The sequence below is a fragment of the Dreissena polymorpha genome, chromosome 4 (genome assembly GCF_020536995.1).
Source record: "Dreissena polymorpha isolate Duluth1 chromosome 4, UMN_Dpol_1.0, whole genome shotgun sequence".
Lineage (NCBI taxonomy): Eukaryota > Metazoa > Mollusca > Bivalvia > Myida > Dreissenidae > Dreissena > Dreissena polymorpha.
Genome location: NC_068358.1, coordinates 55,251,851 through 55,540,208, shown reverse-complemented (window position 1 = coordinate 55,540,208; position 288,358 = coordinate 55,251,851). Strand labels below are relative to the sequence as shown.

Below are 288,358 nucleotides of genomic sequence, written 5' to 3'. Positions count from 1 at the left end.
ATTAAACAGCAAAGTCTTAATTTGAAAGCTTTAATCAGCATTATATTGAGTCATGTGTAACAACTTTCACTGCCTCTGATTACCCGTCCCACAATTATCCTCATCCAGTTCTTTTTAGATGCACACAATTGTTTTAAAGACATGTGGAACTAAAGTGTCAGATGGCTGTTTCATGTTTTGATGAGATAAAAGTAAATATATTGATTGGGTTCTATATCCTTTTGTTATACGTTTGATTCACAACAATGTTGTTGTTTCCACAGTACCCCAGGATATGGTTGCTGCAGAGAAGTTGACACAGAAGGCAGCTTCCCTGGGCTGTATAGAGGCTAGAAATGCCCTTGTATCCTCTCGCAGAACACAAGAACATCAACAGAAAATAGCTCATATAAAAATAGGTAATGTCCTGGGTAATTGCATTCAAGTAATTAGTATACACATTATTATTTTACTTGCACAATTACTTTTAGTACTTACCTGGTACATGTGGTCTTGTCCATTTTAAATGCTGCTTATTGTGGTCTTATCTAAAATAAATACTTAAGATTGTGGTCATACCTGTAAAAAAAATGATTAAGATTCACACAAAATGTCTTACCAACACTAAATGCTATTTGTTAGCATTTGATTTAAGTTCATACCCATTAAAGAAGTTAGTTTTAATCAATTTTGCATTAAGCATTTTGGACTTATTTCATTTATTTTGTTATTTATGTGTGTGTTTGATTGTATATTTTTTAAAGGGCAAACGGAGAAAGGCAATGTTCCAAAGGAGGAGAAATCTCACAAAACTCTGGGGTCCTGTATGTCTTCACCGAGTTTAACAGACTTGCCAAATGAACATGTCCCGCAAAACAGTGCTAAAGGAAGCGCAGATAACACTGGCAAACATATCTTGAAAAATGGCTTTCATCAGTCAATATCTGAATGGTTATCTGTGCTTCCACTAGGGTTCTCATTATCATATGAGAGATTTAACTCTACTAAGCAGGGGGCTGAAAATGGTCAAACTGGTTCTCTCAGAAATATATATGATGATGGTGTTGAGGCTGAGAGCAATCATGCAAAAGAAAACCAGGACTTAAACTGTTCTCTTCTTCACAGAAGAACAAATACAATGCCTAATCTGAGCATTGTGCAATGTCCCTGAATCAATTATAGTAAGGTCATCTATCATCCAATCATTGATTGTTATTTGTGTGTGCCATGAAATGTTTCCACAGAAACAAACAAGATATAATGTATATACTTTGCAGTTTTTTTTAAATAAAATTTGTGGAAACAATACTTGTCTTTGTTCTAATTTATGTGTACATGTACATTGTGTAATTATACCATGTCCGAAATCTAGATCAGGTTTGTTCAAATCTCAGAGGAGCCAAAAATGGATCAGAAAACAGTACACACAAATTTGTTTGTCAGGGAAAATACCAAACAATATTCAGGATAGAAACCTGATTTATCATCCGATGTCAACCAATCTAGCCAACTTTACAAGTGCTCAAAGATTTGTTAAGTTTTAACCTATTTATTTAAGCTTCCCAGTAATTGCATTCACCGTTGAAAGCCTTAGGCTTATTGAGACACTTGAGTCAGGTTCCTTGGAATGACACACTCTTCCAGTATTTGGTATCTATTTGAGATAATTAACAAACGCTCTGCCATTGGGGATCAAATGTGGGATCTCCAGGTCGCTAGGTGCATACCGCATCAACTTTGCCACTGCAATCTTAAAATAATTAGGTCAATTTTTGTACGCAAAACTCTTTCGATGTAAAAAAAAATACAAAACAGAGCTTTCTTTTATCTTTTTGTGCAAGGCATATCTTAAAGGGATCTTTTCACGTTTTGGTAAATTGACAAAATTGAAAAAAGTTGTTTCAGTTTCACAAATTTTCTTTGTAGTTATATTTGTGAGGAAACAGTAATGCTGAACATTTACCATTCTCTAATATAGCCATTATATGCATCTTTTGACGATTTAAAAACCTGAAAATTAAAAAGCGTTGCAACGCGAAACAAATTAATAATTTGGAGAGTTCTGTTGTTGCCGTTATATTATGTGAAACTAAGAGGATTGCTTATATCGAGTAATAAATACAGCTGAAGTATCCGGAAGGATGGCTGAGTGGTCTAAGTGGTAGGCTTTTTACTCCAGGACTTCAGGGGTCAGTGGTTTGAGCCCTGCTGAGGATCACCTTTTTTTTTTCTTTTTTTAATTTTATTCTTGATTTTTTAATGAATCTTTTTATATCCAATGTTAACATTTATAAATATAAAGCATTTATTGATAAACTTCAAAACATGCCAAAATCTGTGAAAAGGCCCCTTTAATTGGGAATTATTGAAATAACACATATGAAACTTCAAATAAAAATAGAGGGCATGCCAGAGTACAAGAACAATAACTGAAGTCAGGCTTTACTGAGTTGCGCTTTGGTAAATTTGCTTGTGCGCAGCATAACTCCTTTGGTACTGATGGTATTTAGAAAAAAAACACCTTTGTACATGATATAGGACAATGAGATGAAGTGCATATTACAAGGAACATTACACTTTTATAAGTATTGTTTGAGTATTAAAACTGTGCTTTGCTTAATTTTCATGTAGTCTGTTTCTTGTGTGGAGCATAAATTTGTAGGTATTGCATGTTACTTCAAATGAACCTTATTACAAAGATAAGTGGATTTAAATAGAAATCCTCATCTGTAAGGACTCTATAAACATCATCAGGAGATAGTTCTTCTTGAATGCTCTGAGATTGAGTACATACGCACTCATACACAGGTGATTAGTGTGTGGCTATGATATTAATTAGTGAAAACATCATTTTGAATGCTAAATAATCATATTATAAGGAAAAATGAACTTTTCTGAAAAAAATATTTTCACTATTATATATTATTGATAGTGAATTTTTTTTTTCAGACAAGTTGATAATTTAGCATTCAAAATGATGTTTTCACTAATTAATATCATAGCCACACGCTTAAATCACCTGTGCTCTCATATACATATTGACCCCCAGAGGGTAAATAGCTGGGAGTTGTATTATTGCAACTATATCAGGCGAGGTATTCCTGTAAACCTACCATAGTCTGTTATGACATCACCAACATCACAAGATTAGACATTATTGAAGTCTTTGGAAGTGTGTAAATAAGTCACTTTTAAGTGAATGTTTGGCATAAGCAAGTGTAATTTTTAATACCTAACAATTGTGTTTTCTTCTTACACTTACACAGTATGTTTTGTAACAAGTATATTCGGTAAGAGTATCCGCTACTTAACAAATGTCTATATAGAGTGTCAGAGGCGTAGATGAGTGTTTTCAATTTGGTACATGCTCAGAAAATAGCCTATCCGAAATTGTGCATCCGGAAATATGTTAATAACGGGACAATAACAACAACAAGCAACTGAATAAATGGCCATTTAAACATCCACGGCTCGTCATTTACGTTGACATTTCATGAGTTCTTGCTAGTATTAAAAAAACATATTTCATTATAAAATTCATGAAACGCAAATAGCAATTCGTTTTCTAAGAATTTGCTTTCATTTAAACATACAGGGATATGTTTCGGACTATGAAAAATTCGGATATGCAGAGTAATATGGTGTTAATATTTTTATTTCTCCAATATTGTAAATGCTGCTATGGAATAAATGACCAGATTATCAAATATTTTCAAACACTTATGCGTGTTTTTGTTTTCATTGAAATTGCTAATGGTTACTGTTCACAGACTAGTACAAGTATATATTAATACTGTTTTAATGACCAGCATATTTAAAAGTGGGAATGGCCAAGTATTTCATACATAAGCATATGAATGTTCATAAATAAGCTAATGGCAACCATTAACAAATTAGAAAAAGTGTAAAGTTATCATAAGTTCTAATCTAATAACTATAAATAGAAGTCGGTATGGTCATTTTGTTAAGACATAAGCATTTTAAGGCGGAGATGCGTTGTTCTCATGCACAGTGATTTTTTTTTTCTTTTATTTGTTACAGCCTGTGCCATTTGAATTGGGAAAATTAGCGCGATGAACCATGAAATTGGGAAAAATAGTGTGATAAACCATGAAATTGGGAAAAATGAAGCATTATAAATATGATTATAAGTAACAAAATTAAAATCGTTTGCAAGTGCATGTTCATGTTTTTTTCTAGTCTGGTCAAATGGGATTGTTTTGATTGATTAAAGTGGCAAATTTGGGAATTATTTATTGACAAAAAGGACTAAATTCAAGTTATATATTTTGTAGGATGTTTAAATAAAAAGTTGAGATCCAGAGTTAAGAGACTTTTTGGGAAAAAACGTTGATTTTTGCGATTGGGAAGCAGCCGAAAATCAGCGATAAATTTTAGCAAAAAAAATCACTGATGCATTAATATACAACTAAAACCATTGAATGGAACTCTCCAAAATTAAATGTGTGCAGATGTTCCTTTTATATATGACACAATGTTGTTTTTTCCATATTTAACATAATTGTAGATTTCTTATTGCAGAGTTAGAACCAGCATTTGTTCAATGATTGGTTACCGGTAAATGACATAATTAGTATTTATACTGCTGTTATCAATGTATGACCATGCTGATTTCTTGTTTGAAGGCTTATAAGTAAGTTTGGTATGCAAAAACTACAATGGCCAGCATAAGCTGCCTTCCTGAAGAAATTCAAGCATATATTTTGAGCAAACTAAATGGACATGCTGCAGCCATGTGCAAAAAGGTGTGCCGACTGTGGAAGGAACTGATTGAAGGTGGGGAAAATATATGTGTTCAAATGAGTTTTTTACAACTTTGAGTATAAACAATATTGATTTAACGTGACATTGTGATATGTTTACGAACTAATGTTATTTGCATAATTTTAATGATAGTTTTCTGACTACCATCCATATTCAAGAAAATGATTACATATCTGTCCTGATTGTATAATTGATATAATTAATTAATAAACATAATACATATCTATGTTTCTATAAATGTGAAACTAATCACAATAAATTATTTCAGTATAACATTAAAATCTAAAAAAATAAATGTCTTTTTCAGGACTTGAGACATGCATGCATTTCTGGTTACGTTGTTGCCTGAAAGAGATTCCTCTTTCCTCGCTCGCACAGTTTGCTCGGCTGACAGATGTTGATGAAGAGTTTGTTAAGATCTTTAGAAGCCTGGCCAGGGACTACCAGTTTCATTACACTAGCCAGATACCCTGGCAGTTCTGGAGAGAGGTGTATGCTGAACACTATAGGTGGTGTTAACTTTGTGGGATTATTGATGGCCCTGCATTATGTTAATTTCTTGAATTTTGAGACAATATTTTATGCATGTATGATTTCTATAGTTATACTGATAGTTAAAGTTAATCTTATTGCTAACTGGATTGTGTTGAATTTAAAAGTTTACCATTTAAATAGTTAAAATATGTTCAATTAATTGAGCATTTTTTTAAGTTTCATGTCTGTAAAGGTGATAGCTGGCGGGGTTACTTTTAATATATACCAGTAATGATGGTGATTTTAATTTTTGGTACCTGTGCTTCATATCTTATAGAAACAGTTTTCTCTTACCATCATATGACCTGCTTAATAGTTCAATGATGTTATGTATTATGCTGCTAGTATTTAATGTTGGATTCATTTTAATAATTTTATCATCAGATGTAGTTATGTTGTGACTGGTAAAGCAAAGATCAGTGAGTTCCCTTGCTACCAATCGCCTGGTGAAGTTTCCTGTGTCTGCGTGCAGGGTATGTATCCTTGAAGTTATTAACGATTATATGGGCTGGACAAGAGATGTTTGTAAAAATTCCCCCACTGCCAAAACACACACAGCATGCATGACTTTAATGACCATAAAGCTTTGATCTACAACCAAACAAGTGTGTATGATGGTTGCTTAGGAGGAATTAAAAATGCCTATTGATTTTTAGGCAAACAGTTGTATAGGCCATTTTATTTCAATGTGTGATTTAGCAAGATCAAAGGGGCGTTTAACAAGATAAACGTTGCCACTCAATACTAAGAGAACTCTGAGGATTATATTACTTATTATGCTGCTTAGTCATAAAGGAAGAAAGGCCCCTATCAATTTGGTGATCAACAGGTCAACGTTCAATGGAGTTGAAGTATCAAAATATTTTTTAACAATTACACTCTTGGATGCATATAGGGTGGGCATCCATTTGTTATAAACATTCCCTGTTATTTTGTTTGTATTACAGATAATGTAGTGTACACGGGGCATGACAGTGGTGCAGTAATGAGCCTGTGCAGTACTGATAGTGGACTCAAGGTGGACATGCTGTATCGACATCACAAGAGGGTCACTGACATCTGCTTCCTTAACTCAGGTAACATTGTCACTATATATACCGGGTAGCTGAATCGAGTACGATGAACATTGCTCCATTAAATGTCTGGACATTCTGTCAATTGGTTGTCAACATCCGTGTGACAATTGTTGCCATGTGACATTTTATAATGTCATTACTATGAGACTTATTAGCGAATAACATTCGTAAGAGACCTGCTGTGAATGGTGTCTACTCTGAATGACTAATGATGGTAATTCCTGGTTAATATGTCCCTGGTATCTTGATTCAAAAGACATCATTATTGTGATTGTGTCTCTCCATCCTTCTGACCTTCCATCTTTCTGTCTGTGAGGGATTTAGTAGATTTTACAATTGAGTTGTGTTCTGAGAAAACTGGGCATAAGGCATGTGCGTAAAGTGTCATCCCAGATTAGCCTGTGCAGTCCACACAGGCTAATAAGGGATCACGCTTTCCGCATAGACTTAATTTTCGGTTAGGAGGGACTTCCTTGAAACTAAAAAACCATAAAAGCGGAAAGTGTCGTCCCTGATTAGCCAGTGCGGACTGCACAGGCTAATCTGGGACGACACTTTACGCACATGCATTTAGCCCAGTTTTCGCAGAATGCGACTCAATTTTTCCTAGAACGAATGTCCTTTGCTTTGGCTCGTTCCTTACTTTGTTGTTGTCTATGACTATTCTTTTTCTACGAGGTATCACCCAGCCATTATTTTGAAGTTCACCTTGTCTTTGAAAAGGGCTATCCAGCATCAACTGTGTGCATGTGTTTGTTTCTCAAACTAACACTCCTGTTTTAGAATACTGTGTGTATACTTGAGCAGGACAGGAAGCATTAGGCAGTTCCACCTTTGTGTTTTAAAGAAATTAAATAAACTATTGCGAAATGACTTCTCTTTTGTGAAGATATATATGTATGAATTCTTGCAATAGAAGCATGGTTGCTCATCATAGCATTGGAAAAGAATAGAATGACATTTATTTCCAATTAGGGTCCATGAAATGACTTACAAATTACAGCAAAAATGAGATCACAGATCTAACAAGCAAAAATATAAAAACACAAACAAAGCTTAATTGGTATTTGTCAAACATGACTAAGTACAGGATAACAAACGAAGCTAATTGTTACACTACTCAGAAATTTAGTCAATATAAAAATACATATAATTATGTCTGTCAAGACAGAATTACTGGAATGGACGCTACAGACTCCACACCATTATAACAAAGTAGCATTATCTGCTAGCAATGAACTTAACTAAACCCCACAAGTTTTTATGCCCCCGGATCAAATGATCGGGGGTATATTGTTTTTGGCCTGTCTGTCTGCCTGTCTGTCATTGTATGTGTGTGTCCCAAAACTTTAACCTTGGTCATAACTTTTGCAATATTGAAGATAGCAACTTGATATTTGGCATGCATGTGTACCTCATGGAGCTGCACATTTTGAGTGGTGAAAGGTCAAGGTCATCCTTCAAGGTCAAAGGTCAAATATATGGCTTCAAAGCGCAGTAGGGGGCATTGTGTTTCACAAACACAGCTCTTGTTTAATTAATGAATAATTCTTTTTGCCTGGACCAAAAAAAATGCTTCAAATCAACGATTATTTGAATTGCATTTCTAGGTAATCCCTGTAAGAATAGAAGTTTTAAAGATCACAATGTATGAATTTATTAGTGGTCTTACTACACAATGCTATCTGTCTTTGTCAATGTACACAAATACAAAGTGTTTGATTTAAAACTATTTTTATTTCACTATAATTTAATCTACAAAATGTTATTTGAAGATGAGAAAGTTCATAATGTTTCCATAGACCTAAAAAGAATAAACATAAACATAAGAATTTTGAGATTGATTTGAATTTTTATTTTGAAATGGCAATAATTTTATATATATTGAAGTTTGAATCAAATTTTTTGTTAAATGAATAAGAAAAAATGTGAGCCGTAGTATAAACTTAGATATTAACCCTTTCAGTGCGGGAACCGAATTTTAAAGGCCTTTGCAAACAGTTTGGAAAATGCTTATTTTACAAATTCAGCAGACGACATTTTAGCAGACGACAAATTTCCCAGCATGCAAAGGGTTAAAAGGAATTTAGAATAACAGTGTAAAACAGACTCTGATGGCAAGTGTGTGTCTGTTGTAATTGTATGTTCCACACAGTGTATATATACCCATTCAGTGAGTATAAGGCAGTTACTGTCAGGAGACACCCTGAATGTTGTGGTCACATGCTCCAAGGACGGATGTGTGATCCTCTACAATCCGGACACTGAAAGATCCACCACTGTACAGCACTATAGCAAGCAGGTGAACCAAATAAGGTAACTACAGTAGCCAGCCAGGTAAATATAACAAGTAAGGTAGCTACAGTAAAAAGTAAGATAATTAAAGCAAGTAAAGTAGCTACAGTAAAAAATAGGTAACTTAAAGCAAGTAAGGTAGCAATAGTAACAAGTAAGGTAACTACAATGTATATTAAGTAAGGTAGCTTTAGTAATCAATGCGCTGAAGGCACTGAAGTTGTTCGCTATTGCATAATCTTAGACCCAACTCATTTTTCACATTTCACATCTTATAGCTTTTAGCTTTTTTTAATCGCAAGTTTTAAAAGAACACAATCCATTCATATTTATAAAGAGTGTGTCTTAACAATTAGGATGAGTTGCATGTGCATTGTTTATTATCATATTTATGTTATAGAGATAACTAAAACAAAATAACAACAACATGTCTCTTTTTTAGATGTTCTGAAAGCATTTAAAATATGATAAAAATGGTATAATGATAACCAGTTAATATAAAATAAAATTTGCAATCACCATCATATTAAATGAATATTGTGGGAATATCGAATACCTATCACACTAAGAATATAATTTCATTATGGAAATTCCCTTTTAAAATCTTTGTTTGACACTATGTACAATTCAAAATAAACAATAAAATAATTTATGGAAAAAAAAATAAAATCTGAGAGCAGTACTTTATGCTCACGAATTTGGTAGTCATAAAGCAGCGCTTTTGACCCGTACTTTGTTGTTTATGTATTATTTAATATCCTAGTAGTTCACAAGGTGTCAACCTGTCTCTGACCTTAACATCAGTATAGAACACTCATGCTCTTTTTCGGCGTAGCTGTTTTACACAGCTTTTCACCTTAAATGACCTCTACATAACGCCAGCAGGCACAAATTAATACATTTGAATATTTTATAGACTGATTCGAAAGAAATCACCTGAATTTGGCTGCATCACTGTGTCTGTGCTTACCGTAAATGATGTAACACTGTTCAATCTATGGAATTCCGGACTTCTCTCTGCATGTTCAAACGACACAGACACAAATTGTGGCCCAGTTACATTTACGCTTTATAATCCATGTTGCAGACTTTCAGGGTCTGTACTCAGTCACTAAATCGTCAGGGGAAGACATAATTGACTATCGATAAACACAGTTTTGCTTTCAAGATGAGAAAAAAAACTACCAAAATAGTATAGTGTCACATTGAGAGATTGTTTAATTATCTAACCACAAATGTTTGCTCTACTCGGTCAGCACGTCTGGAAATCGTTCCTGAATGCCTGAATAGGCTACGTTTTTTTACCAGTTTGTTGTATTTGCTTTTTTTAATTCAATTTTATATCGAAATGCATTGTGCTAAAATATTTTTAACTCGCAATGAGATTTAAAAAGACCCGCGTCATGTGGAAATGGGTCTTATGCCATATGCGCCCATCATAGCTACAGTCCACTCAGCGTGGGCATGTCTCAGTCTGGTCAGGAGATATATAATTGGACCATAAAACATTGAGTGATTTTATTGAGGACAACATCACCTCTGACCAGACTACGTAAATGCACAGTCTGGACTTGAGCTACGCTGGTTGAAATGCCATTACACCCACTTTCGCATTACGCAGTTATGAAAGTGTAATTTGAATGTTTCGAAAGAAAACTGCGTGTTACATATTAACACACAATATATATCGATGGTGGAGAAATTATACTCATAATAAGCCATGTGAGGACATATATGATGTGAACTCCCGTAGTATAATTTGTATCTGCTAACACTAATGTGTGGTTTGACTATAATAAAACACATTTCATGTGGTGAATATGCCACTAACAAGTGAAAAAACACACAATTTGTTAACTTTTGCTTTTCAATTTAATTATTTAAAAACATAAATTTCAAACTTTATTTCAAAGTCAGCATTTTTGCCAAATATCTTTTTTAAAGATATTTCTTATTATATTTAGTTCTTTTTTATATTCGGTTTTAGCGATTATAAAGCATTTTTGTCTTTGTCTATATTATACCTTAGTTATTGGCGAACTCATGATCAACGATTTATACATTGGGAACTGCGAATATAAACAAACTTAAACTTATACTAATGTGTTGTGAACACAAGAGATCGCCGCTATCTGTTGAGAACAAAAGAACGTTTCCCAGATATAAATATAAAATTTTACCCCGCTGTAGTAGCAAGCACTATCAACAAGGTTACGCAACAGACGTGTGATAGTGTATTGGAATCTCCATATCTTGTTGATGAGCAGTACTTTTATTTTCCCGCATCTATTAATAGTCTCAGATTATGAAATGAACGACCTGTGCTGAAACGTATAATATATTCATTGTTTATTGATTCTTTTCTATGTATACGCTCCGTCAAAAATATTCCATTTAACGAGATATTCACATTATGTTTCCATTTGTTAATGAATCTAGTTGAAGAACTCAACCCTTTTGCATAAATTATACAACTCTTTCTTGGCACAGATTCGGCAGATGCGGCAGTTATCAGGTTTATCGTAGTTAGAAAAACTGGATTGAAACTGGTGGTATTGACCTTAGTTAGAACAACTAAAAATTAAGGTAAGTATAGCAAGTAAGTTATAATAAAAAGTAAAGTAACTATAGCAAGTAGGATAGCTACAGTAAAAAATAAAGCAACTATAGCAAGTAAGGTAGCTGCAGTAAAAAGTAAGATAATAGTAGTAAGTAAGGTAGCTAAAGAAAATGTCCAAGGCCCATAATTTTGCAAAAAATCAATGGTCCAGAATGAATTTCACACTTCAACTGGTAAAAAATCAGCTCAATTTCTGAAAGCGGTGCATAAGAAACATCCGGAAAACGTCAATTGTAGAGAAAATTTCTTTATTCATTTTTGTCTTAAATCGCCATGCCTTTTACTTTCTATTAATATAAGCTCCTACTGTGGATTATATCCCTTTAAAAAAATATTACTACCTTTGTTAAAATGACCTTGTACCTGCCAGATGATAAATAAAAATCCCTTTAAAGCTTATGACTTCCCTTTGCAAAAATTTAGATCAGTCAAAGGCCCGTATCTTTGTCAAAAATCAAGGACCATAGCGAATTTTACATGGCATCTGTAGGTCATATAGGTAGACTCATATACCAAAAACAAGCTCAATATCTTAAAGTGTTGCGTAAAAAACCTCCGGAAATCAGAAGGACAAATCGACAGACGGACAGACAGTGCTACTGCTATATGCCATCCTACCGGGGACATACAAAATAAATGAGGAACAAAAGAAATCTGAATGCCTGACTGGTTATGGTGTAAGCCTTTGATAATGATCCTACCTTGTTGAGAGCAGCAATGTTTTTGCTAATCTTTTCTTTATTATTGTCCTCAGGTCTTGGGGTCAGCATTTAGTGGCTGCAGCTAACCGCAGTCTGCTGCAGGGCCAACCTGTCTGGAAATTTAACCAGTCAGATCACTCCATTGATATCACATGCACGCTGTACAGCCAATCACCAGCAAATATCACAGCAGTAGCTTTGTGGGGGAATATGGTAAGATGTTTATAAGTGAAACTTAGCATTTTCTGGATATTTTGAAAATAACTTTGCCCAAAATATGTAGCTTTACACAAATAAAATATACATTTACATTATAAAATGAAAATTTGCAGAAGCCAATCGATTTTCATGTGATAATTGATGTTTCTGTGTTGAAAGATAAAATGCAATGAAATGAGTTGGTCAATTGGCTAGCTCCCCTTACTAAGGGTTATAGGTCTTTCTAAAACATTTACAACACATGTTAAGATATGAGCAGTGTCAAGCGAAAATGTGTCTTAAGCCATATGCAGTCAGCGTGGCCACAGACAAGTGTGGTCAGGAGCAACCCTGTCTATTAATGAGCCAACAATACCTTGCATGACTTTATAGCAGACAAGTTTGTCCCTGACTAGCAGGCTGGTCTCAGGATACGCTGGAATCATATGGCATACTGTAAGACCCATTTTGCATGACCCTGCTCATACATGCATTCATAATTGCCCCAACATCAGCTATGATTTCTTCTGGTCAGTAATGGTATTTATGTTTGTAGCATATTTTATGTTTCTTTCATTTAGGAACATATTGATCATATACATGTATTTTACAGCCAAAAAAATAAGTCATGGCTCAAGTTTAAGTTAAACTTTTTGTTCTTAAATAAATAATAATACAATGTCCAGGACTGTCCATCCATGATTCATGAGTTCACTCACAGGTCTGGCAACATAATATGTAAAGGGATTTGCCATGAAATAATTTCTGCAGCCATCCCCTACCGGAACATCCTATTGAAGTCGGGCAATTGTTATACATGTATACTGGTATAAGTATGTTACCTTAGAAATGGTTAACTTCTTTGATTAAGATTGTCAAGAGAAAGTAAGTGTAAGAAGGTTTACTTACTGCCATTTATTTGTGACTGAAATACTGTTAAATAATGCGCACAATGAAAAAAACACTTAAGTTATGAGTAGCGCTCTAAAACAAAAGGGGCTTAAGAACAAGCTTATCAGGGGCAACATTTTCCACTAATGTCTTTAAAGGAAGTGTTCCCTTAAAGTAAGTCTCTTCTAAACGGAAATCCAGCCTAGGCAGAAACTGTCGTTCCTGATTAGCCTGTGCGGACTGCACAAGCTAATCAGGGACAACACTTTACATACATGCATTAAGCTCTATCTTCGCAGAGCAAGGTTGTACTGTATATGAAGCCCCTGGAGTACACGTGCAGGTAGTGTCTGTATATGACTGTATATGAAGCCCCTGGAGTACACGTGCAGGTAGTGTCTGTATATGACTGTATATGAAGCCCCTGGAGTACACGTGCAGGTAGTGTCTGTATATGACTGTATATGAAGCCCCTGGAGTACACGTGCAGGTAGTGTCTGTATATGACTGTATATGAAGCCCCTGGAGTGCACGTGCAGGTAGTGTCTGTATATGACTGTATATGAAGCCCCTGGAGTACACGTGCAGGTAGTGTCTGTATATGACTGTATATTAAGCCCCTGGAGTACACGTGCAGGTAGTGTCTGGTGATGCATGTGGCCGTGTGTTTGTGCGAGACTGGTTGGGCTGCAGTGGTGACCAGGTGATGACCCAGGTGACCTGCCTGGGTAGCAGAGTGAGGAGCATCTTTGTGGTGGGCAAGAGGATTATCTGCTACACTGGTGAGAACACCTGCACCTAATGTTACACACAGAAAATTAAGAATTTAGCCACGTCATGAGAAAATTGGCCTGATGCGGATGATCAGGAGCTACCCTATCTGCCATTGAGGCCATCAAAACCTTTCGTGACTTTATAGCAGACAGGGTAGCTCCTTCCAAGACTGTGCTTATGCTTGGCTGGCCACATCTGGCATAAGATGCATTTTTTAATGTTGTTGCTCCATTGCTTGATCCTCCTAGTTTTCATCCAAATATCCGTTAGACTGCTCGTCTCTTATTTCTTGATGGATATAACTCTAACTTGCATAACTGGTGAACCATGTAAGATAAAAATAGAATGTTGGCGGCAGTTCAGTCTTTTAGCAGTACCGCCTGTCAAAAAGCCTTTGTTAACTCTTACCTTGTGAATACTGAATACTTTAGATACCACATCTATTTGCCTCATCTTCATTGAACTTGTTCAGAACGTTTGTCCAAATGATGTCTAGTTGGAGTTTAATCAGGTCACTTGGGGTAAAAAAATAGGTCATGACAACAAGGCCAAGTTTGAAACTGATCATGTAAGGTCAAGAACTAGATCAATAGGGAAAATGAAATTTGGTTATAACATTTTTCACTCAGCTGAGCACAAAGTGCTCATGTAAAGCTATTGTGATCAACCTGTGTCCATTATTGTACATAGTGTGGCATCAACTCTGAGCACTTGATTGCACTTGAGGCCATATTGTTCATACAATCTCTATGAAACTTGCTCAGAAGGTTTATATTGGTAAAATCTAAGTGGCATTTGAATCTGGGGCATGTGCCTCACAAGACTAGGTAACCAGGTGTAATCCTAGAGAAACCGTGTTATCACTCTAGAAGCCACATTTATAACTCGTCTTTATGGAACTTGGTCAGAATTATTATCTTGATAATATCTAGGCCAATTTTGAATGCTGGATACGTGCATCTTGATCACCTGGTCAAATGAGAAAACCTCATTCTAATTGTAGAGGTCACTATGACTCAATCTTGAAGAAACTTTGTCAGAATGGTTATCTTGTATCTAATGTCTCAGACAAGTTCATAAATGGTTTTGAGTAAAAGGATGGTCAGAAGCCACATTTTTTACACAAACAGTTCAAAAAGTACTCAGAAGTACTCAGAACAGTTCAGATCCTAGTCTAAGGTGAGCAATCTAGGGCTTTCGGCCCTCTTGTTTTATGTTAGACAGGCATGTGGTTCATGTAAAATGGCAATATGTATTTGAATGGTGCAGGCCAGTGGACATGTTTACCTGTACTATTCTCTATACCGTCGTTAACAGACGACATGTTGCACATCAGTCAGAACCTGGGTGCCACCAGCCCTGGCAACATGAAGTTTGAAGCCATTGACATCTACCATCCGTTACATAAGGTCTCTGAGTGTGTGGCAATACGGGGACCAGTGCTTGCAATAGGCTTTCGCTCAGGCAAGACAATTGTCTATTATTTTCCTTTGAAAGTATTGGATTGATGAGGCATTTTTACTAAACGATAACATAAATACAAGAACAGATGAAAATCTACTTCATTTAATTCGCTGATGAATACTAGACAGTCTGTTACTAAGATAATGATCTGCACTGGTTGTGTTGTTTTCATGTACTATTAGTTTTTAAATGAACAAGAAAGCTCCATTTAGCTCTTAATCCATTTTGAAAGTTTGTATTCAAAATTGAATGTTAAACTATAAAAAATAGTTCTACATACATTTATGATCATGAAATGCATGCATACATTTTCTTTTGAAAAGTCATAACTGTTCATTACTGAAACATACCCATAACTGAAAACAGTATTTTTCATAACGACTAAGGGTTCCAGTATTAACACAACGCCTCTTTCTGGGATAACTGCACATGCGTAAATTGTCATTCCACATTAGCTGTACAGTCTTCACAGGCTCATCAGTAACGATACTTTCCGCCCATTCTGAATTTTCCTTTTGAAGGGGCTTTCTATTAAAGAAAAATTCCATAAAAGCCAAGAGTGTCGTCCCTGATAAGCCTGTGCAAATCTGGGATGACATTTTACCCACAGGCATAAAGCTCAGGTTTCCCCAGAACGAGGCTCATTTCATTTTCAGATAGGAGCTAGACAAACTACATGTGCATATAATTGTCATGTACACTCCAGGGTTTGTGCATGTGTACCACATGCCTGATGACTCCAGTTGGGACTCCCTCCAACTGGAGAGCCCCGCCCAGGTGATACGTCTGGCGAGAGATCATGTGCATGCCTTGGATATCGCTGACAATGGCACTGGACCTGTCATAGCTGCGGCAACTGAGGACCGCTGTGTGTACCTTATTACTATGGAGAGAAGTGGAACGATAACTACGTCTGTGTGATATACTGGACAGAAGTAGATAGATAACTACTACCGTGTGATATCCTGGGTAGAAATGGACAGATTAATATTGTATGGCACTTATATAAGGTAGCAGTGTACAGATTAATACTGTGTGATAGGTATGCCGGGTAGGAATGGAATGATCAATTGTGTGTTACACTTATACTATGGAGGAGTGGACTGATTAATACTGGAAGACACAAACCTTGGATAGTTTGATGGATGAATAATGGGTTACTTTTTCCTTGAATAGGAGTTCAGATACAATATGTGTGACAAATTTGTGAATAACTCTCCAAAAAAACATTAAGTACATATTGATCAGCTGTAGCTCTGTAGGGCTACCTGTAGCAACAAGAAATGTCAAAATATATGCATTTATTTGATCTAACACTATAGCCTATACTAATATATCACAGCTGAAAGCATAAGTGAACAGATAACTACAGTGCTCCACATCATGTATGCCTCATTAGTTGTACAAGATATACAGAAAGCAAAGTTTAGAACTATTTCAGGGAATAAAAGGAACAAACCATTTAAAAATATGTACACAATATATAAATAGTTGAAGAATTTTGTTTAAAAATAACACCTGGTCCACCTGTAACTACAATATTGCTACAATATATATCTATGGTGTTTTAATGGTATTTAAAAAATGTACAGTGTATCCTTTACTTATTTTAGTGTCTTGAGACATAAAATGTCCACTTGAACCATTGCCACTTAACCAAGGTCCACTTTAACCATTGTCCACTTAAATCATTCCAGACCGTTTTGAATATTGCATTACCTATATGTCTTGTATTTAATACAGTATTGACTGCCTAAAGCTTACGTGTTTGCTGTATCATGAAAATGTGTAAACATGTGTGGATTGTTTTATTACCAGCTGTGTTCAGTATATTAGTATTCACATACATTTTATATATCAGTTAAAGTATTTATTAAATGTTAAAGCCAATTGTTACGTTTTTGTTGTGGTTTGTATACTCATGTACAAGTATCTGGGCCAGGGTCTGGGAAAACCAGGCTTAATGCATGTGTGTAAACCGTTGTCTCAGATTAGCCTGTGCAGATCGCACAGGTTAATCAGGGACCACACTGCCCGTTTTGAAGTCATTTTTCTTTTAATAAAAGTCTCATCTAAACAAAAATCTAGTCAAGATGGAAAGTGTCGTCCCTGTTTTGCAAGCTTATTGTCCCCTACCGGTTTCACCGGAGGGGACTTCTGGTTTGCGCTCTGTGTGTCTGTCTGTCAGTCCGTCAGTCTGTCACACTTTTCTGGATCCTGCGATAACTTTAAAAGATCTTCATATTTTTTCATGAAACTTGAAAAATGGATAGATGGCAATATGGACATTATGCACATCATTTCATCTTGTTCTTACGTCAAAAATTCTGGTTGCAATGGCAACAAATATATATAAAAAAATATACAAAAATTCTGACAATGGTGGAGCCGGTAGGGGATATATATTGCTTGGCAATAGTCTTGTTTTGAATGATACTGTATGCACATACATTAAGCCAAGTTTTTTTTAGATTGCCGCTAATTTAGATTGATAAGTAATCTTAAAGTATTTATATTTAGATTGTTTTTATAAAACAAACATGTTTTCATAACAGATCATGTAAACAAGATAAAGATCTAAATTTAGATAAAAGTGCACTGGAATTGTGAATAGAGTTTTGTTATATTGTTTGCTTGTTTTAACTACCTTCAATACATTTATGAAAATACACATGTCATTTTTTTTAACAATAATGAAAAAAATAGTGATACTGAATCAAAGTATAAAATTATCTCAAAATACTTTCACCCTGTATATTGTCTAATGGAGATTATACTAATCTGCAGTTGTGAACAGCCAATCTGTACGGTATCCGGACAATCGCTCCTACGGACAATCGCTCCTATGCTAAATTTGACAGGGAGGACAGTCGCTCCAACGATGTCTTGACAGTGCGGACAGTCGCTCCTATGATGTTTTGGGAGGGCAGACAGTCGCTCCTACATTCTTTTGTCAACCCGGACAATCGCTCCTACATTCTTTTGTCAAACCGGACAGCCGCTACTACATTATTTTGACTCCACGGCAAAATGTAGTACACGCCGATCAAAGGCTAACACCTATAATTAACCTACAATTAAATTTGCCAACTTGTTAACAGTAAGACGATTCGACATGGGACATTCGTTCCTACATTACATTAATTGGAATAAGTGCCTTTTTGAGATTGGGATAAACATAAAAACTGCATAGATGAAATGTTATTCTTTATTTCATTTGTATTTATCATATGGCATTTATATGACATTTATAAACATATATACACACAAAATACGCAAATGAAAGTGCAAACAAATGAAAGGAAACACACATGTACATTTATAACCACAGCTCGATTTATATCACATATTTACATTTATAAACATATATACACACAAAATACGCAAACGAAAGCACATACAAGCGAAAAGAAACACCTATGTACATTTATACACACACTCGATTTTTACGAGTCAGTTATCTTTATTCGTAACACATCCTAGTGGCCAATACGAATTCGGTGCCCAAAACTCTGCAGGAACTCAACCATCAACATGGTTCCAGCCATATACTGTCCGCTCAAGGTCTTCGGTGTCTGTAGTGAAGTAGTACAGTCCCTCTTTCATTATGTGTCTGTAGTGAAGTAGTACAGTCCCTCTTTCATTATGTGTCTGTAGTGAAGTAGTACAGTCCCTCTTTCATTATGTGTCTGTAGTGAAGAAGTGTAGTCCCTCTTTCATTATGTGTCTGTAGTGAAGTAGTACAGTCCTTTCATTATGTGTCTGTAGTAAAGTAGTGCAGTCCCTCTTTCATTATGTGTCTGTAGTGAACTAGTAGTCCTTCTTTCATTATGTGTCTGTAGTGAAGTAGTACAAGCCCTCTTTCTTTGTAGGTCTGTAGTGAAGTAGTACAGTCCTTCTTTCTTTATGTGTCTGTAGTGATGTAGTACAAGCCCTCTTTCTTTGTATGTCTGTAGTGAAGTAGTACAGTAACTCTTCTTTTATGTGTCTGTAGTGAAGCAGTACAGTCTCTCTTTCTGTATGTGTCTGTAGTGAAAGTTGTTATGTGTCTGTAGTGAAAGTTGTACAGGCCCTCTTTCTGTATGTGTCTGTAGTGAAGTAGTACAGGCCCTCTTTCTGTATGTGTCTGTAGTGAAGTAGTACAGGCCCTCTTTCTGTATGTGTCTGTAGTGAAGTAGTACAGGCTCTCTTTCTGTATGTGTCTGTAGTGAAGTAGTTAAAGCCCTCTTTCTGTATGTGAATGTAGTGAAGTAGTACATGCCCTCTTTCTGTATGTTTTTGTAGTGAAGTAGTTAAAGCCCTCTTTCTTTACGTGTCTGTAGTGATGTAGTACAGGCCCTCTTTCTGTACGTGTCTGTTGTGAAGTAGTACATACCCTCTTTCTGTATGTGTCTGTAGTGAGGTAGTTAAAGCCCTCTTTCTTTATGTGTCTGTAGTAAAGAAGTACGTGCCCTCTTTTATTATATGTCTGTAGTAAAGTAGTACAGTCCCTCTTTCTTTATGTGTTTGTAGTGAAGCAGTACGGTCCCTCTTTCTTTATGTGTTCGTAGTGGAGCAGTACAGTCCCTCTTTATGTAGGTGTCTGTAGTGAAGCAGTACAGTCCCTCTTTTTATGTATCGGTAGTGAAGCAGTGCATGCCCTCTTTCTTTATGTGTCTGTAGTGAAGTAGTACAGTCCCTCTTCTTTTATGTGTCTGTAGTGAAGTAGTGCAGGCCCTCTTTCTTGATCTGTCCTTAGTGAAGTAGTACATGACCTCTTTCTTTATTTGTCTGTAGTGAAGTAGAACAGTCACTCTTCTTTTATGTGTCTGTAGTGAAGCAGTACAGTCACTCTTTCTGAATGTGTCTGTAGTGAAGTATTACAGGCCCTCTTTCTGTATGTGTCTGTAGTGAAGTAGTACAGGCCATCTTTCTGTATGTGTCTGTAGTGAAGTAATACAGGCCCTCTTTCTTAATGTGTCTGTAGTGAAGTAGTACATGCCCTCTTTCTGTATATGTCTGTAGTGAAGTAGTACATGTCCTTTTTCTATGTGTCCATAGTGAAGTAGTACAGGCCCTCTTTCTTTATGTGTCTGTAGTGAAGTAGTACATGCCCCTTTTCTGTATATGTCTGTAGTGAAGTAGTACATGCCCTCTTTCTTTATGTGTCCGTAGTGAAGTAGTGCAGGCCCTCTTTCTTTGTGTCTGTAGTGAAGAAGTACAGGCCCTCTTTCTTTATGTGTCTGTATTGAAGTAGTACAGGCTCTGTAAGTTTCTGTAGTGAAGTAGGACAGTCCCCCTTTTTATGTGTCTGTAGTGAAGTAGTACAAGCCCTCTTTCTTAATGTGTCTGTAGGGAAGTAGTAAAGGTCCTATTTCTGTAGTGAAGTAGTATAGTCCCTCTTTTATTATGTGTCTGTAGTGAAGCAGTTAAGTCCCTCTTTCTGTATGTTTGTAGTGAAGTAATACAGGCCCTCTTTCTTTATGTGTCTGTAGTGAAGTAGTACAGGCCCTCTTTCAGTATGTATCTGTAGTGAAGTAGTACAGGCCCTCTTTCTTTATGTGTCTGTAGTGAAGTAATACATGTCCTCTTTCTGTATGTGTCTGTAGTGAAGTAGTACATTCCCTCTTTCTTTATGTGTCTGTAGTGAAGTAGTACAGGTCCTCTTATCTGTATGTTTGTAGTGAAGTAGTACAGTCCCTCTTTCTTTGTGTCTGTAGTGAAGTAATACATGCACGCTTTCTTTATGTGTCTGTAGTGAAGTAGTACAGGCCCTCTTTTCTGTACTCATCCCAGGGCACTGAGGTAGGCTGCGGAGAGGGAGGTGGCGGGACTGGCCTGCGTCTCGCAGGGGACTCCGTGGTTTTAAAGTTGTGGAACTTGGCTGAACCCTGCAGTAGATACCCAACGCTGCCCTCCTGACTCCTGACAACCGGCCACACAACATAGTCCAGGTCCCCTGTATAGGTCTGCTCCATGTAGGTAGCGTAGTGTTCGGGCTTACTTCCGGTGAAGTCAAGCATGATTGGCGGCTCATGCGTTTGTAGGAACCAGCAGATCTTAGTGCAGCGTTGCAGGTAGGAAACCAGCGGCTCCTGTAGGCCTCCGCACGCCCTTTGCAGAAGGGGGATATCGGCGCTGGACCGCACGTGTTGCAGCATCATCTGCACATAACTACGTAATTACAGTATCTGTTGTTTTCTACGTTTTTATGCGTTCAAAGCATTTGTCTTGGGTTTCTGTCAATTCTTAAAAACATATTGACCAACATAAGTGTTTTGGTTATCAACAGCGCGACTGGAGCATAAATATATGTTATCTAAACTTTTTCTCAAATAGTACTGAAGTTTTCTTCGTCTAATGTTTTTATACATTCTATCGTTCATGTATTGTAAGATGCTGAGGTAAACAAAACACCTGCATTCAAAGCCAGTACGTTTAAAACTTGTAATGATAGTGGCTATTTTCAGTACTCTCGCTTCTTTATGTTGTTCAATGTCAGCACCATCTACGCTATTTTATCTCGAACACCTACCTGATACACCACAGGTAAAGTGACGGGCGCGGAGACCACCTGTAGCTCCTTGCTAGCCAGTAAGACGCCCTTGGGTGTGACCGCCTTGGAGTCAGGCGCCAGGAGGAGCTGTCGATGTAGCTTGGCGCGTTGTTGACTCGACAACTGAATGCACATTTCGTAACACACCTGAAAAGCAGTGATAAAGTACCGTATTTGTACAAAACAATATACATGTATAAAGTTTTGTCGTCTATGACTGGTCTTCATAATGTTAGAAGGCTAATTTACATGTTATCTACCATTTCATTGATAAAAACGTTGAGTAATTTAAATACATGTAATGGCTTTTAATACATTTATACACTATTTGTGTCACTTTCTCCTTGCTATGCATGTGCTTAGGCCACTCCAAATTGATGTGTTGGTCGTCGGATTTGCCGCACGTATTTTACAAAATGGAAATAAAAAAAGAAATTTACCGCTCGCACTCATTTGTGTGTCCTTCTGTAACCATAGAGCATGTGGGTTTTTTAATTTGTCAAAAAAGAAAAAAAGCAATCTCGCAGAAACGATTTTGACGCTGAATATGAATGCTAAATATAGTGTTTCGTAACCTTTTTAATCGAAAACTGTAGTCGCTCGAAAATTCGATCGATATGTAGGCACATTTTACATATAACACAATTTTAGGTGAAGAACAAATAAACATAAAATCATTAAAGGCTGGCTCTACAAGAGTCACAGGGCCAATGTTTTAGAAGTATTAAAATACATGGTTGACGGAACATGTTTTACAGCTAGGTCCGTGTATGTTAGAAACATCAAAACATTTCTTTGTAATGTATACATATATTTCAGAAAAATTCAATACCGTACTAGCCATCGATACGCCCCTTTTAAAATAAGGTATTGACAATGGATTAAATGCATGGCCTTTGTTTGACTGTCTGCCATTATCATTTTGATGATTTTCCCTCTTCAAGTGCTATTTGCAACATGGTATACCTTTTCACAGCTTTCACTTTTGAAAACTTCAAACAAATATAAGCAGCAGTAGGTAGACATGTGTTCCTCACTTCAATGATATGTTATATTTCGTGGTCAAAGGTCATTTGCAACTTACTCCTATTAATATGAGGTCAATATACATCGAACTCATATGGTTTAACGTCAATTTGCTTACATAGCATCGTTCCGACATGACGGCTACAAATTCATATAACAGCGCAGAATCTTCATGGAAGAGTTATTCAATATAAAAATATAAACGTTATTTTACTAATTGCATTAGAAGATGTTTAATTAAAACTTACATGTAATGCTATTCCTGATAGGAAAACACTAGCGTTAGACTTGTGTTCTACACTTTAAAGTTTAAGTGCTGAAAACCTAATTTTAGTGCATTTTTATTTGAAAAGTATGTAACTCAAAGATATAGTATTGCTTGTCTGTACATAAATTATTTTCTTTGTATAAGAATTGATTTAAATGTAAACTATAGCTGTTTAAAACTGTATCTCTTGTTACTGCACTATTTTTCTATCGAAATGTGATTATTTTATATTCTTCGCTCGCTCGAAAATGTTTCTGTTTTCAAAAAAATATTTTTTTTTCGCTCGCCTCTTCAACTTTTTTTCAAAAAAATCCGTAGACCAACAAATCAATTTGGAGTGGCCTCATTACTTATATATTGTCAGTTTTGTATTTATAACGATCTACTAGACTTGTTCAAGTTATATGAATTGATAAACTTTCTGTTCTGTTCTGATAAAAAGGTTCGGAAGTCTTTTGACTTCAATCCTTGATCTTATTATTATTATAGGACATTACATGCAACAACCCTTCCAAAAAACAACAACACTTTTTCATTACGTAACATAAACATAACAACATTACTAAAAACCTAAAAATGATACTTTGTAACGTTTCCTCTAAAATGCATTAACAAACTAGTATGGCAAAACATACACATCCAGTCCTGAACACGTGATAAGCATGATATTACAGATGGGCGAAGCGATCTCCATCCACATCTTTATACCTTCAGTGCTTCCCTAAGCTCGATGATGACGTTTTTGTTGGGCACATCCGGCAACTGGGTGCGTGTGTGAAGGAACGTCTGCTGCCACTCATTCTCTAAGACGTCTGCTAACAGTTCGGCCAGCTGCAGAGCGCGCTTCTCCTTCGTGATGGAGGAGAAGTGAGCGTCCGTTAGCGTCCGCCGCTCCGCCAGCACTTCCCCCTCTCTTTGGATGAACCGCAACAGTAGAGGCGGTGAATTGGTTACATATAAACATGTGTTTACTTAAAGCGTATAACATTCGCGAAACTACGACTCATCAAATGGTAACTGCTGTATAATTACTGTTTTACGTTAATTTATTACGCACCAATGGGTATCCTTTTTTTCTTTATTTCTGCGAATTTTACTCTCAAATGTCTGCTATGGTCTAGAGTTATAAGAGAATAAGGTCGAATTTCTACTATGTCCACGACTCAGCCTAATTAACACTTTTACCGCAATATAACTGATTACAGTTTATCTGATAACACATAAATAGTGGTGCTAAAACTAGTAATGTTGAAGCCTATAAGACTTTGTGCAAATCTAACAATTTGTGTTTTTGTTTTCAACAGTTTTTGTTATCACATTAAGATACAAGATAAGTATTGATGCAAAGCATCTAAGGGCTTCGGGAATTTCAGTGTAAAAGGCACTCAATGAAGTTACATGGAACGATTTTTTTTTCTACTGTAAATAATAATATATTGGCCGATTATTTTAATCAAAATACAAAAAGATACTGGTATAACCATTATCTATGATTTTGTGTTATAACCCAAAAATAACCATTGTCTATGATGTTGTGTTATAACCCCCAAGTAACCATTATCTATGATTTGGTGTTGTAACCCCCAAATATTCCATAGTTCATTTTATTAAGATTGGTTTCCTTTTTTACTGGCATCCGTGTGCAATTTTCATAAATGGAACAGAACTGTGTAGGTTTTAAAAAATCTGCTTCATCTCACAAAATGCGCATTGATAGTGTCACCTAAAAAAGCCCATACCAAAGGGTCCATACCACCTGGATAGTAATACGTGTTGCGCTTCGCGCTCTATATGTGGTTCTTAAAAAAGAACTCCGAGGAGTGCTTGACTCTAGGGAAACGGGTTGCTGGGACACAGCTCCTCCTTGATAAGCGGCATCTTCCTTTATCACAACTCATTGTTACAATCAATAATACGTGTCGCGCTTCGCGCTCTATATATGGTAGGGATAGTTCTTAGGGCCTATTATAGACAACCATAAACAACAACAAAAATACATGCAAAATAGATGTGTTGTTTTCATTTATTTGTTAATATAAAAACACGTGTAATTTTTATAAGATATTTAAGAGATGTAAGAAATTTTAATCAACGTTGTCACCACGCGGCATCCATTAATTTTAATAAAAATGTGCAACGTCGTATTTAGGTCGCATTAAAACGCAGTATTTTTAAATTCTATTTAAAATAAAATAATATATCATATATATAAATAAAATAAACAATATGTAAAAAAAATACGCCCCGTCTGGGAATCGAACCCACCAACTCACGATCGCTAGGCGGAAACCTCATTCACTACACCACGGCGACTGTTAAAGTTTCAGTCAAAAATGTTGACTATTTATTTAAAGTTTCACCGGTTCGCGTATTTACCCAGTCCCTGTGATCTTTTATAAGTGTCCAGTCCCTGTGTTTAGCTATTAATTAAAAGAAATAACTTTGCATTATTGGCAATAAATGTTGTAATAAATATAATAGGCACAAATGCAGTACTTATTTACACTAATTTACACAAAAAATCACCACTATGCAAGATATTCTTAAAACAAAAATATATACATTGATCCGTACAATAACTGCTCCTCCCATAAGCGAAAAAAGCATTACATACTAGTCGCCGCACTCCAGAGCGACGCCAATCAGACACAAACCGCTTTGCAATCGTATCGAATATAAAAAAAATGTATCGAACTTGAACAAAATATTCGGCATATTTCGGTAATTGCTAATAAACGCTCCTGTGTTTTCCAAGTGTGTGACTTCTTCCGTTCCTGAGCGAGCTGTACGTTTGTACACGGATTGTTTCCCAGCACCCTTACCTAATAAACTTTCTAATCTAACGAATACTTTTATTATTTTTGCTGTAAAGGTACCTATTTAGTTTTACAAAATATATTCAAGATGTACAATACATCGTATGGCTTGCTGTGTGCGGAAACCCCACCTATCCGGTAAACTCACAACAAGAAATATCTTTAAAAAAAAAGATATACGGCGTTGATTGTGGTAGGAGTTGGTGAAAGGTAGAGTTCAATGAATGAGATCAAAGATAGCGAATGTCTTTTTCTGTGCAGTTCTTAGCTGCATCACACGCAGTACGGGATGTTACGCGGAGTTTTCGCGGCTTATTTTACATTATTACATATTGCTGGTCATAAACCTATAGTTACAAAACAGAAAACCAAAAGATGAATGGAAGTGAAATTAAAACATGAGTCAACCGGCCACACGCGAAGTATCCGTACATATTTTAAATATTTATGCGCGCGTTCCTCGAACAAACCTGTTTTAGTGGTTTGTCGGGCATTGCTTTTTGATTCGATTATTAACAGTATCGAGAATCATCGCGCTCATGCTTAATACATTAGTCAATATGGTGGAATAATTCTTGTTAAATTAATCAAAAATAATATTTATCATGGTATTGTTGAAAACACATTAAGAATCTATTATTGACAAAGATCTACCATAATTATATCGCTGAATATCTTCATTTAACATATTTCTGGTCTAAAGAAAATTCCAGTTCACATAGTTCACGAGATAGCGTCTATATTATATAACGATTATTGTACTGGCCGCGAACTGACCCTGATACCTTGCGGGTTGGAATGTAATGCATTAAAGGAAGGCCACGCTTCCACTGCTGGAATGACGGCTTGTTTAAACTTTTATACTTTTACATGTTAAATGTTCAATTTCGAAAACAATTTAAAATGGTTTGGCCAAAACGAATATCAGGATAGGGAAAAACGATACTTTTATGAACTTAAATATACTAGTACACAGACAGGAATATAGAAGTAATTACTAAATATGAGAACATAGCCTTTAAGTAAGTAAACGCTCTGGCGCTGGCAATCCTCTGAAAATTAAAAGGTGCACGCACAAACTGTATTGATGTCGAGAGTTGAGTGTAAAACTGTTCTATCTATCAAGCCTTTTCATTAGAGATAAAATTGTTTCATGCTGAACACGCAGTAAAACCGTGTTGCAAAGACGCGTTCATGTTTCCAATGTTCTGGTGGTATGTTCAAATCAGCCAATTGAATAATGAAGTGTATTCATTCATATCTTGCCGCGGGAAACTTTATTTGAATTTTATTGGACACTTACAAAGGTCAGGTAAGGTGAAAAGCTGGCTTATACAGCTACGCCGAAAAAAGCCTCGGGATTGGGAATTAAGCATGGGCCCTTTGGAAAGTGTGCAATAAGCGTGTGATTATGCGCGGATTACTTGTACATGTATTTTAAATGTTAACAGGTGCTGTGAAATACCCACTTAAGATGCTGTTCTTGCAACGCGGCCTTCGTCTTCTGAATTTTTGCCAGCAATTCATCTTCCCTCGTATGTAACGTCCACATCTAAGATGAGAAAACAACCAACTTGAAGTTTGCAACAGAATATGAGACGATTTACGAATCATTGTACAGGTACACGCACGGGGTAATATTGCATATATTTCTTATGCGATATAAACTGTACTAAAGACTTTTCGTATACCTATTGTGTTGCTACTATACTAGTTTGTGTGTGTGTGTGTGTGTGTGGGGGGGGGGGGGGGGGGTCAATGGCATACCCGTCCACACCGTAATTGTTTTTGTTGCAAAAGTGTATGTATGCACCATGATACTTAGATAAAACGTGCAAGGGAACATGGCGTTAAATTCTTTACATTCGATCATGATTTTATCCATGTTTATCATTATGAATGTATTTTGTATTTTTGCAAAAGCAGAGGGCGTAATAACGGTGCGGTCAATAAAACGACACCCGCCTTAATATGGCCGAGGGGTCTTACGACCAGATGATTATCAGTCCTATCACTGAAACTGTAGAACACTAGTTTTGAACTACTGTACATTATTAGACAAATAGATTGCCATATACACGTATTAACATCCATGTACAGATAAGCTACTCTTAACAATGTTAATTCTTCGCTTATCTGTTTACTTACATAATATCCAATTTTCTTTTCGACATCTGATATCCGCTCGATGCCTTTTCTGATCGTGTCGAACGACAGTTCTAGACCAGCGTATCGCTGCTTGAAATTCTCAGATACGATCGCAACGTTTTTGAGCACCTTTAAGTTTCCGATCTTGTCTCGGAAATTATCCGCTTTCCTCGCATTCGCCGGATCCCGACGACGACCACCGACGTCTATTTTTTTCACTCCATTAACCAGCGTAAGAAAATAGTCCGTTTCCCTCTCCTGGATATCGTCCTCGGCACTGAAGTCCGGAAGAGATTCTGACCGGAAAGTTTCCGTTTCGAATGTGTCGTCTGCGAATGCCATATGTGCGCCTTACCGCTGTTGATTAGTATTTTAACAAGTCCTCTATTGTAAACGAGTTATATTACACAGACGTTGAAGCAGTGAGTGTGTTAGAACAATGCCGACATTGTTTGTATACAATATCGTTTATTTTGCGTATCGCGTTTCAGTTTGGTCACATAAAGCTTGTTTGAAAATGTTTTGCGTGGCCCATAGTTCATAGGTTTCGTGACGATATCACTGTTCTGTGAATATGTATTCCGTATTTCTGCGTAACCATTAATGTTTCTTGTTCGAATATACATTTTATATTTCCAAAATCAATTGTGTTCACATATTTTTTAAGATTTTTAAATATTTCACTAAGTGTATTAACTCATTAAACTTTATTACCTGTATTTTGAATAATATAAAACTATTATAACAAGAGCAGTCAGAGGACAGCGCGCTCGACTCTTCGAGTGCTTGACAGTATAACGTAAGCCATCATAGGGAAATTGTTCAAATTATTCAATAAGGTCCAGGTAATAGTTCAGGTATATTTTCCACAATCTATTGAACATTTGTAAAGACATAAAACAAACTAATAAGTTTTTATTTCAAGTTTGAAAGCAATAGCTTGGGTGGGAAGTTTGGACGGTCCTTCAAAAATAAAGTAAATAAATATTTGATTGTTTTTAACCATGTTTGAAAGAAAACAAGATGTGTTTGTCGGAAACAATATGTCACCTTCTGCGCCGCTTTGAAGCTATATATTTGACCTTTGACCTTGGAGGATGACCTTGACCTATCACCACTCAAAATGTGCAGCTCCATGAGATACACATGAAAGCCAAATATGAAGTCGATATCTTCAATATTGCCAAAGTTATAGCAAAATGTTAAAGTTGGGGCAAACAAACACACCAACAGACATGGCAAAAACAATATGTCCCCCACTATAGTGGGTGGGGGACATAATAATATTTTATTTTTTTTATTTTTTTTTTTTTTGGGGGGGGGGGGGGGGCAGGGATTCTGGGTTTGGGCGTGGGGTGTTGTTTGGGTGGAATCCATTGTGGTATTCAGGTAAGTGTTGTTTTGTCAAAGTATTAATAAAATCTGATCATAAATAAAGAAGTTATGGCAATTTAACTAAAATTTATTCTTTTGACCTGGAGAGTCAAGGTCATTCAAAGGTCAAGGTCAAATTGAACTTGCCAGGTACAGTACCATCATGATAGTAAGAAAATATTTGAAGTTTGAAAGCAATAGCTTTGATACTTTAGAAGTCAACTGGATCTAACACAAAATTTAACAAAATATGTTACTAAGACAAAAAGGGCCATAATTCTTACAAAATGATTGATACAGTTGTCTGCTCTTGTTTATAGATTGGGGTTATTTTGGTTTAGAAGTTTGCAAAATATGAAAGCAATACGTCAAGGGACATTGAAAATATTTGAAGTGGTACGCAAACTTTAACATAGATTTATCAATAATATGCATATTCTAAATGGAAAAAGGGCCATAAGTCTTACAAAATGCTTGATACAGTTGTCTGCTCTTGTTTATAGATTGGGGTAATGTTGGTAAAGAAGTTTGCAAAATATGAAAGCAATATGTCAAGGGACATTGAAAATATTTGAGGTGGTACGCAAACTTTAACATAGACTTATCAATAATATGCATATTCTAAGTTAAAAAAGGGCCATGATTCTTACAAAATGCTTGATACAGTTGTCTGCTTTTGTTTATAGGTTGGGGTCATGTTGGTAAAGAAGTATGCAAAATATTTAAGCAATATGTCAAGGGACATTGAAAATATTTGAGGTGGTACGCAAACTTAAACATAGATTTATCAATAATATGCATATTCTAAGTGAAAAAGGGCCATAATTCTTACAAATGCTTGATACAGTTGTCTGCTCTTGTTTATAGGTTGGGGTCATGTTGGTAAAGAAGTTTGCAAAATATGAAAGCATTATGTCAAGGGACATTGAAAATATTTGAGGTGATACGCAAACTTTAACATAGATTTATCAATAATATGCATATTCTAAGTGAAAAAGGGCCATAATTCTTACAAAATGCTTGATACAGTTGTCTGCTCTTGTTTATAGGTTGGGGTCATGTTGGTAAAGAAGTTTGCAAAATATGAAAGCAATATGTCAAGGGACGCAAACTTAAACATTTGTACGCCGACGCTCACGCCGGGGTGAGTCGGATAGCTCCACTATGTATATTTCATATATAATAGTCGAACTAAAAAATAAGAATAAACAAGGGCTGTTTGTAAAACATGCATGCCCCCCTATATGGGCTATAAGTTGTAGTAGCAGCCATTGTGTGAATACGTTTTTTGTCACTGTGAACGGCGGTGGTGGTGGTGGTGTAGTAGTAGTAGTAGAAGTAGTAGTAGTAGTAGTAGTACATGGTGTAGTAGTAGAAGAAGAAGAAGTAGCAGTAGTAGCAGCATTACAATACCAATACTTAAGAATGATCAAATGGGAAAAGGTAACCTAGCACTGGCAGTAAATATGGGGCTCATTTACAGGTCAGATTTGGAATCTCTGCTGTAAAATGAGATTTTAAATGAATTAAAGGGAGGCAAATGCTGTAATAAAAAGGACATGCATAAACGGTAGTTGTTTCCCTTGTTTGAACCATGCTAAATCCTTAAAATGCCTATTTCCAGTAACTGTGACCTTCACCTGTGACCTTTGACCTAGTGACCTCAAAATCAATAGGGGTCATCTGAGAGTCATGATCAATGTACCTATGAAGTTTCATGATCCTAGCCCCAAGCGTTTTTGAGTTATCATCCGGAAACCACCTGGTGGACGGACCGACCGACCGACATGAGCAAAGCAATATACCCCCTCTTCTTCGAAGGGGGCATAAATATATAACAAACGTTGCCTTTACCTAGTATCTAAACTTTACCTTTGAACCGAGTATCGAACTGGAGACATTTGGGATCTAAATCTTGACGCCTTACAAACTTTTAATTTTGTGATCGTTATTGCATCACGATATCACACGACTACTCTTTACACATGGTTACGGGTTTCATAAACAAAACAAAAGAAAGTTAACATCAAGTATTTTTTATTATTAATGTTTAACAATTAAATACGTTAACAATAATCACAATAAACATTTAATATGTTTACGCAAGTCAGCGCCCATTTTAGATAGAGCAGTCTTCTACATATTATGCTACAGGTACAAGTATCATATACTGCGTAGCTTGGCAGCTTGTCGTGTAAAATATGATCAATGCTCAAATGCTAAATGGTTCGTACAAAATGGAACCTACAGTAAATACTGAAAAAGCTAATTAGAACAACAATACCTTTGCTCACTGAAGTTAAATAAATCAATGAATAGCACTGTCCAAGAACAAACACACTTTCATGTTAACAGAAACAAAAAGCACAGTATTTATGTGTCAAACACATTGTCAACTAAGCTTTGTCACAGACGTGACGTATACCCCCACTTGCCGCATTGACACAGACTATTTTGCATGCTGTCTTCACAAAACAAGAGAATCTTAATAGCGATTTTTAAAAATTATTATGCCATTATTATTTATGGCCATTTTGATCTATGAACTCTTGAATTCTTTTGCATGACACACCGTCCAATGACTGTGAACAAAATTAATGTACTGAGTCATTCTAAAATCTCACAATTAAAGACATAGTAATGGCCTGGACAAGCTCATTTATGGTCATTTTTCACTTTTGAACTCCAGGTGTGACCTTGACCTTGAAGATATCGACATAATTCTTTTGCATGACACATTGTCCAACGATTGTGAACAAATGTATCACGTAATTTTAAAATCTCACAATTAATGACACAGGGGTTAAAGTAAGAAATTGACACTCACTTTCCCGGGGGTAAATTACTTTGAACATCTACTTGCCCTCATTAAAAACTGGTTGCCCTATTTTGAAATCAATTTGTTATTGTCATTTGATCTTTAAAGCATTGATTCACATGCATTATTATGCTAGATTTAATTTCAGCTATATTCAATGTATCAAAAATAAAATAATAATCGTTTTTATAACATAAAGTTGTCAACATAACAAAATCTGGACAGTTTAATTTCATTGAATAGTCAATATTGAATACAAAACATTTGAAGAGTTTATTACTATAAAAATTTTAAAACGGTATACTTGTCACTATATCTATACAAGTTATGGCATAGATTAAAACGGGGGAGGGCTTAAAAAAGTACTGTGAAAATGATTGTTCAGAGTTTGAAAATACTTTTATTAAAAATAGAAAAGATCAGCTGGACGCTACCGTCCGTCATGTTGAAACGTCTGCCGAGTAGAACTTGTTTTGAGCTTTTAGATTGGCTTATACAATGCAAGCGACCAATCAAATCTCGTTTTACTTGTACTTGATAAAAAAATATATTGACCCAAAGAAAATAAATAGATACAAGGGGAAAAGTCGAAAAAATACCGCAATGATGATTATACGAAACTGACTTGCCAGGCGGACTATCTACTTTGGAAAATCACTTGCCCACGACGATTTTAACCTGTCACGGGCAAGCGGGTGCCCGCTTAAAAAAAGCCCTGAATGACATAGTTATGGCCTGGACAAGATCATTTACGGCCATTTTAACCTTTGAACTCAAAGTGTGACCTTGACCTTGGAGATATCGACGTAATCTTTCGCGAGACACACCGTCCAATGATGGTGAACAAATGTGCAAAATTATTTTAAAATCTTACAATGAATGACATAATTATGGCCCGGACAAGCTCATTCATGGCAATTTTTTACCTTTGAACTCAAAGTGTGACCATGACCTTGGAGATATCGACGTAATTCTTTTGCGCAACACACCGGCCAATGATGGTGAACAAATGTGCCAAATGATTGTAAAATCTCACTATGAACAACATAGTTATGGACCTGACAAGCTCATTTATGGCCATTTTTGACCTTTGAACTTAAAGTGTGACCTTGACCTTCAATATATCAACGTAATTCTTTCGTGCGACACACCGTCCAATGATGGTGAACAAATATGCCAAATGATTTTAATATCTCACATTGAATGCCATAGTTATTGCCCGGACAAGCTCATTTATGGCCATTTATTATCTTTGAACTCAAAGTGTGACCTTGACCTGGGAGATATCCACATTATTGTTTCGCGCGACACACCGTCCCATGATGGTGAACACATGTACCAAGTTATTTTAAAATCTAATCTTAAATGACATAGTTATGGTCCTGACAAACTTTGGGTTTAAAACACACCAAGTGACCCAGTGACCTAGTTTTTGACCCGGCATGACCCATATTCAAACTTGACCTATACATCACCTGGATACAACTTGTGACCAAGTTTGGTGAAGATCAGATGAAATTTTGGGACGGACAGACAGACAGACAGACCGACCGACAAAGTGACTCCTATATAGCCCCCATTACCAATGGTAATGGGGGTATAAATATTTAGACAGATATGTAGAGACGACTTAAACAAAGAGTGCCAACTTGTCCAAAAAAATACAAGTCTTAAAAGGTCTGGTTTGAGGATTTTAATTAAGCAAATTTTAGATTATTAAAGGGCCATAATTCAGAAAAGCTTTAGACGATCTGGTTTTTCTCTCCATAATTGACAAATATTTTAGGCCCACATACATTGTGACCAAGTTGGATGACAATAGATCAAAACCAGTGCAGTTAAAGGACAGACAAGTTTATTTGGTCATTTTTTTAACAATTTAATGGCCACAATTCAGAAGTACTTAAAACTATCTAGCTGTTTATCACACTTGGCAGAGATATTATGCCGCAAAACATCATCACCAAATTTCATGACAATAAGATTTAACTATTCGAGTTTGGGATCAAACAATCATATTTTGACTAGTATCTTAATATTTTAAGGGCGAAAATTGAAAAGTTCTTCAGGCAATCTGGCTGGTGAGAGAACTCGGCCAGGATATTATAACCACAAACATTATCACCAAGTTTCATGACCATTTCATTTAAACTGTATGATTAACAAGCAAATTCGTTGAATTGATATCTCACGCCAATATGCTTCTGGACACAAAAGTGTTATATTTGACACTCGGCTAAAAAGGCCTTTTGTTAAGAGACAAAGGGCCATAACTCTGTTTTTAACAGATGGTGTACAATGCCATTAGGTGTGCATCATACTCTTATCCATATATATACTCATACCAAGTTTCAATGAAATCTTCCAAAGCACTTCCAAGATATGGCTCCGGACACAAAAGTGCCGGACGGACGGAAAGACTATGGCGGGGGATAATAAAGCAGACATGGTTCCCTAAGACAACTCCCGCCCGCAGCCTGCTAGGGGGGGTTCCCATAATAGGCCCAATAATTCATCAAACGGGTGTATAAAAAGCTTGTTTCATTTTTGTAAAACTATTACTATGAACACTTCCAAGTGATAAAATAAGTACAACACAAACGTATTCCTTACAGTTACAATTAGCAAATTAAAAATACCTATATATCCTTGAATATTCTATCAAATAAAAGCTTAAAATAACAATTTAATGGAACACTGATCATGTGAAGATATAAAATAAAGATACTTAAACTAGATTATACAACTTTGTTAGGTGCATCACTGGACTGGTGTATGACTGTTCATCGTGCAGAGGTTTTACTTTAAACAAGTATGTGTTAAACTAATATTCAAATTGGGCATTAACAATAAGTGTCAAAGATTGGCAATCTGCAAAAGGCAGGCATTCAACAATTTAAAATCATCAACAGTCAGTATGCGCAGTTGTTGGATAAGGTACACTGGAGTTGATGGGTGATCAGTAACAAACTTAAGACCACCTTGTATACTGATCGGATAGGCTGAAGATGAAATCCTTACGCAGTTTACTAATCTGGCATAGTAAGATTATAATTACGTTAACTGGACATGCATGCAAGAGCTTATATCATAGTCGTGTGGACCAATCAAAATTGTGGGTACCGGTTGAGGTAATGCTTGAAGTGCTGTTGACTGATCAAAAGTAAAGGATTTAAGGTTAGGCTCACAAAAGAGTTGACAGATCAAAAGTGCTGGATTAAAGGTTATGTTCACAGCATTGTGTACTAGTAATAGAAGTGCTGGTGTTTATAGCCATGCTATGCTGACTGATCAGGCGTGCCCATTTAAGATCACTGTGCTGTTGACTAAACATGAATGCAGGAGTTGAAATCACAGTCACATTGGCTGATCCAGACAGTCTGAGTTATATAATTGCGCTGTTGATTACAGTTAACTGTTAAGGCACAGTGTAGATTTTTGCCATGTTTAATCAAAAGGCACTCTGAAGGTCTGACTGATCTGCTATGCAGTAAAATCCTTGTGCTGACTAATCAGGTGTGTTAAGATCACCATGTGCCATTGACTGATCAAGCTTGCTGATGTTAAGATCCATGTGCCATTGACTGATCAAGCTTGCTGATGTTAAGATCCATGTGCCATTGACTGATCAAGCTTGCTGATGTTAAGATCACCATGTGCCATTGACTGATCAAGCTTGTTGGTGTTGAGATCTTTGCAATATTGCCTGATCAAGCTTGCTGATATTAAGATCCTTGTGCCGTTGACTGATAAAGCTTGCTGGTATTAAGATCCATGCGTCGTTGACTGATCAAGCTTGAAGGGGTTAAATCTTTGTGCCATTAACTTATCAAGTTTACTGGTTACAATATCTATGCGCCGTTGATTGATCAAGCTTGATGGTGTTAAGATCCATTCGCCCTTGATTGATTAAGCTTGCTGGTGTTAAGATCCACGCACCGTTGACTGAACAAGCATTGCTGGTATTAAGATCCATGCACTGTTGACTGATCAAGCTTGCAGGTATTAAGATCCATGCGCTGTTGACTGATGAAGCTTTCTGGTGTTAAGATCCATGTGCTGTTGACTGATCAAGCTTGCAATGATTAAGATCCATGCGCTGTTGACTGATCAAGCTTGATGGTGTTAAGATCCATATGCTGTTGACTGATCAAGCTTGCAAGTATTAAGATCCATGCGCTGTTGACTGATCAAGCTTGATGGTATTAAGATCCATGCACTGTTGACTGATCAAGCTTGATGGCATTAAGATCCACGCCCTGTTGACTGATCAAGCATTGCTGGTGTAAAGATCCATGCGCCGTTGACTGATCAAGCATTGCTGGTGTTAAGATCCACACACCGTTGACTGATCAAACTTGATGGTATTAAGATCCATGCGCTGTTGACTGATCCTGTGTGCTGGAGAGATCTCCCCTTGTGATCTGCTCGGCCAGGTCTTGAAACTTTCTCACATAGTCAATACTGCTCTCCTGCATCATGCTTTGTAACGTGGCATCAACCTGTAAAATGGAGGAAAAGTGTTCACATACATCAGCGTTGTAAACAAATATATGTACAAGAAAAAAATGAAAAGAACAGACATATAGGGTAGGAAACAAGAATATGATTGACTAATAGGTAAGTTTCTGAAATCTCTAATGCTTGGAATGGATTGAACATTTAATCCATGGAAATAAATATTTATCTGTAACTGACAAAACATTACGTGTATGAACTATGATAGTTAACCACATGCCAAAATAAGACTTGACCACCAAGTTTTTTTTAATACTGGTAACATATCTTTAAATATTTGAAAACACAGCATATATGTATTTGCACACTTTCAGCTTCATTCATTCCTAAATTAAAAGTTTCTTTGCAAAATAAAAATGTTAATCAAAGACCACGTTATTTGAATATCTTAATGGAAACCTAGTATGTATGAATATGCATTTTATCATACCGATTTGAGTCATAATGATTTTTCCCAAACACAGTATTTTAGAAGTACTGACTGACCTCGTGCCTGTGAGCATGGAAGTCCCGTGAGTTCTCATTGAACAGAGCAAGAGGTGTGCTGTTGGCTGGCTTGCAGGGGGACTCGAGCAGACTTGATAGGGACAGGTCCTGAATCTGTGAACAAATACGGCACATAATTATGTATAACACAAGGCAAAGTGGATCTGTGAACATAGACAGCACATATGTATGACACAAGGCTATTTGGATCTGTAAACATAGGCACCACATATGTATAACACAAGGCTAAGTGGATCTGTGAACATAGGCGGCACATATGTATAACACAAGGCTAAGTGGATCTGCAAACATAGGTAACAGATATGTATAACACAAGGCAAAGTGGATCTGCAAACATAGGCAACACATATGTATAACACAAGGCTAAGTGGATCTGTAAACATAGGCACCAATTATGTATAACACAAGGCTAAGTAGATCTGTAAACATAGGCAACACATATATATAACACAAGGCTAAGTGGATCTGTGAACATAGGCAGCACAAATGTATAACACAAGGCTAAGTGGATCTGCAAACATAGGTAACACATATGTATAACACAAGGCTAATTGGATCTGTAAACATAGGCACAACATATGTATAACACAAGGCTAAGTGGATCTGTAAACATAGGCACCAATTATGTATAACACAAGGCTAAGTAGATCTGTAAACATAGGCAACACATATATATAACAAAAGGCTAAATAGATTTGTAAACAAAGGCGGCACACATGTATAACACAAGACAAATTGGATTTGCAAACAAAGGCAACACATATGTATAACGCAAGGCTAAGTGGATCTGTAAACACAGGCAGGACATATGTATAACACAAGGCAAAGCAACACATATGTATAACAAAAGGCAAAGTAACACATATGTATAACATAATGCAAAGTGGATCTGTAAACATAGGAAACACAAATGTATAACACAAGACAAAGTGGATCTGCAAACATAGGCAACACATATGTATAACACAAGGCTAAGTGGATCTGTAAACATAGGCAGCACATATGAATAACACAAGGCAAAGTGGATCTGTAAACAAAGGCGGCACATATGTATAACACAAGACCAATTGGATCTGCAAACATAGGCAACACACATGTATAACACAAGGCAAAGTGGATCTGTAAACATAGGCAACACATATGTATAACACAAGGTAACGTGGATCTGCAAACAAAGGCAATACATATGTATAACACAAGACAAAGTGGATCTGTAAACATAGGCATCTCATATGTATAACACAAGGCAAAGTGGATCTGTAAACAAAGGCAACACATATGTATAACACAAGGCAAAGTGGATCTGTAAACAAAGGCAACACATATGTATAACACAAGACAAAGTGGATCTGTAAACAAAGGCAACACATAATTTATAAAACAAGGAAAAGTGGATCTGTAAACAAAGGCGGCACATATGTATAACAAAAGGCAAACAGGATCTGTAAACAAAGGCAACACATATGTATAACACAAGGCAAAGTGGATCTGTAAACAAAGGCAACATATATGTATAACACAAGACAAAGTGGATCTGCAAATATAGGCACCACATATGTATAACACAAGGAAAAGTAGATTTGTAAACAAAGGAAACACATATGTAAAAAACAAGACAAAGTGGATTTGTAAACATAGGCAACACATATGTATAACACAAGGCAAAGTGGATCTGCAAACAAAGGCAAAACATATGTATAACACAAGGCAAAGAAGATCTGTAAACATAGGCATCTCATATGTATAACACAAGGCAAAGTGGATCTGTAAACAAAGACAACACATATGTATAACACAAGACAAAGTGGATTTGTAAACATAGGCAACACATATGTATAACACAAGACAAAGTGGATCTGTAAATATAGGCACCACATAATTTATAAAACAAGGAAACGTGGATCTGTAAACAAAGGCGGCACATATATATAACAAAAGGCAAAGGGGATCTGTAAAAATAGGTGGCACATATGTATAACATAAGGCAAAGTGGATCTGCAAACAAAGGTGGCACATATGTATAACACAAGGCAAAGTGGATCTTCAAACAAAGGTGTCACATATGTATAACACAAGGCAAAGTGGATCTGCAAGCAAAGGCATCACATATGTATAACACAAAGCAAAGTGGATTTGCAAATATAGGCAACACATATGTATAACACAAGGCAAAGTGGATCTGTAAACAAAGGCGGCATATATGTAAAACACAACGAAAAGTGGATCTGTAAACAAAGGCGGCACATATGCATAACACAAGGCTAAGTGGATCTGTAAACAAAGGCGGCACATATGTATAACACAAGGAAAAGTGGATCTGCAAACATAGGCTCACATATGTATAACACAAGGCTAATTGGATCTGCAAACATAGGCAACACATATGTATAACACAAGGCAAAATGGATCTGTAAACAAAGGTGGCATATATGTATAACACAAGGCAAAGTAAATTTGAAAATATAGGCAACACACATGTATTACACAAGGCAAAGTGGATCTGTAAACAAAGGTGGCACATATGTATAACACAAGGCAAAGTGGATCTGCAAACATAGGCTCACATATGTATAACACAAGGCTAATTCGATCTGCAAACATAGGCACCAATTATGTATAACACAAGGCTAAGTAGATCTGCAAACATAGGCAACACATATATATAACAAAAGGCAAAGTGGAAGACAGAGGACTATAACAAGGTATGTAGAAAGAGGATGCTGCATTCAATAAACACTTATGCCCCCAAAAAGTTTTTTAAGAATATATTTATGGGCCCATTTTTATATTTTTGAAAAATGAATTTGCTTTCAGAAATGTAATATTCAAAATAGTTTAAAATGATGATAATAAGAAGGAACAATATTTAAAATTGTAACTGTCCTAGGGTTTTAACCAGGGGCATCCATGATTGTTTTAACAATTTTGATTAATGATTATAAATAAACTAGCATATATTTCAAACACATTTTACTTAGTCAGGAGTGTTATTTTCTTGTTTGAATATAATGCACACAACATTTTATCATTCTATGAAAATTGCGCAAAACTGATCAAGTTCCATTTACGTTTGATGGATTGATAGACGGATGGCCAAACAAACAAGAGGGCCTGAAAGGCCCAAAGTTGCTCACCTGAGATAACAAGATATTATTGGGACAAATCTTCTGACCAAGTTTCATGAAGATCGGAAAATAAATGTGGCCTCTAGAGTGTTAACAAGGTTTTACTATAGCCATATAAGGAAAAATGCCCTGCCCCCTGGCAGCCATGTTTTTCAACCAACTGGCATCACAGGGTTCGACACTAAGGCACGTCCGACAGACATTGGCTAGTAAGATTGGTGGTCGGGTTAGTAAAACTGTGGGCTAGCTTGTCCGACTGGTCGAACATAAAAAATCTATACTGATTCATATAACTATAACTAACCGAAAATCTTTTTCTCTTAATGTGTAAAATAACTCTCGTATCCGTTATTTACGTCAGAACAAAACTAGCAAATATAAATAAACGAGGAGCATGCGCATGATTCATCGCTATTTTTAGACGTGGAGGAGAGCTTCCCGCAGAAATTGCTTGTTTCCATTGGTCAAGTTGTCATGAATATTAATGATTTTCTGCAGTGTCTTAGAACTTTACATCATGTTTTAACGACTTCTATCGAAAATTGGTATCATCAATGTAAACATTTTGGCGTAGCAGACGAGAGAATGTAATTTAAAGAATGGCTTTGTTCAAGATTCGATTTAAACAAGGGCTGTTTGTAAAACATGCATGCCCCCCATATGGGCTCTAAGTTGTAGTGACAGCCATTTTGTAAATATGTTTTTTGTCACTGTGACCTTGACCTTTGACCTAGTGACCTGAAAATCAATAGGGGTCATCTGCGAGTCATGATCAATGTACCTATGAAGTTTCATGATCCTAGCCATAAGCTTTCCTGAGTTATCATCAGGAAACCATTTTACTATTTCGGGTCACTGTGACCTTGACCTTTGACCTAGAGACCTGAAAATCAATAGGGGTCATCTGCCAGTCATGATCAATGTACCTATCAAGTTTCATGATCCTAGGCATAAGCGTTCTTGAGTTATCATCCGGAAACCATTTTACTATTTCGGGTCACCGTGACCTTGACCTTTGACCTAGTGACCTGAAAATCAATAGGGGTCATCTGCTAGTCATGATCAATCTACCTATCAAGTTTCATGATCCTAGGCATAAGGGTTCTTGAATTATCATTCGGAAACCATTTTAATATTTCGGGTCACCGTGACCTTGACCTTTGACCTAGTGACCTGAAAATCAATAGGGGTCATCTGCTAGTCATGATCAATCTACCTATGAAGTTTCATGATCCTAGGCATAAGCGTTCTTGAATTATCATCCGGAAACCATTTTACTATTTCGGGTCACAGTGACCTTGACCTTTAACCTAGTGACCTCAAAATCAATAGGGGTCATCTGTGAGTCATGATCAATGTACCTATGAAGTTTCATGATCCTAGGCCTAAGCGTTCTTGAGTTATCGTCTGACAACCACCTGGTGGACGGACAGACCGACCGACAGACCGACCGACATGAGCAAAGCAATATACCCCCTCTTCTTCGAAGGGGGGCATAATAAGTTAATAAAGAAGAATCCGACGGTAAAACTGACACAGATTATGATGGAAAAATGGCCTTGGAGCTGTGGTTGCATGGAGCACAGCGGTCAAGGAGGCCAGAATTTGATGACGTTGAATAAATGCCACCTGCTGTACAGACATCATTTGTTTAAATGGTGATAAACAGTGAAACTATAACAAACAATTTATGTTGTTAAATAGTTTTATTTTATTTTTTACTCTGTGCATCAAATTAACTTTCTTGTGTTCACAAATTATTTACTGATAAAACCTGATTAAACAGTAACACGACACAATTGTGTTTATTTGCTATGTCATTTATGGTAGTAGACATCAGATTCGAGCTAGTACATTTTAAGAGAAGCTGGTCCGATGGTCTGGTTGTAAAAAAAGTTAATGTCGAACCCTGCATCATTTTTGAACTCGTCCAAGATATTATCAGGATGAATCTTCTGACAAAGTTTCATGAAGATAGGACAGTAAATGTGGCCTCTAGAGTGTTAACACGATTTTACTATAGCCATATAAGAAAAAATGCCTCACCCCTTGGAAGCCATGTTTTTCAAGCAAACATAATTATTTTTAAATTCATCCAAGATATCATTAAGACCAATCTTCTGACAAAATTTCATGAAGATTGGACAATAAATGTGGCCTCTAGAGTGTTAACAAGGTTTTACTATAGCTATATATAGCCCTATAAAGAAAAATGACCTGCCCCTGGTGGCCATGTTTTTAAAGCAACCAAAACCATTTTCAAACTCATCCAAGATATCATTGGAACAAATCTTCTGACCAAGTTTCATGAGGATCGGAAAATAAATGTGACCTCTAGAGTGTTAACAAGGTTTTACTACAGCCATATAAGGAAAAATGCCCCGCCCCTGTAATGGCCATGTTTTTCAACCAACTGGCATCATTTTTGAACTCTTCCAAGATATTATTGGGATGAATTTTCTGACCGAGTTTCATGAAGATCGGACTATAAATGTGGCTTCTAGAGTTTTAACAAGATTTTACTATAGACATATATAGCCATATAATAAAAAATGCCCCGCCCTCTGGCAGCCATGTTTTTCAAGCAAACGCTGCCATTTTCTATTTCATCCAAGATATCATTGGGACAAATCTTCTGACCAAGTTTCATGAAGATTTGAAAATAAATGTGGCCTCTAGAGTGTTAACAAGGTTTTACTATAGCCAAAAAAGGAAAAATGCCCCGCCCTTTGGCGGCCATGTTTTTTCAACAAACCGGCATCATTTTCGAACTTGTCCAAGATATTATTGGGATGAATCTTCTGACCAAGTTTCATGAAGATAGGACAATAAATGTGGCCTCTAGAGTGTTAACAAGATTTTACTATAGCCATATAAGGAAAAATGCCCCGCCCCTTGGCAGCCATGTTTTTCAAGCAAAGGTTACCATTTTAGAACTCATCCAAGATATCATTGGGACAAATCTTCTGAGCAAGTTTCATGAAGATCTGAAAATAAATGTGGCCTCTAGAGTGTTAACAAGGTTTTACTATAGCCATATAAAGAAAAATGCCCCGCCCCCTGGCGGCCATGTTTTTTAACCCACGGGAATCATTTTCGAACTCGTCTAAGATATTATTGGGATGAATCTTCTGACCAAGTTTCATGAAGATCAGACAATAAATGTGGTCTCTAGAGTGTTAACAAGATTTTACAATAGCCATATATAGCCATATATGGAAAAATACCCAGTCCCTTGGCAGCAATGTTTTTTAAGCAAACGTTACCATTTTCAAACTCATCCAAGATATCATTGAGACCAATCTTCTGACCTAATTTTATGAAGATTGGACAATAAATGTGGCCTCTAGAGAGTTAACAAGGCAAATGTTGACGCCGCACAACGCACAATGAACGACGCACGACGGTCAAAAGGCAATCACAAAAGCTCACCATGAGCACGTTGTGCTCAGGTGAGCTAACAAGAGCTGTCAGAGGACAGCGCGCTCGACTATTCCAGTGCTTGACAGTATAACGCAAGGAAAACAAAAATTGGGGAGGGGGGGGGGGGGGGGGTGAGAGGGGGGTATAATAATGTGGGGTGTGGTAATTTATTAGATGATGTTTAAAAAAAAAAAAATTGGGGGGGGGGGGTAGGGGGGGGGTGAGAGGGGGGGTATAATGTGGGGTGTGGAAAGGGGCAATAATTCTGTCAAAATGCCTGATACAGTTGTCTGCTCTTGTTTATAGGTTGGGGTCATGATGGTTAACAAGTATGCAAAATATGAAAAAAATATGTAAAGGGACAAAAATAGTTGGGGTAGTACGCAAACTTTAACATTTGCTGCATATTGTAAGTGGAAAAGGGGCCATAATTATGACAAAATGCTTGATAGAGTTGTCTGCTCTTGTTTATAGGTTGGGGTCATGTTGGTAAACAAGTATGCAAAATATGAAAGCAATATGTCAAGGGACAAAGAAAATATTTGGGGTAGTATGAAAACTTTAACATTTGCACGCTAACGCAGACGCTAACGCCGACGCCGGGGTGAGTAGGATAGCTCCACTATATATATTTTATATATAATAGTCGAGCCAAAAATGAAACTGTTGGCATAAAAATACTTTATTTAACAATAATGTATTACTCAAAATGCAAAACAAACAGAAAATTATGTTTTAATCCATTTAAATATTGCTCATTTCAAATTTTCATGCATGCAAGTACTAAATTCAACATAAGAAAGAGGATAAATATGACATTATATGAAACATACCACATAATAAAATTGTAATCTAAAATGGCACAGAGAATGCCACAAGATTTAGAATATTATTATTTTTATGTTAATATATCCAAACGGTTATAACTTACGTCTCCATTGAGGCTCCAGGAGTGCTCTGGGGTGGATGCCCTAAATAATGACCTCACAGGAGGACTGTGACTGGGTCGGCCTGACCTCTGGTCTGGCTCAGACCGGATGGGCGGGGTGACCAGTCCTCGGTCCAGGGTCAAGGACTTGCTGTTGTCGTCAAGCAAGCTGGAGAATGTGGTGTCTGCTTCAAGGTCACCTGAGGATCAAAAAACATTAACAAATACTGTAAACGTATAGAAATTCGTCTGTTGAAATTTGGTGGTTTAATAAAAAACAACTAATTCATTGACACGTAATTTCGTGGATTGCAAATTAAAACAAGGGCTGTTTGTAAAACATGCATGCCCCCCATACGGGCTGTCCGTTGTAGTGGCAGCCATTGTGTGAATACGATTTTTGTCACTGTGACCTTGACCTTTGACCTAGTGACCTGAAAATCAATAGGGGTCATCTGCGAGTCATGATCAATGTACCTATGAAGTGTCATGATCCTAGGCAAAAGCATTCTTGAGTTATCATCCGAAAATCATTTTACTATTTCGGGTCACCGTGACCTTTGACATTGTGACCTCAAAATCAATAGGGGTCATCTGCAAGTCATGATCAATCTACCTATCAAGTTTTATGATCCTAGGCGTACGCGTTCTCGAGTAATCATCCGAAAACCATTTTACTATTTTGGGTCACCGTGACCTTGACCTTTGACCTAGTGACCTCAAAATCAATAGGGGTCATCTGCAAGTCATGATCAATCTACCCATGAAGTTTCATGATCCTAGGCTTATGCGTTCTTGAGTTATCATTCAAAAACCATTTTACTATTTCGGGTCACCGTGACCTTGACCTTTGATCTAGTGACCTCAAAATCAATAGGGGTCATCTGGGAGTCATGATCAATGTACCTATGAAGTTTCATGATCCTAGGCCCAAGCGTTTTTGAGTTATCGTCTGACAACCACCTGGTGGACGGACCGACAGACCGACCGACAGACAGACCGACATGAGCAAAGCAATATACCCCCTCTTCTTCGAAGGGGGCATAAAAATAAACTTATCGTTGAAACGTAATTTCGTGGATTTCAAATTTTCGGGGAAGACTTATCGTCATAATAATTAATCTGTTATTAAAACAACCAGAGTTATAACGAGGCATAATCTGCTAATCTGTGTTGTCAGCAAGACTTGAGGTTAATGTGCACTGAAGCATTAAAGTGTTGCTGATAATTGTCGATAAGAGCGAATAAGCGGCGATCTTGAGGGGCCCTGCTCGCTAATTGCCTATCAATGTTGTTTTGACAATATTTGCAATTCTCTGCTCAATCGGTCCCCAAGTAGTAACAATTGAGTAATAAGGTCCCCAAAATACGCGTGTGAAAACCGTTATGCCTCTTTTAACTTAAATCGGCACTAATTGACATATATGTGAGAAATCTGCAAACTGTTAACGATGATGAATAAAAAAGATAAACTCATAGATATAGTGTAATGTGACCTACTGAAGTGAAGAAAATATTACAAAAACAAATATCTCCGATAACCGACAACAAAAGAAAATGTCAGAAATGGCATTAGGAATGTAAATAATCGTTGGTACTTGAATTCGTTGTTCAGCGAACCAACGAAATCCACAAAAATTTGTACCACACAAAATTTAATGGTTTTACAGTATCAAACATGACTGAATTTATTGCCACCTCTACCTACACCAAATGTTTAAAGTACACTTCAGGATTCTTGTGTAGCATGTAAAACATGAAACAAGAGGGTCGCTCACCTGAGATAACAAGAAACCGTCGGAGACGGGTAATGCTCCCCAAAGTTTTTTTTGTCACAATTTTGCACTATATATTCAGATAAAAGGAAACGTCTTGAGGGGCATAACTTTGGACAAAATAATACGATGGATGGTTTAGCAACTTAAAAATTTTAAAGGGCCATAACTCTCTTAATAAATCATCTTACCAGAACCCACAAATAACATGCACATCTCCTCAAGGTAGTAAAGCTTCCCATAAAGCTTCATTGAATTCCAGTCAGTAGTTGGGGAGAAATAGCCCGGACAAGAATTGCACTATATGTACAGTTAATAGAAAATTTCAAAGGGCTATAACTCTGTGAAAATTCATCCGACCATAACCGGCTGATAATATGCACATCTCCTGTTGGTAGTGAAGCTTTCCATAAAGTTTCATTGAATTCCCGTAATAAGTTGCTGAGAAATAGCTCGGACAAGAATTGCACTGTATGTACAATGGAAAATTTCAAAGGGCAATAACTCTGTGAAAAATCATCCGACGAGAACCGGCTGATAATATGCACATCTCCTCTTGGTAGTGAAGCTTCCCATAAAGTTTCATTGAATTCCGGTCATTAATTGCTGAGAAATAGCTCGGACAAGAATTGCATTATATGTACAGTTAATGGAAAATTTCAAAGGGCCATAACTCTGTGAAAAATCATTCGACCAGAACCCGCTGATAATATGCACATCTCCTCTTGGTAGTGAAGCTTCTCATAAAGTTTCATTGAATTACGGTCATTAGTTGCTGAGAAATAGCCCGGACAAAATAGTGCACGGACGGATAAACACACGGAAACACGGACAGACGAAGCGGCGACTATATGCTCCCCCCCCCACATTTTTTAGGGGGAGCATAAAAAGGAACTTACCCGTTCTGTGCTGCCCAAGATATCATTAGAACAAACGTTCAGACCAAGTTTCATGAAAAGTGAACTATAAATGTAACTTTTAGAGTGCTAACAAGGTTTTACTAGAGCCATATAAGGATAGATTCCCAGCACCCTAGTACCTTTTCAACAGGCTGGAACAATTTTCGAATTCGTCCAAGATATCATTAAAACAAATATTCTGCCAAAGTTTTATGAAGATTGGACAATAAATGTGACATTTAGATTGTTAACAAGCTTTAACTATAGCCATAAAAGGTTAAAAAAAATGCCCCCCTGGCAGCCATGGTTTTCAGTTGGAACCATTTTTAAACTTGCCAAGATAATATTGGGAAAAATCTTCTAAGCAAATTTCATGAAAATCGGACAATAAATGTGGCCTCTAGAGTGTTAACTAAGCAAATCTTGAAGCAGCACAACTCACAATAAACAAAAGGCAATCACAAAAGCTCACACCTTGAGCAAATTGTGTTCAGGTGAGCTAAAAAGGCAAACAAATTTTTCATGGTACCCTATGTCTTCACAAATGAGACATTTTTGTTAAATGTTAAAAATCAAAATGCTTTGGATTGTTAGTCATTTTATTTATCTGGATTGTTCTTTATGACCTGAAGAATTTAGATTTATAAGGAGACAAAGTTTATTGAAGGTGATTAAAGAGGTTTGTGTAATTGATTACTTTCATGATTGAGCAACAGTCAAATTAAACTTACAACCCCCCCCCCACCCCACTATTTCATATTAAGTATACTTGATTATTAACAATATCCTAAAGTGGTGCAAGTTCAACATAAACATTCATAACTATGTTTTCAGCAACTAGATGCTATGAAAATAAACAAACCTGATATAGATATTAAAGATATTAAGCTGTGAATAAATAACAAGAGGGCCATGATGGCCCTGAATCGCTCATCTGACTAACCAAATACAATCCCAACCCAGATTTCATCAAGATAAACATTCTGACCAAATTTCATAAAGATTGGATGAAAACTGTGACCTCTATTGTCTACACAAGGTTTTTCTAATATTTGACCTATTGACCTAGTTTTGACCCCAGGTGACCCAAATACAATCCCAACCCAGATTTCACCAAGATAAACATTCTGATCAAATTTTATAAAGATTGGATGAAAACTGTGACCTCTATTGCCTTCATAAGGTTTTTCTATTATTTGACCTATTGACCTAGTTTTTGACCAAAGATGACCCAAATACAATCCCAACCCAGATTTCATCAAGATAAACATTCTGACCAAATTTCATAAAGATTGGATGAAAACTGCGACCTCTATTGTCTATACAAGGTTACTCTAATATTTGACCTAGTGACCAAGTTTTGGACCTAGCAACCTAGTTTTTGACCCCAGATGACCCAAATACATTCCCAACCCAGTTTTTATCAAGATCAACATTCTGACTAAATTTCATTAAGATTGGATGAAAACTGTGACCTCTACTGTCTACACAAAGAAATTGTTGACAGTTTTTCTATTATTTGACCTAGTGACCTAGTTTTTGACCTCAGATGACCCAAATACAATCCCAACCCAGATTTCATCAAGATAAACAATCTGACCACATTTCATAAAGATTGGATGAAAACTGCGACATCTATTGTCTATACAAGGTTTTTCTATTATTTGACCTAGTTTTTGACCTAGTGACCTAGTTTTTGACCCCAGATGACCCAAATACCATCCCAATCCAGATTCCATCAAGATAAACATTCTGACCAAATTTCATAAAGATTGGATGAAAACTGCGACCCTCTATTGTCTACACAAAGTTTTTCTATTATTTGACCTAGTGACCTAGTTTTTGACCTCAGATGACCCAAATACAATCCAAACCCAGATTTCATCAAGATAAACATTCTGACCCAAATTTGATAAAGATTGGATGAAAACTGTGACCTCTATAGTCTACACAAGGTTTTTTAGTTATTTGACCTAGTTTGTGACCTAGTTTTTGACCCCAGATGACCCAAATACAATCTCAACCCAGATTTCATCAAGATAAACATTCTGACCAAATTTCATAAAGATTGGATGAAAACTGTGACCTCTACTGTCTACACAAATGGTTGACGGACGCACACACACACGCACACACATATGGACGCCGGACATCACATGGTAACATAAGCTCACCATGTCGCTCCGTGACAGGTGAGCTAATAATAAAACAAGAGATGTGTTTGTCAGAAACAAAATGCCCTCTACAGAGCCGCTTTGAAGCCATATATTTGACCTTAAAGGATGACCTTGACCTTTCACCACTGAAAATGTGCAGCTCCATGAGATACACATGCATGCCAAATATCATGTGCTATCTTCAATATTGAAAAAGTTATGGCCAATGTTAAAGTTTTCGGACTGACGGACAGTTCAACTGCTATATGCCACACTACTTGGGGCATAAAAATATCAGCTATACACTATGTATCTTTAATCAACAAGGCTACCTGTAGACAGTGATATGTCCAGTAGTGCTGAGAGATTGGGTGGAGAGACTGGCCCACAGTAGCTGGTTGTGGTGGCGTGGTAGCTGCTGGAGTGAGTGGCCATATGACCTGTGTCCCGCACTGCTGACATGCCTGCTGCCTTTAGGGACTGGGGAGACATCGAACCCAGCTGAAAACACAACAAAAGCTAACATCACTTAAAGTGTCAGAGTGCATGCAACGAACTGTCATCAAGTGTAGAAAATGTGCACACAAATATATTTAAGGAATAATCGAGAAGTAACATTGCAGAATTTATCAAAAGTTTTGATTTGCCATGTATAGCACTTTAATAATCATTCTTTTAAATAGAAGGATACAGGTAAGGTCGATTATATCCAATGTGCGGGATCCATGGATCACGATCATGATACATCCATATTGCAATATAACTGGTCATGTCATTCATGAATATGTATGCATTATTATCATAACAATAGTTTGGTGATTTAAAAACAGCATATCTACCTACCTTTTTGTTGATGAATCAAGTGTTGTATGCATATGTTAAGATTGAGTTTATCCAAAAGAAAGTACAGTACTGAGTATTTCATGTTATTCAAAGAGTTTTCATTGCATATAATACATTTGAAGACGAATTGCCATAATGATATTATTATTGATCTAAATAAATAAATTCATTTTAAAAATGTAGCTACAAAAAATAGTGTTCATGTATTTCATGTTAATTCTTTGTCCTAATTAAAAGGGTGCAAAAAAAAAGTGTGCACAATTTGCATCATCATTGCATCTACATTATAGCAAATAAAATGCCAGGATCTTTATTTTGGTTCAATATAAATGGTGCATTTTTACAAAATATGGCAAACATTTCTTCAAAATTAAAGATGAACATATGCAACAGCGCTGAGGTCATTGGAATAGTTCAATATTTATCTGTGTTATGTATACACAGATGTATACACTTATTGTATACACCTCCACATGCATAGCATGCATTCAGCTGCCTGAGAAATTATTTCCTTATATGATAATGGGGACAAGATATTCAAAAGAAGGCATAGTATTTGCGCAATCACATAAGCCTGGTAAGCTTTTATGTTGGGCATGTCAGGTTATTGTTTGTTGCACTCCACAAGCATGAATTTTACCTACTACATGAATGAGGTTACGAAAATCTGGACCACACTAAACTTAGTAATGTAAGTCTCGTGCTAGGGTAAAAACTAAAGTTGGTGAAAAAATGTGATCCACAGCTTATGTATGAAATATGGGACATTGCAAACAAACATATTGCGCTATAGTTGCTTTTTAAGTGTCAAAACTTTTCAATTGAACACATTCAGATTCTGTGTGAAACTTGTCATGTAAACACTGCAGAGAATCTTTCGTTTTCTGAAACTTACATGAGATTCTGGGATATGCAGAAGTGTTTCATCTCCATTAGGAGATAGGTTCATGCTTCCATATTCTGACGTGGACTGGGGTGTGTGACAGCTGCCAATATCTGTAGATGCTGAAATTTATAAGAGAATAACAGTGTTCGGAATGCATTTGTCTGAACAGCTTTTTCACAGCTTTACATAAATAACTGGTAGTGTAAATTTTTTGGAACACATGCAAAAAATAAGTGCTCACTGCTGGTATGTCATATTTTTGGTACTTATTTTATGAATTTTCACAAATAACAATATATACAATCTGTGTTAGTGATATGACTACTGAACAAAAATTACTTTTTTTTCTTGACCCATGTTTATATTATTTTGGAATGTCAACAGAAACCATAATTAGTACTTAAAAAGCTATCCCAATCAACATATACTATAGATAGGCAATATTGATTGAAATGTGAAGTCATTTTGTGTTTTCTTACACCAAAGGTCATTAACAAATAATATATTATTATAAAAGATTATGCAATAAAATAATTATAATGAATACTTAATGATTGAAATACTAAAATCCACAAGAATATGAAGGCAGTAATAGAGCTTTGCTAAAATAACAACAAACAAAAAACACAATGTTTATTGCAATAATAATTGGTGCATATATGACACCAGACAATATTCAATTTGCATCTTAAAAGCTTAAACTTAACAAGGGCTGTTTGCAAAACATGCATGCCCCCCATATGGGCTGTCAGTTGTAGTGGCAGCCATTGTGTGAATACGTTTTTTGTCACTGTGACCTTGACCTTTGATCTAGTGACCTGAAAATCAATAGGGGTCATCTGCCGGTCATTATCAATGTACCTATGAAGTTTCATGATCCTAGGTGTAAGCATTCATGAGTTATCATCCGGAAACCATTTAACTATTTCGAGTCACTGTGACCTTGACCTTTGACCTAGTGACCTGAAAATCAATAGGGGTCATCTGCCAGTCATTATCAATGTACCTATGAAGTTTCATGATCCTAGGCATAAGCATTCTTGAGTTATCATCCGGAAACCGTTTTACTGTTTCCAGTCACTGTGATCTTGACCTTTGACCTAATGACATGAAAATCAATAGGGGTCATCTGCCAGTAATGATCAATGTTCCTATGAAGTTCATGATCCTTGACGTAAGCATTCTTGAGTTATCATCCGGAAACCATTTTACTATTTCGAGTCACTGTGACCTTGACCTTTGACCTAGTGACCTGAAAATCAATAGGGGTCATCTGCCAGTCATGATCAATGTACCTATGAAGTTTCATGATCCTAGGCGTAAGCATTATTGAGTTATCATCCTGAAACCATTTTACTGTTTCGAGTCACTGTGACCTTGACCTTTGATCTAGTGACCTGAAAATCAATAGGGGTCATGTGCCAGTCATGATGAATGTACCTATGAAGTTTCATGATCCTAAGCTTAAGCGTTCTTGAGTTATCATCCGTTAACCATCTGGTGGACGGACCGACGGACATGTGCAAAACAATATACCCCCTCTTCTTCGAAGGGGGGCATAAAAACTACACTTTTAACAGCCATTTATATGTCTGTTTCAAATGTTTATTATGATTTTGACAATATTCACCTGTATTTGGACTTTCAGAAAGATAATCTTGCCCACAAACTTGTTCGAAAATCTGTTTTGTTACTATTTGGCATAATAGATTGTGACATATTGTTTGTTTTACAGATCTGTCAATGTAACTGGGGTGTGAAAGCATCAACGGTTATATATCTGTTAATCGCATATTAATTGGGCATGATCATGACACGTCTAGGTCCAAGTGAATAAAAGGGAATTCACCCACCCAATAAATAAGAGTAACTAGGTTGATTACATATTGTATACCGATATTTGAATAATTATTAAGAAACAAAATACTAAATGATTTTCTGAATATTCTGATGCATTGTCATCCCTCATAATATCCCTATGAGGAACTGTCTGCGAACATGAAATCATTTACCAACCTGCTATTTTTGGACTGAAAGATGTGGCTGCCATTGTGGTGACTGTCGGTGGATTCGTGATGAACGTGAGAGGCTGAGTGGGAATGCCAGACACAGGGTGACCTATAATGGTCTCGTTGACCTGCCCTGTCACCGTGGAGACCGAAGTGAGGAGGGTGGAGGGTGGTGGGTTGGGGATCTGGGTGCCAGGCACCATGGGTATGATGGCAATGTACTCGGAATTCTTGGGCAGGATGGTGCGCTGGATGAGTGACGTCTGCGTAGAACCAGACCGGCCTCGCAATGGCTTCAGCTTTCTGCGCATGAAAGGTTTCTGAACCTGCAAGGCAGAGTTGGATTATCACTCTTATTTACTGTCAAAGCATCAAAACATTGAAGATCTGTTCAACTGAAAGCACCCAAACTATTGCCTGGTACAATACCGCATACAATCATGATGACACATTGTTAAATTTTTTTTTAACTTAAAAAAATGTTCTTAAACTGGATACCTTTAGTAAACAAGCAAATTCATTTAATTGATATCCCAGCCAAATAAATGGATGTTGTTTATGGATTGGTGCAAATACCTCGAAATATGGTATAATCACAAGAAATAATTTTTTTGGCATTGCAATTCTCCTCATTGATATCTACTGTATACACCCATGAAGTTCCATGTTGAAATCTTGTAGTGTATCTGAGATATAGCCTTGAAAAGTTAGATCATATAAAAACAACACAGTGCAATAACTCTTAGTTAAGAAAGTGTAGGGTTATGGTTCTTGTGCATGACACTTCTTCCCATTGATTTCTAAACACCCACGAAGTTTGACTGTTTCATGTAGAAATGTTGTATCGTGTCTAAAATACAGCCCTGAAAGGTTCCATCATACAAAAACAGCAAATAGCAATAACTCTTATTTAAGTGGAGGGTTATGGTTTTTAAGCATGGCGATTCTCCTCATTAATGTCAATACACTCATGATTTTCATGGTGGAGTCTTGCGTGGTATCTGAGACATACCTCTGGAAAGTTACATCTTTAATTTGTAAACAAATCTAAACTGGACTTTATAAGCACAAATTGGGTCATAATACTGCTAAAGAGCTGGTCCCATTTATAGGTATTATCCAGTGAATGTTCATCAAGACAGTGAACACACATGTAACGTTATATTTCAATATCTTTGAAAATCTCTAGCAGATAAAGAGATTTGGATTAGTTGTAACCAAAAAATAACCAAACTTTTCTTAGAATTAATCTGCAACATTGTAGACCAAAGTCATGGAACTGGGTCATTGACCTCACACAATGTTTAGTTTCAAGTGAATACCAGTAGATGAAAAAGTAATATGGATATTACCAAAATAAATTGTCTTAGTACAAAAGGGGCATAATTCTACTAAATAGCAGTTCAGAGTTATAGAACTTGATCAGTGAACTTACACAATGACCCCATACACACATGTGAAGTTTCAAGTGACAACATGTACATGAAACTGTAATATGGAGATGTTGCTTGTCAAATAAGATTGTTCTGACACCAACCTTTTGGTGATTAGTATAGTTTGGATCATTTGGTAAAGTCCAGCTAAAAACGGGTTATGCAGATGTCTTTTATTATGTATACCAGAGCCCTCTCTTGCCCCAAGGGGAAGCCACCCACATCCATCATGAGGGGGAATTTTCGTGCCGATTACCTTTTATGGGGGATTATTTTTTACTTAGTCTCTCATTACTTCATTTTGTGTACATGTTTGCACTATACTCATTGCGTTTTTTAGTATATTTGACACTCATATTAAGACTATACTGTAATGATGTATTATAAAGTGAATGTCAATATAATAAAGATGTGAAACTTCTGTTGTTCCAGCAGTATTTCTCTCCTATTTTACACACATACATGGTCATTTATTTATTGCAAGTTACCATTATATGTGCTCAAATAATTATTGAAAAGACACATTTTCTTCTCTCATCTCTTAAACGGTCCTTTCACGTTTGGGTAAATTGACAAAATTGAAAAAAGTTTTTTCAGATTCGCAAATTTTCATCTAAGTAATGATATTTGTGTGGAAACAGCATTACTGAACATTTACCATGCTCTAAAATAGCCATAATATGCATCTTTTGACGATAAAAAAACCCAAAAATTATAAAGCGCTGCAATCCGAAACGAATTAATAATTTGGAGAGTTCTGTTGTCGTCGTTATATTTTGTAAAACTACGAGGATTAGTTATATGAAGTATAAACAAGAGGGCCATGGTGGCCCTGTATCGCTCCACTGTTTTTTTATGCGAAAAAAGCGTGCAATGCGCATGGGTTGAAATGTACTCAAACATGTGACTTTCTCTTTCTATCCCTCGTCCCACTGGGCGCTTAAAGTTGGAAGGGTGAGCATTTTTTATATATGGAAAACGTTACTACGGTGTTAACTAAACAGACTAAAAAGTCCGGGAATTGTCGCACAGGTCCTTTGCTTATAACATAGGTACATTTATCTCTCCAAAAGATATTGTCGTTCTTTCTATTTCACATATTTTTAGATGCTGAAGATCAAATCTATGCATGTTCTACAAGATTAATGAATAGTTCCTTCATTCAATCATGAATCTTTTTCCAAAATTCCAAAAAGTGTTTGTAGGTTTCAAAGTTTCTGTTACTTATATAGTTCATGACATATGCAAAATACCTAATGACGTAGATCACCTGAACTTTACTTCATTCTTGAAGCATTAGTGAGTGTAGCAGGATTTTTAACGTGGTGAAGAAATTGTTTATTGTACAAAGAAGATATTTGCCTGAGGAAACATAAAGTTACGAGTTTTTCAGGTTCATGAGGTGCCGAAAAGCAGTAGGAATGATAACTTTGTAGAGGTTGTTTGTTAAACAAAGTAAATGTTTATGAGACAAAAAATTGAATTATAATTCATCAAGATGTTGCGATCATGGCAACACTACTTGCATATGGCGTGAGGTTTGAAGAGATATCATGACAAACAATTAGCTTGACCTAACTTTCCTTTACTTTTTTCACCTGACATTGGTTACCTGTCATGTTTGTTTTTGAAAAATTCTAGGATTGCCATATATTGAAATAATGTATCTGACCAATTCTCTGATAGGTTGCTAGTAACAGACTTAGCGGCAGTCATGTTATAAACAAGGGGATTGTTCACGGCATTGGTAGAATATACTTTTAATAGATACATCTTTTTTAAGTTGGATTCTCCTTACTTTTTTGCTACTGAATATTAAAATCACTTAATTTCAATGTAACAATTTGTTGTTAAGTTTATCTTGAACAAATATTTTTGGCAATCTGTTTATAAATCATAAAATGATGTCATTCAATTTTTTTTTTTATAAATAGGGCCTATAATAAAACAAGAATTTTGAGAATATTAACATAAAAGAATAATACTAACCATTTGGTGAAAACAAACAAATCAATACAATTTTTTTTATAAAATGTTATATACAAACAAGGTTAATGGACTAAATATAAACACTAATGATGTATTAAACTGAGTTAAATTAATATATATAATTTGTTTACCTTTCAATATCTTGCATTTGACATCTTTAGTTCAATGCTATTTCAATTAACTGAACAGCGTGACAAACATAATAAAGCAGAATATGCATATGAATCTGATTATATACATATCCACTATCATATAAATCAATGTTTGTCTATTTCCATGTTCGAAAGATCCTCTTCTAAATTGTTTTACTTCGTGAGTGGACTGAACTCCAAATTTGCAAACAGAAACACTGGTTTCCGTGACACAAATTCACTGTGCACATTTCTAAACAAAATATGTGTTTCTTGTATCTTAAATGTAGTCTTTTTCATTGACAAACACATTTCATTATTCCTATCAAACTATATGATGTCAGTCGTTAATTCGATTGATATTTGTCATTTCAATAATCTTAATTTTCGCTTCACAACAGCGCTATTTGCATACGAAATACCAAACACATTTTATGAAACCGATTTTAATTGGAAGATTGGGAAAGGACAGCCAATTATATCGCTCGTTTTAAAAATGCTTAGGCAGAATCTACCAGTGTAAAATGTGGAGGGATTTCGCGGGCCGCGGATATATTAAGCACATGTTCATTTTTGTGACCCCCGGGGCAGGGTCAAATTTGACCCCAGGGGCATAATTTGAATAAATTTGGTAGAGGACTATTAGATGTCTCTACATAACAAATTTGATAGACCTAGGCCCAATGGTTATAGACAAGAAGATTTTTAAAGTTTGCACAAAATAGGCTTTATATAAGCATTTGTTCAATTTTGTGACCCCTGGGGCAGGGTCAAATTTGACCCCAGGGGCATAACTTGAAGAAATTTGGTAGCTCTATGCCATACAGTTATGGACAGGAATATTTTAAAAGTTTTCACAAAATAGGCCTTATAAAAGCATATGTTCAATTTTGTGACCCTCGGGGCAGGATCAAACTTGACCCCAGGGGCATAATTTGAAAAAACATGGTAGAGGACTATAAGATGTCACTACATACCAAATTTGCTAGCCCTAGGCCCAATGGTTATGGACGAGTAGATTTTGAAAGTTTTCACAAAATAGGCCTTATATAAGCATATGTTCAATTTTGTGACCCCCGGGGAAGGGTCAAATTTGACCCCAGGTGCATAATTTGAAGAAATTTGGTAGAGGACTATTAGATGTCTCTACATACCAAATTTGATAGCCCTAGGCCCAATGGTTATGGAAGAGAAGATTTTTAAAGTTTTCACAAAATAGGCCTTTTATAAGCATATGTTCAATTTTGTGACCCCTGGGGCAGGGTCAAATTTGACCCCAGGGGCATAATTTGAATAAATTTGGTAGAGGACTATTAGATGTCTCTACATAACAAATTTGAAAGACCTAGGCCCAATGGTTATGGACAAGAAGATTTTGAAAGTTTTCACAAAATAGGCCTTATATTAGCATATGTTCAATTTTGTGACCCCAGGGGCAGGGTCAAATTTGACCCCAGGCACATAATTTGAAGAAATTTGATAGAGGACTATTAGATGTCTCTACATACCAAATTTGCTAGCCCTAGGCCCAATGGTTATGGACGAGAAGATTTTGAAAGTTTTCACAAAATAGACCTTATATAAGCATATGTTCAATTTTGTGACCCCCGGGCAGGGTCAAATTTGACCCCAGGGGCATAATTTGAAGAAATTTGGTAGAGGACTATTAGATGTCTCTACATACCAAATTTGAAAGACCTAAGCCCAATGGTTAGGGACGAGAGTTTGAAAGTTTTCACAAAAAAAGGCCTTATATAAGCATATGTTCAATTTTGTAACCCCCGGGGCAGGGTCAAATTTGACCCCGGGAGCATAATTTGAAGAAATTTGGTAGAGGACTATTAGATGTCTCTACATACAAAATTTGATAGCCCTAGGCCCAATGGTTACGGACGAGAAGATTTTGAAAGTTTTCACAAAATAGGCCTTATATAAGCATATGTTCAATTCTGTGACCCCCGGGGCAGGGTTAAATTTGACCCCAGGGGCATTATTTGAAGAAATTTGGTAGAGGACTATAAGATGTCTCTACATACCAAATTTAATAGCCCTAGGCCCAATGATTATGGACGAGAAGATTTTGAAAGTTTTCACAAAATAGGCCTTATATAAGCAAATTTTCATTTTTGTGACCCCCGGGGCAGAGTCAAATTTGACCCCAGGGGCATAATTTGAACAAATGTGAAAGATGTTCACCCCAGGAACATTCCTGTGAAATTTCATCAGAATTGGACCAGTAGTTTAGGAGAAGATGTTTTAAGGAAAAGTTAACGCACGCACGCACGACGGACACAGGACCATGACATAAGCCCTGCAGGCCTCTGGCCAGTGGAGCTAAAAAAGTTAACGCACACACGGACGGATGCACGCCCGCACAATGAACACAGGACCATGACATAAGCCCCGCTGGCCTCTGGCCAGTGGAGCTAAATACACCTGTCATTGTTTCCGGAAGGATGGCCGAGTAGTCTAAGTAGGAGACTTTTTACTCCAGGACTCCAGGGATCAGTGGTTCGAGCCCAGCTGAGGGTTACCTTTTTTTTTTCTGTTTGAAATTTTATTCTTGATTTTTAACTGGAGATTTTTATATCCAATGTTAATAAATTTTATCAATATAAAGCATTTAATGACAAACTTCAAAACATGCCAAAATCTGTGAAAAGGCCCCTTTAACTAGTCGGTGAATATGTTGTTTTTTTAAATATTAACTGTTTAATAAGAACATGACTGTATCGAGTAGTGTGAATAAAATAAGTCTGTTTCATGATTTTGCACAGACTCTTGTTCATCTTCAATTTCCATCGACTTGTCATTTCATGACGCGGCCATAGTTGCAATAATCCAACTCACAGCTAGGTCGTACGTATGTACTGTCGCTGATGCCTGTGTGCGACTGTCTGTTTGTGTTTTATTAATACTATCATATGCAGTTTGTTTAAAAAGAAAATATATTATTTGCAGGAAGAAATAGTTTTTTTTCCAAAAGCTTGTTTTATATGACTTAGCATTGTGTTACATTGTGTTATCCGGAAACTGTGTAGATGTATAAATCATGCAGGTGCGCGAAACGTAATATTTCCCGTCTACAGCCATATCGATTAGGCTAGAAAACACTAACAATATCTGTTCAGTGTTACAGGTTTTGCGTTGTTTTTTCATTGCTTTTTCTAGGGGAAATTTTTTCCACAAAATAGGGGAAAAAAGTAAACTTTTTTCTAAGGGGAAGCCGCCGATATTCGGCAGTAAAAAGTAAAAATCGAGGGCCCTGTATACAAACATTATGCATATTTTACTTGACCAACTGGTGTTACTTGCAGACTAGGACCAGAATATCCCACCACAACTTACATTCAGGTTAGCTGGGTTATATCGCTGGATCATCTCTCTGGCTGACAGCGCACTACTCGTGGTGACCATAGTTTTACACGCTGTAGGCATCACCGGTATGCGGAAGAAACCATTCTCGCTAGTCACTGGTATACTGCTCATGGGTAGCGTGCTCACCGCCAGGGAGACCTGTGAATGGGGACCCAGGAGAGGTTAACATTGGTAGACAAAACATCTTATGTTGATCTTGTTAATGTAGATAGCATATGAACATCACGCTGATGAAATATCACAGTATGAAATACACTCATTCTTTAATTGAGATAAATTTTCCTATTAGCCAAATAATATGAATATTAAGATATGAATTGATGTTGTGGTATACTCTCAACCATTGTGAACAATTCTCAGGATCAGTAATCACTTGGTAAAACCCATAAAAAAAATAAATGAAAGCGATTTTAACTCAATTATCAACATGAAATAACTCTGCGGATTAGAGAAGATTTTTAATTTAATTTTTCTCTGTAAGTCAAAACCTTGGAATCTTATGCCAGAAAGGAAGTGCATTCTTAGAACCTTCTTTTTGTAGAATGGGCACTGACTCTTACTCAGGAAAGAAACTCTTTAACTAAAAGAATCCACATACAACGATACTCTGAATGCTCTCCCTTGAAAGGTCCACATTTCTGCTAACATAAACTGGGTTTCATTGTTTAATACAATAAACCACATTAATGAAAACACAGGCTAATCACAATATTGTTTTACTTGACCCAAACCCCATGGCTTGTAAATGAAAGTGTGCAAGAGTGCCAAAATCATTTGATGTTTTTCAATCTGATGTCCTATAATAATGAAATGTTATAAGTAGCATAAATGTTAAAGCCTCTATAACGCTCAAAATTAACCAAAATTTCGATAAGCATTTCGTAAAATAAAGTTTACACCTAAACAATCAGTGTTCCTTATAGCTATAGCCACAATTTCAACGCTAGATATCATATGATTTAAGATTACATAGATTTTTGTAGATACAAAATGCTCGTTCTTATTTATTTGCTACACAATTAATTCCATTTTAATTTCCCGCAAATACATGTATATCTATTCATATGACACAAGAACACTTAACTGTTACCATGTGTCATATAAATAGATATCGTTGCGGGATATTAAAATGGAATTAAATATGCAAAACAATAATTAAAACGAGCATTTTGTATCTACAAACATCTATTTTACCAGACCACATCTGGCGTTAAAAATTTCGGCAATTGTCATAAGGAACACTGATTTTTAATTGTTTAACTTTATTTTATGAAATATTATACGACATTTTCGTTGATTTTGAGCGTTATAGAGGCTTTAAGAATAATGCTAAATCATATTTGTTATATGACATTGTACAAAAGGCCAGTTTCCACAAAAATGTTTTGGAAGCATTTTCCCATTTAAGTACAGGCTTTAAAATGTAAACTTGCCCAAATCCACCATGAAGGAAGAGTTCAAATGATATTGTTGTAATTGTGCCCTTTCCAAAATGATTTTTTATTTTCCCTGGGCTACTCGCAAGTTGGTAATTTTGAAAACTACTTGAGTCTCCCCATGATCACGTACACTGGTATTCTGTACAGGAAGGGTCTGTGTGGAGATGTCCCTCCGCGACCTCTTAGCACTCGCAGGCTTGCTGGCCTTGACACTGCTACTGGGGGTGTGACCACACAGCTGGCATGTCATGTTCACACCCGTTGTCTGAAATTGAGAAGAGAATCAGAACAGTGGTCCAACAAGGCTTCTGGCAAATTGTGGTGCTTTGTTTTGGTTGTCAACATAATAAAGCAGAAGAGAGTTGTAAATGACCATATAGGTAAACATGTCAATGATGTCATTGGTAGGCAAGGGCTGTTTGTAAAACACGCATGGCCCCCAAATGGGCTGTCATTTGTAGTGGCAGCCATTGTGTGAATATGTTAAGAGTATGACTGGCAATTTAAAGAAGAATTGCTTGCGTGACTCATGAAGTTTCTAATGTCCCCATGAACTTTCCTGATCCTAACCCTAAGCTTTCTTGAGTCCGGAAACCATTTTACTGTTTCGAGTCACTGTGACCTTAACCTTTGACCTAGTGACCTGAAAATCAATTGGGGTCATCTGCCAGTCATGATAAATGTTCCTATGACGTTTCATGATCCCAGGCCTAAGCGTTATTGAGTTATTATCCGGAAACCATTTGGTGGACTGACCGACAGACGGACAGAGTGACAGACGGACCGACCGACATGTGCAAAACAATATGCCCCCTCTTCTTCGAAGGGGGGCATAAAAATGAATGACTGCATTATATTGAATACAATGCCAGGATTGCAATTAGTGCAAGATTGCAAGTGCAAGCTCTGCACAAGTGAATTTCGAACATGCTTGCTCAGTTCCATGAAGCAGGGATTGTAACATTTTGTTTATTCAGTTACCATGCAAGAATTGGAGCTTCTTAGGCACTAAAACTAATTACCTTGACTGCTTTGCTTGCATGGAATACCTGTATACAGATGCAAATGAGACACACAGAAAACAATCCTTTCCTGTATGATTATGGTAATGATATAGGACACCATTAAAGATATCAGAAGATTCTGTAGTTGATCGTATATTGATACATTTCATTGAACATAATTCAATTGTAACTCATATTATTTCTATAAATAATACCCTACTTCCTCACTTAGTTCTTGATTAAGTGTTAAATATCACCATGTTGCATGCACAACTATATAATAAAGTATTGAATGATCACTTTCTCTCAATTCATATCTTTTATAAGCATACCTTGGAGAAGTCTGTTATCTCCATGGTAGCAAGGTGTGAGAGACGGCGCAGCATGTTGTTGAGGGTGATGAGCAGCTCCTCCTGTATTAGGTGTGCAGGCTGCTCGCCCCGCACCCAGTCATACTCACACTTCACCTCCCCCTCACCCCCAAACATCAGGTACAGCTCAGCCACAGTCACGCTAGAACTGCCTCCCAACCCCCACCCAGTCTCCAGCATCTGGGAGAAAATGTTCTTTGCATTGGTTTGACTAGAAGCCATCTGCTCACTCAGAGATCGTGCACATTCGGGCTCTATTTCATTGTCCAGGTCTTCGAAGGACGCGTTTGCGGAGGTTTCAGAGTTTGGACTGTTGAACTCTGCGTTAAAGTGCTCGGTATCAACGGTGTCTGGAAACATGGCGTCCTCTCCGTCTGCCATGACACTGACCTCTGTGGAGAATCTCTTGGCCTCCACACACTGGCTGGACTGAATTGTTCGCTCACTAGGGTAGTCTGTGATCTCACTGGGGCCTTCCGGTCTATAATCACACTCACTTCCTTCAGATCCGGCTCCAGCAGACACATTCGTATTCCGCTCTTGCCAATCATCGGGATCTGCGCTCCTTCGGCCATGGGTTTCACTCTTATTGCACATACAGGGACACAAATTTGACTGTTTTGGTAATGACCTGACACTGTCAATTAAGGACCTAGGTTCCATCAGTTCCTGACATTCACAGGTAGCACAACCATCGGGACATTGACATAGATTTTCTGATATCACAGACTTAGTCACATCGTCATACACTTCAGAAACTACTGCCAATGACTGCTGAACAGACAAACCATCTCGGTCTTTCCTCTTTTTGCTTGCATGAGGACCTGAAATAAAAAGACAACTGAGAAGCCCTTTGGCTTTTACATCTGTTTACGATTGAGCTCTTAATAAGGCCAGATGAAGGCAAAATAATCAGGGATGTGCTTTAAGAATCACATCAAGGGAGGAAAATGCCCTACCCTCCTTGTAGGGCTCAATTAAACTCTTCATATTGAAGTATTTGTAAAATTAGTTTAACATTAAAAAGAGGAAATCCGTTGAAAGGAGGAGATATCACACCAATTATAATTTGGATGACCCTAATATAAACTTTTTTTAATTTGAGAAAATATTCCTTTTTCAATATTTCCCTAATCTTCTTATCATGATTATCTTTATAAAAAATAACTTACTGCTCAAGAATTCTTTGCAATGTTTATCAAGGGAGAACTGTAACACTGGTTCATCCACTGGTTCCAGGCTCAGCGAACGCAGCGTAGCCTGTTTCCATGGGAACACTCGGAACTCTTCACAGCTGACTTCTGTGGCACCCAGTCGCTCCTTCTGGTGCACAGTTAAGGATCATCAACTCAGAAATAAGTCAACAAAAATTGAAAACATAAAACCCAGCTCAAAATGAAGTGAATTGGTTCTCATGCACAATGGCTACAGTAGAATGTAAGCAATTAAAACTATTTAGGTAGCTTCATTAGAACAGAAACCCAAGTTTTGAAATACCTTCCAAGTATGCCAGTCCCACTCATTTAAACTAATTAATATTTCCTAACTTCCACTGGTAAAAAACAAATTGCAACCAGCACAAAGTAGTGTTTTATTCTGGGCTTATCAGTCAGGCCCATTTTTTGTTCATGCCCTTTTCAAAGCCAATTTTTCAAAATCAGCGAAATTACATGTTGATAAAGTATTCATTTTTTTAAGAACTTAGAAATTTGATGATGACAAAAATAAATGGTTTTATATTAATAAGTATGAACCATAATGGGAAATAGTTTAAGACTTGTCTTTTCTTGCATTACTTCAAAAATGTACTTAATGTTTTAACAACTTTAATATACTAGGGTAGTTTCTATTAAATAGCAAGATTTTGACTCCTAAATTAACATTAATTTGACAGTTACTATTAATTACGTCTCAAGTGTGTATGATTGTCCACTCAACAGATCACATAATTCATTCTCCATCAAAGAACACGTGTCTCATCTTCATAATATTGAACATAATAAAGATTCAAATAAATCAGCTAGAATATCAAATGACATGAAATTAGATTTTTTAGTCAAGCACAACGACCCTCTGACCATCTAGATACAACAATAACTAAGTCTTGTAGCCTAAAGTATTGTTAACTAAATTGCAATACTTTTTAAATGTGTAATTTAAAGCAATGCTAAGGATACATGTTTGAGTCGCTGTGAAGTCCATTTCTGGTCCAGGTACTTAATGATGGAGACAAGGTGCCTGTCTGGGTTCACTGTGACCCGTACCCGCGGGTTGTGTGCCAGGTCTTGAACACGGTGCCAGGCATAGTTGGTCCTGGGTCGAAACTCCACAGTGATCTTGTCTGGCAGCTTTGGTCCTGGTTCTCTTTTAGGTTCTAAAACCACAGATGAAGATTTTCTAAAAATCCCATACTTGAGACAAAATCACAGCAGCAAAAAGCATAACTGTTTTTATGCCAACCAGCTGATATAAAGTTTTGAACAGTTCCAGTCTCTAGTTGATGAGAAATTGTATTGACAAGCAAGTCAAGAAATGTGAACTTTATTTAAAAATCTTCCTCAACCTTAAGGTGAAGCATAAAAGCCAACAATTTTGAAAGTATGTTTTATGATGTTTTCCCATAGTTATGCCTGTAGCTCCTCCGAAATGGCCATAAAAAGAACATGTGATGGAAAAACAGATGGACGAAGCATAACAAACAATTGGACCATGACAAAATAAAGTTAATAATTACCTTCAAAAAGGTTCAATTTTTTCAATGCATTGCACACTGGGGTTTTCAACCTGAAATAAACATGAAAACCATGTTTTACTAATTCAAAAAAATGTTCAAGCTATCTCATAACAGTTAAACAGTTAAAGGCATCGATAAACATTATGCATAAAAGAATTATTAGCCAATATCTAAATTATCAGTAAAATGATAAAAAAATATTTATAAAATAAACAGAAATATGAAAACTCGTATTCTAATTACCTTATTCTTTTCCCTTTTAACTTAATTGTGGCAGCTCTGAAAGCATATATTAATAAGTTGTATTTAAGATAAACCATTATTATTTTAAGTAAAAATATGCCAACTCTTCATACTTAAGTTCATGTAATAATTATATCTTACATTAAAGCAGAACATAAGAAGACCCATTCAATGTTTCAACCAGATTTCTGTTCACTTTTGCAAATGTGTTGTACAGAAATATGTTACATCTTCAAAGACAAATACCAGTAACACAAACTTAAAATGGTGTTGTCATTTTTAAACTATACTTGAATTGGGTACCATATAAGGTTGTTCTTTTTTTAACCAAAAAAGCTGAATTTTTGAAAAATTGACACAAGTTATCACCACACTTTGATCAAACAGATATTTTCTTTATAAGCACTAGCGAATTAATCTTCCACATACCCATGGTGTACCAAGTCATTCAACTTCTGCCAGTTCTTATCATTGAGGTTAAGTCCTGAAAACAAATGTAACTTTTTAAATGTATGATAGGCATTGAGATAAAATTTAAAGACAAAAATATAAATAAAACTGATGGAAGATACTTGACAATCTGTTTTGTAATCGTTTGTTGTATGTAAACAAAATATTATTTAAGGAACAACAAATCAAGTTCATTACTCTGCAAAGAACATTTCAACCTACACAATCATAATGTTGTGCTCTACTACATGAAATAAACAACATTTCTAAAAAAGTTCATGTTAAACTCAAAACAAGAGCTGTCACCATAGGATGACTTATGCCACCTATAATCGCTTGATAGAAGTTATGAGCTTTTTTCGAAACCTAAATGCAGATTTCGACACCTAAACGCGGACCCTAAGTTCAAGGTTACAGGGGACAAAATTTGTGTGCGTATGGAAAGGCCATGTCCATATACACATGCATGCTAAATATGAAATTGCTATCTGAAGTGACATAGAAGTTATGAGCATTTTTCGAAACCTAAATGCAAAGTGTGACGGACAGACGGACGGACAGTCTGATCACTTTATGCCCTCCTTCTAGTTCACAACACAAGTTTTACATGAACAATTATGTAAATATTCCAAATTTGCTTAAGTTCAAATGGCACACAACTCAAAGGAGACAGCAACATACCTGAGATCTAGAGCTTTGTCACAGACTTGACGAATACATGCCGCATTGACACAGAATATTTTGCATGTTGTCTTCACAAAAACCAGGGGACACCATGATCAATGTTTTAAAACGCACTAAGTGACCTGTGACCTGGTTTTTGACCCTGCATGGCCCATGTTCGAACTTGACCTACACATCATCTAGATACAACTTCTGACCAAGTGTGGTGAAGATCGGATGAAAACTACTTGAATTAGAGAGCAGACACCATGCTGAATGTGTAAAACATACTAAGTGACCCAGTGACCTAGTTTTTGACCTGGCATGACGAACTTGACCTAGACATCACCTAGATACAACTTTTGACCAAGTTTGGTAAAGGTCGGATGAAAACTACTTGAATTAGAGAGCGGACAACATGCTGAATGTTTAAAAGGCACAAAGTGACCCTGTGACCCAGTTTTTGACCCGGCAAGGCCCACGTTCGAACTTGGCCTAGACATCATCTAGATATAACTTCTGACCACGTTTGGTGAAGATCGGATGAAAACTACTTGAATTAGAGAGCGGACACGGACCGACCGACCGACAAGCTCACTCCTATATACCCCCTAAACTTCGTTAAGTGGGGGTATAATTACGTCTTGCACTTCTTAATAATATAAACAAAAGATCTAGAGTATAGTTCCATGATGATTACAGAAAACTTACAGACTTATTCACAACACAAAGCACATGTGCAGCAAACGGAATAACAGGATGATTCAAGTATACCTCAAAAAACTTTGTTAGCAGAGGTAAAATAATTAAAACAATACGATTTAAATTTAATTCTACTGAGTGAATGCCAATGTCAGCTTCATAAAACGTCACTTTTTTCAACTGATTAAATAACAACTAGATGTGCTGCATGCTAAGTTACCACAGCGCAGTCTCTTTCGAAAGACGCTATAACTTATGAGTCCATACAGCTCCTGCACATCTTTCTTCAGATCTGCAACAGAACAGGGCTATTCAGCAATCCAGTAATCACTAGCAAGAGGGCTAATATATGTGAATATATCATATAAATATCATGTGGTAGAAGGATGAATGTAAATCCTATTTAAATATACAGTTAAGCATTGAACTTGAAATTTAACACACTGGTTTTTGTTTGGGTCAGCTCATGGAAAAAAAAGACCACTTCAACCTTAAAAAATATTGATTTTCAAATATTTCCTTAAGATGTAGGCAAAGTTCTCTCAAAGCTTTCTTCATTCATTTTCTAAATGAATAAACACCCAATAATGACGCTGCTGAACAGCAATTTTCACTGTTTACCTTGCACTGGCTTAATAAGCTTGGATATCTTGTGCCACGTGCGGTAGTAAAAGTGCCTCACTTGTTCCTTGTTTTTCACTGTCAGACCCACAGACGAGCTCTTCTTTTTACTCTTGGCAACTATAAAGTTGTGGATGCTCTCAAAGTCTTTTCCATACTACAATATTCACAAAGTAAAACATTTATTTCTTTATGTCTAACGATACGAAAATCTGAAAATTCTGATAAGCATTGAACTGTATATAATTTAATGTTTGAAATCCTGATATATTGTGTATATATATATATATATATATATATATATATATATATATATATATATATATATATACAGTGGAAACCCTCTAAACCGGATCCTCTTTATACCGGAATCCTCTCTAAACCGGACAAATTGTCCGGTCCCATTTTTCCCCTATAATACCATGCGTAAAATATCTCCTCAAGACCGGAATCCCCTCAATTCCGAATACCGGTCATTCTTTGGATCAAAATTGGGTCATTCCATAAGTAATTGTACCCCTCTAAACCGCTCAGTGCCGGTTTATCGCACCTCAGACCTAGTGTCGAAAAGTTGTGAATAGCTGATTAAAGACGCGTGAAATTAATAAAGATGGTCGAAAATTTGTAAACTGTAAAAATCGCAAACCAATTTTAAGATACTTGTCCTGTATTGTATATATCGATCAATAGAGGTGATAATACTGATTATAATTACTGATAACAAACAGATTTCTTAAGTGTGTTTTGTAGTTGATGTAGGAAGCCGTGTACAATTTTAATAATATTAATGCTATTATATTTTGTGTAGTTTATTACAAATTCTAATTTAGTGTCATATCAAATGGTGATTTGCAGAGTTCTTGAAGCAGTTGCAATTAGATATTCATTTAGATTTTCAAATTGGTAATTAAGATAACTAAGACTAAAAATGTCCGAACCTCCTTTTAGCGAAAGCGCGTGGAATTGTCTCCAGAAGACAAAATCAAATTGATAAAAGAATCAGAGATGTTCCCTAAACCTACACTCAAGACTCTTGTCAGAGAAATATAGGGTAGGTAAGTCGACGATCGGGGATATTGTGCGAAAAAAGTCTACGTACATATCTTATTGGGAAAACAACTCTTCACCAAACAAAAGTCGGGTTAACAATGAAATGAAATTTAGAAACGTCAACGAACTTGTATGGGACTGGTTCAGTATTGTAAGGACTAAGTCATTTCCGATCTCTGGTCCGATCATACAGGAAAAGGCACGGAGCTTTGCTAAGGAACTAGGAATTGGTGACTTTAAAGCGTCTAATGGGTGGCTGTGTGGTTGGAAGATTTTTTTTAGTGTAAAAAGGAACTAAATTCACCTCTATAATGCATACATGTGTAAAATTGTTTGTTTTTCAGGTTGCACTGTTTGTTTTATGTTGTGAATGATATTGCTTTCGAATCAATAGATTAAGTGACATGTGTTGTTCTTATGTGATGCAGTATCAATAAATGTTATATGTAAATAAACTATTGAATTTTGCTGAAAGTGTTTTTTCCACATCAGCTATGTAATTGAGCTTCTGAAAGTAAAATAGACAATGTCCCCTCTAAACCGGAATCCTCTCTAAACCGGAATTTCCTATTGGTCCCGGAGATGTCCGGTTAAGAGGGGTTCCACTGTATATATAAAAGATTCATCACTTAAATGATTTCAGAAGAAACATGCGAGAATACCACTTAGATATCAAATGATAATTATTCCTGATTTTCGCAAATTTATTCCTAATAAGAAAGCTCAAGACTCAAGTTCAAATTTAGTCTGACAATCAACAATACACAATATACAGCTGTGCACCTGTCTAACAATAACAACAAAAAGAGGCATGTAAAACCACCCCCAGTTTTTAAGTCACATTTCATTTGAAGATTGGATATGGGACTAAAGAACCTCTTTTCTTACAAAAGTATGCACAATTTTGCTAGAACTATGAGTTTTGATTGAGTTATTGTAAGTATCTGAGTTATCAGTGTTCAAGTTAAAAATGGTATCCCTAGACATACGACATTGTGAAATAATGGATTGCAATAAAGCGATCTTATAAGAACTGTTTATGTGGGTGTTACCCTGTTCAGTTATTGTTTATAATCCTTGCTCTGGGAAAACAGAGTTTAATGCATGGGCAAAAAGTGTCTCCCAGATTAGCCCATGCATTCTGCACAGGCTTATAAGGGACAACATTTTCCGCCTGGACTGGACTTTTGCTCAGATGAGACTTCTTTTAACTAAAAACAAGCAAATTCATTGAATTAATATCCCCCGCCAATATGCTTCTGGACATAAAAGTGTTATATTTGACACTCAAAAAAGCATTTTTTCAAGATACAAAGGGCCATAACTCCCTCATTATCTGATGGCGTACAATGCCATTTGGCGTGCATCATCCTCTTATCCATACATATACTCATACCAACTTTCAATGAAATCCACCAAAGCACTTCCAAGATATGGCTCCGGACACAAAAAAAGCATTTTTTCAAGATACAAAGGGCCATAACTCCGTTATTAACAGATGGTTTACAATGCCATTTGGCATGCATCATCCTCTTATCCATATATATACTCATACCAAGTTTCAATGAAATCCGCCAAAGCACTTTTAAGATATGGCTCTGGACACAAAAGTGCCGGACGGACAGAAAGACGGACGGACAACGCCAAAACAATATCCCTCCGCCTCTGGCGGGGGATAACAACATTGAATCGGAAATTGTCGTCTTTAATAAGCTTGTACGGACAGCATTAAACGACGTTTTCCCAGACACATCAGTGTGTGTTGTTACCTCACAAAGGCCCTCAAAAAAGCTGTCCTTGTCCTCCTGACTCCAGAGCTCCCACTGGCGCTTGCCCTTCGTCTCTGGGGTCCCTGAGTGACTCACACAGTCCCCGGATGTGGCAGCCTTCTTACCTGATACAACCATATGAAGCAAAACTGGAATACCTCAACTATGTTTTAAGAAACAATTTTTTAAGCAGAAAATGTATAATTTGAAAATTAAGATAAATAAATTACTGATAAAAACTTGTATTTTCAAAAATTTAGAGTCACAAACATTATTTGGCCATAAATTATATAAGCAATTTGTCCCAGAAAACTAAAAATCCCAGCAAGCCTTCCCTGTGCTTGGATTGTGAGCTTGGGATTTTGGAGAGCATCGGAATTAGAATAGCTTGCATGTATTTCACATTAAAATTGATTCAAATTTTATTATCAAACATATTGTTAGTTAGTCTATATTTCTTAAACACAAGGAACCTAAATTACATTCTTTCATATGAGTGCTTTTTTAAAGTTTTAAAATATGTTATAAACTAGAAAAAACGTGTGAAATCAAAAGGCAACCTTTCTTAACAGGAGATTCCGGAGGGCTAAGATCACGTCGTGGTCGCTTTACTATCCGTGTACTGAATCTTGTTGGCTGTTTCCCACATGATTCTGAAGTCGCTGCAGAAAAGGACTTGATCTGTCCACTCTCTGTTTCTAAATTTCCTATTTGATTAAATTCAGCTTCAAGAGTCAAGTGAGCGGTCGGGATTTTCTTCTCTGCTGTACTATCGACACCTTTCAGAATGTCACTGGGATTCTTCACTTTTTCCACTGAGCTTGGGATACCATCTCTAGCAAAGAAAGGAACAATTTAAGACCATTTCGTTACATCATTGAATTAAGACAATAAAGGACTGCTTTGCAACAGTCATGGCAGCCATGCTTTTAACAAAGTTTAAGAGCACATACCAGAAGAATAACACAATCACTGCACTTAAAATTATTTATTGCGCATCTAAGCATTCTACTTATGACACATTTGATGTTTCAATTCTATTTGTTGAGAAAAGTAGAAGAAGTTTTATCCACTAACTAATATATGCAATGCCAATTGTTAAGTTCAAGGGCAAATAACTCATGAACTCGTGGATTAATATGCAAGACATTTCGGTCTTGCACTTCTACACTTCAAGATGAGGACATATTTCTAGTTTCTATTACATCAATTCAATGTGGAAGTAGTTGCTCCAAAAACGTTTTAAATTGTATGTAGACACACCACTGCACATGGCTATTTATGCTCAAAAGCAAATAACTAAGGAATTCTTTGATCATTGGGAATAAAGTATCTTATGTCTCTACACTTCATATTGACAAAATAATTTGTTTGACGCCTGCAACTTTGCAAGACGCGTTATCATTGTCGGTTGTTATGATTTATCAGTTGAACCATGTGTCCTTGTCCATAAAAACGTACTCCCTGAGCCTTTGATAATTTTTGCTATGGCAGCTCTCCCACAGCAAAAGTGATCAAAGGCTCTGGAAGTACGTCTTGCAGGCGTTAAACAAACTATTTTGACAACAAAAGAGGAATTTTAGAAATCACTCTACCAAAACATGACATTCAGCTGTAGTCAAGTCAATTATGTTATATAAAATATCAGATTTGTCAAATATATTTTAGGATCAGTGTATTGTACAATATAATAATCATTGTTACATGGAAAAAAGTTAAGACGACAAAAACAACAAAACAAGACGATAAAAGAATAAATCTGATTTAGTGATAAGTCTTAACAAAACAAAAATCAGATTTAAAAAACAACATCCAACCAATGGACTAAACAATGGATCTTATTCATGGATCTTATTCAGGTCTTTGCAGGCATGCAATCAAAAGAAATCACCATTAATTTTTACTGTTATACACTTTGTTGAATCAGAGACATGTTGATGGACCACTTTAAAACGATTGTATCGATATATTAATTTCAGTGTTCAACAATAAAACTAAGAAATAGATTCACGAATAAACCAAAATGGCGGTTAATGATTTATTCAAGATAAAACTTATTACCCTTCTCCGATATCCCGTCCGTTATCATCACAGTGGGTACTTTGTCTTCTCTTTCTAGGCGGCATTTAGTAGGCATCCGATATATTATTTGCAGGTATTAAACCACAGCCCATGACTTGCAGATTGAAAATATTAAACATGCTGAAAAAAATTCACAAACACAATTCAGTATCGCCATGATCGTCGTAATTCAATATTATGTTTGTTTTAAACAATAACCAGATATACTAATCGGACATTTTAACGGTAGAATCATGTACTTATACATTAGTTTTATCTACAATTATTGAACTAACTTACCCAAACAGCTGGAATCGAACGCCTAACAAGCTACAGACGCACTCATAGTTGGTACGATTTGTCTATTCAGCAAGTGAAAAGTAGGTCATGTGATCAAAACTGTCCAGTAACGTTGCACAATTAATAAATAAATTTATTGATAAATACATCACATTTTCTGGTTCTTATATGGTATAAAAATGCATATTTGTTAAATTTATTTGTTATGTATTGAAAACTGTTACTGTTTTACAGTAAATAATCGCGACATTCTAGTTCTTACAATATCAATTATTGATGGGTCTCTACAGCAGACTCAACGTTATATAGTGTGAATATCGATATAACTATTGTAATTTGTTATCTATACTGTATATGTTGTAATTGAATTATATTATTTCACACACGTCTATGGGCCGATAGTATATTCTCATTTAAACCATGACATCCTTTGCATTAAGTTATGTTTACAGAAGTCATCACAGATGCACTTTTGTGCACTTTCGTGTCCAGGTTTTAAGACTACCGGCAAGTTTTGTTGCAGATACATTAAAGAATAGATGAATGACCAAGTCTTGCTTCATTACAAGACTATACGTATGTTTATTATTGTGGTTTAACCGAATGTCTTTTAATATGGCAATCTTAATTTGCGTTTGTAGCAAACCGACACTATGGAGATCGACTGAACTGACAGAGCTGTCACATCGCTTTGTGTACATGTATGTTATGAATGGCTGGCGGGAACCAAATACGGAATTTCGGTGTTTTGCATTGGTCGCGAGTGTGCATGTGATTGGGGATCTCCTTGAGTGTCTAATTATAGTCACCAACCAGAAAGCAAATACACGATAGGAAAATATTTGAGTGTTGAAAATATTGAAATACAAATTTAAATTATCTGCATATGTTTTAGTTTAATTATCATTGCATGTATAAATATGAAATAAAAAACAAATATACAAAATATTATTCCATATTTCTTTCCACGGGAATCCAGAGGGTTCAAAAGGGGTATTGCAGATTTAATGATTGTCAGAATATATAAAAGTATATATTTTTCTTCATGCAACAATATATTACACAATTTTAAAATTTAATACAACAGTTATACCAAATTATTTATATATAAATATTTACAGAAATACCATTTCCTCCAGACGCCCCATAACGACTAGTTCGTGACGTCATCAGGTGGGCACGCAACTATTCGAAGCACATTACAAAAAGACCGGTTGAGTCAGGACGTAGAACTTGTAGCTTACTGTTCAGTTTCAAAAAATGTCAACCACAGAGTTATATTCGGGTTATACTGCTGATGGAAAACCATCATCAAGGTATGTAGAAATATTTCAATTGTTTATTGAAATGTTATTTGTTTTCATACTAAAGTTGTTTAATGAAGCAGAAAGGAATTTGGACCATGCATTCATCACGTCGGGATAGTACAATGGTCAATATAATTATAAAGACAATAATGACAGGACACAAACGCGAGAAGAGCTAGTAGTTTTACCTTTATGTCATGTTCTTTCGTGAAATCCTTACATAATATAAATGACAAAGAATGATTTGCAGACAGTCATGCTAATTTTTCTGATTCTGAATCAATTTAAGTTGCAGACCAGACATTTTCATGAAAGTACAGTCCATTGGTGTATAACGGATAGCTAAGGCTTGATTGGTTATTTTCGGCTCTGGTACTACTTACATGTACCCCGGGAACTCTTTAAGTATATTTTCATGTACCCCGGGTAAATATACTTAATCGTACCCGGGAAATTTGACGCTAAATCGGTCGTTGTCGGCTATTTTTTTCAAATTTTAATTATTTTGACATTTATATCAATTTTATGTAAAATGGCCTCTATATTATCGAAACTCATACTCAAAAAGCATGTTGATGCAGTTTTTTTAAAGAGAAGTTTGTTTAAGTTAATCGAAGGCGCGTTTTACAACATCGGATTTGGGGAGGAAATACTACTCTGGTACAGTCTAATATCGACCGGGTACGATTAAGTATATTTACCATACCCGGGGTACATGTAAGTATACTAAAGAGTACCGGGGGTACATGTAAGTAGTACCCTAGCCGACAATGACCAATCGAGCATAGCTAAGGACTTCGAGTCTCATTTCAACGTAAACAACATGCATTCACAGGGGTTTTTTTTACTAAGAAAGTGACGCCGATATTCGGCGTCTTCCTCTACCAGAATTTTTCCCCTCAAAATACAATTTCCCCACCAAAAATATCATTTTTCACCAAAATATAATATTTTCTTTCAAAGAAATGTTTATTTTTCCTTGGGGCATTCGACAATTATCCAATTTGCACAACGAACAATGAACAACGATCTAGCTCTCTCTCTCTCCAGACGAACACACAAAATCGGGGAATCTCAGTTATTCTAAATATAGCTCTTAAATTACGTCATGTAAACTGGGCAACTTATCGTAATAATCATGTGACTATTTTACTGGATACCGGTCTTGCGCGAGAAGAATGTTTCGTCAATTATTTACCGGAAACCAGTCGAATTTTCATCCGGGCTATGTGCAAGCCAAGATATAAACGTGAAAACAGAAAAAAATGTCTCACAATTGGCGTTCTTACACAAACAAAATAAAACATTCAGACTCGGAAGATACTGAAAGCATCGAGGCATTTTTTTAGAAAGAATCATCGAACACCGTTATTACCCAGCAGGATTCTGAGGTAATCAACATCGAACATTCTAAAAGTGAAAGTAGACAATCGGCAGCTGCCGCTCCTTTCCCTTCCAATACTGTAGCAGATCAAGATCGTCAACCCATTCATCATGAAATTGAAATCACAAAATTGACATCGTCCCCTGGCCCCAGTACAGAAATATAGTTGAAAAATTTACCCATTATAAGATCTACACCTGCAACTTTATTAAGGACTTTGACTTACGTGTTAAATGTGTTTAAGAACAAAAAGGACAGAGACAAGCCTCTTTTGATGAGTTATAGACATTGAAATGAACAGTTATTATTTTTTCCCCTAATATGTCTCTTTCGCACTCTTTTTTCCCCTTTCACCCAGCGTCCAGCGTCTTCCCCTTTCTCTAAAAAAAACCCCCTGATTCAGTAATTAAACCATTAAACCTAGATAGACACAGGTCTTTCCTATTAAAAAATGCCAGCGGTTTTAAATTTCCGAAAAATATTTTTTGTTTACAGTGCGAATTTCATGGTACACTGATTCAGCCATTACCGGATCGCTTAGGTCTTTTTCGGATTACATGTGTATCGTGTTATTTCTTGAAATTTGACACAGCATTTGTAAAAAATAATTGCAATATATGTACATTTCCTGAAAGGAAATTCATTTCTGCGTTTAATAAGACCAGTTTCATGGAAATCGCTGCACAATTGATGAAGTAATTGCTGTTCAAAGCGATGCACCCTATATTCGGGTCATTTTGAGTTGAATATATATATATATTTGATTGCGAAAAATATGTTTTCAGAGAAATCGATTTTTCATTATAATTTGATTATTTTTCATTAAAAATGATGTTTTTACTTATTAATATCATAGCCTCACGCTTACCACATGTGTACAGGGCTCGACATTAAAGGTAGTCCGACTGTCCGGGACAACCAAAGTGTTAGTCAGGACAAGTTAATAAAGAATTTCAGTGATTTTTTTTGCTATAATTTGTTACAGCCTGTGCCTTTTGAATTGGGAAAATTAGCGCGATAAACCGTGAAATTGGGAAAAATAGCGCGATAAACCATGAAATTGGGAAAAATTAAGCATTTTAAATAGGATTATAAGTAACAGAAGGGATATTGTTTTTAAGTGCATGTTCAGGGTGTTTTCTAGAAAAGGAGTCTGGTCAAATTGTTTTTTTTTAATCAATAAAAGTGGCAAGTTTGGGAATGATTTATGGACAAAAATGACTTAATTCAAATTATATATTTTGTAAGATGTTTAAAAAATAAAGTTGAGACCTAGATTTAAGAAATCATAATTAAGTTATATGAGACTTCTTTCTAAAAAAAAAAAAAAAAAAAAAATTTTTTTTTTTTTTTTTTTTGGAAGTTGGGCTTTTTTTGGGAAATTTTGGTCAGAATTTTGGGAAAAAACGTGTAATTTTGCGATTGGGAAGCAGCCGAAATTCGGCTGTAAATTTGAGCAAAAAAAATCACTGAATTTGCTTGTCCGACGGGACAAGTGGTCGTTTTAATTTAATAACTTAGAACAAATACCTTTAAAACCGTTATTTCTCTGGAGTAACCACCCTTTATTTTTATGCCTCCCTTCGAAGAAGAGGGGGTATATTGCTTTGCTGATGTCGGTCGGTCTGTCGGTCCGTCCACCAGGTAGTTGTCAGACGATAACTTAAGAACGCTTGGGCCTAGGATCATGAAACTTCATAGGTACATTGATCATGACTCGCAGATGACCCCAGGGGTTTTTTTACTAAGAAAGTGACGCCGATATTCGGCGTCTTCCCCTACCAGAATTTTTCCCCTCAAAATACAGTTTCCCCACCAAAAATATCATTTTTCACCAAAATATAATATTTTCTCTCAAAGAAATGTTTATTTTTCCTTTGTGCATTCGACAATTATCCAATTTTCACCATGTACAACAATCTTTCTCTCTCTCTCCAGACGAACACAAAAAAATCTGGGAATCCCAGTTATTCTAAATATAGCTCTTAACTTACGTCATGTAAACTGGGCAACTAATCGTATTAATCATGTGACCATTTTACTGGATACCGGTCTTGCGCGAGAAGGGTGTTTCATCAATAAATTACCGGAAACCAGTCGAATTTTCATCCGGGCTATGTGCAAGCCAAGATATAAACGTGAAAACAGAAAACAATGTCTCTCAATTGGCGTTCTTACACAAACAAAATAAAACATTCGGACTCGGAACATACTGAACGCATTGAGGCATTTTTTAAGAAAGAATCATCAAAAACCTTCATAACCCAGCAGGATTCTGAGGTAATCAACATCGAACATTGTGAAAGTGAAAGCAGACAATTGGCAGCTGCCGCTCCTTTCCCTTCCAATACGGTAGCAGATCAAGATCGTCAACCCATTCATCATGAAATTGAAATCACAAAATTGACATCGTTCCCCGGCTCCAGTACAGAAATATAGTTGAAAACATTTCCCATAATTAGATCTACACCTGCAACTTAATTAAGGACTTTTACTTTAATACGTGTTAAATGTGTTTAAGAACAAAAAGGACAGAGACAAGCCTCTTTTGATGAGTTATAGACATTGAAATGAACAGTTTCTATTTTTTCCCCTAATATGTCTCTTTCGCACTCTTTTTTCCCCTTTCACCCAGCGTCCAGCGTCTTCCCCTTTCTCTAAAAAAAACCCCTGGACCCCTATTGATTTTGAGGTCACTAGGTCAAAGGTCAAGGTCACGGTGACCAGAAATAGTAAAATGGTTTTTGAATGATAACTCAAGAACGCATACGCCTAGGATCACGAAACTTCATGGGTAGATTGATCATGACTTGCAGATGACCCCTTTTGATTTTGAGGTCACTAGGTCAAAGGTCAAGGTCACGGTGACCCGAAATAGTAAAATGGTTTCCGGATGATAACTCAAGAACGCATACGCCTAGGATCATGAAACTTCATGGGTAGATTAATCATGACTTGCAGATGACCCCTATTGATTTTGAGGTCACTAGGTCAAGGTCACGGTGACCCGAAATAATAAAATGGTTTTCGGATGATAACTCAAGAACGCATACGCCTAGGATCATGAAACTTCATAGGTAGATTGATCATGACGGTCACAAGGTCAAAGGTCAAGGTCACTGTGACCCGAAACAGTAAAATGATTTTCGGATGATAAATCAAGAATGCTTTTGCCTAGGATCATGACACGTCATAGGTACATTGATCGCGACTCGCAGATGACCCCTATTGATTTTCAGGTCACTAGGTCAAAGGTCAAGGTCACAGTGACAAAAAAGTATTCACACAATGGCTGCCACTACAACGGACAGCCCATATGGGGGGCATGCATGTTTTACAAACAGCCCTTGTTAAATATATATTTTGTTTACGTTTAAACGACAAAGCACGAGATATTCCGATAGTTCCATGGGATACTACGCTGCACTGTTTACAAGGGAAGCAACCCTTTACATTTTTCTTGGCCAAGATAACAAGATTATTCTCCCTTATAATGATTATGCATTTTACGACACCGGTACACATTGATCTTTAAGACAATTAAAGTAGTATGGTGGCAAAACACAAGTTTTTGTCAGTTATTTTGGCTTTGTATAATGTTTAAGAAATCAATAATATCCAGTTTTCATGTTACCTAGTCAGTTCTTTTTGTATTGAAATTGCCTAAAATTATGTTATCATTTATTTTGAATGATTTAAGTCTTTATGATTTGAGCTTTTTGTATTATTTAATTACATTGCAAAGAACTGAGCAAAATAAGATATAATGGTCAGGACAAGCTGCTTTCCGGTCAGGACAAGTGAAGTTTTGGTCTACTTGTCCGACTGGACAAGTGGCTCCAAAAGTAAATGTCAAGCCCTGTGTGTATTGGACAACTTCAATTGGGTTTATATTTATTTTGAGACATCCCCACATTCCTGAATATGGGTCACCACATGTCCGTTATTCACTAAATCCCGAGTTGCAGCTTTCATGCTTATTTTATATGGTACCCATCAATTTGGTTTCTGAGCATTATTACTTTTGTAATGGACACATAATACTAAAATATTACATCAATGAACATTATGTTTACCAAACTAAATCTGCAAAATTCAAGAAACCATTCGTCTGCACTTTTCCTGTCGTCACAAAAACGGGGTGCGTACATAACGTGACCTTGTTTTGCTTTCGAAAAAAGAAACAGTTGTAAACATTGGCACACATCAATAAAAACATGAATCGACTTAACAATGATAGGCTATTTGTATTCAATTAATAGAAAACTATAAATCTTAACATAAATAAAAGTATTTTGCAAAAAAGGTTTAAGCTATCTGTTACTCACTTAAATCCGCTATACACCAATCGACTGTAAACTTCAATAATTTGTTTAATGAACGTCTTGACATATGAAACTATTCAAGTACATGCAATTTTATAACGATTTGGTACCTGACATATTTGTGTACACCAGAGATCATCAATGGTACTTTATATTAGTCCCATTCCCCACCCACTGGTACAGTAATGCCCAGTAATCCTGAATGTTCAGTAATCTTGTGCTCTTTGCTGTGTGGCAGATTTTGAAAACCATCTGCTTTATTTAATAATATAAATGGATGTTTTTAATTTGCCAAAACAATTTGATATGCATATGCATTTCCTTTCCATATTGTTTTTATTAATAAAAACAGTATGGATGCCAAATTACTCATTTGCTTAAGATTTGCAAATTTCATCGATTTGTTATTCATACATGCTTTTATATTACCAGAATAATATGACAGGTACAATATCACCCTTATAGGGTTTTTATACTGTAAAGATATACAACTGTCAAAGTTCCTATGCAGCACCTTGGTCTGAACTAAAGCAGCAATTTGGCTTTAAATGCCATAAATATACCAACATAATTGTGAAACAACAGCCAAGATATGTATCTTTCAGAAAAACATGCACTTGGAAATAAATAACTTACTTTTACATTAAACAAAGACAAGGAGTTTCATTAAAATGCTCAGGCACAGTGTTCTCCATAAAAAAAGAGTAGCCAGCTTTATTAATCAAGTAGCCAGTGATTTAGCGCGCAGCTTGTAGGGTGGGATTCAGAGGGGTATCACCTCCCGTCAGAGAGGTTTTGGTGACCTCCTCTTAGAAAATTTTCAAGTTGAATGAGTGAAATGATGCAATCTGGCGCATTCTAGGGACCTTGTTAGATTGAAGTAATAAAGCATACAGAGTCTAGCTCTAGCTCAAGGGCTTGGAGGGCAAGCTGATATTTGGCCTCCAGATTGCAGGGCTGGTTGCACTTGCACATTGCTGTTGAGGTCATTCTGCAGCAGTTGCAGGTCCTCCTCTACCAGGGATTTTCCCAGTGGTGGCATCTGATTGAACATAAGGAACACATTGTTGACTTTTGAACAAAGACCTGTTAAATTGTCCTTGGCTAATGCAGGGTACATTGTATTAAACAAACCATGTGATATATCAAACAATTACATGTCAAACATACGTCTCTCATCCAACTGTTAAAATCAACACAATTCCACAGAGCATCGTTTACACAATCTCCCGGTAATATGCAAGGCGCTGAGATATATTTTGATAACACAATCAATTGCATTTAAAATGTGTAAATAAAAGGTAAATCATGTGTAATTGGATAAAATATAAATGACCTTAATCCCTATTTAGAGCAACAAAACTTCAACAGACAAATTAGACTTATAGAGGTGTCAAAATAGGGCACTCTAGGAAAAATGATGTCGTACATGCAGGGTTTTTTTTTACTAAGAAAGTGACGCCGATATTCGGCGTCTTCCCCTACCAGAATTTTTCCCCTAAAAATACCATTTCCCCTCCAAGAATATAATTCTTCACCAAAATATAATATTACCCTCAAAGAAATGTTATTTTTCTTTTGGGAAAGTCGACACTTATCCGATTTGTACCATGTACAACGATCTCGCTCTCTCTCTCTCTCCCAACGAACACTCAAATCTGGGAATCCCAGTGATTCTATATATAGCTCTTAAATTATGTCATGGAAACCGGGAAACTAATCGTATTAATCATGTGACTATTTTACTGGATTCCAGTCTTGCACGAGAATGGTGTTTGTCAATTAATTACCGGAAACCAGTCGAATTTTCATCCGGGTTATGTGAAAGCCAAGATAAAAAGGTTAAAACTGAAAAAAAGTCTCTCAATTGGCATTCATACGCGAACAAAATAAAACGTTCGGACTCGGAAAATATTAATTGCGTTGACGCATTTTTTAAGAATGAATCATCAAAAACCGTTGAAACCCAGCAGGATTCGGAGGTACATGTAATCAACATCGATTAATACTGTCGGATTATTGTGAAAGTGAAAGTAGACAATCAGCAGCTGCCGCACCTTTCCCTTCCAATACTGAAGCAGATCTAGATCGTCAACCCATTCATCATGAAATTGAAATCATAATATTGACATCGTTCCCCGGCCCCAGTTGAAAACATTTCCCATTATTAGATCTACACCTGCAACTTTATTTAGGACTTTGACTTTAATATCATACTTGTTCATGTGTTTAAGAACAAAAAGGTCAGAGACATGCCTCTTTTTCTAAAAAAAACCTGAAGTCTGTAGGTGAGTTATAGACATTGAAATGAACAGTTTTTATTTTTTCCCCAAATATGTCTCTTTCGCACTCGATTTTCCCCTTTTACCCAGCGTCTTCCCCTTTTTCTAAAAAAAAACCCTGACATGAAATTAAAAGAATGAAGTTTCAATGTTACAATTGGGTCTATTAACGGATGGTTAGTTCTACTTGAATTGGCTTAAAGAAATTGACTCCGGTTCGTTGACTGGAGTCTACTGGGCACTGTTTCAGTCTCTTTTTTTTTGTGGAGGCATCTAGTTATACTAGACTAGTAAGCTAAAAATATCCATGTGTTCCGCAATCTTCGTTATAAACGAGCGTTTTAAAAGCGGGTGAAAAACTGTTACGTAAAGATACGAAATATAAATTGTGTGTATATCCGTGATTGTCTCTGCGCGAAAATAATGCGCATTAGAATAATATCATCTAGCTAGTTTGTTGAAACACAAAAGCGAGAGTATCTCGTCAAAATTGGTATTAACACTGACACGGGCATTTTTGTGCAGTTTCGAAATGATATTTTTTTGGAAAATAAGCTGGCGCCTAGATTGTTAGTAACCGGCAAAATGGCCTTACTTTACAATGAACATGTTTTCCTTTCGTTTTGGATAATTTACTAAACATACCGGGTACATGACCTACAGATGAAGTGCGAGTTTCATACCTGTCCATGGATATTTTACAAAGTTATGGGCCTTTGAATTTTCTTTATTATAACCTGTTTCTGGAGGTTTTTTTATGAAACACTTTCAGATACTTAGCTGATTTTTGGTATTTTTATCTACCTAAATGTCAGAAGTGTGAGTTTCGTTTCAGTCCATTGATTTTTTACTAGGCTATGGGCCTTGGACTTAACAATTTAGCTGCTTTGCGGCTGCAAAATGCAGTTGGCGGCTTTATGTTTTACAAATACAGTTCTTGTTTTCTGTTTTATTATATAGCTTTTGTAAGATTCTTTTGTTATTTGACAGTTGCATCCCTTGATTGTATATATATGGGATCATATTTTCATCAATCGGTCCGGATTTAAATGGGGAAACGTGTCCGAAAATTTATATCCGAAATCATGACAAATTACGTCAAAATATATGCCATTGATTTTGCTATTAATGAAGATGGTGTAATAAATGTACAAGTTAAATTCCCTTAGGCATTATCTTTAAACGGAACATACTAGTTTTCTCATTTTGTTTTATCATTTGCTATTTCATTGACATTGGTTGTTTCGTGTGCTGTTTTATCTGACTGTTGTCAATATTATTAGTCTGCGCTAATCTACCGATGTTTTAAATCGTTGTCAACTTGATAATAGCTTACAAACATGCATTGAACCCAACAAATGTCTGTGCGAAGGTTTGTTACTGACAATAACAAAACCAAATATTTAAGAAATAATTCATGTTCGTTATAGTTTGTAGTCGAATAACCCACGGCCGATAGTAATGATGCGTAGGGATTATATGATTTGAAACCACGCATCTAAACTTTCGGTCGTGGGTTATTCAACAACAAACAATAAATAACACGAATTATTTCAATTCTAACACGATTTTTACTGAAGATTTATACAATGTTAATTATTTATCTTGTGTACTATTTTATGTGAAGTTGCGCCCATAAAAATAACTTTCGGCTGTTCTGTCGATCAGATCCGCGACTTTTATTTATTTATTGCCGAATTATTACGCTGGTGGAAAATGTATCGGCATATTTTGTTTAATTACAGCGCGTGCTTTCAGTGTATAAGGTCCGCCCACAATTATTGCAGAATATCCGATTTTCTTTTTTGTTTATATGACAGTTTACTGTATCATGCATGAAATGCACAATTTCCACGAGGATAACATCGAGGTTTGTATCTCCTAAGTAACTGTCAACGATTTTATGCTGGACACGGACTCTAGTATACACTCTGTGTTCTGGACGAGTACACCTTACGGACTGATTGTGCTATGTATAAGCCAGTGAAATTATGGATTGATATTGACACGGGGTTATTCACGCGTGACTAATACACAGCCGCGCGAATCTTCGCTGCTTGGGGCCATACTCTGATACTAGTCGGTTGACGTGCAAAAATCTGGTCCTGACCGGTTTAGAAACTGCAGCGAATGGTTTATCACACATAATCGAGATAAGAATGTAATTAGGGTGTGCACTATGTAATCGATTTCATGAGCAAACAGAATCAGACCGACTGTTTGGGATTTTCAATCGGTCTTTCATGACCTCAATCGGTCTAGAACCGACAAAACCGACAAAAATATGATCCCTGATATATATATATAAATATATCTCCACTTTAAATTTGCAGAGTTCTGCGACCCCCTGGTGGTGGATCCAGCAACATCTTTGGTACCGAGCCAACACCCCAGCAGCAACCCAGACAGGAAGGGAGAAGGGAACAACAGCAGCAGCCCCCCTCAAACCCCACACAGGATGCACAACAGGAATACCAGAAAAACAAACCAAAGGGCAGAGGTAATATAGTTGTTTAATATTTGAAGCTCAGGGTGTTAGTCTAAGAGTTCAGACATTGATAGTTTTTTAGAAATTCATTCATAATGAATAGAAACATATCGGATATCCAGCATTTAATTAAGCTTATTTTGATTGTCTTTGATTACCATTTACAAATTATTAATAAAATTGGTTAGGGCATTGGTAAACATTACTCATTCTATTGTTATACCTATGTTATGGAAAAGTGGCCCTACTATGACAACACCCAAGGGGTCGACGGATGGGCAATATAATATGTATCTGGAGCATGACTTTGTCCACCATAGATAGGTTTTTGTATTAATTGTAATAAGTGATCAATATGATGAAACTGAGTGTTGCCAGCAAGTTAAGGTCAGAAGTTTAATCGATGAAATTGTTATTTTACTTTATTTGTTGTCTTGAGCATAAATTTGTCGATTATGTTTGGATTTTGAAAAAATTGAAAGAATGATCATTGTGATGAGACTTGAGTGTAGCGCAGAACATCTTGGTCCAGGGTAACCAGTCTATGTCTAAGGCCAGATTAAGGTATTCTGAAAAGCTTGGACTGATTTTCCTGTAACTTATCGTAGGTTATAATCACAATAATATGATAAGACAGTGTCATACCCAATAAGCAGGTTTATAGGTCCAAGGTCAACAGTCACAATTCAAGGTGAACAGTCAAATGTAAGAAATTTGTACTTAGGGTTTTGATGGAGCATAACTGTCCACATGGAAGTATTTTCATAAAACATGGCAAAAGTGATCAGTATGATGAGACCAAGTGTCACGCCTGAGAATATGGTCTATGGTCAGTGTCACAAGTCAAGGTCAAACTTCAAGCCATTGTCTCAAACAAATTAATTAGTAAGAAAAAAACCTTTTGCAGAAGTAACTAGCATAATGAGTGGACTGGCCTACACTAACCAAGCATCTAGGTCGAGATCAAGGTGGAGTGAGACAATCAATTTAGACTTTGTCTGATCTTGACCATATTTTTTTTACTGATGGACTTTGTGACTATGGCACTCTTGTTGCATTATAGATTTAGCTTGCTTTGTTAAACGTGCCTGGGTTAGATTATGTATGATAAACTATAGTAGATTCTGGTGCAATTTCTGTATATTGAAAAGCAGTGCATGCTTATAGCATTTTGATATCATTATGGTTGACACCTTTTATGCTTACATTTATGCCTTATTAGTCAAGTTGAGTAAACAAACTTTCAAAGCATTTTTTTTTTGGTAAACATAGGATGGTTGTCAATAAAAACACTGGTTTTTTTTATCTTCATTTTTGGTAAATGCCACTTTCGACCTTTTTAAATTTTGCATTGTGATATTATCCAACTACAACCACTTTACTTTTATAAATAAAACGACTAAATTTAAATAAAAGCCTGCATTTATTTTCATGAACAAAAACAAATAATAAACCTTTGCATTTGTTTTGTAATAGAGGTACAATTTACATTTAAATAAATTTAGTTATTTTTTCCACATAATTATTTCAGCAGAAAAATAAGGGACAAAATTATTCACCTTATAAATTTTTTATACATGTGTGAGCGTTTCTTTATGACTCAAAGATCAAGTTTGAGGTTTGTTCCGGTCTATAGATTTTTGGCAAAGTTACTGGCCACGGACTTGAATAATACTTTTAATGCTCCCCCAAAATTTATTTTGGGGGGAGCATATAGTCCGTCCATCCACAATTTTGTCCGGGCTATTTCTCAGCAACTAATGACCGGAATTCAATGAAACTTTATGGGAAGCTTCACTACCAAGAGGAGATGTGCATATTATCAGCGGGTTCTGGTCGGATGATTTTTCACAGAGTTATGGTCTTTTGAAATTTTCTATAAAAAAAAATTTGTCCCCCCAACTACTGTGCCCTCAAGACGTTTCCTTTTATCTGACTATATAGTGCAATATTGTGACAAAAAAAACTTTGGGGAGCATCACCCCTCTCCAACGGTTTCTTGTCTGGAATTGTTTTTCAAATGGCTTATAGTTTTGGTACGGTCTATTGATTTGTGTTAATTGCCTTGGACATTTCTCTACAATATCAGCTTTCCAGACTTTTTTGCTTAACACTTGCAGATATTTACTTTATTTTGTTATGTGAGTCTATCCACATTACTTTCAGATCAAGTCTGAGTTTCCTCCTGCTCCAGTGATTTTTATGTAGTTTGGGCCTTGGAAAATTGCCTCTTAAATAACACTTGTCTGGATTAATTTGCAAAACACTTTTAGATATTACCTGAATATTGCATGAAACAAGAAAAAACCCTGATACACGTTTGTTTTTGTTTCCAAATCGATGAGAACTTTCCCTGTCAGATATGAATATGATGCAGCACCGATTAAAATTGATATTTTATTAAGATATACAAACACCTTAAGTTGGTTGTTAAATTATTTATGCAAGTTATTTAGTCTGTATAAATAGCTTGTTGTTTGCTTCTATATTGTTGTCTTGGTGTTTTCTTACAATGGATGCTGTAATAACGAGCAGTACAATGTATAGCATTACATCATAGTGACAATGTTTGACATAATTTCAGTGTTTCTCACAATATCTTGAAATACCATACTGTTGTTGGTGACGCATACTTGGTTTCATGCTGTATTTCGTAAGTGTAATGTTTGTTGCAGGATTCACGGTCATCAGAATAGAGTAACATCCTTAAAACTAAATAGTTTATTTCTCATTTTATTTCAGATTGGCTGCCACATAAACAAAATATGCATGACTTCAATAAACTTTCCAAGGGTGTGAATTGTAAATTATGAGCGGTTTCTATATATTTGTCATACTGTTTTGATAAAAATGTAAGTTTTGCTTTTGCACCTTGTGTAATCTGAATATTGTTTTTTCCTTACATTCTAATTACATATGTCAGTCTTTTCATAGCTTTCTCAGTCTGTTGACAAATGTTATCAAGAAAAAAAGTGGTCTGTTGGCATGGGTGTGATATGGACACTTAAATGAACATATTTATGGCATGCACTGTACATTTCTTTCATTAGGAAATGGCGCTGTAAAGGAACACTTGTTCATGAATTGCAAAACAAGGAACTTATTAAGACTAGTGTTAAATATCTGTAAAGTAATGAGATCACTTGAGTTTGTGGTAAAGATATTGTATTTATAACAAGTCTAACAAGTTTATTAAACAATACATCCAGAAGGCCAAAAGCCCAAGTGGACATAGTTACAGCATTCAGTGTTAACAAAGTAAATTGTTTATGATTACACAAAGTAATTATACATTTATATTCATCTATTTGCTGGGTTCATATGTGTTGTTTGTAATTATGCACATTGAAGCAAGTATCTTGCTCTGTGGTGTTAAAGCTTTTCAAAAGTTTACTTGAAATGTTCACAAGGATTTGACATTTTCACATTTATTCACATTGGATAAACAACGTTTTAATAGTCAAACATTCTTTTTCACTTGTAGCAGAGGCTCCTTTTGCAAGTTTCGCTGAAAGTGGAAGTTAGTAAATATAAATATATTTTTAAACATGTTATTTTTTCTACTTCAAGATATAATTTTATCTTTTGAAACAACAAATTAAGACCTAAAAATATGTTTACATTTTTTTAATGGATAAAATATCTCAAAACTTCTTTATAACTTAGATACACCAGTTACACTTGCATAGCTCCAATAAATCAATTCAACTTGCTGTTAATGATCAATACATGGGTCCATCTTCTAGCATGTGATTCATAGCTCATTAATGTTTTACAGAGACATCTCAACCAACTCAGTTTAACAAGTGCGATGAAGAATCTCAAAGTAAACCTTTAATTTACTTTTTATTGTGTTGTGTAAAATATGTACAGAAAGTTTTTGTGTCAAATTCAGATTAAGACAAATATTTCTTTCAAGAGGCACACCAATATTTTTGTTCTTATTATTACTTTATTAAAATGAGGATACAAAATACATCAATTTAAGCCTTTAGAAAAATTCTGTTTTGATAAATAAGAAAACAATGCGTTGCAGATTGTTACCTGGACAATGTGTCAGTTAAATACATAATACTGTTGGAGATTCTGTATTCTATTCCTTAAATACCACACTGTGTGCATCATAATACCCATTTTAGATGAGGCTGATTTTCGCAGTTACTCAGTAACGGCTTACCGTGAGGCAATTGTTCAGAATGAGGCTATCAGACAAAGAGCTCGTGGTCAAGGTATACAGTGTTGCTAGTTTGTAAACAAACCGCCTTGTGTTAGTTCCTCTGTATTCTCTATGAAATGGGATAGGCAGGAGTATACCATTTCGGTCTCCTTTTCTAACAATGCAGAGTTGTTGGCTTTGTTTTGAGCTTATGAAAGACCAACTTTGTTTCACATATTTTGCATGACTCGATCAAGTTTACTTTCACTTTATTCATATTCCCTGCCTATGTCAAACATAGTGTGCCGTTCATTTCTGTTTCTGTTTTAATTTTCTTTTGATTGCACGCCTGCCTTGTAATGGTTAGTGTCGGTGTCATAGAGAGTAGAGCAATCTCTTTCACTGGATGACAAAACTTAATTTACAAAATACACAATCTTTACTCATGACATCACAAAATGTAAAAAAAATGATGGAAGGGTAAAGAAAAATTACCCAAAAAGACGTTTTAAATGATTAAACAGTCTTGAGTGTTTTGAAACAAACAACACTTTTGAAAACAATGTTCATGAAGCTTCCACAGCTACCAGTACCCTCTTGCTGTTTTCTGTATCAAGAATATATATGTAAGCTTGTTGAATATACCTGATTTTATTTCTTAAGTGGTGACTAATTTAAGCTGTGAGATGATATATTTTGAGGCAATGTTGTGCATATTGCTTGCAGGCTTCTTTTAGAGTTACATTAAATTTTCTTATCAATAATTGCTTTTTAGTAAACATGTATTTATTCGTTAAGAAAAATATAAACGGATTATTCAGACAACTTTACTACATTGAGGAAGAATTATTTTTTAGCAGAAAAAACATACTAATTTGACATTTTGAAAATATTTTTGGAAATGTTCTATGATTCTTGTGAACAACAATTTGCACAAATTTGATGATGTATTATCCCTTGTTTTGCGTTTTGTGAAGTGGAATTAATCTTCTTTGTAACTTACATTTCTATTTCTGAGCACTAGAGTTATGTAGCTAGAAGTAGACAGTTCAGCCGTTAGCATTTCTTATATTGCATGGTGTGTATCACTTCTTTCCTTTTATTTTTAAGTGTATCATTGTAAATGCTTAATTATAAAAATTAAAATTGAATTTATTTTCTTAGTTCTGGAGTGTGATCATTTGTCATGCATTGCTTGTTTACCACAGTATTGTGCCTGGTTGTTCAGGGCTTTTTTTACAGAGGCCAAAGGGCCCTTGTTTTTGTTTTTTTTTTATGGGGGGGGGGCAGTGGTTAATGGAAACAAAAATACAACAAATTTTTAAAATATGTATACTGAACATGGTAAAATTCATGTTTTTTGGCCTGCTGTCCATAATATCCCAGCAGAGCTTAAACAGGGTATAAAAAAAAAGCCCTGACGCCTATATGTTTGCCCCCTCAGCGGCTGGCTATGTGAACCCTATAACGCATGAGGAGGGTCAGGGTGGCACCCCCTTCAAGGATTATGAGCAGAAGCGGCCACACCCTCAGCAAGTGCAACAGGCTGCACAAGTAGAGCAGCCGACCCGAATGGTCCGCGGCCAGTTCCATGCCTCGAACAAAGGTTAGACATATCACCAGTAGACGTGCCCTAACTCACCCAGGCTGCCTGTATAGGGACATGCAACTGTGACATTCACGGTTGAGTCATTGACAGCTACTACATTTCTGCATTTTCAATACGGCAACCTGAATCAGTGTCTAGCTCATCTACTGAAACAGTGTCTGCTGCATTTTATAATTAATTGGAAACTATTTTTTTTTTTTTTCATCTGGTGCATTGGATATCGCTGTGTAAACAATTTGTAATTGTTAAAGATGACAACAGATAAGTGGTTTTTATACGCCCGTCTATGACGGGACGTATTATGGTATACCCCGCGTCTGTCCGTCCGTCCGTCTGTTAATGTCGTACGCTACGTCAAATATCCTTTGACAGATTTTCTTCAAATTTTAACACAATCTTAATATTGATAAACCCTGATCCCCTTTCGTTTTTGACGGAATTCTGAATTGTCGTTCCAGAGTTATGGGACTTTGTTCGTCAAAATTTCGTGATTTCATTGAATGTCCTACTGTAGCTCAAATATCCTTCGATGGATTTTTTTCAAATTTCAACACAATCTTAATATTGATAAACCCTGATCCCCTTTCGTTTTTGACGGAATTCTGAATTGTCGTTCCAGAGTTATGGGACTTTGTTCGTCAAAATTTCGTGATTTCATTGAATGTCCTACCGTAGCTCAAATATCCTTCGATGGATTTTTTTCAAATTTCAACACAATCTTAATATTGATAAACCCTGATCCCCTTTCGTTTTTGACGGAATTCTGAATTGTTGTTCCAGAGTTATGGGACTTTGTTCGTCAAAATTTCGTGATTTCATTGAATGTCCTACCGTAGCTCAAATATCCTTCGATGGATTTTTTTCAAATTTTAACACAATCTTAATATTCATAAACCCTGATCCCCTTTCATTTTTGACGGAATTCTGAATTGTCGTTCCAGAGTTATGCGACTTTGTTCGTCAAAATTTCGTGATTTCATTGACTGTCCTACCGTATCGGATTTACCATGTTACAATGTTAAATTATCAAGTATTCACATATTCAACTGGATGAGTATTTGACTGGAACATTGGAATTCCATACACACATACTCAAATGGGTGAGTTGAACATATTTTTTTGACAAATATTCCAGCTGTCTTCTGCCTACTGAAGTAAAAAAATGATTCAAAGGGTTATTTATTACCTTACTACTTCATTGGCGAACGACGGGCGTATCATGCGCTCATGGCGCAGCTCCTCAGTTAAAGACAGTTGAAGGAAATTTGAATTTTAATGAAATATGCATAATGCATTAAATGGGAATATTTTCAGTCATTTGAATTAGTTTTAATTCCTAATATGAGTATGAATGATTTTTTTTTAAGTTGAAAGTCTAGAAAAGTTTATTTTAAGGTGGTTCACTTCTGGCAGTATAAGGTATCCCTGCAGGACATAATTATTTATTTTCAAATATGGTAATTTATGCAAGTACATCATGAGTTAAACCTGTTGTTTTAACATATTTCTGTACAAAGCTTAAAGTGTGCATGTATAATGTTGAGCTTTTTAAGGTGGTACACAGACATCAATTTAAGCTCTTTATACTTTGTTATTATGTGAAAAGAGTGAGTGATTGAAGATTGGTGATTTATTACTCTTGGTTGTAGCATTTGTAAAAAATTTGGTCAGGAGTTTAAGTTGTAATCCCAGCATTACATTTTTACTATCATTCTCATACAGTAACATTGTGTATTTATGCAGGCACAGGCCAAAGTGAGTAACCTATTCATTGAAACATTCTGTTCATGCACTAAAAGACATCATAATAAAAAGCATGTGACGTTGCCATTTTAACAAATGCTTACTTTATGTTAAGATGCATGGCTTTGGGTTCTTCATTACTGTGAAAACGTCTGTATTGGAAATGTGAGAATATGCACAGGTGCAAAAGTGGAACTTGCCATCTGTAATAAGGGGCTTTCCATGTAAAGATTCATTGCATGTAGCAAAAAATGTGTGTTGTCAAGCATGAAATGAGGATTTTGTTACATACCAGTTACTGTTTTACTAACATAATTTGTGTATTCCAATGTTATTGAAGGAGCTTTCTGCTCTTGTCTGTTTCAGATTTAATTAATTTGTAAACATTTATTTTCAGATTGATATCAAAAGTGACTTCTAATGTTGTAATGTTTCAGCTCCTAGGATACGGAAAGGGAATACTGTTTGGAAAGTGTTTGCTTGTATTTCTATTATCTAGACTGGTTTCTACCAGAAAATGCATTGGCGAAAATGCTGGTATGATATTGGCGGATGATGGTATTGTATAATGCAGTCTGTACTGATAGGCTAGGGATAATTTGTGTTTTAATTTTAACTTTCAGTGCAGTACAACCCTATCACTGGTGAAGAGTACCCTGCTAACTATGGGCAGCAGCAGGTAAGTTCAGGATGTCAAGTTTTGGGCTGCTTAATAATTCATGTCTTAATCCACATATCAGCCTCTGATCCATTGTGTCTTGTTATGTGAAAATTGGGCAAAATGCATGTGTTTAAAGTGTCGTCCCAGACTAGCCTGTGCTGTCTGCACAGGCTAATCAGGGAAGACACTTTCCGCTTTTATGGTATTTTTATGCCCCCCTTCGAAGAAGAGGGGGTATATTGCTTTGCTCATGTCGGTCTGTCGGTCGGTCTGTCAGTCCGTCCACCAGGTGGTTGTCAGACGATAACTCAAGAACGCTTGGGCCTAGGATCATGAAACTTCATAGGTACATTGATCATGACTCGCAGATGACCCCTATTGATTTTGAGGTCACTAGGTCAAAGGTCAAGGTCACGGTGACCCGAAATAGTAAAATGATTTTTGAATGATAACTCAAGAACGCATACGCCTAGGATCATGAAACTTTATGGGTAGATTGATCATGACTCGCAGATGACCCCTATTGATTTTGAGGTCACTAGGTCAAAGGTCAAGGTCACGGTGACCCGAAATAGTCAAATAGTTTCTGGATGATAACTCAAGAATGCTTAGGCCTAGGATCATGAAACTTCATAGGTACATTGATCATGACTAGCAGATGACCCCTATTGATTTTCAGGTCACTAGGTCAAGGTCACAGTGACTCGAAACAGTAAAATGGTTCCCGGATGATAACTCGAGTGCTTACGCCGAGGATCATGAAACTTCATAGGGACATTGATCATGACTGGCAGATGACCCCTATTGATTTTCAGGTCACTAGGTCAAAGGTCAAGGTCACAGTGACTCGAAATAGTAAAATGGTTTCCGGATGATAACTCAAGAACGCGTTTGCCTAGGATCATGAAACTTCATAGGTACATTGATCGTGACTCGCAGATGACCCCTATTGATTTTCAGGTCACTGGGTCAAAGGTCAAGGTCACAGTGACAAAAAATGTATTCACACAATGGCTGCCACTACAACTGACAGCCCATATGGGGGGCATGCATGTTTTACAAACAGCCCTTGTTTCAAGGATGTCCCTCCTTACAGAAAATCAAGTGTTGACGGAAATTGTTGTCCCTGATTAGCCTGTGCGGACTGCACAGGCTAATATAGGACGACACTTTACACACACATGCATTAAGCCCTGTCTTCTCAGACAAGGCTTCATTAAAGAGTGACCATTTATTGCAAGATTCTGTCTTATGCGTATCTCCCATGTTTTAAATAAATGTGCGCATTTGAAAAATCAGATTTAAATCCAAGATCATTGTTAAAAGTAGTTTTAAACGAGGCCGGACATCAGATTATTATAATGGTTGGTGTGTATTTTCCAGACGAAATATATGTTCATTTTGAGATGGGGTTTATTTCTGTTTTTCAAAAGTGAAATGTTAGAATAGGCGTCCTGGGTTCTGCACTTGTGAGCGAATGGAAAGGAGAAATTCACTTGTGTGCATGCTTGATAAAACAGGCCCTGAATGGGTTCAATTAGATTGAATTTAAATAAGACTATAAAGAGGAAATATTGAGATTTAAAGAGTCCCCTATTCTAATGATGTTACATAGCAGTACAATTCACCTTATTCATGATTTAAGTGTTTTTAACAAGACTTTGTCGTATTATTTTCGTTTTAATTAAAGACTGCTCTATTTGCAACATCAACTGGGCAGAAAGAGGATGTCTTGCATGTGTGCACTTCATTTCATTCCCCCAGACTATCCTTGCAGGTGTTAAAAGACTTTCAAAATAAAAATAATATCTCTTTACTATCATGTTTATGATGTTATCTCTCTTCTTTGAAGACCTATAGAGTTCTTATTATAAAAGCATTTATTTAAATAGAATAACATATTTCAAAAATTGGTTAAGAAATATGAATAATTTAAAATGTTTGGAAAATATTCACCAATCAGTAGGTAGTGTAGAGAAATGCGCCCATGCCCCCAACCTCCCCATTTCACCAGACACTGCATGCTCATGCCATCGTTTTATCTTCCAGGGAGCTGGGCGCAGAAACTGTTAAGTATTGTTACACAAAGTGGAACCATTCATACTGAAAATCAGACTATAGTTAGTTGTAGTTTCATTCTGACGTGGCAATCCAGCAGCTCATCATTCATTATGAATGGTGAAGTCAGTGTGCCTTGAACCAGCCCACACCTTTACAGTTCACATGTTGTTAATGATAACTTAACATTGTTAATGATAACCATTTTGCCATTTTTCTGCTAATACTAGTCGAGCTCTGTTGTTCGCAGCTGTATTTACTTAATAATTGTTGAATGAACACCTTTGGATTCCCAATTGTGAAATGTTCCTTGTTGGTGAAGGAAATTAACATACCAAATCGTTCCGAAATTCCATAACTTGCAAACTAACATTAATGTCTTGAAATTTCTTCCATTACTTCAGAGTGTATTAGTCATTTAGCTTGTGGAGATCTCAGACATTGACGTTGCCAATGTATTTTTTCAGAATCCAGAGAAGAAAAAGGAAGAAGAGACGGACCCTGAAGAAGAAAAGAATGACACCCAGAATGTTGCTAACTCTACCCCTGCTGGAGATGCTGTAAAACCAGCTTCTAATCCTACATCCGACTTTGTGAAAGTTCGCCAGCCGCCCGGTGGGAAGTCATCAGGCCTCTGGTGATAATGACACGTCTGAACATGCTGTTTCCTCGTTTTGAAGCAAGATTTTTAGTTGCATACAGTTATTTTCAAATGTTATTTTAACACAGAGATTTGTGATAACTTGTTTATGTGTATTACTGTAATATGCAATACTTCATTAACAACACGTCTTATATTTTATATGTTTAATCAAGCATTCGGTGTCTGTATGTATAATATGTACATATATTGTGCAGGGCCTGGTATATAATACCCTATTTAATAAAGTAGCATGTAGCCGCTGTCCACGGTTGGGGTTTGCAGGCAGCTCTTTCAGGGTAACATGCTTTCCCTTTTTAGTGTAACATCTCCAGTGAATGTAAAGGTACAAGATCTGTGTTCTAATATTGTACAGTCTCCAACATCCCTGTGTTAGTTCGTTCATTTTTGTAAAGTTTTAATTGGGGACCATTGTGACCTAATGAGTTTCTTTCATTCCATATTTTATTGTGAGCTTGCAAAGTATATATGTATTTCTTCTATTTAATACAATTACAAATAATGTGCTTTCATACTTACGAATCTGAAATTATATTGTTTATATTTTAAGCATGTAAAAATTGAATGTTTTTTTTCTGTAAGTTGCTTTGCTCATCAGTTCTGACACTAAAAATAAATTCCATTGTAAATAATTCCGTTGTGCTTATTGTTATTTAAAATGGACCTTTGCATTATGCAGTTACAGGGATCCTGAAAATTGCCATAAAACACATTTAAGGTCCATATCAGAAGGGTAATGCTATACAGCTTTTCAATACAATATGTCCAATTTGGCTGTAAGATTGTCTTGTAGGCGCTTGAGCATATCTTTTTAGCTCACTGAGCACAACATGTTGTCATGGTGAGCTTATGTTATCGCCTTTTTTCTGTCGTCAACAATTACTTTGTGCACTCTATAAAGGCTACATTTATAAGATTTGTTTAAATGATATCTTGGTTATTGAAAATGGTTCCAGTTTGTAAAAAAAAACATGGCCACCAGGGAGCAGGGGTTGTTTTCCTTGCTTTCAAGTTAAGTTGTGAACACTAGTAGAAGCCACATTTTTCTGTTCAATTTTTATAAAACTTGGTCAGACCATTCTAATGAGCTTGGCCAAGTTTTAAAATGATTGTAGTTTGTCAAAAAAACATGCCCCCCTGGGGGCAGAGCAGTTTTCTTTGTATGGCTATAATGAAACCTTAAAGGTTCTATTGGCCACATTTATTGTCGAATCTGCATGAAAAATTGGCAGAGATTGAAACTTAGTGTAGTCATTTGAAGGGAAAAAGTAGGTCATTAGATCAAATTTAAAAAAAGCTTCCAAACACTAGAATATGCACAATATCATCAGGACAATTGACGTATTTCCTGTACATCTCCCCAATAAAATTTCTCCTAGAAGCAATATGCAATGTTTATGTTATTATTATATTAATGCAGGAGGCATATAGTGATTTAACAGTGATTCAGCCTTTCTGTCCTTGCCTGGTGCATGTCAAAATTGGGTACATAGAACTAGACAGGGTCCTCTAATTTTAGCATAACCTGCCCTATTTGTTCAGAACCAGATTAATATAAAACGTTGTAGCGTTATTGCAGTGAAATATTTTATTAGTATTTTCAATAAAAAGGATTTGTTTCAGCAGTACATATCTTATATATTTTTACAATATTTGTGGTGTAAACATATTAGTTTATTCATTTTTAACTGGACATTTGGTCCTATAAAATTTGCTACACTTGTCAGGCCTTTTAATTTTGTACAGAACAGGTCAGCTATTTTAGCAGTATTTTGTTGAGACTGGCAGTAGATATTACCAAATCAAATAAAAACCTGCTACATGTACACATATTTGTTACATAGATGGTGCTTATTACCATTGCCAATCACTCAGATCAGCCAACCTTTATTACAACATTGACCTAATTTTAACTTTGAATAATTTCATTGGTCTATTACTTGGTCCACCAGAATGGACAAATGCATCTTGCAGCAAACTCGGCTTGATACACTTCAATACAGGGGCAATAAAAACCATCCAAAATCCAGTCAGATCCTTCAACCTTGCTTCTTCTTTTGCTATGGTCCCAGTACTGCTTGCTGCAGTTTTTCGTTAATTGTACAAAATGATAAATCCCTGTTTCATTGTCAAATTTTACAGTATTTACAGAAGAAAAATCACACTTGTATGAACATGTCATGCCCCGCCTTTCTTAGCCAGATAAAATAACTCAAAGAAATGTAATAGGTGTAATACATATACTTTATTTTATGTACAGCTTTCTAATTGCATAGACATTCTATACATCATCACAAATCATTTCAAATTGTAAACATATATACAACCATTATATGTGTGAAATATATATTTACATACTTTTCAACAACCTACAAGATTCATGGCAATACATATTCCGAGGGGAGATGTAAGAGCCACCTTCGGGAAGGAAATGCCCCACCCCCTGACAGGGTTAAACTAAACTCTTGATTTGTAAATTATTATAAAGCAGTCAATAATTATTTATAAAAAATAGTCATTTATAGGTAGGATATCAGCTGGAAGGAGGAAAAAACACACCCCTGATGTCGAAGGCTTTGTAAAAATTAAGGTTTTACCATGGTTATTTTTATAAAAATTAGAAGTCGTCATTTTTTTTATTCATTTCAACATCCTAGCGTTATCTTAACTTGGATAACCAGTGCATATTCTGAATTAAGACGGACATTATTAAACACAGTGACATTGTGTAAGTATGCACCATGTTTCTTACTACACAGCTACCTCATACACATCCTTATTCTAATATTCCAGCACAATACTTTCTACAAAAATACCAGGGATGGAATTGCATGCCAAAAAGTATTTGAATAATTATATCATCGCTAAATAATACACAACTAATGCATGTCATGCTTCATTAAGCATTCATTGCAATAACAAAAATGTCAAGTTCCAGATCTCTATTGCATCCCCATTCTTTATAAGCTTTGAATTTTAAAAACCACAGATTAAGTTCTAAAAACATTTGACCCCCCTCTTAATATGCTCTCCACACTTTCCGGCCCCAGCTATCTGTGCTGGTGGCTGGTTACTACTGTTGCTGGCGAGGTTCCCGCCCCAGCTATCTGCGCTGTGCGGGTGGCTGGTAGTACTGTTGTTGGCGAGGGTTTTCCCTGCGAGGGTAGCCCTGCCCGCCCCCTCCCCGCCGGAACTCGAGGCCCGCCATGCCCTGTACCAGCTCATCCATCCCGGACTGGGACATCTGAGGGGGACCCGAATAATACCCCCTGTACATCTGGGGCGGCGGCATGCTCATGTCAGGCTGCAGAACAGCTCCACTAACCACTGGCATCTGGAGAAAAACAAGATCACTAATGGTATTATGTGCTGTGAGGAACAGTATACTAATGCAGCGAGCAATGTAACACTTTCATGTTGTGTTTCAGTGAAATGTATTCTTCAATGTTCCTGTTTGTTATACAAAGATAAGCAAAAATACTTATGAAACTGGTAGATGCTCCCCAATGATGCACCTTAACAATGTTTGAGTTTATTTAAACAATGTGAACAAGAAACTGAGCCAATAACTATTTGTAAGATAGATCAACAGACCGGAACAATGATTAATCATTTTTAAATTGCATGACAAAAGATAAAGTTACATCTTTGACCTGAACTTTAACCTCATATTGGGACTAACCTTTGAGTGAGGGAGACAGTTCTTACACATCACATGCTGTATTCACATGGTGAACATTTGTGTTACAGTAACGACAATATGGTTTTGGCCAAATTTAACATTTGAAATTTCAGTGTGACCGTTTCCATTTAAGGTAAAAACATTTGAACATATGTGACAATTTGACTCCTCTTTGTGGACATTTCAGGTAGGTTACTATAAAATTGCATGATGAATGAAAATTGTCGGGACAAGCTGTATGTGCAAAAAATTCACTTGCCAGTGTGACATTGACCCTTCAGATAGGGGGGCTGTTGTAACATGCTTCTGATTTCTTTTTCTTTTTTTACAATTGCATGACTGTCTGAGCTTGTCCGGACTGTAAATTTGACAGAGTCATGCACAAACATTTCCACCAATGTGGCTTCTTTATTCCTACATAACTGGCTTTCTCAGGCCACACTTGATAGATGTAAGGTCTGAAAATTTAGATATACTTGGAAAAATTGAATAAATTGATCATGCAAACAATTTTAAAAGTGTTTCAATACATTTACACTGTCATCAAACTCATATCCAATTCAGTTTTTAATCAAGCCAAAATTAAAGAGCAGAGTCATTCCTAATAATAAGATGTTCTATGCCTAGTTTGGCTGTATACCATTTGTGGTAGATGTGGTCGTACATCCTGGAGTAGCACTTCCTCTGTGTTGCCGTACTCTGTGAAAGTCACCACGCAGGTAGAGAGGTTGGGGGGCAGCTGAGCTATCTGGGCTTCGTAGAACTGGAAACACACAAGACATAATGCAATGTCTCTCATTGAGCAAACAAATGCAAGGTGACACTTTTTATCAAATGAAATGGTCCCCCTTTTTAAGCTTAATTGATGGTCCCCCTTTTTAAGCTTAATTGTCAAGACAATAATTTTCAGCATTCATTACACAATAACACAATTTCCGAAAATAAATAAATGGGGTCTTCAAAAACAAGCAACTTTGTAAGGTTTTCAACAAGAGCAGTTTTGATATGTATTTTTTTAAAGCAAGTTATATAAGATACAAAAAAATTCAAGCCCTGAATGCGGAGTAAAATATATTTTTAACAAGAAAATTAGTGAAACTCATGGATGTTCCCAAATGATACTAATTGTCCATATATGCAGGTGAGGAAACAAAGTATTGTTCACAGGGCAATATATCCCTGAAAACTTACTAGAGCGAGACAACATAACAATATCTGCATGTTCACCCTGTAGGAATACTGCATATAAAGATTTATCAAATTGGACGATTAGTTCCTGTCATCTGACACAGAAACAACAAGAGATGTGTTTGTCAGAAACACAATGCCCCATACTGTGCCGCTTTGATTTTTTTCATTTGGCAGGTACAGATCATTTTTACAAGGGAAGTAATATTTACTAAAGGGATATAATAAGACGAGAGATGTGTTTGTCAGAAACACAATACCCCCTATTGCGCTGCTTTGAAATAAAATTTCAATATATCATTTGGCAGGTTCAGAAATTATCTCCCTTTTAAAGCTTATTACTTCCCTTGGAATGTATTTTTTTTACTTTTGACCTTGAAGGATAACCTTGACCTTTCACCACTCAAAATGTACAGCTTCATGAGATACATATGCATGCCAAAAAAATATCAAGTTGCTATCTTCAATATTCAAAAAGTTATGACCAAACTTTAACGAAGGTTAAAGTTTTGGGACACACACATACAATGAATAAATGACAGACAGACAGGCCAAAAACAATATGTCCCCGATCTTTCGATCCGGGGGCATACAAAATTACTTCCCTTGTAAAAATGATCTGTACCTGCCAAATGGTAAATAGAAATTATCTCGCTTTAAAGCTTGTTACTTCCCTTGGATTTTTGTTGGACCTTTGTGCTTGAAGGATGACCTTGACCTTTCAACACTCAAAATGTGCAGCTCCATGAGATACACATGCATGCCAAATATCAAGTTGCTATCTTCAATAATGCAAAACGTTAAATAATGCAAAAAAGTGTTAAACGTTTTCGGACTGACTGACTGACAGACAGACAGACCCACTCACGGACAGTTCAACTGCTATATGCAACCCTACCGGGGGCATAAAAACTTGATTAGAACTTTCATTTTATTAATCTAAGAGCAATGAGCCCCCTAAGAATTACTGGAGTATAACAACCTGAAAATATGAACACATGTCCACCTGATAAGAATGCTACATGTGGAATGCCATACTATTTGAATCATTAGTGTTATACACCCCAAATTCACCCCCAAAAAAACTCATACAAGATGCTAAGGTCCACCATTAAGGGAAAGAGCATAAAAACTTTAATGAAAATTGTTTTCCACCCTTAAGGGAAATAAACTTTCAGATCATCTCTTCCTGAGATTTTTTGCAGTTATCAAAGATCCAGTACAGAATGACAACTTTTTTTTTAAAGGGCAATAACTCCCTGAAAAATGATTGGACCAGAACGACCTCGCAAGGATTCAAATGTCCACCCTCAAAAGATGCTTCATTTCAAGTTTCAACATTTTAAGACCGTTAGTTTCTTAGATTTGGTACATAAATTAAAAATGTGAAGGACTTCTATAAACAAAACTGAGCATCAAGTAGGAAAGAAACACATTCCATCAACATGAGAATTGCAATGGACAGACAAAGAGACTAACGTGTGCATACAATTTTCTGTACTAGTGAGAGAACGAAGTTTTCAAAGAATTGCTGGGGAGGGGGAGGCAGTGGAAGATATATTGTACTTACAAGACCATCCTCCCAGTAGCGGGCCATCACTCTGTCCCCCTGCTTCAAGGACATGGGGAAGCCTGACCCTGGCAACTGAAAGTGTGAAAATGTGGAGTGCACTCTCTCAAAAACAAACATGTTAATAGTGGTTATATACGAACAGGCAAGTGATATACAACATAATATAAATCCTGATAAACGTTGAGGAACATTTAATATCATACTAGGCATTAACAATTTGTAAATACTAGTAAACACTAATTATCAGCAAATGAATGTTCATTTATGAAAAATGATCAGTTATACATTTGTTTATCTGCTACTATGAATTGCAACAACAACAAGCAAATTCATTGAATTGATTTCCCCTGCCAATATGCTTCTGGACACAAAAGTGTTATATTCGACACTAAAAAAGCATTTTTTTTAAGATACAAAGGGCCATAACTCCGTTATTAACAGATGGTGTACAATGCCATTTGGCGTGCATCATCCTCTTATCCATATATATACTCATACCAAGTTTCAATGAAATCTGCCAAAGCATTTCCAAGATATGGCTCCGGACACAAAGGTGCTGGATGGACGGACGGAAAGACGGATGGACAGACAACGCCAAAACAATATCCCTCCACCTATGGCGGGGGATAATAACTTCTGTACCTTACAATACAAATGCAATCTTTACAGAACTTTTTAAAGTATGGCAAGCCATACTGGAGTCAAAATAATATTGACCTCTGGTGTAAAAAGATTGTGCATATTATCATTCAATTGCTATTATGTGTATATTTGGTTTAATTATTAGATACATTTTTGCATAATTTCTATTAAGTCTAATTTAATCAACAGTCGCCTGTCATTTTACATGTGCAGCAATAATTGATAACATAATAATCCTCTCATCACTTTAAATACATATACAAAGTGATCTGTGTACTTTTCACTATATTAAGCTTTTCGTGGACAAACTGACAGATTGGTAAACATAGAAAGGGATTAATAAACAGTCAATTAACAAACATAGCCTAGCGTGTACACCAAGTTTCATGATCATATCTTCTGTATTTCAAAATCTGTTTTATTTTTAATAGCTGGACCTGGACTGTGACCTCTGCTACAAACCAAAAGGTCTTGCATAATTTCCACATTGCCTTTCATTAAGGACTAAGTTTTGTCAAGGAATCTTCAGTACTTTCTGAGAAATTGCACGATCCCGACAAATGAACAGAGAAAAGGATTGACATAAAGAAAATATATAGCTGAATGTGTATAACTTTTATGATAATATCTAATGTTCTTTTTGAATTTTTACAATAATTCGTTTTTGCTTATAGAAACAGATGAATCAATGAAGAGATTAACAGACAGACATACAGAAGACATACAGCTGCATGTGAATTCCACATTTCAAAAAGGGGTCATGCAGCATGCTCACATTCCCCTTTATAACAATACCTTTATATCATATAATTATCAGCTGTACTTTTTTTAATATCACAGGAACAATCTGTGAAGATGGATTGACAGACTACCATGATGATTCCAGAATACAACCATATACTTTGTATCGGGACACAAAAATTTTAACATGATGTATATCATCAAAATCAAGGGATGAATATAATTACTGGATTAGAGTTGAGCATGAAACTGAATCTGTCATCAGTAATGCATGTTTAGGTTCCGATGCTCAAAGTCTCACAGGAGGAGAACTTCTACAACTCACCTGGACCATGTCTGTGTACGCAAAGTTGGGAGGATACTGGGAGGCAGACATCCTACTGCCCTGCTTGTGACTGTAGTCGTTGTATGCACCAGCCGGGGCATGCGAGTCCTGGCCATAGCTGCTGTTGCCATTTGCATTGGACTGGGAGCTATTCACCCTATTCTGTCCATTAGCACTATTGTCAGACCGGTTGCTACCTTTGTAATTATCCTTTGGTTTTGATTTCTGCCTGCTGTCACCTTGGGACTGCTTCTGTGTCTGATTACGGGATGTTTCAGCAGAGGCACTGATATTTTTCTCCTCATTTTTTCCTCTTGAACTAGCCTGACTAGAGTTTTGAGACCTGCCCTTATTAGTTTTGGCACCTGGAGCATTAGACGTGGTGGACTGGTTGCTCTCTGTCCTTTGATATCTGTCAGTCAGCTTTGTGTCACTCGTGTTCTCCCTGTTAGCCTGTTTGCTGTCTGGACGGTTGTCATCATTATCTCTCTTCCCACTGTTTTGATTTCGTCTCACATCCTGACTTTCACTGTCTCGGTTTCTTCTATATCGGTCTTCATCTTGCCTCCTGTTTTCATTTCGATCAGAATATGACTTATCATTAAAGTTTCTGTCATTTGTTCTTTTATTGTTTTGACTATCTGTGTGTGCAGTTCTCGGTCTTTGACTGTCATTTCTATCATTTCTGTTGTTTGGGGGGCCATTGTTTGTATTAAATTGGCTGTTGTTCTGTTGGCGAGGTTTCTGTGAAAACCGTGGTGGTACTGAAGCATCCTCGATCTCTTTAGATCTATATGTTGACTCTGTATGATCCGCCTTGTCTCTGTAGCCAGCATCTGATTGTGCATTTGTGTTATTTCTGCTGCTTGATGATCTAGCTTCCTCTATAATTGAAACAAATAAGATACAAAGTTATTCACATTGTTGACTCATACATTAGTTCCAGTCTATTGCAAAATGATCATCACTTGACTCATTTTATTGGTTGATCAGAATTTCTTGTTTATATTTATTTATCCACAACTGGATGCAAACATATTACTCATACTCTAACATTGAGCAAGGAAGAAAACATTTTGGTTAGATTAATTCATAATGCTTTGTAAACAAAAGGTCAAAATTGTTGCATCTGACCTAGTTTCGGAGTGTGACAATAAAAGAACTATTGTTCAGTTCAAGTTAAAAGAAGATTTTCATATAAGAAGGCCTCTTATTGGTTATTTTATATGTTATTGAATACAAGTCTAAAAGTGCTTTATTCATTTAGAAAATCTGTAAAAAATTTGATGAGTGTGTTTTATACACAATCCATAGCATAATTTCCAAAAATAAATAAATGGGATCTCCACAATATGTCACTCTACAAAAGTTACTTAAGCCATATATGGAAAACTGCCCCAGCCAATGGTGGCCAAATTTGACATTGACCAAAACAATGTTCGAACTCTCCAAATGTATCATAAAAAGTTTTTCAATAAAAGGACAAAGAAACGTGACTTCTAGGGGTCCTCCAAAGTTTTTAATTTAGCCATACTAGGAAATTGCTAAGCCCTCTGGTGTCCTTGTTTTCCAAAAGACAAAGAATAATTTGAGATAATTGGAAATTTAATGGAAACAAATGTTCTGAGGAAAATTCATATTGGACAAACAATGTGTTATTTTGAGTGTTCACAAAAAGATTCTTCCATTTGACATGGAGGAATACTTCTGGCCCCATAATTTATAACCCTGTGTTGAACAAGACTGAGATTAATAGGTACAAATGTTCTGACCTAGTTTCTGTGGGCATTAAATCTGGCATCAGAAGAGTTCACAAGGTAATTAATGACAACACATCATGGATGACAAAAACCAACAAGAAGTGAGCGACCCTTAAAGTTTACATATGAAGGTACGTACTCTTTGATTCCGGTATTTTTTCCTTAAGGAAGTCAAAGAGACTCGCAGGGGCTGAAGGTTTGCTGTTCAACTCTGACACCTCCTCATCCTCCTCCCGGCCACGCCTTCCACGACCTGAAACATGCCGCCAGATTTTGAGTTAACCTTTGCATTTGGATATGAATAGTGTGCTCTTAAACTTTGATTCAGGCTATAAATGGTGTGCTCATTTAAATTTCTATTTAAAATATTACACACACAAAATTTACATTAATAACATAATGAAAACAAGAGCACCGCATAACGGGTGCCACGCTTGGCTGCAAAAGCTTGTCAGAATTTTTTTAGAGGTCACAGTGACCTTGACCTTTGACCTAGAGACCCAAACATGGGTGTGGCGTGTAGAGCTCATCAAGTTGCATCTACATATAAAGTTTCAAAGTTGTAGGTGGAAGCACTTTGATTTTAGAGCAAAATGTCAAGGTTTTAGCACGACGCCAGCGGACGACAACGACGAGCTGGCTATGACAATACCTCGGGTTTTCTCGGAAAACAGCCGAGCTAAAAATTGCGACTAAATTATAACATGACTGAATTGACTTTCCATTACTAGAAATTTGAAAACTTAATTTCAATTTTTAAGTCCCAACACATCTGGACTGTACAACAAGTGTTACCTGCATTGCCCTCGTCCTTTCTTTCCCTACGTCCACCGCGTCCCCCTCTGCCACCCCTGTCAGAATCAAAGCCAGATTGCCTGTTGGAACCCCGCCCTATGCCCCGAGGTGGCTCCCCAGATAGAAGTGACTCCAGGGCCATTTCAACATCCCCGTTTTTCTGTTTAAGAGCTGCCACAGCACTTTCTGCATTAAACCCCATGTCAATGATTCTTGCTACATCATCGTCTGATACCTTTTAAAGCAATTGATTTTATTAACAATACAGTAAATAATGCCGAAACATGTGTATTTTGCTGATTAAATGAAGACATAACAGTAAAAAATAAGACAGTCAAATATAAACAGAAAAACTGTCAATACATGCACAGTAAAAATTAATTTATTCTAGGTCACAGTTCTTGAGTTATGAAAGGTCTTGTGCAAACCAGTTGTTCATACTGACAAATATTTCTTTATACGACTTATTTTATGTTTTAATGTGCATCTCCAAACTTGTTACCTGCAGCCCCATTTACCAACATCTTGCCTGCAACCAATCACCTCATTCTTAGCTTTCCCCTATGCACACTTTTTCTGCCCCAACTCGATGTTCACCTTGTTCCCTCCTCCAAACTTCTTGCCGGCCCCCTCCTGCTTGGCCTGCTGGGCCTCTGCAATGGTGGCCTGCCTCTGCTGCTCAAACTCATCCTCCTCTGCCCGCACACGCTCTGACTTCAGAGTCTCCAGCGACTTGAAATTGTCTGCGGACATAAACATCTTGTCCTCATAAAAATTGTAACAGGTAACGTTCAATAGCATACACATATTTTACGTTAACAAATTTGTTACTCATTTCACAAACTACTTCATGTAACTGGTAACAGTCGTCGAAATGAGCTTAAAAATAAATTACCACTAGGGACAGTTTCTTTAACAAGAGGGCCAAGATGGCCCTAGTTTGCTTACCTGAAAGGAGTCGGTTCATTCAATCTTTACCAAATGTCAAACTAGACCTAGATATTGTCCTGACAAACATCCTGGTCAAGTTTCATCATTATTTCATCTGCGAGTCATGATAAATGTACCTATGAAGTTTCATGATCCTAGGCTTAAGCATTCGTGAGTTATCATCCGGAAATCATTTTTCTAAGTTGAGTCACCATGACCTTGACAGCCATTGTGTGAATACGTTTTTTGGCACTGTAACCTTGACCTTTGATCTAGTGACCTGATAATCAATAGGGGTCATCTGCGAGTCATGATCAATATACCTATGAAGTTTCATGAACCTAGGCATAAGTGTTCTTGAGTTATCATCCAGAAACCATTTTACAATTTCAGGTTACTGTGACCTTGACCTTTAACCTAGTGACCTGAAAATCAATAGGGGTCATCTGCGAGTCATGATAATTATACCTATGAAGTTTCATGATCCTAGGCTTAAGCATTCGTGAGTTATCATCCGGAAATCATTTTTCTAAGTTGAATCACCATGACCTTGACAGCCATTGTGTGAATACGTTTTTTGGCACTGTAACCTTGACCTTTGATCTAGTGACCTGATAATCAATAGGGGTCATCTGCGAGTCATGATCAATATACCTATGAAGTTTCATGAACCTAGGCATAAGTGTTCTTGAGTTATCATCCAGAAACCATTTTACAATTTCAGGTTACTGTGACCTTGACCTTTAACCTAGTGACCTGAAAATCAATAAGGGTCATCTTCCAGTCATGATCAAAGTACCTATGAAGTTTCATGATCCTAGGCATAAGCGTTCTTGAGTTATCATTCAGAAACCATTTTACTATTTCAGGTCACCGTGACCTTGACCTTTGACCTAGTGACCTGAAAATCAATAAGGGTCATCTTCCAGTCATGATCAAAGTACCTTTGAAGTTTCATGATCCTAGGCATAAGCGTTCTTGAGTTATTATCTGGAAACCATTTTACTTTTTAGGGTCACCGTGACCTTGACCTTTGACCTAGTGACCTGAAAATCAATAGGGGTCATCTACGAGTCATGATCAATGTACCTATGAAGTTTCATGACCCTAGGCCTAAGCGTTCTTGAGTTATCATCAGGAAACCATTTTACTATTCTGGGTCATCGTGACCTTGACCTTTGACCTAGTGACCTGAAAATCAATAGGGGTCATCTACCAGTTATGATCAATGTACCTATGAAGTTTCATGATCCTAGGCCTAAGCGTTCTTGAGTTATCATCCGGAAACCATTTTACTATTTCGGGTCATCGTGACCTTGACCTTTGACCTAGTGACCTGAAAATCAATAGGGGTTATCTGCGAGTCATGATCAATGTTTCTATTAAGTTTCATGATCCTAGGCATAAGCGTTCTTGAGTTATCATCCGGAAACCATTCAACTGCTTTGGGTCACCATGACCTTGACCTTTGACTAAGTGACCTGAAAATCAATAGGGGTCATCTGCGAGTCATGATCAATGTATCTATGAAGTTTCATGATCCTAGGCATATGTGTTCTTGAGTTATCATCCGGAAACCATTTTACTATTTTGGGTCGTCCTGACCTTGACCTTTGACCTAGTGACCTGAAAATCAATAGGGGTCATCTGCGAATCATGATCAATGTACCTATGAAGTTTCATGATCCTTGGCATAAGCGCTCTTGAGTTATCATCCGGAAACCATTTGGTGGACAGACGAACCGACATGAGCAAAACAATATACCCCCTCTTCTTCGAAAGGGGAGGGGGACATAATGAGAAAATTGGCCCCCTCCCGGCAGCCATGTTATTCAACTGACCGGAACCATTTTTAAACTCAACTCTCGTATCAAGGAAACAAATGTTCTGAGCACATTTCATGAAAATTGGGCCAAAAATGTGACTTCTACTGTGTTCACATGTTTTCACTATAAACATATTGAGAAAAATGCCCTGCCCACTGCAGCCATGTTTTTCCACCAATCCCGACCATTTTCAAACTCGTCCAATCATGATGATTGGGCAAAAATTGTGACTTCTAAAGTGTTTACAAGGTTTCTCTATAGCCAAATAGGGAAAACTGTCACTATATACATATAGAGAAAAATGCCCCGCACACTGGCGGCCATGTTTTTTCACCGATCTCGACCATTTTCGAACTCGTCAGAGACATCAATTAAACCAATGTTTTGACCAACTTTCATGATGATTGGGCAAAAATTGTGACTTCTAGAGTGTTTACAAGGTTTCTCTATAGCCAAATAAGGAAAACTGCCCCGCCCACTGGCGGCCATGTTTTTCAACGGATTGGAACCACGTTTGAACTCAATCAAGATATCATTAAGACAAACATTTTGACAAAGTTACATGAAGATTGGGCATGAAATGTCACTTCTACAGTGTTTACAAGGTTTTTCTCTTTTTTGACCTAGTGACCTAGTTTTTGACCCAGCACAGCACAGTTTCGAACTCGGCCGAGATTTCATTGGGACAAAGCTTCTGGCCATGTTTCATGAAGATGGGACAAGAAATGTGGCCTCTAGAGTGTTTATGAGCAAATGTTAACGGACGGACGGATGGACGGACATACGACGGACAAAGACCTGTCACAAAAGCTCACCTGAGCAATCAGGTGAGCTAAAAATGTAACTTGTCCAAACATTTGTTTACATGCCCAAACTTTTTTAACAAAAAATTTAATAGTTCATTCCCTGCAATAACAAAACATACAACATTCACGGATAATTGACAGTTAAAGCTACTTTAACAATTGTACTTGTCTGAAATTTTATTATAGCCCAAACATTTTTACCAAACAAATAAGCAGTTTATTCCCTAGAAACAAAACATACAACATTCACTGATAATTGACAGTTACATAGTACATTGTACATAGTTTAATCATTACAATACAGAAAGATCCACTTGCTGACATCCTCTGCTTTCCAGATTCTGTTTTTTTATTACATTTGTTTGAGGTTTACCAGGTTAAGCCCCATAAACCATGGACTAAATTCTTTCAAGATAAACATTCAGAGCAAGTTTCTATAAGATTAGAAGAAACTTTGGCCTAAAAAATTTAAGTGGTCGCCACACGCCCCCCAAGCCAGAAAAAGCTGATCACAATAGCTCAACATAAGCGCCTCATGCTCAGGTGAGCGTAAAATGTTGGGGGGAAAACAGAACAAGCCTATTCTGACTTACCCCTTTTAGACATCTGTTTAGTGCTTTCATTTGATATTCGCTGTCCAAAAGGAACAAATGGTGGAGGCCCACCCTCAGCATTTGCCACTCTAGCTTGTTTGGCGAGTTTCTGGAAAGGCAAGTACTTGGAAATATGATATTACAATTGCAGATAAAAATTGCCATTGAACATGCATGTAGTAACTGCTAAATCGACATTTAACAAAAACTGCTCCCTCCTTTCAACAATATTTTTTAATAAAGTGAAAAAAGTGCACAATTATCATCAGTATAGTGTAAAATACCCGGTATGTGACTTATAACATTTTAACAAGAAAGTGTGTTTTTTCCACTTTGACCTAGTGAACTAAGTTTTTTTCCAAACAAATTACCAACAGTACTGGGTTCTCCATTTGAAACTATTAAAGTTGTAGATGTCTTACCCTTTTAAGTTCCCAGCCCTCTGCCAGCTTATCAACACGTCCTCCCAGACTCTTGCTGTTCTTGTTATTGAGCAACAGAAAGCCGTGCTCAACGTCCACCGTCATTGTCAGCTGTATTTTGGTGCCAGGAGGGGTACTCAGGCTGTTAAAATGATATTGCAATTTGCTAAATGTACAATGTGTCTCATGGAAACTTGTTCTAAAAATCTCCTGTGTACTTAAAGGTCTATAGCTTAAAATCAATATCTGATAAATGAGTTTCAAGTAGACTAAGTACTCTTCTTTACATAGCGTGGAGAATACTTTAATTTAACATCATCATGAATTAATAATTCAATTTTCTTTTACTTAAGAATTATTGAAATATGAAATTATTGTCCATATCTAGTTATTTATGAAAAATAAATACATTTCTAGTGTTTAAAAAAATAATACAATTATCTATTTAGTTGTTTAATGAAATAATGAAATAATTGTCCATGTATAGTTGTTTGATGCCAAAACACCCCAAAAATGTTGAGTTTTAATGTGCAGAAATAAACCATGACAACATTTAAATTCTATTATTCTAAGATTTTGACAAAAGATATGAGACCCATATTTTATAATATTGAGATCAGAATATTGACTTTTTCTATTGTTTATTGGGTAATTTAATAAATAATTTTTTTTTGTACAATAAATCAGAAAGCATCAAGTTAAAATGAGCCCCATTCTGCAATAACTGGTTTTAATGCATGTGTGTACAGCCTCTAACTCTTTCAGTGCTGGAACCGCTTTTAAAAGGCCTTTGCAAACAGTTTGAGACTCATCAGGATCCAAACTGTTTGCTATTCTGATAGTATTCTTTGAAAAAAAATCGAAGAAAATGCTAATTTAAGAAATTCAGCAGACAACATTCTAGCAGACGACAAATTTCCCAGCATGCAAAGGGCTAATAATGAAAATCCACTTCAGGCAGAAAGTGTCATCCCTGATAAGCTTGTGCTCAATGCGCAGGCTAATCTTTCCACACAGGCTAATCTTTCCGCACAGGCTAATCTTTCCGCACATGCAAAACATACAGTTTTTTTCAGAGTTCGGCTGCAATGATGTAATACATGACACCTTATTCCATTGAGTATTTCAGTCTCGACAGCGGAGCATGTGATGTGCCCGTCGGTGAGGCTGAGTTTCATGAGCCTGGGGGCCCCCTGTGACTCCTCGTTGTCTTTGGGCGCTGACACATTCCGGATCTTCTGTAGCTGGAGCACGCCTGGGCCCTGGACCTGAGAGAGGGAAGGTCAGACTGTGTACTTGTATGGGTCTCGTTCTAAGAAAACTGGGCTTATTGCTTTAAGTGTTGTCCCTGATACTTCTCTGCAGTCTGCACTGGCTTATCAGGGAGGACACTTTCCACTTGTATGATATTTTTTATTTAAAGGAAGTTTTAGCAAAAAACAACAGTTTAGTTGGTGTTTATTTTCCCAGATAAGCCTGTACAAACTGTAAAGGGCTAATCAGAGACGAAACTTCATGAGCACGTATTAAGCCCAGTTTTCCTAGTACAGGGCTCATATTACAGCCTGATATGGCATGGCAGCAAGACTTGGTATTTGTATTACTGCTTGATAATTCAAAGCGCTTTCAAGCTGCATTGATCAGATTTTTAACACATGTAGCAGGAGTAAAAGTAAATTTTGAATTCAAATGAATGAAAATTGCACATTTGAGGATGTGTTTAAAACTTTAAATATTTCTTGTCATATAGATAAATAAAAGCAGTTGGCAAAGTAAAGGACGTAAAGGAATTTGTGTTATTAAAATAAACAAAAATTTATCTTATATAGGGAAGTGAAAGGTAACATGAATAATTATCTCTTATCAACACGGCCTTCATAAAACATACACAGTCAGCTTTCCCTCTGTTGACTTCTTCTGGCAGCCATTTCTTTCCAATGTCTCTTAAGTCTACCTTAAATGACAATGAGACATAACACACTTATAATAACAAAGTCATTAGTGTGAAATCTATATGGAATTTTTAAGTTCCAATTTTTTTATAAACATTATTATCTGTTTTTCAAGATGGCCAATATGACTGCCTAAAATTGGGGAGAACCATTTTTTCCCATAGGGATATAGGCCATTGATGTCATCAACCAAATTAATTTGGCATTTAAACAACAAACTTTCCATGTAAAACTATTGTAATAATGTTTGCATTTTTCTTTTATTTTGTCCTGTTGCACGTCTGAAATACATAACAACAAGAGATGTGTTTGTCAGAAACACAATGCCCCCTACTGGGCCACTTTGAATTAAAAAATTTGTTTGTTATATCCCTTTAAAAAATATTACTTCGCTTGTAAAAATTATCTGTAGCAGCCAAATGATATAAAATAGAAATTATCTCCCTTTAAAGTTTGTTACTTCCCTTGGATTTTGTTTTTTGACCTTTGACCTTGATGGATGACCTTTCACCACTCAAAATGGGCAGCTCCATGAGATACACATGCATGCTAAATATCAAGTTGCTATCTTCAATATTGTAAAAGTTATGGCCAATGTTAAAGTTTTCGGACCGACGCACAGACTGACAGCCAGACAGACAGACAGACTGACAGTTCAACTGCTATATGTCACCCTACCGGAGGCATAAAAAGTAATTCAAATACACCATAAGATAGTTTGACATCATAAATACATATAAGGTGAAAAACACAGAAAACTAATAAAAATCTAAAGCAAACCTTTAGAACTGTAGAACACGTTTTTAAGTTTAACCTTTGCAATTATATTTTGATTTTGTGCATGTTTTTGTCACTTGACTTTGGACCATTGCTTATTGTTTCCTGATTTCATGGTACTTTGCTGATTTCACTTACATTAAGAGCAGAACGGATAATTGACTCCGGATCTGATTTGCCATTCTGTGAACACTGCGATATGCCTTCATCTGACAAATACCTGAAGTTCACAAAAAGACTTTCACTTATTTTCCATTTTAAATAATATAACAGAACAACATATCATATTCAATCAAAGGATGGAGAGTTTATAAACAAGTCTGTGTGGCTTATGTAATGCTTGATTTATTTGCAAACAGCTCCAAGAACAATTTCAGCCCAGGTGTCGAAACAAAGCCTTTCCAGGAGGTTTTTACAACGGACCTGAATAAGGGATCAAAATCTCCCATCAGCCTAACTTAAACATGATGACTATAACTACTCTGTGACTGCATCTTGAAAAGATATTTAATTTTAAAGTACAACTAAGTGCGCTGTTTTTTCTTAAACTTCAGATGATATAAAAAGATAAATAAGTTTTATTTACATCCTGAATCATAAATGTGGTCCTTGATTGACCCGATACCTTGTTTTTTGGAAGGAATTGACTCACATTTGAACTTGGACTAGATGTTGTTTAGATCAACATTCTGACCAAATTTCATTAAGATTGGAATAAGAATGTTGCATCTAGCAAGGTAAAATAGTAACAAGATTTTTCAAATTACTTATTTTATTATGCCCATTTGCGAATTAAACAAAACGTTTACAGTTATGTGAAATCAATTTAAAGATAATTTGTTAAAACACTTTACGTGTCAAATTAATATTTTGACAATATTACGCAGGAAATGCACAATTTCCACGAGGATTAAACCTGGTTGCCATCATCAGTTTTCTAAGTAACTAGCCACGATTTCATCCTGGAGGTGTACAACGTAGCGTCAGATTATAATGGTAGGCCTAACAAAGCGAACAAACTGCCACAAAACCAAACACTTGTGTCAATTACGTTACGCGTCGTCTGCATAATTTTAATGCAGGTATTGACTGCCTACGAGTGCTGTTGCTCACTCAAAGCGTGCGCTCTATTTGGACAATATCTATTTTCCAACATAACGACGCTCCGCCTTAAGGCGGGCTTAAGTTGAGTAAATAGATACATGTTATTGACAGACGATAGTTAATCGGCTCTTTAAATCTTCTGCAAAGTCAATATTGCTTTGATCTTTAAAAGTACTCGTGGATATCGAGCGCGCAAATTTTGAGCGATCTTTGGAAAAATAGTGCGATTCTGCGGCATCAAATCATCTTATCCCGATCGGGACCATTTTTAGGCATCTTCTACTCGCGAAAAGCAAGTTTTTACGGTTTGAAAAATGGACAATACAAGCGTGGCGCATAAAAATATAAATACTCGTCTACCAAGAACAGATACCAATTAATACATAGATACCGACATTCTTTTTATCCACATTGTTTTGGGGACACTAACTGCGATTATTGACATCAATTAATGGTGTTGTCATGTTTTCTATTAGCCGAAATGGAGTTTGTTACTCAAGCTCTGATTGGTCAAGAGATTTTCCTGCCAAATACCCGTATGACAAGCGCTGTGAATGGTAGCTTATCAATTTTCAAGGTAATTTTTACTACGCCAGGGGGTGAAGTTTCGTAGATTCGGTCAGTTGATTGACTTCGGGGTGTTTTTTGGTAATAAACAGAAGCCACTATGATAGCCCCGGGGATATGATAATTGCCAGATTTATGGGCGAAGTGATTATCGCCAGTGCTTTTGATCCGGGTGATTAAAGGGAAGTCGCCGCGATATAATCGCCCACTTTGCCCAGTTGCTTGATCCCTGGCTTTTGCAATGTTTCAATAACCATTTACATTTTTACAACTTGGCCAAGACATCCTTAAAACTAATATTCAGAGGAAACGTAATAATGAGTTTGCAAAAATGTTTTCTCATTAGCAATTTTTGGCCAATATGGCAGATTAAACCATGGTGACCGTCTCCTTTACAAAATATTTATTTGACTTCACATTTAACCAATTGTCTCCTGATTGGGACGGGAGTGTCCAAAAGTAAATATGACAATCTCCTGATCTGCGATCGTAAAGAACACAATGTACAATAAAACACATTCCGTAAGACTAAGAGTTACAACTTCTAATTCGATGAACAGATAAATACTCCATCAAGAGACGTCTCCTGTTTGATGAATGATGCCTAAGTCGTAACTCAGAAACTAATTCAGATTCAATTTATTGACTTGACTGGATAAATAAAGAAAAGTTTGCAAATATGAGGAGTGCTGCATGTTAAGGGAATAATTAGAAACATTAAGTTATACAATGAAGATGCATAAATAGCATTATTTATGTGGACTATGATAGTCACATAATGGAAATCCGCCAGTTTTATTACCATCCCCGATCTTGCAACGAAACAGCTGCCATGTTGATTTTTACAACAATTTACGAACAAATTTAGCGTCATCAACTATTCTCAGTAGGTTACATTTTAGCCATGTATTCATTTGTAAACGCAAAGATCTATCAATATGCTCTCCTTTTCTCCTTTACTCCCTTCTCCTCGTTCTCGCTTACTCTCTCTCTCTCTCTCTCTCTCTCTCTCTCTCTCTCTCTCTCTCTCTCTCGCTCTCCTCTCTCTCTCGCTCTCTCTCTCTCTCTCCTCTCTCTCTCTCTCTCTCTCTCTCTCCTCTCACTCACTCACTCACTCACTCACTCACGTCACTCACTCACTCACTCACTCACTCACTCACATCCTCACCTCACGCACCCACTCACTCACCACCCCACCCACTCATTCACTCACCCACTCACTCACTCAGTGTTGGTTTATTCGGCCATATCGTTGTCATGTATTCCTTTATTGTACATGTGTTGTTGGCGGAATTCAAACCTTATCGCTATTGCAGAAATCAGTGTTCTAGCGGTTAGATTCAATATACCAGCGGTTTTATCAGTGTCCCAGCAGTTATACCAGTGTATCAGCGATAATATCAATGTACCAGTGGTTATATCGATGTACCAACGGTTATATCAGTGTACCAGTGTTGTATCGATGTACCAACGGTTATATCAGTGTACCAGCTGTAATATAAATATACCAGCGGTTATATCAGTGTACCAGCGGTTATGTCAGTGTACCAGCGATTATATCAGTGTACCAGCGGTTATATCAGTGAACCAACGGTTATATCAGTGTACCAGCGGTTATGTCAGTGTACCAGCGGTTATATCAGTGTACCAGTGGTTATATCGATGTACCAACGGTTATATCAGTGTACCAGCGGTTATATCCGTGTACTAGCGATTATATCAATATACCAGCGGTTATATTCGTGTACCAGTGGTTATATCAGTGCACCAACGGTTATATCAATGTACAAGCGGTTATATCAGTGTACCAGCGGTTATATTAGTGTACAAGCGGTTATATCCGTGTACTAGCGATTATATCAAAATACTAGCGTTATATTAGTGTACCAGCGGTTATATCAGTGCACCAACGGTTATATCAGTGTACCGGCGGTTATATCAGTGTTCCAACGGTTATATCAGTGTACCAGCGGTTATATCAGTGTACTAGCGGTTATATCAATATACCACCCATATGCCAGTGGTTATATCAGTGTGCCAACGGTTATATCAATGTGCCAGCTGTTATATCAATATCCCAGTGGTTATATCGATGTACCAACAGTTATATCAGTGTACCAGCGGTTATATCAGTGTACCGACGGTAATATCCGTGTAACAGCGGTTATATCAATATACCAGTGGCTATATCGATGTACCAACGGTAATATCAGTGTACCAGCGGTTATATCAGTGTACCGACGGTAATATCAGTGTACCAGCGGTTATATCAATATACCAGTAGTTATATTGATGTACCTACGGTTCTATCAGTGTACCAGCGGTTATATCAGTGTACCGACGGTAATATCCGTGTACCAGCGGTTATATGAATATACCAGTGGTTATATCAGTGTACCAGCGGTAATATTAGTGTACCAGCGGTAATATTCGTGTACAAGCGATTGTATCAATATACCAGCGGTTATATTCGTGTACCAGTGGTTATATCAGTGCACCAACGGTTGTATCAATGTACAAGCGGTTATATCAGTGTACCAGCGGTTATATCAGTGTACAAGCGGTTATATCCGTGTACTAGCGATTATATCAATATACCAGCGGTTATATCAGTGTACCAGCGGTTATATCAGTGCACCAACGGTTATATCAGTGTACCAGCGGTTAAATCAGTGTACCAACGGTTATATCAGTGTTCCAGCGGTTTTATCAGTCTACCAGCGGTTATATCAATATACCAGCGGTTATATCAATATACCAGTGGTTATATCAGTGTACCAACGGTTATATCAATGTGCCAGCTGTTATATCAATATCCCAGTGGTTATATCGATGTACCAACAGTTATATCAGTGTACCAGCGGTTATATCAGTGTACCGACGGTAATATCCGTTTAACAGCGGTTATATAAATATACCAGTGGCTATATCGATGAATAAACGGTTATATCAGTGTACCAGCGGTTATATTAGTGTTCCGACGGTAATATCAGTGTACCAGCGGTTATATCAATATACCAGTGGTTATATTGATGTACCAACGGTTATATCAGTGTACCAGCGGTTATATCAGTGTACCGACGGTAATATCCGTGTACCAGCGGTTATATCAATATACCAGTGGTTATATTAGTGTACCAGCGGTTATATCAGTGTACCAGCGGTTATATCAGTGTACCAGCGGTTATATCAGTGCACCAACGGTTATATCAATGTACAAGCGGTTATATCAGTGTACCAGCGGTTATATCAGTGTACCAGCGGTTATATCTGTGTACTAGCGATTATATCAATAAACCAACGGTTATATCAGTGTACCAACGGTTATATCAGTGTACCAGCGGATATATCAGTGTACCAGCGGTTATATCCGTGAAACTAGCGATTATATAAATAAACCAGCGGTTATATCAGTGTACCAGCGGTTATATCAGTGTACCAACGGTTATATCAGTGTACCCAGCGGTTATATCCTTGAACCTAGCGATTATATCAATAAACCAGCGGTTATATCAATGTACCAGCGGTTAAAACAGTGTACCAGCGGTTATATCAGTGCACCAACGGTTATATCAGTGTACCAGCAGTTATATCAGTTTATCAGCGGTTATATTAATGTACCAGCGGTTATATGAGTGTAACAGCGGTTATATCAGTGCACCAGCGGTTATAGCAGTGTACCAGCGGTTATATCAGTGTACCAGTGGTTATATCAGTGCACCAACGGTTATATCAGTGTACCAGAGGTTTCATCAGTGTACCAGCGGTTATATTAATATACCAGCTGTTATATTAATATTCCAGCGGTTATATCAATGTACAAGCGGTTATATCAATGTACAAGCGGTTATATCAGTGTACCAGCGGTGTTATCAGTGTACAAGCGGTTATTTCAATATACCAGCGGTTAGTTCAGTGTACCAACGGTTATATCAGTGTACCAGCGGTAATATCAGTATACCATCGGTTATATCAGTGTACCAGCGGTTATATCAGTATCCCAGCGGTAACACCAGTGTACCAGCGGTTATATCAGTATACCAGCGGTTATATCAATATACCAGTGGTTATAGATTTTATTTACAGCATTTCCAGAAGGCCCATGGCCCATGTGGACTCATTTTAGTACATGTATAATGACAATAGTAATAGACATATAAAATGATTATAATAAACAAACACATGAAAATCATGAGTAAGCGAGGTTACACAACGCTTTAAATAATAATTACATAAGTAGTGTTAATAAATACATTGCAACAGGCAATATATATTTCTGTAATTATAATATTTAAGAGGCATACTCATATACTTATCAATACATAATGTATTCATTTTAACGTACATTTACTGTACAAACAAAACATAAAGATAGTAAAAACAAGAAACTCACACAAAATACCGATTATGCAGCTCAAGCAAATAGTCGGCAGCATACATAGATGAAAAAAGTAAATTTAATTACTACTACACAATGCATTAATTCAAATATACATTTACTCAACAAACAAACTAAGAAGGCGTAAACAATAACTCACACAAAAATACTCATTTTACAGGATATTAATCACATCCAAAAACAGAAAACAGCAGCAATTTACATTTGTTCAGCTAGTTAATGAGGTAAACATACATCAGATGGGCACATACATGTTCGTTGATCTAACTAACAAAGCGGCATGGACAAAAGCACTTAGTTTTCTTAATACAGATTCACTTTCGGAAGACATTAATTCTATAACTTTTTGCATATTTGGTCTGTTTCTGTAATATGAAGGTATATATATTTACATCTTAAATCTGTATATAAATTGCATTCAATCACAAATGATATTCGTCTTCTAGACGATTACAAATAGTACATGTCCTTTGCTCCAAAGGTGTAGGATTGGGCTTAGACCATCTGTCACTTTCTATTCTTAATCTATGAGAGGATACTCGTAACCTAGTAAGGCTAAATATATACTTTTTAATATTACATAATACTAAATATGGTTGAAGTTGAAAGGATGCTATATTCCTATAAAAAAGAGCTCTACTAGAGTTAACCAATCGACCGTTCCAATTTTGGATAAAATTATCTGTAAGTCGTTGTTTAATAGCGCCAAGAAACACAGTATCGTGCCCAACATCCTGGAAATACCAGGCATCGTAAAAGCCAAGTGTGCTTAGCAAATCACGTAGTAGGGAGCACCAACTTGTTTTATTAGGGTATCTTTCCCAGTCACTCAGCAATGCAAGGTAAACTTTTTATTGAATTTATTACTATTAGTGTGTAATATTTTAACCCAATATTTTATAATGTTATAAACTTATAATATCTACTTGTTTGACAGTTGAGACGCCCAAGTTCGCCGTAAATAAAATCGTTTTGAGAACTTCTTTTAACACCAAGCAGGCTTTTAAAAAATTGCATATGAATACGTTCTATGGCATTGCCCTAAACAAAACCCCAAACTTCACATCCGTAATTAAGAATAGGGTGATACAAGTTTATCAAACAACTCTAATCGGTGTTTTACTGTAATGTCGGTAAATTTATAAAGGTATTTGTTCATCTTGAAAATAGCCTTTAAGGCTTGGCCTGCTAATGTGCTTTGTGCATCAGAGAAAGAACCACCAGTCGTGAATACGACACCAAGGTAATTAAACTTTGTAACAATCTCAATTGCAATATCATTGTAGTGAAAAGAAATATTGTTTGGCAACCGTCCCCCTTTTCTGAATATCATGACTTTAGTTTTATCGCTGTTCACTACTAAATTCCAGCGTTTACAATATTCATAAAATACATTTAGATTTTGTTGCAATTCCGCTGCGTTATTTGCAAAAATAATGATATCATCTGCATACAACACAAGAAATAATTTGAAGTTATCTACATCTATACCATTTAAGCCACTTTCAGCGAGCACTGATTCTAAATCATTTAAATACATAGAAAACAGAAACGGCGATAAACATTCTCCTTGCCGGACTCCTAGCATACATTCGAAATCTTCACTTATTTGATTACAATATTTTACTATAGATTTAACAGAAGAGTATATCGATTTTACGATATTAAAAATTTTGCCTCGTAACCCTAGTTTAATAAGTTCGCTCCAAAGGTTTTCTCGGACTACATAATCATTAGCTTTACTAAAATCCACAAAAACACAATAAAGCGGTTTTCCTTGATTAAATAAGTGTGTCAGAAGACCATGCAATACACAAATATTATCAAGCGTGCTCATAATTTTTCTACAACCCGCCTGAGCTTCAACGTATACATAATAATGTTCCGCCCATTGTGATAGTCTAATGTTTAAAATGCCAGTAAAAAGTTTTCCTAACGTACTCAATAATGTTATACTTCTTATTAACGCTATTGAAATATTGTTCAAATGTATTCAGGGGAATATTGGAATTCCTGCCGATTGTTTGAGCATATTCCAGTACTTTTTAGCATTTTTAAATCTCGATTGTTATATCAGTGTACCAGCGGGTATATAAGTGTACCAGCGATTATATCAGTGTACCAGCGGTTATATCAGTGTACCAACGGTTATATATCAGTGTATTAGCGATTATACCAATATACCAGCGGTTATATCAATATATCAGCGGTTATTTCAGTGTACTAACGGTTATATCAATGTACCAGCTGTTATATCAATATCCCAGTGGTTATATCAGTGTACCAGCGGTTATATCAGTGTACCGACGGTAATATCCATGTACCAGCGGTTATATCAATATACCAGCGATTATATCAGTGTATCAGCGGTTATATAAATATACCAGCGGTAATATCAGTGTGCCAGCGGTTATATCAGTGTACCAGCGGTTATATCAGTGTACCAACGGTTTTATCAGTGTACCAACGGTAATATCCGTATATCAACGGTTGAATCATTATACCAGCGGTTATATAAGTGTACCAGCGGTTATATAAGTGTACCAGCGGTAATATCAGTGTACCAGCGGTTATATAAATATACCAGCGGTAATATCAGTGTACCAGCGGTTATATCAGTGTACCAGCGGTTATATCAGTGTACCAACGGTTATATCAGTGTACCAAGGGTAATATCCGTATATCAGCGGTTATATCATTATACCAGCGGTTATATTAGTGTACCAGCGGTTATATAAGTGTACCAGCGGTTATATCAGTGTACCAGCGGTTATATCAATATACCGGCGGTTATATCAGTGTACCAGCGGTTATATCAGTGTACCAGCGGTTATGTCAGTGTACCAGCGGTTATATCAGTGTATTTTTGCAATTACCGGTTTTGGATGGATTTATGCGGTATGATTTGTTTTTGTTTAGTAAGTGTTTTACTATGGTAATGACTTCAAAGAGAAGTGTAAGAAAGGAGTCACGATGTGTGCAGCTAGGGCGGAACCGGGAATCGGGAATCATGTATCCCACGTGCCCAACATCCGCTCTGTGCATGAGACGTCGGACTCGTTTAAGTGACACAAATCAGGTAACATGTGGTATATAATGTTTCTTAATGTAAAACTTATACAGAAATATCATATATAAAGAAAATAGTGTACAGCATACATGACCGATGCATGAGCTTGAGGTATCTAGGCCCGAGTTGAATGTAGTAATTGCATATAGGTATAAACAATATGCCGAGACTTAGAGATTATTATTTTTTCGAGAAATCGTCAGTTTTCCATGGTAAATCAATGCTCGAGTTAAAAGAAGTTATACAGGATAGAGTGACAAATCTCGCGGAGTGTAACTCATCTTTCAGATCATCGCAAAATGTTTTCCATCGTTTCTTGAATGTGACGGTAATGGGTGGTCGGTCATAAATAATTAATTTGTATGATTTCAACCAAGACATTGACTTACATTATTATAGGCGAATCTGTATTATTAATTGGTGTCTTCTCTTCATGAATCGGTGTGTTATCTCTTGACTACTTGGTCATGTTAAGCGATTTGATATTACTTTGGGTACCGTTGGGCTCAAATGATAAGTTTCCAGAAATAATTCTGATCGCATAAAAATCGTAATAGCAAATCGTATTAATGTAATTTAGTCATGTTACTTATTTACAGTCTATTGATTCATTCGTTTTGATTAAAATTAACAGTCTTTGTGTAATGTTATATAACATGTCATACATTGAAAAATATTCCCGTAGAATTTAACGCATTATTTACTAAGGATCGGATGACTTATCAGTTAGGTTTGGCACTTTGTGAAAATTGTTGATTATTGCATACCATAAAATTAATGTTTAATTCACACCTTCTGTAGGTCGCATTCGGAGATCGCATACGGACAATATATCCGACTCCCCAACACGTAGTTTGTGCTGGGAGACAAAAAAACTGAAATTTTCATAAAGAACAAAAAAGTATGCATGTTTAGAATGTCACTAGTTTACACTCCGTTCATGCAGGCACGGATTGAATAGCGTTGCACATAGGCACCAACCAAAAATGAGCAACATATATCTCGTATGATTTAACGTTTATTATGACAAGTATAACAAATATTTTTTCACAAAACCAAGCATTTCATGTAAACGTTAAGACACTACATGCACATGACACATGCGGATATGCTGTAACCATGTCGATATGAGGTTAAATAGAGTGGTCTATAATATCAGTAACAAACTCATATGAGTTCAACTTTACATCGCATAAATAGTTTCTAAGCAACATCTTTATACATAAAAATCAAGTATATATGTAAATTGTATATACATCATGGCAACAAAAATAAATAAATAAGTGTTAACCAACTGTCATATCCTACTTTGACAATATACTACCGTTATTATACAAGGTTTGTGTTTTAGTGATTAACAAGTTGTAAGTTTCAAGGGGATTAAACGAATCTCATTTATTAGACATTCAATACATTATGCGTACACTTATAGTATGCACTAAATATACACAGTTGTCAATATTGTTATATAAAAAACTATCGCTATGTATGTACACATTATCTAAATACAAACAACCACATTTTTCATTTAAATTCAAGTATCGCAGATCATGAATAGTCTGTTTTGCACGGTATTTGTAATGTCAAGATACTAGCCTAGGTATGGCAAGACATTTAAACCATACAGGTCGGTAAACACTACACAAGCTTCTACAACATCACAACTAGGCTGCTACTTGACGAATCCAATGCCTATGGATGAAGTCGAAAAACACGCGCTTAAACGGTCCAATTGTTCAACGGGCTAGGCGAACTCGTCAAATTGCGTTCATTTTCATGTCCAGTTATTTCCCCTGCACTTCAAACACATTTTGCGACTATTTCGTTCGCTCTACTTCCTCCGTATTTCACTTTTCACTTCAAAATGTGAAAACATGTTTTATCAACAAGTCTGAAACATCATTATCACAGTTCAATGTCCATCAAGGGTATCACATACACGTATTAGCATTTGTACGAGTCAGTCCAGCTTGCCAACTGTCGCCATGGTTGCTAGAATTCAATCAATAGGTGCATGGTTCTTACGGACTTGTGTCACAAAATCAAATTTGTCTTTCCGCACGTATATACCATCCTTTACTGAAACCACATGTTGCACCTGGAAGAATTTGTATTGCACCACGAAATACCGCATTAAGTCATCGAAACACATTTCATTTAAGCGATTTCTTTTTGACATCAGCAGATTCACTCTTAAGTGAATCGGTCGACTTCCGAACCTGCTTTTCTTTTGATTTCAGACCAAAGATTCTTCTCAGCGAAGGCGATTTCCCGCCTTCCTTGGGCGGCAACTCTTCTGCGCCGTCCTTTTCTGCGTTCTCGTCGACTGGTGCAAGTTTTCCGCTACAATCAGAAACCGGACGAACTTTGCTCCCACTGCCTCCGATTTTCTGAATGAAGCCCTTTAATTTACTGTCAGAAGCTTTATCCTGGTCTTTTGGAGCCTTGTTTGCAGCTTTATCAGGCACTCTCATGCTAGCGTGCCTTTTTAATGGACTTGGGGTCGTATCAGATTTGCTTGGTAAAGCATCCGTGTCCTTTGACCTGCGAGGGGGAGGTATCGGAGGCGTCGAGTTCTCATCTTCCGCCTTAAGTTTGTCAACTCGAGCTTTAGAGGACGCGGTTGGACTCATGAAAGATCGTCGTGGTGTGGACGATTTTTCTGGCGCTTCTTTGCTGCTCATTACGGAACCAACAGCAGGCCTAGAAGTCCCGGATTTAACACGCATGGACTGTGTTCTCCTTAACGGCGACGGGCCATTAGGATCAATCTCACATTCTTCTTCTTCTATTGTTGGCGAGTTAGATCTTCGAATCGGTGTATGAGAGAGCGTGTTCACAGGCGTTGTAGAGCGATTTCGGGTTGGGTTTGGCGTAACTGATCGGTTGTTTGAAACTGGAGTTGTTCTTCCCGGAGTCGAAGTTGAGCTCTTTGAAGATGTTCGCGCTGGAGTCGTTGGTGTCGGCGTTTTCCGACCGGTCGGTGGAGCTGGCGCTGGCCGAGCCTTAAGGGTTTTTGTTGACGATGTCGATAATCTGGCACCAATCGTTGAGGAGGCATGAGTAGCTGGCTTAGCTGCTACACCGCGATTTGTAGGTGTTTGTGCTCTTACACTGGATGGTAAAGGCGTTGTGGATCGTGACAAAGGCATAGAAGAATGTATGGAAGAAGGGCGCTCTTTAGGCGTACCATGTGACACACGTCGTTTAACTGGAGATATTGTTCCACTGTCAGACACATTACTTGTGGCCGACACGATGCTGCTATTTGAATTTGTCCGTGCTCTGCTAAGGTTGTGATTGCTGGCTCCTTTTGAAATTCGATTTGTTGTCGATAAGTTAGCGCTGCTATCGTGTTCGCTTTCTTGCCCTCGCTTCTTCGAGCTGCTAGCTGTACCACGCATGTAACTCGGTACTTTCTTTTCTTTTTTGTCACTACTATGAACAGATGCCGGAGACATGGGTCTTTCCTCGGATGATTCTTTGATTATGTCTGATTCCTGCCACGGTTCTTCTTTAAGCGTGCCATGTCCACTATCAGGAGAAAGGGCATTAAATTCCATTGATGAATCCAAAGATCCATCTTTAATGACCATTCCAACAGCAACCGCCTCTGTCCACGATTCGGTTCTTTCTTTCTTTGTATCAATCACAGAAGATCTAGCAGCTTCTGCTATTATGTTTTCGTTGATCTGAAGTTTGCTCAATGATTCAAATTTCTTGTTTATTCCTGGTATTATATCGACAGATTCAAGTGCACTACTTAGCGAAGTTCTTTGTGAAACTGTACCGGACATTGTTTCGAATCCTTCGTCCTTACTGGCGCTGTCGGAACTACTGGCATAGCTGCATCTTGACCCAATGTCATTTTGAAGTTCGAAACTACCCTGAGTTTTATGAATAATTGGGATTGAACCTTGGGATGAAGAGTCCGAACGTGGACTGTTAATAACGCTTTCCGGCTTCATCTCGATTCGGGGAGAAAGGTTTCCTGAAACGATACCATCAAATCCTGGAACATTTTCGTAATTACCCGTTCGCCTTTTCTCTGTACGTTGCTTCCTCCATTTCAGCATTTTGGCCTGAGGCAAATCATCATTCTCATCGAAAGATACCCTTGCTTCGAAATTTTCCAGAGAATGATCATCTACCTTGTTTGCAAGTAAGTAATTTAGACTCGAAGGCGTTTCTGGTCTACGTTCATTTACTTGGAATTTGTATTGCTTGTCGGTGATTCCATTTGGTGTTGAATTTTTCCGCCGTTGGCTCGGTGAAGTTTCATTATCACTACCCGTTTCTCTCAGTGTTTCCGTCGATGTGTTTGTGGATTTTATTGACAGTCTGCTGCTCGAGCTTTTTGGACTATCACTTCTTGTACTGTTAGTACTGGATGGTCTCCGAGGCGAGCTTGTTATATTAATAGAATTGTCACCTTCACTTTCGTCATCAAATATTTTACCGTTTCTTCTATCGTCATTATACATGTTGACGGCGCTACTGCGCAAAGAATTTCGTTTTTCGGTATTTATGGCATTGTTATCACTTTCATCTTCCAAAGCCTTTCTCGCAACAGCTTCGTCATACGATTTAGATCTGCTCATATTATTTTTGTTCATGTAGTCCCTATAAGCTTCGTCCACATTATCTTTTTCAACGTTACTTTTCCAGCGACCCTGAGAATGTTCAAGCATAGCCTTTTGTGCAGGTGTCTCTTTGTCGCCAAACCTTTGATCACGGAACCGCTTCTTTCCCGCGAGTTTCGCAGCTTTGCTTACAACATCTTTATCGACAATCGTTTGCTCTGGTTTAACTTCTACCTCCGGTAACTTTTCTATTGAGCCATCACTGTTTCGCCGAGACCTTCGTGGAGGCACTTGCGGAGATTTTGGAGACTTCTGAGGAAGTTCATGATTTTCTTTATTCTCGAATTCACTTGTTTTGTTTTCCACATCCGGGGTTTTTGTTTTTGTGAACGCCGCATGAATGTCCTCCATAGAGAGAACAGACCGCTTCTTACGATTTTTTCTTTTCTCTTTCAAGTGTTGAGGTTCATTCGGATCACCTTGTGGAACTACTTTAGCATCGATTGGTTTTGGACCAATCAAACTAGCAGTGACAACTTCCTTTGGACTTTGTATGCTAGCGGTAACAACTTCTTTTGACTGTCTGTGAACAGATGACTCAACTTTTACAGTTTCACCGATTTTTATTTCTGTTTCTTCGATCGCTTTAAGAACATTGTCAATGTCCGTTTTATCCAATTCACTTACCCATCGTTTGTTTGTTTTGGCACGCTGCGTCATTGCCACAGTGTGCTCGTCGGTTTTGTTTTTAACATCTTCTGCAGTTTCAAGAACTCGTCTTATTTCTACATGATCTAACATTGTAGAGCTGAATCTTCTCGACAGTTTCTCTTTTGTTTTCTTTTCGGCAATAGCGAATGAATCATCTTTTGTAACTTTGTCTGTAATGCTAACATATTCACTGCTCGCACTTGTTTGTTCAACTAAATTTGTATTCCGATCTCGTTCTTCAATTATAGGTAAACCTTTTACATCTGGTATATCGTTTCGCCACCGGGATGACCTTCTATGTGGATCGTCAGATCTAAATGACGGAGATTTTGTTCTTTCAATCAATAAATTGTCCTCACTTTTATTATTGTTTGGATCGTACATCCTGCTCGGTGATTCCAATACCGCCCGTTCATTCATACTTCTGCTTCTACGAACACTGAGATTAGATCCTTGGCGGTAATCAAAATTGTCGTCCAATATATCAGACTTTGGTCTTTCTTTTGTGTCAAGTATTTCTTTTTCTTGGGCCTCTATATTTGGAGAAGGCACTCGTTCTCTCTCAAAGGCTATGCCAAAGTTGTTTCCCTGCATCTTCCGGTCAGAACGCCGGCGCCGTAAACTTCCCATCCGTGAGAAACTACCTTCTGTTACTGGCGTTTTTAAACCAGGCTCTGTCTCAGGCTGCATCAGGATGTCAAACAACATGTTTCCTGTTTCACCCGATCCTGAACCGGACTGGCCATCAGTACTGTCACTATCACCATCTGCGACTGACTTCCGTGATTTTACGCCCCGCACACTTCGTCTCCCCGAGCCTCCCCGAACAAAACCGGTGCCTATCCCATCTGCTGTTGGCGATAAAAGACTGTCTTGGTTTTGGCCTGCTCCAAGGTTTATCTTCTGCACTTTTGTTACCGAAAAACTGGCCTCGTCGAACTTTTTGAAGCCCATACGAACATCGGCAAGGAGCTGATCAACAATATTCACGTTTCCGTCTCCGTGTTCGACGGTAACCGTTACGTCCGCTGCGTCAGCTGAAAACAAAAAAAATGCATGTGTAATAAAAAAAAGTTCTAATTCTTAAACATATTTTTGCAGGATGGTCAAAATATATGGGCAAATGCAAAGGAAAATTGTTTTCCTAGCCTGTGCGGAGGACGAAGCTAACGTTTTAAACGGTAATGGTTTTCTGGGCTTACAGACAAATCTTCTTATAACATGCTATAATTTACTATAGAAAATAATGATGCATGTGGAGGCTTCTATTATGTTTCATGTAAAAGCAGCACCCATATATGATGTTGAGAAAATTATACAAACCATCATTTCTCTTTTGAACCTCAGCCTCCCGTTGTAATCTTCGAGTCTCCATTTTCTTTTCGTTATCTTTTCTTTGTGCGTTTTCCTGTAAGTAAAAAGTACCGTTTATAATACATGATCATTTTAACAAATTCAGTTTGAAAAGCAGATTTGAAAAATTATTTTATTATTTGGGTATATTGAAAATGTATAGAACTTTTTACCCCTAAACGACAACTGAAATTCTCTAGTAAACAGCTTGGAATTATAAAAAAATCAACTTCCATTATCGACAGTGTGGTACGCTATCATGTATATTTGACTAATTCAAAACAATGTGATTAGTATCTTAATAAAACATGTAGGCTGCATACCTGTTTGGCCTTGCTGAACCTTTCGCAGAACGTTTGAAATATGCGGAAGCACTCTTCGAGTTTGAACGTCTTCTCGTCCTCGCAAAAGAAGTCCGCCAGCTCGATACGTAGGCCCTCCATGTCCACGAGATCCTCGTTCAACTCCTGCATCTCCTTCCTCGCGATCTGCGCACGGGGAAATATGGGATATAACATGCATAATATGAAATGACGTTGTTTTCATTGTTCTAGAATGAGTTGGGACTATCGGCGAGGTTTAGGTTATAAGCTGCTTGAACGAGTCAGCGAGGACTGTTAGACTTGTTTAGTGGTGTTATGGCACTGGCATGATTTGTGATACGATCTTGATACGACTCTAAGTGTACGACTCTACTATCACACGGTTGATTACTTCAAGTTCTGTGGTGGTTTGGGGACCTCTATGATCCGGAGAGCAAACGTCTCGGTCAATATAACATGCTACCGATCAACTACCACCTCATATTTAAAAACCCACTGATCAATTACTGTATAATATGTAGAATTCGGCCAAATTTATTATCGAGGCACAGAGGATGAATGCTTACCCCGAGGAATTCGTTCATCTGTTTCTCGAAATCCTTGCCCACCATCTCGACGTTCTGTGATATCTTGGCCACCTTCTCGTCCAGCGCCTTGATGTCGGCCGCCAGGGCGTCCACGGATGCTCTAGAGTGAGTAATAGAGACATGGCAAATGTGTATTAAATGTTGCGATTGGGAAACGGGGTTTAATGCATATGCGTAAAATGTCGTCCCAGTTTAGCATGTGTAGTTTGCACAGGCTAATCAGGGGCGACACTTTCCGCATTTGAGAAATATTTAGTTTAAAGGATGTCATCTCTAAACGAATTGCTCAGGTTAATCTAGGACGACATTAAACGCATATGTATTAAGCCAGGTAATAATTTAACATTAGAAAATGTAAGAGATGACTCAAAATAACAACTACACTCACTGCAGCAGTTGTCAACACGCTTCGGTGATAAAAGTGTATTCGTGTTACCACGTTTCATGTTATTTTTTTCAAGTGTACATGTTTTGTATCTATTAAACTGTTAACGCCCATTGGTACTTTAACATAACATTCAATTTGTACCATCTTAACAGTTTATTTAACCCATTTATGTCTAGCGTCTAGGAAAAAGGCATTGGCAAACAGCGTAGACCCAGATGAGACGCCGCATGATGCGGCGTCTCATCAGGGTCTGCGCTGTTTGCTTAAAGGAATGCCTGTTAGAAATATTCTAATATAGAAATAAGTATACTAGACATCCCTCATTTTGGAAATTAATTGATCCAATTTAGAAGGATGGGAGAGTCCACAAGGTATAAATGGGTTAAATAGGGTTAAAAACTTACATGGATGCGTCCTTTAAAAACTTCATTTCGTCCGGAAAATTAAGAAGCGCTGGGTTCTTTTCTTCTGCTTGCTGAAGAAAGTCATCAAATACTTAATAAAATGTTACAAGAGCAAGTGACATATTAAGCTTTACTTAATAATAAAAACTAATCGTTATAACAGTAAGTAGTGTTTTTACCGTGTATAGCAACGATGTTATTAATTAAACAAGTATGATAGATGGTATGCTATTTATCATCATAATCACAATTATAGGTGATACGCGACTCTGTTTTTATATTTTATGAACACATAAGGCGGAAACACATTAATTTTAATCATTGTAAATATTAATTTGTCCTTAAATATTCATCCACCAATTAAAATAAGAATAAACATCCGAAACGATATTATATGTCTTAAGTTGATTGAAATATCCATCACGTGAGCAGACGACTCACCATGACAACGTAATGCAAGAGGTTCATGCGTGGTTTGTTGGCACGTATCTCTGTCAACTTGAGAAGCGAGGAGAGCTTGAAACCGGCAGCGTCTCCCGCGTAATTCCCCTGCAAACAAAAGCAAACTCTTTAACATTATGTATTTAAAGGGTTATACTTTTAGTGTTTCTGAAATCATACAACTTTTAGTTTCCCCGCACTATTACTCCAAGTTCCATATTAAAATAGTTGCAAGGGTCCGTTAAAACAAAGTATGTTGGATTAACAACAAAGTATGTTGGTGGTAACAACAAAGGTTACAATACACGAAATAATGAAGGGGGTTTATAATAAGTTAAATATGCTCAAGTAATCAAATATTTGAACCAATTTTTAGATTCTAAGTATTTCAATCGAATATAAACCTAAACAGATACACTTAATTTAAATGTAAGAGATACATAAGAAAATGAAACTCCACCTAAATCAGCAGGGGAGAAATTCTTATTTACACCGCGAAATCTTTTATTTAACTCTTTCAGTGCTGGAACCGAATTTTGAAGGCCTTTGCAAACAGTTTGGATCCAGATGAGACGCCACAGAACGTGGCGTCTCATCAGGATCCAAACTGTTTGCTATTCTGATAGAATTCTTTGAAAACAATCGAAGGAAATGCTAATTTAAGAAATTCAGCAGACGGCATTTTAACAGACGACAAATTTCCCAGCATGCAAAGGGTTAAGGCTAATCAAGAAAAGATGTTTCGGAGGATGGTCAATATTTTATTTTTACTAATTAAATCTAGGTGAGGGCTGTTTTTATATTGAACATTTAGGACATAGCAGGCCATGGCAGGTACATAGTACATACGAGGTGGCGGCAGTCATGAAAATACGGAATACATGACACCACTTTTATGCAAAACATCTGACTACTCACGGCATTGAGGAAGTTTCCGGCCAAGAGAACCAGGTATAAAAGCTCGTGTAGATTCTTGTTCTCCTTTATATCTGAAACAAACACATATATTGGATATAAAATACCATGCGGATTTGTTTTCGTAACTTTATAAACACAATTCTTGTTCAGAAAATATTAACTACCTTGTAACTGAATACGCTTATTCTACTGAAATTCATCGGATTTAATTAAATAAAAGTTTTTGGCAGTTGCATAAAACGTTAATTGTCGTTGTGTTTTGAGGCACCACATATATGTGGTTTGTAGGACAGACCATTCCCTGAAAAATCATAACCCCCATGACAAAGTGAACTTTCGGATGTCGACATTTTAAACTTGTCTTCTGTGTTTAATTTATTTAGCGTCAATTTAGAATGCGGATACATAAATAAAGAGAAATATCTCTTCCAGTAACTTAATTGTTTACATATCGTGATGATCATATTTGCATTCCTATTGTCATTTCATATTCTCTACCTTGGGCCAAAATCCCAGGCTCTTTGTATTTTCAGAAAACAATAACATACCCTGTTTTTAAACATACTCAAATAGACCGTTTCTAGCGATGCATTAGAAAACAAACACTGGTCATGTACATACGGCTGGATATTTCGGCAATTGTTTGAATAACGTGTATACGTAAGTGACAAAGTACAACCACCACTTTGAAGTATGTTTGATTTTGTGTAAGTGTGAGGTTCTAATTAATATCACACTTGGCCTCTCGGGTTATCTACCCGACAGGAAGCATACGTCTATAAGTGAACTTAAACTCTCTGCGGTCGGTTTTTATACAAAAAAAATATTGAACAGTATGTCCTATATACCTTTTAAACAGATAGGTTTTATATGGTTGCACACATATCTTATGTTCCTGTATACAGCACTGTCTGCGGATACAACAATGATTAATCCTTGAAGCGAGTATGTGCGATGTCAATGTAAACATTTTATTCTCGCGATTTTAAACCAACATATGAATATTAAAAAGAAATGTTATATGGAGTGCACTAAAAATCTTTATATGATACCATCAATCAAGTATTGCTTACTTTCGTGAATTGTATAACAAACACATTTACACCGATGCCGGCGTGTGAACTCGTATAGATAACAGAACCAAAAATGTATAAATGTGTCGCATGAAAGAATCAGCACAGACTAATGGTTCCTCATAGTGTTCATGTTTTGTGTACAATAAATAGTTTGTTGCTGTACACAGTTTTGTTAGCAATTTACTAAACACAAGTTGTTAATTGTCCAAGAAATTCCCAATTTGAACATTTGACTACAAAAGGTGCGTAATAAATTAGCAATATTTACAGTCCGATAGATATACAACACGCATTTCCATAAGTCAAAATTTATAACTCTCATACGGAGAAGTTTCTTAACCAATAGGCTTGCACTCACCCTTTGCCGCCTCGATGATGGAGTCAATAGAGGGCTTGATGAACTCCATGTTGGCCATGAACTCCTCCCTGATAGTGAGGCCCTCGATACGCAGTCGGTAGCTGAAACAGGACAACACGTGGGTAAAATTTGATTTGGGGGACATGAATCATTCGGGGGAAGTCGTGAAAGAAATGGTGGGAAGAGCTTTACACTGCTGTATCTAATATACAAGTGGTAATAAAATATAATATCTCGAAAAAATGTTATTGGAAAAATTCCAGAGGCCACCATTAAAGCTCGTCTTTCTCCAAGACGTGTATTGTGTAGTGTTCTTAAAATCCTAATATAATAAATAGAACATTAGTGCAAATAAAACAATGTACAATTCTATGAAAAATATATTTTTAAACACAACCCCACCTCCAAACTTTTAGTCGATAACTGAAACCCTGTGCATTTAAAACTCGCATATTTGCCGGTACGTACTTTGGCAGTCCCATGAGGCACATGAAGAACTTCTCTGCGCTCCCAAGCTTCGTCCGGTCGCCGTCAAAGCTCCGAAAATTGTCGACCTGTGACGGGAAACGGTAACGTTATTTAGCCGATTATCACTGCCCGGCCCGGCTCAGCCGTGTATTAACGTCTATAATATATATCTTACTTTTATACTAAATTATAGATGGGCCAAGGTTTTGAGCCATAAAATCATACTTTTTTGGTCCTTCAGTAAAATTTATGAAGAACCAGCTTTCCGTACTTATATTTTCTTTGAATTGATTACGAAATTTATGACGTATCTCATGTGACGTACTTTAAATTACGAAACTAGCTAGACGCTTTGGATTTAAGGACAACAACAAATCGGACTTGGAGTGTTTTTTATTTAACAGTTAAATATTTTTTAAGCATTGAACGATTAGTGTGTGTGTTTACGATGGATTATTATAATATTATGAATGTGAATAACAGTGTTGGGATATAAAACTGGAATGAAACTGGTGAGACTGCATTTTCGATTTCGTTAAAATGTCGAATAAAGCGATGTTTTGTTGAATAGTTGATAGATTAAATTTAAGAAAAGTGTAAGTGAATTGTTCTTTAACTGTTCGAATGAATTCGATGTTGAATTAAAAGGGTAATTTCTTTGATTAATAAGTCGTTCCTTTGTCAGTCGATCAAAGAATGTCTATCCACAAAGAATTGCTTGCTTACATCCAGTGCTTTAAAATGGAAGAGATGGATTGCGATGAAGAAATGTGTTCAGAATTTTAACTCGTCATGAAAGCAAATTAAACTTTACGAAAATAAACATGGTTATTACACAACTTCGGTGAGTAGAACAATAACCTAGATGTTTTACTTTTTTATGGCTAAGACTGGATGTGGACGCCATTTTTTTCCAGTTGAACGTCACGCGCACACATTCTGAGGGCCGAATATAAATAATCGGCCCTAGGGCCGAATATTTATAATGACCCCGCAATGGTGATAATGGCATGAACAACTGTACAAATTTGTTACTATATATAGTAAGGTATGTATTATACAAATGTAACGAATTGGACGCTGTGCTAGGTGGTGACCCGCATACCTGTGGATTTTACTTAGAAACTTCTCGAAAAATGGACTTTATTGTCATTTATTTAAGTTTCATGTGGTCTTGTGCAGAGAAGGAAACCCCAAACCTCAGATGAAACCCCTCATGCCCAGTGTGGTGACCAGGAACCATGGAAACCAAATTCACTATTAGAACTAGCCCGGGTCATCTGGTTCAAAACAGGAGTCGACTTTCCAATGCGACAGCCGGAGAGTCGTTATGGAAACACTCGAATTTCCTTTGTACATAATAACATATAGTTATGCGTTTCACGACAGGCAATTATAGAATTATAACATAAAGAAACCCTTTATACACAGTGTTCGCTTTGATACAGGATGGAATTTCAAACATTTTAAGAGTTCTTTCTGTTTGCTTTCATTAGTGCTATTACTATACTATACGTAGATTTGGCAAAATATGATATTGACATTTGTATTTGTAACTAGATTGAATGTTTAAAGAAATGTTTGCTCTCGATGAAATATTAATATTTATTGAAACAAGATATGTGCCCTAGACACTGATGTCCACACAACACATGTTTGGACATAGACAAATTTACTACTTACTCTACAGCGGCCACAAACACAAAGGGCCATAATTCAGCTAAAACTCTTCCCAGTTGAGATCCCATGCATTCTTTACGATCATATAACAGTTTAAGTGGAAGTTTGTGAAGTTAAATTGAAATTCACTGCGTAGTTACAAGGGAGTTAACAAATGAATACATTTGGGACTACATCATTTATAACGGAAAAACAAAATCTAATGGCCATAATTCTTCCAAAAACGCGTCACAGCCAAATTCTTTTCTTAACCATCATCTGCACATTAGGGTCACGCAGCGGTTGAAAGAGGAGTTGAAAACACATACTTTTGTGACCAATATATTATACAGACAAAAGACAACAATGCTGCCAAAATTTCTTTCAGCAAAAGTTCCATTCTTTTCGATCAGCTGCACGTTAATGTAACTGAGCTGTGAACGTCTGAGCGAGCATTTAAATATGACTTGAAAACACAGGCATGAGATACGTTATTTATTTAACAACATTTAGGTAATTGAACTGTGAATATTTGAACAAGATCCAACCAGTAATTTAAATTCGTTCCAACTTTCGTGAATCTCGTTGGTTAATTAGGTAGGAATGCTTGGGCATACTCTTTGTCCTCGCATAATTCAGTCTCAGCTGCGGAAGGACAATTTATGTACGTCAAAACACACAAATAGGCTATTTCGAGGGCCTTACCTCTTCCTGTGTGGGAAGGATCTTGAGAAGGTTTCGGAGCTTCTCGGCGCCTATCCGGTCACTCTGGCCCGCCTGCACGAGCGTCACGATCTCCTCGTTGGCCATACGGAACTGCTTGAGGAAGATGTTCACGTTCAGACTGCGCTTTCCGTCCAGTAAGTTCACCTGGTAACAGACAAACATCCAAATTATAGAGGAATGGCGTTATGATCCAAACTTCGCAGAGCAATGTCCTATAAAAATATGTTGGGGCATAAATAATAATGGTATTCGTAGGAGCAAAGCCTTGTCTTGTATTATTAGTTTGCCATGGTCAGGCTTGCGGACACGCACGCACGAGCATCTTATGTTTAAATAAAAACTTTATTGTTTATTTAAATGTATTTGTGTTATATTTTGTTCCTATTGCGGGTTGCAGCAGTTCCTGATTCTGTACAACCGGTCATTTTAACTAAGTATATCGGGCGTTTCCAAATCTTTGTGAATTGCAATTTTACTTTACTGGGACCATTTGCACGTCAAATACTTGCGCACATGTACACAAATTTAGAAATGGTTTCTCTTGTTTACGTAACAAACAAACCCGTACTTTATTATGAATAATTCTAAGACCTAGTAGAACGTGTGGGTGCGAACCAGTTGTAACATTTATTATTCATGTCAGTGCCACGATAACCATTCATCCCCAGTTGTTTACTAGTATTAGAAAACAAACAAGCGACGATAAAAAGAACGCGAATTAAAACGGCGCTATTGCGACAAACATAAAATGATGCCTATTTCCAGCCCTGGATGCAGAACTTAAATTGAGAAACACGAGATTGGAATGTGGCGGCCGCTCATCAATACAGTCATATTATCAGCAATCGATGAACGCTCCTACCTGACTCATGTTACGCAATTGACCTTTCGACAGCGAGAGTGAAGCCACGCCCACCGATTTCAAGGGGGGTCACTCCGCCGAAGTCCGTCATAAAAATGGCTACGCGAATCGGCCGCATAAGTGAACCAAAAAGGCCTCATGGTATACCAGAAAGGCCATACAATAGTTTTTATTATCATTGAATAGTGGTGCTGAATATAATTATCATATCTATTAAATAGTCAAAACTTTTTTATTAGTCTACTTAAAAGCCGTTAAATTTATCATCAAAGTCGGCAAAATTATCGCCAATTATCGCATACAGTATGAATTGTTCGTTAGTCACAATATTTTTCCTTGAGTAATAGATGTTTCAGTTTTTTAATTAAAAGCCGTTAATTTTTGCAACCGATGGCAACATCGCAAATGTGGCACAGGTAAGTAAATTTATTATAATAGAAGACGAAGAACGTTTTTATTGAAATCCGATATAACACATATCTACAATGCGTTTGGTCAAAATGACCCATGCTCATTGTTATAATCGTATAACAAAGTCAAAGTCGTCAAAAAAGTAACATACACAATATATTATTATATATTATTATTTCCTCGAAAACTATCTTCTGCAATGTTTAAAATATAAAAAGTTGAAAGAATTTTCATGTACAAAAAAACTCGCTAATCAGACCGGGTTTTCAAAGGGTCATTCACAGTTTGCGGCATCTGTTTTGATAACGGATTAGTAGAAAGCCCACATATGGTGTAAAATGACACTTATTGGCCCCTATTGATAATTACTTGCGCATTTGAAAATAGTTTCTTAACTTACATTAAATTTGGAAGACTTAAACCGAAAGAAATAAAAAATGTTTAATTCTATGTGATATTATTAAAAATAATAACTGATTGTCTTTATTATTACGATTTCATTAGCATTAAAAAAAATCTAGCAAAGTTTATAGTGTCTTATTTATTTGCCGACTGCATTAGAATGTCAAATTTATTTAACGTTGGCCACCTTTGAAAAATGGTTTTAAATGTTCCTTTCTAATTTGTCTACATAGAGGATAAACAAGTACAAAGTTATACTCTTTTTTATAACGTGTCCGTTGCAAAACTTACATTTTCTATTTTCGCGTAGTATCTTATTATAACGACTGTGTTTTGCTTTCGGGCGATCGCTTAATATGTTGAGATTAAGCTGTTCGTGTGGACGACCACAAAGACGAATCCAACGTTTGAATTTTTCAAGATTAGTACCCGGTTGAGGAAACGGAAAAAACGTACTTCCATCTTTTAACCGTTCTGGATACCTTGTGTCTGAATAACAAGTGCCATAACAGCACCTTTCAACCATTTTCTTTGTTTAAAACACAGAATTACGTATAAGCTTATGTGTCGAACAACGGCGAGTTTGACGGACAAAATGGCGGATAGTAACGGGCCTAATCTATGCTGTAATCTGATTGGTTAATAAGCCTGTCAATCAATCGGCTGTCGAAAGGTCAATTAGGCTACCTTGCGGGCGAACGCGGCAATTGAAATGATTGCAAAATCACGACAGGCATTTCCGGTCGGTTAAATGGAGGGAAACATACCAAATGAGGAAGGAATATGGTATATCTTATTTGTTTTTACGATTTTATTTACAAGTTACGTCGAATAATATTCAAAGCTGGCAATGAACACGGCTGACCCATAAAAATTGAATATCCGAACAAGATAATAAAACTGATTGAATACATGCTTTACTGGTACTATAACTTATGATCAGTAGCACACAGTCAAAGCACTTGAAGGGTCTTTTCTTTGATATATACATATGACAATTCGTGATTTAATTATCGATATGAAAAAATATATTCATGTACACGGATTGATTTTTATTTTATATGTAATTTTTAAGAACAAACGAATACATGTAATACAAGGCCATAGTATGCAAATAGGCAAAACACGCATGCTTATCGAACCGTTTTCAGATTTGTTTGTTAACCTAACACATCTTAACACAACAGAGCTTTAATATAGAGTACATGTAATTGAGAGCGAACAACGAGACATTTGTTAATTACAACGACATTGTGCAAGGAAATAATCTATTATGACTGGGTGGCTCTATAAGTAATAGCAAACAACTATGTTTACATAACTTTTCTGATCAAATAAATCAACAAGTCACTCGCTTTTTTATTGAACAGGTTTATAACGTTACCGCCCAAATATTTTACACTGCATCGATTGTACGTTATATTGTTGTTATAGAACCAATTTTAAATCTGAGCGCATGAACATTATAGGTTTGCTAATTGAATTTATTTCTCGCACCCACGATGAAAGAGGTCTGTTTTCATTGTTACGCAAGGCATATTTACCGCGGACTTAACGACACCAGAAAAAGAATGTCCCCTTGTCTAGTTGGAGGTTAACGTATGCAAACAGGGCTACAAACAACTTTCATGCACTTGGGTACATACAATAAAAACATTTATAGTTTAGTACAGAAATACTCAATACGTTGAACTTTGTAGAAATATGTGAGCCGGTACACTATGGAATATGAGATGAAGGAATGGGGAAACCCACCACCTTACTCGAACAGTTTTAGATATGAACCTCGCTCCATGAAATTGGGTTTAACATATTTATGCCTAATGGATTCTCCCATACTTCTAAATTGGATCAATTTATTTCCAAAAATAGGGATGTCTAGTATATTTATTTCTATATTTAGAATATTTCTTGTAACAGGTAAGAAATTTCTTTAAGCAAACAGCGCAGACCCTGATGAGACGCCGCATAATGCGGCGTCTCATCTGGGTCTACGCTGTTTGCCAAGACCTTTTTTCTAGACGCTAGGCATAAATGGGTTAACGCATGTGCGTTAAGTGTCGTCCTTGCAGTCAACACATGCTAATCAGGGACGACACTTTCTGCATCGACACGATTTTCGTTTATAAAAGGCTTCCTTTTAACAAAAAAATTCTTTAAGCGGTTAGTGTCGTCCCTGATTAGTCTATGTGGACTACACGGGCTAATCTTGGGCGACACTTCCCGCACATGCATTTAACCCATGTTCTCGGAGTGAAACTGATATCTGTCTATGGAACTAAAGTGAATCCGAAACATCGAGAATTTATACTTTTTATAAATATGAGTATGATATGTTTCCGTTGTTAAAAATGTCATCATTTTTGCGTGTCAATTTCAATTTTGTCTTTTACACCCAACAGGCCTACCTCAAAAGAGAAGATCGAGTATATTTCAGTAGCTACTAAACATTAACACGCATTAAGGCAACTAAAATACGGGGTATATACAGTGTTATATGTATGTTACGTGTGTTACTGGTTTCATATCGAACATATATGAGTATGGTAAACGTTAAACGCTAATATATAATATAATGGATATGTTATTTGCCGGATTGACACATACCGGATAGGCGAGGTTCCAATCATCATCAAATATGTCCTGCAATTTAGGCAATAATTAACATTTTGTTGGCGAATGTGTGCTTTAACTCTTCTTAAATTATAAGCATATGTCGAAGCGTCAATTTTACTGCATGCAAACCAAATTACAAAACCCCTGATGATTAAATCGCTTATTATCCCTGAAGGCTTACCTCATTGGGTTCTTTCTTCTTCTTCTCCCCTGTACTATGGGTATTGGCTTCATCGCCAGCATCTTGGGATGTACGAACTTTATTCAAACCAAATAGATCCTCAATTTCTCCATAATCCATTTTATTAACGTATCCATTGAACACTTGTCCTGTCATGGTCCATATGTTATTTTTGCCCACCACTTTGTTAACCGGAATCTTTTGCCATTGAAATGTTCGCATTTTCGACTTTGGTTTTGGTATATTTTGTTGTGGAAGCTTCTTCTGTTGGAAGAAACCTGGAGTCCCCGTGCAAAATGACATTGGCGGGGGTGCAGGCGGCAGGAAACCACCGGGCGCCATAGGCGGTGGAGGTGGCGGCGTCATGCCCGTGGGCGGAGCAGGCGGTGGTGGAGCAGCTCCGAAGAAGGACGCCGGAGGCGGCGGCGGTGGTGGCGCAGGACCTTTGACATCCGACTTTTTATGTGGTGGAACCACCGGCGGCTGACCATCGCTCTCCGCAACACCGGAAGTTCTACGAGGTGACATCATTCTATTACGTTCTCCCTCGGAGTGACAGGCACACGTACATTTGTTCTCCGATAGTGAGTCTAATCTTTTTGTGAAAGACTGAAGGAGTTTCTTGGAGTCCTCCGCGGACTCTATCACGGTTGCCTTGCCGACAAGCGTCTCGACGGCGCTCCAGACCAGCTCCGAAGATGCCTCGCCCGAGTCTATCTTGAGAAGGTTCTGAAGCACGGTGAGGAAATGGAGCTCCTGGGGTGTGTCGCCCACCTGAAATTTAACATGAGTGTTAGAAAAGTTGCATAACGTGTGAGTGTCTGAAAGCAGTGAAAAGTAGGAAGGCATAGGAAAGTGCCTGAAATGTTGCATTGTGAGTGTGTCTTAAAAGTGATGTAGCATGTAAGAGAGCTTGAAAAAGAAGTTAAATAATTGAAGAGTGTCTGGAGAGTAGCATAACAGTGCGATAGTACCTGGAGAGGTGTATAGCATGTGAGGAAGAGAAATCCTGAATGTAACATAAAGGTGAGATTGCCTAAAAGAAGAATGACGAGTTAGATTTTCGGTTTCGTATCCATAAGGGATAGAAGTAATTTGAAACAGATACATTTCGCCGTAAAAGGCTTTTTGAACGTTTGCTTTTACAAATCGACTACATTTACTTATTGTTACCAAACAAACAATTGTATATTGCACGAAAATAGACTTTGAACATGATGCTTAAGGCGAAATATATCAGAAAAGAGTGAATATTTTTTCTGTGATAGATTTTAATCAATTAAATTTCACTGTCAGAGTGCCTAAAATGTAAGAGACCAGGTGACAGTTTCTGACAAGCAGTATAACTCGTGGGAGTGTCTGGAAAGCAGTTAACTATTGAGAGTTCCTGAATAGCAGTAGAACGTGTAAGAACGCCTGAAAATTACTAAAACTTGAAATTACATGAAAATCAGTATAACCTGTGAACATGCCTAAAAAGTAAAGAGAATGTACGAATGCGTGTAAAAAGTTAGTAAAATATATGAGATCGACTGAAAAAAAGAACGGAAATCGGATGAATAATGACTTTGTATTGTGATTTAATTGGTAATCGCCGCAGTTTTATTTCAATACCATCCAATTACAAGTAATACGGAAACAATAAGGAAACACACTTTGCACGTGTCATACAGTGAAATCAAATTTCCTAGTACATAAATCACTAGTGATGTTTACCACATTCCAATGGAGTTACGAAATCAATAAAGGAAATAATTGTACAACGCCATAACAAAGCATGTCATCGTCAGTGCAGTAATTTAAATGATAGGAAATGAATCCTCATTTTACATCATGTCACGTAGGGCTCCGAGGTCTGCGAATGCGCAGGCTGATCTGGACCTACGCTGGCCGCATATGGCATAATACCACTTTTCGCAGGAAGCAGCTCATATTATCGTTCACATCGCACCGAACAAACCCATTTCTAACGATTTAGCCAAGCGCCTGCCCCCCCCCCCCCCCCACACACACACACACGCGGACAATTATGCCATATAACTTTAATTGCAACAACTAGATTGCTAGAGAACAGCTAGCCTGACACCGCCAGTTCACATGGCGATTAACATTTCTGATCGCAATTCAATTTCTTTCTCTCCAGCAGTTAATTACAGCTTGATTACGATCGCCTTTGATAAACGCTCTTCGACCTTTCCATTCAAACCTAAATGAGTGGTGGATAGTTTACAGTTTTCACAATTGCTGGCGAAATATTTAACTTTACTCTGACCTCTTGAGGATGACAAAGCATAGTTATGGGCGTCTGTGGGTGTGTAACCTGGAGGACAGTGACAGCTCTTACTGTAATTTCTGCATCTATATACATGATTTCACTTGAATGTGTGAAGTATTGAATGTGTCTACTAGGATACCGGATCTAAAGACATTCTATAGTATAGGTCCAGTTAAACACACTTGTTGTATAAACGGGGTTTTAATTTCACACATAACAAATGACCAATTGCAATACCAAGCTTCGCTTTTTAATGAAATGTTTCCATGAGTTTTAAGTGTTTTTCTACCATGTTTTAAGAATTGAGAATGGTCTTTAATGAACTGAGTCCGACAGTTATCGGGTATATTGAAGCGCTTACTAATAGCACATTATTATGTGTTTAATGCAATTTATTTTCCATTAAATCCGTGGACAGACAGTCTGAGACAAGAGGGGAAGCACGAAATACTTTGTTTTTGCAACTGGTGATTGATCAACTCAACCCTTAATAGACAGGTCGCAAAAGACCTACTTTTTTAGAGGACCCATGTACCTGAGTATATACGGCACGGAATAAGCTTAGCGGATATTTCATTTGCGAGCACGTACCTGTTTGTATATGGCATGGAACACGTCCAGAGGACTGTTCAAATCGATCCCCTTGGCGCCCGGAAGTTGCTCATCGTCGCTGTCCCGGTGCTCCTCGAACAGGTCCAACTGGGTCTCAAGCCCTTGGTCCTTCTCGGCCAGGGGCCTGAAACATATATACTTTGAACATACGCGTCCTTTTTATGCATGCACTAACCCTCGACAAAAGTAACTTACGCATGACGCCTTAATTTGTCTTTATTTAATGTAAAACGCATCACTGGACTTGATATTGCTATATTTTCTTTATAATAAAGATTTTAAGTTATTTGAATAACAAAAGTTCGTATTCTTATCAAAATTTTGGAAGAAACCGCAGTGATTTCGTGTTTACCATAAGACTGCCTGCATATGGCCATGACAAGATTACCACTATCAAGTCCGCGGTGCGATATTACTTGACCCCGGGTCTTTTTCTGCTCCCTTAACTTAATCCGTTAATGAATTCCGGTACATCGAATGTATGACCGCTTTTAGAAGCTATCAATGATCTATCATCACCATGTCAAAGTATAAATAGTACGCCGCAAGTGCTGATCTTAGTCGCACATGTTATCACATGCTCATATATTCTTTGTGAATATTTTAGAAATGGAAAGAGATGGCACGAATAAGGTTTGATACCATATGTAACTTCTTTTAAATGACGATTCTTTCGTGAAATCTTAATTTAACTTACCCTGTCGAGTGAGAATATGTGTAGATTTAATTGGCAATCTACGCTTGTATGCTATTGAAATTACATGTCCTTCAAATAATAGGAATGAATTGACAGACTCGTGTATTGTATTGGGTATTATACTTTCAATTTCATTAGACACGTCTGAATAATTGGACACAGTAGTATCTATTACAACTGTTTGATTTATGAAGGGTTTGTATTTACATTCAAGACCTTTCAACATTGTGAACAATAAACACTGAGTTGACACAAATTAAAGGTGTCAATGGCTCTGTTTAATTTACTGACAATGCACTTTTTGTTGTGTAAAACCGGACCAAATTAAGTAAGCAGCGTACCTGAAAACGGTTGTTACGTAATAACAATTAGTATGAATATAAGAACTATCTAGAATGCCATACAGATCATCGGCAATTCACAGAATATTGCTGCCTGTGTTGAAATCACTGACGACTCAGCGTACCCCATATACAGTATGCAAGTAGGATATTGCCATGCTGGTGCACGGTGTATACTATAGCTTGAAAGGACGTCTATTAAGCCTAAATATCGCTGTTGGACTCCACCAACCCTATTGTTGGTGCTTACCCTAAACATTTTTTGGATTCTATGTTGATTTTCAATTCGAATCAGATTCGTAAAATTAACTTTTACATTTAAAGAAAGAGAGATATGCTGAACAGAGCTTTTGAAGATTTCATTAATTGAACATCGGTACTTGTGTGTGTAATAACCTGTGCATAGAAAAAAAAATACATGAACAAAAGTTGCCAGACAAACCAACCATTCATTTTTGGAGATGTTTGTTAAAACAAAATACTTTTTTGGGTTTATGGCGTACACGCCAACAATGGGAGAGTCGTGTGAAATAGGAAACCAGTGTCATTGACTAAGCCAATACCACTCAGCCGTTTGATACCGAAACAATATACTAAACGACTTTACTATGTTTCAACTAAATTTTATATGTTGTTTTTAAAAGTTTTTTTTCGAAGTATTTCAAGCATGAGTTATTGTACTGGTAGGCGACTGAAGGTATATTATATTTCCTCAACTGTTCATGACGTTAGTAAACGAAAATTAAACGTAACGAACTGTTAACAACCTCAGCAGTTCCACAAAAGCATTTATATATGTATAATGCGTATAAAGACAATCCTTTAATTTCTTCTGCTTGACAGCTCGCATAGCGGTAAATAAAAGATCAGTATTTAACCGCACACTTTGAGCCTTGTTATGAGAAAACTGGGCTTAATGCATGTGCGTAAAGTGTCATCCCAGATTAGCATGTGCAGTCCGCACAGGATAATCAGGGACGACACTTTCCGCCTAGAGTTGATTTTCGGTAAAAAGGGACTTTCTTAAAACTAAAAATACCATAATACGGAAAGTGTCGTCCCTGATTAGCCCTTGCGGACTGCACAGGCTAATCTGGGACGACACTTTACGCACGTGCATTAAGTCCAGTTTTCTCAGAACGGGACTCTTATGTATTGTCTGAACGCGTATAGTGCTCATTTATAACAGAGCAAACGAAAACACCAAGGCCATTAACAGGTCGACATGTACAAACATGCGCAATTGAAATTTAAAGAATTTAAACATGCAAAAATGAGTCATCAAACAAAACAGGACAATGAAACTGTAGACTGCACAATCTATGAACAATCGCGTAATTATAAGGATAAGTCAAGATTAGCCGCCATAAGTGCAGCGTAATATCGCGTCTTATGACTGCAAATTATATCGAATGACTGCAGAGTTTATGTAACTGGCTGCACAATGTCTGTATAAAGCCGAGATGACGTGTTAATGCTAATACACCATATCACAATCAAACATGACTGTATATATTTGTATATAGATTTTCTAACGTACCTGTTTACCAATTTGAAATAAAAGTTAATCCATTTAAGAATTGGTGAAACTCTACTGCATTAAAGCACCGTACCTGATCTGATTCAGAACCTCTTGCAGCTTCACACCTGAAATAAAAAAAATCTAAAGTGTTACCGCGGTTACCAAACACTTCTATGTTTAGCATAGTAAACAAGGAAAATTAAATAGATACATTTGTCCTAAAACTTACACAGATGATTCGAGTCCAAAAAACTTTTGGCAATACTTGAACCAGTGCTTTCTTATAATACTCGTGCGTTATTCACGTTTGTGTTTCCACCATTTTAAGTAGCAGCATTTATTATCCAGAATGATTTGTCAATACAACAAGCGATAAATTGTTGTCCACAAATTCTTCGCCGGTAAAACACAAGTATATGTTGTTGAATATGGACATATGGCGATGTTTTAAAAAGCTTATTTCGCAAAATTTGAGTTACACAAGAAGTTTAACCCACAATTCATTAACGATTCATTACTAATATAACGTGAAAATATTTATTTAACAATTGCATTTGAGGCGGTGTGGTTTCATGGAAAAGACCATTCGTGTACTATTGTACAGTGAACCATTATTATGTGTTGTATAAAAATTAAAAATATTAATAAATTACTAACCAGCAGTGTATGCGATTTCGGAAACGTGGTTGAACTGACAAGGGCATGTTATTTTAACAAATCCTTTATTTTTCACAGATTTAAACCCCGCATATTTAACTGTAATAATATTGTTATGAAGTGTAAGCGACTGAAGTTTGTCTTAATTGATATCGCAAACGGTCAAGTTGGTAGAAGAATTAACAGTCGATGCCTATTTAAATGTACACTGGACCGGGGGTCCATTAGGCCACACAAACAACGCTAAACCATGGTGTAATATCGTCTTGAACAGCATCAAAATACATAAACACAACATCGATGTTTTGCAATCATAGTTTATTATGTTCAGGATTAGTAAAACTTGTAAACTACTTGATTGCAGTAAACACAAAAGTTGATTCGTAGGAGGTCAAGTTTGAGTAAAATTCAAACATAATAAGGGTATAAATATTAATAGTCACACAATTAATAAAGTGCTCTTTAGTACAGAACGATTATAGGGAGTTGTCTACGCATAAATATTTGAATTGTAGTATACACTTGTCGTATTTAGTTTGATTCTCAAGGAAATACTTCAGAAAGTCATTTGAGCTTAATTTGTAAAACAGTCGGACCAACGCAAGGATGTTCATGTATTACTTAGTCAGGTGCATGCAAAAATCAGTTTTCATTGCATAAAAAGAGATTAAAGGACGCGTGTACCTTCTTAAAGACTTGGTCTACTTTATCAAAACCTAGTGGTAACATCAATAGATTCATGCATTTTCAAATCCCGTATATCGAAAATTAAGAATGAATAGGAAATGCAAATGAAGCTCAGTATAAAATCAACAACCTTTATACAGTTTAAGAGTTTTAAAATCCTTTAAGTACATCAATATATTATATCAACGTATTTGACATAATTGCACGTGTTATTATTGTTTTTAAATGACGAATTGTAACAGAAAATGTGTGGTCTAAGACTAACCATAATTCTAAGACTGTTAAACGTGCCAGTGAAACTATAACGCTATGTTGTTGTTATTTTTAAATTATTTAATATGGTCAAATATCCCTGTTATTAACTTCGCTGAGTTAGATAAGAATGATCACTATCAAACACATACTACTTCTACTCATGTAAATAGGTTATAACTTTTAAAGCAGCGTCTGTACGTAATAAAGAACTAAAACCCTTCACCAATCTAATAAGGTTGAAACTAAAGTTGCAGCGCACATATTGGCTGTAGCACTTGTTGTGATCTAATACGTACCATAGAACTCGTTTCTGATGCGGATGCGCTGCTGGACGCTGTCCGTGTAGATGACGATACAGTTGATGAAGCCAAGCACGATAGACTTGAACGCGGGACTCTCGGATCGCCGCAGCTCCTCAACCAGGTAGCTGAACCGATACCGAGACTTCCGGGACACCTGCAACAGCCGACATAAACGAGCTAGTGAGAAATGGGTTGTTATATTCAGTCGCTACAGGATATTACACGTGAACATTTTTAATTCTCAAATTCCCGCTTACAGAGAACAATGCTGCGCAATGACAGTTGTTGTGGTCTAAGACAGTGCTGACATTAAGCGTTTATATCTATCAAGAATGCCAACATAACGAACACATATTGAGTACATAACAGAGCACCTAACAACATACTCACTTCAAGTGAAATTAACTCCCCCAAATATAAAAGGAGTCTACATACCAGTAAAAGCTAATTAAAACGAGTTATTTATATCAAAATAATGTTTAATAAAAACGATGATTATTTGATTATGTCGTTGTCGATGACATGGGAGCAGGCCCATTGCTCTGTACCCAGCATTTTCTCCCACGCAACGCAGTTTGTATAGCATGTTATGAGATCAAACTACTCAAGTTTACGCTAAACCCAATGTGCCTAATCGTATATAAAATCCGTTCCCACAATACTTCATAGGTAAAAGATGACTCACAAAAACAGATTCGAATGCGGTATTGAAACTATTGCGTTTATTAGACAAATATTTTTGTTTGAAAAGTAAAACGCACAAACAGCGAGATAACCTTTCTTAATAGGTAAACGATTTTTAAACCTGTAACACGACCTACAAATGACGTATACATCACAAATACTTTTCATTAAATATAACGGAAGATGACAAAGTGGAAAATAATGACGGTTATAGGCATACACAGTCCCATCGAGGCGTGAACGCGACCACAACAAGGGTCGCTGCCAGAGCCAGGCATATCACACAAGTTTGTCCTTGTTTTGATGTTTGAGATATGGATACAATTAATGATACATGTTGCATATTTCCAAGACCCATGGTCGCTATGGAATCAAGTTGAAAATTATTAGAATGTAGAATATAAGCAGAAAGTAAACTGCGCACCAACCGCCGCACTTTCAATGTCATTTTTATTCGTGACTCGGTCCATTAATTGTTCGTTTGAAGTTGGTATTTCTCAAAGAATCAATTTAGCTAACGACTTCTTAACAAGCGCTAAATATTGGAAAATGAAAAACAGAAAAACTTATTGTTCATCAAGGCCGTCGTAACACTGCTAATGTGTTTCACAATGTGCTCATAGTACATAGCGGCTCCATAACTGATTTATATTCGACAAGCTCACAATGATACAATAATTTTCAAACATGACAGCCTGTCAAAGGCCCTGTAATTAAAACTACATGCGGCAGCCTCTACAAAGGCAAGTGCAGTCCGCGACTATAGATAACGGCTAATGAGAGTAAAAACGTTGTTAAAAAGGTGTTAAACTGAAATCCAAGATGACCCCAGTGTAGGCAACCATATACACAGACTCAGTAGGAAGAGCAAACATCAAAGACAAAGGTATAATGCGTGAAATAGACCGTAAAACGACGCGTAAATGATAATTAGAAAGAAAGGATGGAAACGCATGTTGTCAGTGTAATTAATTATATAAACGGATCTATAATCAAGACCAGATGGTTTGCTCGAAAGACCGAGTGAGTACCAATTTCACAACAAAATACCACTTCTACCTAAACCTTCGAATAATAATAAATCATTCACACTTTATTAAATGGTAGTCGAGCGAAGTATGAAAAAGCATTAGTGTATCAAGCCGTATGAATGATTTTGGATAAATGCGGATAGATTTCGTTCGCCCGATTAATTGAATAATTGACTGAAAAGACGCCAATAACATGGACAGTATTTTGCAAGTCAGAGAGGGGTTGTCAGCCATAGGTCGGTGATTTATGGCTAAATATTATTTCTCACTGAAAGAGGAGCATTAATGTCAAATTTGCTTATGAAAGCTAATCACATTTTAAACAACAGAGACACATATTTTAGGCTTGAACTTTAAGAACCATTAATAGTTTAACCAGTTTTTTTAAACGTTAAAGGGCAAACAAATTAACACAACATGTTCACTTCGTGACAAAATAATGTTTGTGCAATTGTATAAACATCAATTTCCAAATGTGTCAAATACAACGGACGAATGATAACTGCGGACGTCATGACTAAATTGTTAGAAAGTATTGTTCAAGATATATTAAGAAGTTAAAACAATAATATAGACTCGAATGAAAATTTATAACGTTGTATCGGGTGCAAAATCGCGAGTGTTGATGATTACGAAGACTGCCGCCTACAAGGTTATATACGGTTATTGATAAATTCAAGTTCTAAAACACACGTTGCTTGTATGGCACATATAGTCAACGTATAATGTCAATATGGCTATAAGGGCAACATACAACTTTGAAGCACTTTGGTCAAGACCCGAAACATATCAGATGCATCAAAGATATCAAATAGGTCTGGTGGCGAATAAATCGGAAAGCTTTTCTAGAATGATCTCACACGCCTGATTGCTGAACAAGGGCGAGGCCCCATGAGATACCATGTACCCCCATCCACCGCCTGGCGGCAACTATACCATTCCTCAACATCGCCGTGGGACATCGTCCCCCACGATGACAGCTCCATCTTCCACCAATTCAAGCTGCTCAAAGGTATCCGGCAGAAATGCATATAATTATTACGAGTGAATCGTTTTCCCCAAAAACACCGGTCTCGGATGAAAGGGTTTTGCTTACATCATGTCGTAAAAAGTTAATTTCTGTTCACGGGCAAAATGAATAGACATCGCGATGACTATCTGGAAATTTACCATATTAATATGCTAAAACGAATGATGCAGTGAATCTTTACAGCGTAATCGGGTCTTATTTATGGCCCGTGTGCGGAACAGATACATAATTTGGTTTCACCTGAGTCACTTCGCCTTTGAATTGATCTTTTATTACAAACCTGCACATCCTTTTGCAAAATGTAAATTCCTTTTTGGCGTCGTCTCAAACGCATTTTTATGAAAGGATAATCGTCAGTTTTATTTATATTTTATTTCGTAACGATGTATAATTTATTGTTCTAATTAAATGTGTTCGTCGCAATTCAATGCGCTAATCATTAGGCTAGTTGATATGGCGTGGGCAATTAGTCAGTCCTGCTATCGGGTAACAAAGTTGGTGATAAGGAATCCAAATGCTGCATATGGCGGTCAATTATATCTTCATTCGTGTAACGTATTCTGTTAAGATCTCAGCAATTAAATCAGTTTTGATTTAGATTAATTTGTGTTTCAAATAAACTTAGGCACTTCAGACTTTGGTCTTTAATAGATAAGAATTGTTACACAGACCAAAGGTCGGAGCTTAGTGATCATGTTGTAATTTATACGAATTGAAATATTCATCTCCTAATTAATCCAAAGTTTAGGAAGTCAATAACTGATTAAACGGTAGCTTTATCCACTTAATGAAATGGGAGACATGGTATGCAGTTAGCCATGCTACCGCTATATGCACCTTTTGGTATGTTCTACAATACTTGATACCGTTTTGGAATGTGAAATCAATACTTTTTGTAGAGTTTAGTACGCGAATCGGTTTTAAGCGCGTTTATTCTGCAAACAAACTTGTCGCGAATCGCTCACAGCAAAAAACGATACATATAATATATAGGCAGGTGTTGTGTGACATTTAATTGTGGTCAAACCTTTCTATATAGTCAAACACGACTGTTTTAAAACACTGCTAAGACTTTGTCAAACTCTGAAATCAGAACCAGTGTATTCAACAATGTTTATAACACTCACATTTCACAAAAAACGTCTTCTATGTGGAAGATACTTTCATTACTTTCTTTCGCGTCTTCGTATTTTGAACAGGATCATCGTCTGTCTATGTGCAGTTTGGCATAATAAAATCCAGTAACAAGAGCACGTATATATATCAAACAAGTCAATCTGACTGGATTAAACTGCAGGTGAAAGACTTGAGATTGATACAGGCTTGGGTGCAGGGTTTTGTGCTTACGCCGCAGTTTGCCCTATTTGTTACAGAGCGATGCACAAGAGAAGTCCATATTTCAAAGTCAGACGATGTTTATTAAATTTGGGAGACACATTTCAGCCTGTCTTCAGGACAAACACTCAAATTGAAGTGGCAATTGTCTGCAGAACGATTTATACATCGCTCGTGTTTGAAACGGCCACTTTGAAGTCTCAGATGAAACATATGATATATGTCAACAATTGACATAACAATATGTGCAACTTTATATAAATTCTTAAAATATCGGCCTTCAGGTGATAAATCTACGTTTAATAAAGACGTGCCATGTAAAAGTATTATATTTTATTTAGAGCTATAAATGAGGCCGATAATAAATCGCCGCATAATGGCGTTACTAGATCTCAGTTTGGAAACGAACCGTTCGTCTGATAGTGGTAGTTTCAACACTAATTTGGAGGAAAAGTACCGATCAAGATACAACTAACAATCGTGTTATTTGAAGGCATTACAAAAAATGCATAATTACTTCGTGCATGCAATGGTTTTCCCACAGGGTGTTATCTCGTTACAGACAAAAATTGTCGAGATGACAAAGATAAATGGGCAATAAAAACATTGAACAGAAGGAATCAAGAGGGATCTTCATATTTCTTTATTTTCAAAGTCCCATAAGTGACTGTATATAATTATTTCCAATTAGTTGTCTTCCTGAAGAGCTATCGTTCTAGTGCCTAGTTTGCCTGATAATATGATACTATCCATGTTTGGAGTTCGCGTCCTATTAGCGGCTTACTGGTTGACACACACTGTTTACTCAGAGCCACGGCTCTCAACAATCTGGCTAGCTCTTTGTGCTGTATGTTCTTTTGAGTTTAACCCTTTGCATGCTGGGAAATTTGTCGTCTGCAAAAATGTCGTCTGCTGAATTTCTAAAATAAGCAATTTCTTTGATTTTTTTCAAAGAATACTATAAGAATAGCAAACAGTTTGGATCCTAATAAGACGCCACGTTCTGTGGCGTCTCATATGGATCCAAACTGTTTGCAAAGGCCTTCAAAATTCGGTTCCAGCACTGGAAGAGTTAACAGAAGTCATGTTCCTCTCCTCAATGGGCAACTCAGTTGCTGATTGGATCGACGCAAGATGTTCTTGGTCTAGCTCGCAGTCGCATACAAGTAGCTTTAAATTTGAAGTGTGTTTGTCATGTTGATATCGGTTGGGGTAATATGGATAATTTTGTTAACCATTTTGATTATTTGTTTTTAAACTTTTTTGCTACATATGCTTTGTATAGCTTTTCAAATAGTTTCTGTGTAATGGCATATTCCCTTATATGCGGACCAACGTTCATTTTGTGTTGTTTCATATATTTGAAACAGTATGTCAGTGCACTCAAACATGTTTAAATATAACAAAGAGAATATGTCACAATAAAGCAATTATAGTCGCGAAAGCGAATTTAGGCACATTTGATATGTGCAAGCGCACACATGTTGACAATTTTCTCTCACTAGATTTATAAGCACAATTACACGTTTCAAAATTAACAAACCGACAATTAACATTTTTGAGGAAATATTTGATTTATTTTAAACGCGAAGCGACTTTTTTTAGGAATGAATTACTTGTCATTTCACAGCTTTTAAGAAATCACAGATGCTGTATACACCATTCACAGCTTTATAAATGATTTAAACATGTACGAAGTTATATATCATGACGGTTATTCAGCGAGCAATGATATCTTGTATCTTGTACAAAAGCGCTACTGAAGCGAGCAGGGAATGGTTGAACATGTTTGCAAACGTTTAAATCCCTAAATCAATAGGTGGGTAAGGTGCCAGATCCGAAATCTACACCTGCTAAACATTTCAATTAAACCTACAACACGTTTAGTGTTTCAGTTGAAAAATAACCTACATTCATCAGCTTATAGAGAAAAACATAATGCTGATATAAATATGACATATTTTATATTGCGTATTTCTTTTATATTTACACAATGCACGTGTTCACATTTCAACATTTTAGAGAAGCCTGAAAATTGTTTTTGCAGATATCGTGTCATAAACAGTTGAACAAGGTACATATTTTAAAACCAGGCATGTCATTTTCATAATAATTGTCAAGATGACTTACTTAAAGTGTCAAACAATTCACTTAAGATAATTATAAATTCAAAATTTGACATTGTCGCAAAAAAAACTACAGCATAATTATTAAATTAATTTTGCATACCATTAAGATAAACGTAGTAAAAACGAAGACAGCATTGTACAAAGCGGAATGAGTAATAAAATCCATATAAATATTTTGCATATTATTATGACCAAGGGATTTCTCTTGAAGGAAAATCCTGCTTTTTAGTGCAAGCATGTTGCAATTTTCTTACCTTTGACTCCGGAAAATGGTATGCCTTGTATCATTTGATGCAAATGTTACCAAAAAGATGATAAATCCTTTACAATACAACTTGATTTATATTGCATGGTTTTTTAATAAAATGTATACTAGGAAACAAAAACAGATAATTTAACAAGTATGCAAACAAAATAACTCTGCTCTTAATTATTTTTACCCCTGAAAATTTAATCTGACCACTGACATTTTTAAGCATAGTGTCATTTGACTTCATGTTTTTTTAAAATCTATTCAAATCCATATGACTATTTTTGAAGACCTGAAAATCTTTCAAACCATGACGCCTTTGATTGGTTACTTCAGAAAAAGCCGTTTACAATTCACTGGTATCTTTGCTAGTATAAAATGAAGACACACTGAAAAGTAAGGTTCGACCGTTCACACAACGGGTCGTACTGTCCCTGCTTCTTATACTACAAACGGACAGCCACGCTTTCTCCACTCAAATTATCCTTCCATTCTCTCACATTCAATCTCTGGCATCACAAGAAAACCCTTGCAGATTTTGTTTAAGTATAACATTATGAAAAGTAGTACCATTTTCTTGAATATATTTAAATAATGTATAAGTTTAGGTTCATAATAGAAAAAAAACTAAATTGAAAAAAAGTAAAAATATGAACGGTTAAATTATTTCGTACCACGTTGCTAGGCTATCAGCATGTGGTTGGTTATAACGGCAGGAATTTAATCGAACTGCTCGGACGTTGCAATTTCCGCTACGGACCGTACATTTCCCTACAGCTAATGCTGACAGGACAGAGCTTCCACGCCACGTCCTACATCTATTTAGACATCAGATACTGACTGGACATCCGTTGCAATCTCTGCATCGCATCTTGTCCTACATCAGATGCTGACGAGACAGCAATTGCCCATTACGCCCTGTGTATATTCCTACAGTTAACTTTGCGGGCAGGCTTTCACACTGCGCCCTGCATATTTCTCCGGTCTAGATACTGACTGAACAGCCCTCTCACACTACGCCCTGTATCTTTTCCTATATCAAATACGAAACACTGCGCACGGACAGACCTCCCGCGAACATCCCGGCAGGATACGAGATCCACGCTGGGGTTCAATGTCAGGACAAAAACGGCGACTAGAGTATCAAGAAGGTCTTCCCTTATCAGAAAACACATAACGGGCTGTGTTGATTTATCTGGGAAGACAGTAAGAACCTTGTGCAGTTCCACCGTCGACACACACTTGTTCTAAGCCTTGATATTGAGCGTAATCGGCCGGCGATTAAGATGATCCAATTGGGTTAAAACAGAAGTCCCGGGTAAACACCAATTACATCAGCTGAAATTCATTTGAACATTGTGATTACGGCAAAAATGTCGAAATGAATGCCGTGAAAATCACATTACGTTTCTGATTGTGGGGAATGCAAAGCCTTCGCAAACATAAAGGTCAGATATGATATCGCCTTGCCCTAGAGACCACTTACGGACGGGGTAGGAAGTAGGCCCTTCAAAAAAGTCGTTCCAGTGATAGAGGAAAACACATTGGAGGACACACTTTGAAAAACAAAACAAATGTCGATAAGTGATAGATTTATACCAATTAAAACATTAAGGAAGCTTATTAGTACAACATAGATGTCAAAATCGAAGACATGCATAATATATGTTCTTAAATAGGTTAGTATTGTTCAAGCATTTCTGCATCTTAGCGCCTTGGGACCAAATGCAGTTTTCTGTATTACAAAACTCTTATTTTCAGTATAAATTGGGTGTTAAACTTACGGACAAGGACACCATCGTAAGACGCGAGTTCTTTATTAACCACGTTCGTGGGCGCTCAAGAAACAAATAATAATGACAGAAACGGAACACCTTATTGCTTATTGCCACAATGTTTAGTTAGTGTTACCATTCGCACCTCGTAAATTGATAGTGTGAAAACATCAATGAAGTTTAATGAACAAGCGCTCTTGACTGGTGACAATAACTCTAGTCGATTGCAAATTTATTGCTTTCAGCTGAACAGTTACTACCTGAAATTCTCATTTGTCTCGTCAACTTTGATATTTATGCATTTCGTGCCGTCACATGAATTTAAACATCTGCAGAATGAAGTTTCAGCAGTGTCGAAATGTGATATAAATTTTCAACAATGTCCTCCTTTCTCATGTCACATGATAATTGAATACATGTACGCTCATCACGAGTGTTTAGATGCAATAAGACCTTCAACAGTGAAGGATATACAAGTAAATGTACAAACTTCAATGAAGGCTGTTTAGTATTCTGTTTTCTGTTTAAAGAGCGGCATAAACGTTCCTAAGCTGTATTTCAAACTGAATCAACATAGATTAAGGTAATAAACCTGGGTATTGTTATTTTATTGGTGATTAAGTGCGGGCATGATGGCGGGATCTTTGTGCGCGCTCGCGAACCGTGTCCGCAGTCCCTTTCGTCGTGTTGGGTACGGTCATTACTGAAACACCTTTCCAAAGCGGCATGATAATGACCAGCATTACTGACACATTAAATATGGTATTTAGCAGATCCGTACCGTTCGATTAATCCCAGGTGTGGAGAAGGGCAATGTACACATTGGTGCGGACCATCGTGATGATTCAACCACACACTATACATTACTGTTTCATTGAAATCGACTGTGTCCCAGAACCCCAAGTAAACTGCTTTAAACTTTTGTAGGAAATCGATTACCTTGTTTTAATTTCAGTTTGAACAATCTAATTAAACAAGAGGACCGTGTGCCCTAATTCGCTCATATGAAACTAAAGGAACTAGACTATTATGAAAAAGTGCAAGCTGATTCATGAAGATTGGACCATAAAATGGACTTCTATAGTATTTACATGTTGTTGTTTTTTAATTTGACATTGTGACCTAGTTATTTAGCTCACAAGGCCCAGTTTCGATTTCAGCCGAGATTTTATTGGGACAAATGAAGATTGGCCAATAAATGTGGCTAATATAGGGTCAACAAGTTTCACTATAACCATATACGGAAAACTCTCCGCCTCCCCTGCCCCCGATTAGTCATTCGAAAAAAGTGTTCTGACTAAGTGTTATTTCCATTTCACTACAAATGTGACTTCTAGAATGTTAACAAGGTTTTACTATAGACATATGAGGAAAAAAGTCCGGCCCCTTGGAGGCCATGTTTTTCGACAAACCATAACCATTTAAAAACTCAGCCGAGCTATCATAAGATGTCATGACCGACCAAGTTTCGTTAAGACTGAACTATAAATATGAAATTTAGAGTGTAAAAAAGGTTTTACTTTAGCCATATGAGGAAAATGCCCCTTTACCAGCGGTCATGTTTTTCGACAGACCGGAATTTTGGAAAAGCACACGTAATACGTTTTTTAACAGCTTGCACCAGAACTAAAAGATAACTTAAATGTAACAGAACTCTGATAAGACGCCTTCCAATTAAATAACTTCTTCTAATGCCGTGACAACCGCGCAATAAATGCCGAAAATTAAAAGCAAGATTACCTTGTGGTGTTCGAGGACCTCGAGTGCGCGCGCATATCCGTCCTTTGAATAGACGCAGAGCGCGGAGAGAAGCTTCAGAACTTCCTGCTTCACCGCCACATTGTCACTGTCCAGCACTGAAATGACAATAAGCAAGTCAATACTCATGCAATCGGTGTCTACACACGAATGAAAAATAATGTCTATACGGCATAAAAGTAATGTATTTCACGTGGTACAAAACTCATTTGATATGTGCGTTATATATATATATATATATAGTATGTTGAGTATTTATTTATAATCTGGTGAGTATCTTAAGAATGTTTGCAAGTTCTCGCTTACTGCAGTCGAACGGTTAGGTGTATTTTCATATAAATGAAATCGCAAATCGCACGATCTCGTTTTCTGCGGTTGACTTATTATTGGCGTCTCAAAGAAAACACACACATACACATCTAAAAAACTTCTATGTTTGATATTATAACTGTAGATAACTTCTATGTTTGATATTATAACTGTAGATAACTTCTTTGTTTGATATTATAACTGTAGATAGCTTCTATGTTTGATATTATAACTGTAGATAACTTCTATGTTTTATATTATAACTGTAGATAACTTCTATGTTTGATATTATAACTGTAGATAACTTCTATGTTTGATATTATAACTGTAGATAACTTCTATGTTTGATATTATAACTGTAGATAACTTTATTAAATCTAAGAAGCCGTTTCATAGGTATCAAATACCGAATCGCATTCTTATGTAATTAGGTGTACAAAAATATTGTGTTTGCAATGGATGTCGATGTCGACATTTGTCAAGAAGTCTGTCAAGTTTTCCTGTTTATGTCTGGGCGTTAGTACTCCCTATTTGCTTGATTGACATCACCTTGCCCTGTTCCTTTTTGAAGTCTTTATCTCGCCCTGACTAGGTATAGAGAGAAAATCATTAGCTTACACTTTCTAATAATATGCCAATCATCTGACAACCGTAAGCCTAAATAATCTCGTCTTATCCGCTATTGGAAGATTGTATAATTGCTACACATTATCAAATCCGGTGTTTATACTATTCAAAAATTCGTTCGATTTCATCGATATATTTCAACTTCAAACCTTATCTTGAAATTTCTGTTTGGGTCGTATCAGAATACCGGGTAATTTCTGTACACTTTATCTGAAAGAAAGGTCCAAAACTACGACTTTCAAACTAACCCGTCATAGACGACCTACGTGTTGCAAGATATGTTTACGACCAGAAGGCTAAAATACCACATCTTATATAAAGTCACTTCATCCTGAAAATATTAACTTACACAAACGGAAAAATCAAAGAAACTAACACGGCAAGTTAAAACGTTTCCGATTTCAGTATAATCATTCAGTTATGGGACACAATTATAACTTTAATGGAATAAAGAATATAATTTTGTCTTAAATACACGAATCAATTCCACTTATTATATGTGGACGCAAGGAATTATAATTATTATGTTCGATTTGCGATTGAGTCACATCGATCTTTAAGAGTATGGTACTTAATTAATAATAGCTTTCATGATAGTTTTAGTTAATTTAATGGCCTGCATCAATCGCAATATATCTATGTGGTCGAACGTCCTTTTTTACACAATGTACGATACGTCAAAAAAACGAAATAAACCGGACGGGATATTTTTGTATGTCTATTGACTGTATAAGAACATTTGACAAATGGCAAAGAAGAAATTTGAAATTTGTCATTGCCGTGAATGTGGGCTAAAAGTAAGGGCGTGTGAAAGGATTTATCTCTTTCTTGAAACCACGTACCTCATCCATAGTTCGTGTTGTTGTTCTAATTCTTAAAAGACAATTCAAGAGCAGTTAAACCACTGCATTCAGTTTGTGACATCAATCAACAATTTATTTTAAGTGCTTTAATCAGAGCAGGGCATTGCGGACGTCGACGCCCATTGTTCGCCTTGCAGGTAGTATCTGTTGAGAGCTCTGGTCCAATTATTCGGGAACCAGTTCAAATATTTTTTTAATACCGGCATTTATTTCGCGACAGCAAAAACACACGAATAAATAAATAAGCTACATCAAATCGATGAGACAAATAGAAAAGACCGACATGTTCTATAAGACATATTATGCTATCGCGGTACTATCATATTACTATGAAAAGATGTTATATGTATAGCCTATATATCTGATTTCATGATGACACAATATTTCCAGACATACGAATTTTTTGTTGTACAATGTACCGGTATATGTGATTTACGTTTCAGAAACCTAAAGTTGTGCAAGTATACGTGCGCCATGCATGCGGCAGTCAACGCATCAACCACGTTACCTGACATGTCGCCAATCAGAAACCCGAAAGCCTTATGTGTTGTTATTGACAATGTTGTTGACATTTTTTGTAGGGAAAAAACCGAAATAAATTACTTACAAAAGTTATTCAGATGAACTGAAGCGTTCAAATAGACATTTTAAAAGATTGATGTGAAAAATGCATGGGCGTTATGAAGTTTTAAAGCATAAATAATGGTCTAGTAATACATATCATATTTACCGCATTACATAATACACAGAGCGTGTCCTATAGGGAAACAATAGTATTTAACCGTCATGTGCACCTTGCATTTTTTACCTGTCAAAAACGTTTTGTCGTTGTGTCGGCTGAGGAATTGGTAATGTTTAGAAGCGCCAACTCAAAAACACACTCGTATACTGACCCACATAACTGAAAGAGTACTAATTTGACCATGCATTCGTGAGGAATCCCTGTGACAGCTCATTTTTCACCATGTTCGATATTCGACATGTTGAAAAATGAGCTATTACGGTTCATTCACATGCACTGTTATCAGCTGTGCATACGAAGTATGAACTTATCAAAAAGGCATACCGTTATTGTCGTGTGAAAGATGAAGATGAAGAGAAAACAGTTGATAATTGAGAGACTATTTAATGACTCATTGACGCACACCTGTTGGTATAACATTTCCGCTGTATCACGGCCCATTATGCGAAGCTATTGTAGCATTTTTGGTATGTCTGAACACCACCCATCGAATAGGGATACGGGGGAATGCGTATCTACATACAAATCGAAAGTTAAGGGCGAAACTAAAGTACATGCTCAACATTTTTAATGAGGTACAATAGTTACTAGAAAAATGATATTACCCTCTACGTGTATTGTTAGTGGCGAAGTGACCGCGGTTTCTACACCGTATCTTTAGCACTGCAGGTAGCTCTGAGATCCTAAGGCGCGTGACTGATATGTCACATAGAGATTTCTCTGCACTTCCGTCATTATAAACACGTCATAGACCAACTAATCACGGAACAACCGCCGATGGGTGTAAGGGTTATACGCAGCCCGGTTACCAAGAGGCAGCAGCGGCATGTAGGCATCTCTAAACCTCTAGAGATGGACCATTCAAAATGCTATTTCATTCACGAATATTGGTTTGTATTTGATCGTTTATCAGTGCCTCACTAACGCGTACATGTGGAAATTGGAGTTCTGCGTGGGCTTCGAAAAAAAATCACATCAGTGTCTGATACTAAGTCGCGTATTGAGAATATTGGTCGTTTTTTTTTGCTATTCGCATGGTGATCAATAGCAAGTTAAGTATTTTAAGACGAAACACTTGTTAAATATGTTTACATTGACACCACAGGGGTGGAATATCTTATCTCGACGTGTCTGTTTGTTTGCACAGCGCGACTCTTGGTCCTGCAAGGCTCACTGCACTAGCTCATGCACAGGTATATTACAAATTGTGTCGAGTGCAAAGCCAATGAAAGGCTATATTCATCAAGGTTTAATATGGATTTGAGTAGACATTTAGATATATTTATCATATTATGTCTACCAGCAATGTCGTTTATTATGCTGATATATGAACCATGCAAAACTAGCAGGCCAATCCCTCATGAACATACGATATAACATACTATTCTATATGAACACACACAGACACACGCATCCTTGGCTAGATGAAACAGAAGAATTCAGTAATATATTGCTAGAGAACATAAAGATATGTTCAAAATATTTTAACATTTATTCACATTTATTCACAATTAGGTATAACGGCGAAGTAACCACCAACAACAAACGCATGATTTCGCAAGAAAACACAGCTTTTACAATTTCACTCGTGAACGTTCGTAGTTTAGACTACATTAACTTAGGACGATAAATAATGCATGATCTATCATCACAGTTATCGATAGCGCTGAACGGTCGATGTGTTATGGTGTTGCGTTAAATAACAACGTAAATGGTTTCGATTGTTCTAGCCTTACTTCGTTTAATTTCGTAATACGCAAACGTAACAAGTCAAGCAAAATCAAGTCACAGAAGTCGAATTACAGACATAGGGCCCGATCAAATCGGTGATCTTTTGGGTCTAATCAGCAAGCAACATGAACATCGTAGTCAATGTGAAAGACAAGCATTAACGTTTCGTCTCATCAGGATCCAAACTGTTTGCTATTCTTATAGTATTCTTTGACAAAAATCGAATAAAATGCTAATTTTAGAAATTAAGCAGACGACATTTTTGCGAACGACAAATTCCCAGCATGCAAAGGGTTAATTGATTGTTCAACAAGTCCACATTATGAAAATTGCACATTATTATTATGACCTTCATGATCTTCAAGAGATCTAACAGCTCAACGAGTTTTCACCTCCAACTATTTGCACGAACAAGTAAACCACATTTTATTTAAAACATATTTTAGGGCAATCAATTCAATTCAATCTGTATTTTCGTACACGTGGTTTTACTTTCGCATTTTTTATTCAGGTAACGTGTTCAAAAAGCTTTAACCCATTTATGCCTAGCGTCTAAAAAAAGGCCTTGGCAAACAGCGTAGACCCAGATGAGACGATGAGACGCCGCATCATGCGACGTCTCATCAGGGTCTACGCTGTTTGCTTAAAGTGAATTTCTGTAAGAAATATTCTAAATATAGAAAAACATATACAAGACATCCCTAATTTTGGAAATGAATTGATCCAATTTAGAAGGATGGGAGAGTCCACTAGGCATAAATGGGTAAAAAACAAGACTCATCGCCTCTGAAAGCTTATAACTTGTGTCATCCTAACTACTCAGTACACGTGTTCTGTGAAAGGTCGCCGAGATATAGGGCATATAACGACTGTCAGATTTGTTCCGGTGTTGTATCGCACAAGTTAATTAAATGATGCTTTATTTTTCGAATTCAGCCGTTGAATACGGAAACCAAATATGTGAAGGTATGTTTTAAATTGATATATCGTATGCAAGTAAGATACGTATGATTAATATTTGGAACAAGAAACCGAGACTGTGTCAATACTGGATTGATCAATAAAATAAAGAAAAACAACAACACACATTTCAAACATTATAGAACATATACACATAAAATCCATCAAAGTTTCAACGATTGTAATAAGTTTTATTATCATAATGAATTACTCTGCAAGAATCCGTGTTCGGGTTGTAACCTTCAATCTCACATTGTATAACATATAACACGAGTTTTTTTTTGTAATATACGAGTTCATTATTGCATGTGATTTTAAATCATAATTCGCTCCCCCCCCCTTGGTGCAAAAAGGTGCCATGTGATATTTAAATTAGAATGCACATGGTACCTTTTTGCACCAATGGGGCGATTAAATATTTTTTATTTACATCATTTTGGAACTATTAGTCTTTGCTTCGAGATACTCATACATTAACCCTTACATGCTCAACGACTATTATATGTAATTCAGCGTTACGGAATGTCAAGATAAGTAGTTAATTGTACATACATGAGAAACAGTGTATTTGTTAACAGTTAGAATTTTCGCCATTGCCATTTACAACAAAACATTTGAATATAAATGATTGTGTAAATACAGACCACATGTGGCAGCTCGGCATGGTCGCGCATACATGAATATGGACTTCATCAACTAGTAGAGTAAAATAAGTGAAATACGTTGAAACATTTATGAAGCGAGTGGGAGAGCCCGGATGAAAGCGGGAATGATCGAGTACGGCTTGAATTAAGGCGTGTCCTTAATTAAATGTCGAAAAACTAAGAGCGATTAGCATATAGAACGTTCAGTTTTTACTAAGTTTGCGTATGGTATTTTACGAATGTTGCAATGCTTATTATTACGTTTGGCACAATCTGTTAAGAGGGCAGTCCTAAAGTTTTTTAAACAAATAAAACACGGAAATATATTACTGCTTTTAATGAAAAAAAAGACTCAACAAAATGAATACTAAGTATTTGAGAATTTGATTACACTGTTGCCATGTAATTGCACATCGCTGTCCTGGAAGAAATTCAAACTTTGGCGAACGAAAGTCTGTTTTGGCGTACGAAGTATGAGAGATACATCCGTGGGATACAAAATTAACCACTGAAAACTCTAAAAAAGTCACACCCATACGTATGTGCAAGGTTAGCAGGTAGGCCAATCTGGCTTTTCAAGGACGATTCGTGTTAATGATCTTTCATGACTACAAATCAGTTGACGACACTACGAAAGTGCGATATATAACCCAGTGTATACGTCCAACAATAGCAAGAGAGATGTACCAGGTCGGCAAATTATATAGAACCAAAAGAAGGGCTATTTCATTACATTGTATTTTATTGAATAGATAACTACGCAGGAAGCCGTATCTTTGTAAATGATAGCAGGGCTTTATTCGCAACCGCTTCTTGTTTGTACAGAGTATTCAACATGCCGGAGTCTATTGTACACTCTTGATAAATCGGTGAATAAGGAAATCTTGATTTTCAATTAGTTAGATATGTTGAAGGAAAATGAGAGCAATACAGTATGGAATAATTGAAAATGTGTTGCTAACTACTGATCTTAATCGTTATTAAAAAGATAGCCTGTACCCTGATATTACGTTTAATGGAGAAGAGTACAAAAGCTTAGCTCCATTAGTGAAAACGGATGGGTATGACATCGGCGATGGTTCAAGCGAAGGTCTTAATAACAAACATTGTGAGAGAGCATATTTGGAGAGGAGGAGATATGATTAGGATAATCTCTCTCTCCAAAGTAGTTGAAGCCAAATACTTTCAACGAATATCCGTATACAAAGCTGTTGCTTTGTGTGTGTGTGTGAAATAGATGAAAAAGGAAAAGTTGAGATATGTTTTGTACAATCCTGTTAATAATGCATTTTTATTTCAATTACATTATAACATCTAGATTGACACGCACCCCCCCCCCCCCCCTCTTAAAAAAAAAACAACAACAACATTAAAATAACATAATGAGGACAGTTACAGCATTTTTTTTATGGTTTTGTCAAAAATGACAGGATAAATTATTTAAAAAAGACACAATTCTAAGTAAATCGCCAACGTTTCGAAGTAAATCTCCTATTTCTGCCTGTTTACAGGCAGGTGAAACGTGAGAATATTGCAAATACTCTACTTGTATACACATATTTAACAGAAGTGTCACGTGCGGTGAATGGTTTGCGTACATCAACTCATTTGCACACCAAATGGTTTACAACAATACATTAGTCCCGGACAGGTTGATGAATAACGAGGCATTGTCGCGAAGCTACTAGCGCGAAAACCGCGTTTTTTGCTTTTTTTAACGTGAAAAGCAGCGATCAAATGCGCGGCCACATATTTAACCAGTATTGTCTGATATTGTCAAGCATTAAGCCGCATTTCCTTTCGGATCATTGTCACAGAGCGGGTCCGTATTTGCATAACTTGATTTGTTTATCGGCGTACCGTGTAAATACTTCGTTCCGGTTGAAATCATACATTTAGGATAGTTTAGGTATACATTTAAATTTGTTCGTACATCATTTGGAAGGTGAAGGTGGTCAGACTGGTATACATTCCAGAGAGAATGTGGGAATTTCAATTGGGATGGTCCAACAGTTGCGGTTAACTTGCATTCCCATTTACATAAACGGCGCTTTGAGGTTGTCTGTTGTTAAACGTCGTTAAATGTGAATTCATCAATTTGCATGTAATACTTTGATCTAAAAGGTTTCTAAGTAGTTGTATTGTAATTCGATTTGATCAAATCACTGTTTGGCATGACCCAGGAGAAAAATGTCAGTACAAATAAACAAAACAATTAAAGTATGCAAATGCTGTAAGCGAAAGTGATGAATCAAGTCCTTTCTAACCGCATATCTTTATTTTTATTCATAAGCAAACTTTTATAACAGGTGCAGCGAAATAAGTTTCTCAAGACTTGACCAGTTTATAAATGAATTTATGTTAAATGAGCAATTTGCTTCACTGATTAACTGGTCACTGCATGCCCACTGCTAAGTTTGACCACTGTCCCCAGGTAACGTGAGCCGTCAAGACAGGCGGCGAGGTGTTAATATTACGTATTCCAATTAACCTTCAGCGTCTGATTCAGCACGATCTTATTTAACAAGTGTCATCCGTATTGTTAACACAATTTACAACATTTAAGATTGTACACGATAACGCGAAACCCTTGTTCGGCAAGGAGCAGTAATGAACATCTGCAAAACGGTCATTAGTGGATGACCTGCCGGGAGGTATTTGTAAAACGGAGCATATACATAACAATTACGCAACCGCTGGACCCATCCTAGGCCCCCGTATTCCGATCTACGTCATTCGGTCTGAGTAGATTACGGATAAACGACGGCGTTTGATGTTCCCCGGCAGCAGTGGCATCCTCTCAGCCTCACTGGGGCAGCCCCCGCCCTTCACTCGCTGCCCACCAAGTGCCGCGCTCGACAAGTACTACCTTGATAAAATTATGAATCATCTGGGCCACACACTGAAAACTGCAGCTATTAAGTATACGCATGCCCCATTTACTCAAATGGAAGTAATATGCCGCTAGTTTTTTGCAAGCAATTTGAAACATGAACGCGTTGGTTTTGGGGCACGTATCATCAGTCTAGTCCGATAAGACATGTGCGTTACAAAACTGCCATTGTTGTGCTCAATGTTAGCTCATTCATACGCGCGCATATGCGAACTCAGCAAAACAATGAATGCTTTTATAATGACAAGATAGTAATGAGCAGTGTTTACACGTTAATTACACGGCCCCTTTGTGGGCTCGGGTAGAAAACAAAAAACCCGATTTATAGCACAAGATCAACCGGAGATTAGTGGCCGTAAGACACAATGGACCTTGTCTGAGACGATCAGCGGGTTTTCATCGTTGCAAGAGATATTCTTATCAATACTTTTAACCAATGTTCCTTAAAAAAAACCAGAAAGGAATATGCCGTCCAGTTTTATTATTTGAGTGCCATTAGGTCAAGGATTGACCTATATTACATTTATTTCAGGGCTAAACAGAAGTAAAGTGAAAAGTATATGTCAGCCTGTGACTTGTTTACAGTTGATAATATATGTCGACATCGGGCGACCCGCATTTTTGCTTGATCACGATGACCGCTCTCGGCAACGACTTTTGTCTTTAATCATTCACAATCGATCTTTGACTTAGCGAGTTTACTATGCAAATATTCAACATATTTTAAGCATCAGATCACTATCCGGTGAGGATTTCGATTGGTCAAAAGTGTTTGACGTAATAATGAGTTTTCTTTCAGTTTTCAGCACAATGCCTCATTTGTAAAAAGCCATTTACATAATCATTACGAATTTGCGGGTATGGTAGCAACGGCGCAGTGAACCCGAATAGTAATTGAAATTTAATTAGGTACTTTTCTATTTTGAGATGGAGAACAGAGAACCTAATGTGTTCGTTTTATTACCACATTTTCATTATCAATGAATGACATGTTGTTGTTTATAGCGTCATAGAAACAAAATGACATTCGATAAATCTCGTCTGCAATCGATACCGCATTCCTTTTGCTTGTTTGCGTGATTACAACCCATGTCCACGTTATAACGATAGGCTGTGATGCTATTTTACACAGTCCATTGATGATTTTATTTAATTTCTCATTCAACTTCACGCAATCTATGCGTTATGAAAACAACTACGATTGGGTCATATCGAACAGTATTTGTAAATAATGGGTTCCTGAATTGAGTAGAAATCAAAGAAGTAACGCGTCATATAATTCGCAAGTTGCCAAAAAATGAGAATGATTATAGTTCGAATCTACGTGTATAAATCATGATTGCTACGAAGCTTACTACTGAGCATTGTCATACATCAGTGTGTGACCTATTAAGATATATTTGAGCCTCGCTCTGGGAAAACGGGGATTTAAGTACGTGCGTATAATGTCGACCCAGATTAGTCTGTGCAGTCCGCGCAGGCTAAGCAGTGACGACACTTTGCGTTTATTCTTGTTTCGTTTAAGGTAAGTCTCTTCTTAGCGAAAGTTCTGTTTAGACAGAAAGTGTCGATTTTGCACATGCATTAAACCCCGTTTTCACAATGTGAGGATGATTGGGTAACTCATTTGGTCCAGTGGTCATGGTATTGGACCCATTCATGATCGATCTATCCGTTATGGAGCAACGGTCAGTGGGCGGATTTCCAAACATCTTGTGGGGCGTGAAAAGGGGTTCACAATCTTCATTAACCACTTATGTTGATTTAAGATCACATTCAGAGGCGATGTTATCTCGGTGGTCACGCGTCATGGTTCATGGCAGTATCACTGACCATCAGGCTATCTGTAATGGGCGGACTGTCAAACAATTGAAATCAATCAGGCGTGGCTATTGGCCGACCCGTTGGCTTCGATCCACCGCTCTGATAAGAGGCCTACGGTAGTCATCATCAACATATCATAGCCGTTAACGAATGATAATTGCAGATATGCAGGTATTAATTTCATTAATGATAAAAAATAACGTTATTGAAATCGCGACAAATTGTTTACCATTTCTATTTCTGATTTTTAGACGCAATCTTATATATACATATCAAAATACTATGGCGCCGCTAAGTACCGCTAATTTCCACTCTATTTCAATCGGAAATTGTTCTTAAATGTTTCTTGAACAAAGAAAAGAAATGTGATAGTCTTAAGTTTCAATCAATTGCTACAAGCGTATTATCTATCTTAGGGCGTGTTAGTCTGACTTAGCTAAAATGACATTGTGTGCTAATATCCCAGCGATCACTTAAGCCAGCATTAAATATTCAAGACTCCGCTATTGAAACGGTTCCTCCCATGCGACTGTTGCTGTCGCAGTTTTGGGGACAGTCGCTCAGTTTCAGCTGTCAGTAAATACACGCGGTTGCGCAACATGGTCATGAGACAACAAAGTTATGCATCATCTTGTCACATAGTCTGTGTCCGGCGACCTTTCACCTGAATACATGAGTGTCAATTAGGGGCACTCTTTCAGATATGGGAAATTATAGTAAGTACGTGCTTGTTTTAATTTTTATGACCTGGGAGGGGTTTCCGAAACACCCCCAAGAAGAAAGTACCCATACCTCCTTAACGGGATAACATACATTAGTATTTCAATGTTGTCATGGTATCAATGAGAAAACCACCAAATGCAAATATTCATATCAAAAGCATAACGTATCCGAAGTTAACACAATGAAATTAACTACTCGCACGTGTGTCTCAAGCATCTGAGGTAAAACAACGAAAACTGGCACGACTATTGCAATCAGCTGCATAAAAAATTAGAGCTCATTGACTTGCGAATGTGTGTATTTTTGTTGTATATGTGCACATTATGTGCATCAAGCATAAAGTCCCCCGTCCATCGGCTTTACCACCAGCTATCATATGACGCTTATTTGCATAACTACGAAGTACGAACCTAGTGTTCAATCAAAAACTTTACATGGGCTAAAGTACACACTGTTATGTTTGCATGTCAATCTAAGTTCTCGATGGTAAACATTTGGAATACGTTAGTAACCTCATTTTCAGTCCACAGTTAGATTCTCACACCATGGGACGTCGGTTAAGCCATGCGTACTTCGCGTTTTAACGCTTTCTGTAGTGGCCGCTTTGCGGTGTTCACACATTGTATTCATCAAACTGAGACGGTTCTTGAGTTTAATGAAACTAACCTTTGAATAGATACAGCTCTTGTAGGACGGTAAACATGCGTGACATTGTAATGCTCCAATTCTATCATGTCATTGTTTGTTCAATCATTTCACTTGTGTATCATATTTTTATAATTGTATCCGAGGTTTGTAGATCCACTACTGCTGTTCATTGAAATTCAAGTTGGTGGGCCAATCGATCACAACCTAAGACCATATTTGCATTTTCTGTTTCGCAGTATTTGAGCAAATTAATACATGTTAAGTTTACTAACATCGATTAACACTTAGTATTCGTATAAAGAACCATTTTGGCAAGTTTTTTATTTTACACGAACGTAGGCATTGAGGTCATACAGTTCATATATACTCTGAGAGCGTGTGTTTGACTTTTCCGTGTAGAACCGCGATGGGATCATATAATGTCGTTATAAAACATGCTAGGGCAAGATTTCACCCTGAATAAAACTTTCCTCAATTTTTGGAGCCTGCATGAAGCAGGACAGATCAGTAAAACCCCGGTTCTAATATCAGATGGCCCTTTTGAATGAGCGACATTGTCAAAACTGACGCGCTGTATATAGGATAGGTATACATTCAGATTTCAAATCCAATCCTTTTCAAATCACGTACGCTTCGCTGATCTTGTCATATGGTTTTATGATTTTGACTACTTTGTATAACAATGCATTTATGTACTACGATCAAATTAATGATTATATTAAGATATACACCCTAAACGTATTTCGATACCCACTTTGTTATATAGTTTGTTTCGGGTGACTTTATAGAGGCTTTACTTGTGCAAGTTTAAATATGAAATTTAAATGATCAAATGTAAATTCTTGTAGGCGTTGAAATCTTCTAAAATATTAAACTAATATGTTATCTTAAGGCAAGCATGTTTATTAAACAGGGACCTTTTTTTTAAACCTCATTAAGTCTATACTAACGGTCTATGACCGATGTGTGGTTTCACGACACCTTTGAGCTGCCATGTCTGTATTTCGATTAACATTCACATATAAAACCTTAATCAAATCATTCACTCGACTAATTACATTTGCAATTGCGTTTTTTAATGTTAGATTAACGCAACTTTGCTATAAGATTTAGTCCAGTAATGTGATTTTGTTAATTGATGATGCCGTAACGTTTACACTGACTCGGAGCCACATTGTCTTCTGACCGATTATATGAAGAAAGAGGTCTGAACTACTTATATGGTCGTTAATCCTTTCAGTGCTGGAACCGAATTTTGAAGGCCTTTGCAAACAGTTTGGATCCAGATGAGACGCCACAAAACGTGGCGTCTCATCTGGATCCAAACTGTTTGCTATTCTGATAGTATTCTTTGAAAAAAATCGAAGAAAATGCTAATCTTAGAAATCTAGCAGACAACATTTTAGCAGACGACAAATTTCCCAGCATGCAAAGGGTTAATCGTTAATCTCATTTAAGTTTAGATCATAACAATCCCTTTAGTAAATTACGCGTGAAATACTTCTATTAGTTATCTAATACATTTATAACAACGTCGTGTGTTGGGGTTTGACATTTTCACATCAAATAAGCACATGTACTTAATAAATATTCATACGAAACATGTATATACATGTAAATGCATAACATTATATCTTAGACGAGTATCATATAGCAGGAGATTCGGATGAGGCAATGTTAATGGGCGTCGCTATTTATTTAAACAAGTCATAGTTGCAGTTTCAACTTATCTCGTATCCAAAATGCAAATATAAAACGCTTTGGTATTGAAATACTAGTACACATGATACACGTCTATTTCCGTCCAGACGCCTCATCATATAGTGCAATAAAGTCCTGTCTTGGTGAATGGCATATGACATATAGTCGTATTTGCGTCGAACTCGATTGTCAGAATCTGGACCACCAGTCAAGGAAACAATTAGTTAAGTGTAGCCTGTCACCCGTCCGTCATGTGGATGTAATAATGTAGTTAAACAGCACTAACCCAGTATGAAAATAACGCCGTTAGAAAGTCTGATCAATCGCAATGAATTTATTAGATATAATAATTCAGTTCATGTATTCTTTTAAAAAAGCAAGGAGGCGTTAGTTTGGTTTGGTATCGGACACTGATATATGATTTTGCTCAGAAAAGATTAACCAAGCGATGTGCACAATGCCGTCTGGAAAATATATTTATAGTCCCTACAGTAATCAATAACGACGTGATTTTCTGTTTCTATGGATACATGCACTCTGACAATAATACATGCTTAGTAAATTTCCAGTTCTACTGCACATAACATGGCATGGCATCATTTGGTGTTGCTTAATGCCAGAACATATGATAATACATGTAAGGAAAAATTTCAATTGTAGTACAACATGAATGTCAGAAAAATAATGACACCCATAATTGTAGAAGTCCAATTTTAGTCATGTTTATTGTAAGTTCAAAAGAACTGTAAAATATATCAGAAAATAAAATAAACAACTTACCAGACGAGATCTTTTTAATTAAATCCTTATTTTCTATAATATAATCCAAACTTAACGTCGAATCCATAATTGTAAGCACGCACTTGGCACAGGATGCTTGTAGAATTACATTCACGAAATTTGCATGGCCAGAGTTACATAATTGCTCCAAACTTTCGAATAGTAAATCCAAACCATCTTTATTTAAAAACTCTAAAATCCAACCCGGTTCATTTTTGGTCTTGTCGATCTTTTTCTTAATCGCTGTATACGTTTGTACTGAAGGCGCTTTGATCAAGTCAATGATAGTTTGCGCTGGTATGTAACGCGATCTATGATTGGTCGATGCACTGGAGCTTAAACAGCCAACCGACGAGCGTCTTGCTTTTGCAGTACGGCGGGCAATATGAATTACTCGTTCGACAAAAACATCGCGATTGAAATCTAACTCACTGTCCGATACACTTTCTGAATGTTCCATGGCTGGTGTGTTGTTGACGAAGCACACTTCACTGAATGATGATCTGTAAAAGGAAAATAAATAACTTGATAAACATCGTTTTAAATTTGACTATATCGGATTACTTTATGCAAATTCCAGACAAAACCCAATCACCAGTCACTTATCAAGTTACACAAATGTAATTTTAAAGCAGTATGTAAACAACTATCAATTAATGGTATAAATTTCATATTATTTAATGTTTTGAAGGAGCTAAAACTACTGACGATGCCTTAAGCGAGGAATTTCGCACTAAACTTTCCATCGCATACGATACTTAAATTAACAAATGCCAAAGGCTAAAGAAGATACAGTAGGCATAAAAATCAGAGGGATAGTTGTTTTCGATTTTGTGCAAATGTTCACAATATTACCACCGACAAGACATCAATATTCAAGCACTACTTTTTCTTTGTATAAAACTTCATGAATTGGAATATGGTCTTAATTTTCCTAATGAGTGGACGTTGGTTTAATGGGCTAAAATCATTTATATCGTTAAAGTTGTACAATTTTGCATATGTGTCAAATCATGAAAAAAAGTTCGTATCCCAGACCAGCCTGTGCAGTTTATTTTCCACTTTAAAGTCACACAAAGTTACATGGCCTCATCAGAAATTTAAGCTCCTGACCAGACTGTTCGGATCCGCAGGCTTGTCTGAAGCTAAGCTGGTCACTTATGGCATTAAGACCCATTTGCGGATGACATGGATCATATGCTTACAAATGCATCTTAAGAGTTGATTTTACGAGAAGATCGTCATAATAACACAGATGAGCTTCAATCACTTTTGTAAATTTAACATTTAATCTTGTAAACTTGCTTTTAGCGAGAACCCCCGTTTTAATAAAGTTGATTAGCTTCCAGTAATAATATCTCAATCGTCGCACAAAGGTTAATAGGGAGCGAGTTCTTCTATATATGACCAGGCCTTATCAGGTCGTATTTTCATATTAAACTCATTTCAACAGCGTAGAACGACAATTTTTAATCGCTGAGCAAACACGAAAAGTGACTTGGATACTTTTCAAGGGTCATTCCTAGCTACCGGTGAATGTGTAGCAATTCGGTGAACTTCATGTTTTTGTTTACAGTCCATTATTTTTGTCCGTAGCAAACTTCAATGTTAGTCATCGGTGCCACAATATCTTTTTGCAAAAGCCACAGACAACATAGAAAACCATGTTTTTTTTTATTTACAAACACTCACAACTATATGCAGTTATTTTGTACATGACTAATAAATCTCATCTGAACGACCCATTATTTATCGTGACCGCAAATTTTGTTATTTGATTTAAAATATGAATCGTGTTTCTCAGTGTTTTAATTACCTGAGATACTGAATGTTTGTCCCCCCGTAAGTTTTGACTGAATAAGTTAATATGCTTAAATAGATAGCTTAACGAAGAACAGTCGATGAAATGTAAATATTCTTAAAACTTTTCGGAAAGAATAGGCTTCAAAAGATAAAATTACAAAAAATACAAAAACATCTGACATCATCGGGATTTTTTCGTAAGATTATTTGGTAGAGGGTTGATATTGTTTCCATGATAAGGTCGACAAATGCACACTTAAGTTACGTTCTATCAAAACATATGGATGAAAATCTGACTTGGACAGACTCGTAGCAGATTATGCTTTTTTTCTGTGTTGTCATTAAGTGATAAAAACAAATATTTTAGGATAAAAATCCCTGATAGCAAATCGAGTTATTATTTGTTTGCTTAATGACGCATTTGTGTTACATCTTAATAGAATATTTTTTTGTTGCTAATTTCATTGTTAATGCCTTATGAGTTTATGCGTAACATGTTTTTACTGAATTAGTTGCACTTACTAGTATAACATTTATAATTAACAGATATTTTCAAGAGCAAGGATTATCCATTAAAAGAATACAAAATACACATCCGAATGTTTGAATGATGCTCTATCAATAAGCATGTTGACAAATATTTCCCACACCATGATGCATTAGGCATAAAGATAAATGTATTTCTCTCCATTGCAATTTTACAATTCGGATTTTAAGCCATTTTGAGCGAAGTTGAAAATCTGAAAATATCATATTCAGAGTCTCAGTATTGTTGATATACAATTATCACGGTCATTATCATGACTGACGAAAGGCAACTTTCATCGACGGAACTCCGCGCACTTGAGTCTCCCTTTGAGCCTTGACGCCCCACCGGAGTCTGTAATTGCTATATCAGACCATCGAAGACGCGGACCGGGTGAGAGTCCGCGGGCAGGCACTTAGAGTTCAGGATTCCCCAGGTAGAAGATAAGCCGATGATTGATAATTCATCGATGTCTGGGGAGCCACAAAGTCATAAGTTACACTCCAGACCAGAACGATAAGTATATCAGTGATGAATGGATTGACAATTTTATGACTGCTTAATTTTTTCCAGATATGTAACAGGGACGCAATTACTTTGTCGAAATAGCTCGCAATGATAAGGGAGACGGCTGAAGAAACAATCTATCTATGAGTATGTTCCAAGATGATGGACGTTAATTGGTTGATATTTCTGAAGCACCTGTTCCCACCTGACTGTAGACATACACCAAGAAGCCAGTCCATAGCCTCTAAGTGCCTTAGAAATACACCAATGATATCAATGATACATCAACTACATGATTCGACCTGACATATCAAATGGCCTTATCCTGACAACGTGTTTTACGTATATAATAAGGTTGAGTGACGCATATATCGAAATAATTGAAAATTATATATATTTGAAATATTTAAATATTGCATTTAAATACGGCATAATCACTTGTAATCGGTATTTTGAAAGCAGAAACATTTGTATTGAGCCCTCCAAAAACTCTAATTATATTGTTTACTGGTAGTTGTTTTCACGTTAAACTTCTTGTTTTTATGTCTAACTTTTAGTTTATATTATTGTTTAATGTATTCAAGTTCTATAGAGGGTATTCTTTATTTAAATGATCAAGTTAAGTAACACTGTACTGTTACGTATGGACATAAGCAATTTCAGAAACTTATGTACATGTGATATAATTCCATGACGGATAATTACTGGAATAATATCGCGGGCAACGGAACATAATATAGCTGGCAACGGAACATCATATCGCGGGCAACGGAACATCATATAGCGGACAACGGAACATCAAGTAGCGGACAACGGAACATTATATCGCGGGCAACGGAACATCATTCAGAGGGCAACGGATCATCACATAGCGGGCAACGGTACATCATATAGCGGGTAACGGAACATCATATAGCGGGCAACGGAACATAATATAGCTGACAACGGAACATCATATAGCGGGCAACGGAACATCATGTAGCGGAAAACGGAACATCATATATCGGGCAACGGAACATCAGATAAAAGTAAAACTGCATGTGCTTTTAATTTGAGAAACACATTGGATTTTCTATGAAAACTGGGCTTAATGCATGTGCGTTAAGTGTTGTTCCGGATTAGCCAGTGCCGTCCGCACTGGCTAATCTTGGACGACACATTCCGCTAAAAAGGAATTTTATTCAGTAGAGACATTCTTTAAACGAAAGTGCGGACTGCACTTGCTAATCTGGGATGGCACATTACGCAAATGCATAAAGCTCCGTTTTCCTAGATCGAGGTTAAAATTTATAAAAACCGTTACCATGAATATTAACTCGAATTGTCCATACACTTAATCGTCGATCTGTGATCAAATATCAATATAGCGCTAATTCAATACCAAATTTACCGGGATGAATTTATTTGATATACTAGTACAATGTTTGTGTGATTTGCGGAAAGTTCTATCGAGTTTTCAATTGACCGATAAAATGTTCGGAAAAAACATCACAATGTCTCGTATACAGTATATACCCCCTCGATTGCCTGCTGTCTGTTATAAACTGGTCGTATCCATACCAGATGGTCAGCACTCAGGATGTAAGTTGATAAAGACGCTGGCATATACCAACCATATAAGTGTTATAAATGTAATAATATATATATATGTTGCAGTATCTGTATAATGATGTACATTTAAATAGTAAAATCAGACAGGTTCAGACTGTTGTTGTGTCACGTTTGACATTTTTGCGTTCATTTTTGTTTCGATCGATTGTATTTACTTCTATGACGAATGACATTAAACTGTCGATAATACAATAAACAAGTTTGTAAACTGTTCTTTTTTGTTTTGATCGCTTTTATTAACTTATCTGACGAGTAACACGGATGTCAATACTACAATTAAAAAGTGTTTTAACATGTGTAACTAACTGTTAATGTGTATTAATCGTAACAGCAACTTAATTTCCTACCCTGTGTCCCAGGCAGAAACCCATTACAATTGAGTCGCGTTCTGAGAAAACTGGGTTTAATGCATATGCGTAAAGTGTCGTCCCACATTAGCCTGTGCAGACCGCAAAGGCTAATCAGGGACGACACTTTCCGCCTTCACTTGATTCTCGATTAGAATAGACTTCCTTTAAACGAAAAATATCATAAAAACGTAAAGTGTCGTCCATGATTAGCCTGTGCGGACTGCACAGGCTAATCTGGGACGACACTTTACGCACATGCAGTATGCCCTGTTTTCTCAGAACGCGACTCAATTATATATTGCATTTTATCGAAAAACATCTGCGACACGACTTTTCGTTAAGCTGACCGTTTAAATAACAATTAAATATGTTTGAAAACTCAAATGGGATCACGACGGACATGCACAGAACAAATGCAGAGTTGCAAAATTCGTCAGCATTTTATACTACAGATATGACATCTTAAACGTGTTGGGAATTATCCACATTTAATATTACATAACATAGGGGATTCGCTAAGAATTCCTGAAATAATACTGAAGGATTAAGTCTCAATTATTTGTTTGGTCAAAAGTAAAAGATACCTCATTCTGATACAGGTGCAATGTCATCAAAGGAAAGCGTAATCGTACATGTTAGCGTCGGAGTCTAACTACGCAGCAATGCGTTGGTAGTTATAAGTGATCTGAATACGTTTAGGGACTAGAATCTATAGAGTCACATAAACACCCTTGTTTTATGTTTCGTTTCTAATAATGTAAACATATAATCCTAGTATATTAAATATCTGTTAATTCCTCGTGTAAGAAGTACTCGTGCAGATGGAGTTTAAATTGCATCCTTATTACGTAGAGCCTGCAGGGGGGCTGTTTGATCTGTCAACCTCCTTGTGTTTGAATAGCGGTCAGAGACAGTTTATTACTTGATATGTCAGCTCATTAATGACCTACAGTGTACATATTTCAAACTTTGAACCACAACATCATTTTAGGACACAAGGGCACTGGTCTAAAGAGATACTATAAACATGGACTTCAAAGCTAGGAAAGCGTAAAAATGGGTGAAAACAGTGTATCTTGTTGACCGAGATATCTTTTATATTTAAAACGAAGCAATATGGTACTTAATGTCAATATGTTTTTCTTTTATTGTATCAAGCTGTTTTAATTTATAAGGCACGTCCCAATTCAGTATTTAAATGATATGTATATCATTAAGAACATCTAGTAATTGCTCGTTTCGGGGGAAAATTGGTCGATTTTCTACATCGAGACTAGCCTTGGCGATTTCCTTGAAGAAAATTGTGAATGGAAATAGTCAATAGACTTCCCGATTGAATTAAAGTTTTAATGACTAAACAACTTAATATCTAACACTTTAAATGTTGTACTGACTTTCGGATCAAGAAGCGAAAATGAATTGCCGACGCACCCTTAGGTCGATCACATATTTGGCACTCTCCATTCTGATTAATCTGAATCAGATCTGAATCAGACTTTGGCAATGACACAAAATCAAAAAGCGCAGATGTGGTCAATATAATGGTAAACACACATTAAATCATGGACCTATATCCGTATAATGTTTAAAGGTTTTCCTCTTCGCGTAACTTACCTATACCCGTATCACCGTTTGAGGTTTTAATGTTCGCGTGTCCTTTTGACATAATCGGTCCGACACTCCCAATACGATACCAGATAATAACACACCATTCTATAAATTATTATTTGGAGATTTGTTTGGCATTATTATTGATTAACGCCTTTTACAACTTATTATAATCTGTCGGGCGTAAGATCCATTGTTTAGACTCATGTAACTTTTGCTAATGTGTTACGATTTGCACAATATTAAATGAAGAGGTGTGCGGCTCATTATAAGCAGAGCTGCCTGCAATCCGACGAAGAATGTGGGAAATAATAAGCGGACTTTGCCGTTTTTATAATTATCCAATCTTAACTTAATCAATCCCTTGACCATACCTTTAATATAAAAACGGGCGCACTATTGGAACACAGTTGACATGTCTTTAACCGCGACATAGTAAGCACAATCAGTCAAACAAATCATTAATGATAAGCATTTTAAGCATTATAACAGATGTTCAACATGAAAGTACCTACATGCATGCGTCTTATTTTTATGTGTCAGGAATAGCTTATGATCCGCGTCATGCAAAAACGAGCCTCAAGCCATATGCGGCTAGCGTAGCTACAGACCAGCCTGCACAGACCCGCAGTCTACTGGGGAGCTAACTTGTCCGCTATGAAGTCATGCAATGTTTCGTGGTCTCATTACCAGACCATCTGCGTGAATGCGAAGGCTGGTCTTGAATTATGCTAGCCGCATATGATATAAGACCCATATTCACATGATGCGGCTCTTATAACAGGCGATGTAACATACCGAAAGTTGACCATAGCTTTTGCGACACAGATTTCATAAACAAGGGATTTTTTCACCGGTGCTTTCAAATCGCAATTTATGCTGCATGAAGACAAACTTTATATTACTGAGACGTTCAGATTGAACTATATTTTTGTCTACATGTTCATAATACAAAAACATTATTAAGATGCTCAATATGGACATTCGTATACGAGAAGCTTCTCAAAACGCTAACAATCCTGTTTGATTCTGAGCCAGCTAATAGCGTAAGATACAAGCGGTGGGTCACTAAGAACGGGCCATTCAGGGTGCACGGGCAGACGCACAGGGACAAAGCCGCGACAGAGGAGGCTGCGTACCGGACCGCCAATTATACTGTCACGGTCTTTCCTCCACAATGGGAGGCGGGCAGCAACGCCAAATCAAGCTTGATTACATACATATATTTATAAACATTCCATCACATTAAATAAGAAAAAATCAAACACACGATCATTTAGAAGTGATCTGAAAACTTTTCGGCTGCAAATACTGGATAATGTTAAATACTATCAATACATTTATGTATATAATCTTAATGTTGTTGTTGGCAGTATTGTTGTTTGCGCCAGAGGTGGTGGCGGTGGTGGTGATGATAATGATGATGATGTTGGTGGTGATGATGGTGATGAAAATGAGGATAATTATAATGAGGGTGCTGCTGCTGATGATGATAATGATAATGATGATGGTGAAGAGGAAGAAGATGACGCCAACGACGACGCGACGACGATGATGATGATGATGATGATAATGATGATGACGATGATGATGATGATGATGATGATGGTGATGATGATGATGATGATGATGATGATGATGATGATGATGCTGCTGCTGCTGATGATGATGATGATGATTATGCTGCTGCTGCTGCTGCTGATGATGATGATGATGATGCTGCTGATGATTATGATGATGATGATGATGATGATGATGATGATGATGATGATGATGATGATGATGATGATGATGATGATGATGATGATGATGATGATGGGCATAATGACATAGCAATTATTAATATATTGTCTCATGTTTTGCACCTCTTGTTATGGTATTGGTAGAATTATATAATGACGCATTCAAATTGTATGTAAACAGCTCGTCTCCTAATCGTATATCTTATCTTTTCCATTATCAACGGTTGGGGGACGCTTCCAAGATACCTATCTGACAGGCTCATAAAGTATATACGTATGACAATGCAGGGACCTATACATAGGACAATGCTAAGTGGTCAGTGGCAATCAAACTGATCTGTTTTGGTGGCGCTCTAGATTTTCTTGGCGGATAACATTGGCATTCTGATCGATTACTACAATGAACGTAGATGTGCAAATATATGCACTGGATGCTCTTCGATAGGAGTCATACTTGGTGCAATATCGGTTTCCTGGAACAAGGCCGCACGCTATAATGGTACTGGGAATGACAAGGCGATGACAGTTCCCCTCCTTAATCTCAGTTTTGCGTAAAGTCCGACCAGCTTCAGTGCCAAAAATAGCTCGGCTTCATTTATCCTTGTTTTTATATTCTCTACACCCTGTCTTACAATATGGCCACCTGGAGTTTATTTTGCTCTAACTTACGCTTTGTTATTGGCAATCAACCGCTGATGACAGTTTCGTATAGTGTCGAGTAACGGTTTTTAATACAAATATATATTTAAATTGAATGCTTTCAAAAAAACATAACCAGTAAACAACTTTTTATAATTGATAACTGCGAAGGCGAAAGATGATAAAAATGAGATTGCTTGGCTTATTACATACGTTTTTATGTGCGGTGGATCGCTAATGGCTGCGGGGGAGGACAACATGGGAGACTACCGGTAGTTCTTGAATACTACACACAACCTCAACAGTAAAACTTTAGGCGAAGAGAGAACAACGGTCTGGTATTGATATAAATCAATCATTTACCAAAAGTACAATCATGTTCAAGATGATTCCGCCAGGGAAAATATTTATCGAATGCGTAATAACGTATTGATAGCTTGTGTATCAGTCGAGTAATTCGATGGGGGGGAATGTTAGGCAATAAAAGGCAAATAATGGTATTTTATCTACCACTCGACTTACATTTTAACATTTGAAGTCGGTCGTTATTTTCTTTGATCTATCATTTGTACATTATACGTTATATAAGATCTAAGACAAAAACATTACCATCCATTACCAATAAAACTGTGTGCTACATACCTACTACGAACGATTGAAAAGTGGGATTAAACCTCCAGTGTTTAGAAAAATTAGACAAACGTTTTGATTAATGGCCGCCTTCTGAGTTCTTTATAAGATCTGCATGTTAAACCTTTTAATTTAATAAGACTTTATTTGATAAGTCAGTTATAAGTAGCCAGATCCGGAATATTATTGAAAATACTGTATATGCTTTTATGCCTATAATTTGCCAGTTGAAATAACAAGTATTGTTCATGTTCAATTAGAGTAAAACATTGAGTACGTTTGCCACTGGGCATTTTTACATTATAATACATTTATTACTTGAAGATCATGCGTAATACGCAACCCTGCTACCCGAGAGCTATTGTGCAATCAGTCAAACGATCATGGAATATTGCTTCCGTAATTAATAACACGTTTATGTAACCATTACGATAAAAGGTCTTGTTGTTAATTGACAAATGTCAATGACTTAACTGTACAAAAACTACATGATTTTGAGTACGGTGCTTATAACAGAGGGGTGTAATCGCGTGCTAGTCAAGATGGCGACGTCCATGCTGCGGCAGGTATTTTTTCCGTCTTATACCTTTTATTACTTGTATTAATTTTTTAAATGCTACCCACTTTCTAGCAATACCAGAAAGCTACTAGCGTTTTTTCGTTTTGATATTCGCTTCTCGACTTTACTTGCTGCGAACTTTTTTAGCGGAATGACCTAAATCAGCTCCACTAAGAATGTTCGCAGCGAGTCAAGTCGAGATATAAAGCGAATTTTAATACGAAATCTCGCTTATCTCTTTTTAACAATATGGCTGGAAAGTTAGCGTCATTTTAAAATCCTTCAAGTACATCAATATATTGTGTCAACGTATTTGACATAATTGCATTTGTTTTAAATGACGAATTGTAACAGATAATGTGTAGTCTAAGACCAACCATAATTCTAAGACTGTTTAAAGTGCCAGAGAAACCATAACGCTATGTTGTTGTTATTTTTTATATAAATTATTTAATATGGCACAATATCACTGTTATTCACTTCGCTGAGTTAGTCGCTAAGAATGATCACTATCAAAGATCGAACACATAAGTAAACATAATTAATGCAGGTTATAAAACTGCAAAAATATACCTGTCTCGGCATGGACGTCGCTATCTTGATATAATGAAAACAATGCCCAGGTAGAGATTTCAACCAGAATATGTTTTCGCTTCTTACACGGTCATTAAGATAAATAAGGTAATACGGCTTTTATTTGTGAATATCAAGCCTATAATAAAGTCAAGAAAGTTGTGAGAAATTGATACAGGTATTTTTTATTTGCGCTTAATGGTCTGCGATATTACGAGAGCAGTTACATGTTATCATTTTTTTTCTCTCGCGAAAAGGCGTTATGAGTAAGTCAACAGTACGTATGTGACCCGTGACAACATAATATTTACCAGTTGAAGAAATGATCTATTATTCAATAAGCTCTGTACAAAAAGATCATATTTACCTTTTAATCGATGTTAAATCTATTATCAATAGGCGCGGTGACAGCAAAAGGCCATCAGAGGAAACGGGCCGCGAATATGACATTTCTAAAGCTACTTAGTCGCCTCTTTACTCTTTAATTAAATCATTCTCATTCATGACAGTTTATTAATAGCTGCATGTAATATAATTGAATATGATATTTCAAAAAAAGATTTTCGTGGGTGCTCCTCTCAACATGATATAAGTGTCGAGTCGAATAACTTATAGTTTTCAGGAGAACAATTCTTAAAGTACTGAAAAGAACCTAAATACACAGAAAATCCGATAACTTTCTGACCGACCCACCGACCGCCGAACGACTTCGAAAATCATTTATGCATGTTACTCAACGAACGGACCAACGTACGAATGAACAATGGCAGGAAGGGAGGAAGGAAGCAAGTAATGAAAGAATGAACGAATGAACGGCCGAACGAACGAACGAATTAGCGAACGAACGAACGAACAAAAGAACGATCAAACGAACGAACTAGCAAACGAACGAACAAAGACTGTCAGAAAAGCGCATATACTTCGCAATATCAAGCCTTCAATGTTAGACAATGTGTCTCAAAATACTCTAATTCACTCACGATGGCCCGTCGCGCGCGAGATTGCGATGCACTTATTGCGCAGCAAGAGCCGGTTATTAGTCGCAGACGACACGTGACAACCGGGTATTAGCAGGCACCCGGGCGGTACGGGAGACCTCTACAGTCGTCTGCGCACGTCGTTCGAGGGAAGACATTATACAGGAGCAAGCACATGTGAACCAAACTCCTGTCCGCCCCCTACACATTATGGTCGAGAGATAGCGTGAATTACATCGAACAAGTTGTATGCAACGCTATGGACCATGTGGACGCAGACAACGCATGTCCAAAGACCCGACGTCCACATGTCAGTGAAGCTACCTTTCCAACACTACAAAAGATAAGCATCCATTCTTATAGACCATGGAGTGTGTTTGAATAATGTTCGACATGCTTTCTTTAATAAAAAGACTACCAAACCCGTCATTGTAATTTCGAAAACGGTGAGCGATTTTGTAATAAGATTTTGTAAGCACGATAGATTTTCTTTAATCGATGATGTTTAAATAGGCGTTTTCAATTAACCTGTATATTTGAATGAAACGTTTTGCAAATATTCATACCATTTATTCAATTGAAAAATGTCTATTTATGCAACGCAGGCAATGTACTTTAATACATTTTGCAATAGTTTGCGTCACTGTCAATAATTTTCCTATTTATGGTATTAAACAGTGTAATTAAGAGGTTAAAAGTGTCCACACACGATGATTTTGTATATTTTAAACTTTAATATTAGAGCCTAGCGGGAAGTACACAGTGAGAACTAATAAGATATGACTACTTATTGACCAGCAACAAATCAACAGTTAGGTAAAAGGTGTAAAGTAACATAAACGATACTATTTTTGTAGTTGAGATGAGAAAATATTGAATATACATTTGAATTTGCAGAAATCAATGTATACAGACGTAGTTAATAATTTTTAAATAAACACAATAATTATTTGCTCTAAGCGTATTTTAACACAGCTGACAATTATTACAAACATATGTATATTCAAAAGCGCGCAGACATATTCATGGTCATGAAACAGTTATCAATTACGTTAGGCATATCAATGATTCGATTCCATTATTTCAATAATTTATGTTCTTAGAAATATTGTTATTAATTACAATTATATTTAATCGCCTGGTTCGAATATAAATATTCACGTTCAGTGATGCACTGTTCACAATATGCATGCATATTCAGAGTTTGTCAGATAACATGTCTACTTGATACTTGCTGTTTTATTGTTAATGCATTAATCGATTATAGTCAGTATAACTTATGAGACATTTCTCCTCCAAGCAGTACAGTTGTATCACCTGTGTGGTTTTCAGCGGTGAAAGCAAGACAGACTGAATAAAGACGACATAGAAATGTGAGGACCCTATTGCGTCTGTGAACTAACCAGGTTCGGTATCAATGTGTCTTTCTGAATGAAAACAGAACGCCACTCTGGAATGCAGTGGTTTTGAGACAAAACGAAACACCCATATAAGGTCGCTAGTTGGTTTTGACCTCTGAAACACGAGACGGCTCGCTTGCTGGAACCTGATATCAATTGCCCCACAATTAAACTCGGGTTAAGTGAAAATACAATACACGGCACTAATGACATATGTCGCGAGCCAGTACGGCGAATGACAAATCACCTTGCAATTACAAAACCACAATGGGAGCCGTTTAAAGCTATCTCATTATGTATGAGTATTACCTACCCATTGCTTTCAGAGCCATATTGACAGCTGGTCCCTTAGCCCCGTTTGCATTATTGGACTCATGAAACCTGGTTTGATAATACAACAAACAAGACCATTTACAAGTTACTTCAACTGACCCCAAACATGTCATTTGAAAAAACCAATGTTATATATATAGGCAGTGCATTGATGATCTGTTCATTGTGTCTTACGTAGCATTTCGATTATCATACTAATGCCATATTGCCATGTGAGAAAGATGTTAATAGCATGGCAATTATACCAGATTCAGTTACCAAATATTAACAAAACTTAACCTGTAAAAGATTAGTGTGAGAGAAAAACAGTTCATCCAGTTTTGAGAATATGTAACACCAACACAGGCAACCACAATTGATAAAGTGTAACATAACACATAGGTATAAATGATGACGCATTACTTGTTATTTGTTATAAAATTGACAAACTCGTTATTCCTTCGCAATCAACCGCGAAGAAGACCAGAAACGCTTTTATCGCGGTAGACTTCAATAGGCGATTTAAAAATAAAATCAGTCTTTTTGTTCGTGACTAAACATCTTATCGATTACATCAGGACATAAAAACGAAACAAAACATTCAAATTACGAAGAGGCTCTTTAATTTAAAAACAATGTCGACCAGAAACTGTCCCTCCGTATTGTTCAGTTTGTATTGTTACCCCATGCAAGTCACCTACATGTCAACCCGTATATACAAAAACATAACACATAAATTTGGATATAAGTAGGACATTTTAATCGAGCGACTAGATGAATAATCACCTTGATACACGTGGGAATGCGAATTGGATTAAAAAATATAAGGATGCTAAAATTACTAAAATATCCAATGCAACGTTTGTGTATTTTGAAACATTAACAAAGCAACAAAAACAAACAACATGCACAAGACAACTTCCGAAAGAACGGACACTTAGCCTATCAAGACGAAGGCAGAAGATATAAAAGAGTTTTAAAACGGTACAGATTTCATTACATGGCCGTTTTGGTTGCAAATAGAAACCCGTCGAAGGGATAAGGAAATATATCATTTTAAGCTATTTTATTGTATTAGAAAACATCCAGTTACGTTCTAGGTTTTTGAATAATTGCTTCCAGGCTTGACAAGTTTGAACCGTGTTATCATATCATGTGGAGCCCATATATAACGATTGTTAAACAGCCGCGTGGAAAAACTAATCCGCGCGGTGCAACATTTAAATCATCGGGTTAGAGTCTAAAGATGGATAACCTGAAATTAGCCTCTGCGACACCTAACTACATACCGACGGTGTTTACTGTGACGTAATAATAATCATGCGCTGTTTAAATTGACGCAATCGCAAATTAACCAAACGTGGTAAATATTTAAGTCAATAAACGCTGTAGACCAGGGACAATGACTCAGGGGAATCGCACTTGTAAATTTGGTCCAGTATTATATGATGGTTTAGATAATCACACTGTGGACTGAGTGACACTCGGCTTGTGAGACAATGATGTTTGCACAGTTTGTGTACTGGAAGAAAAGGATTGACCGCCCGCTGTTTATGACAATCGTTAAGAAATGTTTGCAATGAGCAAAAACACGGACGCGTGTAAAATTGTTACAATTTTGCGCAAATATTGGGTAATCATAGGTGAGAACAATTTTGTTAAGATACGAAAATAAAGATAAAAATATATGAACGATAACATCACAGGATTTTGTATAAGGTTTTGAGCAAATAAGCATGCATTTTGATTTATAAGGGTTTATCATGTTATTGAGGGTGCATCATTTTTGTATCAAATAAATATCAATTTTGTAAGTTAGTCTGAATTTCGGAAGGATTGGCCCCTGTAGCATATAGTGTCGAGTCATCAGCGTACAAGTCTATGTCTGATTGGTTTAGTAATAACCCTATATCATTTATATAAATTGGAAACAAGAGAGGGCCCAAAATAGAACCTTGAGGGACACCACTCTTAATAGTTAGAGGGGGGGGGGGGGTTTGCAAAACTAGTCCCTAGTTTAACGCATTGTTGTCTTTGACTAAGATAAGACCGAAAAAGGGACAAGGTACCATCTGAAAAGTGATGAAGGTTTAGTTTGTACATCAGAATTCCATGATAACTACTTTTCCAATTACCCTAATGATTTAAACACTTGTTTGATTCTGCATTAACATTAGATTTCCTTGATTTAAATAGATCATTAGAATAGTAAGACGCTCGTGTAATTCCACTCATGAAGAGTCATGCGTACATGCTTCTGCGTGCATATTGCCTAAAGGAAAAGTGTTTTTAGATACACTAAGGTCGCATAGACAGAAATTGATTGCTGATTTTTGGCTGATTGCAAGAACAAGCGTAAAATATTTTCTTTTTTAAATATTAAATGAACACTTTCCGCACAATATTATTCTTTATTTTAATTATGTATTCATTTATAAATTGTTCTTGTCCGTTCTGCATATATGCAATTTAGTGCATTTAAGACATTTGAGGAACTCCCTATCTAATAAAACTGTTTATTTAATACAAGTGGGCTCTGTGACTCACGTCTGTTATTGTTGTCTAATATAAACACTCTACTTATATCAGAATCAGAATCAGAATCGTTTATTCAGACTTAAGCATTACAATCTCATCGTCATTTACAATCGTATGCAATAACAGCATGAAGTTAATACAAACAAAAATATACTCATATCGAAGAAAGATCAATTTACAATATAAGGAGTAAACGTGTTAATGTGTTTTCGTGAGAATGTTATAACATAATTTCAAACGTAGTTTAATAATTGAAGCACTAATTGTATTATTCTGCAACAAGTTGCACTAGTGAAAAGAATTATTGTTTCAATCTTCATATGGAAGATATTACTCGTTTTTTGTATGCATTTAAACCTTTGAGTCTTTTTAACAAGGAAAAATACATGAATATGAATTCGTATGATGGGCATATATAACCGCATAATCCAACTTTATATTTTAATGTTATTTTTCATTCGTAATTAAATGAAATTTATACTTATCGGATAGTAATGCTGATAACTTTAAAGCTGTTTGCAATGAAAATCATATGTCGAAATGTGTTACGCTTACTTGTAGTAAAGTAATGTATTAGTGTTAATAATAGTACTTTCCCCTTTGTTGACCACCTATTCGAAAAACGAAACTATAGTTGGTCTATAGGGATATTGCTCCTTAGTAAATATTAAAATAGTATCAGTTAGAGGGCAATCTAAGTTTCAAAAATAAAATCTCCATACTAGTCAATTTAATTTAAATTGTATCATACCCCAGCGTCGACCATCTATGCGAAAAAAGAAATATAGATGATATAGGAGTATGTATGCGACAAAATTACTTTCGTAGCAGTTACACAATACTGTTAATATTTGATAAACAAATAAAAATACAAACAGCACACAAACATACACAAACATGATACAGGGGTATGTATGCGGCAAGATTACTTTCGTAACAATAAAACAATGCATTAAGTATTTGAAAAATAAATAAAAGGAGAAGAAGCACAAAAATACACAAACATGATCTAAGGGTTTGTATGCGTCAAACTTACTTTCATACCAATTATACAATACATTAAATATTTGAAAAGCAAATAAAATCACATACAGCAAAAAGCATACATAAACCTGAATATTCAAAACGGTTTGGGTGTATGAAAGCTTTGAGTGATGTGTAAATCACCGATTTTATAATTAAACTGTAGATATTAACGTTTCTCTTAGTTGGAAAGTTTTTTGGCAGTATGTTGCTAGCTTTTTAAAAGTAGTTTTATTTTCGCTTTGCATAAGTAGAACATATTTAAGCATAGTCGTGTGAGCATAGAAATATTTTGAAATATATTCTTTCCGAATATGGATATATATGGGGCACTTTAGGACAAAATGAAACTCGTCTTCTATATCATTTAGGTTACAAAGGGTGCATTTTCTATCTTGTCTAGGCACATTATTATGACGACCGATTTCAATATTTAATTTGTGGGATGATAAATATAATTTGGCCAATACATTTCTGTATTTTGGATTTTCCAACTGGCTAATATATGCTGACTTTTCAAAGTTTTATTTCTCTATATACATATAGAGACGTTGGGTTTTCTAGGCCTGATCGCCAATCGCTAATATAGATATCGCGAAGTCGGACTCTTAGCTTTGGGATGAATGTTTCTATTTTGACAGAGTTCGGATACATCCATATTTCATGTAAGCCCGAGGATTGAAGTATCAGACGCACTTGAGATCACCAGTTTGAACGAAAATTGTTAGCATTTATGTTATTTAATTGTTCGTTTAAAACGGTATTTAAAATACAATTTTCTTGTTTGACTGTGTGTATCTTTAAAAAGTATTTACCAATTCTAATGTTTCTTTCGATATACCGTGGAAATCTATCCAGTTCGCTATTCAATGCAAGAGTATTTGTAGAGGGTTTTACATTAAGGACCCATTTACAAAACTTTTTGTGTACTCTTTCTAAAGTTTTACCTTGATCGTAACCCCAAACTTCCGAGCAGTTATTTAATACTGATAGGACATACGCGTCAAATAGGTTAAACATTATATTAATTGGTACTTTGTTATTCTTAATAGAAGACATAAGCGCATGTAAAGATCGCAATCCTTTCCCCGCAAGTGTTTTCATTGCTAGAGCGAATGACCCGCCGCTGGTAAACACAACCCCTAAGTAGTTGAAGGAGTTAACAATTTCTACCTCTTGATTATTATAAAACCATTTATCGTTAGCACCTACCCTCCCCCCTTTTCGAAAGATCATTACTTTAGTTTTTTTTCGATATTTACTGTTTAATTCCATTTTTGACAATATGAATAAAGACTATTGAGAGAATTTTGCAGTCCATCTTTAGATTCAGATACGAGCACTGCGTCGTCAGCGAATAGTAATAAGAAAATAGCGCTTTGGTCAATATTAAATTTATACGTGCATCTATATTTTCCTGTAAGTGCATCTCAATATCATACCACACATTTACATTTGATATAACAAACAACTCACGTGATGGGTTCAGCAGATTCATTACTTACGCTTCAAAGGTTTAAGTCTTGTCATCATTTACATTGCGAATTGAATTCGTTAAATGAGTCATTGGTGTTTTTTACAAACAAAATAAATAAGGAGAATATTTGTTTGCTTAAAACCGGGTTATACCGTTAGTATTTTCCCCAGTAAATTGTGAAAATGCATTCAATAATATGTACTTTTGCTCTCTTTACTGCAAAAGTATGTATCGGTATTACCCGGAATGCGAGCATATTTCCTTTTTATTCAATGCCTTTGTCCATTATTGTTATATTAGTTTCTTTTCAGACGTTTTACACCCTAACTGTTTTTTCTTTCATGTTTATTGCAGTAATTTGGTTAAGAAATCAGCATTCAATCGCCATGTAGGATTTTTTGTTTTTATTTGTTGTGACTGTCAAACGTTACTATTTGGCTCCAACCCAAAGGAAAAATGAATATTGCTAACTTGGTTTGAATCGTCCTGTCACGAGTAAAACAAGGAAAAATTAAAGATATACATGTACATCGGCCACGAAAGATCACATTTACACAAAATGGAAACGCAAATATGTTTCGAAAACAAGGTAGATTTAAATTATTTTTCTTATAATGCAAAACTGTTGGAGATCAAATGTGTAAACGTAGTCTCAAGGGATTACTTAAAGGTATAACGTTTTGTCTTCACTTTTAAATTCGGAATGTCAACGAATTTATTTGGAGTGTGACATTGAAAACACAATATTGGATAATTGAACGCTGAGCACAGAATCGGATTAGAAAACTCAGAATTTTTACATTACGCCTGTAAAAAAAATGACCGGCTCTCTTGTCTACTGGGTATAATCAATACCCTCAAGACATTGGTAGTCATTTTGACCAAACTGAGGAAACAAAACGTAATGCTAATTTACACGTAAGGCATTTTACAATTTTCTTATTTTTAAAATCAATATTGAGAGGTGATTACTATAATTATATCGCTTGTAACTAAATTGTTAAAATTTACTATTTATATTTTCTACATTTTTTATTCTAGAATGCACAGTCACGCAACACATATCAAAACTATATTTCAAATTACTTTGGAAATAAAAAAGTAGTGCCTAGTCAGGCAAGTGAGAAGGATACATAATAATTTCCCCTATAATTTTCAATATTCCATCAATAAGATGGAGTATGATCAGTCGCGCTCATACAGGCGACGCGACCTTACTGCAAAAAATGTAATTTTCGCGTTAAAGGGAATAACATCGAGATAAAATGTTTTGGCTGAATACACCTTTAAGCGCGGTATTATATAGACATATAATTTCAATTGATTAAACATTTGTTATGTATACAAGTAAATATAGTAGAACAACCAAGAGTGATAAACGCAACTGCATATAACTCACTTAACTGTTTCGAACATCAATACAGCAAAATAAACAACAACGTCACATGATAGCCTCATGTAACTCAAATATCAGTAATCAATGAAGCTGCAAAACCCGCTTGAAAAGATAGCATACATGCGCACGTTTAATTCTTAGCGCGAATAACATTTGTCGTAAAGGTAGTGTGGGTGTACTGCAACTGTTATAAATCATCAAGACTTTTAACCAAAAAAGGAGCGAAAAGACCATTAAATATATTATCAGAAAGGCCAAATAACTTTCATCATATTAGTTAAAACATGATAGAAGAAAATATTATGTTCTTGAATATAGAAATATATGAGACGCGTTCTGAGAAAACTGGGTTTAATGCATGTGCATAAAGTGTCGTCCCAGAGTAGCCTGTGCAGTTCGCACACGCAAATCAGGGACGACACTTTCCGCTTTTATGATATTTTTCGTTTAAAGGAAGTCTCTTCTACACGAAAATCCAGTTAAGGCGGAAAGTGTCGTCCTTGATTAGCATGTGCGGACTGTACAGGCTAATCTGGGAGGACACTTTACGCACATGCATTATGCCCTGTTTTCTCGGAATACGACTCATATGATTCCAAAAGTACAAAATAACTGCAATAATGGTGTGAGACTGATGGTGGGCGCCTTTAAAAAATAAGGGTCAATAGATAGAACAATTGCATCTACGATTGACTTTCAGGCTACGAGACACTGGCATATGTTAACGCTGCTTTTTAACATTAAATGCGTGCTAATTTATTTGAGGAACGCGTAAAATATTAAAGCAAATATTTTCTTTTTGGTATAAATTGTATCCACAATTTCCCGTGGTTTCGTTGTCTTTTTTGCCATCAAACCATATTGCTTCTGATTAAGGTCTTCGGATAGAAATATTTGATTTATTACTTAAGAAGGTAATCCACACAAGTTCGACAACATAAGCAAATTGTGTTTGCTAATACATCACATTCTCAATAGTATGACTATACAATGATGAAGTCTGTCATTTTATTTGTTCTACATCCAATCTACAACCATATAAACTCACCGCGGGTCTTGTTTTAACCGAAAATGAACGACACACAAAGAATTAATACAAGAAAAACTAAGTTCTCATACGTACGTAGATCTAGAAGCGTACATAAAACTAGTAACTTCATTTTAAAACTTACCAACAAAAAGACAAAACTTATTACAAAACAATTACTTACCAACTTATTTCACATGTCCTCGCGTGTTTATTCACATAAACTGATATCTATCTTCCCAGCTACAAGGAATGTCTCGCTAAAAACAAAAAACGTTGTCATTTAAAATACATCAACCAGAAACGTAAATACATCAGTATTTAAATCGTATAACTTGATAACAGTTTTCTTTTCCGTACACTTCACTTTACTGAAGGAAAATATGTTTCAGTTTACTAAAAGCTATTAAATAATTGCACGTTATGGGATTGATATAGTTAGATATGACAAAGGCGTTAATTCGTAAGGAAGAAATTCGACTCCTTTCTAATGATCTTCCTTCTAGAAAATACAATGCAGTGATTTCATAATCTATGTCTATTTGCAGAAAGTCATTGAAATATAAACCTGACACCCTCATTAATCCGAATTGAATGAGTAGGTGAATCGCAAAACTTTTAATGGGTTGTAATTGTGTACCGTTATTCCAAAATCACATTTTTGATCGCGAAATTTACACAGCATTCAATTGCATGGGAAAGCGCAACAGATATATCCAGCCATTGTAAATGTTTACATGACTGATTGTTGACAGGTTGCTCTACTCTTATTTTATGTTGATTATACAAATGTATGACAACATGCATGAGTAATAGCCGTGTTTACAAAATCTGTACACTTTATAATGTATGAAGTGATGGATAAACATGATAACATTCAAGGATGAACACTGTTTTATGATAATAAGATATGTATGCAAAACAAGTAATTGTAAACATGAACACATGTAAACTCGCGATTGCAGGTCATAACATGTAAGGTGTGCTTTAGGTAATGCATCACTGGAAAAAAATGAGACGAAAAATAAATTAATGAACAGGCTATTTGAGTTGCATACCATTATTCATTTCTTTCCAATGCCAACCGATTGCATACCACCAAATCAACGTTGAGCAAATTAACGTCAGTCTACGTGGCTATGATGGCGACAACGTATCGACGAGAAACCATAAACAATTAATAAAAACATACATAATTAATAACTCGTGTGATGAAGTGCGGACAAGACATTAATCTGGCATAAAACAGGTATAAACAATGGCGTTAAACAGCGCCCTGTCGAACACCAGTGACAGAACAACTATGTGTCAGTAACTGAATATGTTTTAATCGAAATATAATAAATATATTAATACTCTATTTCTGAAACGTTATGTAATGCACCATATATTAATAAATTGCGTTTAAGTGTTTTGTCCGTTGTATCTGGAATCAAAATATCGAACGGTATCGTTATCGATAAATGATATATCTAAACGCTCTATCATTGCGTTATAATTTATATGGCGGCTGAAATACACCTCTCACACTATAACTGAACTTTGGCAATATTTTGGACTTGCAAGAATATTTGAGTCGCGTTCTGAGAAAACTCGGCATAATGCATGTGCGTAAAGTGTCGTCACAGATTAGCCTGTGCAGTCCGCTTAGCAAAAATCCAATTTAGGCGGAAAGTGTCGTCCCTGATTAGCCTGTGCATAGGATTATCTGAGACGAAACTTTACGCACATGCATTATGTCCAGTTTTCTCAGAACACGGCTCATATTCTCTCCTGATGGATTGATTGGAATATCTCTGTTTGCTATATTGACACGTAATAAACATTGCATGCCGGAATTGTCTATAGCATATGTGGGCCTTTACACATGGTTATCATTGAGTGAATCGTATGGCAAAATCTGAATTAGCCATGGTCATACGACAATTGAATGTACTGAAACTATGTATTGTACAAATATTAAGTCGAGATTTATACACTGGGACCTTTCAATACAATTGGTAGACAAGATTGTCACATTTGCCTTTCATAACAGACGCAGTACACAATTAAACTTATAAGACGCCACCCGTTTAAATATCAATTTAAATTGCTCATCATTCAAATACATTATGAAAGAATACCGCTCCATGCAGTCTATTGAACCCATAATTGAACATAATTGCAGCGTTTTCTTTTTGAAATTTCTGTCATAATTTACACCTTTTAGTAGATACCAATTGCAATCATTCCACGTTATGACGATTTCAACGCAATGACCTGATCTGTCCCCTTATTTAAGAAACTGATCTGATAGCACGTAATTGCAGCAATTGTTAATAATCGTTTTGCATGCTGTTACACAATGTTATTACATGTTGAAATCAAGTAATATCAATGAAGTGTTATTTTCAAGAGGTCGTTAAGACGATTATTTAAACTGTATGAATGCAGACAAGTAATACTGTATTGCTGCGCGCTTTTAGATTGGTTTGAGGAAGCCAGCGGTCTTAGCTCACTCGTAAGGGGTGCAACGTGCACCAGCATGTAATGTTTTGAAAAACGCAGTCCTACTTTTTTGTTTTGAAGACCAAGAAACTTTCCGCAGCAATCTATACTTCGAAATGAATTTACTAGATTGGCTGTTACTAGTACATTAAGCCGAGGAATAGTCGTCATGTGAGTCTCGCGCTGGGAAAAACGGGCTTGATGCATGTGCGTACAGAATTGTCACAGTCTAATCAGGGACTTTCCGCCTTTATGCAAGTGTTTGTTTAAAGAAAGTCTATTGTAAACGAAAATACCAGTCTAACATGTGAGGACTGCTCAGGCTAGTGTGAGACGACACTTTACGCACATACATTAAGCCCAGTTTTCTCAGAACGCGGCTTATATAAACAGTTATTCATCCCATATATCCCTCTTAACGGATCTATGTTTTGAAAGCATGATAATATTACAATGATCATCGGATTTTAATTCCTGTACAAATGGCATTGCATATTTTTCATGTAAACAGATGTGCTATGTCAGCGATACTTCAAGTATTATGCAATCTATTTTACCCGTTTTTGTTTTCTATCGAATCGTTTTGAATAATTCACATATACTAACATACTTAGTATAGGGTTATATAGGGTAACAGCGATGCAAGTATTCCTTTTTCATAATACATATGTAACTCAAAGAAATCGCGAGTCCATACAAATATTAAAACCCCTACTATTTATTATAAATTTGACTTTGATTTAAGGTCGTTGAACATTTATTTTGTTCTACTTACTAGTCTGAATGGTTTCCATGTTAACATCCGATGGTCATTTAAAACATCTCTGCCCACGTATGAAGTACACAAAACAGATAAACAACTTTGAATTAGAAATGAAATGCTTAGCAAACTAGTTGACAATTTCGTATTTCACTCGTTGCTTTCTAAGTAATTCATTACCAAATGATTAACATAGTTACGAGAACATCCCAATCAATGCTATTGCAATAAATGTTTTCCGTACGTTTACACATTGAATGATTTTTAACTTTTATCATCCAAAAATCCTTCTTCAAAATAGTGCCAAGGCGCCTTCTTTCAGTGCTTTAGAAATCGCAGTTTGACATTTCACTTAATTGAATTAGGATTAAGGTGTGAATTTAAAGTCCTTCAAGTTAACCAAAAAACAAGATTATCTCGGAGGCCATTATAAAAAGCTAATGGATTGATTTGGATTGACCCGGGGTATTTTCAACACACGATTAAAAATATAACGATCCCACCATATGGAAAAGAACAGATTTATTAAATTGCCCTGTCAGCACTCAATTGGCATGATAATGAGAAGTGCTTTGGAATGTCATTGGTCTCAACAAAACACTTTTAACTGGAATCAAAAAGGCTTTCAAACACTACATCTGAATTAACTATATTTCTCACCTTAATATATTTACGAATGTTGTATGTCTAAAGAATGTTGTTTTAAAAGGTGTTAAGTTGTAGTTTTTTAAGATGGGCGACATAACTAGTATACGTTTTAAGTTTTAACCTTCTGGAACGAGTATTTTTAGCTAATCATTGTACAGAGATATAGAGACTAATAAATGCCATATATGCGACGTGCATTTCATGAGCCTTTGTACGTCTTTCGTGTCATGAATATTTGAAATAATTACGAATTATTGTAACGTTGCTTCACCCGTCGGTTATAATCATATAAACATGTATAATTGTTGATCCAACACATTTTCGGAGTTCAATTTACGGTAAGTCGTCAATAACATGTACCGCATACACGCGATTGTGAATACTTATACAATAAATGAAGTGTCCTACATATTCAATCAATTAAAGAAATAAGAAATACCGCAAATTGATTTCTCGGCGATAAGTAAGTTGCATATTGTGATCGTATCTACAAGATACGAGTACACTGTAGAATGTAGGTTACATCAGTACACACTCATGAGCTCACCTCCATGTAAGACAATGCCGTCCCGGGGGTTCTAGGCTGCCAGTTACTCCAGAGTCGCATGCCAGCACTAACTCGGCGTCTTGTTACACGGTGCGTTGGAGGCGGCAAACCTTGGCGCCAGCGTCAGATCCGGCGATCAGAACTCCGTCCGCTCTAACAGAAGAATGTCTGTTTTCATTTCACACAAAACGTTGTTGACATGGATGTAATTGAGTCTACCGGAGATTAATCTGTTGAATCAATCAATTACCAATTTATTGGCAAAGGTCATACGAAGGATAAGACACTACAAAAACATACTATGATAACATCTATGCTATCCATATACAATACTGCAGCACGCGAATGTATATATACATTTCATAAATTTTGGCATGGTTTCATACTTGCTGATCCAAAACGAACAAACAGCCGTCGTTACGGACAAGTACAACCTGTTGGTCGTTAATATATCAGAATGCCTAAGTAAATATAAATTTGGTCGCAAACTAAGTTCAATAAACAATATTAAGGTGTTGATGATAATAAATGTCCGGTTGGTTTGCAATCCTCATGACCGAGATAAGAAATATGAGCCTTAATAAATAAATTTATCTGCAATGTCTCAAACTTGAAGCGTCACGCTCACGCGCGAGCTGGGCTTTCACAATTCGCCTTTGTCTATTTAGATCGAATATATTAATACGTTCTTAAAATGGGTAAGCTACTCCGGGGGAGCGGCATCTCGTCTTCACTTTTTCCTCACAACTTATACGTTTAGCTCTACTTGCGATCTGGAATGGTGTCCCAGTCGCCAAGATCGCTTGGTTATCATGGTTCCGATGATTAATGTTCCATATGTGCTATATGCGGTTTTAAGTGTTCCAAAATGACTCAAAATCGATATGAACGCATAAGGCTGTTCACTCAGCCACAATGGCTCATTTAATCAATAATAATAATAATACAAATAAATATTTAACGTATTTTATTTAATCAATGATAATAATAAAAATCAATATTTAGCGTGTTTTAGTAAATATATTGTAAAGATCTACACAAAAACGACATAGCACTTATGTTAATAATACTGTACATGATATAATTGTTTTTTGAAATTCATGCTTGTTGATCTATATGTTAGCGTCTATTTATAGTATCAAATAGTGGCAGGTATCGTTACTGATCCACGAGCGTTGCACATAAATGCATCATTTTACTGACTAAAAGGCTTCAGACTAAAGAAGCAGTCCCCGTAAGAGCGATTGTTGGTTACACATGTGAGCCTCGCTCTGTGAAAAGGGGTTTTAATGCGTGTGCGAAGTGTCGTCCCACATTAGCCTTTCAGTCCGCACAGGCTAATAAGGGACACCATTTTCCGCCTGAATTGAATTTTGCTAAGATGAGACTTTCCTTAACGGAAAATAACATATAAGCGGGAAGTGTCGTCCCTGATTAGCCCGTGCGGAATGCACAGGATAGTCTGGGACGACAATTAACAAACGGCATCAAATCCCATTTTAACAGAGCGAGGCTCAGATCTTAACCTTGTTGATATGCTCTGAGGTTGAAGAAATAACGATCGTTTGATATAAACATCAGTGGACAGCCAATCCACAACTTCGAAAGTGCGACCAACGCAAGAGTGAATTACTTGATAACTTTCAATTGATAGGCAATATCGGTGCAAACGCAAATATATTGGATGCTATGTAAACTATTGAAAGTAAACGCACAATGCTATCAGATAACCCGGATGAACGGACCTAATAAATCGCCAGATTACCACTGTATTGAGCTCATTTTAGAAATGGAAAGCCCTCTTTCAACAGCGGTGACGTCACGCAAATTGATAAATGACTGATGATTGACACAATCTATGTTTTAAAGTAATCACATAGATATAAGCCTACTGGGACCATTACTTCCAACAGTTTTGTTGAATATCTGGATCATGTAAAATTATTTGCAGCAAGAGCACATTGGTCGAATATTCTCACTACATTTTTTGAAGATTTTTACGTAATCGTTCCGCTTTTGTTTGCGGGTATAAAAGTCGCAAACAATAGAACGCGCCAGAACGACAATTAAAGTGACAAAATTGTGTCAAATCAGCGCCACTGTAGTCGTTCTTGCGGGTATATTTGTCGTTCTCTCGTGTTGAAAATACAAAGGGCCACAAATGTCATTAGTGTTGCAATTTTTGTTGCCATGGTGGCTATATTATCGTCGATTTTTCGTTTTTGAGTTCTGGCATATGTGGAAGTAGCCAATATGGCAATACGAAAGAACGAACAATGTACGAGCCATACAAGGGCGACAATGTACGAGCCATACAAGGGCGACAATGTACGTGCCATACAAGGGCGACAATGTACGAGCCATACAAGGGCTACAATGTACGAGCCATACAAGGGCGACAATGTACGAGCCATACAAGGGCGACAATGTACGAGCCATACAAGGGCGAAAATGTACGAGCCATACAAGAGCGACAATGTACGAGACATACAAGGGCGACAATGTACGAGACATAAAAGGGCGACAATGTACGAGACATACAAGGGCGACAATGTACGAGACATACAAGGGCGACAATGTACGAGACATACAAGGGCGACAATGTACGAGACATACAAGGGCGACAATGTACGAGCCATACAAGGGTGACAATGTACGAGCCATACAAGGGCGACAATGTACGTGACATACAAGGGCGACAATGAACGTGACATACAAGGGCGACAATGTACGTGTCATACAAGGGCGACAATGTACGTGACATACAAGGACGACAATGTACGTGACATGCAAGGGCGACAATGTACGTGACATACAAGGGCGATAATGTTCGTGACATACAAGGGCGACAATGTACGTGACATACAAGGGCGACACTGTACGTGACATACCAGGGAGACAATGTACGTGACATACCAGGGCGACAATGTACGAGCCATACAAGGGTGACAATGTACGAGCCATACAAGGGCGACAATGTACGTGACATACAAGGGCGACAATGAACGTGACATACAAGGACGACAATGTACGTGTCATACAAGGGCGACAATGTACGTGACATACAAGGGCGACAATGTACGTGCCATACAATAGCGACAATGTACGTGTCATACAAGGGCGACAATATACGTGCCATACAAGGACGACAATGTACGTGCCCTACAAGGGCGACAATGTACGTGCCATACAAGGGCGACAATGTAGTGTCATACAAGGGCGACAATGTACGTGCCATACAAGGGCGACAATGCACGTGACATACAAGGGCGACAATGTACGTGACATACAAGGGCGACAAGGTACGTGACATACAAGGGCGACAATATACGTGACATACAAGGGCGACAATGTACTTGACATACAAGGGCGACAATGTACGTGACATACAAGGGCGACAATGTACGTGACATACAAGGCAACAATATACGTGACATACACGGGTGACAATGTACGAGACATACAAGGGCGAAAATGTACGTGACATACAAGGGCGACGATGTATGTGACATGCAAGGGCGACAATGTACGTGACATGCAAGGGCGACAATGTACGTGACATGCAAGGGCGACAATGTACGTGACATGCAAGGGCGACAATGTACGTGACATACAAGGGCGACAATGTACGTTGCATACAAGGGCGACAATGTACGTGACATACAAGGGCGACACTGTACGTGACATACCAGGGAGACAATGTACGTGACATACCAGGGCGACAATATACGTGACATACCAGGGCGACAATGTACGTGACATACAAGGGCGACACTGTACGTGACATACCAGGGCGACAATGTACGTGATATACAAGGGCGACAATGTCATAACATGTATGATTTGCGCCTTATTGTCGCTTTGGTGGACATGTTTGTCGTTCTTTCGTATTGTTGTGTTGGTGACCTTCTTTTAACTATACAACACGCCAGAACGATCAGGTAGAAATCAACCACAATAAACTACACTGTTAAAAAAGTTAGAAGGTGATCAGATAGATGCTTGCAAGGACTACCGATTTCTCGGCCTTTAAAGCATGGCGCGACTTGAACAATGCTTGAAATGCTATTTTTAATTTGTACATCTGTGTTTTTGAGTTAACTAACTTAATTAATAGTCAACAAGATTCTAAGGCACTTGAACGTTGTCTCACGCTAAATAGAAAATTCCTTAATATTCAATAGAGTCTAAGGTTTTACCATATAGACCACCGATTTGTTATTCTTATGCTTTTATCAACCGAACAATGTACATAAATCTTCGAATATCGATGCGATTAGGTTATTAAACTACCATCAATAGAGCGCCGCGGTCTAAACAGTTGCCTTATTCATTCTTAAGCTAATGAACATTATCAACAGTTCAATCAAGAGCTCATAATTTACAATTTCGGTAATTGAAACCGTGTTATCACACGGGAGCACAATATCTCACGACTTGTATTGAGTCTCGGACACGTTCGCGAGTGTTTGACGAAATTAAGTGACCCTGTGACGACGTACAGTCTACCCCCCAACAAAACAAAACTACTCAATATGATAAGCAAACGATGGTCGGTCAAACGACTTCACAGCTAACGTTGTTACGCTGCACACGTCGGCACAATAAGGCACATAAAACGCAACTTCAAAGTAGTAAACACGTCCAATATTAGACCGTTTATTAGTTTATAGCTACAAGGAATTCAATTGATGTGTCCAAAGAAAATACCTTATACGAAGAAAAACTGATTTACAACTGAAAATAGTTATGTAAATGCCACAATAGTACCTGAAACCTTGCGCTTTTCTTCTCTCTACAGTTTTTTTTTCAGAATAAACACCAATGTCTAGCACTTGGTATGCTCTGAAGTTCGTTTGCTATAAATGCAAAATTACAAGTTTCTGTCAACTTGACTTGCTATGGCATATGACTTCATTCATTTGAATGCTAATCTGATATTTTTTTCTGATCTGGTCTTAGCCTCTGATGTTTTTAATAGAAATAGACCAATATAGCAATTCTCATTGATGTTTGATTGATATTTTTTAAAAACATTAAACTTTAAATATTTTTTTTCACCGAAAGCATTGATATAAAACTACAGACGTTACCTTAGCTCTAATCGTTCTCTCAAATGCAAATAAACATATAAAAAAACAAGATAATAACCATGTTTACTGTTTTATGGCATAATCATGAAATTATGTGTATTTTATATCACATTAAAATACGTAAATGCATTTGTGACATGCTTCAAATAACGAAAAAGTGCATATTTGTTATTATAGACCATCCATTTGCAGCACATGCATTTTTCTTTGTTGGATCTTCAACGAAACGTTCCACGTTGATGAAATTACACGTCCTTAATTTACATAAGTCATGCGGATGAAAGAATTTCAACAGTAGGCGATTTAATGATATATGACATTAAGATGAAACCTTAACCTATTGAAGTCTCTTTCATTACAAGATCAATGCTTTCTTTTTCAGATCGAACTGTTTAATAATATTCCTATCCTATTAACGTTTTTTTCAATCCCATCTTTTTTTTTAAACGGCTTTGTCTCAATCGCTTGCCCGGACTTCCGAGCTTTCTATGAAATGTTTATTTCGCTCTTGGTAATGAATGATTTCAGAGTGCGGAATATGGGACATTTTCCATGTGCTAATCAGCACGTGTTCAGTCCTGCAAATAAGAATGGGAATGCTATTTTTTTTTTCTTCAACTAAGTGTGAATTTGTCTTTTGTGGAAATGTGAATGTCATCAAATATAAACAAAATCACAGTAAAAGTTGGGTCAAATGTACTTTTGAATGTTTTTTAAATAATTTTTAAAGCATGCCAAAACAATTACGATCGATTCTTTTGCATTTAATCCGGCAGAAATGTACAAGCATGTCGCCAATTTGGATTCATTTTCATAGGTTTTAATGAAAAAGTATTAGAGATCTCCGTGGTTAAATCACTCCAGATTGTTTAAAAGACCTTTGTTGCATGGTCAATGAACTGAAACGGACTATACGATCGCATTGCATGGTCAATGAACTGAAACGGACTATACGATCGCTTGTTGCATGGTCAATGAACTGAAACGGACTATACGATCGCTTGTTGCATGGTCAATGAACTGAAACGGACTATACGATCGCATTACGAATGATCTTGTCGATACTTACGAAGAAAATCATTTGAACAAAAGCGACACCTTGTATACCACCCATCTTCAAGTACTTGTACAAGATCTCAATACAGATAAGTGAAAAAAGAATGATCCGTTAAGTCTCAACTAAATAGGAAACTCTGCAATCAGACCAGAGGATCCGCCCATTGTTTTAGAGAATAAAACCAATTAGCCACGGTGATATACGCTCAACTGACGGGGCTCTTTAATACATAGCTATTCATAGTATTGACCCTTATCAAATTGATTGTAAACATTTAACACAAATGCGCTGAACCCGCTTGGTTTAAATATTGAAACAGTTGACAATTTTCTGCATTTTATAGCCAGTCTAATGTACATGAAGTATGTAGTCCAATCACTAGATGGTATGTCAGTTATTTTAAAGATGTAAACTCTGCGATGTTTTATACAATACTAGCTGTGCTTGTACGTATTGTTTTATAATAATGTATCACGCTCGTATGGTTCCGAATGGTATCGACACTCGATGCTTTGTCTTTGAACCCCAATTTCTCATGCCAATAATGTTTCAAATGATACATTTGACATGAATCATAATAATAATTCGTGGATTTTATTTCAGTTTAAAAGACTGACCTAATTTACAATTGTTTTCATTTGTTTGATATCTGATCATCTTTCAGTTGATTAGCGATCATTTGGAAGATTGTGCAATCCTTGGGGTCATTGTTACAACACAGTACCGTATTATTGCCGGATGAAACCGCAGCATCTACAAATGTTATGCACAAATATGATCTTAAATAAAGAAAATGAGATTCTTTTCGTCTTTTAGGCTATATATATATATATATATATATATATATATATATATATATATATATATATATATATATATATATATATATATATATATATACAAAGTTAAACATATTTTTAACGAAGGAAGTGGAGAATTTTAAAGGTGCTCTAGCTATGATGTCCGCCTTGCGACAGTAATGTCCTTGATTGTATTCCATTAAGGTGGAGTTCTTTTTTAAATTGGATCTTCCCAGGAAACAAGCTCGATATTGCCTCAATACTAGTAAGGCATTTGACGTCATGACGTGGAATGTTAATTTTTTTAACAGTTATCCATCACAGCAAATGCTGTAAATTGAGAACTCATAATCGCATCTGAAACAATTTGAAAACATAATATTATCGCCAAACTGTGGTCTTAAAACGCTATAACATTAACAAACATTTGTCCTAACAGATGTCGCCGTGGTGTAATGGATAAGGTTTCTGCCAAGCGACCGGGAGGTCACTGGTTCGATCCCCACTGTGAGAGCATTCTCGTGATTCCTCCAAAGAATCCAAGTACTGGTTCTAGGCCCAGGAAACGGACTCGAGAGCGTTTCAATAAGCCCGCGTCTTTCGATGCAATTGAGCTTAAATAAATAGGTTTAAACATATCACTTGTCGTGTTGACAAACACAATGTGTGTAGTGTGTATTTCGAAGTATATGAGGTCCTTTCCGAGCCAGAGGTTACAATTTTGTGCGAACCCGGAGTGTTCCCCAGAACTCCTACCTAATAAACTTACTAGACTCATGAAAGTTGGTAAGAATTTTAAATTATAGCTGCAATGTCCAGCTATTTTGTTGATACTGAAAGATTTTTCAATTTTGCTGTCATCTTGTGTTGTTGGTGGGGGGGGGGGGAGTATCCGGAGAAAACCCCATCTGTCCGGTATGGTGACCACCAATCAAACTCACATGCTGCCTGGTCGCCTAGATGAAAAGCGAGTGTACCAACCACTGATTTAGCCGGAAAGCCCTACAAACCCGCTTGGTGCTTTATAGCCAATATGTAAGATAAGGTCAAGATCAAAGCAAAGAGTGGGTGATACGAGTGGATAGCGAACGGTCATAAGCAACAACTGTGTAAGTATCGTGTACGCATGTATTTGAAACAAGTGGTACTTGCGCTATAAGATGCGGTGTAATATACTTTAGCTGTAACGAATCGATGGTTGGAACTATCATCTAGGTCTATTGTGTAGTGTAGCATCAAACGGTGTTGCATATAGAAGAAACGGTTACATACAATTAACCCAGATATAGCCCACTTGATTATTTTAATTTAAATAAGGTCAACGTCAAGGTCAATTTTAAGTTCGATTTTACGAAAAAATAGACATCTGTCATAAGCAAAAACCCTGTAGGAATTATTACGGTTGGCCTTGGTGCTAGGCACAACGGTAAACTCTGTCACTTTGTGCCTCTCGAATTCAGAGCTAGAGTCATGGGCATTAAAGGAAATGTTGTAATTCATCTTAAAATGTTGTCTCAGAATAACCTGTGCATGTTTGCACAGGCCAATAAAGCACGACACTTTCCGTCTAAACTGTATTTGTTCCAAGAAAAGACATCCTTAAGTTATAACACAAAATACCACGAAAGCGGAAAGTGTCACAGATTAGCCAAAGTGGATTAAACAGGCTAATCTTGTCCGACACTTTAAGAACATGCATAAAACCCCGTTTTCAAAGAGCGAAGATAGTGTTTTGTTGGTTGTCCATCGCAAGAGATAATACACAAATTACAAAGCAGTTAAGGGAAGTAAGCAAGTTATATATGACATGATTTCTCCCGAGTCCTCCCCCATTCCGACGTGATGGCACATTGAAAACCTAGGTCAGTACTAGTTCATCTAACAACAAAATTTTATAAAGTGTCAAAAGAACAATGGTCCGTAAAATAACATTTCAACATAAGAGCGGATCACATGTTAACTTTAAAAAATAATCTAGTATTGACGTTTGCCTGATCTATAAACATAATAACATAAGGTGGCGGTGTAATTTTTAGACTATTTGAGATAGCAAATGGGCTTTTTAGTTGATCGCTTGCGAACATCTAAGGTTAATACCACGTTTTTTGTCAGGCTAGTTTTGTTTTATTCCATAAACCTGATAACTGCCGCATCCGCGCCGAGAAAGAGTTTTAGAATTTATTCCAGAAGTTTCAGTTCTTCAACTATATTCATTCAGAAATGGACAAATCATGTAGATATCTTGTTAAATAGATCATTTTAGATCGGAGCGTATTAATAGAAACGGGAAAGTAAAACTATTGCTGATCAACAAGTATAGTGGGATATTGAGAGTCCACTACACTATCACGCATCTGTTGCGTAACCTTATTGATAGTGCTTGCTGGTACAGCCGGGTTAAATTTGATATGTCTGCTAAACGTTCTTTTGTTCTCAACAGGTAGCGGCGATCTCTCCTGTAAATAAAACCAGTTAAAATTAACTGGTATGTAATCCAAGATTTAATACGCCAAAGAAAGTTTGATGTTTTAAATAGAAATAGACCAATATAGCAATTCTCATTGATGTTTTATTGATATTTTTTAAAAACATTAAACATATTTTTTTCACCGAAAGCATTGATATAAAACTACAGACTCTAATCGTTCTCTCAAATGCAAATAAACATATAAAAAAAACAAGATAATAACCATGTTTACTGTTTTATGGCATAATCATGAAATTATGTGTATTTTATATCACATTAAAATACGTAAATGCATTTGTGACATGCTTCAAATAACGAAAAAGTGCATATTTGTTATTATAGACCATCCATTTGCAGCACATGCATTTTTCTTTGTTGGATCTTCAACGAAACGTTCCACGTTGATGAAATTACAAGTCCTCAATTTAAATAAGTCATGCGGATAAAAGAATTTCAACAGTAGGCGATTTGATATATGACATTAAGATGAAACCTTAACCTATTGAAGTCTCTTTCATTACAAGATAAATACTTCCTTTTTCAGATCGATCTGTTGAATTATATTCCTATCATATTTACGTTTTTTTTCAATCCCCCCCTTTTTTTAAACCGCTTTGACTCAATCGCTTGCCCGGACTTCCGAGCTTTCTATAAGACATGTTAATTTCGCTCTTGGTTATGGATGTTTTCAGAGTGCGGAATATGGGACATTTTCCATGTGTTAATCAGCACGTGTTCAGTCCTGCAAAAAAGAATGGGAATGCTATTTTTTTTTCTTCAACTAAGTGCGAATTTGTCTTTTGTGGAAATGTGATTGTCATCAAATATAAACAAATATTTCTCCCGAGTCCTCCCCCATTCCGACGTGATGGCACATTGAAAACCCAGGTCAGTACTAGTTCATCTAACAACAAAGAAAGTAACACGTTCAGCCTTGTTCTGAAATTCGTCGCGTCACGTGATATCTTAAAAGCTACAGTGGTAGCATTGTGAAACTTGTTTATTGTGATACCGGCTAAGGGCAAGATTTGCGGCATTGTGGTTGGTGTCGGCGAAAATACATTAATCATAAAAACGTATTAATGCACTATGTAAATACAATCCGGTGTGGTCTAGTGGTTAGGATTCCTGGTTTTCACCCAGGCGGCCCGGGTTCGATTCCCGGCACCGGAAAGATGTATTTTAATTTCCTATTATAATATGAATACATCTATATGAGAAATAGTCCACAAAGGTACAAACAAATCATTTTTGTATGAACCCCTTCGTGGTGGGACAGTTTTCGCAACAAAACCATATAAACAGACATAAATGATGTTTCAGGTTAATTTAATGTATATCGTTTACTTTTTTATATGTTTATCAAATTTTTGTCTAAATATTAAAGAGCGCAACAAGTGTCTGTGTACTGCACCAAGATGTGCTGTATTCAGTGTTTGTATGTACATGTATGCTAGATCGGTTCAAGGCGGAGATTCCTGCTTTGATAATTGTATATTTAGAGTTGGCGTTTTATTTAAAAAATAAAGATGTCATAATTTCTGGAGTTTAATTGTTTACTATACTAGACTCCATACGATAGTTGTTAGCCGACGACGCTTCCATCGATAGTCAAGTCAAGACAATCTAAATGGTAAATACTTTTGTACAACTTTGATGAAAATTGTGCCATGATGCAGGTTTAAATTGAATCTTAAACGGGAGGCGGAAAACTACAACGGGCGAGGCATGGTATGGTATTGCGCAAGGGGGGGGGGGTTAGAGGGTTAAGGTTAGGGTTAGGGTTAGTGTTAGGGGTCGGGTTAGGAATTGGGTCAGCCTAAACCCAACCCTAACCCTAACCCGACCCCTAACCCTAACCCTTACCCTAACCCTCTTTTGGGGTTATCACCCCTGACCATGCCTCGCCCGTTGTAGTTTTCCGCCTCCCATCTTAAACACACACAAGATAAGTATTGATGCAAAGCATCAAAGGAAAGGGCGTCGAGAATTTCAGTGTAAAAGGTACTCAATGAAGTTACATGGAACGATTTTTTTTTCTACTGTAAATATTAATATATTGACTGATTATATTAAACAAAATAGAAAAAGATACTGGTAAAACCATTATCTATAATTTTGTGTTATAATCCCCAAAGGACCATTATTTATGATGTTGTGTTATAACCCCAAATAACCATTATCTATGATTTTGTGTTGTAAGCCCCAAATATTTCATAGTTCATTTTATTTACATTGGTTTTCTTTTCTTTTACTGGCATCCGTGTGCAGTTTTCATTAATGGAACAGAACTGTGTAGGTTTTAAAAAATCTGCTTCATCTTGTAAGCGTTATTTCATATTTTTCTCAACTTAAAGGGGAGATGATTCTGAACTTATGCTTACGTTGCTCATTTACGATAGTACTCATTGATATGAAAACACTGTAAAAGTTTGAAAAAAATGAAGGAAAACTGTTAAATTGCATGAAAAAGCTGCATTTCACAATACTTTGAAATTCAGTAAAATATCATAATAAATTTATTGCTCCGATATTCATCATTTTCAATAGGGTTCGAGTAATACTGATATAAAACACTTGAAAAGTTTAGAAAGATTCAGACGAAAGTTGTGAAATGTTTTAAACAAGTGGAAATTGTTTATTTTGTTAAATTTAATAGAAAAAAATCTGGACTTATTGTCCCGATGTTTCTCATTTTAAATGAGGTAAAAATGCTCATTGAAATGAAGTCACTGTAAGTTTGGAAAGAATCTGATAAAAAATGTTGACATAATCACCTAACCAAGCAGTTTATCACTTTTATTTTTATATTCAAAGAGACATAATTCTGTACTTTTGTCCGATATTGCTCATATAGAGTTTGGGTTGGGTCCTCATTGATAAAAAACCTGTGCAAGATTGGGAACAATCGGATGAAAATTTTGGACAACGATTTCAATATTTCTCAAATTCTAAGGAAGATAACTATGGACGTAATGGTCGGATAATGCTAAAGGGCCCATACCACCTGGATAGTAATACGTGTCGCGCTTCGCGCTCTATATGTGGTTCTTTAAAAAACTCCGAGGAGTGCTTGACTCTAGGGAAACGGGTTGCTGGGACACAGCTCCTCCTTGATAAGCGACTGCTTCCTTTATTGCAACTCATTGTTACAATCAATAATACGTGTCGCGCTTCGCGCTCTATATGTGGTAGGGATAGTACTTAGGGCCTATGATAGACAACCATAAAAATACATGGATAATAGATGTGGTGTTTGCATTTATTTGTTAACATAAAAAGACGTGATTTTTTTTATAAGATATTTAAGTATGTAAGAAATTTTAATTAACGTTGTCACCACGCGGCATCCATTTATTTTAATATAAATGTCCAATTTAAGAAAAATGGATTTTAAAATGTCTACATACAATAAAGCTTTATTATATTTGTTAACCTGACTGAAAAAAAAATGTCGGCCGCCGATATTATTCCGTCCGGGATTGAACCGGGGGCCTTTAGATGATTGTTGCGTAAACAACTTCAGTCAAACGCTCTCCCAACTGAGCTATTCCGGCTGACATCATTTATGTACTGCTATTTGGTGAATTTGTGTATAGCGATCGTTATTATATGTCTATTAATAAACTATACATTGTACGTTTTCGTACCACTACGCCTTCCAATAAACTTGCTCGCGCGATAGGTCGTCAAATATCGTATTACATTAATTCTCCACTAAATAAGCAAATTAGGAAAACCACAAAATAAATATATTTTGATTATGTTTTGTTTTTATACAAAACCAGAAAGTTTCGCGTATTTTCCCAGTCCTGTGATCTTTTCCCTGTGATAAGTTGTGGATCAGTTATTAATTAAAACAATTAGCTTTGCATTATTGGCAATACATGTTGTAATAAATGTAATAGGCACAAATGCAGTACTTATTTACACTAATTAACACAAAAAATCACCACTACGCAAGATATTCTTAAAACAAAAATATATACATCGATCCGTAAAATAACTTCTCCTTCCATAAGCGAAAAAGAAATACATTACATACTAGTCGCCGCTCTCCAGAGCGAAGCCAATTATTTATACCGTCTAACCCATATGTGTTTTGAAGGAGTTTGTTATGTAAAAAGTAGTTTAAATGTATATTTTTTTATTTATGATATATCGCACATTGCTCGATTACCTGTTTATGAAAATGAGATTCTAGATAAGGGAATAATAGGTATAAAAAAGTACTTGGGCTTGTACATTATAAATTAAAATTAATCCGAGCATACTATCCGAACGTTTCCGAACGTATATCAAGAAGGTGTACCAGTATACCGTTGTATTTCTAAAAACAACATAGCTTATTTAGTTACAAAACGTGACAAAAATTGTATAGACAATATACACACATGCAACTTAAAAGATCTGTTTTTTCCCAGAAAAACTACGAAGAAGCTTAGGATGTTTGAAAAGGATATGTTCAATTTTTTGGCATTTTGGTACTTTTGTAATGCTATGTATTGATAAATGTCAACTGCGGAACTAAAATGTGCCAGTCTTATATTTACAATGAGAGTTTCGTTAGAAATAACAGAAAAACAAGAGATGTGTTTGTCAGAAACACAATGCCCCCTATTGCACCGCTTTGAAGCCATAAATTTGACCTTTGACCTTAAAGGATGACCTTGACCTTGACTTCTCACCACTCAAAATTTGCAGCTCCATGAGATACACATGCATGACACATATCAAGTTGCTATCTTTAATATTGCAAAAGTTATGAAAAAGGTTAAAGTTTTGGTTAAAGTTTTTGAATTTGTTTTTTTGACCTTTGAACTTGAAGGATGACTTTGACCTTGATCTTTCACCACTCAAAATGTGCAGCTCCATGAGATACGCATGAATGCCAAATATCAAGTTGCTATCTTGAAAATTGCAAAAGTAATGACCAAGGTTAAATTTTATGTTAAAGTTTTGGGACACACACACACACATACAATGACAGACAGACCAAAAACAATATACCCCTGATCTTTCGATCCGGGGCATAAAATTGTTTTTCTTGGGCTCGAAACAGGGGATTTTTTATTGATAGAATATCGCCTGAACCCCAGTTGTTTCGCATTTGAAACGATTAATAATTTGATAATTTGATTGACATGTAACGTAATGATGACATATCAACAACGATGTATTTTCAAAACGTCATCAGTGTTATTTCGCTCCTTGACGCTCAGCGTTTTTTTAGTGTTTTGAATCTGTGATTGTTCTTATATAGAAAATGGTCTTTTCCATAACATGTGAACAAGTGCTGTAACACTGAATCAAGTTGGCAAGACGTAAGGCATGACGGTTTGTGTCGGCAAAAACACACCACTAATAAGTACTTCTTCAGGGCCGTAAGAAGGAACTTTTGACTGCGGGGGAAGGGGAAGGCAAAACCGGGGAGGTTGCGGGAGGGATGTCCCCTTCCTAATTTTTTTTATTTTGCACTTTTCAAAGTGAATCATTATGCTTATGACATTATTTTGTGATACAAATTTAACGAAAATAACAAGAAAATCAGAACCATTTTGAAGTCTTAAGCTATAAACATTGGTGTGAAATTCACACCAATATTTAAAGCTTTACATGTCAGAAAAGAATGATGTTTAATCACGAAGGAAAGCTTATGTTGAACAAAAAAAAACACACTTTATTATGAAATGCAGTATAAAGTATGACGGACATATTACCGTTATAGTATTTTATCTTTGAAGTTTCAAAATAAATTACGAATAAAATTCAAATTTTAAATCCGGTGTGGTCTTGTGGTTAGGACTCCTAGTTTTCATCCAGGCGGACCGGGTTCGATTCCCGGAACCGGAAATATTTCGTTTTATTTCATGTAACAATATGAACACATCTTAATTTCAGATTTCAAATACTCCACAAAGATACAAATATAACACCTATGTATATACCCGATGTGATGGGAAAATTTTCTCAATAAAACCAAAATATCAGAAAAACCTGTATCATATTTATTAAATGTATTTCATTTACGTTTAATGTAAATGTGCATCAATTTTTGCCATTAAGGCCGGGAAAACATGTCTGTATACTGCACAAACATGTGATGTTCCGGTATTCAGTGTTTGCAAGGGAAATACCAACGTTATGAAATACTAGGTGACAAATACACCAAAGTATATAAGGTCGTTCCAAGGCAAAGATCAAGTTTTAATGCTTGGATATGTATAGTGTTTGTTCTGTACAAACAATAAAGATGATAGTATTTCTAGAGACTGATAGAATTTGATAGAGGTCATACGAATAAACGGCACACGACGACGCTTTCATCAACAGTCAAGTCAAGACACATTAAATGGTTCATACCATTTTACACAAAATAGGTTGATGAAAGTTTGTCATGATGCAGGTTTGGATGATATTAAACACAAATTATTTGTACCACCAATCCCCCATTTGTGGTGGAATAGTTTGTTGTTTAAAAATAATTTGAATTTTTATGACTGACATACATTGCAGATTTACCTGTTTATGAAAATAAGGTCCTTGGTTGGGGAATAAGATAAATTCAATAGTATTTATTGATATGTAAAAACATAACATAACAAAATCCGAAGATACTATCCTAACGTATATCGTGTAGGTGTACCGGTATATTGTTGCATTTCGATAAAAAATATGAACATGTATAAGTAACAAAAGATGACACAAATGGTATTAACAATTTACATACAAGCTATGTAATAATAATGTTGTGTTTGCTGTTTTTAGATGAATTTTGAATCAGCTGGATTGTTTGAAGAGACTTGTTCACAGCTTTTTGCATATTTGTAGTTCGTCTCTAAATGCTATAAATTGATACATGCCAACGACGGAACATAACAGTTACAGTATAATAACAAGACGAGGATGTAAAAAAATAAAGATAAAAAGTTTATCCTTCCTGGGCTCGAACCAGTGACATTTGGATTTATAGGCTATCGTCTTGACCACCCGGCTACCATCATTATATATAAAAGATTTGACACGTTATACAAATGTTAAAGGTGGGTTTTATTATTAAGTTATTTATGACACTTAGTAAAGTTTCTCCAAGAATTTTGGAGAGGCCTCATGTGCAAAGAATCGAGAAATGCCATCCGGGTTCACTTTGAAAATAATTTAACCTACGAAGAACTACGAAATAAAGTTCGCGAAGAAGAATTTGAGGTGAAGCTTTTGAAGGACAAGGAGAGACATAAAATTGGGAATGTGAGTCAGCTAAGGGTTGACACAGATGTGTGTCAAAGTTCAGATTTAAAACAACAGATAATGAGGAAAATTGACAGTCTCGATCGCAAGTTGGAAGACTTGATAAAGGAACGACTTGCAGATCGGCAAATAATAAACAATATTGCTACAAATACCTCATCCAAATACTGACAGAGAGGATTTCAGAGAGGTGGATACAGCAGACGCCCAATCATTTTCTAAATAACCGGAATTATGAAAGAGCTGATGAGCCCGATAAATTGATAGGGAATCATCCAGCGTCAAAAGAACATTTGAACAAATTAACGTCGTTATTGTGGGTCGAATAGACGACGTTAACGGTTCTGACCCAAAACAACGAAAATGTTATCCATTTGATAGGCTTATCAGTTGTTCTAAACAATCCGATATACGTATAAATGGCTACCCTACAGGAGCTTTGATTGACAGTGGAACGACTATAAACTGCTACGAACAAAGGGACCCAAATCTATTTTTTAGAGGATTGTTATTATAGTTTAGAGGATTGAAAGCTATCAATTACAGGAGCTAACGGAACCGAACTTTTGTATATGGGATACATCGAAGCAGCTTTATCAGTTCCTAATATAAGGGAATAAATATTTGACGTACCCGTTTAGGTATTGCCCAACACGGAGTACAATAATAATTGTGCCAGTCTTCATATGTACCAATGTGATACGGCACCTTCGCTCCTTGCAATTAAAATGGAAAGCAGCTGTAATGGCTACGTCTCTGGCGACGAACAACGGCTTTGTGGTTTCTACGAACAGATCTATTGTAGAACTACCACTGTACGAAACGATGTCAATATCCGGTTTAGTTAGAAAGTCAACACAGGATTCGGCCGCTTTTACTGAGCCTTCAGACAAGGTGTCAGGTCGAATTGGCGTATACCCGCGTGTTTTCCGCCTTGACAGCAGAGGTAACACTGCCCGAGTTTCTTTCTAAACCCATTAAAATTGTCCCTAAAACCGTCCTTTGTAAATTACAACCAGCAAAGGTACAGCGTTCATGGACACCCGACACCGCAGAGACGCCATTAAACGCAACGCGTGTACAACAACAAATAAATAGGGAAGATATATATAAGTTCTGCTATAACCTGAAAATTGAAATAAATAATTTAGAACAAAAAGAGCATTGCAAAGACATGTTGTCTGAAATGAGACTTTTTTTCTTCCGCGCCATTAGATCTGGTTAATACCGATCTCGTTCGCAACACCATACGGCTATGTGATAACGAATCATTTGCGCGTTCCGGCTGGACTCATAAATGAGGTTCGTAATCATGTATAGGAAATGTTGGACATCGGCGCTATTTTGGCCACCATCAAGCCCGTACTCATCCAACGTCTTCATTGTTCGGAAGAAAGACGGAACTATACGCTGTCTGCATTGATTTTAGGAAGCCGAATAGCCGTACCACAAGGATGAGTATGCCATTCCCCGCATTGGCGACACCATTTAGCTCCTTTCCGGTTCCCGGTACTTCACTAAGCTCGACTTGAAGTCGGGGGTACTGGCAAAAGGAGTTGGCGGAAAAAGACATAGAAAAAACCGCGTTTCAAGTTGGCGGTTTATGCTTCTTTGAGTGTCACTCGGCCTCTGCAACGCCCCGGCTACATTACACCGATTAATTTAGCGTTGCATGGATGAATTCAACCTCAAAGAATTACTTATATACCTTGACGACATCGTTGTTTTCATACCTTATTTTTCGGAGGCTGTTCAAAGACTAATATCATATTTACAGCGTTTAAAAAAGACCATAAGCTTAAACTTAAAGCTTCAATGTGAATTTATTAAACCTCAAGGGGTCTATTTAGGTCATTCGGTCTCAAAAGACGGTATCAAAACCATCCCAATTAAGATCGAGACGATCCTTAAATTGATAGTACCGACATTTATAAATGAGGTTCGAAGTGTTTAAGGATTTGCCGGTTGTTATCGAAATTTTATAAAAAAAACACTTTTCCCAGATAGCCCGGCCTCTCAACGACCTCCTGATCAGCACCTCCGGAACCAGTCAATTACAAAGAAAAAGTTAACATGGGGTGAAGCACAACAGCTTGCCTTCGACACTCTTGTTCACACTGGTTCGATTCCAGGAACGTAAACTTTTTTATTTCGTAAATACTATTCTTGTGTATATACCGGAACGGTTTAGCTCGGCACTTAATTGACGGTTATAAATTTATAGCATTTAAAGGAAAACGACAAAAATGCCCAAACTCTGAACAAGTCCCTTGAAACGTCCTTACGCTCATGCAATGTAAATCTGAATTAAACACACAAAATCTTTTTGCATTATTGAAGTAACATTCTCATACATTGCAGAAGTACATGTTCCTGAAAATTAGGTTCTTGATAGGGGGATACTATGAATTCACAAGAGATTAAGAACGTTTATATTTATGCCATTAAACAAAATATATATCGTGTAGGTGTACCGGTATTGCTTTTCTATAAAAAAGATAAGCATATTTAGATTCAAGCACTTGACAAAAAATGTATAAACAAAGTATATACATGAAACTAAACAATAGTTTGGTTATCATTGCGAACACAAAGGATAAAGACGTGATACAAATTTCTTAGTATCTAGATTTTATTTTTTGTAATAGTGTACAAAGATATGTGTGTTTTATTCAGATATTTAAAAGATCGAATCAGCTTCGAACGTTTTGACTTGTTCACAGATTTTGGCATTTTTCATATTTTGTAATGATGTTTATTGCTAAATATCATTAGCGGAAAAAAAGTTCACATATCATAACAGTTATAGGAGTTGATAAAGAAATAACAAAGACAAAAGATTAACCATCCGGGATTTGACTGAGTGCGATTTGTATTGATACGCTATCGTCTTAACCATCCGACCACTATCCTGTTTACATAAATATTTGAAACGATATATAAAGTAACCTCGTGTTATCGCAAATCATCAAGAAAACAATAAAAAAGACAGTCGAAATTGTTCGGTTGTTTTGCATTTGTAAAGCTTTAAAATTTGATCAATTTGAAATATAATGATTGACGAAAGTGTATTTTTCAATGCGAGTTATCTGGGTTATTTCGATCCATGGTGCTCAGTGTTCCATACTGTTTTCAATCTGCGAAATAAGTTAAGAAAATTGACTTTTCTATCAATTTCAATGATCAATTTCATGCGGGCTGAGGACAAGATGTACCGTATTATTATCTGTGTCAGCTTATAACGCACCTAGCATAAATAGTTTTTAATGCACTGATCGAGTACATATAATCCGGTGTGGTCTAGTGGTTAGGATTCCTGGTTTTCACCCAGGCGGCCCGGGTTCGATTCCCGGCACCGGAAATTTGTATTTTATACCGTAATAACGGATATGTACATTATGTATAGTTTGGTTTTCCGTCTCAAAAGTAAAGGTGATATAATTTCTGAGTTGCTGTTCGGATTAAGCCGATGACGCTTTGATCAACAGTCAAATCAAGACTATGTATACAATGGCAAAACAATTATTGAACGCAGCATATTAAGGTTTGATGATGAGTGTGATGAAGGTTTGAATAATATTTTCAAACACAATTTATCTATACCGTCCATTTCAAAGATTATTTGAAATGTTTGTTATTTAAAAAGTATTTTACATTAATAAGATTTGCATAAAATTGAAGTAATATCTCATACATTGCAGGCATATCTTTTTTTGAAAATAAGGTTCTAGATAGGGGAATACTATGAATTCACAAGTGATTATGGACATGTTTATTACTTACTTTAATACGTCAAATGCGGTACGAAAAAGTTCAAGTCTTATAACAATAATAGGAATTGCGAATGAAATTCTAAATAAAAAAGTTTAAGCCTTTCTGGGCTTGAACCAGTGACATTTCGATTGATATGCTATCGCCCTAACCACCCGGCTACCATCATGTTATATTCAGGATTAAACACGTTATATAAACCATTCTTTTGTTACCGCAAAATGTAAAGAAAACGACGGCAACAGTCGAAACTATTCATTTGTTAGGCACATGCAAAGCTTAATAATTTGATCAATTTCAAATAAAATGAATTCTCATAAGGAACTTTTTTTTTCACTGCGAGTCTACGTTATCTGGGTTATTTTGCTGGGTGATGCTCAGAGTTCTTTACTATTTTGATCCTGTGATAAATGGAAAATTGTCTATAATCCTTGAACAAGTCCCTCTACCACAGGATCAATTTCATGTGGGCTGAGGGCAAGATGAACGGCATTATGGTCCGTCGGCTTAAAACGCACCTAGCATAAATACTTTATAATGCACAGCACCTATAAATCGGTATGGTCTAGTGGTTAGGATTCCTGGTTATCACCCAGGCGACCCGGGTTCGATTCTCGGCACCGAATTTGTATTTTATTCCGTTATTACGGACATGTACATTTTTAATTTAAAACAATCCGAGGATGCTATCCGAAAAGTATATCATATAAGTGTACAAGTATATCGTGGTATTTCTATAAATAATATATACATTTATCACATGCCATACCCTGTTTACCATGTAATATAACCATTGCATATATTTTTTTATTACACATGTTTTAAGATACTTTTTAAGCGTTTTCATTGGCTTATTTTCGTTCGATTTACCAATCGTATTTTGTTATTTTGCTGAAATGACGTCAAATGACGTCACAAATGTAAACAACGTTCGGGATCTATAATTATATTTGCGTATCATATTTTATTAAACTCATAAAATATGGTATGATATGACAACTCGTGCCATATCCTATATAAACAGGTTACAAAACGTGACGCAAATTGTTTAAACAATGTACATACATACAACTGAACAACTCTACGTGGAATGGTGTCAATAGGGAAAACTAAAGATAAACAAGTGATACAAAATAAGTCTGGTCTGGATTTTATTTGATGTAATAGTGAAAAAAAATCTGTTTTAAGATCTGTTTTTTCCCAGATAAACAATGAATAAGCTTAGAACGTTTAAAAGGACTTGTTGACAGTTTTTTTCTCATTTTTATAGCGTTGTTATTTTTTTAGATATTTAAGAGCGCAAAATTTGGCTCTCTACGGCACCATTATGTGATGTATTCAGTTTTTGTAGGTACATGTATGCTAGATCGGTCCATGGCGGAGATTCCAGCTTTGATAATTGTATATTTAGAGGCGGTGTTTTATTTCAAAAGTAAAGAGAATATTATTTTAGGAGTTTAATTGTCTCCTATAATAATCACCATGCGATAAATTACAGCCGACGACGCTTTCATCAACAGTCAAGATAATTTATATTTATGCCATTAAACAACAGTACAATAGGGTTGATGATAATTGTGTCATAACGCAGGTTTAAATTGTATTTTAACACAAAGTATTTATACCGTTCAATCCCAATGTGTTTTGAAGGAGTTGGTTATTTAAAAAGTAATTTACATTTATATGATTTGAATAAATCTGAAGTAACATTCTACCACATTGCAGAAATCCATTGTTCTAAAAATTAGGTTCTAGATAGGTAAATTCTATTAATTAAAAGTAATTATAAAAATAAAAATTATTAATACAAAAAAATCCGAGCTCCTATACGAAATTGTATCGTGTAGATAAACCAGTATATCGTTGCATTTCTATAAATAATACAAGCATATATAGGTTACAAAACGTGATATAAATTGTATAAACAATGCTCATACATGCAACTATACAATCTGCTTTGTTGTATAGGGAAAACCATAGATAAGTGATAAAACATAAGTAGAGTCTGGATTGTTATTGATGCAATGGTATAAAGGAATCTTTGTTTTTTTCCCAAATAAACAATACATAAGCTTATCTAACGTTGAAAGATCGTATTCACAGTTTTAGTCATTTTTTGTAGTTTTGCTATGCTATGTATTGATCAATGTCAACTACGGAACTAAAAAGTTACAGTAAAATATTAACAATAAGAGTTACGAAAGAAATAATAAAAAAATGTTAACCCCGCCCCCCCAACCCCCCCCCCACAACAACACAAAACAACAACAACAACACAACAAACAACAACTGGCTGCCTACAACACAAACATGTGCTTTTCTGGTGTTCAGAGTTTTTGCACGGGAAATAACAACGTAATGAAAAACTAGATGACAAATATACCAACGTATATTAGATCGGTACAAGGCGAAGGTTCTGTATGAATACTTGGATATTTATAGTGTTTGTTCTGTCCCAAAAGTAAAGATGATATAATGTGTGGAGTTTAATTGTTTGGTATAATAGACATCATACGAATAAATGACACCCGCAAACAACAATGAAGGCAATGACAAATTAAATGGCACATACGATTGTACACAGCAAAATAGGTTTGAAGAAAGTGGGTCATAATGCAGTTTTGAATAATATTTTGAAACTCATATTATTTATACCGTAAATGTCCCATTTGTGATGGAAAGGTTTGTTGTTTAAAAACAAAATTTAAATGTATATGACTGACATATAACAGAAGTAACATTCTCATACATTGCAGAATTAACTGTTTATGAAAATATGGTTTTGGGTCGGGGAATTAGACGAATGCAATAATAATTTTGGACATTTATATTCATAACTTAACAAAATCCGAACATACTTTCTAATTATAAAAAGTATATTGTGTATGTGTATATCGTTGCATTCAGTTGGGTTGCATCTGTAAAGCTAAATAATTCGATCAATTTCAAATAAAATGACTTGTCATCAAAACAATGTATTTGCAATGCGATTATACGTTATCTTTACTATTTAGCTCGGTGATGCACACAGTTGTGTACTGTTTTGAATCTTTGAACATAAAATAAGAAAAGTTTCTTTTCAATAATATGTGAATAAGTACATCTAACAAATTTTTAATTTGATAATCTGAGGGCAAGATGAACGGCATTATGGCCCGTGTCATAAAAAAACACACCACACGATATATACTTAATGCAGTTTGTAAATACAATCCGGTGTGGTCTAGTGGTTAGGATTCCTGGTTTTCACCCAGGCGGCCCGGGTTCGATTCCCGGCACCGGAAATATGCATTTTTATTTCCCATAAAAATATGAATACATCTTAAATTCAAATAGTCCACAAAGGTTGAATTATAACAATTCTGCAAAAACTCCGATATGGTTGGACAATTTTCACAACAAAACAAATCTCACGTACAAAAATGTTGTAGACTATTCATTAAATGTATTTCTTTTTTTTAAATTTAACTGTTGATCATTTTTTTGGTCTAAATATTTAAGGCGCTCAAACTTGCTGTTTATTGCATATACACGTGAGGTAAACACGCCAACACAAGTACTTCTCATTGCATACTGTAAAAATAATCCGGTGTGGTCTAGAAGAACCCTGCAGATCTTCAACATCCCGGCCTTCCATAAATGCTTTTATTAATTTTATAATATGAACGAAAATAACCCACTATTATGTAAATTTTGACATATAATCACATTTATCTAGGATGGTGCAACTGAGACTTTAAGAATTAAAAAAAATCAAATATTTACATTCGTACCATGTTGCTATGTGCCTTTACATTCGTACCCAAACCATCATTTATGTAACCTATACTTAACATATGTCGGCTTTTATGTCAAAAAGTTTCAATATCAGACCTAATTAGTGTGTACATTTATCAGTATTTGCCTTATATAATGACCCTGAAGATATGAATATAGCATTTTGTAGCTGATACAAAGATGCACACTTTATGCAAACAAACCATTTCATGTTTATGCCCCCGGATCGATAGATCGGGGGTATATTGTTTTGACCTGTCTGTCTTTCTTTCTGTCCGTCATTTTGCCCCAAAACTTGAACCTTACAGTTAAGTTTTGCAATAACTTTTGATATATTGAACATAGCAACTTCATTTTTTGGCATGCATGTGTATCTCATGGAGCTGCACATTTTGAGTGGTAAAAGGTCAAGGTCATCATTCAAGGTCAAACGTAAACAAAAAGCGGCGCATTAGGGGGCATTGTGTTTCTGACAAACACATCTCTTGTTTTAAGTGAAAAAATGGTAACAACAATGATAAATTAACTGCTCAGATTACTGAGGTTTTGTTTCTGAGGTCTAATATATAGTTTGAAGGTAATGATGGTGTTCTAATATTAATTATAAATCCCATAAAGTATTACACCATAATTTCTGCTATGTGTGTGTTTGTGTGTGATACAGAATTATACAAACAACATCTCAGTATCAATTTTAATATGAACATTCAAATCCATTTACTATGACAACAAATAATATTCTGTGCATTATTTACATTATAAGAATTGCTGTTTATTTGGGATCCCCACCAGGATTTGAACCTGGATTTTCTCTTCATGTGAAAAGGTGTGTTTGCTTACACTATAAGGATGTTCCCATTAACAGCAATATTGGTTGCAATTATATAAAATTATGTCATATATATATATATTAATTATTTCCAAAAGTAAAGAAACAAAAAAGTGAAAATAATTTTTTAAAGCTTATAAAACACAATTCGTTCTCCCGCTGCTTTTCAAGGCAGATTGTCACTTTACTTATGACGTGTACCATAAGGGCTTGGGACGTTCTAGCTTTTATATATGCAAAACACAAATGAATAAGTCGCTGTTAATACAAGCTAGGTAGCATTACGATTTGTTAAATTGTTACTTCAGTTGATATTAATTCTGTTGTTGTTAAAGTCAATATTAATACTGTTGTTGTATAAGTCCAAAAGCACAGTGCCAGAAAATGCTATTATGTCCAGATATTCTTACGTGAATGATGAATATCCAGCTATTAATGTTTAACTTTTTTCATTTGGTTTCTTCTTTACATAGCCCTTCATCTTAAGGGCACTGTTCATAAGATTCCGAGGACTTAAAGGGGCACCATCAATTTTCATAATACTGTTTATGCTCACCCGTATTCCTGTCCTCGAAACATTTATTGCAGCTGCGGTATGGCAGCTTTGTGTGGTATTGTCTCCGGAACTCCTCTGCCTGCTCAGCTTCCAGCTTCCTGTAATGCGTTGAAGAGTACGGCAGGTAATGTTCGGCTGGGGCTGAAATCGACGAAGTCTGTGCCAGGTCAGGGGCGGGAACAGTCACAAATCGCACCAATGGTGCTGGTGCAATGGGCACCTGCACTTCATGCTTTAACTCATCTGGTGGAAGAATTCTTCTGCGCACTTTATGAATGAGGTAACCTTTCGTGCTGATCTGGATGGGGAACTTGTGTTGTTCAGTGGTTCCTGTTTCCAAGGCAACTGGCCTTTTCATGGGCGCTGGCAGTGACTCAGGCGCTACCAGTGGAAGGGCCAGTCCCTGTTCCAGCAAGGTCATATCCCTTCCCTTTCCATGAGCACTGAACCGGAAATCAGACAAAGATAATAAATTGAATCTTTCATTTAATAGAAACAATAAAAAGCATTTCTTATGTTAATTGATTTTTATTGTCATATAAATAGTGATATATATATTGACTCAAAATGTTAATGAAATATTAACGCACAATTGAACGCAAAACTATGTATGAAAAGAGCGCTATACACATCAGGTGAAATAATAATAATACGCACATAATATTTATGTATATGTGAACTAGTCAATAAAAACCTACCAAGCAGTCAAGGTGGGCTGGTTTATATCAGACAGCTGAATGTGAGTCTGCATCACACGCTGACGGTTGAAGACCATCTCTCGAATCTCGTTATATTTCTCCAGTACTGCCCGCCACCACGCCTGAGAAAAGCCTTCTTTGATGGTTGAAACCGGAAAGGCTGAGCGCAACTTGACCAGCAAGACTTCCCGATACCTATTACAGTCAGGCCAGTGGCTGGACCAAGGTGTGGGGCCAAAGCACATCTGTAAATGTTAAAGATAATGGTTTATATTATATGAATAATACAGACACAAAATAACAGACATCAAACAGTAAAAATAGGTTAGATACATGTTGCTTATTTGCTTATAATTCCTGATGAACTTGTAGAACATTAATGAAAATTTATAAATTGAAAATGAACTTTTGTGACGTTGTGTAGTTTTCTTGCCCTCTGACACTCTGGGCTCCAGGAACCAGCTTGTCCGGATTGTCTTTGGTGCCTCGCAGCGTCCCTTGATCAGCTGGGTCTGGTGTTGGTCGTAAGGGAACATCTTAGACTAAAGCTTCACAATGTGGTAAGCTTCGGCATTGGTTATGGCCTAACTTTTCTAGTCTTTCAAATGAAACAAGTACTCAGCCAGGTCCATCACATGAAAATAACCTGCAACTCTGTCTGGTCCAATAGAGTCTTGAAAGAATGGATAATCAGTTTTAAAATGTATTTATTTAAAAGTACATGACGTATTATGCTTATTTTGCACAGTTCTCGGATTAAAACACCAATGTAACATGCTGTCTCCATAATATACATACTGATATATAAATGGTCGTAACAATAAAGACACAAAGATATTAATGTATATATTGAGTTATTAGTTTCCATTAATTAATCCACATGAAATTGTAAAATTGTAAAACACTAATGAGTGATCGCTTGAGGAAAGAATGCCTTAGTTTAATATAATATATATCATTCATTAAAACCTACCTCAGCTTGATCCTCAACTTGTTCGGAACTGCCAGCGATCGCTGTCGCTGATGTAGCAGTAGCTGCAGATAATGATGTAGTAGTTGCTGCAGCTGTTGTCACAGAAGCTGCTGTTGCTGTTGTCACAGAAGCTGCTGTTGCTGTTGTCACAGAAGCTGCTGTTGCTGTTGATGCAGTGCAAACTTTCAGTGGCTAGAATGTAGAATGAATCTATGTCTAGCACTATCCTGCTCAGCCAGTACAGCTCCCGCTTGCTGAGATGGGTAACCTTGCAAAAGGGACAGGTCAGCGCCATTCTGCATAGCTGCAGTGGAAGCCACAGGAATAGCCGATGTCCAAAATATATAATTGACACCAAAATGAATGCCAGCACACACAATACAAAAATGTTTTAATTTTTATTATTCTTAATACCAGTAAATTGATATCAAATGCTTACTGAAGTGCAAACAATTTCGAAAATAAAAAATAAAATAGAAGCATATAATTTTACTAAAGATAAATATGTTATATAAACAGAAATTAAGGCATTAAGGTTAGGAAATATCTATTAATTTCAGTTAGTGACACTTAGATGAGACAAGAAATTATTGTGATTCTTGTGATGAAGGAGAAAAAAAAAGAAGAAGTCAAAGCAATATAAGGAAATAAACGTGAAACCCTATCAATTAGCAAGGAAAGTTAGCCAAAAGAAGCAAGAAAGAAACGCGTTATGTGAGGTTTATAACTATATAAAGGTACACATCTGGTAAAAAAAGCTGTGACATAACAATAAACATTGCAATAAGGACTCAAGGTTAAAAAACGAGAATAAAAAAGAAACAATAGCAAATTTAGCGAGTGAATTGTTTAAGTAAACAGTATAGCAGCTATTCATAACTAAGACTAAAACCAACACCAGCTATCTATTGCTCTAGAACACCAAAAGACAATACAGGATAGATAATTGCACAGATAAAGATTAACAGACACCGAATAAATACATTGTTACCTCTTGTTGGATAAACATCAGCACCACTATTGAAATAAATAACATTGAATATTATATTTAATTCTTTGATAAATAAATTAATTGTAAGAAAAAACAAATTTTGTGCATTAACATATTTCCTATACTTAAAAGTTCTATTGATTATGTAATAAATACAATAAATTTGTTCAGTTTAGAATGATATTTGCAAACTAATTGCAAGTTTTTAAATTAATAGTTATTTTGAATTAAAAGTTAATTACCTTGTCTAGCAGCCTCGATTTGTTCAACCTGCCTTACAAGCATGTCGTCATCGTTACTCATTTCCTTTCTGGCGGAAAACTTGGCGTGGGTCAGGTTTGGCCTTATAGGTCGAAGGCGGGCAGACTGTTCCCTTAACTGCTTTCGAGCCTGGTCAGCAGGCATCACGCTAAACAGCAATGCCTTGGGTGTCGGAACACTTGGAGCGGGTGTTGTTTTCTTCTCCTTTTTCGCTCGGTGGCACTCTACAGCTTCTATGCCTAAAACAGTGAAAGTTATTTGGTGTGTTACAGGTTACGTAAAATAACTAAAAAAAGAGAACAACAAATCTAAACATAAACAACTGCTGACTATCAAAAATGCCAATACATAGTAGAATAACCCAACATTTGCGTATTTTGGACAAATTATTTTTCAGATAAATCAGGGAATCTGAAGAACATGCATATACACATAGAGTACCATTAAATAAAATTAACGATAGAATACACTTTAATATTATCAAAACAATGAATGCTTTTAATATATGTCTCCAATCAGAAGAAAAGATTAAAAAAAAACATTTACAAACATACATTTATTTATTAAACATTTACAAACGCACTTATTCAGAAAGTTTGAAGTACAATAAAAAATTGAGGTAACACTTCACTCCTATTGAATAAAATAATGTACAGCTCGATTGAATATTTCTTTTTTTTCTTAGTCTCACACATGTATATATAGCAAGTACTTATTCGTTCGGTATAAAATCCACCGTTCAATTGAATATTAGTCCCACACATATTTATAAAAAGCAAGTACTTATTCATTTGGTATAAAAATTACCTTGCCTCTTTCTCTACCACATCAGGGGTTTTATTCCAGAAACATCTTAAGTAACTTTTTAAATATTTTCACTTAAGTTCAAAATTACAATGTTTTGTATTTCTTTACTAAATAAAGACATGTATGTTTTTTTTGCTTATCCTCAAATAACATTGACAAAATGATGTTATTTTGATGTAATTTTCGATGCCTAACTATTGCGGTATGAAATGAAACACATAAGAAAAATTCTCAATTTAAGGATAAAAATTGAATTCAACTTAAGATGCTTCTGGAATATCACCTCTGGTGTCTGGCTTAATTTTGGAAAGCCATGTGGGCTGATCATAGTTACTCGTGTGATCAAACGCAGCTCGCCAGATGGAAGCTGATCAAACTTCGGATGAAGACTCATGACTGTACATGTAACAACATTACATGATTGAAACACATATTAATTTTAATAAGTACAGTAAATATTGTCACTGACACTTGTGCAATTTAACTTTTTAACGAAATAGGGTAAATAATTAAAACCAGACACGTTCAAATACTCTATAGTTACACATAAAAAGCAGTATTTTTAACAAGAATATTGGTTATGCGATGAATTCTTACGAAACCACAACAATAATACTCAATGATTTACATAATCCGAAATATATGTACACTACAATAACAAGACGATAATACAAAATATGCACGTTAACATTAAAAACGATAACTGACATTATTAACTTCGATATTATTCCCACCTATTTTAATGAACAATCGTTGTTATAACAGTTCGATTAGTACTAAAAACCGCTCGCAAATAATAAACAGCTTTTCTCGCTAAGAAATCCAAGGTGGCGATTTATGGAAGGTTGTTGGATAGAATGCTGCGATTTGATTGGTCAATTTATGGAAGATTTACGGGAGACTGCTACATAGAGAATAACAGGTTGCTGCCTTGTAATATATCAGGCAAGGCTTAGAATAATATAACGGCGAGGCTTGCCGAGCCGTTATTTTATTCGTGCCGAGCCTGATATATTTAAAAAAAGATCAGGCAGTAACCTGTTTTTCTGTTTATCATACCTCTTCGTCCCCGATTTTAAAGAAATAATATTAAAAAAAACCCCTAAAAAGCTGGCCCCGATTTCTCGAAAATTCTTAAGTCAAATTATTTAAGTTAAGCTGGTAAAAACGAGCTTAAGTTGCATGCTTAAATTAATCCGATTTCACGAACAAATTTACGGGATTAACTTATTAGCTTAAGTACGTTATTTTAAACCAAGTACTTAGCAGGCTTAAGTCTGTTATTGCGGCTTAAATATGGCGGAGATACGGCGTCGTATTCGTCAGTTGCGAAGAGTTGTTAGGATAGAGAGAGTGTTTCAAGATAGGTTGAATCCGCTTGAAGTCGTATCGGACGAAGAGATTTTTCGTCGGTATCGCTTCCGTAGTAGAACAATAATGGACATTGTGGAAGTGCTGTTCCCCTTCTTAGAGAGGCCGACGAAGCGCTCGTCACCTCTCCCACCACTTTTGAGCGTTTTAGTAACGCTTTATTTCTTGGCCTCGGGAGCCCACTATGTGGTGATTGGGGACGTTCATGGAGTTTCGGCGCCCTTTATATGCAGATCCATCAATTGCGTTGTGAAACTGCTGGCGCGAATGGGCGTGCATCGGATAAAATTTCCAAGATTACTTGGCGACACAAAGGCCAAGTTTTATTCCATTGCAGGTATATTATGATAGCTATCATTCTTTTCCTACTTAACATTTTCTGCATAAAATATTGGTGATTTTTAACCTTCATTTTACTCGAGACTAAGAGCGAACAACCAGTTGTCCCCCATTCAGGTAGGTATCGGGTAAAAAGTAAACAAACCAAACGCAAACAAGTTCTGCATCTCAGATCTCTGAAATCGTAATATGTACTGTTCATTTTTACGTATACATTTTTTTATTTATTTATATACTTATAGCTCTAATTTGTGTACATTAGTATATTAATGTTGTATTGCCATATAATTTCGCGACCCAGAACTTTTCATCAGTAAAAGATTAGCTGCAATATAGCAACACTGATAATAGCTATTAAAACTGTGCCTGTTGCATTATTCAATTGATGCCCAACATTTATTACATTTCTTTAAGGTATTTTATTGATTCAAACACCTCATTAATGTGGGTTTATTTTAAATATTGATTGAAATTCTTTGTCACTGTCACACTTGACTGTCAGTTTCTGGAAACATTTGTTTTAACAGCAATATCATACCAGTTAAGAGTATATTCTATTCTGTCATATTTTTTTTATTTACCGAAGAAAATACCAGGAACAAGAATAAACAATGTAAACACAACATAGCAAAATATCAGTTTTTGTCTTTATTGTTAAAACAGACAAAATATCAATTTTATGTCGCATACATTTCCCTTTAAACAACCGAAAAGCATACTGTAAATGAAATTTTTGTTATTTTGTTGTTGAACGTTCTATGTTAATTTACTAGGTTTTCCAAATGTTATTGGTGTCATAGACTGCACCCATGTGAAAGTTCTGGCACCAAGAGAATATGAGGCTGACTACGTAAATCGCAAAGGCTACCATTCACTCAATGTACAGGTAAATTATGTGAAATGTGTTTATTGTTTTGAAACATCAAACATTCACTTTTTATTGCATTCTTTTAGAGTCTATGCTTTCAAACATAATGGAAAACTAATAAATTGGCTGTGCAAATTAACTATGTGCAAAATGTGCTTAATAAACACATTCTTTTTTCCATTTAATTTACATAATGAGGGTACTTCTGCAGTGCCATGTTGCTATTGATTTTGTAAAGTTTTTAGATGGCCCAGTTTGAATCGCCTAAAGAAATGTGTGAATAACAACATTTTGAACACAGACGCGAACTTCTGTATGATTCTACAATTGCTGCTTTCAGATGGTGTGCGATTCTGGCTATCGTTTTCTGAATGTGGTGGCAAAGTGGCCAGGAAGTGTGCATGATGCCAGGATATTTAGAAATTCCTTACTTTGTCAGCATTTAGAAAACGGTTAAGTATTGTTTATAATGCATATATTGTTGTAATCCAATACAGTTATTACCATATAAAGTTTTAGTTAATCCATATTGAAAAAAAATATTTTTTTGAATAATTTAATTGACCTTGACTGAGTTTCTTAATAACCACACAGTCTATTCATTCAGCCGTTCTTTAATGCACCTTCATATTTTTGCATATTTTAAGGGTCATGTAGTAAGAAGCTGCCTTTGTTTATGACCAAATAGAGAAAAAAAAGGTTCTTGAGAATGTTGCTTATATACACTTAATACCGAATACTTAATTAATAATGCTTGATTGTGTATCATATGCAATTTGCCTGATGTAATTTAACATTGATGTATTTACATATCTCCTGCAGGAACTCTTGATGGATGTATCTTGGGTGACAGTGGGTACCCCAGTAGACGTTATCTGATGACCCCTTACTTACAAACAAGGAACAGGGCACAGGAAAGGTAAACCCCAAAATCAATCACTTGTTTGTGAGAAATGACATATTTCTTGAATTTTCTTTTGTGAGTGTGCATATCAAGATACTCATGTGCATGTAATTCATAAATATTTGAATACTTCTACAATTTTCCAGCGCCCGCGAATGTTGTCTTTGGGAAAAATTTATGTCATTAATAAAATAAATATTTTGCAGAATAATATTAACAAAAAAGATTGTGTATAAAGATAATCAAAGTTAAAAAATCATTACTTGTTTACCAACATGACCCCAACCTACAAACACGAGCAGACAAATGTATCAAGATCATCTTGAACCCACCCCACATAATACCCCCTCTCAACCCCCACCCCCTAAAAAAAAATTGTTTCCTTTTTTTATTTTTTAAAGATCATCTAATAAATGACCACACCCCACATTATACCCCCTCTCAACCCCCCTACTCCCCCCAAAATAATAAATTGTTTTTTCATTTTATTTTTGAAAGATCATCTAATAAATTATCGAATATGAAAAATTTCCCCACGATGGCTTACGTTATACTTTCAAGCACTCGAATGGTCGAGAACGCTGTCCTCCGACTGCTCTTGTTCGTATACTAAATTATCATACCCTAATTATATTTTTTTTCTTAACGACATTTTAAAAATATGTGTACGAAAAAAATGTGGGTACAAAAATTTTGTAGTAGGAAAGATGGGGGTACCTGTAAGTATACCGGGGTACCACCAAAAGTATCATTTGAAAATCTGTGTACGTTGGAGTAAACTTCAAAGTACCCAGGGTATGGGGAAGTAGTACCGGTGGGAAACTTGACCCATTCAGCCTAAGTACCAGTTCATAGATTGTTAGAGATTGTCCCGAACCTCTCGATAAATTTGAAAGAGGACCTGATCCATGCTGCCTTTACCTTTATCAATGATAATCAGCGAGGAATGCCGATTGAGAAAATTTAGCTTAGTCAATTGGACTGGCTCGGATTTTTTCGTAGGTTGCCATTGTGAAGAATTTTTCATGGTATGGTAACTTAGACGAGCAGTTTCGCTGAAGCAGCATTGCAAAAATCATTTCATGCAATCATTATAATAACATTTAATGTTATTTCAGATACAACCGATCACTACTGAGGACCAGGGTTATTGTGGAGCAGGCATTTGGCGTTTTGAAACGTCGCTTTGCTTGCTTGGCGTATGGCCTGCGATGCCACCCTGGAAGATGCTGTAGCATTATCATTGCTACTGTATTCTTACACAATTATGGACTTGACTGTGGTGACATCTTGGAACCCAATTAGGATATGGATGTAAATCAACCCCCCAACATTGTTCATCAAGAAAACAACAATGGAATTCAATACAGGGATATATTTGCTGAACGTTATTTTTCTTAAAAGTTTTCCTTGCATGTATATACATATGTGTTGCGTTCTGAAAAAAACTGGGCATAATGCATGTACATAAAGTGTTGTCCCAGATTAGCCTGTGCAGTCGGCACACGCTAATCTGGGACAACACTTTACGCATACCGGTATGCATTATGCCTAGTTTTCTCAGAACGCAACTCATATACAGACAGGAAATGTTTATGACACAGGTATGCCCCCCCCTAAATGCTATAATATCAACACAACTATATAAAATAAATGTTAAATACATATTGCTTTGTATGAAAAACATAACAAATAACAATTAATTTAACCCTTTCCCACTTGGAAGCAAAGTGAAAATTGCTATGAGCAAACAGCATAAATCCAGAACAGCCTGCATGTAACACGCTGTCTGTTCAGGATTTATGCTGTTTGCTGCTCGTCCGTATCTTGGGGTTGGAAGTGTGGCCTTTAAAAGTTGAATTTATTAAGAAGTCTTTAATTAAATTTAGTTTTCTTAGGACTTCAAATCCGTCAAAATACGTATCTAAGTGATAAAGGGTTAAAGAAACAATGTCAAGATTTAATGGCAAGAAATTATCTATTTGTTTCAATATAAGTGTTTTGTTGAGTTCATGTATTTCCTTTTCTTGGACAATTTTATTTTCATAGTAAATCTTCTTTGCCTCCCAGGCTCTAATCTCGCTGGTAATTCGCCGGCTTTCAAGATCGTATAACTCTTCCTCCACATCAACCTTCCGTTTCTTCATTGATTTCTTGCCTGCATGATAATAAAACACAATATATTATAGTATTTGCTTTGTGATAGTTCATGCTTTAAAATGAATATCCTGATTGGATTCCAAGATGTCGCCACAGTCAAGTCCATAATTGTGTAATTACATGTATACAGTAGCAATTATAATGCTACCTTTTTTGAGCTTACTTGATTTCTCAGGTGAGCTTTTGTGATCGGTCTTTGTCCGTCGTCTGTCGTCCACATTTGGTTTGAAAACACTCTATAGGCCACATTTCTTGTCCGATCTTCATGAAACTTGGTCAGAAGATTTGTCCGAATGATACTTTGATCGAGTTCGCAACTGGGTCATGCTGGGTCAAAAACTAGGTCAGTAGGTCAAAATAAGAAAAACCTTTTACACACTGTAGAAGTCACATTTCATGCACAATCTTCATGAAACTTTGTCAAAATGTTTGTCTTAATGACATGATGGTTGAAAAATATGGCTGGCAGGGGTGGGGGTTGACGCAGTTTCCTTATATTTATATAGTAAAAAAGCTTGTGAACACTCTATAAGTCACAATTTTTGCCCAATCATCATGAAACTTGGTGAAAACATTGGTTTAATTAATATTTCAGATGAGGTTGAAGATGGTCCCGATTGGTCTAAAAACATGATGGCCAAGGGAGTGGGACTGTTTTTAGTATATGAGTATAGAGAAACCTTGTGAACTCTCTAGAAGTGATATCGTGAAACTTAATCAAGACTTTGGTTTTATTGATATCTCAGACAAGTTGGAAAAGGTCTCAGTTTGGTGCAAAAAAACACACTTTTTAGCTCACCTGATTGCTCAGGTGAGGTTTTGGGGTTGGTCGTTGTCAGCCGTATGTCAGTCCGTCCACATTTGGTTTTTAAACACTCTTGCATTCACATTTCCCAAGCATTCTTAATCGAAGCTATATGGCTACAAGATATGAGTCAAGTTTGGTAATGAGCAAAATCACATAATAAATGACAGAATTATTGTCCTTAGATTGTCCATGATGATACTTGACCAGGATGTTTTTCTTGATGATATCAATGCAAAGTATGACATTGGTTCATGTGGGATCAAAATCTTGGTCACAAGGTTCAAATTTTTCAAAAACCTTTTAAAAAGGGTGAGCGAACTAGGGCCATCTTGGCCCTCTTGTTTTTAAACAAGTTCTAATTTGATTATGGTGATTTCTTATGAAAAGCGTGTTAACAATTACTTAACCTTTTATAATACATGTATTGTTTTAAGTGGCTTATAATCACCTCTGTTTTTCTCTGGTGTCACTCCTGTAGAAACATCCGACTCCAAGAGTATCTCGTATCTGTTAGAAAATTATTGATATTGAAAGAAACTTATTTCTACAATTGATAAACCATATTTAATGTATTTTTCCACAGAAATAAAATAAGGGAAATTTACAAAGTGTTATATTTTGCACAGTTGTCCATGTTTTACGAAACTTCACACTAACTTGCCTTTATTACAACGAAAGACAGACATAGTTTAACCAGCTATGTGAACTTACAGTACATTCCCGTTCGATATGCCACTGGAACATGGCTCCGTGGTGACAGCTGCAGGTGGGGAGTATTTCTGCACGCTGCAGGTGGCTGTTGAAGAGGACGGTTGACCCTCTTTTGGCGGCCTGTTCTCCTTCTCGAATGTGCCTACATAATCACACAGTGATTCATAAGATTAAAACAAGCAACTGTTATAAGTTATTATTACTAAAATTCTTCACAATCAAGCCAGTTTTCTTAGCTTGTAGATTAATGGAATACAATTCCAGTGATCGCTGGTACTATCCTCGGTTTTTGCCAGGCCCGATTTATGCCTAGCCATACATTCTCGCTCGCTCTGGCATCATAACCCAGTAGACAATTTATTGACTGAATTACAGTTGCTGGGTGCACAGGGACATTTGATGTAAATGATGCCCGATTGTACAATAATTTACATTTATAAACATTTAACTGAAATATCACACAAACGCTATGCAAATTACTTACTTTCCATACCCCCCGGTATTCCGTCCAGTTGGTGTGGATTTCGATCGCGAAGAATACCGGCCACGATCTCTTCTTCAATGGAGAAGTCCACCCTTCCATGGCCAGTTGATCTGGAATCGTCGACTTTACTACGCACTGAAATGAGATCTCATTTTGATGCGCAATCAAATAGATATTTAATTGTAGTGTAACTGCGTTTCATTCATTTAAATTGACGTTATTAGCTTTTTAGCAAAATCGGGCATCCCATGCCTCGGGAGAAACTCCACCGGTCCGGTATGGTGACCGCCAGCCGAACTCTGTACCGCGAGTCCGAATTAATGAGGCGATTCCGACATGAGGCTGCATTATGTGTGGAATCAGTGCGTGTCCCAGCACTCTAAACTAGATCTACTTAGCCTAGACTAAGGAATACTGTGATCAATTGTGAATGATCAATCTACTTTTTAAACTTTTTTTTAACTATGATGTGATCTTATGCTGTATGTGTTTGTGAGGGGTGCATATAACACAGAGAAAACACCAACTGCCACCAACAAAAATCACATTTTCAGGGAGCAGGAATCGAGCCATTTATTTTGAAATTTTTTAAAGGGGCCTTGGCAAATGAAAATTATTATATAATGCAAGCGTATATATCCACGGTTAAAACTGGGTATATTTCACATGAAATGTTTGAGGCATTTTGACATACAAAACATTTCATGAATTGGTTTTTGTTTGTTTGGCCCTTTTCTTGGTGTTTACCGAATTTCTCTTGTTGTCTTTTACTACATGTGGTTCTCCAACGAATATGTATTCGCTTAGCGCATTTGTTTAATATTTGAAATTAAAATTGGAATTGTTTTTTCGTTGCCATAGTCCCTCTAACAACCGCTATAATAACGCTATGACGTTCATATAATGATATTTGCTTGCCATTGTCGCCATAAAACTGTTTCCAATAATACGATATACGGCTTAGTTATGAATATACTGAATACACCCATTAATGTTACATGGAATGCTCCGTATACTGAATTTGGGACAGTTCATTGTACAAATGTTAATTCGTTCATAACTTAAAATTAGCGCGTATGTTATTCAATAGTATTAACATTTGATAACTATTAATGCATTACAAAATGAATTGTGATGATAATACGATTAACAAAACTGATATGTTAAAAAAAACTAACAACACATTCTCATGACATGCTGTGTAAACCGAAATAGTGACATCAACCAATGAAATTGGACCGTGTGCAAAAGCGCGTCATCACCCGCGAACGACCATTTCAGTTTAACCGTTCATAAGTGTGAGACGTTCATTTAAAATTGGAAACTATGAAAAATTCAAGGCATGGATGTTTAAGATGGATTACAGTGCTATAGTAGATTTATATGCTTGAAATAATAGTGGTGATTTTGACAAATGAGCTAACATTGGTGAAGATTTCAATATGCACTGGGACATATAGATTAACATGTCTCCATTTGCAATTGGTAACTGGATGAAATTTTCTATTATGATTCATAAATGGTGAACTCAAAACCGAATGATGACGTTCAACCCTAGTTAACCCATTTATGCCTAGTGGACTATCTCATCCTTCTAAATTGGATCAATTTATTTCCAAAATTAGAGATGTCTATTAAATTTATTTCTATATAATTATAGTATATATTCTTACATAAATTCTTTTAAGCAAACAGCGCAGACCAAGATGAGATGCCGCATCATGCGGCGTCTCATCTGGGTCTACGCTGTTTGCCAATGCCTTTTTTCTAGACGCCAGGCATAAATGGGTTAACATGACCAAAACTGGAACTTTTACTTGAAATATAGAAACAGTCATGTAAGTGGGATGCCGTAAATGGATGAACATGTTGAATGTACCACATGGATCGTTTTACACACTTAACATGTAGTCTATTCAATTTCTTTAGTGGGACAATTTGAAATTAGTTTCAATTATGTAAGTGCCTAAAGCAGCTTTGTACTCGTTCATGTACATGTTTCATTGAATGAAATGCGTACGCTGTCGTTTGTATAAAGCTTTGGGGAATTACATATTTGACTTCATTATGGATACAGTAGTTTCTTTAGGAATGGACATAACCATGATGAAAGGTAAGTCCTTTCTAGTCTTTTTATGTTGAATATTTGTTTAAGCGGGAAAGAATATGACTTTTGTCGTTTGACGTGTTAATAATGACGTCATGAGCACGCGCGCTTAATATTTGTAAAAAATGTTTTTTGCTGTTTGTGTTGCATTTTGTGTTTAAAATATATTACATCTTGGTATCAAATTGTTTGTCTTGTTAAATCTGATTCGATTTTACCAGGGACCTATACAAACAAAGTTTGTATAGGTCCCTGATTTTACTTAAAATGATTACTTTATAGTTTATTCCGAGTAATGTGACCATCCTCCCCACATGACTGATATAAGAACTTCCTGTTGACCATGATATAAAAAAATATATCAGGCAACTTTATATCAGGCAGTTATCAATGCGGTGGTATGATAAAGTCTGATTCGTCAGCGAAAGATGTAAGATTCGTTTCCACGTAGCGCAAAGTGGTTAGGATTCCTGGTTTTCACCCAGGCGGCCCGGGTTCGATTCCCGGCACCGGAAATATACATGTTTATTTCCCATAAAAATATGAATATATCTTAAATTCAAATATACCACAAAGGTAAAATTCAAACACTTCTGCATATTCTTCGACATGGTTGGACACTTTTCACAACAAAACCAACATCACATACATAAATGTTGTAGAATATTCATTAAATGTTTTTCGTTTTTTTATTTAACTGTTGATCATTTTTTTGTCTAAATGTGTCTTGTTCTGAGAAAACTGAGCTTAAGCACGTGCGTAAAGTGTCTTCCCAGATTAGCCTGTGCTGTCCGCACAGGCTAATCAGGGATGACACTGTCCGCTTTTATGGCATTTTTAGTTTCAAAGATGTCCCTCCTTACCGAAAATCAAGTTTAGGCGGAAAGTGTCGTCCCTGATTAGCCTGTGCGAACTGCACAGGCTAATCTTTGATGACACTTTACGCACATGCATTAAACCCTGTTTTCTCAGAACGCGACTCAAATATTTTAGGCGCTTATACTTGCTGTTTACTGCATAAACATGCGAGGTAAACGCATCAACACAAGTACTTCTTAATGTAAAGTGTAACAAGAGCACCGCCTTGCGGGTGCAGACCGCTCATCTATTTTCTTTTCAAAGGTGAAGGGACTCTCATTTTCAATCACAAAGGAGGGAGGGGTGGAGTGAAGAGGGGTTTATAGTGTGGGGTTGTGGACATTTATTACATTATCTTCCAAAAAAGCGAAAAAAAAATAGGGGGCGGGGGGAGGGGGGGGGGGGGTGGGGGGGGGTGGCGGGGGCGATGGGGGGGGGTATTTGGTATTTTTTGGGTGCGATGGTTGGACGGTATTTCAAACATAACCGTTTAAAAAAAATGGGTGGGGGGTTATTTTGTGATGGGGGTGGTGGTAATTTGTGAGATGAGATTAAAAAAAAAAAAAAAATCAAAAAAAAATATGGGGGGGGGGTGGGGTGGGGGGGTGGGGTGGGGGTATAGTGTGAGGGTGTGGTGGTCATTTGTGAGATGGTCTTAAAAAAAAAAAATTAGGGGGGGGGAGGGCAGAGGGGGGAGGGGGGGAGGGCACGGGGGATGGTTTGGGTGGAGTCTATTGTGGTATGTCAGGTAAGAGTAGTTTCGTCAAAGTATCAATCAAATCTAATCATAAATAAAGAAGTTATGGCAATTTTAGCAAAATTTAATAATTTGACCTTGAGAGTCAAGGTCATTCAAAGGTCAAGGTAAAATTCAACTTGCCAGGTACAGTAACCTCATGATAGCATGAAAGTATTTGAAGTTTGAAAGCAATAGCCTTGATACTTAAGAAGTAAAGTGGATCGAAACACAAAATTTAACCATATATTTAAAGTTACTAAGTCAAAAAAGGGCCATAATTCCGTAACAATGACAACCAGAGTTATGCAACTTGTCCTTTTACTGTACCCTTAGTTTGTGAGTGTTCCAAGTATGAAAGCAATATCTATGATACTTTAGGGGTAGAGTGGACCAAAACATAAATCTTAACCAAATTTTCAATTTTCTAAGTATAAAGGGCCCATAATTCCGTCCAAATGCCAGTCAGAGTTACATAACTTTGCCTGCACGGTCCCCTTATGATAGTTCATAAGTGTTGCAAGTATGAAAGCAATAGCTTTGATACTTTAGGAATAAAGTGGACCTAAACACAAAACTTAATCAAATTTTCAATTTTCTAAGTATAAAAAAGGCACATAATTCTGTCAAAATGCCAGTCAGAGTTACATTACTTTGCCTGCACAGTCCCCTTATGATAGTTAGTAAGTGTTGCAAGTATGAAAGCAATAGCTTTGATGCTTAAGGAATAAAATGGACCTAAACACAAAACTTAACCAAAATTTTTAATTTTCTAAGTATAAAAAGGGCACATAATTCTGTCAAAATGCACGCCAGAGTTATCTAACTTTGCCTGCCCAGTCCCCTCATGATAGTAAGTAAGTGTACCAAGTTTGAATGCAATAGCATTGATACTTACTGAGAAAAGTGGACCTAAACGCAAAACTTTACCAAAATTTTCAATTTTCTAAGTATAAAAAGGGCACATAATTCTGTCAAATTGCACGCCAGAGTTATCTAACTTTGCCTGCCCAGTCCCCTCATGATAGTAAGTAAGTGTACCAAGTTTGAATGCAATAGCATTGATACTTTCTGAGAAAAGTGGACCTAAACGCAAAACTTAACCGGACGCCAACGCCAACGCCAACGCCGACGCCGACGCCGACGCCAAGGTGATGACAATAGCTCATATTTTTTTTAAAAAAAATAGATGAGCTAAAAATAATCCGATGTGGTCTAGTGGTTAGGATTCCTGTTTTTCACCCAGGCGGCCCGGGTTCGATTCCCGGCACCGGAAATATGTATTTTTATTTCCTATAACAATATTAATACATCTAAATTAGAAATAGTCAACAAAGGTACAAGACCGATAGATTTAGATAGATTTATTTCGGCAAGAAATGCATACATGGGCATTTACAACATGTACAATATATAATACATGAAGATAACCAAGGATGACTAGAAATGATTCCTAAATCCAAAAAAACTAACAATGCCAAAAAACGCAATAAAAAATGGAGATTGCATAACATTTATGGAAGATAGGATCAATGTTGATAAAAATGGATGACTAGAAATGATTTCTTTATCCAAAAATACAAACACTTTTTCTAATAAAAGAGTTTTTAAAGACGACTTAAAAACAGTCTATCAATCTGTGTTATACTGTAGGGTAAATTAATCCATAATGAGCATCCCGTGTAACAAAAGGACTTTGACCCGAAACCTTTGACTATGGAGACATCAAATGCACCTTTTTGAGTTGACCTGGTCATGTATGAATAAATAGAGGCCTGCGGAATAAAATGTTCTCCCATATAGTCAGGGGCCAAACCATTTTTAATCTTAAACACATGGCCAAGAACAATCTGGTCTACACATTTATTGACTGGTAGCCAGTTGAGCAATCGAAAGTGTTCTGGCCCAATATGTGCCCTTGCATCGAGACCTAGGACAAATCGCAATAACTTATTCTGGGTGGTTTAGAGCTTATTTTGTAACACTTTGGTAAGACTATGGTATCATATTGAGCAAGCATAATCAAAATGACATTGGATCAAAGACATGACAACAAGTTTCTTGGTTTGGTGGGTGAGATATTCTTTTTTTCTATATAGATATTTTAACCTGGAGTTGGCCTTCTGAATGACTGAACGAGCCATGGTTTCAAAGGACAAAGTTTGCTCAAATGTAGCCCAAAGGTATATGACTGAAGATGTAGATTCAATAATGGTACCATTACAAGAAATATCGAGAGAAGGGTTTGACCTGATTCTATGCCTAGAACCAAAAAGAATAGACCCCGTCTTACCTAAATGTAGAGACAACAAATTGTCAACCAACCACTGACTAACCAGATCTAAATCCTTTTTCAATAACCTTTCAATATCAGTTTTACGCTTACCAGACACGGGAATACCCGAGTCATCTGCATATATGAAGAGCTATATTTTTAACCACATCAGACACATCATTAACATAGATTAGGAAGAGCAGGGGACCTAGAATTGACCCTTGTGGAACTCCACATGATATTGGGGCTGTACCGGAATGAGTGCCTGAAACATCAACAAGTTGCTGTCTATCTGAAAGGTATGATTTGAACCACCTTAAGATATCATCACTAAGACGTGCTGCACTTAATTTCACGAGAAGTATAGAGTGATTAACAGTGTCGAAGGCCTTTAGAGGTCTAGAAGAATCATCCATACGAGATTACCTTTATCCATTTCCAACCTGATACAATCAGTCAGATGTTTGAGACAGGTGTTCGTTAAAAAACCACTTCTGAAACCAGACTGAAATTTATACAACAATTTGTTAACCTTGAAGTATGACTCAACCTGGTCATATACAACCTTTTCATATATTTTAAATATAATACTCAAAATAGAGACTGGACGGTAATTACCAATACAGGTTTTATCACTTTTCTTAAAAATAGGAACAACCCTAGCAGACTTGAGATCATCTGGAACAACACCCTGTATAAGAGATAGATTAATAACATGAGTAAGAGGTTGAGAAATAATCGAAGCGCAATCTTTCACAAAACGTGAAGGCATACCGTCTAAACATGTTGCTTTATTAGAACTAAGCTGGTTTAAATATTTGAGCACTTGGTTCTCAGAAACTAAAGAAAAAGAAACACTGTTAATTAACAGCTTTTACACCAAAGTTTGCATAAAAATTAATGACAAATGATTTTCCAAACTTAAGAACACTAGTTGGTAATTTATCAACAAGCTTTGAGGCAACTGTAGTGTAAAAATGGTTAAAAGAATCTGCAATAATTTCCTTATCAAAACATATATTTCCATCAATGTTAAGACAAATATTAGAAGAGGAAGATAATCCTTTAGTAGATGGTAAACCAAGATTCTTAATAATGGACCAGAATGACTTTGAGTCATTTTTGTTAGCTTCTAGAGACTCTGTAAAGAAGTTTTCTTTCGCTGTATCAATTAAGCATTTACACTTATTTCTTAATAATTTAAATAATTTCAAATTTTCAGCACTATTATCACTTTTGTTATTACTAAAAGCATTGTCTTTTTGCTTGATGACCTCGAAAATGTCAGAATCTATCCATGGTTCAGTCCTTTGTTTAATTCTCATTTGTTTAAAAGGAGCAATGTTGTCTATCACTGACATAAATATATGTTTAAAAATATCCCAAGCTTCAGAAGCATTGACACAATAAAACCTGATTCCAATCAATAGCCAAAAGGTTCTCTTGAAAAATCTCCTTGTTATAATTTTTCATTGAACGTGCTGAAATGTTATTATGACAGTCGACAGCGCTTTCATGAAAAGTCAAATAAAGACACGTTAATGGTATATAGAATTGTTTAAAGTAAAATAGGTTTAAAAATGAGTGTGTAATGATGGAGGTTTAGAGTATATTAAAAAAAAACACAAATTATTTATACCGTCCAATCCCAAGTGTTTTTTAGGAGTATGTTATTTAAACAGTTATTTAAATGTTAATGAGTTGCATATAGCTGCAGTAACATTCTCATACATTACAGAAATACCTTGTTTTGAATATTAGGTTCTTAAAGGGACCTTTTCACAGATTTTGGCATGTTTTGAAGTTTGTTATTAAATGCTTTATATTGATAAATGTAAACATTGCATATAAAAAGCTCCAGCAAAAAATCAATAATAAAATTAAAAAAAGAAAAAAGGTAACCCTCAGCAGGACTCCAACCACTGACCCCTGGAGTCCTGGAGTAAAAAGTCCACCACTTAGACCACTCGACCATCCTTCCAGACACGGTAAGTGACGTATTGTATACTTTATATAAGCAATCCTCGTAGTTTCCCAAAATATAACGACAACAACAGAACTCTCCAAATTAATAATTCGTTTCGCGTTGCATCGCTTTATCATTTCCGGGTTTTTCAATCGTCAAAAGATGCATATAATAATTGCTATGTTAGAGCATGGTAAATGTTCAGTATTACTGTTTCCTCACAAATATCATAACTAAAACGAAAATGTGCGAATCTGAAACAACTTTTTTTTCAATTTTGTCAATTTACCCAAACGCGAAAAGGCCCTTTCAAAAGGATATACTATGACTTAACAAGTGATTATTCATTATAACATTGAATGAGCTTAGGTTATTTGAAAGGACATGCTCACAGTTTTAGGCATTTTTGTAGTTTTGTTATGCTATGTATTGATTAATGTCAACTGCGGAACTTAAAGTGCCAATATAATATTAATACTAATAGTTTCGAAAGGACTGTTCCGCCTTTTGGAGAAGATCGGTTGCCCTCCACATTTACGCAGCATGGTGGTATCCTTCCACGAAGACATGAAAGGAACTGTCGTTTTCGATGGGTCATCCTCCGAGCCATTCCCCATCAGTAGCGGTGTCAAGCAGGGTTGCGTGCTCGCACCTGCCCTACCTTGTTTGACATCTTCTTCTCGGTGCTGCTGAAGCATGCCTTTGACTCGTCAACTGATGGCATCTACATTCACACCAGATCTGATGGGAAACTGTTCAACCTCGCTCGCTTACGGGCAAGACAAAAAGTGACAGAAGTTCTCGTCAGAGATATGCTGTTTGCGGAAGATGCTGCCCTTGCCACGAATACAGAGGAGGCCCTTTTGAAACTCATAGACCTCTTTGCTTAGGCATGTACAGACTTTAGGCTTACTATCAACCTAAAAAAGACAAACATCACGGGCCAGGATGCCAGCAACGTACCCTGCATCAAGATCAGGATCTATACCTTGGAGGTGGTCGACGACTTCACCTCGATTGGGTCCATCATCAGCGGAAACCTGTCAATTGATACCGAGCTTAGCAAGCGCCTTGGAACGGCTTCAGCCACCATGTCCAGTCTGGCAAACAAAGTCTGGAAAAATAAGCTTCTAACATAGAAGTCCAAGACCAGGGTATACCAGACCTGTGTCGTCAGCAACTTGCTATATGGTAGCGAAACCTGGACGACCCTTATGCGACATGAACGCCGCCTCAACACCTTTCACATGCGGTGCCTCAAATGAATTTTGGAGATAAAGTGGCAAGATCGCATCCCGCCCAGTGACATACTAGAACGCACTGGGATCCCAAGCATGTATGTCCTAACTCAACGCCGCCTCCGCTGGATTGGCCACGTGCGCCGAATGGAGGATGGACGCATACCTTAGGACGTCATGTACGGCCAGCTCGCAACTAGCACGCGACCCGTTGATCGCCCAGTCCTGAGATACAAGGATGCCTGCAAGAGAGGCTTCATAGCTTTCGGCATCGCATAAGACACCTGGGAGACTTAAGCCGAGAATCTCGCACTGCCTGGAGACAGTCAATACATAGGGGACTCAAGGCAGATCAGGCAAGCAGATCAGAGCTTGCAACTCGAAAGACAAACATGCGAAAAGCGCGCGCCGCCATTCCCCTGACAGCAAGCCCATTTGTGTGCATATTGTGCAAGAATAACTGCCAATCCCGCATCGGCCTGCTGAGCCACAGCAGGGGTTGCTCCCAGAAGTGACAAACAGAGCGCATCAGCATAGTCTCCCGAGACTCAGCCCTGCCAACATTCATTCATTTTGTAGTTTTGAAAGAAATAACAAAGAAGAGAAAAAAAGATTACCCATCCTGGGCTCGAACCAGGGACATTTGGATTGACCATCCGACTACAATCAGTATAATGTGTACATGAATGTTGTAGCACGTTATATAAAGCATTCTCGTGTTGACGCAAAATATAAAGAAAACAACACAAAACGTCTAAATTATACAGTTGTTTTGAATGTGTAATGTGTTATAATGTGATCAATTTGAAATATAATGATTACTTAGGAACACACATGTATTTTCAATGCGAGACTACGTCATCTGTGTTATTTCGCTCCCTTATGCTTGTGTTTCTTAGTGTTTTGAATCTGTGAAAAAAGTAAGAAATGTTATTTTTGATAATCTGTGAGCTAGTGCCTATAGCAATTGGTCAATATGATACGGGCTGAGAGCAAGATGTTCGGCATTTGGGTACATGTCGGCAAAACAAACCAACGATTGTTACTTCCTAATGCATAAGGGAAATACAATCCGTGAGGTCAAGTGATAAGTATCCCTGGTGTTCACCCACGCGGCCCGGGTTCGATTGCTGGCACCGGAAACGTGAATTTTTGTTTACTAGAAAAATACGAATACATCTTAAATTTTCGAACAGTTAAAGAAGGTACAAATACAACACTACAGTCCCTACTCCGATGTGATAAAAGAATTTCTTCAACAAAACCAAAATATCAGAAAAAAAGCTGTACCATGTTTATTAAAGGTATTTCTTTTATTTTTTTTAATACTGTTTATCATATATTTTTCTAAATGTAAGGGCGAGGAAAAACTGGATGTTTACACACGTTATGTACTGGTATTAAGTGTTTGCACGAGAATGAACAACGCAATGAAATTATAAGTGAAAAATATGCAAAAGTATAAAATATTGTTCCAAAAGGAAGATCCAGTTTAATACTTTAATATGTGTGGTGTTTACTCTGTCCCAAAAGTATGAGGCACGACATACGAATAAATGACAGCCGACAACGCTTTCATCAACAGTGAAGTCAGGGCAATTTAAATGGACTTTCAATGGCACACGGCAAAATACATTTGATGTTAAGTGTGTCTTAAACACAAAGTATTTAATCCGTCCATCCCCCAATTGTGGTGGATTTTCTTTTCTTTAAAAAGTAATTTAATTTTATATGACTAAATTATAAAACAAGTACAATTAGTTTTATTGCAGAAATGCATTTTTCAGAATATTAAGATTGATATGAATTCACAAGCAATTATTGACCTTTATTTTATTAACTTGAAAAAAACGAATGTAATATCCGTATGGTGTATCGCGTAGATGTACCGGTATATCGTTGCATTTCGATAAATAATATAAGCATATATAAGTAACAAAACCTGCCAAAAAAATTGTATAAACAATGTGTATACATGCAACTTAAGAATCTACTTGGGTGCCCTACGGAAAACAAATGATATATAGGTGATACAATATAAGCAGGATCTATGTTTCATTTCAAGCAAAGTTTTTGGCATTTTTGTAGTTATTCTTTAAATTCTATAAATTGAGTATATATATATATATATATATATATATATATATATATATATATAGAGAGAGAGAGAGAGAGAGAGAGAGAGAGAGTATAGCTTTGTTTACCCTTATTGAGCTAAAACCAGTGGTAATTGGATTAATAGGCTATCGCCTTTACTACCCGGCTACCATCCTGAACTGACCGGCTACCCTCCTGAACCACCCGGCTACCATCCTGAACCATCTGGCTACCCTCCTGAACCACCCGACTACCATCCTGAATTACCCGGCTACCATCTTGAACCAATAAATGTTGTAGTAAATGTAATAGTCACAAATGCAGTACTTATTTACACTAATTTACACAAAAAATCAGCACTATGCAAGATATTCTGACAACAAAATATATACATTGATCCGTAAAATAACTTCTCCTCCTATAAGCGAAAAGAAAAGTTTTTCATACTAGTCGCCGCACTTCAGTGCGACGCCAATAATTCTATTGTAAGTTTAATTAAATCAAAATGACTTGCCTTTTCTGTGGTTTGAATGCTTCGTGATGAAAAAATCACAGTTCGTTTATTCATTTTCGCAATACCAACATCAAAAATCATGCCTCAAAATTACAACTGCACAAATCAGAGAAAGAAAAAGTTCAAGATAAATGATAAAATTAATGTTTCATATATTTTTTTCATTGTGTTTTTATGAATTTTCGTCGGCACGTATGATGTATTTAGTTTTAACAAAGTCAAATATTTTTTTTAATCAGTAATTGATTAAAAGAAAGCAGGTAGATATTGTATACAAATGTTCAATTTGAAGAAAAAGAAGATATTTTGCCATAAATCTTTGTTATATCGGCTCCAAGTTTAAGTATTTTATACAGAAATTAGGTGGAACATATCAATATTGATTCTGCTGGTCTCTTTCTATAATTGTAAAAATTTAAATATTCTTGGTCTTATTTGACTTACATCAGGTAAAGGTATATTTCTTAATTTGTCAATATGAAAGGTATACACAATGCTATTCTTATTTAATTTTATTAAGTGTACACAATTTACACATCTCATTTCTCGGAATGTGTTTTTGCCTACGAGTTTCAATAAACAGAACATGAGAGGACAGTCTCATTTTTGCTATCATGTTTCTAAATATCCATTTTTTTCCAAAGTCAACGGATCTTTTGAAAATGATTTATTCCTTGTTCAGAAATGGTGAGGAAGTGTCATTTACATTCGTTCGCCATTTTGATGTTAACAAATATTTTAATACATCGCTAATAAGTATAATTAAGCGATTAATGTTTATATAATATCACGTATTCTGGATACAAGAAACCTGATTCTTGCATAACTTTCCGAACGTTTGATGCCCATGACTTGGAGTCAAGGTTAGAACATTCTTCATAACCTTGTCTATCAATAATATAGGGAAAATACACGTTATCGAGTGCATGATCATCTGCGGGCGCTCTCAAAATCCGTATCTGCCCTCGTGCGCATGTCCGAGAAAATGTGTATTTTCGCTATAAATGCACAAACAAATCACACATACCAAAATAAATCAAAATAACATCGAAAACAATGTGTGTTGTTCATTCGACATCGACATAATAATTCGATTATTTCATTTGACGTCATACTGTTCAAGGTTGTGTTTTACATATTCCTAACTCGCTCATCATCAGAAATGACGAGGCTTCACCTTTGGATAGGCAGTTTATGATTTAAAATGTGGATTTAAAATGTGTTAAAAAGGGGATAAGTGCAAATTTGAAATGCACCCGCGCAATGTAAGAAATGAGGAATTATTTTGGAATTTACTGGTCGTGACGGATAAATATATCGTCTGAATAAGACATTGTTTTCATAGATGTTTCTTTCGTACAGGTTCTATGTTATTTCGTTGCAACTAAATTTTCTAAAAATGAATAATGCCAACATATTGTCACTGAAGTATTTCAATCAGACAGCAGGAACGTTGAAGGTACATAAACCCTTACATTTACAGCATAGTCTTTAGTTTTGAAAGTGTTGAGTAAATAACCGTAACTTTAATGACGTTGCGGTCCATGTACATACCGTCTTTTCGTTTTTCGTTTTGCATTCGATAACACGAAACACGAAAATAAACGCATATTAGTTCATATTCCGATTATCTTATAACCGAAACAAATACAAAAAACGAAGAACAAATCGACTTATTTATATCGTTTTTCGTTTTACTAATTACAAAACAAAACACGAAACGTGTATGTCTATTCCTATTTCGTTTCAATTTAAATTACAAAAAAATCAATATTTGAAAATTGAAACAAAGCGCCTGCTCTCATTTATCGTTCTTGATTTGATAAAACGATACACGGAAAACGGAAAACGAGGGGCGCTGCGCAGCTTTATTTATATGATAACTCATGATTAATCTTAGTGAGCAGTTTCCTCCCTTTGAAACTATTATTTTGAATAATAAATTGTTCACTTTTACATGTATTATAGAGGAAGAATAGACGAGTCTTGGCACAGCTCTTTTTGACTAGTCTAATGGAATAATGAATAGATCAACAGTAAAGTTATATAACGATACCAATATAAATGCCTGCTTTTGTTTCAAGTCATTGGATTTGATTTAATGTATAAAATGCATTACAATAAGCATTGCACAATAAAATATCTTTGTTCGGCGTAGCCTTTCTCTTCAAGTAATAAACAACAATCGAATAATTTACTACACTGTATTCATATCGGTTTAAGAAATGAAATAAAAATCCACATTATTGCTAGACATATACACATGTACATTCAATTAGTATGGTGAATTATTCCTAAGAGCATGCACGGCCTCATAAAGCCCTGTCATGGCACGTCGTGTGCCGTCCTGGCTCATACACTTCGGGTAACTGGCTGGCGGTGGGCTCTCATACCAGGTGTCCATGCAGTTCTTGCATCGAACCAGTGATTTGCAACAAGTTGCAAATGTAGGGTGCGACACTGGTCCTGAATGTAACAATTTATGTTGTTATAAAGCTATCGGTTCACGCACTGAGTTCTTTTGAAATTTTATCAGCATGATTATATTTGGTGCTCCCTTTATAGAATAAAGAAAATTTGCTTATAACAATTATAAAATTATTTGAAACTCTTTGCGAAAACACATCATTCAAATAACAGAAAAATCAACGCTAAGTATAGAACATTATGTCAATGGATTTTATTTTATAAGTTACAACTCTGACGTTGCTACAAATTTATTTATTTATTTTTAATAACGTTTTTGTTTGGTTGTGCAGATTTTGTCCAATTTGTGAAGGACTGTTAAAAGGAACTGGATGTGTATAAAACGAATACAATAATACACTTTTCGACTAATAAATGTACTTTAACAGATCATGCAAGCGAACGCTTGATGGCGCGCTCCTCATATATATCATTGACTAAGCAAATCATACACGTATTGTTACAAATGTAAACACTTTTCTATAATGACATTCGAGTTTCATTTTAGGAGACAACCGAGGTCATAAACGGAACATTTCAACGAGTGCAAGTAGATTCTATAGGCGTGAAGCATGATATTCGCCTTCTTTAAGTAACGTAACGTTTAAAGGAAAAAAGATTAAGCGGCGTTATAATATCATTGGAATGTACATATCTTGTTAGCAATAACTTAATCTTGGGCGCTCTTTCAGGAACATTAAATATGTTGTTTAATAAGTTATTAAATTGGTACATTTATTAATTATATTTAAGTTAATTTCATTTTCTTCAAGCGCAAAGCGGTTTCATATAAGGTGTTTGGTTATAACTCTTGTTTTAGAGCTAAAATCACTAGACATATCACAATGCAGTTGTTAAATGCAACATGTATTTGTTATTAATCGAACGCATTGGAAATTATATATTAGACACCTTGCACTTGACCGTTCCATAAGATTAAAACATTTTTTATATATTTATTATCATTTCTTCTGTTCTTTCTTTCAATAGTGGCTGTACTAATACAACTTTGACATTCTATTATGTAAGGTGACGTTAAAAGTAAAACATAGGGACATTTTAGCAGCCGCCGCCGATTATTGTGTCTTTAAAATGTCATGTGGGTCTAACGGGTAATAAAAATAGGAATACGGGACTCAGGGGACGGGGTATTGCAGCTCTTAAAATGTAAGGACCCCCCCCCATGATAATAGGATTAAAACGAGTTTTTTTTTGTAAAATAAGTACTGAATTTACATAGCATAGGGGCAAAGAACAATAAGTGTCATAAGAGTCTAATTATAATAGCCCTATCTAATCGGCTGGATCGGCATGAAATACCGGTACGTTGGAAAACCTTTCGATGTCAAGATTATGATAATTTCAAATTGGAAAGAAAACAATACCTGGAAGAACAACTGAAAATATCCACGTCTCTGTCCCTTACGGGCGTGTCTTTACCTCCACGAAAAAAGCACGTAGGAAGCCATGCTGATGGAAATAAGTGATTAAGTCTTATGTACGGGAGAAAAATACGCGCAAAAAGCCACTAATGAGTTACCTCCCCAAGACAGCAGCACATCCCGCAAACGCCACTCGTTTTTCGTTTTTCGTATACCGTTATTTCAAACTAAGAACGGTAAACGGTATCAAACAATCCGTTCCAATTTTCAAACATTTACTTTTGTTATAAGATTTGAAACGAAATATGAATAGGGGAATCGATTTCGTTTTTTGTTTTATAATAAGTACAACGAAAAACGATATAAATAAGTTAATTTTGTTTCGTATTTTGTTTAAGTTTTGGTGATTAGAAAATCGGAATATGAACTTATATGCGTTGATTTTCGTGTTTCGTTGTTTCGAATGTTAAATGAAAAAGGAAAAGACGGTATATACACGGACCCGTTGCCAATAGAATAAACCTGTTGTCAAGTGATTTAAGATGGTATAATTTGAAAAGTGGATTAAAAATATGCATTGCCTTTATCTCTGCATGCATGAGTAAACAGGTGCTTATTCAGTTCTCCATTTATGCTTGGAAAGTCATCGAAGGCTTATTAGCCATTACTAAGGGAAGAAACTGCGCCTGGACCAGTTTATGGATATGAAAAACACACAATCAAGCCCTCCTTTTGCCAAGTTTCTGCACCCCGCCAGAAGGCATTATAGATAGAGTTTATGCAATAATTATTTTTAAAACATAGTTGGAAGATTTTTCGTTGAACTTTTTAAAGACATATTTAACTAATCGTAAACAACGACATATATATATATATAAGGTATTTATTCGGTATACACAGATTTGAGTTTTGTTAAAGCTTTCACAATTTAAAAGCAGCATTTGCGTTAGACTCGTTCAATATTTTCCGCTTTAGTTTATTAACACACGTCGAACCCCCGGTGTGTTGTGTATTGACCATGAACAATTAAACATAGGACAAAGGAGATATTCAAATTATGTTTTTTTTCGAATTTTGGTAAAAAAAGCATTACTACTCAATTATGAACACATGTATTGTTTAATTAAACGTGTTAATGTTCATGTGCCTTGGCAACGATAATTGAATCTCTCTCCGAAAGATGCTGGGTAAAGCTTCGAGGAAAGGAATATTCTTTGAAGGCTTCGTGGAACGCTGTTACAGTGAAATACATCGTTCAGCTGTACCATTGGAATTACGCTTACACACCATTAGACCAGATTGCTCCAGTTATTTCAAAGTTAGGATTTCAGTTTCAATATTTTGAATTGATATTTTAAAGCCGTTGAATCACAGTTTCATTACGATTGCTATGTTGTGTTTTGTGTCGTTCAATGTTGCCTATGTTGTAGTGTGTTGTTTATGCAATCAGTTAACTCTCTTTCATAAGAAGCCAAGGGATGGCTATGTATGGTGGCGACCAGCCAAACTCACATGCAGCGGGTGCGGGAATTGACATCGGTCGCCTAGGTGAGAAGTAAGTGTACCAATCAATTCAATACTCGGACAGCTTAATAAAATGAAAGTGCGCGCATGTGTTTATTTTGGTCTGTATGAGGTATTTCCGCGTCAGAGACTGCATTATGTACGGCATGGTGACAACCAACGAACCTCACATTCGCCGAGAGCGGTGATTTAACCCTGGTCGCCTTGGTGACAAAGACGTCTACCGTGCACTGCGCTAACCTTACAGCACTCATAATGAAATAAGTATTTTATATGTCATGTTTATCAAGAATCAATATACAGATTCTGACAGAAGGACTCAACGTCATTCATAATAGTTTTAGCAAATTAAATGGAAAGTATACTTACCTTGTTAAATTAATAATTATGTTAAACTAGAAATGTTCGTTCTCAGCGACTCGGATGCTGTGAAAAAATAGTATTGTTTCCCGGTTAACGTTATACTTAAACTTGTATAATCCATGCGTTTTTAACATGCATCAAATAATGAAAAAATAATCACGAACCGAACAATTTGAATAAAATGGTAATTTAACATAAAAAATCCATGGCGAATAATCAATTAAATAGTCTTTGTCGCGACATTCTATTTAGAAATAGACATAATTGCATGTCTATCAACTTCTTCAGTATATGCTTTTTAATGATTCAATTTATTTGTTATCTTTCTTCATCTTTCTGTATGTATAATGTGAACTCTTGTAATGAGTCGAAATTGTATTCATGTTACATATATCTATTTGGGTAGCATGAACACACTGTTGGCAATACTAACAAGACGTAGTGTGTAGTATCGGGGGTTCCGAGAAGTCACGTTACTGATAATCTTTTCCCATTTCTACTTATTTTAAGTTAACCATCTGTATATATGTTTATCGTCTTTATGAGAATTTCACCTCACTTATCAATGATTAATATAACTCGTTCATATTCCTTATAACTCCTTAAGCTTTAAATGGAGGTAAAATATTCAGTCTTGGAACTTTAATTCAGTTTAGCGTTAAGTTAGTTTTACCTTTAACAGAAAAAAGAACATCGTAGACATCGTAAACACTATATATATATACGGGTCGGCTAGTTTCGTTGGGAAATCATTGGACTGAAAATGCGAGAATCTTGTGGCAAGGTTCATAAAATCGTTTTGCCAAGTTCGGGTTCTTAAATTCAGTCCAGTGTTTCATGAGGCAGCTTGGCCTAAAACAGAAAAAAACTTCAATGGCCATCGTGAACACTGTTAATATATTGGTTGGCTAAAAATCAAAATCACATAAAAAATCGCGTGGTTTGATTCTTAACCAAGCCACATAACTTAAGTGGGTGTTTGTCTTGCAATTTTGTTTCCTGTAATTTAGCTATTGCCTCTGATTTCAAAAGAGCATTAGCACGGGCACTTAATTTAGGTAAAGTAACTGAAGCACGAAGAGTTTCAGTCGGTTTACTGACCGTCGTAATATGGGTAAAATACGTTTGAAAAAAAATCTATAAAATAGTACAAACATAAAAAACAGTCTAAAATACTCCCCTCCCACACAGCATAACACTTTGCTGGTAGAGCAGTCAAAGGATGGTTCCAGTGCCGCTGAGGTCCGTAACAGAATTGCTATGGCGACGGCAGCGATGGCCAGACAAGTTCTGGACAAGCAGTTCCATCAGCTTCCCCACCAAGTACAGGCTCTACAAGTTCCTCGTAGTCTCCATCCTACTCTATGGCTGCGAGACCTGGACGCTTCAAGCGGACACAGAACGCAGGATACAGGCATTTGAGCATCAACGCCTCCAAAGACGGCTCCGTATCTCCTATACGGAGCACAATACCAACGAGTACGTCCGGAAAATGGCTGCAACACTTGTTCGTCCACAAGAACCCGTACTAGCGACCGTCAAAAGACGAAAGTTGGCTTGGTTTATACACGTCGCCAGGCACGACTCTCTATGCAAGACTGTTCTGCATGGCACGCTAGAGGGAGGTCGACGTGGAGGCCAACAGAATAAAAGCTGGATGGACAATGTAAAAGAATGGACATCCCTTTCCATGGATGAATTACTCTCGGCAGCACACAACAGACTTAAGGAGGATTTCCGTATCTTTTCTCCCCAACGGCCAAACCGGTCAAGGGATTGATGATAATAATGATGTTCATTTTGACCTTAACCGCGCTTAATCAAATATATTACTATACATGGTCAGTCAGAAAATAAGGTCATACACTTGACCAAAGAAAACCATTTAAATAAATTATGTACTTTCGAACTAACAATATTTACCATACGATTCATGCCGTTATAATGTTGTTGTTGTTTAGCATGAATACATCACAGGTGGTAAGCGTGTGGCTATGATATCAATTATCGAAAACATCATTTTGAATGATAAATTATTATATTATAACGAAAAATAAATCAATTTTTCTGAAAACAATTCACTATCAAATATATATATAACAAGGTATCCAACTAGAAATCATCTGAAAACGGGGTGCATTGGTTTGAACAGCCATTACTTCATCAATCATGAACCCGGTCATATTTAACGCAGAAATGAATTTCCTTTCTGGAAATGTATATATCTTGTTATATTTCTACACATGCTGGGTCAATTTTTAAGAAATAACGCGATACACAATTCGCTTGACCAAGTTAACATCGATCTGACCGTATTTATGAACGAAAACTCCAGTTGTAAAGACACACCTTCGCATTGGACCAATGAAATCACTCGTGTGTTTAAAATGTCAGTTAGTTGAAATGTATGTAAACAAATGTTTCAAAATGCGCTGGCCAGTTAGTTTTGATGCATAATGCAACGGCAAGCACGGTTAGAATGTCTTTTCATACATTTTATTGAAGAATAATAGTATCGAGGTCCGTGAACCTCGTGAAGGGAAAATGCCCTTCACTTCGTGAAGATTTCAGTCATGAATACGGTCTGATCGATGTTAACTGGGTGAAGTGAATTGTGTATGTTAAATTGTTTATGATAACTGTTTTTGACTATTGTAATCTCAATTTTTGTTTTCAACCTATTTATTAGAATAAGGTATTTCGAATCCGTTTTTAGTTTCGTTATAGCTGACGTAGATTAAAGCAATTCGTCATAAGTTAATAAATAAAATTATCAATTAATTTATGTTTTTATATATTTATATTTTATTTATAATTTGTGTAGGTGGGGCGTTGACAGTAATGGTCGAAGATATGCCAAACAAATTGTGCCACTCTATACAGACAGATTTCAGGTCTCAATTGCGACTTCAAAGGTCAACATATCACTGATATCAGGTTTGTCAGCTATTGGTTTGTATTATTCTTATCCACATTGCAGCAAGAATAACTGGACAACTTAACTATTCAATAGGTACATGTAGTACATGTAGTTAACATTAATCATATTTCTATATCATGCACTTAATGCGGCAAATGCTCTACTTGAAAGTGTTGAATGTTGGAAGTTTTTGTATTTTAATCCCAAACTTCCTTTATGAAAGTGCTGTAAAGTGATGGAAAATCCATAGGGACCCGTCACACAAAAAAAATATATAATTTTTTTTTTGGTGACGGGTCCCTATGGGAAAATCTACTTCTTTAAAGTATTTATAAGTGAATAGACCCTTTTCACAATAAGCCAATAGCGCATAGTCAAATGACTCGCAGAATTCCAGAATGAGGCTTAATGTGCAGAGATTTCTAATAGTGCATCGCAATGTCCCTCTGCTTTTGATCATTCAGCGACTTAATAATATTGCCAACACAAGTTGACTTCGTCAGAAATAGAAGTTAATATATACTTTCCATTTTAAGTGCCAATATATGAAACACATTTTCTTGATTAAAGTACATGTTTGTATTCATTTTTTTTTGCACAAATTATGACACTCTGACACTCCAGGTATGGCTTTCAATACTTAGTGTGTGTAAATTGACAGTCCAAAACTAAACTTATTGGATTATCTGACACTCTTTGTTGGCGCACTATTAGGGCGATCAATCAATTATTTTGTTTATTGCGTTTAAATTCCCCTGTATTCAGCACAAACCCATAACCTCGTTATGATCAGACACTGTGCAGACAAATACTAAATAACAATGTGATGTCATAAACCACAGGTTGAAGATATCTGGTCATTATAAAACACAATTAATGACACCTCCATGTAACCATGCCTTCTCGTGGTTGTAGCATTGCGTAGTCATTTTTTGGAATAATTTAACGCCAAATACTCAATTGTTGCTTTTATTGCACATAAAAGATATTGTCAACATTGAAAGTCATCTGTCCAAACATATTGTCAGAAACTAAATACTGTATAGGTATTAGCCAGTTTTATCAATATTATAAAGTGCTTTATACCTATATATCTTTAATATTTAAAAAAAAATAATGCTTATCATAACAGTCATTTTCTTCTATTTTATAGGGCTCTGTCTTATGGTTGATTTAACTCTAATACACATACCGGACTAATGGTACTAAATATTATGTCGTTGAATTATTATTTAAGTGTTATACTTTTTATTTTAGAATTACTTATCAATTTATTGACTTAACACATGTAACGGTTGTCTGTATGCATACATTATGTTTGACTTAATTGTAACCAATGTCAGTGCACATTAAAATCTCGATATTCAACTCAATTTGCATAGCACAAGAAAATGCAGTTACACTTTCAGCCTCGTTCTGTAATTTGACGCGTCACGTGATATAAATATCTAAAAATAGTATCAGTGTTCATATTGTGAAACTGGTCTATTATTCCACAGTGCTCCAGTTAGGATTTGAAAAGAGCAGGGGGCTTTTTTGTCAAAAGGGCACTTTGGACGCGCAGTATTTTGTCAAAAGGGCACTTTCGAGCGCGCGGGCGTTTCTGGAATGCTTCCTCTTATATGTAAATTTATATGTTATTAATAATTTTTAGAATATATTATTCCCATTATTATTAACCCATTTATGCCTAGTGGACTCTCACATCCTTCTAAATTGGATCAATTTATTTCCTAAATTAGGGTTGTCTAGTATATTTATTTCTATATTTAGAATATTTCTTACAGAAATTATTTAAAGCAAACAGCGAAGACCCTGATGAGACGACGCATCATACGGTGTATCATCAGGGTCTTCGCTGTTTGCCAATGCCTTTTTTCTAGACGTTAGGCATAAAAGGGTTAAACAATTCAAATATAATGGCCAAAGGCCAGCGGGGCTTATGTCATGGTCCTGTGTCCGTCGTGCGTGCGTGCATCTGTGCGAGCGTTAACTTTTCCTTAAAACATCTTCTTCTCCTAAACTGCTGGTCAAAATTGAAACTGCCCCGGGGGTCACACAATTTAATATATGCTTATAAAGGGCTTATTTTGTGTAAAACTTTTCTTGTCCATAACCATTTGGCCTAGGGCTACCAAATTTGGTATGTAGTGACATCTTATAGTCCTCTACCAAGTTTGTTCAAATTATGCCCATTGGGTCAAGTTTGACCCTTCCCTGAGGGTCACAAAATTGAACATATGCTTATATAAGGCCTAATGTGGGAAAACTTAATAAACCTTCTTGTTCACAACCGTATGCATTGGGCTACCAAACTGGGTATGTAGTGACATGTAATAGTTCTCTTCTTAGTTTGTGCAAATTATGCCCCAGGGGTCAAATTTGACACTGCCCCGGGCGTCACAAAATTGAATTTTTGCTTATAAAGGGCTTATTTTCTGAAAACTTTAAAATCTACTTGTCCATAACCATTGAGCCTAGGACTACCAAATTTGGTATGTAGTGACATCTTATAGTCCTCTACCAAGTTTGTTCAAATTATGCCCTGGGGTCAAATTTGATCATGTCCTGGGGGTCTAAAAATTGAACATATGCTTACATAGGATCTTTTTTGTGAAAACTTTAAAAATCTTCTTGTCCATAAACATTGGGCCTAGGGCTACCAAATTTGGTATGTAGTGACATCTTATAGTTCTCTACCAAGTTTGTTCAAATTATGCCCCTGGGGTCAAATTTGACACTGCCCCGGGGGGTCACAAAATTGAACATGTGCTTATATAAGGCCTATTTTGTGAAAACTTTAAAAATCTTCTAGTCCATAACCATCGGGCCTAGGGCTATCAAATTTGGTATGCAGTGACATCTAATAGTCCTCTACCAAATTTGTTCAAATTTTATCCCTGGGGTCAAATTTGACCCTGCCCTGGGAGGTCTCAAAATTGAACATATGCTTATATAAGGCCTATTTTGTGAAAACTTCAAAAATCTTAGTGTCCATAACCATACAGCGTAGGGCTATCAAATTTGGTATGTAGTGACCTCTAATAGTCCTCTACCAAATTTGTTAAAATGTTATCCCTTGGGTCAAATTTGACCCTGCCAGAGGGGTCACAAAATTAACCATATGCTTATATTATGTCTATTTTGTGAAACCTTTAAAGATTTCTTGTCCATAACCATTAGGCCTAGGGCTACACAATTTAGTATGTAGTGACATTGTACAGTCCTCTACTTAGTTTTTTTTCAAATCATGCCCCAGGGGTCAAATTTTACCCTGCCCTGGGGGCAAAAAAATCAATTATATGCTTATATAGTGCCTATTTTGTGAAAACTTAAAAAATCTTCCTGTCCTTAACCATAAGGCATAGGGCTACCAAATTTGGTATGTAGTGACATCTAATAGTTTTCTACCAAGTTTGTTCAAATTATGCCCTTGGGTCAGATTTGACCCTCCCCGGGGGGTTAATAAACTGAACATACGCTTATATGGGGCCTATTTTGTGAAAACTTTAAAAATCTTCGTGTCCATAACCATTGGGCCTAGGGCTACCAAATTTGGTATGTAGTGACATCTAATAAACCTCTACCAATTTTTTTTTCAAATAATGCCTCTGGGGTCAATTTCATACCTGCCCTAGTGGGTCACAAAATTGAATAAACGCTTTTTAATCGCCTATTTTGTGAAATCTTTAAAAATCTTCTTGTCGAAAACCATTGAGACTATGGCTACCAAATTTAGAATGCAGTTACATCTTAAAGTCCTCTACCAAGTTTTGTTCAAATTATGCCATTTAGGTCAAATTTGACTCTCACCCGCGGGTCACAAAATTGAACATTATATTCTTGTCTTTAATTCTAGGACCTAGGGCTACCACATTTTGTATGTATTTAGGTATAGTAGTCCTCTCCAAAGTTTGCTCAAATTATGCCCCTGGGGTTAAATTAGATCCAGCCCAGGGGGTCACAAAAGTATACATGTGCTGAAATAGGCCCTATATTTAAGTATTTGCACATGCCAAGAATATTTGTTTCAGCCTTTTTTTTAGCAGTGGAGCGATACAGGGTATCATGGCTATCTTGTTTAAGGGCAGGGGGGACCAAGGAAGGGCAGGGCGGAGGTTCGGGAGGGCAGAGCACCCTTCAATTTAGGCCTAGCTGGAGCACTGTTCCATTATGATTAATTTGATCGGGAGGGCAGGGCGGGGCACCCTTCTATTTAGGCCTAGCTGGAGCACTGTTCCATTATGATTTATTTGATGAATCAAGTTTATTTTTGTTAAATATCTGTTAAATATTTTGAAATTTATTTTATAACATAAAAATTACCGGTATGTATAGGAAATTGAGTTAACTACACTTTCTTATAAAAGAAATTTCTATTGTAAATGTATGCTTCATTTATTTTGTAGGAATTCCGTGAAACTGTTGAACCATGTATGGTACATTGAGTGCACAATGTCTGTTGGCAAAAGGATATTGGAATTAGCAAAGGTAAATTTTATGTGAAGAAGTCTTGACAATTGTGGATCTGATTAGTTTTTATGGCCTTCATATATCAATAAAAAGCTTAAGGAGATTTTATGAAAAATACTGTTATCAAGTGTGCAATCTGTTACATTTAATTTATCAACAATCAAATGATACATAACTTAGAAGCTTCACTTCATTTACTTAATACTTTGTCAGGCTGGCGTAGTGGATATGGTGTCCGCCTTGTGATGGGAATGTTTTGGGTTCAACCCTGTTTATAATCGTTCTCTTTATATTCATATATACATGTACCAAGTACTGATTATTCCCAGAAAACCGACTGTAGAATGTCTTAATAAGCTTAAAGCTTTCAATGCAATCAAGCTTAAATAAAATGGCTAAACTCTAGCATGAATTATACTTTTGTATTTCAGGTACTCAACATAACACAGTCCTTTCAACTTGTAGTCTTGTCAGCAGTGATGGAGCAGTACATCAGAATCTCGTTATGAGCTGAAGGTCATTGCCAATGGATTTCATCAACGATGTGGAATGCTTGGCGTTGTAGGGGCTGTTGATGGAACCCACAGTGCATGTCCTGCTCCAACATCAAAGCATAGGTCCTTGTTTATCAGCAATTTAGTTTTTCAAGCAGTCTATGACAGTCACTTGAAATGTTTGGACATTTGTCCTGGATGGCCAAGTTCTGTGCATGATGCCTATGTATATAGGAATGGCCCAGTGGCGCAGTCAATGGAAAATCTTCCGCATGAGTACCATGTTCTCGAGGATTCAGTATACCGCCTGACAAAAAATCTTCTTGTTCCGTATGGAGGCCATGGACATTTGTATCATTTGCAAAAGAAATTTGTGCCTGTGTTCATACTTAATAGTTGATTAACAATTGGAAGCCATAACCTGTTTTGTTTGATGGTGTTGGTGGGACAATGAATTTTGTGAAGGTAATGAGACTGGAAAAGATGATTAAAAGTCAAAGAGTGATGCTATTGTTAAGCATGCTTTATTGATGTGAAATGTTTGAAAGATAGCATTATTAAAAGAATAAAGTGTCCATAATTTGAATATTCTACTGTTTTCAGCAACATTTAATTTGTTATAGTACAAAATGCTGCATGATGTTACATCATGATCTGTTTTGTAAACAATAACATTTCAATGTATATTTGATAATTTGTCAATGGGTGTTACACGCATCAGCACTACCATTAGCTCAAAAGAAATTGCTTAGTAATTTTGCCACCTAGAGAAAAATACTTCTCAGGAACAATTGCATGTGGGAAAGTTTATGGCTAGTAAAATTTGAATTCCTTTGGGTTACCCAAGGTTACCAATTTATGTTTAATGAATTTGCAATAAAAAGATTCGACAGAATTTTCCAACATGTCACAAAATGTCGAAAAAGTGTATGGAATAAAGTGGAAGTTGATTTAATGTGTAATACACATGTATATGCTTCTTTGATTTAAAGTTTGTGTTTCCACAAAAACTGCAAATATAGTAAGCTTTATGGTATTGCAACTAAATAAAAGATTCAGATTTCAATTGTATTATTTGGATGAGCTTTCTAATGCACATGAGTCTCGCTCTGTGAAAAAGAGGTTGAAGGCATGTGCTTTCCAGATAAGCATGTGCCGACTGCACAGGCTAATCAGGGATGACATGTAACAGACATGCATTTTACCCCCTTTTCACAGATAAAGGCTCATATATGTTCAATACACTAAAGATAATCAAAAACAAAATGAGAATTTTAACCCTTAACCACTCAGAACAGATTCGATAATAAATCTAATCTAGTAAGAAAGGTACTAGATTAAAGTTTTAAAGGCTTTGTTTCCAACGCAAGGATACTGATGAGCAGCAAATAGCATAAAACCTGAACTGACTGCGAGTTACTCCCCATGAAACCAAATTATTGTTTTCTTTAATCAATGCAGCCTGGCTTTAATAGAACCGATGTTCATACTAATGCAAGTAACTTGCAACTGTCTAACTATAATCGGAGATGGTGGAAGGCAAACGGCTATACAACTTAATTAAAGTTATATTATCTATTCATACACAAACAATATACTGTTGATTGACAATCTCTTGTACAGCATGCATAAACAGAAAATATAAACAGAAAAATTATGGCCTTTTTTTCATCTTAACATACAAGTCTTGATATACAATCCCATATTAGCATAATTATAAAAACGACAGTTTACTATTTCTTCGTTGTATATGTCAGAATAAAGACAAGATGGTATTGTGCAATGAAATACAAGCACTCCTCTTACAATTGCTTTTAAACATATGAACTGTACCTTCAATATTGCAAAAGTTATGGCCAATGTTAAAGTTTTCGGACGGACGCACAGACTGACAGACAGACGGACTGACAGACAGTTCAACTGCTATATACCACCCTATCAGGAGCATAAAAACATGATGAACAATGAGCTTTTTCTTGTCTTTAAATCACTTGATAATTAACAATGACCTAACAATACAACTCAACATACAAATTATCCAACAAAATATATTTTAATGATACAATAATTTTATTCAACAATAGGAATAGCTTAAGGTTGCAACGTATTACAGTCAACGTGTCAATCTAAGCAATTTGCTGCAAAGAGTAAAATCATATAGAGATGTCCACAACGGATGATGTGCAAGCTGGCTCTGACTCAGATTTCCACAACAAATGATGTGCAAGATGGTTATTACAAGGATGTGAACAACATATGACATGCAAGCTGGCTCTACAGACAGATATCCACAACAGAGATTGTCCTACCTGGCTCTTACTCTAATGTCCACAAGAAATGACACGTAAGCTATCTCTGACTGATGTTCTTAACACATGACATGCAAGCTGGCTCTAACACAGATGTCCACACCAGATGACGTGCAAGCTAGCACCAACACGGATGTCCACAACATAGGACGTTCAAGCTAGCAATAACACGGATATCCACAAAGGGACATACACAAAGGTAAGTACAAGCTGGCACACGTATGTCCACATCAGATGATGTGCAAGCTAGCATTAACACCGGTGTCCACAACAGATGACGTGCAAGCTGGCTCTGACTCGGATGTCCACAACAGATGACGTGCAAGCTGGCTCTGACTCGGATGTCCACAACAGATGACGTGCAAGCTGGCTCTGACTCAGATATGTACCCAGAAGATAATGTTCAAGCTGCTGTGTTGTTTTCACCATTTGGGAATGGGGCCGGGTCCCTTTGGATTGGAAAAATTCGCGGCGTTTTGACTTAAATTGGGAAATTCGTGTTGTTGTTGTTGTTTTGCTAACAAATGCTTCAAAATTGAGGATACAAGTGTGTCTAGCATTATATTTACTAAGGTTGATCTTATATGGATGGGAGATAAACAAAATATTGATCTAAAAAAATAAATTAGTTTTTTGTTCCCTTGGGAATTTTTATCTCCCATTTGGGCAAAATATATACTTTTTCCATTAAGAATGGGTCCGGTTACCGGTAAACACTGAGCTGGGAAAACTGCTACAGCTCTAAAATAAAAAAAATCAAATTTTATCGCGTAACCACATAACTACCAGAATTTCGTGCAGTAATTCAATGTTATTGAAAAATGGCGCGGAGTAATGAATCTTCCGCGCGATTTTTGATTAGCAAACCGCAATTTACATAGCAACACGACTTTTGTACAGAAGTTCAATGTCTAATTATTCCGACGGAAGATATGAACGTTCCGCGCGATTTTTAGACCCCGCTTTTTGTCCGTTGTTTAATCGACAATTGTCCCGAGGAAGATACGAAAGTTCCGCGCGATTTTTGCACTTCGCGAAGATGAGGAATGAAAGTTCCGCGCAATTTTTGAACCCGCTTTTTTCTACGATGATTTGCACTTTTCCGCGAAAATAAGGATTCCCGAGAAATTTCTACATGAAAGTTCCGCGGAAAATGAAAATCCCGATATTTACTATAAAATTATATGTATTTTAGCGGGGGCCCCCTTTGGCTTTCCATAGAAGGTTCGAGCACGTGTCTTCTGTCGACACATGATCGACAAGAGCAAAGGCATGCATACCAAATACATTTTCGAACCGATAAAAAAATTACACATGGACATTTTCCTCTTTTGTTGACCAATTAAGTGGGACCACTAAACCTCTTTGTACGTAGATTATGTATAATATCTTATCGTTCTTTTCCTAATTTTAGTTGTATAACGCGATTTAAACGCTTTTCGATACGTTTTGTCTCGTTGTAAATTGAAAGAGTAAGTGAAGCAAAACGTATCTAATAAACATTTTTTTAATTGTACATTTACAAACAAATCATCTCAAGAGATCAAAGGTCCATTAACAAAATTGCTTTAAGTTGGTTGGATGTGCATGCGGTATAAACATTTCTTTCTTCAGTTAAGATCAGACGTCTGGGGAAATTTTAAACAAATATATTTCACTTCTTGGTCGTTGGTTATTAGAGTTGATTATGAGACATTACACGTGTACATAATGAACAATAATGAACAATCCAAAAGATTGCAGATGACAATTAAATATGCAAGACGTGGGGACAGCTGGAGAGACTCGTCTAGAACCGAAGTGCCCGGAAGAAGCTGGTCGGCGGCTTATGTCGCAGATGGGAACTCAGACGAAGATGCGATAGATGTCATAACAAATAAATATCGCGATCTATATACTCCAAGTATTTTATTCACATTTTTATCTTCTAAAATAGTTGTTTATGTTCAATGTTGTTTTTTGCTTTGTCCCGTATTACAAAGGCAGTATGCCACTTGCTTTAACTGAAACTTGCAAGAGTTCAAAAGAATTTCTCTCACTTGAGTATAAATCTTCCTTAATTTAATTAATCATTTGAATGTCAAATATCAAAATTAACGCTTACGTAATAGGATATGCGAGTGTGTAAATGATATATTGGTAGTAGTGAGGAGTGGTATATGTACACACGTCATTTCAAACAGAAAAAACTTCATTTTTAATGCGATATATAAATATATGTAATTGGAAAAAAGTGTGAAAAGGTAGAACAAAATCACCACGGGGACCAATTTTATTTCAGAATCATGACACGCATTTTGGGTGCTCAACATAAAGCGGGATTCCATCTGGTTGGCCTCGCCATGCAGCCCTGGTACACTATGAATGAAACAGTGTAAACTATTAAATAACACCCTATATGTTGTATATATACAAACTACTAATACAAATTAAGTGCACAGGTTGCAAGAGTCTAAACTTAGTGTCGGCACATACGAAATCATTCGCATATTTATAGGTCAGGTATAGTGTGACAAACTTATTTTTTCTAACACCCATCATTGATATACTGGCATTTCGTTCATTCAAGAAGGTAACACATATATTGAAATATCAATTACTTGTGTCTCACCGACCAACACTTCTAAACTCAACATAAAAGGAACTGCCATTCTGTTTTAAATTGTACATTTACGCATCTAATCATAAAGATAATAGTTAATGTGCGACTGTTTGTTTACAGATTTGCACTACAATAAAATATTGGGACAGACTATTTACCAAGTCTTCCTCATTCCCACCTCATTTTACAAACGCCCGTAAGTAATGAGTTTTTGAAATATGTATTTAAGTTTATGGAGAGCAGGATTTAAACACGCATTTGTCTTCAAATCGCGATTTATATCATGTAAATTATTAACAGCACAATATTTATACCGGAATGTATGGTTTTTTAAGTGCTGATAACCGATATTGAGTGTTCATAATATAAGAGTATTTTTTGCTTTAACTAATAAATTTTTGTTTTGCTTTAACTTACAATTGACAGCCCTTTGGTTGCTTGGGGGCTGGGAGGACAACGACAATTGTTGCCATACACAAACCTTGTTCCGCCAGGTTTAATGAAGAGGTCAAACACCACACAACCTGTAACAACCACGTGGATAAAACGTCCCATATCAATTGCAGACAACTAGTAAAATGTTAATACGATGTATATACTTGCGTATCAATTTTCGTTATAAACAGAAATGATATCACGTGTTATTTTCACGACATCGAACAAATATCCATAAGGTAGTATAAATAAGGCAATTTATTTTATATTTAATGATAAAATATGACATTTCTGCATTGAAATAACAGCAGTGAAAATAAACAAATTGTTATTTTCACCGGTGAAAATAACACATTTTCGGAACTCCTTTTTCTATTTTTAGATTATCATAATTTTTTTATATATAAAGTTCTATGATCACGAGTGAATTACAATCGACATTCCACCGAATCCAACAAATTTTCTTCTTATTGTATGCTTTTTCACCGTTTATTTACATTGTAAACGAGTTTAACTGGAGAATTTCGCTGGTATAATAAGGTCATTCGCCACACCAATGACGTAATTTTGTGTTTTGAAATGTTTTCAGGCACGCAACGGGAATAAGGGTAACTTTTCAGCGAAAGGGAAAAAGCTGTTTATTATTTTCTTGAAAAAGGGGCATAGAAGAAACAGAAAATGTGTTAATGTCAGTGTAAGATCGTTTGTTATGTCACTCGTGATTATAGAAAAATAATAAAGAAGCCACGAGTGAAAATATATTTTCTATGATCACTCATGAAATAACAAACGATCTTACACAGACATGAACAAATATCCTCTATATACCGTACCAGGTTTGCACATGCACGAGTCTTGGGATCCCTTGCAGCTCTTGTTTAGTTCATTTACGCAAACATTCCCGCACGTACAATCTCTGTAAACACACCAACATAAATTAATCTGAAAATCTATGGTCTGTTAATACACCTGTGTACGTTCATTTTCATACGGCATTTTGAAGCAGTGGGCTCACAGGTTAGCCTATTAATTTAACATTTGAATTATTTTCTTTTTTTCTTTTTCATTTAAGTTTTATGGAAGTAATTGTAAAGCTTTCCTTACATTAATTTTATTGCGTGCTTAAGGATGTACGCGGCAGTTTAGTTTTATGCAAATGTCACTTTACTGTTTTCACTGTAACACCGTCTCCGCAACAGATGCATTATGTTTTGGATAGTCGATTCAAAAACGGGTTTGATATTAAATAAGGGAATACAAAACGTACTATAAAGAACAAAAAATGATAAAACAATTAAAGCTCCATAAACTAAGCGTATATCAGAATCTTTAAACCACGAACACTTTTTGATTGCGTGATTGTTACGACATGTAAGCATTGAATTACGGGAAAAACAGTCGATATATTTTGACTGCGAGTTGTTTCATTCATCTAAATGGAGTTCAAATGTGATTTGTAAACAAATGACCCAGTCGAACTAGATTTTTTTCTCTTTATTTTCTTATTTGTTTTTGGTAACACATGAACGTTTGGGGCAAGTTGTGTTATATGCATATATGTGGAGCAACGTCACAAATAAGAAACTATTATGTTGCATGAAATTAAGGATGTTGGAATGGGGAAATGCATAAATGATACATGTTTTACTTTAATTCGCCAAAGCACTTATCAGTGTTGATATCCATTTGATGTTTATTGATATGAAAGCAAAATCGAATAATAATGTTAATATCCATTTAATGTTTATTGATATGAAAGCAAATTCCAATAATAAGTATAAATGTAAATTGATATTCGTTGCTTCCACCAGTTTTCTCACTTTTTTGCTCACTGACATATTTGTGGGTCACCCAAAAGTTGATATATTCATTTTGTCTAAGGCCTAATACAAATTCAAAACAGCGGTTACGCTGGATTTCTATTTCATTTTTATAATAGAAAAAGATGGCTATTGCAAACAACAGACAATATTGCATTCTGTGTGTTATAAAAAATAAAACTACTACGTACGTCCTTAATGAATCATTCTTAATTTTAACTGGTAGCAAAAACTCACGTTAACTTCAAGCAAGAGTATCGTCCGTCCACCACTAAAGACAGATTAGCAATGGCTACCAAAAAAACTGTTTTGAGCATCTTCATGTTTCGGTAGATTCCTGTAATTGCACTTTCTACAAAACAATGAAAACATTTGTGCAATCTTAAACAACCTTAAGCCTTTAAGACAAAAGTTGAAAGAGTTCTTAATCCAAAATGTATTTTTCAATTGAATGTCACATGTTACAAAAACTTTGAGGACAACACAAAAAGAAGTTGTTCCTTTACATTGATAAACAGAATGGTTATTACAATACCATTGAGTACGTATGGGTATAAATTGCTGACAGTACTAAGCCTGTAAGAAGTAAAAGGGGTCTCAAGCTGTTTCAAACTTCTGCTTTAAATATTTAGTTTATCTGATAAAAAACACGCATGTGGAATTGACAACTGTAATTTGCTTATTTCTCATCTAGAATGACATCAAAGCATGAAAAAGCAACCATCAATGTAATTATTTTTAATTAATACTGTTGCGAATTGCAAGAATAGTAGGGTTACAACAACAAAAACCCAAATTAAAACATATTGTAAGGCGTCTGGCGGAACTACCTTTTTAGAATTACATTTATCCGGGATCAATTGCATTCAGACATGCTAACATTAAGAAGAGTGATCTGTCCGTTATATTCATTTTGAAAGTCCGACGTTAAATATTTAAAGGCAGAGGTGAAGTGTAAATGCATAAAGTGTACATGAACTTTATCAAAAGGGGTTAAGCAAATACTTTAAATTCACGCCAATGAAATCTATAAAATGCCTTCTAACAAATACCTATTATACATTTAACCGAAATATAACGTATTTAATGAATGACAATAGGTGCATACTTAATACATTTTTTAAATCGAAAGTTAAATTGAACAACGAACATGTAAAAAAAGTTAGATTTTGTTGTTTTGTTGTTTTGCTTAGTTGAACAAATCCAATATTAAAATATCAAATAAAATATTATTCACGGTGGATATATCAATATATAAAACATGCACTTATTGTACGCATGTCAAGAATTCTTATATAAAGATGTATACAAAAGGTATAATAAATACATTTAAATATAAACGTTCATAATTTTATAAAGAAGTGATTTTAACAATAAGAAATCTAAGAAAAAGGAGGAAAAATATCAAATATCAATAAATTAAAGTTCTAACCTTAAATCAAAAAGTCTTAATTACTTCGGTGATTTGTATATCCAAAGTCCGATGTTTAGTAACTTTACCAAAGAAATACTGTTCCTTATATAGGCCTTACGCGAGAAGTAACGAGAAGCTTAGTCGCGCAGTAAACTGAGATGCTATTTCTGAACAATTGGTCACCAACCACGATCCGAAAATATTTATTAATTAAATCCACAATGTGTTATCAAAATACATGTTACGTGTCGCAATTGTCCACTGAAGTTTACTTTTTCTCACATAGAAACATGACGCGATTTGTTGCTATTGGAAACGGTATCGTTCGGCGACGTCTCCGGTTAAAGCGAGCGACGTGAACGCACTGATACAAATGCACAGATGACGGATGTTACTACGAATTTAATGAGCGCACGTGAATGTTAACATTTAATTTTTGTAAAGGGTGTTTAATTGACGTTTTAGATGACGCTTCTGCGAAGTATAGCACTTAACGCTAATTGAACTCCATAACGACGAAGCGACATATATAGAGGATATTTGTTGGATTTGGTGGATAATCGATTTTAATTCACGAGTGATCATAGAAAATATATATTTTCTATGATCACGAGTGAATTAAAATCGATATTCCACCAAATCCAACACAATTTCTTTTTATTTTATGCTTTTTTTCACAGTTTATATACATTGTTAAAGAGTTTAACTAAAGAATTACGCTGGAATAATGTCGTCATTTCGTCAAAAAATGACGTCATTTCTCAGTGAACAGTGAAAATTATCGAACAGTGAAAATTATCGATAATTTTCACTGATACTTGTCATTGTTTGAAACAGTGAAATTATCAGTACTATATCACTGATATTTCTCTATAAACCACCGGAAAGTATCAAATAAAAACATTTATTCTCTTTTTTATTGAAATAAAATATTTTACAGCCGCATAATATCTGCCGGTTCAAAATTTGCATCAACTCTATATCTTTAAATTAACTTATCGTATCATCATGATTTATAGTATTTTTTGTCTATCTACTTAATAAGCTTTGTATTTTGATTATACAAATGAGAAAAGCCTTTTTGTTATACGATAGACATGTCACACGAATGAGAGTCTTTCTCGCCATTTAATTTTTTCCACATAACGATATATTTTTTTGCATTGTTCATCGTAACCATGAGCACCAATCCGCTGTTAGTTTTCGGAATCTTAATCCCTTATAGAATTACGGAGCTACAAAGTTTTGACCTAAATTCACCTCACGAAACGTGTATAACTTTGAATCTGATAAGGCATCTAAAAACGGACTTCAGTTTTGTGCTCAGCCAGGGAGACCCACTTAGAAATGAGGATTGATTGATGTATTTGAACTTTGACATGTTGTTCCCTTAAAGAATAACGGAGCTAAACATGTTTTACCTAAATTCACCCCTTCAAAAAGTGTATAATTTTGAATCATATAAGGTATCTCAAAACTTCAGATTTATACTTAGCAATGCAGCAGTCACTTAGAAAATGAGGATTGGTTGATGTCATTGAGCATTTACATTATCACCCAAATTTTTACCTGATGAGAATTAACAGCTCACCAACGAAGCTCAGAGTATTGGCATGATACAGCTTTTGCAGACTGCAACTTCCAACGGCACTTAAAAAAAACGGAAAAAACATGCTTCGACCTGTTGTGTCTAAATTTTTGGGATAATGAATATGTCCCCACTATATTGTCAAGATAACGATCATTGGGAGCAAATACAAAATGAATTGCAATGGCAAAGCTTAAATGTATGCACGATACAAGATTTACATGTTGCCGACAGGAATCTAGTTTGTAATTTACACAGAAATGTGGAATATATCTCAACTCCTAGAAAAATGACCTAATCCGATTGGCGTAGAGCAGTCACAATCACGGGCGTATTTTCCATACATACACTCCGAGTAATTTTGATACACATTTTAACCTAAAATAATAGGGGTATGTTGATTAACTGCTAGATTAGTCCAACTCGTGTTATTATGTGACGTTTTTTTGTATTAACGGGAAACCAACCATAAACGGGCATTGCCGTGTAAGCCTTTTTGAGACGAAAAGGATAAATTCAAGTACACACTTATATTATTTACATGTGTTCTATTTGTCCCACAATATTTAGAAAAACTTATATGAGACAATCAAAATAAATATATGCTATATGCTTGTTGAGTCGTGGGTAATTTTCATTAAGTAGGTACATCACAAATATATTAAATATATGTCTATGAATTATTATAAAGATAATTATTAACCTTTGGTTTCCATATTTGTTGCTGTTTCAAATGTGTATCGTCCGAAATAATAATACATTATCGATTGCGTTGATGCGTCAACCGCCATCTTGAAAAATAAATTCTTGTTGAGCCATGAATTATGACTGGCTATTCTTACTTAAAGATTTGCATATAATAACTAGCCTTTCAACTGACAAATGTTGCTGAGAAGGTTAATTTCTTATGGCAAAATGTCAACGGACAATGTAATATTGAAAATGCTCATAAATAAACGATTTAGTGTACTTAGCATAGGTACATTATATTAACATTTTATAAAAGAGCAAATATTTGATAAGAGCTCCGATGAATGACATTATTGACCTGTTTTTGTCGCATTTTGATCAGCAAAACGATGGTTACTTGGTCTTGACAACATTTTTTCTGTAACGACTGCATCATATGAGAACATAATATCACGCGATTTATATAACCACGACTCAAAAAGAACCCACGACTCAACAAGAACCTACCATATACAAAATTGAGAATAGACGACACGATTAACACAATGGCAACTTTTATCCAATTCTGAAATTCTTGAATTCAATATTATGTAGCGTGTTTTAAACTAATGTTGTGTTGTTGTGGTTTTCGTTGCTGTATTTGTACATGTATTTCGTAATAACCAGATGCTGTTAATCATTGCTTATTAATACACACGCTTAAAATTCGGTTTCTCGTTATACAATACATTAACATATACCTGCTTTACCGACTGTGACAAGAATCTAAATATAGAAGTATATGCAAGTATAAACACAGCACTTTCATGTATTTGATTTATTTTCAAAAAAATACTTTCACTTTCTCGCGATTCTCAGAAAATGTTGCATTACAAATTCAAGCATAAGAACTGTACACGCACATCGCGTTAAGTGATATACACATGTTCAGTAGGAATACTCCGTTCCGATTGACGTTTATCTTAGGTAATCTCTAAAAGTAACATATATGCCGTAATTTATTTGAAAAAAATGTCTACTTTTGCAATCGTGTACTCCCTTTTCCGGTGTAACGTCTCGATACAAGGTCACCACACGAGTAGTGGATATTATTGCAGGTGTTTATGGAACTATTGGCTTTGTGTGGTTAAATACGCTGTAAATTACCAAATGTGACATGGATTTAACGGGAATGAAATAAATATGTAAGGTAAATATTTTTTTGTTGCATTGTTTGCAATATTTCAGAAAATATGTTACTCGTTTGCTTTAAAACCGCTCGATACGCGGTCACCGGAGGATATATATGTTCTTGCGAAATCATGCGAAACACTATGTGTATGTGTATATATATATTTAATGGTTACCAGATGCTCTCAAAAGTGTTTGATTCGACAAATCTTATAGTAATGTTGGTTATATTAAACAACATAGTTAGTCAGCAAATAATGCAAATCCAGCTTTACTGTTGATGCTCTATCATTCAACGGTAATACGCGATATTACAAAGGTGTTATATATGTCTAATCCAATTAATATTGTTTTTTAAGAAGGTCGAATGTAGTCGCATAGTCGGTGGAACACAATTAAGTACACAATTCGACTTCATTTTTCATTACGATTAGTTTTTGTTGATTTATCCTTAACAAAACGCGTTCCAATGTTCGTTAAATACAGGATACAAAATCTGACGGCCTCGCTTACAACAACAGGTTCTTTACCTTCAATGTCCGACAGTATGTGTGGTACTGACAAACTTATTGAAGTGAACCTATTTATATAGTTACATCGAAACACTCAATGGTGACTTGTGCAATATCCTACGGGAACGTGTGCAAAGTCACGTGTACTAAGATCATTTACATGGGATTTTACAACAATCGATGGGCTGCATGTGCTTACCAAAGACATGAATGAAACAATCAACAAGCAATACATAATTCGCCTAAGGTATGCATATTTGCACTCATTTCAGCATATGCTACCAGTCAAAGTGTATGTCTGAAACGTAATAACATAGGCCCATTCATATTTGCGTTTTATAAAGTATACATTGTGACACTGTTGGTATGGAGACCATAACTTGGTGTATTCTCCCCGTCTTAGATATTTCAATATAACGTAATGATATTTATATTTCTTTATCCTTAAATTTAGTTCTTTACGGAAATTAAAATCAGTAATATTCTGAATTTTATAGCAGAATTATTAAGCATTTCCTAATAATATTACTTAAATTAGTGTTAATTGATAGGATCGCGTGGTAGAGCATTTAAGGTTCACGTAGAGGCTTCAGTTTGAAAAATGTGGGACCCTAGCATTAAACTCAAATTTGACTAAACGAAGAGTGCCACATAGAAAATGTTTACATATTTGCTTAATAGGATGGTTTTCCTTCAAACTGCTACCAATTTTGTGCAGCAAAGTCTCATACTATCGACAAAAGCAATTAAAATACAAAGCGATTTTAACACAAAAATATACATTATTTTCAAAAATCTGAATGATGTTTATTCAACGTATTTCGGCGGAAAATTATATAACTAGTTAATAATATCGACATTGATGTGTGCAAGTAACGCTTATTTTTTTTACATATCTAGAAATATCAAAACTCGAACACATGTAATTTCATGACGATGGGGGCAGCCATTTTTAAATTAATAAAATTGAGAGAAACATGCTAAAACTCTCTCATCGCCTAATTGACATTCCAAACGGTTGATGATGACAAATGCATTGGATTGTAATCTTTCCGTTGATGTAAGCAAACTGCGTGATCAGACCTCATAAACACTAAAAAAAAACTTTGTAAGAAGCATTTCACCAATGTTTACAATTGTTGTCGAATCACATGTTCTTGTATTATTGCGCACAAAATAGTACGCTTACAGACTGACAGAAATATCGATACGAAACTCCGTTCAATTCATCACGGTATACTATTTTATTGATAATATATAATAATTATTCGTTTCAACAACAAGCCTAACTGTAAAAATAATTCTTTTAAACGGTGTTTTTAATAACGAAAGTGAAAACAACGGAAGTCGGATGGATATTATGTGAGATGCACTTCGGCTCCAGAAAAAAAATACAAATACACTAAAAAAAGAAAATTTTCAGCTTGAAAATATTTGAAATGGGGTAAGTGATTATATCTCTGTGTGATCATTTCTGTTATTAAGCGCGATCTCTTCCTGATTAATGTTAACAGTAATTTTACTAGTCGCGACCCAACTGTCAAAATAATGATGTGTTTTCTCAGGTAGTTGTATACACATACCAGGTTTTCTTACTTCCTCACGTGATTTCGACCGATTTGTAATGCACGTTTTTTCTACGGAGCACAGCGAGTGCCACGCTTTCAAAATGGGTAGGAGGAATCGATATACAAATGTATAAAATGTATAAAAAATTCGGTTTGCCAAAAGGAACACATTCTTCAAAACGGTACAAGGACAGTAGTTGTTCAGGAAGGAAGAAAGAAAAAAACCATGATACTTAGCTGTGTATTTTTATGTAAAACTATGATTTCTAGAGTCGTCTGCACAAAACTCATAAAATTATGATAAAATCTTGTTATTGATGAGCAATATCTCCTTTTATCACAATGATTTCTACCCAGCCAAACCTATTTATTTATATTTATTTACAATTTTATATGTCGTCTGCAATTTCTTTCAATTTAAGATGGTTTAAAATTTTCCATTTGGTTATAGCAAAATTGTTGCAAGCCCTTGAAATAGAATAGACTCTTTATTATTCACCATACCTGGATTTTTAAAAAGTAGTTCAGTTTAGTTATTTTTAGAACTTTGTTTAGGAAAATTCTCCAAAAAATGCAAATGAATAATAACTCGTTTGTTGTTTTCTGACAATGATTTTCTGTGAAATGTTGCTTACTTGACCTTGTGTATGTATATAGCTTTGTATTTATTCAAATTACGGTAGTACATATCCTTCCTAACTTTAGATTGAGATTTTGTAAATTAGTGTAAAAATGTATTGACTTTAAACAAAAATATGAATAAAGCAAAAAAAATATTGAATGTCAAAAATGTATTTATGTTATTCTATCCGTCATAACCTTTTAAATGATTTATAGCTTGACCATATTGTACCACAATGAATGAAGAAAAAAACCAAATCAATGTTTTAATGAATGTTATCCCTCCCATGAACCTTAACCCATTTATGCCAAGTGGACTCTCCCATCCTTCTAAATTGGATCAATTTATTTCCAAAATTAGGTTTGTGTAGTATATTTATTTCTATATTAAGAATATTTCTTACAGAAATTCCTTTAAGCAAACAGCGCAGACCCAGATGGGACACCGCATCATGCGGCGTCTCATCTGGGTCTACGATGTTTGCCAACGCCTTTTTTCTAGACGCTAGGCATAAATGGGTAAAGATAATTAACATTCACGCGATTTATACGACAACATGCACAAATCACTTAAGCTGCATCAATAACTGAAGGTCTCAGGATAACAATTGTCATTATAAAGGGCTAGTAATCACGTGAACATACATCAACTCATTGCATGATGTCACGAATGGAATTGTCGTCTATTATTGGAAAATAAAACAACAGCAGCAATAAGCAGAAAATGTAAAACCCTCCAAGCTTACTTTCAACCAATGACATTTAAACATTGACACACATACTTAAAAAACTTAATCCTGATTATTTACTCCATACCATTTGTTGTGAACTGAGTTGACCTATTGCGAAAAGTTATTTTTGTGAATATTATAAATAGCTTTGTAAATTAAGTAATCATGTATGCATTATCGTTTGAATACGTAAAATCATCGTAAACTCATGCCTTAAAAATGACAGTGATTCTGAGATAACGATACTGTGTTTGACCGGAAATATAAAACTGATCCGTGAGAGAAATAAATCAGTACAAAATATAATAAAAACACAATTTTTCATTTTAAACATATGTTAAAAATACATTAAACATGATTTACTGTTAGTCAAGATTTCGTCTGCGTTTAATTCTGAATAAAACATCTCTCATTCTTAAACCACTGTCGTTAACGGTTATTAACCTTTTATGTCTCAACTAGAATTACACATGTAATTTTAGGTTTAATTTTCCAAATGGCATCTTATTGCTTTGTTATAAACATGTAGGTACTCGGTACAGATAGTGTTATAACATATGTAAATATCTAAGGGACTAGGTTTCCATGGCGAAATCCGACTCGCTTTAAGGGATTTTTTAGATGAATGATTTAATGTTTGTGACCATTTTTTGCAGAAGAACGACATAATTTGTTGAAAAAAATTAGAGTGCGACTAATGGTCATTGAACAGATTTTTATTGTTTGAAATTTATTCTTCAACCAAGAACGCTAAGAAAGCATTAACCAGACGATTAATACCCAAATTTAACCATTTTTAAAGGGGCCTTTTCACAGATTTTGGCATTTTTTGAAGTTTGTCATTAAATGCTTTATATAGATAAATGTTAACATTGGGTCTAAAAATTTCCAGTTAAAAAACAAGACAACAATTAAAGAATTAAAAAAAATTACCCTCAACAGGGCTCGAACTACTGACCCCTGGAGCCATGGAGCAAAAGTCTACTGCTCTATCCACTATACCATCCGCGCTTATATCATAACCGTCGATTTTTTACATTATATATGCAATCCTCGTAGTATCAAAAAAATACAACGACAACAACATAATTCTCCAAATTATTCAATCGTTTCGCGTTGCAACGCTTTATAATTTTCAGGTTTTTAAATCGTCAAAAGATGCACATAATAGATATTTTAGAGCATGGTAAATGTTCAGTATTACTGTTTCCTCACAAATATCATAACTTCAAGGAAAATTTGCGAATCTGAAACAATGTTTTTCAATTGTGTCAATTTAGCAAAGCGTGAAAAGGCCCCTTTAAATGGCAATTAAAATAAACGTAGTATGATGAAGTACATTAACGTGATCTAAGTAATCGAGGATACTATAAATCATTTACACTTTCATCAAATTTGAATCACTTGTTTTATGATAACTCATCAAATGAATACGTCCTACATGTGTAACATTTTTATGGTACAGATACTTTACGTGTGAACGTGTCAAAATTTCAATTGGTGCTTTTCTTTGAATTTGGGTTATCGATTTTCTAGTTGTTATGACTTTCGCAGATTTGTTATGACACGGTACGTTGTCCACCCAACGGCGTAGACAACAACGTTTATGTAAAATAAAGGCATGCATTTTTACTTAGATATATAATACAATATTAAATGTACAGATTTTGCAAGATACAGTTTTTTTCACGAAATCGTATGAAAACCAGCAAATAATTCAGTTTTATAGACATTCTCAACATTATCAGTTCTGTATTGAATCAGTTGTTATTACATTAAACAGAGATGCGCATTTTCCTAAAACAAAATCAGTTAAAGCGAAGATTATAGCACAACTAAGGCATCAGTCTGACCAAATTGATATATATATTATCCAGCAATATGGGTTAACGGTCAAATGCCCGACGGCGGTCTTCTTATTCAAGATTCGCGACACGTAACTGATTACACATAGAGTAGAGATATAATTATCTCAGACTGATTTATGTTCTACAACAAGGAAATATAATACGCTATTATCCGTATTATGTCTATAGAAAAGTATGCAATATTGGTCACTTAAGTTGTTTCACAAATCTAGCATGTTGCATATGTTATCTTCAATTTGTTTGTCCGGCTGATGAAATGGCAACCGTTTTAAAAAAAATGTGGATATTTGTTTTAAGTTCACGTGATTAACACTGAGGCTCATACTATTAACAATGCAGTTCACGAGCTTAACAATGCAGTTTACGTTATAAGAAATGCAGTTCACGTTAAACTTTGCAGTGTACATGATTAACACTGCAGTTCACGAGCTTAGCAAAGCAGTTCACGTTATAAAAACAGCAGTTCACGTGATTAGCCATGCATTTCACGTGATTAGAACTGTAGTGTAGTTTGTGGTCACTGCAGTTCACGAGCTTATCAGTATAGTTCACGCGATAAGCACTGGATTTCGCATTATTAGCACTGCATTTCATTAGATTAGCATTGCAGTTCTATACATGCACACGATGCGTGCACAAGAACAGACACAATATAAACTTTTGCCAAGGATGCTGTGTGTGTAAATAAACGACGATGACTTCCCTCGTCTGCGTTATTTTATTCTTATTAGTGCTTTGTTAATTACATTTATATGTTCTTTAAGTCTTATATTTGCAACCGAAGCATTGGTCATTTGTCGCCAAGGCATGTATCGTAAAAGTCGTTGAATATGCTGGTATTTAACATCAAACGTTAGCTGCATCTGTAATTACCTTTAAGGACATATCTCATATATAAAATTACTCTTTAGTATATCATGTTTTACTACTAAGCCGTTTTAACAACAACGATGCAGCCATTAAATTTCCCGTATTTTCAGAGGTTAAACAATATTTGTAGGATAACCACTCTGCCCATTTTTGAGCAACACACAGTTCCGATTCCAGAGTTACACCATTGCCAGTAATATAACAACGCATCAAACATTTCAAAATTAAAATTGACGTTTGTTTATATTTTTAAAAGACGAATTTCATTTTACCATAATTGTGTAATAATCTTAAAGCCACGATTATAAAACAGAACGAAATAGAATTCAACCGTTGATGAGAATGGTGGTCATGTGTATCTTAATAGTTATAATGCAGATTTTAAGCAGATCTGCATCCCATCTGGTTGTATCCTTATTTTGGAAAATGTAAGATTGGCGTTCAATGTTGTCACTGACTAAATTATCGATTACAATTTATTCAAGTCAGCTTAAATAAAGATGACATTATAACAAGACATTACGTTGAAAGGTTTATAATGTTATAACGTTTTTATGAATGTAATGTAGAATTCATTTAAATCGATCACTTGTCACTCAAATGATAGTTTGTATTGTTGTGTAAGCCATGTTGACATACTTATACAATCTTGTTGTATCTAGTGGTTAGGACTCCTTGTTTCCATCCAGACAGAGGCCGGGTCGTTTACCGGTACCGGCACTGCACATTAATTTTGTATATAAATGTCGATTGGAGTCAGCTGTCGTGAATACATAGTTAGGGAACATGTTATTTTATCATTATAATTGTATCATTGACTACATTTCTCCGAAAATTATGCTTCCATGTCCATTGTAGTATAAAAGTACAAGAGAGGTAGACTTTTAAAGGGGAAGTCAATTTAATAAAGCTATATAGTAGTATTCGACTATAAAAGTGTTCAAATAAAGTATATCAAGTAGAAAATTGGTGCACACATTCTGAAAAGAAAATCAAGTTATAATTATTGTTATTATGTCAATTTAGTTTATACAGGATTCAATATGTCACGCATTATAATATTATTTATGTATTCACTACGTATTTCAAGACGGGTTTAATGTATAAAAATATATTGTAAACGTGTTTTGTCGTATTGCGGTACCCTTAATATTAATGTTTTGCGTCCTTGTGTATAAAATTAAAATTAACATGGACATATTCGCCATATCCGAGAAGAAAAAAAGAATGGCACACTGGTTTTTATTTTAGATAATTCAACTATGCTGAAGTAGCGTTGCATATTATCCTAAAAACGATATTATGCTGTTTATGATGCAACTTTTCGGTATTTACCGGTAGTTTTTCTTTTTTAACTTAAAGTAGAATTTACACAACCTAATTGCATTGAAATTCAATACATATTTCCGAGAAATAATATGTCTTGAAGTCAGCATATGTTATCAGCGACTATTTACCAGAGAGCCAGATCTACTGAGCACGAACCTTTTATACTACGAAATGAGATGTTCTACGTTCAATTAAACACATACAATTGTGTATTTCAATTAATATTTGTTAATGAACACGTTACACTTTCGGCATGTTTACATCAAATAGGAGAAACAATTCATTATTCTAAACACTACTCCAATGTCGATACCTTTAAAAGACCACACTTTGTGTCTGAAACTGATATGTAGCTAATGTTTAGTTGTTAAGAATTTATCTCAAATTCGAACATAACATCAAAATTTATTCAGTTGAGTCTCATTGGAAAATTAGGGGATTTCGCCAATATTCCAATGGCGACTGAATAAAGTAAAAACAAATCTGGGTTAGACAGATACGTCAACAAAGATTTCCAGCGCTGATGCGTTTTTCGTTGGGAAAGGTCATCAGCAAAAAAATTAGGATCCCAGCGAATTGTGCTGACGCCGAGGTTTTTCAGCACAATTTTAGCAGCAGCATCCAACATAAATAAATTGGAATCGCAAGATGTTTAGTATAAACGCTCATAACGTAACTAGCTATATATACATTTTATACAGGTTTATAAAAAGCCGAGCTGCTAAAACAATTTTGGTAAATTAAATGCGAACGTTATAGACGAACATACATCTCTCGAGATATATATATATATATATATAATTCAAGGGACCTTTTCACAAATTTAGACATTTATTGAAGTTTGTCATTAAATGCTTTATGTTGATAAATGTTAACATTGGATCTAAAAAGCTCCAGTAACAAAAAAGATCAAAATTTAAGAAAGAAACAAGGATTCTTCAACTGGGCCCGAACCACTGACCACTTGAGTAAATGTCGAACGCTAAGACCACTCGGCCATCCATTCAATGCTTGGTGTGTTTTATATTTTATATAAGCAATCCTCGTTGTGTCACAAAATATAAAGACAACAACAGAACTCTCAGAATTATTAAATCGTTTCGCGTTACAATGCTTTATACTTTTCAGGTTTTTAGATCGTCAAAAGATGCATATTATGGATAAGTAAAAAGTCAATTTACTAAAACGTGAAATGGATCCTTTTAACACTATTTTTACTCGGGGTGAACGCATTGAAAATCTTTTAACATTGCATCGAAGGCAGACTTACATTGTTGTCCACAATTCCAAATAACTGAAGAAGTCTTACACTTAGGTTGTAAAAGCGCAATGACCGTTGTACAGTTGACGATATCTTACTGTAATGGTGTTCGATGAAGCCTTCAAAACATATCGCATATTCTAGAATCTTTATTAAAGATTTTCTCGGAAAACGTTTAATTCCATTATCGTAACCAACGGCGCGTGAAAAAGAATAATAATGAAGCACAGTTGTTCATACTCCAGTAGTAAAGCGTTATTAACAAAGTTTTGATAAAGAATTATAATATTTTCCTATTTACAATTTTTAATTGGTAAATAAAACATGCGTTTTATGCGTGTTCATAAATCCACGAGGAAGAAAGTCTCTTAAATGACTTTAATAGCGATGCAATGATAAACGTGTGAAAAAAAAAAAACACAACAATGCATCATGCTTTTCGATTGAAAAAAAGCTAAAAGAAAATAAGGTTTTATAGTTAAAGAATCTGTTATATTTGCTCCGTATGTGTAATTAGTTATGTATAGAAAATCATAAATAAGAGATTGCTGACATGTTTTCAGTCTTTGGACATTAAGCCCGTCTTGCTTAGCGTTTGTGTTAATGTGATTAGACTAAACGTGTGTTGTAAGCTTAGCGATAACCGATACTGCATCAGGAGTATGCACACTTCTTTTTTATGGAATTATGGCTGAATCAATACAAAACGGAAAATGTCTGGAATGATTTTTATATTTTGATATTTGATGATACAGTACAATACAGTGACTAATCTTATTAAATGATATTTAATTTAAATTGTTTAAATGTCAATAAATATATACTCTATACATGTATTTAATCGTATTTTAAATGTATGTTTGCGTAAATTTCAAGTATGATTATGCGTTCAATAATAAATATTAACGGCTATCAGTGTTTCAAATATTTTTATAAAGGCGTAAAATTGTGTAATTTCATCAGATTAAATTTTAATTTGTTATCTTATATAAAGGACCCATTACGCCTGTTTTAATAATGTGCCGCCTGTTGTTGTTGTTGTGTTTATTGTTGTGAAAAGAAGGCGACTAAGATCTGTATCAGTCATAAACACGCAAGCAATTGGTCGATGCTTGTGTCATTGCATTCCAACCCGCAAGGTATCAGGGTCAGTTCGCGGCCAGTAAAATAATCATTATATTATATAGACGCTATTTCGTGAACTAAATGAACTGGAATTTTCTTTAGACCAGAAATATGTTAAATGAAGATATTCAGCGATATAATTATGGTATGTCAATAATAGATTCTTAATGTGTTTTCAACAATACCATGATAAATATTATTTTTGATTAATTTAACAAGAATTATTTCACCATATTGACTAATGTATTAAGCATGAGCGCGATGATTCTCGATACTGTTAATAATCGAATCAAATTGCAATGCCCAACAAACCACTAAAACAGGTTTTTTCGAAGAAAGCGCGTATACATATTTAAAATATGTACTGATACTTCGCGTGTGGCCGGTTGACTCGTATGTTTTATTTTCACTCCCATTCTTCTTTTGGTGTTCTGTTTTGTATCTATAGGTTTTAACTTTATGACCAGCAATATGCAATAATGTAAAATAAGTCGCGAAAACTCCGCGGAATATCCCGTACTGCGTGTGATGCAGCTAAGAACTGCACAGAAAAAGACATTCGCCTTCTTTGATCTCATTCATTGAACTATTTACCTTTCACCAACTCCAACCACAATCATCGCCGTATATCTTTTTTTAAAAGATATTTCTTGTTTTTAGATGACATCGTACTAAACGCGCTTATATGAATTATTTTGAACACGTTTGACCAACAGTTACTCAAAATTTCTTCAATATTATGAGATCAGTTACAGATTTTTCTTTGAATATAGTGTATAATAAGAAAAAAAGAATATGGAAGAAACAAATTAAGATAATTATCAACTCCGTCCAGAAACAAACAAAATGACGTCATCGTTCTGAACGTGAAACATTATCCCGGCCTGTATTTATTTTCACAATTTACTCCTGGTGATGGGATAAAACTTCATTTTATATAGCGGTGTCATTATTTTAGTAATAGTTTAGACGTTTAATGAACATTTTTTTTATCAGTTTTACTGTAGTTATTGGGTTAAGAAATCCATGTTTCAATGAATATTTGCCGTTGATTTCCAACGTTATTTGATCGGGGTTATATTGGCACTTCCGACAGGCATAACCGCCGTCTTGGTTTGAAATATCTCGATCCGAAAAGATACCATATATAAATTAACAAAGATAAAAACAAAAGCTAAAAAAGGTCGCGGCTAGGTAAAATGGAAACTCAGATTATTTTCGTTAATAAGATGAATTCATAGAAATGCTCTCCCATAAATTCAATAAATGTCCAAAATGCAGGATCAATGTGTGTTCTTTATTGGATAACTCATAGAAATATTTTTTCCTTTCTTTTTTTCGAAATGTCAACGTTATTGATTTGGAAAGTTAGCCTGGAAAAATACAACGGCATATTATTGAACACTTCGCACATAATCGGATTGAACATTCTCTGGATACAAAAATAACAAACCAATTAACAAGTTGACCAGCTCCAAGTTCTAGATATATCTAGTGGATTTAATGAATACCTTTCAGACATTGTATGCTAGGTACTTTGGCTCAAGACGACCGAAGAAACTATAAAGCAATTTTAATTTACGGATACGGTATTTTATTATCATTATTTTTAAATTCAATATATAGTGTTGTATTTTTGACTTGTAACATTAGTTTCAACTACTGATGCTTTTTATAAGTTCGTCCTCTTGGATGATTTAATATGATAAAGACTGACATGCAATGCATCAAATTTATAATTAACATTATTAGAAAAAGAAGTTCCTCGTCAGGTTTGTGAGAAAGATAAAGGGTATGATTGCATTGATGCTCTTCAATATTTAATACTAACCTTTAAATAAAAGTGATTATATGAATTATGCGACATAGATTCGATTTCTATGAATATTTTAAAACCAGAGACTGCTTTAGTCAGTTTGAGCATATCAATACGTTTTTCTGTTCTTTTCTTAAAAATAATGAATACATATTTTACACGATGTTTGCACGTTTATACAAATTTCACCTGATTCAGTGTTAACTAAATCATTCATTCTAAGAATTAAAAAAAAACATACTAATAAGTCTATGTCGAAAACACAAGTGTTACATACCTTCATTGCCAATTCCAACTAACGTTGTGACGTAATAGCCTAAACCTACTTACCATTTGAGATGGTCATTTATTTACAAACTTAACTATTTCATGGTGTGGCCGGCCTTATTACAAGGTACGTATTAATGTACCCAGCCATCTTCCCCATCTTGTCAATTGCTTAGGCCAGAATGTCATGTATTAATCAAACTCTTTCCTTAATAGGCTGGACTTTTCCTTATATTACATACAAGCTTCTAGTGTTAAATGGGTTTATAAACTGTCACTTTTTGCATTAAAAAAGGCAGTACACGCTATACAAGCAGAGATGTAGTTTCATAATTTCTAATTAGTACGGACGAGGCCCGTAAACGGTTTTGCTAGTATCTTGTTGATAAGAATATTACTGGACTTTGGAAAGTATTTGTGTTAATTTATGACGAAATGACGTCATTATTTCAGCGAAATTATTTAGTTAAACACTTTAATCATGTATATAAACTGTGAAAAAAAGCATAAAATAAAAAGAAAATGTGTTGGATTCGGTGGAAAATCGATTTTAATTCACTCGTGATCATAGAAAATATATATATTCACTTGTGGCTGCGCCACTCGTGAAACTACTATTTTCTATGATCACTCGTGAATTAAAATCGATAGTCCAACGAATCCAACGAATATCCTCTATATAATTATCATATATAAATCACGAGATCGCAACATAGACATCTTCACATGCACATAGGTACATAGGTATATAACGGATCTGCAATACGCGAAAATAATGGTTTGTTGACATGGACGAATATTTCCTAAAGCATATATAATGTATCCCATGACATTCCTTATCTTTAAATGTTTTGTGTAGAAGTTAAGACAGTTTTATTTTTTTGCGTACATTTATTTGGGTTTGTATTTTGAACAAGTTTTGTCCTCACAGGCATGGTTTGCAAAGCTAGAGATGGCTTTAACAGACGTTCGTCCACTCGACAAGATCGTGATAAAAGAACAGTTCTTAAAACAACGGCGCGAACGGAATATGCGGACATCATGTTCCCTCGGAGAAAGACCAGCAGGCTCTGCTGTCATGTCGAACCTTGCAAATGTGTCAATCGGTACCATCTTCAGCTCAAGCGTTGACAGACATCGAGCAAAAAAGTAGTAATCATCTAAACAGCGTGAAATAGAAATAGATTGGTAAGCCATCACCAGAAAGAAGTTTGACATCGACTCTTGTGGTAATAAATGTAATATTGTGTCAAGTTCTATTGGATTGCTTCTGAAATATTGTTAATATAATCAAGTTAAGTTCATGTCAATTATCTGTCCTATTAGTGTTTGTTAATTCGTTTTACACATGCGATTGTCAATCATTCGGTATCAAGTGATTTCATTTACCACAGGAAAACAACTTTATGTCGAATGTTACGATTATTATGGTTAACTGTTCCTATCAAAGCTATGTTGCAATCAAATGTGTTATTTTTCACAATAAGAATGCACACGAAGGCTGTAACGAGTACATTATGACTTCAATGAAAAGATGACGCCATATTTAAGTACATTAAGAATCATACACATAGAGCACAAAAAAGCAATTATTTATAAACCGCATATGTGTTTTTTAATGATAACTTAGCAAATAACACCTTTGTATTCGACATTAGAGGGAAAGTCGTACGATGTTTTGTTTCTATTTTCAGATGTATGAGAGACACGCTGATTTTTTAGTATAAACAATTTATAAGGGGTTTGTGACAGTATGACACTAAAGTCTTCAGAGCGTATAATATCACGATCATAGCTGTTACTTGTATAATAGAATGCAGCTATGTTCGTCAGATACTGCTTCTACATGTTTTATCATATATCTGTAATGCCAACGTTGCTACATATGCATATATCAAGTAAAGCTGTTCTCATACGACGGAAATGTTCGTGATCAAACCAATCTAAAGCCATGCAATATTTCGGTACAGCGATTTTGATGCGTTATCCATTGGTATTCATCGACAGGCTTGTTTGTCGAGAAGAACTATCCCCATTGCATTCGATTCATCTTAAAATATAGCAGTGACCTACATGCAATCACTTTGATCATAATTCGAAATCTTTACACACATTAATTTGCCCTCCTGTTGTTTCCGGATTTTTAATCAAGTTAAGTACCGAGTAATAAAATTACTTCAGATACTTGGTAAAGTTTGGTAATTAGGTATCATCTGTTTAAGAATACACCTTTTAAACAATAAGTGTCTTGATTGTGGTTGAATGATTTAAGTTTGCAAAATATAATCATTTACACATTTGCTTCTTTTTAAATACAAAGGTTCAAGGCAACACAAGTAGAAAATCGGTAATCCAAACGTTAATAATATATGTATATATGATAAAAGTTTATGTATAGCAGCGATTTAATTATCTTATGGTGAATTCTATGTAATTATACATTTTTAAGGGATTTTATCTCTTTTTATTTCATGATTATGTCTAAAACCCCATATAAATTCAGCATGTGAAATTATTTAACCTATAGCGTTCATAAAATGACGGAGTCTTATGTAGTTACACGCTTTCAGTTGCACCCAGATTGTTATATAACATTCGAGATAAGAAGCATACATTATTAGATGAAATATTACTGCACCTTTTAAATTATTTACTCATCAGCCAAAAATCGAAAGTCTAATACATAAAGTGAGCATCTTGTCTCGGGCGTCTCTGTACTTTGCCATATTGTGATGTCAATCTAAAAATTTAATTATAAACATTGATCAGGATGACATGACAGCTGTACAATTATGGTAAAATTTACTCACGTTTATTTCTCCCGTCGACAATTGACCTATGGAATCATTTTAATCTCCGACTATTGGTGTTTAATAACTTCCATCGTCTGCGTTATTTTATGAACATAAGAGCATTTGTTAATTTTTATATTTTATCTGTGAAAACGAAACATTGGACAATGTCGTAAAGAAATACATTGAAAAAGTCGTTGAATCTGGTGGGATTTAACATCAAACGTTAACTGGGCACGAACCTTTTATACTACGAG

General features: G+C 36.0%; 9 protein-coding genes, 1 long non-coding RNA gene and 4 other non-coding genes across 24 annotated transcripts in view; 10 read left to right on the top strand and 4 right to left on the bottom strand.

The window, feature by feature from the left end:
- Nucleotides 1-1,285, top strand: part of LOC127877319 (uncharacterized) — an 8,940-nt gene extending 7,655 nt beyond the window's left edge. The window contains exons 10-11 of the mRNA XM_052423041.1: nt 264-398; nt 744-1,285. Of these exons, the coding sequence (XP_052279001.1) occupies nt 264-398; nt 744-1,150 (542 nt within the window). The 3' untranslated portion in view covers nt 1,151-1,285. The remainder of the gene's footprint in view (nt 1-263; nt 399-743) is intronic.
- LOC127877325 (uncharacterized) overlaps nt 1-17,207 on the top strand; it is a 218,465-nt gene extending 201,258 nt beyond the window's left edge. For 2 of the 6 annotated variants that reach the window (XM_052423053.1, XM_052423052.1), the window contains exons 2-10: nt 4,626-4,776; nt 5,072-5,273; nt 5,683-5,771; nt 6,246-6,374; nt 8,549-8,690; nt 12,044-12,203; nt 13,717-13,861; nt 15,171-15,312; nt 16,019-17,207. In XM_052423053.1, the coding sequence (XP_052279013.1) occupies nt 4,659-4,776; nt 5,072-5,273; nt 5,683-5,771; nt 6,246-6,374; nt 8,549-8,690; nt 12,044-12,203; nt 13,717-13,861; nt 15,171-15,312; nt 16,019-16,238 (1,347 nt within the window). In that variant the 5' untranslated portion in view covers nt 4,626-4,658 and the 3' untranslated portion in view covers nt 16,239-17,207. Of the gene's footprint in view, nt 1-3,105; nt 3,270-3,370; nt 3,613-4,625; nt 4,777-5,071; nt 5,274-5,682; nt 5,772-6,245; nt 6,375-8,548; nt 8,691-12,043; nt 12,204-13,716; nt 13,862-15,170; nt 15,318-15,973 lie in introns of those variants that run through there. The other 4 variants (XM_052423051.1, XM_052423050.1, XM_052423049.1 and 1 more) reach the window with 4 other exon arrangements.
- The window catches only part of LOC127877326 (uncharacterized), a 218,236-nt gene extending 201,029 nt beyond the window's left edge, over nt 1-17,207 (top strand). Inside the window, exon 11 of one of the 2 annotated variants that reach the window (XR_008048362.1) lies at nt 16,328-17,207. The gene's annotated coding sequence lies outside the window, so the exon portion shown is untranslated. Of the gene's footprint in view, nt 1-16,271 lie in introns of both variants that reach the window. The other variant, XM_052423056.1, reaches the window with a different exon arrangement.
- A 10,134-nt stretch (nt 17,208-27,341) lies between these two features.
- On the bottom strand, nt 27,342-28,574 carry LOC127877333 (uncharacterized). Its single transcript, XM_052423068.1, has 2 exons — nt 28,111-28,574; nt 27,342-27,514 (listed from the first exon to the last, which is right to left on the bottom strand). The coding sequence occupies exons 1-2, from the start codon at nt 28,450-28,452 to the stop codon at nt 27,407-27,409; spliced, it is 450 nt and encodes a 149-aa protein (XP_052279028.1). The 5' UTR covers nt 28,453-28,574; the 3' UTR covers nt 27,342-27,406.
- A 2,930-nt stretch (nt 28,575-31,504) lies between these two features.
- On the bottom strand, nt 31,505-74,394 carry LOC127877316 (protein cramped-like). The gene is made up of 20 exons (XM_052423036.1): nt 73,710-74,394; nt 73,410-73,550; nt 71,909-72,183; nt 71,349-71,473; nt 68,530-68,686; nt 68,129-68,200; nt 66,523-66,577; nt 66,094-66,129; nt 65,851-65,900; nt 65,294-65,490; nt 64,289-64,439; nt 63,078-63,940; nt 61,872-62,006; nt 60,273-60,440; nt 53,379-53,697; nt 51,372-51,481; nt 49,966-50,134; nt 44,807-45,003; nt 37,307-37,420; nt 31,505-36,804 (listed from the first exon to the last, which is right to left on the bottom strand). The coding sequence occupies exons 2-20, from the start codon at nt 73,472-73,474 to the stop codon at nt 36,670-36,672; spliced, it is 3,393 nt and encodes a 1,130-aa protein (XP_052278996.1). The 5' UTR covers nt 73,475-73,550; nt 73,710-74,394; the 3' UTR covers nt 31,505-36,669.
- Nucleotides 74,395-74,857: 463 nt separating this feature from the next.
- Nucleotides 74,858-97,015, top strand: LOC127877331 (jupiter microtubule associated homolog 1-like). 3 transcript variants are annotated; one of them, XM_052423065.1, is made up of 9 exons: nt 74,858-75,025; nt 85,341-85,507; nt 88,980-89,015; nt 89,274-89,321; nt 89,635-89,724; nt 91,096-91,257; nt 93,627-93,682; nt 95,714-95,732; nt 96,190-96,338. In XM_052423065.1, coding segments are annotated over exons 1-9 (636 nt in total). In that variant the 5' UTR covers nt 74,858-74,969; the 3' UTR covers nt 96,192-96,338. The 3 variants fall into 3 exon arrangements, with proteins under 3 accessions (XP_052279025.1, XP_052279024.1, XP_052279026.1); XM_052423064.1 differs by lacking the exon at nt 95,714-95,732 and having other exon boundaries at nt 96,190-97,015; XM_052423066.1 differs by lacking the exons at nt 91,096-91,257; nt 95,714-95,732 and having other exon boundaries at nt 96,190-97,015.
- Nucleotides 97,016-98,609: 1,594 nt separating this feature from the next.
- LOC127877318 (tudor domain-containing protein 3-like) lies at nt 98,610-116,936 on the bottom strand. 2 transcript variants are annotated; one of them, XM_052423039.1, is made up of 13 exons: nt 116,869-116,936; nt 114,534-114,615; nt 113,555-113,620; nt 112,774-112,934; nt 111,667-111,808; nt 111,245-111,353; nt 107,687-107,832; nt 107,090-107,324; nt 106,434-106,547; nt 104,535-105,418; nt 102,824-102,898; nt 100,706-100,828; nt 98,610-99,717 (listed from the first exon to the last, which is right to left on the bottom strand). In XM_052423039.1, the coding sequence occupies exons 1-13, from the start codon at nt 116,898-116,900 to the stop codon at nt 99,487-99,489; spliced, it is 2,400 nt and encodes a 799-aa protein (XP_052278999.1). In that variant the 5' UTR covers nt 116,901-116,936; the 3' UTR covers nt 98,610-99,486. The 2 variants fall into 2 exon arrangements, with proteins under 2 accessions (XP_052278999.1, XP_052279000.1); XM_052423040.1 differs by lacking the exon at nt 98,610-99,717 and adding an exon at nt 100,332-100,523.
- A 7,604-nt stretch (nt 116,937-124,540) lies between these two features.
- LOC127877377 (formin-J-like) lies at nt 124,541-195,321 on the bottom strand. Its single transcript, XM_052423140.1, has 18 exons — nt 195,126-195,321; nt 194,670-194,745; nt 173,788-174,290; nt 159,325-159,440; nt 149,345-149,504; nt 147,541-147,574; nt 144,869-145,013; nt 142,003-142,776; nt 137,510-137,674; nt 135,146-135,231; nt 134,678-134,778; nt 133,244-133,314; nt 132,326-132,433; nt 131,885-131,955; nt 131,072-131,192; nt 130,506-130,670; nt 130,153-130,237; nt 124,541-129,866 (listed from the first exon to the last, which is right to left on the bottom strand). Exons 3-18 carry the CDS (start codon nt 174,245-174,247, stop codon nt 125,689-125,691), a joined length of 6,840 nt encoding a protein of 2,279 aa, XP_052279100.1. The 5' UTR covers nt 174,248-174,290; nt 194,670-194,745; nt 195,126-195,321; the 3' UTR covers nt 124,541-125,688.
- Nucleotides 135,504-137,882, top strand: LOC127877378 (uncharacterized). Of its 2 annotated transcripts, none has more exons than XR_008048397.1 (2): nt 135,504-135,657; nt 136,308-137,882. It is a non-coding gene; the product is annotated as an uncharacterized LOC127877378 (long non-coding RNA). The 2 variants fall into 2 exon arrangements; XR_008048398.1 differs by having other exon boundaries at nt 135,504-135,989.
- A 14,124-nt stretch (nt 195,322-209,445) lies between the features above and the next one.
- Nucleotides 209,446-209,517, top strand: Trnae-uuc (transfer RNA glutamic acid (anticodon UUC)). Its single transcript has one exon. It is a non-coding gene; the product is annotated as a tRNA-Glu (tRNA).
- Nucleotides 209,518-218,881: 9,364 nt separating this feature from the next.
- Nucleotides 218,882-218,953, top strand: Trnae-uuc (transfer RNA glutamic acid (anticodon UUC)). Its single transcript has one exon. It is a non-coding gene; the product is annotated as a tRNA-Glu (tRNA).
- A 3,622-nt stretch (nt 218,954-222,575) lies between these two features.
- On the top strand, nt 222,576-222,647 carry Trnae-uuc (transfer RNA glutamic acid (anticodon UUC)). The gene has a single exon. It is a non-coding gene; the product is annotated as a tRNA-Glu (tRNA).
- Nucleotides 222,648-230,039: 7,392 nt separating this feature from the next.
- LOC127879353 (putative nuclease HARBI1) lies at nt 230,040-235,313 on the top strand. The gene is made up of 5 exons (XM_052426128.1): nt 230,040-230,082; nt 230,739-230,851; nt 231,174-231,285; nt 231,656-231,752; nt 232,856-235,313. Exons 3-5 carry the CDS (start codon nt 231,174-231,176, stop codon nt 233,040-233,042), a joined length of 396 nt encoding a protein of 131 aa, XP_052282088.1. The 5' UTR covers nt 230,040-230,082; nt 230,739-230,851; the 3' UTR covers nt 233,043-235,313.
- A 5,492-nt stretch (nt 235,314-240,805) lies between these two features.
- Nucleotides 240,806-240,877, top strand: Trnae-uuc (transfer RNA glutamic acid (anticodon UUC)). Its single transcript has one exon. It is a non-coding gene; the product is annotated as a tRNA-Glu (tRNA).
- Nucleotides 240,878-288,358: the final 47,481 nt, after the last annotated feature.

Bases quoted from the DNA above. Each gene is read 5' to 3' on its own strand.
- LOC127877333 (XM_052423068.1), bottom strand. From the start codon at position 28,452: ATGGCATTCGCAGACGACACATTCGAAACGGAAACTTTCCGGTCAGAA. The intron at 27,515-28,110 runs GTAAGTAAACAG...TTCTCATCTTAG, and splicing joins AAAAGAAAATTGGATATTAT to ATGTGGACGTTACATACGAG.
- LOC127879353 (XM_052426128.1), top strand. From the start codon at position 231,174: ATGGTGTGCGATTCTGGCTATCGTTTTCTGAATGTGGTGGCAAAGTGG. The intron at 231,286-231,655 runs GTTAAGTATTGT...TATCTCCTGCAG, and splicing joins TTGTCAGCATTTAGAAAACG to GAACTCTTGATGGATGTATC. The intron at 231,753-232,855 runs GTAAACCCCAAA...ATGTTATTTCAG, and splicing joins AGGAACAGGGCACAGGAAAG to ATACAACCGATCACTACTGA.
- LOC127877331 (XM_052423064.1), top strand. From the start codon at position 74,970: ATGTCAACCACAGAGTTATATTCGGGTTATACTGCTGATGGAAAACCA. The intron at 89,725-91,095 runs GTATACAGTGTT...TTGCCCCCTCAG, and splicing joins ACAAAGAGCTCGTGGTCAAG to CGGCTGGCTATGTGAACCCT. The intron at 93,683-96,189 runs GTAAGTTCAGGA...GTATTTTTTCAG, and splicing joins CTAACTATGGGCAGCAGCAG to AATCCAGAGAAGAAAAAGGA.
- LOC127877316 (XM_052423036.1), bottom strand. From the start codon at position 73,474: ATGCCGCCTAGAAAGAGAAGACAAAGTACCCACTGTGATGATAACGGA. The intron at 65,901-66,093 runs GTAATTAGAATA...TGTTTATTTCAG, and splicing joins TTAAAAGGGAAAAGAATAAG to GTTGAAAACCCCAGTGTGCA. The intron at 37,421-44,806 runs GTAAGTTATAAC...ATTTGTTCACAG, and splicing joins CCTGGAGCCTCAATGGAGAC to ATTCAGGACCTGTCCCTATC.
- LOC127877377 (XM_052423140.1), bottom strand. From the start codon at position 174,247: ATGGAACATTCAGAAAGTGTATCGGACAGTGAGTTAGATTTCAATCGC. The intron at 159,441-173,787 runs GTAAGTTGTTTA...TTGTCATTTCAG, and splicing joins AATTAAAAAGATCTCGTCTG to TGCTGGACAGTGACAATGTG. The intron at 129,867-130,152 runs GTTTGTATAATT...TTTTGTTTTCAG, and splicing joins GGTTCAAAAGAGAAATGATG to CTGACGCAGCGGACGTAACG.
- LOC127877318 (XM_052423039.1), bottom strand. From the start codon at position 116,900: ATGGCAGCTGTTTCGTTGCAAGATCGGGGATG. The intron at 111,354-111,666 runs GTAAGACATCTA...TTGCCTTTCCAG, and splicing joins AGGGCTGGGAACTTAAAAGG to AAACTCGCCAAACAAGCTAG. The intron at 100,829-102,823 runs GTAAGTACAATA...GTGTGTTTCCAG, and splicing joins GCTACTGGGAGGATGGTCTT to TTCTACGAAGCCCAGATAGC.